At 34.4% G+C, this 250,935-nt stretch overlaps 44 protein-coding genes, 13 long non-coding RNA genes, 1 other non-coding gene and 18 pseudogenes across 96 annotated transcripts; 30 read left to right on the top strand and 46 right to left on the bottom strand.

Annotated features, from left to right (window-relative positions):
* Positions 1-1,325: 1,325 nt before the first annotated feature.
* On the top strand, positions 1,326-2,951 carry AT4G09290 (annotated as a pseudogene; the record flags this gene model as incomplete). The annotated part of the gene is made up of 5 exons: positions 1,326-1,804; positions 1,913-2,036; positions 2,328-2,538; positions 2,581-2,736; positions 2,791-2,951.
* Positions 2,952-4,486: 1,535 nt separating this feature from the next.
* AT4G09280 lies at positions 4,487-5,799 on the top strand (annotated as a pseudogene; the record flags this gene model as incomplete). The annotated part of the gene is made up of 4 exons: positions 4,487-4,713; positions 4,800-4,905; positions 5,128-5,216; positions 5,325-5,799.
* A 2,032-nt stretch (positions 5,800-7,831) lies between these two features.
* Positions 7,832-8,703, bottom strand: AT4G09260 (uncharacterized protein; the record flags this gene model as incomplete). The annotated part of the gene is made up of 4 exons (NM_116994.1): positions 7,832-7,955; positions 8,055-8,179; positions 8,268-8,293; positions 8,514-8,703. The coding sequence occupies 4 exons, from the start codon at positions 8,701-8,703 to the stop codon at positions 7,832-7,834; spliced, it is 465 nt and encodes a 154-aa protein (NP_192664.1).
* A 5,517-nt stretch (positions 8,704-14,220) lies between these two features.
* On the top strand, positions 14,221-16,932 carry AT4G09255 (annotated as a pseudogene; the record flags this gene model as incomplete). Its single annotated transcript has 1 exon — positions 14,221-16,932.
* A 384-nt stretch (positions 16,933-17,316) lies between these two features.
* Positions 17,317-19,717, bottom strand: AT4G09250 (SPla/RYanodine receptor (SPRY) domain-containing protein; the record flags this gene model as incomplete). Its single annotated transcript, NM_116993.2, has 7 exons — positions 19,349-19,717; positions 18,852-19,010; positions 18,560-18,695; positions 18,333-18,409; positions 18,118-18,259; positions 17,906-17,974; positions 17,317-17,523 (listed from the first exon to the last, which is right to left on the bottom strand). Exons 1-7 carry the CDS (start codon positions 19,606-19,608, stop codon positions 17,317-17,319), a joined length of 1,050 nt encoding a protein of 349 aa, NP_192663.2. The 5' UTR covers positions 19,609-19,717.
* A 2,071-nt stretch (positions 19,718-21,788) lies between these two features.
* AT4G09230 lies at positions 21,789-23,093 on the top strand (annotated as a pseudogene; the record flags this gene model as incomplete). Its single annotated transcript has 1 exon — positions 21,789-23,093.
* Positions 23,094-25,134: 2,041 nt separating this feature from the next.
* On the bottom strand, positions 25,135-26,006 carry AT4G09210 (uncharacterized protein; the record flags this gene model as incomplete). Its single annotated transcript, NM_116990.1, has 4 exons — positions 25,135-25,258; positions 25,358-25,482; positions 25,571-25,596; positions 25,817-26,006. 4 exons carry the CDS (start codon positions 26,004-26,006, stop codon positions 25,135-25,137), a joined length of 465 nt encoding a protein of 154 aa, NP_192660.1.
* Positions 26,007-31,525: 5,519 nt separating this feature from the next.
* Positions 31,526-34,186, top strand: AT4G09205 (annotated as a pseudogene; the record flags this gene model as incomplete). The annotated part of the gene is made up of 1 exon: positions 31,526-34,186.
* A 228-nt stretch (positions 34,187-34,414) lies between these two features.
* AT4G09200 (SPla/RYanodine receptor (SPRY) domain-containing protein) lies at positions 34,415-37,051 on the bottom strand. The gene is made up of 9 exons (NM_116989.5): positions 36,656-37,051; positions 36,159-36,317; positions 35,867-36,002; positions 35,640-35,716; positions 35,425-35,566; positions 35,213-35,281; positions 35,067-35,123; positions 34,909-34,995; positions 34,415-34,830 (listed from the first exon to the last, which is right to left on the bottom strand). The coding sequence occupies exons 1-9, from the start codon at positions 36,913-36,915 to the stop codon at positions 34,624-34,626; spliced, it is 1,194 nt and encodes a 397-aa protein (NP_192659.2). The 5' UTR covers positions 36,916-37,051; the 3' UTR covers positions 34,415-34,623.
* A 2,916-nt stretch (positions 37,052-39,967) lies between these two features.
* AT4G09190 (F-box and associated interaction domains-containing protein) lies at positions 39,968-41,119 on the bottom strand (the record flags this gene model as incomplete). The annotated part of the gene is made up of 1 exon (NM_116988.1): positions 39,968-41,119. One exon carries the CDS (start codon positions 41,117-41,119, stop codon positions 39,968-39,970), a length of 1,152 nt encoding a protein of 383 aa, NP_192658.1.
* A 3,976-nt stretch (positions 41,120-45,095) lies between these two features.
* AT4G05700 lies at positions 45,096-45,300 on the bottom strand. Its single transcript, NR_141895.1, has one exon. It is a non-coding gene; the product is annotated as an other RNA (long non-coding RNA).
* Positions 45,301-46,531: 1,231 nt separating this feature from the next.
* FBH2 (basic helix-loop-helix (bHLH) DNA-binding superfamily protein) lies at positions 46,532-48,983 on the bottom strand. Its single transcript, NM_116987.5, has 5 exons — positions 48,330-48,983; positions 47,691-47,837; positions 47,421-47,486; positions 46,982-47,050; positions 46,532-46,848 (listed from the first exon to the last, which is right to left on the bottom strand). Exons 1-5 carry the CDS (start codon positions 48,780-48,782, stop codon positions 46,795-46,797), a joined length of 789 nt encoding a protein of 262 aa, NP_192657.1. The 5' UTR covers positions 48,783-48,983; the 3' UTR covers positions 46,532-46,794.
* Positions 48,984-52,511: 3,528 nt separating this feature from the next.
* On the top strand, positions 52,512-53,350 carry AT4G09170 (uncharacterized protein). The gene has a single exon (NM_116986.3). It carries the CDS (start codon positions 52,887-52,889, stop codon positions 53,286-53,288), a length of 402 nt encoding a protein of 133 aa, NP_192656.1. The 5' UTR covers positions 52,512-52,886; the 3' UTR covers positions 53,289-53,350.
* A 488-nt stretch (positions 53,351-53,838) lies between these two features.
* On the bottom strand, positions 53,839-56,696 carry AT4G09160 (SEC14 cytosolic factor family protein / phosphoglyceride transfer family protein). 3 transcript variants are annotated; one of them, NM_001340613.1, is made up of 5 exons: positions 56,192-56,679; positions 55,062-56,116; positions 54,858-54,982; positions 54,624-54,774; positions 53,858-54,394 (listed from the first exon to the last, which is right to left on the bottom strand). In NM_001340613.1, exons 1-5 carry the CDS (start codon positions 56,532-56,534, stop codon positions 54,137-54,139), a joined length of 1,932 nt encoding a protein of 643 aa, NP_001328491.1. In that variant the 5' UTR covers positions 56,535-56,679; the 3' UTR covers positions 53,858-54,136. The 3 variants fall into 3 exon arrangements, with proteins under 3 accessions (NP_192655.2, NP_001328491.1, NP_001328490.1); NM_001340614.1 differs by having other exon boundaries at positions 53,879-54,394; positions 55,062-56,191; positions 56,267-56,648; NM_116985.3 differs by having other exon boundaries at positions 53,839-54,394; positions 55,062-56,696.
* A 4,185-nt stretch (positions 56,697-60,881) lies between these two features.
* Positions 60,882-61,275, bottom strand: LCR36 (low-molecular-weight cysteine-rich 36). Its single transcript, NM_001036527.2, has 2 exons — positions 61,149-61,275; positions 60,882-61,061 (listed from the first exon to the last, which is right to left on the bottom strand). Exons 1-2 carry the CDS (start codon positions 61,198-61,200, stop codon positions 60,883-60,885), a joined length of 231 nt encoding a protein of 76 aa, NP_001031604.1. The 5' UTR covers positions 61,201-61,275; the 3' UTR covers position 60,882.
* A 1,294-nt stretch (positions 61,276-62,569) lies between these two features.
* AT4G09150 (T-complex protein 11) lies at positions 62,570-67,790 on the bottom strand. 2 transcript variants are annotated; one of them, NM_116984.5, is made up of 12 exons: positions 67,357-67,790; positions 67,168-67,286; positions 66,645-67,089; positions 66,443-66,558; positions 65,624-66,362; positions 65,329-65,473; positions 65,091-65,248; positions 64,778-64,966; positions 64,461-64,688; positions 63,788-64,112; positions 63,377-63,560; positions 62,570-63,279 (listed from the first exon to the last, which is right to left on the bottom strand). In NM_116984.5, the coding sequence occupies exons 1-12, from the start codon at positions 67,540-67,542 to the stop codon at positions 62,820-62,822; spliced, it is 3,294 nt and encodes a 1,097-aa protein (NP_192654.1). In that variant the 5' UTR covers positions 67,543-67,790; the 3' UTR covers positions 62,570-62,819. The 2 variants fall into 2 exon arrangements, with proteins under 2 accessions (NP_192654.1, NP_001190693.1); NM_001203764.1 differs by having other exon boundaries at positions 62,619-63,279; positions 65,091-65,251; positions 67,357-67,776.
* Positions 67,791-69,136: 1,346 nt separating this feature from the next.
* AT4G09146 lies at positions 69,137-73,597 on the bottom strand (annotated as a pseudogene; the record flags this gene model as incomplete). The annotated part of the gene is made up of 1 exon: positions 69,137-73,597.
* Positions 73,598-73,851: 254 nt separating this feature from the next.
* Positions 73,852-75,081, bottom strand: AT4G09143 (annotated as a pseudogene). Its single transcript has one exon.
* Positions 75,082-75,228: 147 nt separating this feature from the next.
* MLH1 (MUTL-homologue 1) lies at positions 75,229-79,353 on the top strand. 2 transcript variants are annotated; one of them, NM_116983.3, is made up of 16 exons: positions 75,229-75,529; positions 75,628-75,800; positions 75,897-75,969; positions 76,050-76,184; positions 76,277-76,487; positions 76,584-76,732; positions 76,913-77,011; positions 77,108-77,177; positions 77,292-77,427; positions 77,650-77,744; positions 77,830-77,938; positions 78,028-78,193; positions 78,339-78,500; positions 78,611-78,767; positions 78,862-79,025; positions 79,144-79,353. In NM_116983.3, the coding sequence occupies exons 1-16, from the start codon at positions 75,260-75,262 to the stop codon at positions 79,186-79,188; spliced, it is 2,214 nt and encodes a 737-aa protein (NP_567345.2). In that variant the 5' UTR covers positions 75,229-75,259; the 3' UTR covers positions 79,189-79,353. The 2 variants fall into 2 exon arrangements, with proteins under 2 accessions (NP_567345.2, NP_001328542.1); NM_001340612.1 differs by having other exon boundaries at positions 75,897-76,184.
* Positions 79,354-79,372: 19 nt separating this feature from the next.
* AT4G09130 (RING/U-box superfamily protein) lies at positions 79,373-80,520 on the bottom strand (the record flags this gene model as incomplete). Its single annotated transcript, NM_116982.3, has 1 exon — positions 79,373-80,520. Exon 1 carries the CDS (start codon positions 80,444-80,446, stop codon positions 79,373-79,375), a length of 1,074 nt encoding a protein of 357 aa, NP_192652.1. The 5' UTR covers positions 80,447-80,520.
* Positions 80,521-81,175: 655 nt separating this feature from the next.
* Positions 81,176-82,297, bottom strand: AT4G09120 (RING/U-box superfamily protein; the record flags this gene model as incomplete). The annotated part of the gene is made up of 1 exon (NM_116981.3): positions 81,176-82,297. The coding sequence occupies one exon, from the start codon at positions 82,295-82,297 to the stop codon at positions 81,260-81,262; it is 1,038 nt and encodes a 345-aa protein (NP_192651.1). The 3' UTR covers positions 81,176-81,259.
* Positions 82,298-82,652: 355 nt separating this feature from the next.
* On the bottom strand, positions 82,653-83,960 carry AT4G09110 (RING/U-box superfamily protein). The gene has a single exon (NM_116980.3). The coding sequence runs from the start codon at positions 83,805-83,807 to the stop codon at positions 82,899-82,901; it is 909 nt and encodes a 302-aa protein (NP_192650.1). The 5' UTR covers positions 83,808-83,960; the 3' UTR covers positions 82,653-82,898.
* Positions 83,961-84,448: 488 nt separating this feature from the next.
* AT4G09100 (RING/U-box superfamily protein) lies at positions 84,449-85,180 on the bottom strand. Its single transcript, NM_116979.3, has one exon. It carries the CDS (start codon positions 85,037-85,039, stop codon positions 84,641-84,643), a length of 399 nt encoding a protein of 132 aa, NP_192649.1. The 5' UTR covers positions 85,040-85,180; the 3' UTR covers positions 84,449-84,640.
* A 3,373-nt stretch (positions 85,181-88,553) lies between these two features.
* Positions 88,554-89,075, top strand: AT4G09090 (Carbohydrate-binding X8 domain superfamily protein). Its single transcript, NM_116978.5, has one exon. It carries the CDS (start codon positions 88,625-88,627, stop codon positions 88,973-88,975), a length of 351 nt encoding a protein of 116 aa, NP_192648.2. The 5' UTR covers positions 88,554-88,624; the 3' UTR covers positions 88,976-89,075.
* A 797-nt stretch (positions 89,076-89,872) lies between these two features.
* Positions 89,873-92,507, bottom strand: TOC75-IV (Outer membrane OMP85 family protein). Of its 3 annotated transcripts, NM_116977.3 has the most exons (7): positions 92,363-92,507; positions 91,701-91,853; positions 91,491-91,601; positions 91,207-91,398; positions 90,883-91,131; positions 90,552-90,806; positions 89,873-90,441 (listed from the first exon to the last, which is right to left on the bottom strand). In NM_116977.3, exons 2-7 carry the CDS (start codon positions 91,842-91,844, stop codon positions 90,202-90,204), a joined length of 1,191 nt encoding a protein of 396 aa, NP_192647.2. In that variant the 5' UTR covers positions 91,845-91,853; positions 92,363-92,507; the 3' UTR covers positions 89,873-90,201. The 3 variants fall into 3 exon arrangements, with proteins under 3 accessions (NP_192647.2, NP_001329162.1, NP_001329163.1); NM_001340610.1 differs by lacking the exon at positions 92,363-92,507 and having other exon boundaries at positions 89,940-90,441; positions 91,701-91,906; NM_001340611.1 differs by lacking the exons at positions 91,701-91,853; positions 92,363-92,507 and having other exon boundaries at positions 89,940-90,441; positions 91,491-91,653.
* A 395-nt stretch (positions 92,508-92,902) lies between these two features.
* AT4G09070 (TATA-binding related factor (TRF) of subunit 20 of Mediator complex) lies at positions 92,903-93,987 on the bottom strand (the record flags this gene model as incomplete). Its single annotated transcript, NM_116976.1, has 3 exons — positions 92,903-93,136; positions 93,463-93,874; positions 93,974-93,987. The coding sequence occupies 3 exons, from the start codon at positions 93,985-93,987 to the stop codon at positions 92,903-92,905; spliced, it is 660 nt and encodes a 219-aa protein (NP_192646.1).
* Positions 93,988-95,738: 1,751 nt separating this feature from the next.
* AT4G05695 lies at positions 95,739-95,959 on the bottom strand. The gene has a single exon (NR_141894.1). It is a non-coding gene; the product is annotated as an other RNA (long non-coding RNA).
* Positions 95,912-98,682, top strand: AT4G09060 (uncharacterized protein). 2 transcript variants are annotated; one of them, NM_001203763.1, is made up of 6 exons: positions 95,965-96,281; positions 96,370-96,642; positions 97,223-97,300; positions 97,831-98,088; positions 98,158-98,274; positions 98,377-98,636. In NM_001203763.1, exons 1-6 carry the CDS (start codon positions 96,042-96,044, stop codon positions 98,512-98,514), a joined length of 1,104 nt encoding a protein of 367 aa, NP_001190692.1. In that variant the 5' UTR covers positions 95,965-96,041; the 3' UTR covers positions 98,515-98,636. The 2 variants fall into 2 exon arrangements, with proteins under 2 accessions (NP_192645.1, NP_001190692.1); NM_116975.5 differs by lacking the exon at positions 97,223-97,300 and having other exon boundaries at positions 95,912-96,281; positions 98,377-98,682.
* A 192-nt stretch (positions 98,683-98,874) lies between these two features.
* Positions 98,875-101,766, top strand: AT4G09040 (RNA-binding (RRM/RBD/RNP motifs) family protein). 2 transcript variants are annotated; one of them, NM_001084891.1, is made up of 6 exons: positions 98,920-99,191; positions 99,250-99,351; positions 99,446-99,544; positions 100,337-100,627; positions 101,068-101,230; positions 101,309-101,765. In NM_001084891.1, exons 1-5 carry the CDS (start codon positions 99,102-99,104, stop codon positions 101,218-101,220), a joined length of 735 nt encoding a protein of 244 aa, NP_001078360.1. In that variant the 5' UTR covers positions 98,920-99,101; the 3' UTR covers positions 101,221-101,230; positions 101,309-101,765. The 2 variants fall into 2 exon arrangements, with proteins under 2 accessions (NP_192643.2, NP_001078360.1); NM_116973.7 differs by having other exon boundaries at positions 98,875-99,351; positions 101,309-101,766.
* A 1,562-nt stretch (positions 101,767-103,328) lies between these two features.
* Positions 103,329-104,158, bottom strand: AGP10 (arabinogalactan protein 10). Its single transcript, NM_116972.5, has one exon. It carries the CDS (start codon positions 104,044-104,046, stop codon positions 103,663-103,665), a length of 384 nt encoding a protein of 127 aa, NP_192642.1. The 5' UTR covers positions 104,047-104,158; the 3' UTR covers positions 103,329-103,662.
* Positions 103,670-104,006, top strand: AT4G09035 (uncharacterized protein; the record flags this gene model as incomplete). The annotated part of the gene is given in 2 exon segments (NM_001340609.1): positions 103,670-103,897; positions 103,908-104,006. Coding segments are annotated over 2 exon segments (327 nt in total), but the record flags the coding sequence as incomplete, so codon positions are not given.
* A 3,036-nt stretch (positions 104,159-107,194) lies between the features above and the next one.
* Positions 107,195-112,386, bottom strand: ISA3 (isoamylase 3). The gene is made up of 24 exons (NM_116971.6): positions 112,093-112,386; positions 111,973-112,021; positions 111,818-111,877; positions 111,583-111,737; positions 111,403-111,496; positions 111,080-111,316; positions 110,839-110,943; positions 110,529-110,633; positions 110,229-110,363; positions 110,026-110,112; positions 109,891-109,942; positions 109,707-109,770; positions 109,421-109,520; positions 109,228-109,328; positions 109,041-109,092; positions 108,894-108,956; positions 108,686-108,775; positions 108,537-108,609; positions 108,354-108,433; positions 108,167-108,271; positions 107,983-108,081; positions 107,845-107,906; positions 107,638-107,749; positions 107,195-107,566 (listed from the first exon to the last, which is right to left on the bottom strand). Exons 1-24 carry the CDS (start codon positions 112,194-112,196, stop codon positions 107,456-107,458), a joined length of 2,295 nt encoding a protein of 764 aa, NP_192641.2. The 5' UTR covers positions 112,197-112,386; the 3' UTR covers positions 107,195-107,455.
* Positions 112,387-112,830: 444 nt separating this feature from the next.
* Positions 112,831-115,984, top strand: AT4G09012 (Mitochondrial ribosomal protein L27). The gene is made up of 3 exons (NM_001340608.1): positions 112,831-113,068; positions 114,099-114,253; positions 115,203-115,984. The coding sequence occupies exons 1-3, from the start codon at positions 112,857-112,859 to the stop codon at positions 115,208-115,210; spliced, it is 375 nt and encodes a 124-aa protein (NP_001319886.1). The 5' UTR covers positions 112,831-112,856; the 3' UTR covers positions 115,211-115,984.
* A 738-nt stretch (positions 115,985-116,722) lies between these two features.
* TL29 (ascorbate peroxidase 4) lies at positions 116,723-118,898 on the top strand (the record flags this gene model as incomplete). Of its 3 annotated transcripts, none has more annotated exons than NM_001340607.1 (10): positions 116,723-117,052; positions 117,132-117,233; positions 117,383-117,470; positions 117,552-117,652; positions 117,722-117,762; positions 117,838-117,968; positions 118,062-118,168; positions 118,247-118,384; positions 118,463-118,597; positions 118,683-118,793. In NM_001340607.1, exons 1-10 carry the CDS (start codon positions 116,816-116,818, stop codon positions 118,791-118,793), a joined length of 1,191 nt encoding a protein of 396 aa, NP_001329836.1. In that variant the 5' UTR covers positions 116,723-116,815. The 3 variants fall into 3 exon arrangements, with proteins under 3 accessions (NP_001329836.1, NP_001329837.1, NP_192640.1); NM_116970.3 differs by having other exon boundaries at positions 116,833-117,052; positions 118,683-118,898; NM_001340606.1 differs by having other exon boundaries at positions 116,749-117,233.
* Positions 117,211-117,404, bottom strand: AT4G05690. Its single transcript, NR_141893.1, has one exon.
* On the bottom strand, positions 118,814-121,085 carry GRF1 (general regulatory factor 1). Of its 2 annotated transcripts, NM_001160744.1 has the most exons (5): positions 120,417-121,085; positions 120,217-120,339; positions 120,009-120,125; positions 119,857-119,923; positions 118,814-119,295 (listed from the first exon to the last, which is right to left on the bottom strand). In NM_001160744.1, the coding sequence occupies exons 1-5, from the start codon at positions 120,906-120,908 to the stop codon at positions 119,138-119,140; spliced, it is 957 nt and encodes a 318-aa protein (NP_001154216.1). In that variant the 5' UTR covers positions 120,909-121,085; the 3' UTR covers positions 118,814-119,137. The 2 variants fall into 2 exon arrangements, with proteins under 2 accessions (NP_001154216.1, NP_567344.1); NM_116969.3 differs by lacking the exon at positions 119,857-119,923 and having other exon boundaries at positions 118,814-119,209.
* On the top strand, positions 119,189-120,030 carry AT4G05685. The gene is made up of 2 exons (NR_141892.1): positions 119,189-119,505; positions 119,651-120,030. It is a non-coding gene; the product is annotated as an other RNA (long non-coding RNA).
* Positions 121,086-123,345: 2,260 nt separating the features above from the next.
* On the top strand, positions 123,346-124,233 carry AT4G08995 (annotated as a pseudogene; the record flags this gene model as incomplete). The annotated part of the gene is made up of 1 exon: positions 123,346-124,233.
* Positions 124,234-124,333: 100 nt separating this feature from the next.
* AT4G08991 lies at positions 124,334-126,456 on the top strand (annotated as a pseudogene). 3 transcript variants are annotated; one of them is made up of 5 exons: positions 124,334-124,524; positions 124,921-125,130; positions 125,239-125,365; positions 125,449-126,199; positions 126,429-126,456. The 3 variants fall into 3 exon arrangements; another variant differs by having other exon boundaries at positions 124,921-125,365; another variant differs by having other exon boundaries at positions 124,921-126,199.
* Positions 125,799-131,514, bottom strand: AT4G08990 (DNA (cytosine-5-)-methyltransferase family protein; the record flags this gene model as incomplete). Its single annotated transcript, NM_116968.1, has 11 exons — positions 125,799-125,948; positions 126,099-126,317; positions 126,414-126,575; positions 126,673-126,951; positions 127,061-127,258; positions 127,335-127,482; positions 127,572-127,683; positions 127,759-127,957; positions 128,061-128,225; positions 128,326-129,838; positions 130,121-131,514. The coding sequence occupies 11 exons, from the start codon at positions 131,512-131,514 to the stop codon at positions 125,799-125,801; spliced, it is 4,539 nt and encodes a 1,512-aa protein (NP_192638.1).
* Positions 131,515-135,725: 4,211 nt separating this feature from the next.
* FBW2 (F-BOX WITH WD-40 2) lies at positions 135,726-138,281 on the bottom strand. Of its 5 annotated transcripts, none has more exons than NM_116967.3 (3): positions 137,811-138,275; positions 136,992-137,313; positions 135,726-136,829 (listed from the first exon to the last, which is right to left on the bottom strand). In NM_116967.3, exons 2-3 carry the CDS (start codon positions 137,300-137,302, stop codon positions 136,187-136,189), a joined length of 954 nt encoding a protein of 317 aa, NP_567343.1. In that variant the 5' UTR covers positions 137,303-137,313; positions 137,811-138,275; the 3' UTR covers positions 135,726-136,186. The 5 variants fall into 5 exon arrangements, with proteins under 5 accessions (NP_567343.1, NP_849346.1, NP_974523.1 ...); NM_202794.1 differs by lacking the exon at positions 137,811-138,275 and adding an exon at positions 137,605-137,705 and having other exon boundaries at positions 135,737-136,829; NM_001084890.3 differs by having other exon boundaries at positions 135,862-136,829; positions 138,075-138,281.
* Positions 138,282-140,934: 2,653 nt separating this feature from the next.
* AT4G08970 lies at positions 140,935-143,134 on the top strand (annotated as a pseudogene; the record flags this gene model as incomplete). The annotated part of the gene is made up of 1 exon: positions 140,935-143,134.
* Positions 143,135-147,785: 4,651 nt separating this feature from the next.
* AT4G08960 (phosphotyrosyl phosphatase activator (PTPA) family protein) lies at positions 147,786-150,024 on the bottom strand. Its single transcript, NM_116965.3, has 2 exons — positions 148,801-150,024; positions 147,786-148,310 (listed from the first exon to the last, which is right to left on the bottom strand). Exons 1-2 carry the CDS (start codon positions 149,967-149,969, stop codon positions 148,301-148,303), a joined length of 1,179 nt encoding a protein of 392 aa, NP_567342.1. The 5' UTR covers positions 149,970-150,024; the 3' UTR covers positions 147,786-148,300.
* A 1,704-nt stretch (positions 150,025-151,728) lies between these two features.
* On the top strand, positions 151,729-152,388 carry AT4G08956 (annotated as a pseudogene; the record flags this gene model as incomplete). Its single annotated transcript has 1 exon — positions 151,729-152,388.
* Positions 152,389-152,949: 561 nt separating this feature from the next.
* Positions 152,950-153,411, top strand: AT4G08953 (annotated as a pseudogene; the record flags this gene model as incomplete). Its single annotated transcript has 1 exon — positions 152,950-153,411.
* Positions 153,412-154,703: 1,292 nt separating this feature from the next.
* EXO (Phosphate-responsive 1 family protein) lies at positions 154,704-156,076 on the bottom strand. The gene has a single exon (NM_116964.3). The coding sequence runs from the start codon at positions 155,915-155,917 to the stop codon at positions 154,973-154,975; it is 945 nt and encodes a 314-aa protein (NP_192634.1). The 5' UTR covers positions 155,918-156,076; the 3' UTR covers positions 154,704-154,972.
* A 7,149-nt stretch (positions 156,077-163,225) lies between these two features.
* AT4G08945 lies at positions 163,226-163,627 on the bottom strand (annotated as a pseudogene; the record flags this gene model as incomplete). The annotated part of the gene is made up of 1 exon: positions 163,226-163,627.
* A 472-nt stretch (positions 163,628-164,099) lies between these two features.
* Positions 164,100-165,498, top strand: AT4G08940 (Ubiquitin carboxyl-terminal hydrolase family protein). The gene has a single exon (NM_116963.3). It carries the CDS (start codon positions 164,122-164,124, stop codon positions 165,307-165,309), a length of 1,188 nt encoding a protein of 395 aa, NP_192633.2. The 5' UTR covers positions 164,100-164,121; the 3' UTR covers positions 165,310-165,498.
* AT4G05680 lies at positions 164,887-165,151 on the bottom strand. The gene has a single exon (NR_141891.1). It is a non-coding gene; the product is annotated as an other RNA (long non-coding RNA).
* Positions 165,445-167,126, bottom strand: APRL6 (APR-like 6). Its single transcript, NM_116962.4, has 4 exons — positions 166,620-167,126; positions 166,346-166,536; positions 166,129-166,253; positions 165,445-165,977 (listed from the first exon to the last, which is right to left on the bottom strand). The coding sequence occupies exons 1-4, from the start codon at positions 166,782-166,784 to the stop codon at positions 165,571-165,573; spliced, it is 888 nt and encodes a 295-aa protein (NP_192632.2). The 5' UTR covers positions 166,785-167,126; the 3' UTR covers positions 165,445-165,570.
* A 1,900-nt stretch (positions 167,127-169,026) lies between these two features.
* CRY1 (cryptochrome 1) lies at positions 169,027-172,644 on the bottom strand. The gene is made up of 4 exons (NM_116961.5): positions 171,702-172,644; positions 171,316-171,534; positions 169,744-171,232; positions 169,027-169,393 (listed from the first exon to the last, which is right to left on the bottom strand). The coding sequence occupies exons 1-4, from the start codon at positions 172,033-172,035 to the stop codon at positions 169,390-169,392; spliced, it is 2,046 nt and encodes a 681-aa protein (NP_567341.1). The 5' UTR covers positions 172,036-172,644; the 3' UTR covers positions 169,027-169,389.
* Positions 172,645-180,092: 7,448 nt separating this feature from the next.
* Positions 180,093-180,488, top strand: AT4G05675. The gene has a single exon (NR_141890.1). It is a non-coding gene; the product is annotated as an other RNA (long non-coding RNA).
* AT4G05670 lies at positions 180,125-180,543 on the bottom strand. Its single transcript, NR_141889.1, has one exon. It is a non-coding gene; the product is annotated as an other RNA (long non-coding RNA).
* A 561-nt stretch (positions 180,544-181,104) lies between these two features.
* AT4G05665 lies at positions 181,105-181,308 on the bottom strand. The gene has a single exon (NR_141888.1). It is a non-coding gene; the product is annotated as an other RNA (long non-coding RNA).
* A 1,471-nt stretch (positions 181,309-182,779) lies between these two features.
* Positions 182,780-183,967, bottom strand: AT4G08910 (homeobox protein). Its single transcript, NM_116960.4, has 2 exons — positions 183,718-183,967; positions 182,780-183,497 (listed from the first exon to the last, which is right to left on the bottom strand). Exons 1-2 carry the CDS (start codon positions 183,904-183,906, stop codon positions 183,048-183,050), a joined length of 639 nt encoding a protein of 212 aa, NP_192630.2. The 5' UTR covers positions 183,907-183,967; the 3' UTR covers positions 182,780-183,047.
* Positions 183,968-190,855: 6,888 nt separating this feature from the next.
* Positions 190,856-192,984, bottom strand: ARGAH1 (arginase). Its single transcript, NM_116959.4, has 6 exons — positions 192,644-192,984; positions 192,406-192,565; positions 192,070-192,203; positions 191,680-191,889; positions 191,495-191,605; positions 190,856-191,375 (listed from the first exon to the last, which is right to left on the bottom strand). The coding sequence occupies exons 1-6, from the start codon at positions 192,794-192,796 to the stop codon at positions 191,115-191,117; spliced, it is 1,029 nt and encodes a 342-aa protein (NP_192629.1). The 5' UTR covers positions 192,797-192,984; the 3' UTR covers positions 190,856-191,114.
* A 2,032-nt stretch (positions 192,985-195,016) lies between these two features.
* On the top strand, positions 195,017-195,575 carry AT4G05660. The gene has a single exon (NR_141887.1). It is a non-coding gene; the product is annotated as an other RNA (long non-coding RNA).
* Positions 195,576-196,702: 1,127 nt separating this feature from the next.
* On the top strand, positions 196,703-197,053 carry AT4G05655. Its single transcript, NR_141886.1, has 2 exons — positions 196,703-196,850; positions 196,977-197,053. It is a non-coding gene; the product is annotated as an other RNA (long non-coding RNA).
* Positions 197,054-197,679: 626 nt separating this feature from the next.
* AT4G08895 (inorganic phosphate transporter family protein) lies at positions 197,680-198,399 on the bottom strand (the record flags this gene model as incomplete). The annotated part of the gene is made up of 4 exons (NM_148303.1): positions 197,680-197,748; positions 197,829-198,046; positions 198,142-198,256; positions 198,334-198,399. 4 exons carry the CDS (start codon positions 198,397-198,399, stop codon positions 197,680-197,682), a joined length of 468 nt encoding a protein of 155 aa, NP_680669.1.
* Positions 198,400-199,300: 901 nt separating this feature from the next.
* AT4G08890 lies at positions 199,301-203,657 on the top strand (annotated as a pseudogene; the record flags this gene model as incomplete). Its single annotated transcript has 1 exon — positions 199,301-203,657.
* A 1,324-nt stretch (positions 203,658-204,981) lies between these two features.
* On the bottom strand, positions 204,982-211,284 carry AT4G08880 (annotated as a pseudogene; the record flags this gene model as incomplete). Its single annotated transcript has 16 exons — positions 204,982-205,640; positions 206,056-206,706; positions 207,051-207,690; positions 207,796-207,880; positions 207,975-208,078; positions 208,185-208,244; positions 208,311-208,412; positions 208,508-208,567; positions 208,673-208,738; positions 208,828-208,932; positions 209,005-209,130; positions 209,229-209,393; positions 209,480-209,605; positions 209,678-210,276; positions 210,366-210,564; positions 210,640-211,284.
* Positions 211,285-212,272: 988 nt separating this feature from the next.
* AT4G08878 (Major facilitator superfamily protein) lies at positions 212,273-213,115 on the bottom strand (the record flags this gene model as incomplete). The annotated part of the gene is made up of 1 exon (NM_148302.1): positions 212,273-213,115. The coding sequence occupies one exon, from the start codon at positions 213,113-213,115 to the stop codon at positions 212,273-212,275; it is 843 nt and encodes a 280-aa protein (NP_680668.1).
* Positions 213,116-218,566: 5,451 nt separating this feature from the next.
* On the bottom strand, positions 218,567-218,900 carry AT4G08876 (pyrophosphate-fructose-6-phosphate 1-phosphotransferase-related / pyrophosphate-dependent 6-phosphofructose-1-kinase-like protein; the record flags this gene model as incomplete). The annotated part of the gene is made up of 2 exons (NM_148301.1): positions 218,567-218,698; positions 218,841-218,900. 2 exons carry the CDS (start codon positions 218,898-218,900, stop codon positions 218,567-218,569), a joined length of 192 nt encoding a protein of 63 aa, NP_680667.1.
* Positions 218,901-222,074: 3,174 nt separating this feature from the next.
* Positions 222,075-222,549, top strand: AT4G08875 (Putative membrane lipoprotein; the record flags this gene model as incomplete). The annotated part of the gene is made up of 2 exons (NM_001036526.2): positions 222,075-222,123; positions 222,245-222,549. The coding sequence occupies 2 exons, from the start codon at positions 222,075-222,077 to the stop codon at positions 222,475-222,477; spliced, it is 282 nt and encodes a 93-aa protein (NP_001031603.1). The 3' UTR covers positions 222,478-222,549.
* On the top strand, positions 222,486-223,036 carry AT4G08874 (uncharacterized protein; the record flags this gene model as incomplete). 2 transcript variants are annotated; one of them, NM_001340605.1, is made up of 1 exon in its annotated part: positions 222,486-223,036. In NM_001340605.1, one exon carries the CDS (start codon positions 222,534-222,536, stop codon positions 223,017-223,019), a length of 486 nt encoding a protein of 161 aa, NP_001328717.1. The 2 variants fall into 2 exon arrangements, with proteins under 2 accessions (NP_001328717.1, NP_680666.1); NM_148300.1 differs by having other exon boundaries at positions 222,585-223,019.
* A 3,717-nt stretch (positions 223,037-226,753) lies between these two features.
* On the top strand, positions 226,754-227,141 carry AT4G05650. Its single transcript, NR_141885.1, has one exon. It is a non-coding gene; the product is annotated as an other RNA (long non-coding RNA).
* AT4G08868 (uncharacterized protein) lies at positions 227,025-227,860 on the bottom strand. Its single transcript, NM_001036525.2, has one exon. The coding sequence runs from the start codon at positions 227,686-227,688 to the stop codon at positions 227,248-227,250; it is 441 nt and encodes a 146-aa protein (NP_001031602.1). The 5' UTR covers positions 227,689-227,860; the 3' UTR covers positions 227,025-227,247.
* On the top strand, positions 227,821-228,401 carry AT4G05645. The gene has a single exon (NR_141884.1). It is a non-coding gene; the product is annotated as an other RNA (long non-coding RNA).
* Positions 228,402-232,175: 3,774 nt separating this feature from the next.
* On the bottom strand, positions 232,176-232,895 carry AT4G08873 (annotated as a pseudogene; the record flags this gene model as incomplete). The annotated part of the gene is made up of 1 exon: positions 232,176-232,895.
* Positions 232,896-235,391: 2,496 nt separating this feature from the next.
* AT4G08867 (uncharacterized protein) lies at positions 235,392-236,502 on the bottom strand. The gene has a single exon (NM_001036524.3). The coding sequence runs from the start codon at positions 236,067-236,069 to the stop codon at positions 235,650-235,652; it is 420 nt and encodes a 139-aa protein (NP_001031601.1). The 5' UTR covers positions 236,070-236,502; the 3' UTR covers positions 235,392-235,649.
* Positions 236,503-236,594: 92 nt separating this feature from the next.
* Positions 236,595-237,054, bottom strand: AT4G05625. The gene has a single exon (NR_141883.1). It is a non-coding gene; the product is annotated as an other RNA (long non-coding RNA).
* On the top strand, positions 236,721-239,067 carry AT4G08869 (Putative membrane lipoprotein; the record flags this gene model as incomplete). 2 transcript variants are annotated; one of them, NM_001340604.1, is made up of 3 exons in its annotated part: positions 236,721-237,050; positions 237,126-237,210; positions 238,787-239,019. In NM_001340604.1, exon 3 carries the CDS (start codon positions 238,810-238,812, stop codon positions 239,017-239,019), a length of 210 nt encoding a protein of 69 aa, NP_001329709.1. In that variant the 5' UTR covers positions 236,721-237,050; positions 237,126-237,210; positions 238,787-238,809. The 2 variants fall into 2 exon arrangements, with proteins under 2 accessions (NP_001329709.1, NP_001031600.1); NM_001036523.2 differs by lacking the exons at positions 236,721-237,050; positions 237,126-237,210 and adding an exon at positions 238,594-238,678 and having other exon boundaries at positions 238,787-239,067.
* A 1,264-nt stretch (positions 239,068-240,331) lies between these two features.
* AT4G08872 lies at positions 240,332-241,022 on the bottom strand (annotated as a pseudogene; the record flags this gene model as incomplete). The annotated part of the gene is made up of 1 exon: positions 240,332-241,022.
* A 3,650-nt stretch (positions 241,023-244,672) lies between these two features.
* Positions 244,673-245,173, bottom strand: AT4G08871 (annotated as a pseudogene; the record flags this gene model as incomplete). Its single annotated transcript has 1 exon — positions 244,673-245,173.
* Positions 245,174-245,246: 73 nt separating this feature from the next.
* AT4G05615 lies at positions 245,247-245,498 on the bottom strand. The gene has a single exon (NR_141882.1). It is a non-coding gene; the product is annotated as an other RNA (long non-coding RNA).
* Positions 245,499-247,426: 1,928 nt separating this feature from the next.
* On the top strand, positions 247,427-249,900 carry ARGAH2 (Arginase/deacetylase superfamily protein). Of its 2 annotated transcripts, NM_116956.4 has the most exons (6): positions 247,427-247,760; positions 247,863-248,022; positions 248,211-248,344; positions 248,459-248,668; positions 248,750-248,860; positions 249,381-249,900. In NM_116956.4, the coding sequence occupies exons 1-6, from the start codon at positions 247,602-247,604 to the stop codon at positions 249,639-249,641; spliced, it is 1,035 nt and encodes a 344-aa protein (NP_192626.1). In that variant the 5' UTR covers positions 247,427-247,601; the 3' UTR covers positions 249,642-249,900. The 2 variants fall into 2 exon arrangements, with proteins under 2 accessions (NP_192626.1, NP_001031599.1); NM_001036522.3 differs by having other exon boundaries at positions 247,568-247,760; positions 248,750-249,402.
* The last annotated feature ends 1,035 nt before the right edge of the window (positions 249,901-250,935 follow it).

Here is a 250,935-nt window from a genome sequence, read left to right as displayed (position 1 = left end):
AGCAAAATAATGTTGGAAAGTAGATTTTAATGAAAAAAATCCTCGCCATATCCATTTTAAAACCATGAATTATATTAATAATAAATAATACTATTAACTAAGAAATTTAAATGACAAAAACCTTTAAATATTAATCAGTTTATTTAAAATCTCTAAACTATTAACAAAACAAACGCACAAATATTTACAGATCTATTCTAGACCCCTCAAATAAAGATCTCTTAACCAAAAAACTCATTTGTCTATATCGTCAGAATCCTAAACGTCTGTTATCAAACAAATATTATTGTATTTTGATTTATTAAAAAATGATATGTATATTTTTTAAGATATAAGAGAATGTCATATCACGTCATGACACAATAGATTGCAAAACTGAAATGATGAACCAATATAATTAAGATATCTCATCATATATTACGTATAACAACAAAAATAAACAAATTCATGTATAGTTTTAGTAACTAAATGAATTTTAAATAAAATATAAGCACGATAATGGATGACGGTTACACTATCTTAAAATTTTTAAATCGACATTAGCAATTTTTAAGAATATAAGTTTTACACATTTTTAATAAGCATTAACACAATATATCGATTAAACGAGATATATTTAAGCGTAATTATTAATGAAGGAGTCCTTTTTCTTAATGTTTGTACTTAAAGGTGATTTTCATTAACAATTTAGTTAGAGATTCATATGGACCGACTATTAATTGAGGTTTTTTTTTTTATTATACTTTCTTAATTGAGGATATTTTCTATTAAAAATTAAATGGAGGTTCTAAAATGGATCATCAAGTTCCGGTAAGTATGTTTCCAAACTTTATTTTGAATTTGAACTGAACTTCTCTAAGTTCCGGTAAGTATGTTTCCAAACTTTATTTCAAATTTTCCGACAAGAATCCAACATCTAAGTTCAATCGCAAGTGATTCCCGTTACTGAAATCGTTTTCCGTTGCTTAATGATGGTTTTTAACGATGGTTTCTAACGCCGTCATAGATTGACATATGGTGGCCGATTTGTTAGATCTATTTGATTTGATGGCTGAGTTATCGTCTGTTTGCCGACTGATTTATGATTTATCAATTCATATGTGTCTGAGTTTGTTATATGTTGTGATTGCGTTATGGTTTAACCTTACATTGGTGGCTGAGTTTCTGTTACGATATGGCTGAGTTTGTTTATGTTATGGCTGAGTTTCTGTTATGATATGACTGAGTTTGGTTTATGTTTTGACTGAGATTTTGTTATACTATGGCTGAGTTAAACATACTGATGGGTTTTATTATCTCTTGTGTTGTAGCTGCGTGTGCGTTAAATGGTTCCGAAGGCTGAGTTAAGCGAGCTGTTTCATACTTGGCCAGACGAATTAGAAGACCCAGCACTCAATCACTTGATCGAAGACATACACGAGGCTAAGCTTGTTAAAGGTTATTGGGATGTGAAGACGAATGAGAAGAAGAAGAAGAAACTCGTAAAAGATAAAGATGCGGATGTGTCTGAATCTCCCGTAAAGAAGCAGAAAGTCTCTCACAGTCAGGGTGTTCATTCTGGTGGAGGAGATGCACAAAAGAAGAAGAAGAATAAGAAGAAGGAAGTAGTTGTCGAATCTGATGAGGACAAGGACGAGCATAATGTTCGGGGAGAACAATCGTTCGTGGATGTGGTGTCCAACTTAATCTCTCCCTTAAACTTAAGGTTTGACACCGTTGATAATAGCATCAAAGAAATGTCTTCCCGTCTGGAGGTGATTGGAGATCAAGTAGAAGCGAGGATTGATGCAAAGTTTGAAAGAAGGTTTGCATCTATTGAAAACGAGGTCAAATAGATGAAAGAGCATCTGAAGGTCATTGGGGTAGGCCTAACTGGCCAAACTGGCATAGCTGACTCATAATTAAACTCTAGAGTGGTTATTAGAGAAATGTTTTTAACCAAAGAGCAGCAAGGCAACCCTAAACCCCAAACTCAACAGACACCAAAAGGTCCAAGGAAACCTACAAATAACCAATCTGTTACTAGTCCTCCTCCGGTAAGCTAATGGCTGAGTTATTACTTTTTATTTAGTTACGGTTGAGTTATCTTCATATTATACGGCTGAGTTATAACTTTTATTTAGTTATGGCTGAGTTATCTGCATATTATACGGCTGAGTTATCTTCATATTATACGGCTGAGTTATAACTTTTATTTAGTTATGGCTGAGTTATCTGCATATTATACGGCTGAGTTATAGCTTTTATTTAGTTACTGCTGAGTTATATTTATACATAGACATGAGTTTTTGTTATTTAAAGCCTGAGTTTTCTTTACGTTTATGTAGTCGAAAGAAGTTTTAGATTCGGTGGTAGAGAAGGATGCTGATTTTGCTGAGGTTGGGGTTAGTAGGAATCTTGATGGAGAATTTGCTAAGGCCACTGATGGAAACAATTCTGATATTGATTTTATTGAGAAGTCTCCTGATTCCCGCCGTTTACGCTCTATGACGGCGGCGAGGAGAATTTCCAAAGCGAAGACATCACCAAAGAAGAAAGGTAATGTTTAGGAGAAAACCTTAAATGAGCTAATTGTGAAAGAGCCAGCCAAAAGAGGAAGAAAGGCTGCTACAAAGGTGACTCCAAAGGTGACAATAAAAAAGCCAAAATCACCTAAGGAAGCCAAGGAAAAAGCCGACGGTGATACTTCTTCTGTCCCCAAGACTAAGCCTGAGGAAGCCAAGGAAAAAGCTGACGGTGAGAGAGTAGCTGATGATGATTCTATACTTGATGTTACTGACTAGTGGGTAGCTGAAGATAATCGCCTGCTGCCTGAGTCTGATGAAGATGAGGAGAAAACCATGAGGCTGGAGAGAGTAAAAGCTGTTAGGAGAAAAACTGTTGATATGGGGCTTGCTTGTTCCCTGTGGCACTGTTGGAGGAGGTTTTGGTACAGTCAGTACTCCCAGTAGCATTCCAGAGTTTGATCATCACATGAACCTTCTTCAGGCACTTTCCAGACACCCGCACCGATCCCATTCGTGCTCTCTTCCGTCAAGGTACAACTTTGTTGGGGTCGGATTCCCCCACAAGCAAGACCGAGCCAAACAGTCTAAGAATAACAATCACCTCATGGGTAAACATATGATTGGCCCCTAGCCTAGAACAAAGCACCTCGGGACCTTATTCGATCGACCGTCCCGAAGAGAGTTTGTAAAATGGCTCGGGTGTTAATCATATGAACACAGCCTGAGCCAATCGTGAGAACGCTGCGGGAAACATCTATATCGGCTCGGGAGACAGCCAACTGAGCTTAATGGACAGTCATCAAGCGCGCCCCGAGCCGGTACATACCGTTTGCCCCGAAGCCACCTCTCAAACGACCACCGAGCCGTGAAGAACACGCGAGGCAAAGACTTGTAAAAACCATTCATTCTCCAAGGATCATTTCCGGTAAAATGGGATCTTTTATGGGACTTTCAGAAATGATAAAGGAGAATCTTTGAAGATAATGTCGAAATCAGGAAATCTCCCCAAAACCTCCGAAGAATAAGGAGAATATCCTTAGGACGATTATCCTCTAGAACCGACCTAAGGATAAATAAGAATCTTCCGAAGAATATCGTTAGGGAGGCGGTTTAAGGATCCTATATAAAGTGCCTTAGGGACTTCACAAAAAGGGGGAGATCTTGGGATATTCACAAGAAACATAGAACTTTATACCTATTGAGAACTACGAATGGCTTGATCCCTTCACAGGGTACGTAGGCAATCCATCATGGATGCAGCTATACCTTTTTAAAACTTTAATTCTTTTTCTGTTCTTGAGCAAAACCCTAATGTATTTCATAAGAGATTAGAACCCCTCTTGTAATCGAGTCTTGGATAGAATACCTAATGAAGAGAAATTACTAGATTTGTTTTCCCTCTCTAAACAAATCTATTGTGTGAATCCTTGGTTCAACAAACTTCTTGGTTAAACTCCATGACCATGGTCAACACTAAGTTCCCTTTCACAACACCCGCAGCTATTAGATACTATATATACTATAAACAGTTTAAGATTCGTATTTGAAGCCATCTCGAATATAAATCTATGTTTATGACTAGTCTGTTTTATAAACGATCCGTCAAGTCCTTTGAAGCCAGCTTTTTAGGTAAGGGAGAGAGATAGAATAACTAAGATAAGCAAAACAAAGATTAGGACGTATATGCATTGCCGAATAGTGAGATAAGTAGACAAAGAATGAGCAACTGTTTTTTTTTTTTTTTGGTTCTTCAGTCACACACCAAACAAACTTCAAAATGAATTCTTATGTAGCTTTATAGGAACCATACCATGGTGGAGAATAAAAGCCTAACCAGTAAACCAACATTTGAAAACAAAAACCCTCTCTTGTTATTAGTACTACCTAGGGGTCCAATATTGTCATGAATAAGAAAATCCCTAAATCATAAGAGCAAGGCTAAAAACTCCCCCCTCACTCAAAATACTCACTAGGAAGAAATGGTCATCATGTTCTTGCGACAGATCAGTTATATATCACTATATATGTTCCCTTTTGCAGAGCCGTTAGTTGCTGAAAGGGAAGAAGAATCATTCTGGTCGGTATATGAGCTGGCCAGTGGAAAAATCATTCATGCGTGGATACACATAGACTGTTTTTTCATCCAGTTGATTCTGAGTCCAAATTGCATGCAGAAACTTAAGGATTATTTGTCAAGTCTCGACATGTATGACCCTTTATACCTTAATAAGTTGTTAAGTACGACATGCTTACACTATTTGTGTATATTAACTTTCTTTTATTATTTGTTAGCAAAAAATCGTTGGAAAATGGAATAGACGAGGTTGATTTCTACGGAGTTTTCATGACCGAAAGAAAGTTATGGCCAGATTCAAATTATGGATGGTTGGGTGATGAAGTAAGTTATTGTTATATTCTATCTGAGGTTGTCTATTTTATGGCTGAGTTATCGTGTTGTTTAGGCTGAGTTAAATAAATTATAGCTGGTTTATTCTGGTGTGCAGACTGAGTTGTAGTTGGTTATGTCTAAGTTATGGTATTGTTCTGCCTGAGTTAAAGTAGATAATGGTGAGTTAATGTTGTTGTTTTTTTTGTCTGGGTTGGTTTTATTTTTGTACAGCATATTGCTGCGTATATGAAAGTCCTCGCCCGGAGGCTCCAGCGAGATCCCTGCCCATACCACAACGAACGCGTCATAATTCTAGACCCGTGGTTCACGATTTATTAGGTTACAGATTACAATCAGTTCAAGATCTAACAGAAGAGTTTTTTTTTCAAAGACACCGCGTATCAATAGTGGATTAACGGTATGAGAAGAGAAGTGGCAACACGGAAGAAGTTGATAACAGATGTGGATCACTTGTATATTATCCACCAAACCGGAGGTAATCATTGGGTGACCCTTCACGTGAACTTGCTTAGGTCTCACATCGATTGCTATGATTGCATCGTCGGAGAGCATACAGACGATATCGATGGAAAAATGCTGGAAGTTTGTAGGCCGTTCACGAGGATGATTCCACAGATGATTAACGAACTGTTTCCTTCCGAAGTCCGTACCCCGCAATACGACCAATTTTCATTCCGGCGGAGGGACAAGAAAAAGGTCCCGCAAAATCATATCAGAGGGGACTGCGGCGTTTACGCGTTAAAGATTCTTGAATATTTATTGCTTGGTGTTTGTTTTGATGGCATTACTGATGCAAATATCCAGGTTCGACGGGTTAGGGTGGCAGCAAAGATCTTCGATGAAGCACCGGAAAGGATGCCTGCACGTTTTCTAGAGACGTGATTGGCTTTTTCGAACATATGTTCGTGTCTTTTGGGATTTTTAGCATGTGATTGTACTAAATATTGACGCTTTAGGATTAGAATTATGTTTGTATGAATCTATGATATTGAATGCACACTGTTAATTATGGGTTAAATCGATGTAATGGCTGACTTATCATCGCTCAATTCGTGTTATAGCTGAGTTATCGTAGATTAATTCGATGATTAGCTGAGTTATTCTAACGTGGTGGCTGACTTGTCATCGCACAAATAATGTCATGGCTGAGTTATTCTAATATAACGGCTGACTTATCATGCATTAATTCGATGTTGCGGCTGAGTTAGTCTAACGTGGTGGCTGACTTGTCATACCCAAACGTCGCTGTTATCAAAGAACCCAAACATCACTAGAGGACTATACATACACCGGTTGACCTTCTTATAAATATAACTCAATAGTCAAGAACCCAAACCTTGCTGATATCAAATAACTCAATAATCGCAGGTCCTGCCATTTGAGCTGGTAGTGGTGGCGGTGGAGGTGGTGGCTGTTGTTGCTGAGGTAGAACATTTTCTTCTGGTTGTTGAGCTGTTGGTGCTGGTGCTGGTGCTGCCTGAGGAATTCGGTTCATTAACTCTTCAAACATTCCTCTGATCCCCTGAATCTGTCCTAATAGTGATGCATTGATAGCTGCCTAATCTCCAACTGGAATATCACCTACTAGTGGTTGAGCTTCCCCGTCAGCGGGTGCATCATCAACACGGTTAGCCCTTTGGTTCGCAACACGTCCTCTTTTCCTTAAGGGTGCCATTTTGACCAAACAAACATCAATATCAGAACAATCACAATAATTCCTAATAACATAAGTAATGCTCAAGTCTTGCTTCTTCTGATTTTTTTTTTTCTTTTTCTTTTTTTTTATAAAAAACAATCCATTCCCATTTTGAAATCACTTTTAAAAAATTTACTCTACCATAAAACATCTTAACATAATCAATCATAGTCTCCCGGATCAGCACCGGTTTGACTTTAACCTCCGCTCTGATACCAAAATTGTAACACTCCTCTCCCAAACTACAGAGAAGGCGTGCCACTTTTCCTATAAAACATTATTTCATACTCATTATCTATCCTTAACACATTCACATTCACCTTATTCAAGAAGTATTTTTATTAAATTCATAAAAGTTACTTGTCTTAAGCAACATTGAAAACTCGTAAAAATAACTGAAGAAATTTAAAGGAAAACCATGTCTTTGTTTTATTGAAAAGTAAACTCAAATCTCAAAGAACACCATGAAGAGAGACAAACTTGAGCAGCTATTCAACATCATTTTCATCTGGGAAAGAAGGAGAAAAAGGGGGTGAGTAAAGAATACTCAGTGAGCGAAACATAGAACAATTTCTTAAGTTATACAACAATCATCATAACACACAACTTTAGATACAAACAATCAACTTAAAAATACTTTCTTTTCTAAAGAACATAATCAAGAGAACCATCTTATGTATATTAATATAAACATACACATCGTTAGGTCCAGTCATCCTCGTGACGACTAGAACAATAGGTGGAGGCTGGCCCTCGTGGCTCAGACACTCCCATTCCGGGCTCGTCAGCCGTTCTTGACCAGCTGTTAACCCGTCAGTCCATCACTGTCTATACTTAAATCATTCTCGTACATACATCATCATATTTAACATTTACTTATATATCATAGCATTACCAAACATTACAATCATTCATTATCATCATACCTAACATTTACTCTCAATCATAACATCATATAATCTAATCCTAATCAATCAAATCCAAGCCTATATGCTACAAGTCATGGAGCATACCAAAAGAAAATGATACCATCCTTCGTGGATACCACCCTCACCTCAATTGATTGGAAACAACTACTAGAAAGCTGGAATTGCAATTTGGAAACTGTGACTGCGTTCTGGAAATTGCAGCTGAAGAAACAGATTCAAACAACAAATAAGGGTTTCTGGGTTTAAGCAGAACGACTCATTCTTGGCCAACAAGCAAGCGCTTCCATGGCTATGGATTACCTTTTCCAATTGATCTGAAGGTTCCAGTGGCTTCCCTGACACTTCCTCTGTCAGAAACCACCGTCGTTGGGTCTATCAATGCTCCTGAGTGACCAGAAACGCCTCGTAAAACCCTTAAGATGAAACTGCAATGTTCCTGACACTTAATATTTTTTTGAGTTCAGGAAAACTGTGATTTTTCACTTGTAAGTCATTTTGCGAATGAAGCTTACCTTGGATCGTGAGAACGAAACTTGCTAATTCTTGCTCTCCTCGAGATCTTTCCAACGACACCAAATTCACAATTTGATTCCTTCAGATCCGACGGGAAATAGATCCTTAAAACCTCTACCAGAAACTGCAAAGTTTCAGATACTTGGAAAAATATGGCTCTGAAAACTGTGACTAATTATCAACTTTAAACGTGATTTGCCGATCGATCTTACCTCCGATTTTGGATCCGAAAACTGTTCTGAAAACTTGGAAACAAGATCAATTCAGAAACGTTAAGAACTAGCCCAAACTCCTTCGGACGTGATGAGAAACGGATCACCAATTCTACCACTTGAACTGTTTCCTTATTTCACATGTTCACACAAAAATCCAATAGTTGAAGTTATAATCCACAAATCCAATTGCTAAGTGGAATAATTTCAGTAGTGTAGTTCATAGCCATGAGAGGTTTTCCTTACCTAACAATCCGGTGATGAACGGCGACGAAACCAACCACGTTAAACAATCATGACCCCAACGTGACGTCAACTCCGGTGTCACAACGATGATGATAATGGCTGAGATTGAGATGAGAGATAAAGAAGTGATGGTGATGAAGACGATGTGAGAAGAAGCTGCGTGAAGAGGGAGATATATACATATGTACATACACACGCTTAGGGTTTTGTGTGTTACTTGGGTTGGTTGGGACCCTCTTGGGCTTGGGCCTCACAATACCAATACGTTACGACTGAGTTATGCCAGAAGATTTTGTGGTTTGACCGAGTTATAAGAAACCAGATGTTATTATGAGATTTCAAACTAGCCACCAAATTGTTGGTTCTATTAGTTTCAAGATCTATAATATGAAAACAAAAAATAAATTGGGTTTTCGGTAAGTGTCGATTGACAAACTATGTTGACCAAACTTCTAGGAATGATGTTGTTGGGTATGATGTTGGATAAAGTATATAGAATATGAGATAGTTTCATGATTCCACTAGTTGGAATGTGATTATGATATGTTAATTACTTGATTGTACCAACTGATGGCTTAAGGAAAGCACTTTCAGGGTTTGACCGAGTTATAATAGTCACACAGCTTAGTTATGACTGCTTCACGACTGAGTTATCTCAAAATACAGAGATAAAGGGTCTCCGTTATTGACCAGATACGACGTCGGTTGTGAAAGAGTCTCTGTTATTGACCAGATACGACGACGTTGTGACATAAACAAAAGATCCCCACTTATAAATCCCCAAAATCAAACCCTAAGTTTGAAAATTCCAATTTCTGGTTTCAAATCTGGATCGGGGCCTTATTGGTTCCAATCCACTCTAGTAATATATTATTTTCCGAAAAATGCTCAAACGACGTAGTTTAATAACTTATATACATACTTATACGGTTTGCAAAATCTATACACGCCCAAGGATTATATAAAATTTATGCACGTGGTTATATTGCGGGTGACTTTTGATATCAGAGTATTGACCTACATGTATTTTATATGAAAGGTTATGTTGCAAGAACAATATTTTTGAGGGTTGTTGGCACAAAACCCTAAAATATTTGTTAGATTTGGGTTAGAAGAGTTTGATCACACCACTCTGATGCATTCTCTCATGTTGAAGATATACACAACACATTTTCTAAACAAAAATTGTAGTTTTAAGGATTTTATTTTTTATAATATATGTATCAAGTATATGAATTGATATAGAAACTATATATAAGTACATAAATTATTCGATGTAGCCAATTACTTCAAAAATTGATAAAATGATCTCAAACACATTTTTTAATATAGCAAAGTTCTCTTTCTCCATCTCTTGCTACTCAATCATTTTTGTTGTATCTACTTTATCATCTATTCGCATAAATTTGTACATAACCACTTGTTCTTAAAGATTATTTTTCATTACATTCGAAAACATTGTCGCTAACACATCCTGTCTAACTCTTTTAAACCTTCAAATATGTATTAAAAAAAAGAAAGACAAGTTTTCCACGTGATGAAAGTTTGCTCCATTTTTTTTTTTTGCTTGCTTATGACGCATGGGAGGCAAAAGAAGTTATATATAGTCTCCACAAATTTGTAACTCTAATTATACAGAAGAACTTATATATAGTCTCCATTTTTTTTGCTTGCTTATGACGCATGGAAGCTAGAATATTCGCTGCATTTTTAGGTGTTATTGAGCCTTCACTTATTATTATTTTAATGCCCAATTAGATAAAATATTTGTTAGATGTGGGTTAGAAAGACACAATGGTTTTATCTCACACCACCAATGATGCATTCTCTCATGTTGAAGATATAATTAACACACTTTCACAGCAAAAAAGTTAGTCTATAGTTTTTTTATTTTATTAATATATGTATCAAGTATAGAGGGTTTTTGTTAAGAACAATCGACTATAAAAAAAAAAACCAATCAAAATATAAGTTGCAAGTTTCAAAGTGTATCCAACCCTTTGTTTTAAATGATTTGAGTTTTTATGATTTTGTTGATCTTAAGTGAATTTAGAGTAGTTATTATGATTTGTTTGAAAATCTTCCCAAATTCCATTTAAATCATGTTATTTAGATTTATGTGTTTTCAACTAAAGAAATCTTCAAAATTATCTTAAATCCTCAAAAGAGATATGATGGAGGATGTTGTGTTTTATTCCAAGTCACATACAACCTCTCACAAACCTATATTTGATAGTAATTAGGATCTAGATATATGAAAACTCATGATTGTATGATGAATCGATGTAGAAACTATAGGCATGATTACACATAAATTGTACAATGTAGTCAATTACTTCAAAATTTGAAAAAGTGATCGCAAACACATTGGTCAATGGAACAAAGTTCCCTTTTTCTATCTCCTTCTCATCAATCATTTTTGTTGTATCTATTATATCATCTATTCACATAATTGTGTATCTAACCACTTGTTCCTAGATATTACTTCTCATCACATTCAAAATCATTGCCGCTAACACATGTTGCCCAACTCTTTATACCTTCAAATATTTTCTACTAACATTTTACGGATTCTGATACGGATATTTTGATGTTTATCCGAGTTTCACATATCCAAAAAGTATAGATTCAGATAATTTCATAACTTATATATTATTGTCCACATCTAAAAACCACATAGTAAATGACCTGGAAAGAACAAATTAGGGTTCTAAAAAGGTAAAACAATGGAGCGGTTATATATGGGAAAGTCCAGAGAATAAAAACAATTTTCAAATGATGATAAGAATAACATATTTCAATTAGAAGAGTGATAATATGAAATAATAAACAATGGAACATACGAAATTATATAAAAAGATATTAAATTCATAGAGATTGGATTAATAAAATTCATCTAATTTTACTTTAAACATGATTAGCAAACTTTAGTATTAATAGAACTAGGTTTTGAACCCAAGCTACACGTTGGTTTCTTCTACATCTTTTGTAAACGTTCAATATGACTAATAACAATTATTAAAATATTATCTTTCAAAAATTAGTGTTTGGAATAACATACATCTAGTAAATCAACAAATTACAGCAATATTAATTTCTATATATTTTAATTACTGCTTGCTTTTCTCCTTCAACCAAACATTAATAAGAAAACCACCCCATGAATGGAACGAATTATTTTTAATACATAATTTGGAAAATTGTATTGTCGATATAAAAAATTAATTGTTAGTAATGGTAAATGATTTATATTTTATAATACACTAGATAATGTCCGCCTAAAAACGGGTATAAGAAATAAATATAATATTATATCGATTATATAGAAAAATTCTTTCTAATGCCCTTTCATGATAACCATTTTCAACTCTACCCTTTTTCTTTAGCCATTTTCATTTCTACCCTCTTCAAATTTTTAATGACCATTTTACCCTTATTTAGATATTGTTTTAGGTTAACAAAATGAAATATTAATATTTTTATCCAAAATATTCTAAAAAAAATTCCCGCCAAAAAAATTTTCCACCAAAAAATTTCGAAAAAAGATTTCCCGCAAAGTTTTTTTTTTAAAAAATATATTTTTTGCAAAAAAAAATTTTGGCGGGAAATAGATTTACAAGGGATTTTAAAAGGGTTTTAAGAGATTTACAAGGGATTTTAAAAGGGTTTGAAAAGATTTACAAGGGTTTTAAAAGATTTACAAGGGATTTTAAAGGGCTTTAAAAGATTTATAAAGGTTTTTTAAAGACTTTTAAAATGGTTTTAAAATATTTCAAGTGATTTTAAAAGGTTTTAAAAAAATTGACAAGAGTTTTTATAAGGTCTTCTTGTAAATTCTTTAAAAATCTTTTAAAAACCCTTGTACATCTTTTAAAACCCTTTTAAACCCTTTTAAAATCTCTTTTAAATCTTTTAAAATCTCTTATAAATCTTTTAAAATACTTTTAAACCCTTTAAAAATCTTTGTAAATCTTTTAAAGCCCTTTAAAATGCCTTGTAAATATTTAAAAACTATTTTAAAATCCCTTGTAAATATTTTAAAACACTTTTAAACCCTTTAAAAATCTTTAAAAAACCTTTGTAAATCTTTCAAAACCCTTTTAAAATCCATTGTAAATATTTTAAAATCCTTTTAAAATATCTTGTAAATCTATTTCCCACCAAAACAAATTTACAAGGATTTTTAAAAGTATTTTTTATTGCTGAGAAAAAATTTGTTACGAAAAAAAGTTTTGGCGGGAAATTTATTTTTTTTGGCGGGAAAAAAGTTTTGCGGAAATTTTTTTTTGGCGCCAAAAATTTGGCAGGAAAATTTCAGTTGTCAATTACATGTTCCTACTAGTTGAGGGTAATTTGGTCATTCTGTTTAATGAAAGGGCTATTTTTAAAAATGGACAACACAAAAGGGTATTGTTGCAAGAGGGTAGTAAAAAAAGGTAGTTTTGCAAATCTCCCGATTATATTTGAATTCTAAATAGTAATATATGTTTTCGTTAACATTTAATTTAATACTTTTTTCAAACCAAATTTTAATCTTACACATTCCATTTTTCTATACAATTTAACTATTTATTTCATAACAATAAAATGCATTTTAATTCTACACACTATATCTTATCGATAAATTTTGAATTATAAATAGTATTTTGCTCACTTTTATATATTTATTTTAGTACTTTTATTTAAAACAGAATTCAAATCTTACACATTCCATTAGCAAATACAATTTAACTCTTTGTTTAATCATGATAAACTTGATTTTGAATCTACATACCTAATCTTAATAAATAAATGGTAAAAGCATTTCTCATACGATAACAGATTTGTATCTTAGTTAACATTAGGGTATCAGGGTTTTCTGCAAAACAACCCTTCAAGTCAATTTCGTTTGCAAGTTTTCATCCAAGTCCGAATTATGCAAGTCAATCTCACAATCTCAAAAGTCACCCGCAATACAGTCCTCCCATGTAGCGATGACATGGCACTCGATAACTCTCTTTTAAAACATAAGGCTTTTGTGCAAAAAAAACCTCAATTTAATTTTTTTTTTTTGCAAGACAAACCTCCATGTCAAATACATACAGGTCAAACCACAATCTGAAAAATCTCCTACAACATAGCCCTTCTGTGTATCGATAACATGACGGTCGATAACTCATTTTAGAGCATGTTCAATGGGTAGAGATTTTATTTATTTAAGGTGCAATGTGCAATGGGTAAAGATTAAAACTTAAATAAATGAAAACCGTAACTAACCAAAATATTATCATATTCGTTGTGTTTTTTTTTTCTTTCAAAATAACTAAAATTAACCAAATTTAACCCAAATTAACAAAAATAATAATTCAAAGAGGAAAATATTAGAAAAAATTAATTATTAAAGAAATTAATATCTCTATATATATACTCAACAAGCTTAAACTGAATTTTAAATTGAGTGAAGTAATTTATATATATATCAATCGTCAATATATACGCTCGGACTAATCCATGGTCTAAAATAAAATCCTGTCCGTCCAACTTACCACGTCAACAATTTTGTTTAGCGAGAAGCTAACAACAACATGTCATTTAAATTTGTAGCCAATTAAATTACAAAAGTTAGTATGAACAGCTCAATATTTGCCGATTTGTAGATACATACTTGCAAATAAAAATTCTCAAGCTCCAATAAAGTCTCGTATATAGTTGTGAATCAAGTTAAAGTATGATCGCTAGTTTTAGAACGTTGGAGCTTACACAAAGGCTCTATCAAGAGAAAAGAGAAAAAGGAAAAAAAAAAGAAAAAAAAAAGTCAAGATTTCATTCACGAGCATAGAGTGAGCAGGTGGCTCCAAACTCTCTAAGCACTCTTGAGTAATCTCCTTCCCACAACAGCTCTTGACAGCTCTACCACACCTTATCAAGTTTTGTTTGGCAAAGCACCAGATTATTCAGCTTTGAGAACGTTTGGATGTGCCTGCTTCCCTACACTTTGTGCTTATGCTCGCAATAAATTTGATCCGAGGTCTCTCAAGTGTATCTTTCTCGGTTACACGGATAAGTATAAGGGTTACCGCTGCTTCTATCCTCCAACTAGACGAGTGTATCTAAGTCGCCATGTCGTGTTTGATGAAGGCTCTTTTCCTTTCATTGATACTTACACTGGCCTGCAGCATTCTTCCCCAACTCCGATGTTTGACGCTTGGTTAAAAGGCTTCTCAAGCTCTTCAGTTCCATTGGAAAAGGAACAAACTGATGGCTCTAATACTGGTACAAACGTCCCTGTCATCACAGAAAATCAACAACATAACCTTTCATTAGAGTGCAGTCCTGCTATTATAATTACAGAGGGGGAGACAACACCTCATAACAACAATCAAGACATACCAAGTGAACCGGTCTGTGTTACACCATTGCGAATCATTCCTTCTCAAGATAATGCTGAAGAAATTGAAACTCTGTCTACGGGAAATGAGGAGTGTTCTGAGTGTACGGCAAGCTCCGATCTTGATCCTATTGGCAACAGCGCTCTCTCATCATCCTCTAGGCATGAACAACCAACCTTCAGTATTCTTCATTCAGCTACAGAATCCACTCATCCTATGACCACGAGATTAAAGAAAGGAATTATCAAACCAAATCAACGGTATGCTCTTCTCACACACAAAGCTTCATATCCTATGTCTAAAACAGTAATTGCAGCTATGGTAGAGGAAATGGGAAATTGCTCTGAAACACACACTTGGTCACTTGTTCCTCTTACACCAAAGATGCATGTGCTAGGCTCCAAATGGGTTTTCAGGATCAAACTCAATGCAGATGGCTCATTAGATAAGTACAAAGCTCGACTAGTTGCTCAAGGCTTCAAACAAGAAGAAGGAATAGACTACCTCGAGACATATAGTCCGGTAGTTCGATCTGCAACCGTCCGAGCTGTGCTTCATCTAGCTACTATCATGCAATGGGAACTCAAACAAATGGATGTCAAAAACGTCTTTCTTCATGGAGATCTCACTGAAACGGTCTACATGAGAAAACCAGCAAGATTCATTGACAATGCTCATCCTGATCATGTTTGCTTATTACATAAAGCTCTCTATGGCTTAAACAAGCTCCAAGGGCTTGGTTTGACATATTCAGCAAATTCCTACTCAATTTTGGTTTTACCTGCAGTATGTCTGACCCTTCTCTCTTTGTCTACGTAAAGAACAAGGATGTGATCATGCTTCTTCTATACGTTGATGATATGGTCATCACAGGAAATAGCTCAAAACTTCTCTCCAGTCTTCTTAATGAGCTCAATAAGCAGTTCAAGATGAAAGATTTGGGCAGACTCAGTTATTTTTTTGGTATTCAGGCGCAATTTCATCCAAAAGGTCTTTTTCTCTCTCAACAGAAATATGCAGAAGATCTTCTAGCTACAACTACAATATCCAACTGTTCTCCTGTTGCAACACCATTGCCACTTCAACCTGAGAGAGCACCTAATCAAACCGAGCCCTTCGACAATCCATCATATTTCAGAAGTTTGGCTGGTAAGCTGCACTACCTCACACTTACTAGACCGGACCTCCAATTCTCTGTTAATTACGTGTGCCAAAAGATGCACGCCCCTACAGTGTCGGATTTTCTTCTCCTCAAAAGGATTCTCCGGTACATCAGAGGAACAACAACCATGGGAATTTCATTCAACAAGGACACAGATTGTCAACTGCGAGCTTACAGTGACAGTGATCACGCCGGTTGTCATGGTACACGTCGCTCCACCGGTGGCTTCTGTACATTTCTTGTCAACAATCTAATCTCCTGGTCTTCTCGAAAGCAAGTCTCAGTCGCCAAAAGCTCAACCGAAGCTGAATATCGCTCTATGTCCGATACAGCCTCGGAAATCACATGGCTAGTCAATTTACTTCGTGATCTGGGTGTTCCGCAGTTACAGCTCCCCGAACTCTTCTGCGACAACCTCTCTGCCGTTTACCTTACAGCGAATCCATCGTTTCATGCTCGGACAAAGCATTTTGCAACTCACTATCATTATGTCCGAGAGCAGGTAGCTTTTGGTGAGCTCATCGTCCATCATATCCCGGGTTATCTACAGCTCGCTGACATATTTACAAAGTCTCTCGCCAAGGCTCCTTTCGAATCTCTCCGATTCAAACTTGGTGTCGATTTCCCACCTCCTCCAAGTTTGAGGGGGAGTATCAACAGAACAGCTCCAAACGACACAGTTTTGGAATTGGGCTCAAAACCATTAAAGCCCAATCCGAAACAAGTGCCCAATCCAAGAGCCAAGCCCAACATAGTGCAACGACAACCTGCAACAACAAAGGACAAAAGCAGAAAAGTTGCAGAGCGGTCCTTATCTCCACGCAGTACGGAAGTAACGACGAGGAATCGCTATGAGGCTCTTGAATCATGTGAAGACAACGACGCCACATAACAGCCAAGTGACAGCTATGCAAATCAAGAAGACACTAGGTTAAATCAATCTAGATGTATAAATAGACATAGCTTGTAATCACAAAGGCTTAAGTTGAAAGCAATAAACAAAAGACTTTCGATTTCATATTTTAACTTACAGCTAACAACAACATGTCATTAAAATTTGTAGCCGATTAAATTATCAAAATTAGTATGAGCAGCTCAATATTTGCCGATTTGTAGATAAATACTTGTAAATAAAAATTTTCAAGCTCCAATATAATCTCGTATATAGTTGTGAATCAAGTTAAAGTATGATCGCTAGTTTTAGAACATTTGAGCTTACACAATGACTCTATCAAGAGAAAAGATAAAAAGAAAAACAGAAAAAGTCAAGATTTTATTCACGAGCATAGAGTGAGCAGGTGGCTTCAAACTGTCTAAGCACTCGCTCAAGTGAAGCAGATTGCTGGTCTCTGGTGGCCGGATTTGTAGATAGAATCGCTTCACTGACTGCAGCTGCTACTATGTTCTTCTGTGTTTCTCCTAGAAGATATGCAGCACCTGATTCTTCTATAGTTTCACACTCGAACAAAGCAGAGCAATCCTGAAATAGAGAAAAACAAAACTATTAGTGACTCAAATATGAGAAACCTAATCTAACAGTTAGAGAATCACTACATACATCGAAAAGGTTTTTTAGTAGGCTTGAATCCCTAAAGTCTTTAAAATCTTGATTTCCAAATGACTTAGCCTCTGCTATTGCTCCTTTCTGCATTGTAGTTAGTTAGAGAAACACACCATGGATATGTGTAACAAATATACAAGGAATAAAGAACATACCCGTACTAATTCGACAATCTTTTGACAGATAAGAAGAAAATAAGCTTCTGATCCACCCTGCATATGATACAAGCAGCTTGTTAAAATAGTTCAAGGAATGTTAACAATGTGAATCACTCGATATATTAACTAGTTACTCAGCCCACCTCAATAAGTTGGGGATATCTATCCTTGAGTGCAGCAATAGCATCATCAATCTCAGCAGTCATTATAAGCTTTAACAAACAGAATGCATGGATCAGTTCGATATGAAACAGAAAAGATGTAGCAATGTAGCTTGCTTTTGGTTGATTTTGTACCTCACAGAAAAAAAATAAAAAAAAAATTACAGCAAGATAACCATAGCAGTGAAAAGTACCTCTCTGAGCTTTTTCCTTTGATGCAATTCATACTCATCAAAACTATTTTCTTGTGCAATAACAGTATGACGACTTGCAGCCAGGTTAAAAGCTCTAAAGCTATCTTCATATCCATAACGAAGAAGGTAGGTTTTTACAAGCCTGGAAAAAGGAAGCTTTAGCACAAACAGAAACAAGAATTACAATTAAGAACAGGCAGGAAAAGACACTTTACCCATGACTAATGCTGCGAGACATGGAAATCTTTTCAATTTCCCTTTCTTTTTTAACCCTCAATGATTCTTCAAAATGCTGAAATAAAGGTGGATCAGATAATAGAATATTGTATCAGAAAAATATGCCACATACATGCAAATATGGACATATGTGAGAGATGCATATTATTCTGCTTACTCAATAGTTATTCTCCGACTATGCAAGAAAAGAAAAGTACGACCTTACCTCAAAGTCAAAAGAAAACGCAATCTGTCCGCCGAAATTGACAGTGACAGCTTCGTTTTGGCTATGCAAAACAATTGTCGGGTATACAGGACGCCTAAATTGCCTGGGGATTGTCCCTACGATAGTTCCATTTTTCCTATAATCAAAGAAGTAGTCATAGATGTCAGCAAGTAAAACATACGCAGGGACATGTCAAAAACATTGTGACATGAAGAAATGAATTGTGTATCTTGATATCTACTTTTCCAATTGTAATGAAACATGTTCAGATAGGGAAACAGTTATTACTTACGTGAAAAAGAATTCTTGTGAAACCGAGTCTATACCGCAACCAACTAAATCACCTGTTGTATAGGTGTCACTGGCTTTAGCAACAGTTCGATCACCATCTCCATTTTGAGAGCATATGAGTCCACTGTTACCAATGTAGGCACAGCTTCTGACAGTATATCTAACATTACAGAGAAACATGAAACAGTGAATTGGAATGCTTAATTACTGAAAGGTGAAAACATCTAACAAAGCAAATCTCCCATTAACTTGTAAGATACCAGATCTAACAGCCAACACAATCAAATTGAGCAGCAAATCACATAACCTATTTCCAAGTAACGAATCCAAACCATTGAAACAGTGATTTGAACTACTGATCTACCATTGTATCTAAACCTATTTCCCAATTTGTTCTCTCAGTCTCAGGTACCAAATCAAACAGAATCAATGATTGTATTGAGTATCAAATCACGCAATAAGTGGTAAATGCGAATTGAAAGGGAAAGAAAACGATACCCTTCGCTATAGATGTGTTCCTTGGAGAAACCAATCGCGATCTCTCCTTTTTCACCAGCATTCATGATATGAACCTCGAAGTAGTAAGCAAGACAGTTAGTCGGCGCCGGATTTTCAGTCTGAAGAACTACGCCGTCGTGATCAGGGCCCGTGTATTGACCGGAGAGCCCATCGGGAGAAACAAAGGTAAATTCGTCTGAACCACCGACCGTGTATAGCGCCGTTGGCCGCAATTCTTCTTCCTCTTCGTTTTCCTCCATAGCTTCTCTCTGGTCAGAATCCCCCAATTCGTCCGAATCTATTGAATCGTAGAGAAAGAAACCCTAGAAATGCGATTGAAATGAAACCCCCAAATGTTGTTGAAGGGCATCAAAAACCACTTCGCGCCCAATGTTGTGTTTGCCAACAATAAATACGATTAAACCAGATATTTTTTAGTTAACCGGTAAATCAAATAACCGTATATTATTAAGTAAATAGATGAAACTCGGTATATTATTAAGTAACCATTTCTATGTTTTTTTCTCTTTTGGTTTTTACTTTTTAGAGTGCTTTTGGGGTGAATTTACACCTTATGTGAACACTGTTTATTAATGTTTATTAATGTTTTTCAATATCAATTATACAATAAAAATTTATTAACATAAACTTTTCTCTCTCGGTTCTAGGGATGGTATTCTCATGTGATCTCTTACTTCCAAATGATGCCATGCTTCTTTATTCAGATCCGGAAATCAGTACTATGACGAAGGATATGGAGCTCCTCCATCACACAAGCCTCCTTCTAACTGTGGAAGTCCACCTTACGACCCTGCTCCTTCAACTTCATCACACATTGATATGGGGCTTGCTTGTTCCCTGTGGCACTGTTGGAGGAGGTTTTGGTACAGTCAGTACTCCCAGTAGCATTCCAGAGTTTGATCATCACATGAACCTTCTTCAGGCACTTTCCAGACACCCGCACCGATCCCATTCGTGCTCTCTTCCGTCAAGGTACAACTTTGTTGGGGTCGGATTCCCCCACAAGCAAGACCGAGCCAAACAGTCTAAGAATAACAATCACCTCATGGTTAAACATATGATTGGCCCCTAGCCTAGAACAAAGCACCTCGGGACCTTATTCGATCGACCGTCCCGAAGAGAGTTTGTAAAATGGCTCGGGTGTTAATCATATGAACACAGCCCGAACCAATCGTGAGAACGCTGCGGGAAACATCTATATCGGCTCGGGAGACAGCCAACTGAGCTTAATGGACAGTCATCAAGCGCGCCCCGAGCCGGTACATACCGTTTGCCCCGAAGCCACCTCTCAAACGACCACCGAGCCGTGAAGAACACGCGAGGCAAAGACTTGTAAAAACCATTCATTCTCCAAGGATCATTTCCGGTAAAATGGGATCTTTTATGGGACTTTCAGAAATGATAAAGGAGAATCTTTGAAGATAATGTCGAAATCAGGAAATCTCCCCAAAACCTCCGAAGAATAAGGAGAATATCCTTAGGACGATTATCCTCTAGAACCGACCTAAGGATAAATAAGAATCTTCCGAAGAATATCGCTAGGGAGGCGGTTTAAGGATCCTATATAAAGTGCCTTAGGGACTTCACAAAAAGGGGGAGATCTTGGGATATTCACAAGAAACATAGAACTTTATACCTATTGAAAACTACGAATGGCTTGATCCCTTCACAGGGTACGTAGGCAATCCATCATGGATGCAGCTATACCTTTTTAAAACTCTAATTCTTTTTCTGTTCTTGAGCAAAACCCTAATGTATTTCATAAGAGATTAGAACCCCTCTTGTAATCGAGTCTTGGATAGAATACCTAATGAAGAGAAATTACTAGATTTGTTTTCCCTCTCTAAACAAATCTATTGTGTGAATCCTTGGTTCAACAAACTTCTTGGTTAAACTCCATGACCATGGTCAACACTAAGTTCCCTTTCACAACACCCGCAGCTATTAGATACTATATATACTATAAACAGTTTAAGATTCGTATTTGAAGCCATCTCGAATATAAATCTATGTTTATGACTAGTCTGTTTTATAAACGATCCGTCAAGTCCTTTGAAGCCAGCTTTTTAGGTAAGGGAGAGAGATAGAATAACTAAGATAAGCAAAACAAAGATTAGGACGTATATGCATTGCCGAATAGTGAGATAAGTAGACAAAGAATGAGCAACTGTTTTTTTTTTTTTTGGTTCTTCGGTCACACACCAAACAAACTTCAAAATGAATTCTTATGTAGCTTTATAGGAACCATACCATGGTGGAGAATAAAAGCCTAACCAGTAAACCAACATTTGAAAACAAAAACCCTCTCTTGTTATTAGTACTACCTAGGGGTCCAATATTGTCATGAATAAGAAAATCCCTAAATCATAAGAGCAAGGCTAAAAACTCCCCCCTCACTCAAAATACTCACTAGGAAGAAATGGTCATCATGTTCTTGCGACAGATCAGTTATATATCACTATATATGTTCCCTTTTGCAGAGCCGTTAGTTGCTGAAAGGGAAGAAGAATCATTCTGGTCGGTATATGAGCTGGCCAGTGGAAAAATCATTCATGCGTGGATACACATAGACTGTTTTTTCATCCAGTTGATTCTGAGTCCAAATTGCATGCAGAAACTTAAGGATTATTTGTCAAGTCTCGACATGTATGACCCTTTATACCTTAATAAGTTGTTAAGTACGACATGCTTACACTATTTGTGTATATTAACTTTCTTTTATTATTTGTTAGCAAAAAATCGTTGGAAAATGGAATAGACGAGGTTGATTTCTACGGAGTTTTCATGACCGAAAGAAAGTTATGGCCAGATTCAAATTATGGATGGTTGGGTGATGAAGTAAGTTATTGTTATATTCTGTCTGAGGTTGTCTATTTTATGGCTGAGTTATCGTGTTGTTTAGGCTGAGTTAAATAAATTATAGCTGGTTTATTCTGGTGTGCAGACTGAGTTGTAGTTGGTTATGTCTAAGTTATGGTATTGTTCTGCCTGAGTTAAAGTAGATAATGGTGAGTTAATGTTGTTGTTTTTTTTGTCTGGGTTGGTTTTATTTTTGTACAGCATATTGCTGCGTATATGAAAGTCCTCGCCCGGAGGCTCCAGCGAGATCCCTGCCCATACCACAACGAACGCGTCATAATTCTAGACCCGTGGTTCACGATTTATTAGGTTACAGATTACAATCAGTTCAAGATCTAACAGAAGAGTTTTTTTTTCAAAGACACCGCGTATCAATAGTGGATTAACGGTATGAGAAGAGAAGTGGCAACACGGAAGAAGTTGATAACAGATGTGGATCACTTGTATATTATCCACCAAACCGGAGGTAATCATTGGGTGACCCTTCACGTGAACTTGCTTAGGTCTCACATCGATTGCTATGATTGCATCGTCGGAGAGCATACAGACGATATCGATGGAAAGATGCTGGAAGTTTGTAGGCCGTTCACGAGGATGATTCCACAGATGATTAACGAACTGTTTCCTTCCGAAGTCCGTACCCCGCAATACGACCAATTTTCATTCCGGCGGAGGGACAAGAAAAAGGTCCCGCAAAATCATATCAGAGGGGACTGCGGCGTTTACGCGTTAAAGATTCTTGAATATTTATTGCTTGGTGTTTGTTTTGATGGCATTACTGATGCAAATATCCAGGTTCTACGGGTTAGGGTGGCAGCAAAGATCTTCGATGAAGCACCGGAAAGGATGCCTGCACGTTTTCTAGAGACGTGATTGGCTTTTTCGAACATATGTTCGTGTCTTTTGGGATTTTTAGCATGTGATTGTACTAAATATTGACGCTTTAGGATTAGAATTATGTTTGTATGAATCTATGATATTGAATGCACACTGTTAATTATGGGTTAAATCGATGTAATGGCTGACTTATCATCGCTCAATTCGTGTTATAGCTGAGTTATCGTAGATTAATTCGATGATTAGCTGAGTTATTCTAACGTGGTGGCTGACTTGTCATCGCACAAATAATGTCATGGCTGAGTTATTCTAATATAACGGCTGACTTATCATGCATTAATTCGATGTTGCGGCTGAGTTAGTCTAACGTGGTGGCTGACTTGTCATACCCAAACGTCGCTGTTATCAAAGAACCCAAACATCACTAGAGGACTATACATACACCGGTTGACCTTCTTATAAATATAACTCAATAGTCAAGAACCCAAACCTTGCTGATATCAAATAACTCAATAATCGCAGGTCCTGCCATTTGAGCTGGTAGTGGTGGCGGTGGAGGTGGTGGCTGTTGTTGCTGAGGTAGAACATTTTCTTCTGGTTGTTGAGCTGTTGGTGCTGGTGCTGGTGCTGCCTGAGGAATTCGGTTCATTAACTCTTCAAACATTCCTCTGATCCCCTGAATCTGTCCTAATAGTGATGCATTGATAGCTGCCTAATCTCCAACTGGAATATCACCTACTAGTGGTTGAGCTTCCCCGTCAGCGGGTGCATCATCAACACGGTTAGCCCTTTGGTTCGCAACACGTCCTCTTTTCCTTAAGGGTGCCATTTTGACCAAACAAACATCAATATCAGAACAATCACAATAATTCCTAATAACATAAGTAATGCTCAAGTCTTGCTTCTTCTGGTTTTTTTTTTTTCTTTTTCTTTTTTTTTATAAAAAACAATCCATTCCCATTTTGAAATCACTTTTAAAAAATTTACTCTACCATAAAACATCTTAACATAATCAATCATAGTCTCCCGGATCAGCACCGGTTTGACTTTAACCTCCGCTCTGATACCAAAATTGTAACACTCCTCTCCCAAACTACAGAGAAGGCGTGCCACTTTTCCTATAAAACATTATTTCATACTCATTATCTATCCTTAACACATTCACATTCACCTTATTCAAGAAGTATTTTTATTAAATTCATAAAAGTTACTTGTCTTAAGCAACATTGAAAACTCGTAAAAATAACTGAAGAAATTTAAAGGAAAACCATGTCTTTGTTTTATTGAAAAGTAAACTCAAATCCCAAAGAACACCATGAAGAGAGACAAACTTGAGCAGCTATTCAACATCATTTTCATCTGGGAAAGAAGGAGAAAAAGGGGGTGAGTAAAGAATACTCAGTGAGCGAAACATAGAACAATTTCTTAAGTTATACAACAATCATCATAACACACAACTTTAGATACAAACAATCAACTTAAAAATACTTTCTTTTCTAAAGAACATAATCAAGAGAACCATCTTATGTATATTAATATAAACATACACATCGTTAGGTCCAGTCATCCTCGTGACGACTAGAACAATAGGTGGAGGCTGGCCCTCGTGGCTCAGACACTCCCATTCCGGGCTCGTCAGCCGTTCTTGACCAGCTGTTAACCCGTCAGTCCATCACTGTCTATACTTAAATCATTCTCGTACATACATCATCATATTTAACATTTACTTATATATCATAGCATTACCAAACATTACAATCATTCATTATCATCATACCTAACATTTACTCTCAATCATAACATCATATAATCTAATCCTAATCAATCAAATCCAAGCCTATATGCTACAAGTCATGGAGCATACCAAAAGAAAATGATACCATCCTTCGTGGATACCACCCTCACCTCAATTGATTGGAAACAACGACTAGAAAGCTGGAATTGCAATTTGGAAACTGTGACTGCGTTCTGGAAATTGCAGCTGAAGAAACAGATTCAAACAACAAATAAGGGTTTCTGGGTTTAAGCAGAACGACTCATTCTTGGCCAACAAGCAAGCGCTTCCATGGCTATGGATTACCTTTTCCAATTGATCTGAAGGTTCCAGTGGCTTCCCTGACACTTCCTCTGTCAGAAACCACCGTCGTTGGGTCTATCAATGCTCCTGAGTGACCAGAAACGCCTCGTAAAACCCTTAAGATGAAACTGCAATGTTCCTGACACTTAATATTTTTTTGAGTTCAGGAAAATTGTGATTTTTCACTTGTAAGTCATTTTGCGAATGAAGCTTACCTTGGATCGTGAGAACGAAACTTGCTAATTCTTGCTCTCCTCGAGATCTTTCCAACGACACCAAATTCACAATTTGATTCCTTCAGATCCGACGGGAAATAGATCCTTAAAACCTCTACCAGAAACTGCAAAGTTTCAGATACTTGGAAAAATATGGCTCTGAAAACTGTGACTAATTATCAACTTTAAACGTGATTTGCCGATCGATCTTACCTCCGATTTTGGATCCAAAAATTGTTCTGAAAACTTGGAAACAAGATCAATTCAGAAACGTTAAGAACTAGCCCAAACTCCTTCGGACGTGATGAGAAACGGATCACCAATTCTACCACTTGAACTGTTTCCTTATTTCACATGTTCACACAAAAATCCAATAGTTGAAGTTATAATCCACAAATCCAATTGCTAAGTGGAATAATTTCAGTAGTGTAGTTCATAGCCATGAGAGGTTTTCCTTACCTAACAATCCGGTGATGAACGGCGACGAAACCAACCACGTTAAACAATCATGACCCCAACGTGACGTCAACTCCGGTGTCACAACGATGATGATAATGGCTGAGATTGAGATGAGAGATAAAGAAGTGATGGTGATGAAGACGATGTGAGAAGAAGCTGCGTGAAGAGGGAGATATATACATATGTACATACACACGCTTAGGGTTTTGTGTGTTACTTGGGTTGGTTGGGACCCTCTTGGGCTTGGGCCTCACAATACCAATACGTTACGACTGATTTATGCTAGAAGATTTTGTGGTTTGACCGAGTTATAAGAAACCAGATGTTATTATGAGATTTCAAACTAGCCACCAAATTGTTGGTTCTATTAGTTTCAAGATCTATAATATGAAAACAAAAAATAAATTGGGTTTTCGGTAAGTGTCGATTGACAAACTATGTTGACCAAACTTCTAGGAATGATGTTGTTGGGTATGATGTTGGATAAAGTATATAGAATATTAGATAGTTTCATGATTCCACTAGTTGGAATGTGATTATGATATGTTAATTACTTGATTGTACCAACTGATGGCTTAAGGAAAGCACTTTCAGGGTTTGACCGAGTTATAATAGTCACACAGCTTAGTTATGACTGCTTCACGACTGAGTTATCTCAAAATACAGAGATAAAGGGTCTCCGTTATTGACCAGATACGACGTCGGTTGTGAAAGAGTCTCTGTTATTGACCAGATACGACGACGTTGTGACATAAACAAAAGATCCCCACTTATAAATCCCCAAAATCAAACCCTAAGTTTGAAAATTCCAATTTCTGGTTTCAAATCTGGATCGGGGCCTTATTGGTTCCAATCCACTCTAGTAATATATTATTTTCCGAAAAATGCTCAAACGACGTAGTTTAATAACTTATATACATACTTATACGGTTTGCAAAATCTATACACGCCCAAGGATTATATAAAATCTATGCACGTGGTTATATTGCGGGTGACTTTTGATATCAGAGTATTGACCTACATGTATTTTATATGAAAGGTTATGTTGCAAGAACAATATTTTTGAGGGTTGTTGGCACAAAACCCTAAAATATTTGTTAGATTTGGGTTAGAAGAGTTTGATCACACCACTCTGATGCATTCTCTCATGTTGAAGATATACACAACACATTTTCTAAACAAAAATTGTAGTTTTAAGGATTTTATTTTTTTATAATATATGTATCAAGTATATGAATTGATATAGAAACTATATATAAGTACATAAATTATTCGATGTAGCCAATTACTTCAAAAATTGATAAAATGATCTCAAACACATTTTTTAATATAGCAAAGTTCTCTTTCTCCATCTCTTGCTACTCAATCATTTTTGTTGTATCTACTTTATCATCTATTCGCATAAATTTGTACATAACCACTTGTTCTTAAAGATTATTTTTCATTACATTCGAAAACATTGTCGCTAACACATCCTGCCTAACTCTTTTAAACCTTCAAATATGTATTAAAAAAAAGAAAGACAAGTTTTCCACGTGATGAAAGTTTGCTCCATTTTTTTTTTTTGCTTGCTTATGACGCATGGGAGGCAAAAGAAGTTATATATAGTCTCCACAAATTTGTAACTCTAATTATACAGAAGAACTTATATATAGTCTCCATTTTTTTTGCTTGCTTATGACGCATGGAAGCTAGAATATTCGCTGCATTTTTAGGTGTTATTGAGCCTTCACTTATTATTATTTTAATGCCCAATTAGATAAAATATTTGTTAGATGTGGGTTAGAAAGACACAATGGTTTTATCTCACACCACCAATGATGCATTCTCTCATGTTGAAGATATAATTAACACACTTTCACAGCAAAAAAGTTAGTCTATAGTTTTTTTATTTTATTAATATATGTATCAAGTATAGAGGGTTTTTGTTAAGAACAATCGACTATAAAAAAAAAAACCAATCAAAATATAAGTTGCAAGTTTCAAAGTGTATCCAACCCTTTGTTTTAAATGATTTGAGTTTTTATGATTTTGTTGATCTTAAGTGAATTTAGAGTAGTTATTATGATTTGTTTGAAAATCTTCCCAAATTCCATTTAAATCATGTTATTTAGATTTATGTGTTTTCAACTAAAGAAATCTTCAAAATTATCTTAAATCCTCAAAAGAGATATGATGGAGGATGTTGTGTTTTATTCCAAGTCACATACAACCTCTCACAAACCTATATTTGATAGTAATTAGGATCTAGATATATGAAAACTCATGATTGTATGATGAATCGATGTAGAAACTATAGGCATGATTACACATAAATTGTACAATGTAGTCAGTTACTTCAAAATTTGAAAAAGTGATCGCAAACACATTGGTCAATGGAACAAAGTTCCCTTTTTCTATCTCCTTCTCATCAATCATTTTTGTTGTATCTATTATATCATCTATTCACATAATTGTGTATCTAACCACTTGTTCCTAGATATTACTTCTCATCACATTCAAAATCATTGCCGCTAACACATGTTGCCCAACTCTTTATACCTTCAAATATTTTCTACTAACATTTTACGGATTCTGATACGGATATTTTGATGTTTATCCGAGTTTCACATATCCAAAAAGTATAGATTCAGATAATTTCATAACTTATATATTATTGTCCACATCTAAAAACCACATAGTAAATGACCTGGAAAGAACAAATTAGGGTTCTAAAAAGGTAAAACAATGGAGCGGTTATATATGGGAAAGTCCAGAGAATAAAAACAATTTTCAAATGATGATAAGAATAACATATTTCAATTAGAAGAGTGATAATATGAAATAATAAACAATGGAACATACGAAATTATATAAAAAGATATTAAATTCATAGAGATTGGATTAATAAAATTCATCTAATTTTACTTTAAACATGATTAGCAAACTTTAGTATTAATAGAACTAGGTTTTGAACCCAAGCTACACGTTGGTTTCTTCTACATCTTTTGTAAACGTTCAATATGACTAATAACAATTATTAAAATATTATCTTTCAAAAATTAGTGTTTGGAATAACATACATCTAGTAAATCAACAAATTACAGCAATATTAATTTCTATATATTTTAATTACTGCTTGTTTTTCTCCTTCAACCAAACATTAATAAGAAAACCACCCCATGAATGGAACGAATTATTTTTAATACATAATTTGGAAAATTGTATTGTCGATATAAAAAATTAATTGTTAGTAATGGTAAATGATTTATATTTTATAATACACTAGATAATGTCCGCCTAAAAACGGGTATAAGAAATAAATATAATATTATATCGATTATATAGAAAAATTCTTTCTAATGCCCTTTCATGATAACCATTTTCAACTCTACCCTTTTTCTTTAGCCATTTTCATTTCTACCCTCTTCAAATTTTTAATGACCATTTTACCCTTATTTAGATATTGTTTTAGGTTAACAAAATGAAATATTAATATTTTTATCCAAAATATTCTAAAAAAAAATTCCCGCCAAAAAAATTTTCCACCAAAAAATTTCGAAAAAAGATTTCCCGCAAAGTTTTTTTTTTCAAAAATATATTTTTTGCAAAAACATTTTTTGGCGGGAAATAGATTTACAAGGGATTTTAAAAGGGTTTTAAGAGATTTACAAGGGATTTTAAAAGGGTTTGAAAAGATTTACAAGGGTTTTAAAAGATTTACAAGGGATTTTAAAGGGCTTTAAAAGATTTATAAAGGTTTTTTAAAGACTTTTAAAATGGTTTTAAAATATTTACAAGTGATTTTAAAAGGTTTTAAAAAAATTGACAAGAGTTTTTATAAGGTCTTCTTGTAAATTCTTTAAAAATCTTTTAAAAACCCTTGTACATCTTTTAAAACCCTTTTAAACCCTTTTAAAATCTCTTTTAAATCTTTTAAAATCTCTTATAAATCTTTTAAAATACTTTTAAACCCTTTAAAAATCTTTGTAAATCTTTTAAAGCCCTTTAAAATCCCTTGTAAATATTTAAAAACTATTTTAAAATCCCTTGTAAATATTTTAAAACACTTTTAAACCCTTTAAAAATCTTTAAAAAACCTTTGTAAATCTTTCAAAACCCTTTTAAAATCCATTGTAAATATTTTAAAATCCTTTTAAAATATCTTGTAAATCTATTTCCCACCAAAACAAATTTACAAGGATTTTTAAAAGTATTTTTTATTGCTGAGAAAAAATTTGTTACGAAAAAAAGTTTTGGCGGGAAATTTATTTTTTTTGGCGGGAAAAAAGTTTTGCGGAAATTTTTTTTTTGGCGCCAAAAATTTGGCAGGAAAATTTCAGTTGTCAATTACATGTTCCTACTAGTTGAGGGTAATTTGGTCATTCTGTTTAATGAAAGGGCTATTTTTAAAAATGGACAACACAAAAGGGTATTGTTGCAAGAGGGTAGTAAAAAAAGGTAGTTTTGCAAATCTCCCGATTATATTTGAATTCTAAATAGTAATATATGTTTTCGTTAACATTTAATTTAATACTTTTTTCAAACCAAATTTTAATCTTACACATTCCATTTTTCTATACAATTTAACTATTTATTTCATAACAATAAAATGCATTTTAATTCTACACACTATATCTTATCGATAAATTTTGAATTATAAATAGTATTTTGCTCACTTTTATATATTTATTTTAGTACTTTTATTTAAAACAGAATTCAAATCTTACACATTCCATTAGCAAATACAATTTAACTCTTTGTTTAATCATGATAAACTTGATTTTGAATCTACATACCTAATCTTAATAAATAAATGGTAAAAGCATTTCTCATACGATAACAGATTTGTATCTTAGTTAACATTAGGGTATCAGGGTTTTCTGCAAAACAACCCTTCAAGTCAATTTCGTTTGCAAGTTTTCATCCAAGTCCGAATTATGCAAGTCAATCTCACAATCTCAAAAGTCACCCGCAATACAGTCCTCCCATGTAGCGATGACATGGCACTCGATAACTCTCTTTTAAAACATAAGGCTTTTGTGCAAAAAAAACCTCAATTTAATTTATTTTTTTTGCAAGACAAACCTCCATGTCAAATACATACAAGTCAAACCACAATCTGAAAAATCTCCTACAACATAGCCCTTCTGTGTATCGATAACATGACGGTCGATAACTCATTTTAGAGCATGTTCAATGGGTAGAGATTTTATTTATTTAAGGTGCAATGTGCAATGGGTAAAGATTAAAACTTAAATAAATGAAAACCGTAACTAACCAAAATATTATCATATTCGTTGTGTTTTTTTTTTCTTTCAAAATAACTAAAATTAACCAAATTTAACCCAAATTAACAAAAATAATAATTCAAAGAGGAAAATATTAGAAAAAATTAATTATTAAAGAAATTAATATCTCTATATATATACTCAACAAGCTTAAACTGAATTTTAAATTGAGTGAAGTAATTTATATATATCAATCGTCAATATATACGCTCGGACTAATCCATGGTCTAAAATAAAATCCTGTCCGTCCAACTTACCACGTCAACAATTTTGTTTAGCGAGAAGCTAACAACAACATGTCATTAAAATTTGTAGCCAATTAAATTACAAAAGTTAGTATGAACAGCTCAATATTTGCCGATTTGTAGATACATACTTGCAAATAAAAATTCTCAAGCTCCAATAAAGTCTCGTATATAGTTGTGAATCAAGTTAAAGTATGATCGCTAGTTTTAGAACGTTGGAGCTTACACAAAGGCTCTATCAAGAGAAAAGAGAAAAAGGAAAAAAAAAAAAGAAAAAAAAAAGTCAAGATTTCATTCACGAGCATAGAGTGAGCAGGTGGCTCCAAACTCTCTAAGCACTCTTGAGTAATCTCCTTCCCACAACAGCTCTTGACAGCTCTACCACACCTTATCAAGTTTTGTTTGGCAAAGCACCAGATTATTCAGCTTTGAGAACGTTTGGATGTGCCTGCTTCCCTACACTTTGTGCTTATGCTCGCAATAAATTTGATCCGAGGTCTCTCAAGTGTATCTTTCTCGGTTACACGGATAAGTATAAGGGTTACCGCTGCTTCTATCCTCCAACTAGACGAGTGTATCTAAGTCGCCATGTCGTGTTTGATGAAGGCTCTTTTCCTTTCATTGATACTTACACTGGCCTGCAGCATTCTTCCCCAACTCCGATGTTTGACGCTTGGTTAAAAGGCTTCTCAAGCTCTTCAGTTCCATTGGAAAAGGAACAAACTGATGGCTCTAATACTGGTACAAACGTCCCTGTCATCACAGAAAATCAACAACATAACCTTTCATTAGAGTGCAGTCCTGCTATTATAATTACAGAGGGGGAGACAACACCTCATAACAACAATCAAGACATACCAAGTGAACCGGTCTGTGTTACACCATTGCGAATCATTCCTTCTCAAGATAATGCTGAAGAAATTGAAACTCTGTCTACGGGAAATGAGGAGTGTTCTGAGTGTACGGCAAGCTCCGATCTTGATCCTATTGGCAACAGCGCTCTCTCATCATCCTCTAGGCATGAACAACCAACCTTCAGTATTCTTCATTCAGCTACAGAATCCACTCATCCTATGACCACGAGATTAAAGAAAGGAATTATCAAACCAAATCAACGGTATGCTCTTCTCACACACAAAGCTTCATATCCTATGTCTAAAACAGTAATTGCAGCTATGGTAGAGGAAATGGGAAATTGCTCTGAAACACACACTTGGTCACTTGTTCCTCTTACACCAAAGATGCATGTGCTAGGCTCCAAATGGGTTTTCAGGATCAAACTCAATGCAGATGGCTCATTAGATAAGTACAAAGCTCGACTAGTTTCTCAAGGCTTCAAACAAGAAGAAGGAATAGACTACCTCGAGACATATAGTCCGGTAGTTCGATCTGCAACCGTCCGAGCTGTGCTTCATCTAGCTACTATCATGCAATGGGAACTCAAACAAATGGATGTCAAAAACGTCTTTCTTCATGGAGATCTCACTGAAACGGTCTACATGAGAAAACCAGCAAGATTCATTGACAATGCTCATCCTGATCATGTTTGCTTATTACATAAAGCTCTCTATGGCTTAAACAAGCTCCAAGGGCTTGGTTTGACATATTCAGCAAATTCCTACTCAATTTTGGTTTTACCTGCAGTATGTCTGACCCTTCTCTCTTTGTCTACGTAAAGAACAAGGATGTGATCATGCTTCTTCTATACGTTGATGATATGGTCATCACAGGAAATAGCTCAAAACTTCTCTCCAGTCTTCTTAATGAGCTCAATAAGCAGTTCAAGATGAAAGATTTGGGCAGACTCAGTTATTTTCTTGGTATTCAGGCGCAATTTCATCCAAAAGGTCTTTTTCTCTCTCAACAGAAATATGCAGAAGATCTTCTAGCTACAACTGCAATATCCAACTGTTCTCCTGTTGCAACACCATTGCCACTTCAACCTGAGAGAGCACCTAATCAAACCGAGCCCTTCGACAATCCATCATATTTCAGAAGTTTGGCTGGTAAGCTGCACTACCTCACACTTACTAGACCGGACCTCCAATTCTCTGTTAATTACGTGTGCCAAAAGATGCACGCCCCTACAGTGTCGGATTTTCTTCTCCTCAAAAGGATTCTCCGGTACATCAGAGGAACAACAACCATGGGAATTTCATTCAACAAGGACACAGATTGTCAACTGCGAGCTTACAGTGACAGTGATCACGCCGGTTGTCATGGTACACGTCGCTCCACCGGTGGCTTCTGTACATTTCTTGTCAACAATCTAATCTCCTGGTCTTCTCGAAAGCAAGTCTCAGTCGCCAAAAGCTCAACCGAAGCTGAATATCGCTCTATGTCCGATACAGCCTCGGAAATCACATGGCTAGTCAATTTACTTCGTGATCTGGGTGTTCCGCAGTTACAGCTCCCCGAACTCTTCTGCGACAACCTCTCTGCCGTTTACCTTACAGCGAATCCATCGTTTCATGCTCGGACAAAGCATTTTGCAACTCACTATCATTATGTCCGAGAGCAGGTAGCTTTTGGTGAGCTCATCGTCCATCATATCCCGGGTTATCTACAGCTCGCTGACATATTTACAAAGTCTCTCGTTAAGGCTCCTTTCGAATCTCTCCGATTCAAACTTGGTGTCGATTTCCCACCTCCTCCAAGTTTGAGGGGGAGTATCAACAGAACAGCTCCAAACGACACAGTTTTGGAATTGGGCTCAAAACCATTAAAGCCCAATCCGAAACAAGTGCCCAATCCAAGAGCCAAGCCCAACATAGTGCAACGACAACCTGCAACAACAAAGGACAAAAGCAGAAAAGTTGCAGAGCGGTCCTTATCTCCACGCAGTACGGAAGTAACGACGAGGAATCGCTATGAGGCTCTTGAATCATGTGAAGACAACGACGCCACATAACAGCCAAGTGACAGCTATGCAAATCAAGAAGACACTAGGTTAAATCAATCTAGATGTATAAATAGACATAGCTTGTAATCACAAAGGCTTAAGTTGAAAGCAATAAACAAAAGACTTTCGATTTCATATTTTAACTTACAGCTAACAACAACATGTCATTAAAATTTGTAGCCGATTAAATTATCAAAATTAGTATGAGCAGCTCAATATTTGCCGATTTGTAGATAAATACTTGTAAATAAAAATTTTCAAGCTCCAATATAATCTCGTATATAGTTGTGAATCAAGTTAAAGTATGATCGCTAGTTTTAGAACATTTGAGCTTACACAATGACTCTATCAAGAGAAAAGATAAAAAGAAAAACAGAAAAAGTCAAGATTTTATTCACGAGCATAGAGTGAGCAGGTGGCTTCAAACTGTCTAAGCACTCGCTCAAGTGAAGCAGATTGCTGGTCTCTGGTGGCCGGATTTGTAGATAGAATCGCTTCACTGACTGCAGCTGCTACTATGTTCTTCTGTGTTTCTCCTAGAAGATATGCAGCACCTGATTCTTCTATAGTTTCACACTCGAACAAAGCAGAGCAATCCTGAAATAGAGAAAAACAAAACTATTAGTGACTCAAATATGAGAAACCTAATCTAACAGTTAGAGAATCACTACATACATCGAAAAGGTTTTTTAGTAGGCTTGAATCCCTAAAGTCTTTAAAATCTTGATTTCCAAATGACTTAGCCTCTGCTATTGCTCCTTTCTGCATTGTAGTTAGTTAGAGAAACACACCATGGATATGTGTAACAAATATACAAGGAATAAAGAACATACCCGTACTAATTCGACAATCTTTTGACAGATAAGAAGAAAATAAGCTTCTGATCCACCCTGCATATGATACAAGCAGCTTGTTAAAATAGTTCAAGGAATGTTAACAATGTGAATCACTCGATATATTAACTAGTTACTCAGCCCACCTCAATAAGTTGGGGATATCTATCCTTGAGTGCAGCAATAGCATCATCAATCTCAGCAGTCATTATAAGCTTTAACAAACAGAATGCATGGATCAGTTCGATATGAAACAGAAAAGATGTAGCAATGTAGCTTGCTTTTGGTTGATTTTGTACCTCACAGAAAAAAAATAAAAAAAAAATTACAGCAAGATAACCATAGCAGTGAAAAGTACCTCTCTGAGCTTTTTCCTTTGATGCAATTCATACTCATCAAAACTATTTTCTTGTGCAATAACAGTATGACGACTTGCAGCCAGGTTAAAAGCTCTAAAGCTATCTTCATATCCATAACGAAGAAGGTAGGTTTTTACAAGCCTGGAAAAAGGAAGCTTTAGCACAAACAGAAACAAGAATTACAATTAAGAACAGGCAGGAAAAGACACTTTACCCATGACTAATGCTGCGAGACATGGAAATCTTTTCAATTTCCCTTTCTTTTTTAACCCTCAATGATTCTTCAAAATGCTGAAATAAAGGTGGATCAGATAATAGAATATTGTATCAGAAAAATATGCCACATACATGCAAATATGGACATATGTGAGAGATGCATATTATTCTGCTTACTCAATAGTTATTCTCCGACTATGCAAGAAAAGAAAAGTACGACCTTACCTCAAAGTCAAAAGAAAACGCAATCTGTCCGCCGAAATTGACAGTGACAGCTTCGTTTTGGCTATGCAAAACAATTGTCGGGTATACAGGACGCCTAAATTGCCTGGGGATTGTCCCTACGATAGTTCCATTTTTCCTATAATCAAAGAAGTAGTCATAGATGTCAGCAAGTAAAACATACGCAGGGACATGTCAAAAACATTGTGACATGAAGAAATGAATTGTGTATCTTGATATCTACTTTTCCAATTGTAATGAAACATGTTCAGATAGGGAAACAGTTATTACTTACGTGAAAAAGAATTCTTGTGAAACCGAGTCTATACCGCAACCAACTAAATCACCTGTTGTATAGGTGTCACTGGCTTTAGCAACAGTTCGATCACCATCTCCATTTTGAGAGCATATGAGTCCACTGTTACCAATGTAGGCACAGCTTCTGACAGTATATCTAACATTACAGAGAAACATGAAACAGTGAATTGGAATGCTTAATTACTGAAAGGTGAAAACATCTAACAAAGCAAATCTCCCATTAACTTGTAAGATACCAGATCTAACAGCCAACACAATCAAATTGAGCAGCAAATCACATAACCTATTTCCAAGTAACGAATCCAAACCATTGAAACAGTGATTTGAACTACTGATCTACCATTGTATCTAAACCTATTTCCCAATTTGTTCTCTCAGTCTCAGGTACCAAATCAAACAGAATCAATGATTGTATTGAGTATCAAATCACGCAATAAGTGGTAAATGCGAATTGAAAGGGAAAGAAAACGATACCCTTCGCTATAGATGTGTTCCTTGGAGAAACCAATCGCGATCTCTCCTTTTTCACCAGCATTCATGATATGAACCTCGAAGTAGTAAGCAAGACAGTTAGTCGGCGCCGGATTTTCAGTCTGAAGAACTACGCCGTCGTGATCAGGGCCCGTGTATTGACCGGAGAGCCCATCGGGAGAAACAAAGGTAAATTCGTCTGAACCACCGACCGTGTATAGCGCCGTTGGCCGCAATTCTTCTTCCTCTTCGTTTTCCTCCATAGCTTCTCTCTGGTCAGAATCCCCCAATTCGTCCGAATCTATTGAATCGTAGAGAAAGAAACCCTAGAAATGCGATTGAAATGAAACCCCCAAATGTTGTTGAAGGGCATCAAAAACCACTTCGCGCCCAATGTTGTGTTTGCCAACAATAAATACGATTAAACCAGATATTTTTTAGTTAACCGGTAAATCAAATAACCGTATATTATTAAGTAAATAGATGAAACTCGGTATATTATTAAGTAACCATTTCTATGTTTTTTTCTCTTTTGGTTTTTACTTTTTAGAGTGCTTTTGGGGTGAATTTACACCTTATGTGAACACTGTTTATTAATGTTTTTCAATATCAATTATACAATAAAAATTTATTAACATAAACTTTTCTCTCTCGGTTCTAGGGATGGTATTCTCATGTGATCTCTTACTTCCAAATGATGCCATGCTTCTTTATTCAGATCCGGAAATCAGTACTATGACGAAGGATATGGAGCTCCTCCATCACACAAGCCTCCTTCTAACTGTGGAAGTCCACCTTACGACCCTGCTCCTTCAACTTCATCACACATTGATATGGGGCTTGCTTGTTCCCTGTGGCACTGTTGGAGGAGGTTTTGGTACAGTCAGTACTCCCAGTAGCATTCCAGAGTTTGATCATCACATGAACCTTCTTCAGGCACTTTCCAGACACCCGCACCGATCCCATTCGTGCTCTCTTCCGTCAAGGTACAACTTTGTTGGGGTCGGATTCCCCCACAAGCAAGACCGAGCCAAACAGTCTAAGAATAACAATCACCTCATGGTTAAACATATGATTGGCCCCTAGCCTAGAACAAAGCACCTCGGGACCTTATTCGATCGACCGTCCCGAAGAGAGTTTGTAAAATGGCTCGGGTGTTAATCATATGAACACAGCCCGAACCAATCGTGAGAACGCTGCGGGAAACATCTATATCGGCTCGGGAGACAGCCAACTGAGCTTAATGGACAGTCATCAAGCGCGCCCCGAGCCGGTACATACCGTTTGCCCCGAAGCCACCTCTCAAACGACCACCGAGCCGTGAAGAACACGCGAGGCAAAGACTTGTAAAAACCATTCATTCTCCAAGGATCATTTCCGGTAAAATGGGATCTTTTATGGGACTTTCAGAAATGATAAAGGAGAATCTTTGAAGATAATGTCGAAATCAGGAAATCTCCCCAAAACCTCCGAAGAATAAGGAGAATATCCTTAGGACGATTATCCTCTAGAACCGACCTAAGGATAAATAAGAATCTTCCGAAGAATATCGCTAGGGAGGCGGTTTAAGGATCCTATATAAAGTGCCTTAGGGACTTCACAAAAAGGGGGAGATCTTGGGATATTCACAAGAAACATAGAACTTTATACCTATTGAAAACTACGAATGGCTTGATCCCTTCACAGGGTACGTAGGCAATCCATCATGGATGCAGCTATACCTTTTTAAAACTCTAATTCTTTTTCTGTTCTTGAGCAAAACCCTAATGTATTTCATAAGAGATTAGAACCCCTCTTATAATCGAGTCTTGGATAGAATACCTAATGAAGAGAAATTACTAGATTTGTTTTCCCTCTCTAAACAAATCTATTGTGTGAATCCTTGGTTCAACAAACTTCTTGGTTAAACTCCATGACCATGGTCAACACTAAGTTCCCTTTCACAACACCCGCAGCTATTAGATACTATATATACTATAAACAGTTTAAGATTCGTATTTGAAGCCATCTCGAATATAAATCTATGTTTATGACTAGTCTGTTTTATAAACGATCCGTCAAGTCCTTTGAAGCCAGCTTTTTAGGTAAGGGAGAGAGATAGAATAACTAAGATAAGCAAAACAAAGATTAGGACGTATATGCATTGCCGAATAGTGAGATAAGTAGACAAAGAATGAGCAACTGTTTTTTTTTTTTTGGTTCTTCGGTCACACACCAAACAAACTTCAAAATGAATTCTTATGTAGCTTTATAGGAACCATACCATGGTGGAGAATAAAAGCCTAACCAGTAAACCAACATTTGAAAACAAAAACCCTCTCTTGTTATTAGTACTACCTAGGGGTCCAATATTGTCATGAATAAGAAAATCCCTAAATCATAAGAGCAAGGCTAAAAACTCCCCCCTCACTCAAAATACTCACTAGGAAGAAATGGTCATCATGTTCTTGCGACAGATCAGTTATATATCACTATATATGTTCCCTTTTGCAGAGCCGTTAGTTGCTGAAAGGGAAGAAGAATCATTCTGGTCGGTATATGAGCTGGCCAGTGGAAAAATCATTCATGCGTGGATACACATAGACTGTTTTTTCATCCAGTTGATTCTGAGTCCAAATCAGCTCCTTCAACAAGCGCTCCAATTCAGGACCTGTTGACAATTCACAAAACATAACATCATCATCATCTCACTTGGTACATTGACAAAGTTTCAAGAGCTGGAAATCTGAAAGACACATGAGAGCAACTAGGGACTGTAATTATGACACTTTTGGCCATCATAAACAACTGGTTCTGTTTTTTGGTAGATAAGCTCATTATTTTTCACCATTTTTAAAAGTATTATGTATTAATATTAAAGTGCATATTAGTTCCATCTTGATAAAATAGTTTGTTCTAGTTTATTACATGAAAGTGATATTTCAGGCCTAGACCTCCTACAAACTTAGGTAATCAAACTGTCTTCCAAACACAATAAAAACATGTTGGGATTAAGGAACTTATCAAATCATAACAAAATGTATTTCTCTTGATTAAGAAAAATATGACCTGGAGTTCTGCTCATGAGGTATTTTTATTCAAGAACATTAGATGACTATATATGTAACCAATATAGAAGACTAAGCTACACATTTCAGTGATGTTCTTGCGTTAGAGTCAGGTGTTACTTCACTACCACGATTTTATAAGGAATTTCTTAAATCAAGACAAAAACCCCTCAATGGGATTCAATGATTCAAAAATCATCACAAAATTTGCAGAACTTAAGAAAAGAAAAATGAAGAAAACTCTTACAACGACATGGTAAGATCAGCTTCAAATCTGAATGTGATTTGGTATGACAGTCAAGTCTTTCATAAGATCATATCCAACTTCATCAAGTCGCCTAATATCGTCAACTGCAATTCCTCCATGCATAACTACCCTCATACTGTTTCTCTTGGGATCAACATACAAAATACGGAACCATTGATATAAAACCCTTCCTTCAACATTAAGTACATAAGCTCTGTAAGATGTGTAAATAAATTCACCAGTACGAGTAACACCCTTCAACTTCCATCTCTCTTTGATGAATTCTCGATGTGAAGGAAAATGTTTATATATCCATTGTTTGTGATTATCAGCATCCTCCAAAATCCATAAGCTAACTCCAGAAGCAATGGAACTTACCAAAGCTAATCTTCCCTCATAAGATGACCAACATGTAGCTATGCTACTTTTCTTCGGATGTTTAATCAAACTGAACTTTTCAGATCTTAAATCAAAACTCATTATGGCAAGCTCTTGTCTTAAACCATCACCAAAAGAACCTTCATAGTAGATGACTCCATCAATGCATTTTGCATAACCTGTCACTTTGTAATGACTAAGGAAACCTTTAGATAATATTCTCCATGATTCTTGAGCTCCCAATGTAAGAATTCCAATCTTGTTTCGTTCTTTAAGTATGCATAGTACTTTATATTTACCGTTGATTGGATCATATCCCAAAAATCCCGTTAGTGGTCTGCCTTCCTTGCTATCAAGTTTAGGTAACGTGAAGAAGCTTTTCGTGATAGGGTTTCTGATAAACATGACATTTGTAGAAGTTTCCAAGTAAATCAAGCCGTGAACGGATTCACAACGTTGAAGCTTACCATTATTGGGGATTGTATATTGAAAATTCTCCACGTTAGGACAAGTCTTCTTCTGGTGTACTGGAGAAGCAAAAAAAAACAGCTTGTCGTGTTTTTGGAAGATTAGCAGAACACAAGGACGCGATGACAAGGACCGTGTCACGACCGAGCTGGTGAAATCTGGAGTGGTGATGATTGAAGACCAGAGCTTAGAAACGGACCTAAATCTCACAATCGATTTTGCTGGCAGGCTTGAGACTATCTCCACGATTAGATCTAGAGGAATATGCTCTCTTTGAGATCTATTATTATCATCTGAAAACTGTGTTATTCTCTGGATTTTTCGCATCTTTGATGGCTCCATAGGTTTATTTCTTATAACCCTAGCTTGTTCTTCAGTTTGCTCCGATACTTTTTTAGATGCACTTATCGGTGTTGAAAGTATACTTTTACATTTTCCTTATTTCCATATTTTGTTTTTTCAAAAGCTTATATTTTTCTTGTTTACATATATTGGTTTTTTTTTTCTTTTTCTTTCTACGTGTATTGACATAAAAAAAATTATAAAATCCAAACATGTTAAATGATAAGATGGCTAATCACGTGGATAGTTTCAGAAGCTTATAGCTTCGACTATATTAGATGAAAACTCATTCATCGTGGTTGGACCAGATCAACCCATTGACTTGCTAGCTGATCCAAAAAGACTCCAATTTATCTTCGAATCTCGTTTAAACCACATTTGTAGTATCCAATTAGTACGTGTAGTGTTGAATTCACGTATAAAATTGATTGTACATTTAAATGTGTTTTAAAACTAGGTTCGAGGTAACATTTATATCTTTATTTGTTACTTCCTAGACAAATTAAAACGAAATAGATCCTGACCCGCATATACGGGCGGGGTTTTGATATGTAAAGTATAAAATCTATATATATTTGTATTTTAAATTTATTGTTTTATTTTCTGTAATAAAATCATATAAAAGTATTTATTAAATAATAATAGCATATTAAATTTCAGATATAGTTATTTGCGGGTGAATTAGATGATGACCCTATGTGGCTATGTGCAGGTGATAACATACAAATATTTGTGTTTGCAGAAAGGTTTAGTTAAGAATTGTTTTTTTTGTTTGTTTGTGAACTATATAATAGTATAGAAATTATAATATTGAGTTGACAAAGCTAAATTGGTAAAATAGCTTTTGTTTATTAAAATAATTCTTGGTGCACATATTTATTTTCTGTTTGATTAGTTATTAAAAAAGCTAACGTTTTATTCCATCATTTGTAATTGTTTTATTAAAAAAAATAGTTTGGTGCATAACAAATAATTTGAACAGTTGTAGATTTTAGGTGTGTAATAATTATAACATAATAGTAATTTTTTAAAAACAATATTAGATTTTAAAATGTGTAAATTTTAATTTTTAGTAATACAACATTATTGTTTATAAATTAATATTTGGTAATTCAGAAAAACTGTACACCAAAAGTTTAATTAAGTGAAGACGAATACATTTTATGTGGCCAAATTACATGTTACGTAGAGTCGTAGTCATTGGCGGAGGCAGAATTTTTGTTTACGGGAGTCATTTATATGTAACTCTATATATTTATTTATATTGAACAATATATCCAAAGTATAAATTGTTGTTTTATATTTTTTCAAAAATATTAAATTTTGTCATCTAAAATAAACCTTAATATACTTTTTTCGATCAGAATGTATAGTATAATTTAGAGATTAATTATTGTTGTGTTTATCTTGATTCATGATTTTTTAAAAATAGATGTTAAAAACAATATTAAAAAGAATATAGGAAAAAATTATAACAGGATATCTCAAAATAAGGAGAAAAATGTATATGAAAGATTTTACAGATTTAATCCAACAAAAATGGAAAAAACAAACTAAGGTTATATGGAAAATGAATATGTATGGGGTCAAATACAGAAATCCATCATATGGCATGGGGGTCATTCTAGAAACTTAACATTAAATATGTACCTATCAATACATAAACTTACCTTATAATGAAAATTTTATAAATTTTATGGGGGTCAACTGACCCCCCTCCTTCTACACTACCTCCGCCACTCGTAGACCCCAATTAGCAAGCCTCTTTAACATATTTTCTTTATTCGTTTGTTTTTATGTATTTAATATATTACTGAATCTTATCTTATTTGTTTGGACAGATATTGTTTTTACACTCGAGATATTGTTTCCTGATAAGAGTTCTACTTTATTTAGTTTGTATATAGATTTCAACTAATTATAAATGTAATGATGTTCCCAAAAGATGAAGATAAAGAAAGGAAACAAATTGATACGATCATTAGAAACCAATAGATGTTTTTGAAAATGTAAGCATGTTATAAACAAATATCAATGTATTCATTTCAGGTGAAGCATCATTTGCGGGTAATTTAAGAATATGGTATTAAGGATATCAATCATCTCCTTGATTGATTCCAATCATATCTTCCATGTTTGTAATATTGTATATACTCATATTGATTATAAGTGTGCTCAGCAAGTCTCTCTTGTGTATATATATTGTAAATCGTTGAATGGAATAAATCAATCACTTCTATAAACCTTTATATGGTATTTCTATAAACCTTTATATATGGAGGAGGCAATCTCATTTGGTCATTGGATCTATTCAGAAATCTATATGTAAAAACATATAGGTTAGTGGATCAGAATATTTACATTTTGGTTATTGGATATGCATATTTAACTACTGATCCAAAAATTTAATTGAAGTTACTTCATAATAGAGCACCTTGTTTTGGCCTATTATGTTAAAATGAAAGTAGTAGATAATAGTTTGGATGGACAAAACTTTCTGCTATTGTTTGATAATCATTAATCACATGTTAATAACAAAACCTAGTTTTGCCGTAGTTTGTTAAAATGCAAGTAGTAAATAAGAGATTCAAAGTACAAAACTTTAGCTGTTTCAAACATAAGGTTTAGATTTAACCATATATCTTTAGAAACCGTAAACTTTTGAAAAACAAAGTTTAGCTTTTTTTAATATAAGGTTTTAGAATCTGGAAAAAGGAAAACAGTAAAATAACACTTATTTCGAGTTGTTATTAAGAACATAGAATATAATCAAATCAATGCAACAGTAATTTCTTCTCCTCAAAACAATTTGAGTAACACCAACACGCTTGAATTAGGAGCTATAAAATGAGTAAGAAAGGTATAGATGTCGTTTGCTAGCTTAATGAGTCTTGAAGAGGGTATTAGACATCCTATATTTATAGGAAAAGAGTTCGGCTACGGTTACAACCTATTAGATCTAAAGAATATGCTTGCGAATCAATCTTTTGAATATATATTTTAGGTAAATTCTTCATTTGTGAGCTAATGAATATCCTGTTTATGTAGAATTTGGATTCTTTTGGTAACTGATTGATAACAAATTTAGAAATCACCTTAACTATTGGGATACGATTGTTTTAATAATATCTTCTTAATTTTGGTTTTATGGTATTATTTTCCAGATTGCCAGGATCAAACCAATGATCGTTGTGAACTTAAGTAATAATAAATTGTTATGTTTTCAACCGTCCAGATCGATCCATAGGATCCGCGTGCCGATCCAAAAATTAAACCCAGGATCCGCGTGTATTTCCGAACCAGTCGCCCAAGATCCATGGGTATTTTACGTTGGAAGTTATGATTTTACCCTTGAACGCTTATTTTCATTTACTCATAGATTATAATTTTGCCAATGGCATTCTATGTAATATTTTACACTTTATAGGGTTATTTAATATCCAGTGATTCCCAATTAATAGTTAGGATGTTGAAACTTTTGGATGGTGGCAAATAAAGCTAGAAATGCTACTCTTAATAAGCTGATATTTATATTCCTTTTTCCATCAGAATCTATCTCTTCCAACAAAAACTTAGTCCGTGAAGTGAATTTATTCGGACTGGATAGATTTAAGATGTTGAAAACATAGTTTATTATATGAACATAAGGATTATGAGCAAGAAGGTTGGCATAAAGACCACGCTTAATGTTCGGAACATTTACATAGTATATACACTGTACACATAGACCATAGTTTTCAGACTCGTCGATGTTATCTTATTCTCGATCACGATCGCCATAGTTTAGGTATGTGACATACATGTAAACAACATGTGAATAACAAATGCTGATTTGGTTTGATTCGAGCCTTTTTTACTTCAATTAATCTGGTGATGGTTGCTTGATGATTCAGTTGAAGATGCAACCTCTGAAGGAGTTTCTGTACTAAGTCAAAGTACCTCACAAAGTAGTTTAAGAAAACAGAGCATCGTGGAGCAAACAAATGGAAATTCGTAAAGTCAGTTTATGGCGGTTGGCTTGGAGTCTAGAAGCTTGGAGAAGATTCTAGAAGACTGAAGAGTTTCTTTTTCATAGGAGGAAGATTCTCAACCAAGCTATCGAGCGGTCATCTGAAATCCTGGCGGATGTGAAGTTCATTAAAGAGAAGCGTTATTCTACTACGTCTTTTTGGATGTTTTGTGAATCTTCTTCTGTTTGCATCTATGAATTTTGTTTTGAACTATAGCAAGCTAGTTATTTTTTCATCTCAATTTTATTGAAATTAGATGTTTCTGATAATTTTCAGGCTTCTTTTTTCTAATGAGAATTGAGAGTGCAAAATTGTAGGCAAAGTCCCAAAAATTGTTGAATGGGACGAAACAATCCGTGTGATGATAGGTGCTATGCTATAGTTTGATTAATGTTATAGCGGGACAATAAAAGAAAAAATAGAAAGACAATCATCTTCATAATTTACTGTAAGAATTTATTTTTTTGGTTGATTACAAGATTGATATCCCCATTTTAGAGTTGATTCATTGATTGACCAGGAGGCTAAATGGTGGAATATAAACCGAAAAAATTCAAGATCTAATTGAGTAGGAAAATATACTCTTAATTCTGACTAGCTCGTAGCTGAGACAAAGAGTCTAGAATAGTGACTCAGTTCCATCAGCACATGTGGTGTTCCCAACGAATTCCGTATTCACGAATTTAGACTTTCTATTATGGAGAGTTCGAAATCAAGATGGAACAAGGGAACATAGTGGTTTCTACCCTTGGTTAGCTTGGTATAACTCGAAAGCGAGGAACGATAACAATACTAAATATGTAGAAACCAGATCCTTGACAAAATATTTTGTGATTGCGAGATGAACTCAAAGCGTGGATGCGAGTCCAAGATTAGGTGTAGCAGAGTACATTGGTGAAGGCATGGGAGTCGTTCCAGAGCTTATCATCCCTTCTATGTTTTGAACTCCCTTGTTCTTTGTTTTCAAGTTGATGGTTCATGGAAAACCAAAACAAAAATGTGCAGCCAGTTTGGTTTTAATTTGATGGCTTCAACCAGATTCATCTAATTGGTTTGAAAGGATTTCAAATATATTTCATGTCTTTACACTAAGAACTCCTGACACTACACTACTTTTGGTAGCGCGGTATGCGGAATGATTTATTTCGAAACTGATTGCAGCGGATTTAGTAAGATGATTAACCCTTTTTCGCTATAAGATTTAATCTACACTGCAATAAACAAAGACCCGATTATCTTGCCGGTTCGACAAAACATCGAGCAATTCTGTCCTCGTTTGCAAACTCGTTGCGGATTGGTTGCACCACTAAGCAATCTTATTCCATGATGGTTAGTAATCTAGTATGTTAGCTGTAACTGTATGAATGAGTTTTAAAAACACTGTAATACACATCTTGAAAATACTTTACTATAATCAAACAACATGAAATCAAAGTCATTTCACTAATATCATAAAGAATATATGTTTTCATTAATTCTTTTTAACTTTCTTCATTATTGTACAAAAATTTTATATTACACCTACATCCATTTATCAAATAATATACTTTTCAACATGACATCCATCTAAATTCAAGCTAAGATCATCTTTCGAATTTTTCGATCAGATCATTGCCGTTAAGCAAATATAAAACAAATCAGGAGCAAACCTTATTGTTCTTCCTTAGGTATGCATGTGCACCTCTTCTGTTCTTCTGTTAACTCCTATATTATCCACACCAAAATAAACCAACTCATAACTCTTTTTACTATATACTGTTGACTAATCATTTTTAATTCATCTATTGGGTTCCTCTAAAAGGTTTTGTGTGTATATATATTAACTTAGATAATTTACCTGGATCTGCCTTTGAAGAACTTTCACGTATTCTACTGCTTCTTCTAACATGTCTGCAGTGTTGGTTTGCTGCAACAAAGACAAAAAAGTTAACCGATATACTCAAAGCCTAGATTCCAAATCTCCATATATACCAAAACCAAAAGTTTTCCTCAGTTTGTTCATAATCTATAGAGAGGAAACCAAGTTCATACTTATTTGATCGAGGTGACAACAATTCAAGTCCATATCAAGATCCATTCCACAGTTTGTGAATTACTTAGTTACAGAGCTGAGAACCGTGTCTCTGAAGTTGCATCACAACCATTAACAGTCATATTTAATTTGACCTCTAACTTCTACACTTGATTTAAGCATAGATAATCTTTGACCTATTTCTAGTCAATATAATTGTGTAACCGAGGTCATCAGATTATACCTAAGCTGAAAATTATATTACCTTGTCCATGTTAGGTACAAGCTCTTGTAGCTTCCTTATCCGATCACTAATCCGCGTCCTTCGTACCTACACAATGAAAGGTAAAGATAAATATACACTGACCAGAACAGAACAATCCTCTGTTCAATGAAGCATACAGTGCATCATTAAACATCCGTAAATTGAAAGTAAAGATATAAGTTGTATCACTAAACTTCAATGTATAAAGTTAAGAGAACCTTGATCACTACACTTCCAAAACATTGAAAATAAAGATTGAATGTTGTTTACCCTCTCGGCAATGCTGCGGGGATGAGTTGCGCAACCACGTTTAGCCCGAACCCTAAAAGCAACAGAGTCCTCCATAAGGTTCTCCATGTTCATATCCGACATGCTTGATACTCCGGTAGGAACTTGACCGCTGCTTTGCTCTCCTTTCTACTTACAGAAAAAAATTCCAAAAAGCGCAAATCAGCACTAATACCTTAATCAACACATAGGTAACACATATGTTCCCAAAATTTTGATCAAGTGTAGTTACTTAATACTAAGTAGACCAATGTACCAAAAGGTGTGGAGAATCAATACATTTGTACACATTAACCACCGAAGTATGTATCATCATGTGGACTTATGGTCTTCTAAACACTTTACCCATAGGAGCATTCTTTAATGTTCACATTGACACATTAAAGCCACAGAGCCAACAACAAAAACTGCCATTTTTTTTTTTTTGAGTTAAAATAGAAACTGCAACTTGCTTAGTTTGGTTCAGAAAAACACAAGTTGTCAATTTTAAGACAAGACTGGTCTTTTCAATCTCGAGAACTTGGTCAGCAAATTAACTAAAACAAGTAATAAGTCAGTTAAGTTCATCCTATTTTTGGCAAGTATAAGAAAACCCTAATTTAAGAACTAATTTTGGTTTACCATTTGAGAAGTAAACTCAGGAGAAGAGAAGAGTGCTTCCATTTCTCTAGACCGCTTACTTCCCGGAGAAACATCGATATTCCCCGATAAGTAATCGTAATTCGCCTGAATCCCAAAGCTTTGGATAAATCCATCAGAACCACTAAGAAAATCCGCCGGAGTACTATTCTGTCGGTGAAACCCACCTTGTTGATACAACCCTTGCTCAACAGGAATCGGGAACTCGAACGAGCCGCGACTTGTCGGTAAATCGTTCGAGTTCCCGGTAAGCAAATCGGTGAGACCAAGATTAGGTTTCAAAGACTCTTCTTCATCTTCCTCAAGTAAAGCTTCAAGCCAAGTCGCTGGAGCTGAACGGATCCGAGATAGTCCACTTCTACTTAGCCCTCCTCCTCCTCCTCTGCCTCCTCCGTCGTCACCACCGCCGCTACTACCGACGGATGTTGGTTGCATCCCCTTTGGCTTTTCTCTGGTTTCAATAGACACTACGAAAGCTTTTTTTCTCTTTCTTTACATTTTTTTTTTTGTTTCTTGCTCTGTTTTATTTTTTTCTTTAATTAATACATCAGCAGACCAGATTGTTGTTGTTCTTGGGTTATTTTTTTATTTATTTGTTTCAATAAAAAAATTGCGGCTAGTAATAATAAAGAACCCTAACCGTCTGATTAAGATACTTTTCTAACACTTGACTAAAAGATAAAGATAGTACAGAACCTAAAAAGGTTAGAGATGCGTCAGCGCGTAACAGAGAAACATTGCTTTAACGTCTCTTTTGTTATCTTTTTTTTTATGTAATAGATTATGGTTTACACCACTCTCGATGGAGGCGCGTAGTTTCCACCTTCTCGGTCCAATTCCGATATGTGAAAAATTAGCGACTTCGTATGTCTGCAAAATGCAACTTTTATTTAGTTGAGCTGCTTTGTAGAATTACAACATTTTAAAAGCTTTTGAAGAATTACAATATTTTAAAAAAGCTTTTGAAATTTTTTGTCTTTATTTTATATTAGAGTTATTCTCTGTTGTAACAATGTCTGTGTTGATTGCCTAACAAAAAATATAAGAACACGAAGTTTTTTTTCTTTTTCATGTAAGTACATCGACTCCGGATTAGTTCTCCTAACTTAATAAAATGGTCGCTGGTGAAAAAAAGTAAAGAATAAAAAACCATCCTATTAAAAAAAATATTACAATCTTAAAAAAAAATTACTTCATTTTTTAAATTTTTTTTGTTACTTTCGTTTTTAATTTATGGTTAAAATTTTATTTATTAATTTTAATTCTCATATATTATTTTTAAGATTTAAATGTTTATAAAATAAATAAAATAATTTGAAAGCACTTTTACAACTCGTGTGGTGTTCGGGTTGCCCGGCCATAAAAAATTCCCACAGAGTTTTTCAATCTCATCAAAACCGGTGATCGAAAAATTGAACACCAAAAACTGAAAATCTATACTATATAAAAGTTGAGGCTATTTGCTTCTAAAGCCGTCCACATAGGATTTAGAACGACCAATCGAAAGCTGCCACATCAATAATTAACATATTTAGCATTTAATTATTTAACATTTTTTAAAACAACTAATCGGAAGCTGTCACATCAATAATTAACATATTTAACATCTAATTAATTAACATTTTTAAAAATAATAATTACTTTCCATTTTAAAATTTAAAATAAAAAACGAAAATAACAAATATTAAATTTAAACTTATAAAAAAGGAAGCAATATAATTATAATTAAATAATATTAAACCTAAACCCTTACAGAATTTTGGGAGATTTGCAAAACTACTCTTTTTTTACTACCCTTTTGCAACAATATCTTTTTATGTTGTCCTTTTTTAAAAATACCATTTCCCTTGAACAGAATGACCAAATTATCCTCATCTAATAGGAACATGTAATTAGAAACTGAAATTTTCCCACCAAATTTTTGCACCAAAAATTTATTTTTCTCGCCAAAAAAATTTTCTGGCAAACTTTTTTCCCACCAAAAAGAAAAATCCCGCCAAAAAAATGATTATGCAAATCCTTGTAAAATTGTTTTGGGAAAAAATATATTTTCAAGAGATTTTAAAAGGGTTTTAAAATATTTACAAGGGATTTTAAAAGGGTTTTAAAAAATTTACAAGAGATTTTAAAAGTATTTTAAGAGATTTATAAGAGATTTTAAAAGATTTTAAAATATTTACAAGAGTTTTTAAAGGGTCTTCTTGTAAATTCTTTAAATATCTTTTAAAAACACTTGTACATCTTTAAAAATCTCTTGTAAATCTTTTGAAATCCTTTTAAAATACCTTGTAAATCTTTTAAAACACTTTTAAACCATTTAAAAATCTTTAAAAAACCTTTGTAAATCTTTTAAAGCCCTTTAAAATCCCTTGTAAATATTTTAAAACCCTTTTAAAATACCTTGTAAATCTTTTAAAACTCTTTTAAAATCCCTTGTAAATATTTTAAAACCTTTTTAAAACAATTTTTAACCCTTTAAAAATCTTTAAAAAAGCTTTGTAAATCTTTTAAAGCACTTTAAAATCCCTTGTAAATCTTTTAAAAAACTCTTTTAAAATCCTTGTAAATATTTTAAAACCCTTTTAAAATCCCTTGTAAATCTTTTAAAACTCTTTTAAAATTTCTTGTAAATCTTTTTAAACCCTTTTAAAATCCCTTGTAAATCTATTTCCCGCCAAAAAATATTTTTTTTGCGAGAAAACTAGTTTTGACAAAAAACTTTTTGGCGGTAATTTTTTTCGAATTTTTTTGGCGGGAAATTTATTTTGGATATTTTAGGCGAAAAATATTAATATTTTATTTTGTTAACCTAAAACAATTTTCAAATAGGGGTAAAATGGTCATAATGGCTAAAGAGGGTAAAAATGAAAATGGCTAAAAAAAGGGTAAAGTTAAAAAGGGGCATAATGAAAAGGGCATTAGAAAGAATTTTTCTAGAATTTTATACAACTAATCCAACATTTTTTAATATAACTTAAAGAAACGTAACAATGACGTGGTTTGATAGTGGTGTTTTTAATCGTATCAATTTGAATCAAATTCTCGAAGATATAAATTGAGGTCTTTCAGTCTGGAAAGCGTGAAGGTGAAAAGGATCTAAACTGCATCAAAAGAGAAAAGTGATAGAGTTAAGTACCAGTTTAGAAGGTAAAACATTTTCTTAGAATAACAGAAAACAAAACAGAGTACATCTTGACGAGCTTAAAAAATGCTTATACTAACAAGAAAAGTAAGAGATTTTCGAAGAAGAAATATGGAGCATATGAAAAGTTTAGAAGGTATGGCACATATTGTTTAGACAAAATTATAAGAGGATGGAAAGAGAAACTGTAAGAAAAAATAAAACAAATAAAACGAGTGATTGCAGAAAAATAGAGAGAGTGGTAGCTTTTTGTAAAAAATTGTGAAGATAGTAATTCATATACATATTGAAAAGAATGTGAGAAAAATATGAGTTGTTAAAAGAAAGTGTAGATAAGCTTATGAATATACTTTAATATAATATCTTATTTTTAGAAGAGCTATACAAACTAATGCAGCGAAGATAAACGAAAAACAATAGTAAATTTGCGGGTACCAAAATGAGAAAGTCGTCAAAATTATTTTTCATACAACAATTTATTTCATACGTTAAAAGACGTCGTTATCCTAAATATCTAAAATTAAAGAGAGAGTCATGAACCAAAAAAATGTTCTTTTGATAAATGTTGTAAAATCTAAAAGTTGTATTAAAGTTATTTTTAGTTATGCATTTAAATTGTAACTAATTGTCAGGGTAATTTTTAAATTTAAAGAGTTTATAATATTAAAAACAAGTAGACATATAAAAACATATCTTTCAAAATTTTCAATAAAAAAACTTAGTTACACATAAAATTATTAAAAGTTTTACAAATAGACTCACTCGGAGCGTAGGTTCATAACCTAGTAATAGCTATAATGGATGAGATCCGTTGAACACATTTATGAAAGATATTTACTCATCCTTGATAATAACCGGGTTACTTTGTGTCATCATTTTTTGCTAATAAAATTATAAAATATAAAATTTACTTTTATGATTGTGCAAAAGTAAAGATTTACCATCACATTATATATGCAAAATATAAAATTAAATTGTAAGATTATGTTTGACCAAAAAACAATTATTAGATCATATAATTGCTTAAAGTTAATATTATTATTCCTTAAATTCATTGCCTATATATTGTTTTACAAATGTGAACTTACATTGTTGATCCATAATAAATGTTGACCAACAAAAATAATAATCAATTTTTCAGAAACTTTATCTAAAAAAACAGATTTTAAATTTAATCAAAAAAATAAATAAATTTGGTGAATGGTATAATAAGTTCAACCTCAACTATTCACCAAATTTATTTATTTTTCTATTCAAAACCAAATGTTTAATTTCTAATCACCTAGTACTACACAATTTAACCCAAAAACACACATAATGGCACATGAAGTCGGCTACAGTCAAATGTGTTATATATAAAAAAGTCTTTAAAAAACTATGAAAGTAGCGTGTAAGGAATGACGCCGTCTTCTTCGGCCGTAACAACCGATGACGTCATGCTAACATGTGCATCTTGCTTCTCTACACGGTGGAGTCGCATCATCTTTTTGATCCTCTGTTCACCTCTTCTCTGCCTTTCAATACCTCTCCTCTGTGCCGTTGAGATTTTCAGCCGCCTCCTCAGCCGGATCGTGAAACCTCCACCTTCCTCCGCCGTGTCGAAAGTCCTCGTCGACGATGAAGATAATTTACGGCTCCGGCAATGTGAAGAAGGATTTGGAATGAAAGAAGAAGATGAAAATGAAGAAAGTGGTTTGCTTCATAGATACTTAGATAATCAGTTGAGTTTGGCTAGAACTATTTTTGATGATGACGGCGATCGTGATCATGATTCTATTAGGGTTCCTTTTTTGTCGTAAATCTTTCTTTTTATAAGGGAATTTTAAAATGCAAATGTAGATAAATAAATATACTTTCGATTAGTATCAATTTACATTTATTTATTTTTTGTTTCTTGAATTCAACAATTTTCAACCGAAAACTTGGTGACAATTTATTATCATCATATTCATCCTTGTCATTGAAATTAGTCGCAATTGATCTTATAAATTTATCGACTTATGTCCCTCCTATCTAATGTCGGATATTTGAATATACGACAAAGTTATCATTATTTATCAATTACCAGCCCCTCTAGTGACCCACAATAGCTAGCTTAAGTATTTGGATGTTCCTTGCCCAAAATATATATATATATATATATATATATATTTGGATGTTCTTGCATCTTATAATTTTTTTTAAACGCGGTAGAAAAAAACACATTTTAGGGATTTCAAACACAACTTATTAGTAACTATCCAATTTTCCGAATTTTGAAACACAATTAGTTTGTTTTGTGTAGTAAAAATGTTTAAAATTTTCTATGAGTTGTCATAGCATTTACATGAATGTTGTGACTTTAGGACGAGACTATGCAAATGGAAACTTCAAACTTAATTCTTGAAGATACTACTTGAAAGCTAAGGCTTGGTTTCCTTTAAAAGCCATTCAACACTCAAAAGTCAAAAACATTCCTCAGTGAAATTTGGAAGCAAACTGAAAAATAAAAAATAAGAGAGCAAAATACAATATAAAACAAAAGAATTTAGCAAACAGAACCACACAAACATATAAGTCGGTAAAAGAGAGAAAAACAAAACACAATCAACAATCATATGATCAAGTTCTAAACTAAGAAACACTCAGACGAAAGATGCGGCTTTTGTTACTCACAAGCTAAAGGCTTAACCTTGAACCTGTAGATAAGCATTTTCTTGGTCGAAGTCGGGTTATCAACAGTTAGCAAAATCCTGCCAACTTCTCCAACTTTGAAGCTATGAGACACCACCAGTTCATTTTTCGCAGTCATCTTCCTCGGTTTCTGAATGATCACTGTATACCCTTCTTTGTTCTCCGGCACAAACTCCGCTCCATACGAAACCTCCCATCCCACTACTCTTATCTCCCACACGATTGTACATTTCTGAAGAAAAAAGTGTTTTGAGGCACAAATGTAAGAAGACTTCAAAACATAGCTGAATCTTAAGTACTTAGTATTGAAACCACAATCTTCAACATATGAAACAACATTTATTAGTTAATTGTAAGCGTAAACGCCAATGTTATAATAAACTAGTTATCTTCCAAACACAAACACAGAAATGGGCGTTTGAAAAAGTTGTATAAAATGTCTTTATACAAAATGGTCTCACCTCGTAAACAATAATCTCGACGGTTTGTTTAGTAGTTGGTTTAACAGTAATCTCGGTAGCGATATCATCGTGTGTGAAATCCGAGTTACACTCGCAATTATCCACACTTAGTCCACCATACTGAACCGGGACATGTTCGGGTGATATGTACCTATATAACCAAAGACAAGAGAGACACTTAACACTTCCAATAGTTAATCTAAACAATTCCAAAAAAAGGATTTTGGTAATTACTTGAGAAGGGTTTCTGCAGATCTTGAAGGACCTGCGAAAACTAGTTTGCTCTTTGACCTTTGTGACATAAAAGGACTAATAATTCTATAGAACGCAAGGTACCACCATGGAACATTGATGAATATCTGATCAAACATTCAACATTCAACAACATCAGATCTGAGCAATCATAAAGTCATTGGTCAGTGTAATAAAGATTCATACCTGTTTAGAGACAAACTCAGGGTAATTGTCTTGAAGAAGATGAAGAGCTTGCTTAGTAGCTAACCTAAGCTCAGTCTTACCAGGTCCTGGAGAATTCTTAAGATCATTTACTTGACATATCGTGGAAACACCACCAGCTACAAAATCAAGATTCCTGATACTCTTTTCAAGAAACTGAATCCTCCATCTCAAGAACCGTTCTCTCTTCTCTTCATCTGAAAACGTTTTCTGATAAAGATCTTTGTTCTGAAACTCACCGTAGACATTGTAACAGACAGGATGATTCTCCTTGTCTTGTCCTTGCATGAACACAACTTTGTCTAAATCGTCACCGAGGTTTTCGTCTAGAAGCTCTTCGATGTTGAAGTCGATTCTCCATTGGAGTGTCTTGTTTAGCATTGAGTAAGCTTCTTGAGGTTTAAAGTCTCTTGCTCTTAGAAACTTTAACAAAACGACGTCGGTTCTGTCGTCTTTGAGAAGTGGCACACCCCATATAGAGGTTTTGCTTGAATCTTGTGATACTTGAAGAAGGTGACGAAGCTCTTGAAGTGCGTTTAACTCTGTTTCTGAAAGATCGGAGATTTTGTTTGTTTCTTCTTTGAATGAACCGAGACTACGAGGAATCTGAATCTTTTGTTTCTCTTCTACTTCTGCTTCTTCTCTGTTCATCATTTCGGCTAAAGATCTAGATGCAACAGTGGAAGTAGTAGTAGATGGTGGTGGTGGTGGTGTCTGAGGCTCTGGTTGCTTTGGCTCAGGGACTGACGCTGCAGCTTCTAACACCGCTTCATCTGGTAGTTCTGGCTCTGTCCAATCTTCTACTTCCATGTACTTTCTCCTCTGCTCCAACATTAGTTTCTGTGATGGCTCTGTCTCTGAATAATCCTCCGCCGCATGGTTAGGCTCTTCTGTCTCGGAAGTTACAAGCAATGACGTGTCTGCCTCCGATGTTTCTGTCTCCGGCGTCGGTGTCACTCCACGTGGCTGCTCTGAATCCTCCGCCGCATGGTTGAGAACCTCTGACTTCACAGTCTCTGTCTCCGGCGTCACTTCATGTGTCTGCTCTGAATCCTCCGCCACGTGGTTGAGAAACTCTGATTTCACAGTCTCTTTCTCCGGCGTCACTTCATGTGTCTGCTCTGAATCCTCCGCCGTGTGGTTGAGAACCTCTAGCTTCGCAGTCTCTGTCTCCGGCGTCACTTCATGTGTCTGCTCTGAATCCTCCGCCGCGTGGTTGAGACCTTCTGACTCCAAAGTCATCGTCTCCGGCGTCACCTTCTCTGAAACAACCTCCGCCGTATGATTTGACTCCTCTAGCTCCGGCATCAAAGGTAGCTTCAGATTTGTCTCCGAAGTCACCGGTGCCTCTTCTTCCGATGTTACATGCTTTGGCTCATCTTCTTCACCGGAAGGCATTGAAACGTCGGAGGTTAAAGGTGGCGGCGGAGTAGTAGTTGCAGAATCTTGAGACATTTTTTTATTGTTCTTGAAAAAAGAAGAAGAAAGGGACAGAGAGAGATTAACGGGTTATTCAGGTAGAGAGGAATGGTCAAAGAAGAGGAATCCAATGTTGGGCTCTAAATTTACAACTCAAAAAGCTGTCCTAATAAAGTAAAAGATGTCCTTTTCCTTTTTAAAGTTGTAACCAGTAGTACTTTATTAAATTATTATGCTACTAAGTTGTAAGTTGTAACTACCAAAGTAATGATCTATGTTCGTGCATATATTTTTGGGTTTAGCTAATGGTCTTTCAGAACATTTCCAGGTTGAATTGTTAGTACGTTTATTTGTAAACAAAAGAAATGTGAAGATTTTGGTGAGTACAAGAATGCTTCTCGAATATTGTTTTAGCACTCAATTTAGCAAGTTAGAGAAGACCAAGGGTTATAAAATGTAAAAGACGCTTTTTTTTTTAACAGACGCATTATTATTATTGTTATAAAAGAGACATATAATTTAGGTTGTAAAATGGAAATTTCTAATCATACATGTGTTTTTATTTAATGTGACCATCTTATTATAAGTTGAATTTTACAAGTTGCTAACTCATGTGATCACGATATCATCATGTCTCAAATCTAAATTTATTAATATATTTAAAGATAAATATAAGAAAAGCTGTATAACTCTATCAGAAAAAAATATATGCATAAGTTAAAAAAAATTATATAAAAAAGGTGAGAATTCCTTTTCCTATAACGGAAATTTCAATATATTAAACTATTAATCTTAATTCTATTGATTATTTTTGTTAATATATTAAAATATTTTCTAAATTCTTTATCCGTATTCGACTGAAAAAAAAAAAATTATTAATAGAGCTTGACATATTGTATAATTGTGATTTGCAAAATAGTGGCAAATTTCAATTAATTGATAATATTTTTCAATTTTGGAACTTAAATATGGGTAGTACCCTTTTATTTGCATAAAAACCCAAAATAAATATAATCGTAAAACAAATAATAACGTAAATAACAATATGTAATTATATATATATATATATATATATATATATATATATATATTAATATCAAAGATTAATGGGGGATTTAAGTGTAATCGTCGTGTTTGAGTATGACGTTTAAGACAAATTAATAATATCAAAAGTTTAGCTTACTTACATAATAACAGGATTTGACCAAAGGTACACCGGATGATATATATATATCTTTTTTGTTATAAACTTATGATATTGTTGTATTTTAATTTAATTGGTATAAACTTATGTTTGATTGTGGATACACTGGGGGTCGATCTTTTATAATCAAAATTTTAAATTATAGTTGTTTTGTCTAGTGTTTAAGATTGTATAAATTGTATTTTGATTGTTAATTTTAAGAATTTACCCATGGTATACAGTCTCAAACTAATTTCGACCCAAAATCTGTCCTACCATATAACCCATCCTGTAAAACTAAATATCATTTTGTTATTTTTCTTTTTTATAATACTTTTATTTAAAAGACGTATAATTCAATATATACTGCAAGATTAATAATTTGTTCTTTTTGTATAAACCGATGAATTTGTTGTATATAATACTTTTTGTTGTTTTTTAGTTATAAAATTATGATTGATTGTGTACAGTTTGTAATAAGGTGTAAGTTTTTGATATTCTTAGTCTATTTTTTTTTTTGTCTTTTATATGATTTTTTATATTATTTGATTTTTATACAAACAATACTGTTTTTCATGCATCATTTTATTATAACTTAAACGTATAAGCAAACTAATTAGGTCGTTAAGCTTCGTCAGAGAAACTGTGGTGGTCGGTATCATTAGTCGGATAGCTAAGAGTCAAGTTAGTCGGATAATCGGTATGTGTTACCCGCCCTTAGTCTTTTATTATTTTTAGAATATTTTTAGAATATTTTTCTAATTTTTTTTTGGTCTGAAGCTTATATCCATCATTAGTACGAGTCAGAGAAAGCTTAGGCAGATCGAGATCGGGTTGGTCAAGGGTAGCGATTTCTCGTTCATCCAGACCAATGTGAATTAGGGTTATGTGTTTCATGTGGTTACATGTAGTTCATGGAACTCATCTAAACAAGATTGATTGTTGTTTATTTTCTTTCGTTTGTAGATCTAGAGTTTTTGATTGATTTGGTTGCCTAAATGTTAGCTTCTAGATGAGATATTAGCTAAGTGTAGACTTATGCATAAATATATATGATATGGATTGAATTGATGCTTAATGATTGAATTGTTGTATGATTACTTAGCTTTGTGGATGGGGGTGATGTTATAGAAGTTTTTTTGGAGCTTCTACACAAATACATATACGACTTAACTTTCTGAATCTCGTTGCATATCTAGTTCTTATACTTAATCATATAATGACATATGTTGACTACAACAACACTAATCAAGCGTTGTAATGATTTCTAAAGCTTGTGTGTGGGGTAAAGTTCTTAAAGTTGTTTTTTATAAAAATTCTACACAAAAACTCACGACTTTAGCTTTCAGAATCCAGTTACATGTGATCTATAAATCCAAGGCGCTAAATATATCAAAGTTTTAAGGGGCATCACAATCATATAAAAATCTAGTGGTTGATGTTTTAATCATATATATGAAAGAAGGTTAACTCTCTCCCACAACTTGACACATCAGCACATGAGAGCTTGCCACCTAGACTTCATAAAATAACTAATACATAATTAGTAATTAATTCAACATAACAACTAAAATATGAGAGTATAATTAGTCAGAACTTGAACCATCATTCTTTCTATATCTTTTTAATTCAATATATTCTTTTTAATTTTGAGATCCACTTAGTGGCTAAAGTGATCATAAAATCCAAACATGCTACACATATTCCTTACCTAAAAATTAGACGTTTATTATGAAATAAACTAAATGAATATGCAGATTAAATATATCTAAGTTTTTCGAAATTTATGATAAGAAAACAAGTAATTTGAAAGATGTTTGAGGAGCTATCCTTATAACTAATACGTAAGATATAAGATTATGACAAGAACTTAACTAAACTTTCCAAAAACATCAAGTTGAATATGATTAGATTGAATATGCAGAGACATGGTTAATAAAGACATGTTATATTTTTAGTGTAAGAAATAAAATTTTACCGTCTCACAATCTAAACATATAACAAAAAAAACAAGGATATATATATATAAAAAAACTGAGAATCTAGAACAACAATAAAAACAACTCAAACACATTCGTTTTTCAGATGAACTAATATAGTTGGACTTTTCAAAAACAATTACAAATTATATTTATGTTTCAAAACCGATGGATTCAACTTTACTTTATATAAACAGACATTATATAAAATAATTTGTAAATAATAATATATAACCCCGCACGTAGTGCAGATACTCATCTAATTAGTTATAAAAGGTCACGAGTTTGATATTCAAACTGAATTTTCTTACAATTTTATATTTTAATTTTAAAAGGACGATAAATTTTTTTAGACTTTAGGCATCATATATGTTTGGACCGGTTGTCAAACTGTCTAATTTTTTAATTATTTTATATTTTAATTTTAAAAGGACGATAAATTTTTGTTGGACTTTAGGCATCATATATGTTTGGACCGATCGTGTATAGATTCGTCCATTGTATACATTAGGTTATCTTGTAAAATGTTTAAAATCATTTGTGTACGTACATTATATTGTTGTAAAAAGTTAAAAGCATCCAAAAACTTTACGAATGATGATGCAAAAAAAAAAGACGATAGAAATAAATAAAAAAATAGTCGAAATATTCCACATTTGTTTTTAATCTATTCATCATAAGCACTATAAAAATGATGGGGGTCTTTTATGTTTTATTCATACAGATTAATATAATTTTATTGGTCTGATTGATAACCAAAAGCTGTACAAGTTTTTTTAGTTGTTAGTTTTATCCGAATAGCAAAACTGTTAAAAAAAGTTGTACAAAAAAGCTGAGAGTAAAACTTTTTATAACACTTTTGATAAAAAAATTATAATTGGTAATTGTCAAAACTGTACAAAATTGTATTGCTATTAAAATGGTTACTATCCAAACCCATTATTAATTTTAAAAATATATAATGTTTTTTATCAGCGTAATGATTACTTCAAATTTAAAGCGTAACTATATATATTTAAAAACTTCCGTTAATTATTTTTACACTCGACCAGACCATGATCTTTGTTTTAAATAACAGTAAGGTGACTGAAATCTTCTGAATGTTTTCAATTTAAATTATTCAATTATAACAAGGTGGAAGAACTTCCAAAAAATTTATTCATATAGATTAAGGAAATTATTTTATTAACTAGAATATATTAATACTTAAAAATTTGTCTCGTTAACAATCATAAGTACACAAACAATTAGGAGTACTACCAACTTTGGATACAACACATTCTCCATCTCCATTGCGCTCGGTAATGCATGATAGACGACATTCAATAGGGTAACATGGAGAAAGATCAATGATTATACTACAACGCTTATCTCCCTTAGCCTTCTCAACAACTGAAAAAACTGAAAAGGTAAAATCCCATATGTTATGACCTGAAACTATATATTTGTACATGCTTAGATGTTTGAAAGTGGAAAACATGAAATTACCTGACAAAGCAAGCATAAGTATGAGTAAATAAGAACATGATATCTTAGCCATGATCAATGTATATCACAACAAAAGAAAGCTACTAATGTTTTGTAAATTAGAGATGATAAATGAAAAGCTATTTTCTTTGCTTTATTGTTATGTAGTGTGTGTTTATATATATATATAGGTATACATCTAAGAAGAAATAAAAATAAAAAGAAAGTGAATGAATGTTAAAATTTTTGGGTTTGACTACATTGATTACTACGATTTGCACCTTCTCACCTTGTTAAAATTATAGCAATTAACTTAATTCATAGATTTTTTTCTTGTTTGTTTTCCTTTTCCTAGTGCTACATTAATGCGTAATACGTTTTTCTCTATCTATTTGACTATTTCCATACTTAAAAAAGTTTAGTCAAAGTTCAAGAAAATAATTATCACATAAACATTTAAGTCTGGACTGTTCTGAAATAACTATGACAACATCAAAAATAATAAAAGAGACGCATTTTTAGGTGGTAAATAGAAACTTGAAGAGAAATATCCTAAAATAACATCAAAATAAGCACACATAAAAAAAATTCAAAAATAATATTAGTTGTTGATATCAGTGAAGGATCTAGTAAAGTATTTTATCTGGAGCAAAAGTAAATAAATATATATATATATAGAATAATATATAATTAATATAATAAAGTATGAAAAATACTTTTTCATTCTTTATTCATTTTACAATTGAAAATCCATAAAGAACTTAGACTTTAAAAATAGTATTTCTATTGGTCATCAAATATACTTAGGTACATATATTATTTTTAAATTATACCTCACAAATAATACACAAATTTAGAATCTAAATACATTGCATAGGGCACTTTGTTGCCAAATGAATTAGGAGAACTATTTACACAAGGATCCCTAAAATGTTTATTACTAAACAGAATAGACCAAATATACTTAGTTATCTTATAATTTAAGATTGTAAGATATTTTAGTATAGACATTAGCCATTAGATACAACAATCATACCAAAAAAAAATCATTAAATACAACAAACTAAAGCGGAAGGAGATATATGAACAACTAAATTAATGCATAACCAAATTTGACAACAATAAATTGCAATTAGAACTTTTAAAAGGAAGTATTTGTTTGCTACCAAAATCTATAAAAAAAAAGTTTTGTAGCACACAAAAAAAAAGTTTAGATGTATGAATTAAATTTAAATAATATTTGTCACAAAGCTGAACTGTTTTCTTTTCTTTATATGGTTTCTTTAACTTTTTATCTTCAGTAAGTTTCAAATAATCAAATAGTATTAAAAATCTTTTACTGTACGACAAAAAAAAAAACATCTTTTACTTTTAGTTCTTTAGTCAGTAATTGTCTGTAGGGGACACATTTCCCCAACATATCACTTGGTTTGTCACTGGAACCAAAATTAAATGATGTTGGCCCCAAAATGATTGAACCGGGTTTAATTGAAATCAGACTTGGTTTAATTAGAATCAATCACAATAGAGAAAACTGGAATTCTTGTAGGTACAGTGTATTACAGATGCATCACAGCTAATAGTTATAAATACAAACGTGGTGTGTTGTTCTGACTCTTATCTACAAACACTTAATCTGGACCCAACCAACCATAAACAAACCCACACTGGTCCATTGGTCCACATAGTCTCTTAATTCGGTTTCTTTAGCAATTCTTCATACCACAATCCATGAACAGAACGTGACACTGTTGCCACAAGAACAAGAATGTCTGAAACCTCTATGACCTTGTCCGAGAGAGAAGCTGCTCCGATCTTTCTTAGCATTGTTTCCACCAACTGCTTTCTCTTCGTGTTGTTTCCGGCCAAAACCGCGGCTCTAATGGCTAGGTATATGGTCTGTGATACATGTGTGAACACTGCGTCTCCTGCTTGTAAGCTTTTCACAAGCATGTTTGCGATTACTTGTTTCTTTGTCTCTGCATCGTTAGAATCAAGAAGCTCGGAGAGTGTTTCCATGATTTCTGAAAGACCTGCATCAGGTTTTGCGTCTAGCATCTCGTAAAGACGGTTTATGCAAGTCCGTGTAATAGCCTCCATGTCAATCGAGGATGAGTTTTCGCTTACTAGTGTTTGCTGGAGGATCAAAACACTTGAAGAAGAAAGAAACAGAACGGTTAATATGAGAATTATATAATCACCATTTTGAGTGAGACAGGGTTCAAGAGGTAAGTTTTGTCACTACTGACCTGATGGAGACAAGAGTGATTTTCTGGATTTGGGATTGAACATCTCTCAGCCTAGATAGGTTAAGTTGAAATGTTTCAGGGACAGTTTCTAAAGTAAGACCACCGATTTCGCTCACCATTTTTAACAGGCCAATGCGAACAAGAAGATCCACAGTTTCTCCCTTGCACTCTGACAGTTCGATTCCTGCAACAGAAAATAACCAGCATGCAACTATGATCACCTAAATTAACAAATGACAAAGGTGCATTCACCATGATGGCTACCATTCACTAACTTATCGTATGAAATATTTTTGGGAACATGTTCGGTTTCTACAGGTGAATTTTACCAGTTGGTTTGTGTTCGCTAAACTAAGTTCTTACAAAAATAATCCCAAAAAGATAGCTAAAATTGATAGATGGACACCAAACCTGGAAATGGAGATGAAGGGGTATTGACTTTTGAAACAGAGGAGACATTGCCACCAGTTCGCATGGTGGTCGAAGGGAGGCCTGATGATCCAGAGTGGTTATTTATGACAGCAGAAAGAGCATCTTTGTGTTCTTTCCACTCCCTCTCTGCTTCTCCTCGAACACTTAAAAGCCAACGTTTTGTCAATGGTAGCGAGGAAGACGCTTGGTCTGGGGAACCATGCCGACTGGAAAATGACTTCTTCAGATATTCCAGACCAGCAGGTCCCTTAAGAAGTGGCTCCAAGAGTTTCAAACGAGATTTGCTGATTTCCTTCTTTAGAATCTGCAAGTAAAAGGACGTATGACGTTAAAAGGCACTACCAGTACCAGATTTAGTCCCTAGGTTTGGATTTCATTTGTTCAGAGGGTGAAAAATAAATTAGTTGTGGTAGTTAACAAAGTGTATCACATGAGAGGAGAAGTTTATTACAGTAATGCTTGTGGAGATAGTGGACAAATTATGTTTGTAAGTTGGTAGCTACTAGAGAAACCCTGTCCTCTTCTCTATTCAGTAAAATTATAGAAATATAACCATCTACAAGTTTCTTCTATTTCATAGTTCATTTTAGAAAGCTCAAAACGATCAAAATTATTATGTCCACAAAGTACGAAAAGGAAAAAATGTGCATACCTGAATCTGCTGCAAAACAAAGCGTAGCCCCTTAACCATTAAGACTGCATATGACGAATTCGAATGGCCATCAGTTGGAACTATCTCTCCAAGTTCTGTCATTAGTTTATGGTGAGTAACCCTGATTTCCTCTTCATTAGCTGGAGCAGAGAGTTTCAGCAAAATGCCAAGGGAAAACTCAAGAATATTTCCAAGATAACCCATGTCGACATTACCAGAAGCCAGTAACTGAATCATGCCAAGAAAAGAAAGAGACATTAAGTACATAACGTATCTGTTGTACCAATAATTAAAGACAAGACTGTAGTAACAAGCACCTGTGACAGCACATCCGTATCGATAGTTTGAACAATCTCTTGTCTCCAGTCTTTGGGAGATATCTCACAGAGTTCATCCCTGACTTCTTTCATGAGTTTAATAACCCAGCTGAAGTCTGGCTGCGACTGTTTCATGGATTCCATGACACCATCCCAGAAAGCCTTTTCCATTGTCTCCTTAACCCTCACCTGGATATCACAGAAGTGAAGAAATATGAGTAAAGTCGAAAATATTATAGTTCCAACTTAATGAATCAGAATAGTGAAGTCAAAATGCATCAGTCACAGCCTTAACTAGCTTATATTTATGTACCTGAAGGTTGCTTGTATCCCCAGTGTTAGGGTCGAGGCTATCAGCAAAACTACTGCTATTGTCATGGACAATTTCATTTACAATTACTTCGTTCTCACTAGCCAACGCTGCATCAAAGCTATTAGCTACCACGTTTGGAGTAGAAATGGCCTCGCTCCCTGCTAGATAAAACTCATTAGATTGAAGACTTGCCAGATTATCTGTGAGCTTAAAAGGTTATCCAGATTGAAAAGATTACCAGAGTTCAAAGAGGGTGACAAATTCGATGAGCCCGGTGAAGGTGAAGATGAAGATGGAAGATGCGAATCTGCAGGTGCTTTTGATTCTCGTGCTCCATCAGTTTCAGAGAATAAAGCCCGATTAGTTGGAGAAGATGCCTTTACCTGAAAATAAAGATAAGTCATTCTCCCTATCAAGCCCCTGATATTCCATGGTCTGCTATTAAGATATTTGTGCAGCATAATAAGCTAACTTTAGGCTCGTGTACACAGAATCAATAAAGATAAACGAAAAAGAGAGGAAATTGGGTATACCGTCTTCTGATTCAAGCCACTGTCTATTATTTTGGGAGAGGAAGTATGTTTTGATACCTCAGACAGCTCAGACTCTTGAGTTCTGGCTAAATCTTTTTCTAGAAGCTTAGCATCATTAATTTTCCAGACTACAAAACCCTCAAGGTAAGAGCACCAAGCTTTATCAAATGCTTCTAGCTGAGATCTGAATTTTTTTGGACGTTGAGCTACGAAAGATACATTGCCCGGGAGGGTAGATTCTGGTCCTTCCAATATAACTTTCACCAGCAGTTCAAACTCCCGAATAAGACAAGTTGCAGATTCCACAAGCGCAATCTCATGTTCACCTCTTCCTCTAAAAATTGCACCGGGATGTTGCTTGATCATGTAGGCACAAAGAAAAATTCTAGCTGGATATCTCGCAATCTTTTTAAGTTTTTGATATCCCATCTTGGAATTGGGTGAATTTTGCTCGCCTTTACTCATGGGACTGGGTGATTTCCCTCTTCGAACAGGCGGAAAGATGTGCTTAAGAAGATGATTAATGTTCTCCACATTGGATGCCTTAGATAGAGTGAGTCGGATCTCCAAGCGATCAAGCAATGCTTTGACCGTTTGAATTACAGAAACTGAGTTCATTTGAATGGCAAACTGCTCAAATGGTACTGACTCAATGGATTTTTCATTGATCCCCAACTCATGATATGCTCTAGCCAAGACAAAAGTAGATTTCTTGTATTTAGCAAATCTCCTCCAGCATCTGAGATTTAAAAAGACAATCAGACCATCGACGTAAGACAGTTAAACATCATACAAAATGTTCTAGGGCAATACACCTACCTTACTAACATCCTAACAAGATGCACTTGGTTCTTTCGCATTGTTTCTGATCTTGAAGATGAACAACTATCCATACCTCTCCTTCGCCTCATATATTGCGCTTTCAGCTTCTTTGCCTAACAAAAATGCCACGACAATAATCATACTTATAGCCAATTTCAATATGGTCTTTAAGGAAAAAGGCTTGAATGTTTTGGCATACCCTTTGAAGCCGCTCTTCTAAACGGTCCTTCATTTTCCTTCTCTCAGCTTCCTTTTGACTCCGCACAGAACTAGCAGCACCAAACACCCGAGTCAATCTCGCATTCGCTCTTCTCCTTTCCGCTTCCAAAATCCCCATCCGCTTACTCTCTGCAGCTGCTCTCTTCTGATAAATCGCAGCACGCACACTCTCCTTATACCTCGTCTCCTGAATAGCTTTCTTCATCAAACTCTGCGCAGCACGCTGCCTCTTCGCCGCTCTTCGTTGAGCCATAGCTTTAAACAAAAGCATCCTATTCTTCTCAGCCTTCAAAACCCTTTCTTCAACCTTACTCTCTAACTCATCACGCTCTTTCTCAACTCGTTGCTCAAGTCCATTCTTCGCAGCTTGTCTAGCTTCATCCATCTTAGCCAAACGAGCCAGCTCCTTCTCCAAAATACTTAACCTATCAACAACTTTGATTAAATCCTCTTCACAAATTCCTCCTTATTACACAAAACTAATCTCTTTCTTTTCTTCTTACCTCTTTTGTTCAGCAGCATTAAGCTTTGATTCAAGTCTCTGACTAAGCTCCTCTATACTTCCTGATCTCGGACTTCTCATCTTAGGTCGTGCCTTACTCGATAGTGATTCATAATATTGCTGCAAAAATTCATCTTTTTTTCAAATTCGGTTCTGTTTTAACCCAAAGTTTCAAACTTTAAGATTTTACCTGACGACGGAGATCAGCTTCTCTGAGTTTGGAATCGATCTCTGCGGCGGAGACAGGACTCTTCGGTTCGAGAAGACGACGACGGAGCCTCCGTGGAAGAGTCTTTGGTGATGTTGTCGTTACCGTATCTTCTTCATTCACCGGAAAACTCAGGGAGATTCCTCCTAATCTTTCTGGTTCCGTCATTGATTTCACGACCACACAAATGTAGATCACAGAAAGTGATTTGTTCAAACAAAAAATGTAACTTTAATTGGAAAAAACAAAGCTTTTCTCTAGTCGGTGAGATTTTAACAGAGAGAAGATTTGATTTTTGTTCGTTAGGTTTGTTTTCGAAATTGTTCGCTTTTGATGAAGAAGACGACGATACGCGTTTTTCTCAATTGGACCCGTAATTTCTGGAAATTTCTGAAAGCATCCATTTTTTGAAGTAGAAGAAACTATCTTATCTATATTGTTTGTGTTTATCGGGGCTATAAACCGACGTCGGTTAATATATGGGCTTACTATTGGGCCAGAGGCCAACCATATATTGTAGACCTTATAAGCGACGCCAATTTTGTTTTTGTGTCAGTTCTAATAGAAAATGTAGGTCTAGGCAATTAAACTGAATCGAAGCTACTGAATTGGAACCGAAGCAAAAAGAATCGAACAAAATCAAAAATTTAAAAATAATTGGATGTATACTATATTATTATATAACAAAAAAAAATTATAATTGGTACCGAACTGAAATATTTTTGGTAACCAAAAATACCCAAAATATTAATTATTTATTGATCAAAAAATCAAAAATTTTAAAATAAAAATAGAAAAAGTAAAATACTCAAAAATAACAAAAAAATATCCGAAAATAATCAAAAATAATCAAAATATCCAAGGAAAAATAACCAAATTGATACTAAATTTTAAAAACAAAAGAACCGGATCCAAACCAAAATGAAGATTTCAAAATACTTGAATGATACTAAATTTTAAAACCGAACACCTAGGACTAAGAAAATGATTAGTTTGTGTTTTCCTTGTTTCTTATTATAACGTGAATTCACATCGAGGCCGAGTAAGTATGAGGATTTGACCTCTCTTTAGTTCGATGAGTTTAAGAAGAGAGACATTGGTTGGCTAGTATGACGTATGTTGCTCATGTTACAATAACCACTATTACTATTTACTAATAAAGGCCAGATTCATGGTTAAAGACTTAAAGAAACAGTTATTTGTTTAACTTAGGTTTTGTTTTGTTCAATGTGTGAAGACTGTTACATTGTATCTGCAATCGAAATGACTCGTAACAAAACAACATTTTTATTTTATTTTTTTGGTCACAAGCAAGTTAAATCATTCATTACCCAAAACATTATTTATTCTACAAAAGAGACAACAGAAAGTAAAAGAGAAACCCAACAATACGAACAACATCATCATATGGTTCTTTATTAGGCATCACAATGCAAGAAGTCCCATATGGTTCCAAGAACATCTTGAAGCGTTTCCAATACTCGACCCACTCTCAATGTTCTGCTCCTGTAGACCACAAGTGTAATCACCATAAGCTTCACTTTCAGTAAAAATATCAAAGGTACAAGAGCAAAAAATTACCTGTTTTCTCCTTTTACGCCTCCTCCTAGTTATATATATTGTCAAGAATCAATCGAGGTTGTGAAAAGAAGATTCTTATTGATTACGGCAAGAGGCAATGCCTTTATATACACGATAAGTTTAGACCTAGTTAATTTATACAATATAAATGGGCTAAGGCCACACAGCCCAACACCCCTCCTCAAGCTGGTATATGGAGATTGCAGATACCAAGCTTGGCAAGAAAGTCTGCAAACTCTTTTCGTCCTAAGGCTTTAGTGAGAATGTCCGCTAGCTGAGAAGTGGTTGAGACGTGCTTAGTAGCGATAGTGCCATTGACGAGCTCATCGCGAATGAAATGGACGTCTCGACGCACATGTTTAGTGCGAGCATGATAGACAGGATTAGCAGCAAGACTTATGGCTGATAAACTATCTGAATGGAGTGTGGTAGGAGCAGTACACGGAATACCGAGAGCGGGAAGTAATTCACGGATCCATATGATTTCACTCACTGTTTCTGCCATAGCCCTGTATTCAGCTTTGGCAGAAGAGCGGGAAATAACATTTTGTTTCTGTGTCTTCCAAGATAAAGGAGAGCCACCCAACTGAATAAACCAACCGGTGAGAGATCGATCTGAATGAGGACATGCTCCAAAGTCTGAATCGCACCAGGCAGAGAGAACCAAAGGTGTATTAGCACGTAGGAGAATACCTTGACCAGGACTAGACTTTAGATATCTGACGACGCGAAGAGCAGCTTCCCAATGAGCCGGTTTAGGATTATGCATGAACTGTGAGAGAATATGAATAACATATGATAATTCAGGCCTCGTAGTCGCAAGATAAATAATGCGCCCAACTAGACGACGGTATCGAAGTGGGTCGTCTATTGTTTCACCAGTGGCAAAAGCAAGCTTATGATTTTGTTCCAATGGAAAAGAAGCCGGTTTAACACCAAGGAGACCCGTTTCTGTGATAATGTCAAGTGCGTACTTTCGTTGGCATAAGTAGATACCTTCAGGACTCCGAGCAACCTCAATTCCCAAGAAGTACCGCAAAATTCCAAGATCCTTCATATAGAAACAAGAGCTTAAGTAATGTTTAAACTCTGTAATCACAGCAATAGTAGTACCCGTGATGATCAAATCGTCCACGTATACTAAAACATGAAGTCGAACTCCGTTTTTGTGAAAGATAAACAAAGAGTAATCTGAAATATCTTGAATAAAACCGTAGTTCTTCAATGCCGATGTGAGCTTTGCGAACCAACAACGAGGAGCTTGTTTGAGACCATACAAAGATTTGCGTAAACGACATACTTTTGTCTTGTCACCAGTACGAAATCTCGGAGGAAATTGCATGTATACCTCTTCGTCAAGATCACCATGGAGAAACGCGTTGTGAACATCCATTTGATGAACCTCCCAGTCAAGTGAAACAACTTGCTGAAGAAAAGCGCGGACTGTGACCATTTTCGCAACCGGAGCAAAAGTTTCTGTGTAATCAAGACCTTCGGTTTGATTGTTACCAAGAACAACCAAACGTGCTTTGTGTCGTTCAAGTGTGCCGTCAGATTTGTATTTTAGACGAAACACCCATTTACAACCAAGAGCTTTCTTCCCTGGAGGCAAGTCTTCGACTGTCCAAGTACCAAGATTTTCAAGCGAACCAATTTCATCTGAAACCGCACCCTTCCAATGATCATCAAGCATAGCTTCGTTATAGTTTCGAGGCTCATTTCCAGATGTAATAGCGAGAATATATGCTTGATAATTATCTGAGAAACGTGAACTAGAGATGTAGTTGTCCAAAGGATACGGAGTCGCGGAAGGGAATGGTTGATGAAGAAGAGTCGTGACGTAGTCAGCAAGTTTAACAGGAGGTCTCTTTGGACGATGACCTTTACCGAGAAGCTCTAGTTGAACTGCTGGAGGGTGTACAGGAGATGACGATGAAGCAGGAGATTCTGTAGCAGTGGGAGAAAACTCATCTTCATCATCAGGAAAAAAATCCATAGAGGTTGAATCCTCAAGATCAGTGGTAATATCCTCAATGGTGTCTATCGCAGCTGAGGTTGTAGTTGAAGATAGAGGAGTGACCGGAGAAGACGGAGTAACCGGAGAAGACGGACTAACCGGAGAAGACGGAGTAACCGGAGAAGACGGAGTGACCGGAGAAGATGGAGTAGCCGGAGAAGACGGAGTGACCGGAGGAGTCATAGAGATTTCTTCTAATTCAGATGAATCAACGAGAACCGGATCAAGTGATGGTGACGAATCCATAACAGAGATAGGGAAATGAAACTCTGTTTCACGGAAAACTACATCACGTGAAACTGAAACCACACCAGTTTCTATATTATAGACCCTCCATCCTTTCTTTGCAAATGGATAACCAAGAAAAATGGATTTATGGCTACGACTGGCAAATTTATCTCCTCCATGCTTCAGATTATGAACATAACAAATACATCCAAAAATGCGAATATGCTGCAGTGGTGGAGGACGATTATATATGAGCTCAAATGGTGTCTTTCCCTTAAGTAATGGAGTTGGAGTTCTGTTAATGAGATATGCTGCAGTAAGAGCACAATAACTCCAAAACTCAATAGGTAAACCAGACTGAAATCGGAGAGCACGAGCAACATTAAGGATATGGCGGTGTTTGCGTTCAACGCGACCATTTTGTTGAGGAGTACCTACACAAGAAGTTTCATGTATGATTCCTTTTTGTGCAAAGAAATCCGAGAGACAAATAAACTCAGAACCATTATCACTTCGGATAATCTTGATGTTGGTAGTGTATTGTCGTTCTACTAGAGCGATGAAGTTTTTGAGATGCTTTGGAGCTTCTTGTTTCGATGGTAAGAGGTATAACCATACTGCTCGAGAATAATCATCAACTAGAGTAAGAAAATAACGAGAGCCGCATATTGAAGTGGTTCTATACAGACCCCAGAGATCACAATGCACTAATTCAAAAGCAAAACTCGTCTTATTACTGCTCAAAGGAAAAGGATCTCTAGTGTGTTTAGCTTGAATACAGATTTCGCAAGTCTTTGAATCAAAAGTACTACTAGTAACATCAGAAAAAGGTAACAAATGCAAAGCCTTCGAGGATGGATGTCCTAAACGTTGGTGCCATAACTGTGAAGACGGCAAAGCCTTACTAGTCACCGCAGCTGCTGTTTCCACTCCTCGGAAAAAATATAAGCCATTCAGCTCTCTACCTGCTCCAATCAGCATCAGAGTGGTGCGGTCCTGGACAATGCAAACTTTGTCAGTGATCTGAAAAATGCAGCGACGTGTTCTAGTCAGTTGTGAAACGGAGATGAGATGGCAGTGAAGACCATCAACAAACAGAACATCTTGAAGATCTAAAGAAGAGCCTAACTGAACACTGCCTTGTTTTGTAGCGGTTGTAAAACGTCCATCAGGAAGTTTAATCAAAACAGGAGGCATATCACAAACATTACGGAGAAATGCAAGAGAACCAGTCATATGATTTGTGGCTCCAGAATCAATTATCCAAGATTCAAGAAAATACTTACCAGACTGATGATCATTTAAGGTAGATTTCCGTTCCTCAAGAATCGTTTGTAAAATTTTCCATTGTGAATCATTCAGCCCACTAAGTCCTATGCGATCATCTGATGTCAATGGAGAAGTGAGCGATGAATTCGTAACAACATTGGCAGCCATTCCAGAAGAAGCGACATGATTAATAGAAGATCCACGACCATGACTCTGTTTTCCTTTGAACGAACTTAAACCACCACGTGAAGAAGATGCAGTGTTTTTAAGACGCAATTTTTCTTCGAGCCAAGGAGGATACCCGATTAATTTGAAACATTGTTCGGCGAGATGACCAACACGGCCACAATTACTACAGACTCTGTTTTCTGAAGAATCTCGAGGTCGTGAAGTAGTTTGGACCGCGAAGCTAACACCGTCAACCCTCTCGTTATGTAAGCGACTCAAGGATTTGGATTCTTCGTCTTGTGTCAAAGCATTGTAAGCTTCCTCGAGAGAAGGTAGTGGCACTCGAGAGAGAAGAGCCGACTTGACAGCTCCGTACACAGATTCATCAAGTCCCATAAGAAACTGATGCAATTTGTCTTCTTCACGTTCTTTTCTGACGTCGTCCATGGTTTTAGCTTGTTGGTAATCCGCCAAGCTACACCACAGTTGAGAGAGACAGCCGTAGTAAGTTTCAATGGCCACTCCTTTTTGACGACAGGTTGCTAACTCTGTTTTGAGTCGCTGAACATGTTGTCCATTCTTGACACCAAAGCGTTTCTGAATGTGTGTCCAGAGCTCATGAGAATCGTCGAGATGAGACATAGATGTGGAAACAGTTTCATCGATGGTGAGCTTCATCCATGAAACCACAAGAGCATTGTTGGCAGTCCAATCTTCGAAATCGGGATCTGTCTCAACTGGTTGTGGAATAGATCCATCAGCAAACCCAAATTTCTTTCTAGCTTTTAACGCCAAACGAAGATTTGTGGCCCATTCGTCGTAGTTGGGTCCACGAAGCAACGGTTTGGAGATGAGAGTTCCGGGATTATCACCGGATGTGAGATCATATGGCGAGATTGTACGCCTTGTTTCAGTCCTAGCTGGTGTGGTGGAGCTAGCGAGAGCCAATTCAGTACTCATGATGAACGGAGAGTTTGATGCAAGTATTAAGTAGAGAAGTTAGAAGGAATAAGAAAGCGATCTCTTATAGCGGAAGGAGAGATCACAGAATCGATCACAAAAACCTTTTAGTAGTTAGGTATTGTGCTCTGATACCATGTCAAGAATCAATCGAGGTTGTGAAAAGAAGATTCTTATTGATTACGGCAAGAGGCAATGCCTTTATATACACGATAAGTTTAGACCTAGTTAATCTATACAATATAAATGGGCTAAGGCCACACAGCCCAACATATATTGCTCATAAACAAACTTTTCAATTGAGGCAAGTCTCAACATGTTTTGATCAAATCGACGCTTTTCTAAACCACTTTGTTTTCTCTTTTTGCATCGTGAACCTTCCTTGATTTGGACCAAACTTGGAATATAAGAGATAACATATTGTTTACAGTTTCCGTCTACAAGATTCAGTTTTTCTAAGTATCCATCCTCTCCGACGATGCTAATAAATGTTTTGAGACAATTAGAGTCGGGGTCAAGGTTTCTACCGAAACCCATGAAGACTTTCTTCTCTTCGTCTACGAAGAAACTATGTGATATCTTTATCTTAGGTCTCGTATCAATTCTAAATAACTTGCTCCACGACACCGTTTCGGCATCAATCTTAGTCGTAATCCATATCTCCAACTCAGATAACGCTGAAATAAAGCTGCAAGCTTCTCTTCTTTAACACAAGATAAAGTCACATCTACAGCGCTGCACGGTAGAGGGAGAAGCGGCCCGAATCTCTCTCTTGTAAAATCAAAACAGATAATGTGATCTTTGTGACCCTGTGACCTCCTTTCTTTAGCACACCAGTAAGTGTTTCCCTTAATAGAAACGCCACTGGAAGAACAATGTACACCCCAGTGTGGAGTGACATCAAGAGTTGTCTATAAACCCGAGTCAAAATCATAGATTTCATACCAAAAAGATTGTGTTTCGGGTGTATTGTAGAAATAATCTAGAAACCTCAGGAACTTAAAGGTACGACAAGATTCCTTATCTTCGTATCCAAGAGCATAACTAAACCTATCAAATCCATTCGGAGGTTGAGAATATCGGAGGTTGATCCACCTTGTATGCCCCCAATACGGATTCCAAACCAAAACCCTAGTAACGTCGTCTTTCAAGATGCATAACAACAAACCCTCAAAGTGGAAAATATTAGATATACTCACTTGATTGTGAATGAAAAGTTGACCTTTAACCTCTATAGATGGATCAAAGTCGACGACACCGCTCATTAAACAAAGTTTGTGAGGCATCATCATGATCATCATAGTCTCTCCATCTCTTGTTGGTGTTGTCACTTTACCAATGTGCATCTTCGTAAAACCCTCACTTTTGGATAAATTGTTCCAAGTTTTGCAAGTTAATCTCACCGCTTTCATAGATTTCAAAGGAACCCTAGAAATGATCTCCTCGATCAAATCCCTTGGAAGATTGTAGATCATCGTCGTCATTGTTTCAACTTTCACAACGAATGATTTCTTGCAGCTTAGGGAAAGGAAAAAGGTATACACGACGACAAATTATAACCCTAAATAAATTTGGGCCACTAGTGGGCTTTCAGAATCTAATTGGGCTTAAGCAGACCCAATTTGTATCTGGCGCGAGGTTTTAGTTTCTGCGGAGGAGGAGATGATCGACGATTCGTCTCTTACGGCGGAGATGGAGGAGGAAGAATCTCCGGCGACGACGATTGTACCGAGAGAGCCACCGAAGATTCAACGCTTAGAAGAATCAGTAGTCAACCGTATCGCAGCTGGTGAAGTAATCCAGCGTCCAGTTTCAGCTGTGAAAGAGCTCGTTGAGAACAGCCTCGACGCCGATTCAAGTTCCATAAGCGTCGTTGTCAAAGACGGTGGTTTGAAACTCATTCAAGTCTCCGACGACGGTCACGGTATTAGAGTACGGTTCTTCTACACACTCTCTTTTTCAATTTCACAAATTTGGGAAATTTCTGATTCTGGATTTGTTTTTGTGTTCTTGTTGATTCGGATTTGTAGCGTGAAGACTTGCCGATACTATGCGAGAGACATACAACATCGAAGCTGACTAAGTTTGAGGATTTGTTCTCTCTGAGTTCAATGGGATTTAGAGGAGAGGCATTAGCTAGTATGACCTATGTTGCTCATGTTACAGTGACTACTATTACTAAAGGCCAGATTCATGGTTATAGGTTTGTAACATTGGTTTGATTAAGTTATGTTTTGTTCTGTTCAATGTGTGAAGAACAGTGTTGTTGTATTGAATCTGCAATTTTTTGTTTGTTCAGAGTGTCTTATAGAGATGGTGTCATGGAGCATGAACCAAAGGCGTGTGCTGCTGTCAAAGGAACACAGATAATGGTAATCTTTCAAATCTGGTTAAGCAAAGAGCGGGGGAAACGATTTTCTTCGGTAACTTTCCATGTTTATGTATGATTTAGGTGGAGAATTTGTTCTACAATATGATTGCTAGAAGGAAGACACTTCAAAATTCTGCTGATGATTACGGGAAAATCGTGGATTTGCTGAGCCGGATGGCTATTCATTACAATAATGTCAGCTTTTCTTGTCGAAAGGTTGGTATACTTATTAACTAAACTAGTCGTATTTAGCAATCTTTTGTGTTTTGGAATTGTGAAGTGAATTTTGGATGATACTGTCTCGCCAGCATGGAGCTGTTAAGGCTGATGTTCACTCAGTCGTGTCACCTTCAAGGCTTGATTCAATTAGGTCTGTATATGGAGTATCAGTTGCAAAGAACTTGATGAAAGTAGAAGTTTCCTCCTGTGACTCCTCTGGTTGTACTTTTGATATGGAGGGTTTCATATCCAATTCTAACTATGTTGCTAAGAAGACTATATTGGTGCTTTTCATTAATGGTGAGGATTTTTTTCCTTAGTAGAAATGAAAAGTTAGTAATATCTGATTTATCACTAGATAAGCCTATGTGACATTTAATTTATTGATTACAACAGATAGATTGGTGGAATGCTCTGCCTTAAAAAGAGCCATTGAAATTGTTTATGCTGCAACATTGCCAAAAGCATCAAAACCTTTTGTCTACATGTCAATCAATTTGCCACGGGAACATGTTGATATCAATATTCACCCAACAAAGAAAGAGGTAATTGCTTTCCTCCTTTTATTTTACCTTTAAGGCCTAGTAGCTGCTCTATATTCATGTATGTGGGTTCAACAGTCAACACTTTATATGAGAAAATTGTGCATTTGTTGCTTAACTTGCTTGAATAATAAATTCCTTATTTATACAACAAAATAATAGATGCTTTGGTCTATCGTGCAGGTTAGCCTTCTAAACCAGGAAATCATTATTGAGATGATACAGTCAGAGGTTGAAGTAAAACTGAGAAACGCAAATGATACTAGGACGTTTCAAGAGCAGGTATGCTCGCAAAAGAACCTGAAGCAACATTTTTCTCTGGAGGTTAAGAACATTTATTTACTAATCATGTTTTCTTTCGATATTTGCATGCTACAGAAAGTGGAATACATTCAATCTACGTTAACATCTCAGAAAAGTGATTCTCCAGTTTCTCAGAAGCCTTCTGGTATTGTACCATTTTTCTGGGTTGAATGCCTTTCATAGTCTAAAACTTTTCCTGTTGCAAACTCTTCTGTACTTTTCGCTTCATAGAAAAGCTTGTGCTCTTCTCATTTACTAGGACAAAAGACACAGAAAGTTCCTGTGAACAAAATGGTGAGAACAGATTCATCAGATCCAGCTGGAAGGTTACATGCCTTTTTGCAACCCAAGCCACAAAGTCTCCCTGACAAGGTTTCTAGTTTGAGTGTAGTAAGGTAAGACCCCACCTGATACAAGACGTGTAGTTACATATAAACAACATTGGATCCCATGTCATTACTGTATTCAAAACTCTCATCTTATTTACCAGTAGATGTTCACTCCTTTAATTTCCGTGAAAATTGTTTCCTGCAGGTGTTTCTTTGGCATGATTCTTTATTGGTTAGATGTGTTGCGCAACTGCAGTATATTCACTTGATCTTATTACGGAATTGCAGGTCTTCTGTAAGGCAAAGAAGAAACCCAAAGGAAACTGCTGATCTTTCTAGTGTCCAGGAACTTATTGCTGGAGTTGACAGCTGCTGCCATCCAGGTAGTTTACTCTGCATGGTTATTCTTCCGAACAAAACCTTAAATCAATCCTCATAACTGCTTTTCTCAACATTATTCTCTGTTAGGTATGCTGGAGACTGTAAGGAATTGCACATATGTTGGAATGGCAGATGATGTTTTTGCTTTAGTTCAGTATAACACCCATCTATATCTAGCAAATGTGGTGAATCTCAGGTATTATTCTTAATATTTAATGTTTGATGGGTTTTAGCTGTACGTAACAAAACATCTCATTCCGCATACCATCTTATTGGGTTTTGCAGCAAAGAGCTAATGTATCAGCAAACTCTTCGTCGTTTTGCTCATTTTAACGCAATACAGCTTAGCGATCCAGCCCCTTTGTCAGAGTTGATATTGTTGGCTCTGAAAGAGGAGGATCTAGATCCAGGAAATGATACAAAAGATGATCTGAAAGAAAGAATTGCTGAAGTAAGTTCTGCTTTCTGCATCGTTTTCTGCTACTGGTTTTGTACTATTCCTTCCTTCTATCAGCTCTTATCCTCAACAGTAACAAATTCTTGAGGCTGTAATGTTGCATATGGATTTGGTTAACTTGTTTCATCTTAATATGTAGATGAATACAGAACTCCTCAAGGAAAAAGCAGAAATGTTAGAGGAGTATTTCAGCGTGCACATTGACTCCAGTGCAAATTTGTCAAGGCTTCCTGTGATACTCGACCAGTATACACCTGACATGGATCGTGTTCCTGAATTTTTACTATGCTTGGGAAATGATGTGAGTTACGCGATTACTATTTGTACAATTATATCCACTATTCGTGCCTACTGAAGTGCTACTAATCATAGTAATAGTGGGTTCTAATGTCACCCTAACGTACTGTTTAGGTTGAGTGGGAAGATGAGAAGAGTTGCTTTCAAGGAGTTTCTGCAGCTATTGGGAACTTTTACGCCATGCATCCTCCTCTTTTGCCAAACCCATCGGGTGACGGTATTCAGTTCTATAGTAAGAGAGGTGAGAGCTCTCAGGAAAAGTCAGATTTAGGTATGTAACCTCCTCTAGTGGACAATGTTTTCGCTTTTGGTTCTCTGCATTTGAAATGGATGAGAGCATTTAATTTTACATTCAACTGTTGCAGAGGGTAACGTCGATATGGAGGACAATCTTGACCAAGATCTTCTGTCAGATGCTGAAAACGCATGGGCACAACGTGAATGGTCAATCCAACACGTGTTGTTTCCGTCAATGAGATTGTTCTTGAAGCCACCAGCTTCCATGGCTTCAAATGGGACTTTTGTAAAGGTTACCATTTCTTTAATTACCATAAGGAGCTTCACATGCTACATTAAGTAAACAAACTTTTTTCTGGAGAATCAAATTTCACAAAGACATTAATTACATTCTTTTTACTCTTTTGCAGGTAGCATCCCTTGAAAAGCTGTACAAGATATTCGAACGATGCTAACTGAAACCGCTGATTGTAGAAGAACTTTTGATATGAGTAGCTTCCATTTGCTCTAACTATGTTTCTAGACTTTGAATGAAAGTGGAACCAGTTTACGGTTAAACCAAACTGTGGCACACACGACTGACCAAAACCATAACAATCAAACTCAACCTTTTCCTGTGACTTATCCTCGTTAATTAGATTAGTTTTTCTCTGGCATGAGGCGTTGGAATGACCGTTCACCAAAATCTTTGTCATTAGCTTGGGAAGTCTCTCGCATTAGATTGTCCCTGTCAAGTGTGGACCGAACAGGAGCAGGTTGAAAAGAGAAAGATAGCGACGTAGATATGGCTCGCCTGAGTGTTTGCCGTCCTTGAGAGAAACCGGTTCTCTCGTTCCCAACGCTTCCGCTCCTGTAGCCCTGTCTAGAACTCCTGGCTCGAGGTAAGGCTATATGGCTTCTCTTTATCAGGTTCAGGCTTACCAATTGTCTTTGCACCTCCTCCGGTAATTGCAGTGTGAATCGGTCTATATTCTGACATGGTTGAACCAATGAATGTCCAGTCGAATGAGATCGAGGGAGGAATAGCTCAGGCACATGCCAGCTCGACAATAACCCTGTAGATCTTGATCGAGGTGTTGTATAATTTGCATTATTATTACATGTAACACTACTACCTGTCAAGCTTCTCTCATCGGGGGATTCTTGAACACCTCTCTGTGCATTTCCCGTTTCAACATCCATACTCGGATGTGGAAAGCTGTCACCGGACTTCAGAGACAAATTTGCACGGCAGACGGGACATGTGGACCGAGAAGAGAGCCATTCGTCAATGCAATTAGCATGGAAAGTATGGCTACAAGGAGGCATCCAACGTAGCGGCTCTTCGTCTTCAAACTCGCATAGACAAATTGCACATTCAACTCCGCCGTTGCCTATCTTGAACGCTTTAACCTCTGAATATAGGAAAGCCGGAAAGGACTCGATGACGTCCTTGTCAATCCCACGCCTCACTCTACTGTGTAACACTTCATGACCTCCTGTCTCATTCTCTTCAATACAACATCCATAGTTTAAGCAATAAACGACCAAAAGTAAGAGGAACAACGAAAGCAAAACGATCCCAATTATCGATGACTCTTTACTTTTTCCATTGCGACCTGCTGATTCCGACCCTTGCTGGCAAGTTACGTAAGGCAAACATTGGAAAAGGAAGAGTGGCAATAAAACACATGCTAGGATCCGATGGCTGAAATCTCTTGTGAAGATAGTCATGATATTAACGGTTCTTCTGCTATATAATGGTCGATCACTTGAGCTCCATGTCTCCGTTTAGCGCAAGCGAGATAGAGAAGAAGACGAAGTCGTTCAACATAAAATACAAATCTGATTTGTAGAACAATAAGATCTGCCCGCACGACAACAAATATTGTATTCTTAATATGTTAGATATATTTTGGTCCGAATGATTAGTTTGGCCTTTTCCAACAACGTTTTGACTTTTAAAAAGTTTTAAAAGTACAAGTACAAGTACAATTCTCACACATGTCCTCTATATTAACTTGTTGACTACGCAACTAGACTTTATCCAGACAGTTTTGACCTATTCCTCCTACTTGTAGACAACTGAAAAAACTGTCGAAAAAGTCTCGGAAACATTGAATTAGGGTGTAATATCATTTTGAGGAAAACAAAAAAGGATGATCATGCAAAGTCAAAAACTCAAAGGTGAGAAATCAAAGGCTACCATTTCTCTAAATTACCAGAAGGAGCTTCACATGTTATATTAAGTAAAAAACTTTTGTCGGGAGAATCAAATTTTACAAAGACATTAGTTACATTCTTTATACTTTTTTTGCAGGTAGCATCCCCGAGAAACTGTACAAGATATTCGAATGATGCTAATTGAAACCGCTGATTGAAGATGGAACTTTTGATATGAGTAGGCTCATTAATCTAACTATGTTTACACACTTTGAATGAAATAACTGGAACTAGTTAATGGTTAAACCAAACCGTGGCACGCGTGACTGACCAACACCATTGTGACTTATCTTCTTCAATATAAGGGAAACAAAAGTATATAGATTAGACCTTCTCCTCTGGCATAAGGCGTTCAAATGACCGTTCACCAAAATATTTGTCCTTAGCTTGGGCTTGATCATTCATGTCATGTATTGACCGAACAGAAGCAGTTTGGAAAGAGAAAGAGAAAGACATAGATAAGGCCCTTCGGTGCGTTTGCCGTCCCTGAGAGAAACCACCTCTCTCGCTCCCAACGCTCCCGCTCCTGTAGCCCTGCCTCGAACTCACGGCTTGAGGTAAGACTATGTGGCTTCTCCTTATCAGATTCAAGCTAACTAATTGTCTTTGTACCTCCTCTGGTAATTGCAATGTGAACCGGTCTAGATTTTCACCTAGTTGTTGAACCAATGAATGTCCGGTCGAATGAGATCTAGGGACGAATATCTCAGCCATACGCCAGCTCGACAATAACCCTGTAGATCTCGATCTAGTTGTTACACTATTACCTGTCAAGCTTCTCTCATTGGGGAGTTTTTGAACACCTCCCGTTTCAACATCCATGTTCAGATATGGATAACTCTCACCGGGTTTGAGAGACAGATTTGCACGACAAACCGGACATGTGGACCAAGAAGAGAGCCACACATCGATGCAATTAGCATGGAAAGTGTGGCTACAAGGAGGCATCCAACGTAGCGTTTCTTGATCCTCAAACTCGCTCAGACAAATTGCACATTCTACACCGCCTTTGCCTATCTTGAGCCCTTTAACTTCTGAATAAAGGAAAGTTGGAAAAGACTCGATGACTTCCTTCTCGAGCCCACGCCTTGCTCTACTGTGTAATACATCTTGACCTGCCGCCCCAATCTCTTCCCTATAGAATATGCAGTGCAAGCAACAAGAGACCATGCCTAATGATATAAATATTGCAAGCACAACGATTGCAATTATTGAGTCAGCTGAGAGATTGGTTTGTCTAATGCTGTTTGTTGGTACCGACTCTTGCTGACATGTAACGTAAGGCAAAAGATGGAAAAGGAAGAGCGGCAATATAACACCTGATACGACCCGAGGAAGGTGATATCTCGTGAAGATATTCATAATGTTAACGTCCTCAATAAGATTCTGATTTTGATTATAGCGAGAGAAAGAGAAGAAGAAGTTGTTACACTTTAGAGATTCTGATTCGTAGATCAATAAGATCTGCTCGTCACGACAGTAAATATTGTATTACTACTATGTTAAGTTGGAATTGTTTCGGTCCGAATGATTAGTTTGGTCTTTTCCTCTTAACGTTTTGACTTTGAATAAGTACTACTACAACTACACCGATACCCTATCTATTAACTTGTTGAGTACGCAACAAGACTATGTTAACAGTTTTGACCTCGCCCTACGTATAGACAATTGAAAAACCATCATTTGTTGTTTATGTTCTCTCAAAGAGAATATGACGGACCAATAAGGTTTGTGTATTAACTTGTTGACTACGCAACAAGACTTTATTTTTTAGACAACTGAAATTGTTTTGACCTAATCCTTAATTTTTAGACAACTGAAATTGTTGAAAGCCTAAAACAAAGATAATTTTATTCACAAAGGGAAGCATGAAACGGAAAATCAAAAGTCAAAGGTTAAGAGACACGATTAAGGAACTACATCAGCACCACATATAGGACACGTGGAGCGATAAGAGAGAAGATTAGACCTTCTCTGGCATGAGGTGTTGGAACGACTGTTCACATAAATCTTTGTCCTTAGCTTGGGAAGTCTCTAGCACTAGATCGTCTCTGCCAACTGTGGAACGAACAGAAGCAGCTTGTAAAGAGAAACTTAGAGACATAGATATGGCCCGCCGAAGTGTTTGTCGTCCATGAGAGAAACCGCTTCTGTAGCCCTGTCTCGAACTCATGGCTCGAGGTAAGGTCATGTTGCTTGTCCTTATCAGATTCAAGCTAACCAATTGTCTTTGCATCTCCTCTGGTAACTGAAGTGTGAATCGATCTAGATTCGTACCTAGTTGAAGCAATGAATGTTCATCTCTTTGTTCATTTCCCGTTTCAAGATCCGTGATCGGATATGGATAACTCTCACCGGGTTTGAGAGACAGATTTGCACGACAAGCCGGACATGTGGACTGAGAAGAGAGCCACACATCAATGCAATTAGCATGGAAAGTGTGGCTACAAGGAGGCATCCAACGTAGTGTTTCTTTATCCACAAACTCGCTTAGACAAATTGCACATTCTACTCCGCCTTTGCCTATCTTGAGCCCTTTAACCTCCGAATAGAGGAAAATTGGAAAGGACTCAACGAGTTCCTTCTCGAGCCCACGCCTCGCTCTACTGTGAAACACTTCTTGGCTTGCCGCCTCAACCTCTGCTCTATAGAATGTTTTGTGCAAGAAACAAGCGACCATGCTTAATGAGATAAATATTGCAAGCACAATGATTGCGATTACCGTTTCCGTTGGGAAATTGGTTTTTCTATTGCGGTCTACGGATTCTGACTCTTGCTGGCATGTTACATAAGGTAACAAATGGACAAGGAAGAGCGGCAACAAAACCTTCGTTTCGATCCTATAGATGAGATCTCTCGCGAATATAGTCATGATGTGAACCGTCCTTTTGCTAACCACGGTGGATCACTTGAGCTTCATGTGTTGAGCGAGAGAAGAGAATACGAACAAGCCGTTTTTATAATACTAAACACATTTTGGTTTGTACTCGTCACGACAATACATATTGTATTACTACTATGTTTAGTTAGATTAGTTTTGGTCGGAATGATTGATTTGGCTTCTTCCTCTAACGTTTTGACTTTTGAAGAAGTCTTTACGTCACTATAGACGTAGAACAAGTACTACATTACTCATGCCCTCTCTATTAACTTGTTGATCTACGCAACAAGACTTTTCCAACAGTTTTGACCTAATCCTTATTGGTCAGTCACATCCCTCTGATGTTCACGTCCTCTCAATGGAATGTGACGGACCAATAAGGTTTATGTATTTGGTGCTAGATTATTCGCACCATAACAAATGTTTACATCATATGAGTAACTAATTAAAGCCTTCAAAGTATGGTATATAACTATATATCCGAACGTTTCATTAACTTGTAACTTACATATATACATATTTGTTGTACACAGCATGATAGGTGGTCCCTCTCCAAAGCCAAATAGATGTGTTTAGTGTGTAATACATGAACAAGTAACCAAAGAGATAAACTATGTTTTTGTCATTTTCTAGTCTAATTCATCATCATCATCATGACATTGAATAATTCAATATGCCTCAATTCCTTTGTAGATTATTTCCTTCCATGGAGTAGTATCATCATTACGGTTGGTAAAATATCAACACTATAAAGATAATTTATTTACAAAGGGAGAACTATGTAACGCAAAATGCATAGTAAAAGGCTAATTAAGAGACTCGTATTAAGGAACTACTTTAGCACGACAGATAGGACATGTGGAGCTATGAGAAAGCCAGATGTCTACACAGTCAGCATGAAACACATGTACACAAGGTGGTACCAAACGCAGCGTTTCATCGTCTTTGAATTCATTCAAACACACAACACATTCTAGCTCGCCTATTCCTGGCTCAATTCCTCTAGCTTCCGTGTAAACGAATGAAGGAAACGACTTGATGGCTTCAGCGTCAAGTCCTCGCGGTGGCCTCCTCGGACTCATTCGAGCTTCCTCAATGTCCCCGGCTGCTGCGGCACGGTTTCTGCATCGCCGAATGTAGTAATTAATGATATAAAACGCTATGAACCCGATGCTCGCAAACGCAAACACAATTGTTCCTTCGTTTCTTTTGAAGTATGACATGTTTCGTACTTTAACATCTTCTTGAGTTTTGTAATGGGAAGAGATAGAGAAAGAAGAAGAAGAAAGAGAGACGTGGGGTTCACGTCTTCTTCGTAGTTTCTAGGTGATTTCTACGCGCCACCGTGTTTCTTCGTGTTTCACATAATAAACTAGTGCAATGACTCTAGCACTTTCCCATTTGCTAATATTTTTTAGTTTCGTAATTATAGACTAAACTTAATTTGACGGAATCTAGATGAGATTGGTTAGTTTTGAGATATAGATTATTAGAACCGATCAAAAAAGGTCGAAATATGTAAACATGATATTCATATTATGTGTAGGTGAATACTGAAAACAATATTATCGTTTTTAATTATTTTTCTGATGTATTAATAATTATTTGACAGTGATCTTTTGTCCTTCTGTTTTCAACTTTTGTCTCGACAATGTTCAAGCCTTCAAGGTAATTTATTATCTCATTAGCTCTATTTTATATGAATGATATCTAAAAAATTATTTTGAAAAGAATTCATGTACAAACAATACAACATTGTGTATAAAATGAAAGGAAACAAAATTACGTAGACATAAAATTCGAAACTTTAATACAATCTTAAATGTTAGATAGATAATTATATCATAAAGAAACTTTATATATCATATATATATGCTATAAAAAAAGGTTTAGTTGACCGCCAAAGATACAAATATTTTTTTTTAGTTATTAAAAATATTTTATATAATTCGATGTTTATATACAAAATTTGAAGATCTCGTATACAAATTTTGAATGTACAATCTTTTTAATACAATTTAGATATCCTAGTTTGTATCGTTTTAAATACATAACTAGTTTCTATTCTTAAAGTTACCTTAATAGGAAACTCCCAAAGAAAATAGAAAAATAGGTTAATGTTAAAATTTCTCTAGTTTACAAGAATTATTATTCTCAGTATATTTGAAGGAATTAATAAAGAAGAATTCATAAGTTTTTATTTACCTTTAATATTTCATAGTGCAAATATAAATACGGATAATTTTGCACAAAAAAAATTATATTGAACCACAATATATCACATATGTAAACAACATTTTACGTGAATTGACTTTGTTGAGCTCTAATTAATATCGGTTAACAAAAAAAAAAAGATTGACACAATTAGCACACAAAATTTCTTCCAAAAATAGCACCTCATTTGAAAATATCTACAAATAGCACTCAAAACATTTTCTTCCAAAAATAGCACCTCATTTGAAAATATCTACAAATAGCACTCAAAACATTTTCTTCCTAAAATAGCACCTAATTAAAAAAATTATCAGTCAAAGTTTTCCGTGAAAAAAAAATCTTTCAAATTTTTCCGTGAATTTTTTTTTGTCAAATTTTCCCGCCAAAAAAAATTCCGTAAAAACTTTCCCGCCAAAAACAATTTTTGTCAAAACATTCCGTCAAATTTTTTCCACATAAGAAAATTTAGGAAGGATTCTACGAAAACTGGAAAAAATTTCACGAAATTCAAGAAAGATTTTACAAAATTCAAGAAGGATTTCACAAAAAAAAATCTTTCGTGAAACCCTTCCTTAGTTTTGTAGAAGTCTTCCTAAATTTCCTTGAAAGTTTCCACAAAATTCAGAAAAGATTTTACAAAATTCATGAAAAATTATCATGAAATTAAGGAAGGGTTACAAAAAAAAAAAAGTTTAATTCTGAATTTCTTGAAACCCTTCATGAATTTCTTAAATCCTTCATGAATTTTATAAAATCTTTCGTGAATTTCTTTTTTTTTTTTCGGGAAAATTTGTTTATAAAAGTTTTTGGTGGAAATAATTTTGATGGAAATTTTTGGGGGGAAATATTGTCTGAAATTTATTTATTTTTTGAATTTTCTTATTTATAAATTTTAATAATTAAAAATAAAATATTTATTTGAGTGATATTTTTGTCCAAAAAACTTGAAATGATGCTATTTGTGAAAATTTTATCTTTTTAAGAAAATAAGTAAGTCACTTCTGAACTGACCACATTTACATATCCTTATTCCACAAAAGCTCGATCATAAAAACAAGTATACTCACTGAATCTTAATATATATATATATATATATATATATATACCTTGTTTTGTTGATTCCTTTAAATTAGTTGGTTATAAAGGGTTATTCAAAGAGAACTTCATGATCAGTTAGTTTGAGTGGCGATTTCTAGGGTTGTTTTGTTTTACATTGTTCTTCGTTTATACTTAATCTTAATGCATATGGTTGACATCAAGAATTGATTGGTTATTCCAAGGAAGTAGAATCGCCAACCGTGTAGTTTACTTGCTTGAACCTAGACTTGGATGAGTTAGATCTCTTAATAAGCATATACTATTAGACTGTGGGCTTCCAACTCAAAACCAATTGACAATGAATGGAGAGACCCATATACTATATATACCACTTAACATCCTACTCAACTTCCGATGTGGGACAATATCCTTAATAGGACTCTTCGAAAATCTAGCCATCAATCTTGATAAGCTCGGGCATGGATTGGTGGGCCAAGTATTGGGATGGGCCGATGTGAATTGGGTTGAGTATGTGCGGATCGGGCTCCAATACCATATTAGACTGTGGATTTCCAACTTAAAACCAATTAGCAATGAGTGGAGAGACTCATATTTTATATATACCACTAATCATACTCATCTTCTGATGTGAGACAATATCCCTAATACATACCCATTAGTTTTAGTGTATATGTGAATTTACTTGCTTATAACGCATGACTAGATGTGTCGTCCAGCGATTTGTTGAGTAATGGTGTATCTAGACCTTACATAATTGATTCTGCAAATGGTAGCTCTTTTATTCATTTGTGTTTCTAGTTTGTGAACATAGAATAAATTATTACATATCTTAGATTTCTTTGAATGAAATGATCATCAATACCCCTGCAAAATCCATGAATTCCCAACAATCATTTTATTGACTTTTTCTTGCGTTTCTTTCTCTTGTTTACATTTTTAATTTTCTATTTTCATTCGTGACAAACCCCCAAACCAACTTTATATATTTTTCCTAGCTTTATTCTCTTTTGACGATTTAGTAGCGCTCTCTCTCTCATTGACCAAGCTTTGGATTTGAGATGTTACTCATATATTTCTATTTTCTTAAATATCTTTAAATCTTTGGTTTTCTAATATATAGAACCTTTTTCATAGACATATAATTTCAAAGTTATAAAGTTATCTTTTTGTTTCTATAATCATACATTTCAAATTATAAAGATATATTTCTAATTATAAAGATATATTTCTTTCTTCCAAAATATTTTTATATCTTTGATTTTCTACTATCTAGTGGTTAAAAGTTTTAGATATCATTTCAAATTATAAAGATATATTTCTAATAATATATGTATATTTTCATTTTCATAAGTTTTTTAAAATCTTTGACTTCTTATATGGTTAAACTTTTTTTTATAGACATCTATGTATATAAAAACATATAAACTATCTTCTAAATACTATCTAGTAATATATAAAGACACATATACATTTACTCACATAGACATCCAAAAACAAAATTACTTGAATCTCAATTGAATTGTCATTTAAAAAAAATGGCCAAAATATCATCACTTTTGGCACTTCTTTTCATCATTCTATCTTCCATAATGATCAACCACCTCCATGTGGCGAGTTCCACAAAATGGTGTGTAGCAAAGATGAACGCAACGAATGCGCAACTACAAGGAAATATTAATTTTGGATGTAGTGAAGGAGTTGATTGTGGGCCAATTCAACCAGGCGGATCCTGTTATATCCCTAATAGTCTTGTAAATCATGCATCATTTGTGATGAATGCTTATTATCAGAGTCATGGTCGTACCAAAAAGGCATGTAGCTTCAAAAATACTGGCACATTTGCTGTTACCGATCTCAGTTTTGGTAAATGTGTGTATGTGTCTTAAAAATATATATATTTGGTTTCAATATCTGATATGCACAATAAATGATATGTGATTACATTCACATTTGTTTTTACGGATCCAAGTTTTGATAAATGTGTGTAGTGTCTTAAAAATATATATTTGGTTTTAATAACTAATATGCATAATAAATGATAGGTGATTACAATCATTCATTAGTGAATACAATCATCCATTGATGAATACAATTCGTAATTAATTTGATTGTATACATAAGACATGAAAAACGAGACATATCCAAATTGCACTTCAAAATCCCAAAAAATAAATATATTTATAAAGACCACTCAGTCTGAACAAATTTCTTTCACCACTCAAACCACGAGGCTCAAATATATACCATCATAAGTTCATAACTTAACCACTCATGAAAATCTACCATCACGTCTCTATTATATTTAGTCTCCATTGAAATAAAAACTTTCTAAACTGTATTTTATGCATTTCCTTTAGACGGTTGATAATACATGAGACCACCCCAATCCTTGATAATTCCAGAACAATAAGCTCATCAAAGGTTTAATAGATATCAACTTGCAGTACTGGTCGTTTTAAGCAATTCTAACAACCATTAAAATCAGAAATAGATAAACTCACAAAGAGATCACAACATATGTAAAATTGTTTATTTTTAACCTTCGACATTAGAACTCGTGACTTTTGAGTTTTATTTTGTTAAATAAAATCTTTAATACATTAATAGCTAGAGAGTTACGCAAACAAGTGGTAAAAATCTGGAACCTTCTATATACAGTAAAAATATATACAAGTTACCATTTCGGATATATGACGGTGTTTCACAAACCGGCCAGATGTAATACAATAAACCTTATTGGTCCGTCACATCCCATTGAGAGGACATAAACATCCGAGAAATGCGAGTGGACCAATAAGGACTAGGTCATAAGTGTCGGAAAAGTCGTTTTGCGTAATCAACAAGTTAATAGAGAGGGCATGAGTAAATGTAGTACGTGTTCTACGTCTACAGTGAACAGACTTCTTCAAAGTCAAAAACAAATCTAACTAAACATTTACTGTCGTGACGAGAGACATGAAACGGCTTGTTCTTATTCTCTTCTATCGCTTTAAACAAATGCCTAAACTCAATGACTTGCTATGCACGCATTTACATAACTAGAGTATCAGGATTATAAACCAAAGTATTAGAGTTAAGAAAGAAAGCAGCACAAAGTCTTCATGGCATGACCTTAGTATCTCTCCCCGAACCTGAGAAACAGAGCACCGGTTCCACGATTGTGACGTACAGTATATTCAGCTCGCACCATACCGAGTTTCACACCCAAACCATACGATGAACCATGTCCCATTTTCCTGTAAAGCCCTGTTGGATTCCCTTTCACATCCTTTGAACTTCCCAAATCGTTTCCATGCTCAGCAAATGCATACACATGTGTGTTCTTGACAGGAATTCTAATCTCAGCACCAAGCTATATACAATTAGCAACATACCAAAAAAAAGCTATATACAATTAGCATTATCAGATTTTATAAACTGAAAGACCAAAACAAAAGCATGTTTTTCGTAATTATATTTAACCTCGAGAATGTTTTTAGCTGCACCAAGTTCTCCCATGCTGTATCCTCGAACGGAGTTAGGTCCACCAAGAGCAAAAACATCATAGCTTGGAAGATCGCCTATGCAGCCACCGTAACGACCATGGAGGACTAGAACTGGTGGTTGTGGTTTATCGGATCCTTCTTCTACTTGCTTCAGCTGAATGAAACTTGTTAATGATAGTTGGTGGCGGTTGAAGAGCGGAAAATTATTTCCTATACCTAAGCCTTGATCCACCTGCGATTTGTGTTAGTACACTATTAAAGCTCTAATTTAGTTAAAAACACCAACATCAAGGGATTTGATACAAAACCTGAAAGATATTCTTCTCTCCAACAACAGCCCCATTCACTAGCTTGGTGTTGTCTCGGGTTATGTTGGCTTGTAGAGTGGCAATGTGGTCAATACCGGTACCACTTAGAGTTGTTGGAGGTCCATTAATACTGATTCCACCGTCAGGCGATAACAAGAGCCCATTTTCAGAGATTCGCCTGTTTTCATCTCGGGTTATTATCTCTTCAAACATAACTCCATATGTGAGTTCTCTCTGACGGGTTAAGTTCTGGACGTGAAAAAAAAGGTGCTTGTGAGAGATGATTACAAGTTGACTATCTATATATATAGGAGACTTGGTTACCTCAGTTATAGTAGCTTTAAGACAATCTCGACCCACAAACATTGGAGGCACTAGATCCTCATAGCCTGGTCCTCCAGTGAACACTGGGCTAAGTTTTCTGCTATTGAAGAAGCTCGTTTTGAAGGTACGGTTTCTAGGTTTTTTAACAGCTTCCAGAAACCGTACATACTCAATCTTAGACAAAAGATCATCCTAAGAGAAAACCAAGCGTATTAAAGGATCAAAATATCAAACTACAAAATAAACTAGATAGGTATCAGAAGCATATGTAAAAACAAGTGTACCAGCTTAGGATTAAAGATGTTCCTAATGGTCACAGAACCCATGAGAGACTGATTAGATCCCTCGCTATTTGGACGTCCCAAATTACAGTTCCCTGTTACCTCGAAAAAATCCTAATAATGCAAGATAATCAAACGAAGGACATAGTAAATTCAATAGAAAACTCTTATAACATAAAAAAGTTGCCAAGTTTAGTAGAAGACAATACATACCAAAGAAGGATCAAGACCCCACTTTTCTACTCTCTGATCTGTCTCATTAAGCTTGATCTCAAAAACAATACCATTATCTTTCTCATCTGCATGTGGTATGACTAAGGACTTAATCTTCCTCACAGCTTCCTTCACAGCTTCCATCACAATAACCTGAACAACAAAGAAGAAATCCATTAATACACACTAGAATAACTTAAGGTTCATTTCTCAGAGGAATTTCATCAAACACTTGGCAGACATCAAATTCTATTTTACAATTCTACTCAAATAGAAACTCTGTTAAAAGCCAAATCCTAAGCTAAACTCAAAGCAACGAAAGCAAAATTCTGAAATCTACTACTACAACGTGAACGAATCAACAAGGCAACACCAAAAAATCCACTGACTCAGATACAAATTTCAGTCTGGAATCGTAATCAAACACATGTTTAAAACCAAAATCCAAAGAAAAATAGCTCTCTGTAGTGATTTTGGTAGTTGATTTTGATCTTATCGCTTGTTCTTTGCGATTCAAGTTTTGAAATCAGTACAAAGAAAGAACACGAGAGAAACAAGCGATTTATGTACAATTTCTCGAAGATCAAACTCGATAATGCTTCACTCTCAAGAGGAATTAACAAAATTTCAGGTTACAGAAGAAGAGATTCAAAGCTACGTACCTACACGAGTCTTCTAGAGGTTGACGAAGAAGACGAAGAAGAAGAAGAATCTAGATCTGTCTCTCTCTCTACTCGATTTCTTCAAACTTGTAGCTCTCACACTTCTTTCTCTCTATATTGTTTGTTACTACCGGTAAGCTCTGTTTGGAAGAAAACATGCAATCGCAACCGCCAAAACTTCTTTGCGTTTTGATTCTGCATTTGGGATTCTTCTCATTTATGGGCCTTAAGCCCAACTCAATGACTGACCCAAATAACTAACACTAAGCCCAATCGTAATCCAACATTTTCGCTTTATTTATGCATTTTATAGACACAAGTGACCAGTAATTGAGTTTAGGGTCAAAAGATTCATAAAGTTTTCACAGTCATAAAACAAACCAAAAAGTTGGTAAGAAACTGAATTCACAATCTGCTCCAATCTCAAGTTTACAAATTGGTCTTCCAACTTTTTAAAACTACCATTTGTTTTTCAATCCTTAATGACTTCTAAAATCAATGATACCACAAAAACTCATAAAAGTCTTTGTTGTATTATCTTTAGCCTCTCCCAGCTTGAATTGCTGCCATCAAATTAGCCATGAAGAAAGCATATCCAACAGCGGTATGTTGCGGAGTGTAGTTGTCTCCAAGTCCAAACTTTTCAAAGTTGAGTTCTTTGTTCACAAACTTACCCGGCAACGACCTTTTCGACATAGCTTCTTGCCATATCTCCAAGAACTCCTCCATCAATTTTTTTGCCATTCCCATTGATGATATAGGAAGATACTCCACCTAAATAGTACACACACATAATTATAGGTTTCAAATGAAAGTAGTGCATAATAGCATAATGGCATAAGTTGATAGCACTAAAAATTCGTATAATGAAAACTTGTTGCATGGAAAACCGTAGATTATGCAAATTTTCTTAATTGACAAATTTTCTGCCTAATCACATTAGAAACCGTCATTATGTGTGTTACCAATCATAGCTAATAACCTTTAGTTACTGAGTTACATTACAAACTCCAAATTATGAATTAACTAGAGTGTTAGATAATCATTAACATTGATTATTAATATATCTCAACGTACTCAAAAGATATAAAATTTGTTACCTCCATGACTACGCCTCTAATGGTCTCAGCATGAGTAGGAACAACTTTACCAACTCTCAAACGAAAATCCCCAAGTTGATACTCAAGCCCTTCAAAGTAAAACGAGAGTTTGCATTTGTAAGACTGAAGGCTCTCCATGATCATTTGAATTGAAGAATCTGCTTCCACGACGATCCTTTGCGACCTGATGACGAAATAGTACTTATCTGGCTCCTCCGGAAGCGAAATTCCTACAAATTCACGCGGGAACTCAGCTTGATTCGCCTGATCTTGCAACATGGGTTTGTAATAGTTGAGAGTGGCTTTCCATGTTCCCTCTTTGACGCCATTGAGACTCTCTATGCTTTGTGTTACTTCGTTTAGGATTTGGCTGCTAAATGTTGATCCCTGATTTGGTTGCCAATGCAAAAGCCTGGAAAAGTATTCCCCCAAAGAAATTTGAAAAAAGGTTAACGTATTATAAAAGAAATTACAATAATGGTTATTTAGTTTATGTAATCATCAAACCTACCATTTGACGGGCATGGCTAATGGAGGTACAACAAATTTCACTTGACAACAAAATTAAAAAAAAATGATCTCTATTAATTTACAATAATACACAAACAATAATATCTTATATAATATAGTTGTATTCAGATATATAATTTACCAAAAAACAAAATGATAAAACTTTACAATAAAGCAAAAAATTATTTAATCAAAAAATACTTTTTGATAGAATTTCAATCAGTGTTCATAAGGAAAATACATTTAAATGCTCAAATGGAGTTCATTTTTTTAATCATTTCTTTCATTTGAAATAGAACGTGGTCTATATGGAAAGGAAAATTTATTTTTAAAAGTAATTTACAGACCAAAAATAATACATATGCATCAACTTTGGAATCATAATACAAATTTCATTTTTTAATAAATAATTATAACATAGAGAATAATTAGATATTTTAGTGCATGTGCACAATTACATAAGTGTACTCACCCTTATCAAGATAAAAGGGAAGAAAATATAAATTCTTATAAGAAAAAAATAAAGTAACTTTTGACTTTAAATAAAAAGGAAACAAATCTAAGAAATTAATGTTATAATTAAATTATTTACCAAAATTAATTGAAAAATAAGAAACATTTTTTTACAAAAACTAAAGAAATTCATTAGATCTGCTATGAGTATCCGTTTGGGATCACACGTTCTGTGATAGTAGTAGATCGACAACAGATTAACTAAACGAATCAAATATGAAATATATCACTTCTTGAATACAATCTAAATATAAAATTCATACATCTCGGATAAACAACTCAATTCTGCTTCTAAGTATATTTAGTTTATAAAACGATGCTTTTTATCTTTATCTTATCTAAATCATTTTAAAAAGATGAGTTGAAGGCATAGTAAAGACTTTTAGGCTTAATAATCATCGAGCCATAAAAACAAAATACAAGATTAGATTGCGAGAAACACTTACCGATGAAAGAGATTTCTGGTGATGATCTTCTTGGGAATACGTAGTATAACGAAAAATTAAGACTCGTACACTGCATTATATAGAGAAAAGCATAGGAGTTTGTTTGTTTTACTAAGATAAAACGACCTCGTTTAAACTACCTCATTTAAAACGACTTCGTGTAAAATTATGTGTTTCTTAAAATGACCTTGTTTTTAAAAAGGTTTTCTTAGGAAATGAGTGGTGAAAACATGAATGAATCTAACCGAACTTATCCAAATTCGAATAATACTAATAGTTTAAAATCTTATAAATAGAATTATTGGAACTGAACCTTAAATCAAATTTAAATTTTATGAAACTGAACAAAATTAACTGAACGAATCAAAATTCCTAATGTATATATCTCATCTAATCATCTAAATAAAAATAAAGGTTTGATTCATGTTTCTTCTCATCTTTCGTTCATTTTTTATGCATAGTCATGAAACATTAAGGTTTCATTCCACCCAATGATATAATTTTTTTTTATCCTAGTACACTCAAAAAATGAAAAATTTATATAGAAATAAATTGGAAATTGATACAATTATATAATTGAATGATACGCTTTTGCTTAATACTAGTCAAGATGAAAAAATAAAAATAAACCAATAAAAAAAATTGAGCTGAAAATAGAGGAAAAATAATTACTTAGTTGATAATTATTTGTTTGATATAATGACATTAAATTGTAATTTTAGGTAATCACTTTTTGTTGATATTTAAAATACGTTTTTAAACAAAAACAAAACCGAAATAAAAAACCAACTCGAACAAAAACCGAATTGTGTCAAACCGAACAGAGAAAAAAAAAAGTTTTCCACAAGTAAAACCGACAAAATAAACCAAACCGGATCCCAAAAACCATAACCAAAAAATTGCATTAGGAGCCAAATATTTCCGCCACTTAAAACATGCCACGTAGGCACGAATCGATCGATGCAATAACTTTTGTAACGGCTACAAACTTCTGATTTCATTTTTGAAATTCTTCTCTTCCGTCTCTTTTACTAATTCCCCTTTCTTCTTCTTCCTATTGAAACCCTAAATTCTCTTCTTGAAATCCAAATCTTGTTTCAAGAGTAAACCATGCGGAGCGAGAGAATTGATTCAGATGAAGCAGAAACAAAATCGAGAACAAATCTCTCGCAAGAAGTCGAAGAATATATCAAAGATACAATTGATCATTCTTTAGGTCTTCCGATCTCCATGGAATCTCTTCAGAAGAAGCTTTATACGGCTGAAGAATCTCAACGCCGTCTTCGCGAACAGTATCAGGGTCTGATTTCGCGATTAAAGGAGAAAGATCATGTAATCGATCGTGTTAGGGTTAGTAATTTCTTTCTGGGTATCTTTCGTTTTCTGGGATTTGATTGATTTGAATCTGAATCTTTTTTTTTTTTTTTTTTTTTATAAGTCTGAAGCGAGTATGAATGCGCAAGCGTTGAAGAAGTTTGTTGAAGAGAATCAGAAATTGGCTAGTGAGTGTGGGAATTTGTTGAGTCAGTGTAAGAAATTGGAGAAAGAGTGTTTGCTTTATCATCAAGATCGTGATGCGTTGATGGAGTTTGGGAATGAATCTGATGAGAGAGCTAGAGAAGCAGAAGCTAGGGTTCGTGAATTGGAGGATGAAATTGGAAGAATGTCTGAGGAAATGCAGAGATTTAAGCGTCAAATCGGAGATGGTGAAGTAAGAGTTTCTTCATATTAACCCTAAATTTTCTTTAATTGGGTTAAGTTGGGTTTAGAATTGCATTGCCCTCGAGTAAATTAGTTTGCTTTTTGCACTTGCTGGTTTATAGTTTGGTTAGCTTGTTCTTGATGAAATGGTTACTCAAGTGCTATTGTCTTCTCTCTACTCTTTAATTAGCACATGGGGTACCATCATTTGGTTTTCTTTGTTAAGTTGACAACTTGATTTATCTAAGTTCTCATGAAGTTTGACTTCTCATTGAGTCTCTTTGCAGAAAAGTCATAGAATGGTAGATATGATGCACTTGAGAGAGAGACTATGCTAGTCCACATTAAGTTTCTCTTAGTACTATGAAATATAAAATGTCCTTCCATATCGCTTTTCTCGCTGAAGGTGATAACTTGAGGTGGATATCAAATGGGTTTGTCATATATCCTCTATTGTTAGTTGTTTTCAATAGCCTGAGGTGGATAAAGGTAGTTGATAAGTTTTTGGTTGTCTATGTGCTTCAGAGATTGCTTGTTCCATCCAATGTTTAATGGTACTAATACGAGGTGCATATTTATCAAACAAATAGAAATTAGAAAGATCTGTTAGAGTCAACATTAGTAAGAAAATGTATCTATTAGCTGCTACTTATAATCATTTCAATATAGTTTCTTTGTGGTCTGACAGAACTCTGTATTATCATTTCATAAGTATCCATGTTGTGTTCCTTTGCAGAAAGTCTTACAATTGTTGATATTATCCAGTAGATGCACTTAATAGAGAGACTCTAATGGTAGTCCACATTATGTTTCTGGTTTTTATAATTGTCAGTCCATATCGTTTTGCTTTCTGAGGGTAATAAAACTTTGGATTCTTCTGATATATCAAATGGGTTTTTCATATTATTCATATATACAGTATTGTTAGGCGTTTTTGATAGCTTGAGGTGGATAAAGGCTGTTGATAAGTGTTTGATTGTCTATGATGCTTGAGAGATTGCTTGTTCCATCCATGATTTATCTTTCTGTATCCTTGAGATGTAGCATATTTTATCAAACAAATGAAGATTAGAAAGATCTGTTAGTGTCAACATTAGTCAGAAGATGTATCTATTAGTTGCTACTTTTCATCATTTCAGCTGGAAACATAGTATCTTTGTGTTCTGACAGAAGTCTGTATTTTCATTTCTCTCTAAAGGTTGAAAACTGTACTACACCGTTAGAAGAAGATTTGCTTGATTCAGTTTTGGGATCACTCATAAGCAAAGATGAAACTATAATGGGGCGTCTCTTCTTGGAGGCAAACATCCACGACCAATCGTGCCAAGCCTTGCTGAGCAAGTGGGATCACTTAAAGCCTTCAACGCAAAAGGTTCTTTCTTTAGTTTCAAAGGCAAAGAAATTCGAAAAGGAAAAAGAATGCATCATCATGAATCTCGCTAAAGCTGAGCAAGAGGTAATAATCATAAACGATAACACTCTATTGTTCTTAAATGATTCCACTTGACTCACAAACTTTTTACAGGTGGAACTTGTGAGCACGCTAAACCGAAAGCTGGATAAAGAAAATCGTAAGTTGCTAAGGCAACAACAAAGCCCTCTTTGCTCCGCAGACAAGAACCGAAACAGCGCATCTGCAAAGGTAAAAGTACCACAAAAAGAAAGAAGTAAACACTGCGAAGGAAAAAGCAGCTATGTGGACTCTCTCTTTGATTCTAACTTAGGAGTGTTGTTCTGTTTGCAGTCAAACAAGAGAAAGAGTCCGAAGACGATGAGTAGCCCGGTCGAGAAGAGGCTTGAGTTTAGCAGTCCAGAAATTAGCAGGAAGCCTCTATCACCTGTATGGAATAACTCACCAGATTCTAAGATGAACAACAATTGATGATAAACAAAATCAAACAACTATCTGTATCATTCATATGTGAAACCGGATTATATTGTTGCTTCTCTGAAGCTACTAACAACATGTATCAGTATTGCTATGAACAAATTTGACCAGAAAATCATGTTTTCAAACTGGTAAATAACTAGCTTATTATATACAACAGCAGTGTAAAACTGACATAGCTTACTAAACACTGGTGTTTAACATTTCTTACAAAAACGCAACCGTTTTCGGTAACCTACAACGACGTCGTTGCGTCTACAAGAACAGTGAAATTTATACAAACGTTGTCGTTTTCAAGTACATTTTCTAAACGACGTCATTGCTTCTACAACAAACAGTGAGAATCATGAAACACGTCGTTTTAAAACTAAGAACGACGTCGTTAGTCTATTCCAACACAATAAATGTGAAATTGCGTTGCTTTTCGATTTCTTCTTCTTATCCAAAACTCTCTCAGTCATGGCTCTTCTTCGTCTTCCTGGCATTTCCCTCCAAATTCTAGGTCACAAATCAAACCAGAAGAACCCTAATCCCAATGTTGCCTTCACCAATCACTCTCTCTCTTTATCTACTCCTTCACTATGTCGTCTCCATCGTCACGCGACGTTTCCAGACTCAATTCCAGCAAAATCCAGAAACCTCACTTCGTACTTCTCCACCACAACACAAGAGCCAGTCCTCGAATCTTCTTCTTCTTCTTCTTCAGCTCCTGAGGTAGTAGAAGAAGAGATTTCTAAAACCAGATTGATTGCTCAGAATGTTCCATGGACATCTACACCTGAAGATATTAGATCGTTGTTCGAGAAGTACGGGAGTGTTATCGACATTGAGGTTTTTGGTTTTTCTCGTTTCCTTCTTTTGAAATCGATGAATTGAATCTTTTGTGTTTTGGTTTAACGAATTGTGTTTGATTTTTGATTTGTAGATGTCTATGCATAAGAAGGAAAGAAATAGAGGTTTGGTGTTCATTGAAATGGCTTCTCCTGAAGAAGCTGCAACAGCTCTTAAATCTCTTGAATCGTGTGTAAGTACAACGCTTCCTACATGTCTATATTGGAATACTATCATTGAGATTTGGTTGCGTTATGTTTCATATTATCTGGCTTTACGATTAGTAGAAGTTATACATTGTGCTTATTGGGCTCTTTTATGTTGCAGTTATCTCAATTTGATTGATTATTGTATGTAAGAACATTGCAATTCGCTTCCTCCATCTCTAAGTTAGCACAGAATCATTGAGATATTTCTCTCATTTACATTACTTTATGAGTAGTGGAAGTGTACATTATGTTATTAGACTCTTTCAGGTTGCAGTATCCCGTGTAAACAATAGATTTTTCTGGCCTAAAACTTGATGGAGCAAAATTTTCTCTTACTTAGTCTGATTGACTTTGTTGTTTTTCGGTCGATGCTCTCATTTGGTTGTGTTTGTCTCATTCTATTTGCCTTTATGTTAGAAGATGTTGTAGTGGTAGTACACCAATCGTATCATACGTTAGTAGAAGTTGTAGTTCTATTAGGTTTGGTTTTCATTGAAATGGCTTCCCCTGAAGAAGCTTCTACAGCTTTCATATCTCTTGAATCCTATGTAAGAATATTGCATTCATCGCTTCTTTTATGTCTAAATTGGCATATAATTGTTGAGATTTTGCTGTGCTTGTCTCATTTTTATCTGTCTTTTAGATTAGCAGCTGCTGTACATTGTGTTAATAGACCTTTTCATGTTGCAGCATCCCAATTTGATTGATTTGTGTTTTTTTTGTACCTGGTCTTTCTTTGATTTTCATCTGCCATTTAATTGTGTATTGTTGTTTAGGAATATGAGGGTCGTCGTTTGAAGGTAGACTATGCAAAGACCAAAAAGAAGAAGACATATGCGCCGCGTGAGACGCCTTCACCAGTGCCTACATTCAATTTGTTTGTTGCAAACTTGGCATTTGAAGCAAGGGCCAAGCATCTTAAGGAGTTCTTTGATGCAGACACTGGTAATGTTGTCTCCACTGAAGTTATATTCCATGAAAATCCAAGGAGGTCGAGTGGTTACGGGTTTGTCTCTTTCAAAACCAAGAAACAGGCCGAGGCAGCGCTTATTGAGTTCCAAGGAAAGGTAAATCCAAGCTATTCTAAATGATAATGATCTAATCATAATTTAAAGCATTCTAGGCTTATCAGTTATGTTAATTTTGAGCAAAGTTGAAGCTCATTATTACCGTCTGATATAGTTATTGAATGGAATAAAAAATACAAGAGAGTGTTTATGTTTTGGTTTATTTGGGTATGTTGCTGATACCATTTGAGCTTAGGGACCATAGATGGACCCGTAAACCGATTTTTCTAGTCTTTAGACTCTTAATGCATCAATGAGACAAAAATATAAATGGGTTTCTCTGAGCCATTATGTGGGTAGATACTAGACACTTTAAGAGTATATGGACCATAATCCCAGAATTGTAGAACAGAAAGATTTATGACATGTTTCTAATACCAGCTCTAGAATATGAGCTGATTAAGTTGGTGGAATTGACTGTGTGAAATGAACATACGCAGGATTTTTTGGGAAGGCCAATCCGATTAGCTAAAAGCAAACAGTTTGTGAAGTTGCAAGCAAAAGAAGGGTTGCAGCCACCAGAGGAGGAAGCAGAGGAGGAACCATCTCAGTCTGAGACAATGACCCAAGAGCACGAAACTCCGGCTGCATAAAACTTAGAAGGTAGTAAAAGCTTAATCCTGGCTCTGTTGTATCATCAACTTTAAACTCTGAATTAATCGAATCCGTATATATACTTAGTCTTCGTTGCAGGATCATTGTTGGAGATATTGGAATTGACGAAGAAGCTTCGAGCTTTTAGGTCTTTATTCTTCTTAGTTTTTGACCAACAAGAGGAGTGGGTACATACAAGTAGTACCTACCTTGAGTAAATGGTGGAGAGGTAAGAAGTACAAGACCGATTTTGTTAGAACTGAAAACTAGTAAGAGACAGGTATTACCAAACGTCAGTATCAGACCAGATCAAATCTCAAGAAACAAACTCATGTGGCTCCTACGAAACTTGCTTTGTTCAGTTAAACACAATGCTTCTTTGTTTGTCATCTACTTTCGATTACTTGTTTGCGTTTGTTATATGCTTAGTGTGTAACTTCATATATGAACCCGTACTCTTAAGAAAGTTATGTTAGTAATTTGTAAAACGCAAATTAAAATTACTTTAATAGCTAGGTTTCTATTTATAAAAGCCAAAACACAAAAGGTTTTGGGATTAGTTTGAATTTTGATTTAAGACATTGTATAAGCTGTGGAGAGGGAACAATCCTCCGGCTTCATTGTAACACCTACAAGTCCTTAGACCGCTTCTTAGGATAGATTAACACTAAAACCTGAAACTGCCTCCTTTCTTTTTCTTTTTCTCCACACACCTTTTATATTAAGTTATCGGGAAGAAACTATCCGCTAGAGAGAGCCATTTAGGAACCGATGTGCTTATATGGGGAAAAAGACTATTTCGAGCCTGAGCGTTTTTAGCTAAACAATCTGCTCGAGTATTAGAAATACGTGAAAAAAATCTAATATGGAAAAAAGAGAAAAAACAAACTAAAGATCGATAGGAAGCTAATTCCACTGCGAATGTCGGTCAATCGTCTTGATTGTTAAAGATAGAAATCAGGTCTGAACAGTGTGAAACAAAAATACCAGAAGTGTCGCCAATAAAGATCATGCATTCCGTTAGATTTCTTGCTTGAGACTTTGTCCTTTTCGCGCGGCAACAACACTATGGTTCAGTTAGATATCACCTCGAGCATTTGGTACTAAAGTACTAATTCAAAAAAGGCTTCTTGTACTTTGTCTTCCATTCTTTTTCTTTATATATAAAATTTTATGTGGTACGTTTTAAAGGTTATTAATGGCTAAAGAATAAATGACATTGGTATATGAAAAAGGACAAATTGTGGCTACTTTTCATTTTCGTTGAGTTGGAATATTAAGGAGGGAATGAAAATGAATCAGAATTCACAGCTAATGAATGCAAATGCTCTCCAGCCTTTCCCTTTAAAAAGGAACAATTTCTTCAACTTTCTTTTTACCTTTTTTTCTCTTTATCCTCCTTTTGTGCAAAAACCTAAAAAGACTTGAGAGTTCTTTTCGATTTATGTTAACAAAAAAACGATAGTATATCTTCTTCGTCTAACTTTTATAGCAAACGCATTGATTTAATTAAACTTTTTCATAATTTTAAGTAACTTATAGTATTGAGTATAATATTTTGTCACGCCACCTTTAACCTAAAATGGTTACTATAAATATAATACGTAGGAAAGCCCACATGGCTGAGCCAATGAAAGAATCCTGAAAAATGCTTTATATGTATTCTTACAGCTGTCTCCACGTGACAAAACCTACTCTTACCTTTCTCACCAAACCAAAGACTTTTTTAATTCGATTTTTCAATTCTAAACGCCATTAGTCTCGTTAATATTACATACTTTTCAATCTTCGTTATCCAATCTCATTTATATCGTTTAGCTCAAATAAAAGTGTAAAAAAAAGAGATGAAGAATCAGACAGAAAACCAAACAGCTGTTTTTTCGCCACTACCAATAAAACGACAAATTCACCGTTCTTATATACGTCGACACGTGTCTTTACACACGCACACGTTTGCTGACCTCATCAGTCATCACTAATCACCTTCTATTTCACTAACCACTTAACCCCACCCATTTCGAATTCCACAAGGCTTCACTAAATCAATTAATTCAAATCCATACGGACTTTGAAATACCATAATAAAACATTAGTGATAAGAATTTCTCTTCTTTCTTCTTTTTAATACCAAAATTTTTTGAACTAAAACATGTAATCCTCCCAAATCCGAAACATATAATATTAGTTTTGTAGTAAACGTCACAAACCGACGATCTTTAAACTTCGTATAGAATCTTTACCGATTAAACTAACGATATACCAGAAAGTGTTTACTAAAGACTATAATAAAAAACACATATGATTAATGATTTAATTCTATCGTCCAAACGCTAACTCAATTCTTAATACAACATAAAACCAAAGATTAAAAATAACACGAACAAAAAAATCCTTAAATAGAAAAACACTATCTCAATAGATGATTCTAAAATATAACCAAATTACAGTAACAAAGAAGCGACGAATACAAATCCGGCTAAAGATCCAGCAGCGAGAGTGGCGGCGTTGTTGTTATCGACGGGAGTGGATCCAGTCGGACCAGCGACAGGTGCACCATCAGGAGTGAGAGAAGTTGGAGGAGCGGGTGGTGAAGCGGAGGAGGGAAGTGGTGAACCAGCCGGAGGAGAAACTGGAGCCGCCGTGGGAGTAGCGGATGGTGTTGGAGTTGGAGTTGGTGTGATTGAAGGAGTTGGTGCGGCGGTTCTTGGAGGTTGAGCAGGAGATGGAAGAGGAGATCTTGTTGGAGCTGGTCCTGGAGCTTGAGCTATGGCTGATGAAGCTATGAGAGCGAGGAAGAGCAAAACGACGACGGATTTTGAAGCCATAGTTTTCGTAGTTTGAGAGAAGTGAAGGATCTTGTTTCGAGCAGAGAGGAGGAGGAGACGAAGAGGGTTTATATAAGAGAAGAGAATCGATGTTTCTTCGAAATTACACGAAGACGTGTAAATGTTTTTTGTTTTATTTATAAAGAAGTCCCTAGAGTTTCTCTTTATTACACTTTGGATCTGATTTGTTTTGTTTTTTAAAATTAAGAAGTTACATGAGCTCTAACAAAGTTTTGCACTTTTCTATATGAAAGCAACATAAAGACAAATCGAATTTTGTTTCATATCCAAACATGTGTTCGAAAATTTTGAATTTTTGGATGATGAACTGATAAATGTACGTTAGAGAAAAGGAGCCAAGAAATGGAAAAAATGTCAATTAATCCCTCAACTTTTTAAAAATGGCCATTTTATACATCAACTTCGTATGCGGCCGTTTAAAACATGAACTAAACGTTGATTAAATTTTAAAACATGATTATTCGTTGACCAGGCCAAAATAGACATGCCGCTATCAGTCATTAACGGAACTTTTAACGTTCGTTATCATCCGTTAACGACTTTATTAGTCAAGTTTTAAATTGTGGTCATTTTAAACATCGACTTTATATGTGGCCATTTTAAACATGAACTAAGCGTTGACTACCATTTAAAACATGAGAAATTCGATGACCAAGCCAAAATAAACATGTTGTCATCATTCATTAAAAGAACTTATAACATTCATTATCACTTGTTAACGACTCTATTAGTATCCCTAAAACGACTTTGTTTTGAGAATAACCAAAAGAAAATCAGGATTGTTTTCTAAATGAAACTCCAGTTCCCCAAATCTATTTCTACAACCGCTCAAACAAGACGAACAATCTTATAATGAGTCTTCAATTTGCTTCCATGATTCCTTTTAAAATTTAAAACAAATATATAAACGAAAACACTTTTATTTGCTTCCAATTACTGGCACTGTGATTATCTCTATATCAAACTATGGGTTCTGCTTAAAACTTTTTGATATGGAGATTTTATATGGGAAAAATCTTTATGTTCTTTCGATTATTCTCAAACGACGTTGTTTTGGACAGATTAACAGTCATTAACGGTTTCTAGGTTCTACTGATAAAGACATGTCTATTTTGGCTTGGTCAACAAATTTTTCATGTCTTAAATGGTAGTCAACGTTTAGTTCATGTTTTAAATGGCCACATAAAAAGTTGATGTTTAAAATGACCACAATTTGAAACTTGACTAATAAAGTTAACGGATGATAACGGACGTTAGAAATTCCGTTAATGACTGATAACGGCATGTCTATTTTGGCCTGGTCAACGAAAGATCATGTTTTAAAAATTAGTCAACGTTTAGTTCATGTTTTAAACGGCCACATACGAAGTTGATATATAAAATGACCATTTTTTAAAAGTTGGGAGATTAAATGACATTTTTCCCGACAAGAAATGTACACTATGTATAATTTTTTTCCTTCTTTTGGGCATAATTTTTGTTGGCAAAAAGTTTTGCATTAAAAAAAAAATTACAATGTGAAATTGAATTTTTGTTGTTGATAAACCTGCCAACATATTTTTGTCTATATCTTACACCTACAATTATCAATACTATGTCAATTATTCTGCTATTGGTAAGTTGTTAAACGAAAAAATCTACTGAAGTAAGTGATAAAGTAAATAATTTGGAATTTCAGTAAACTACTTGATAGCCGTAACCACCCAACTTGCTCCAAACCTTTTCTTACATGCATATTAAAAATGTCAAAATGGGTAAACCAATCTGACCCAACCCGACCTAAATTCATATAGATTCGAGTGTTTAATGGATGGGTTTGGGAGATCTAGTACAAAGTAAAGCTTGAACATGCTTAGGAAAAAGTCGACTCCGCTGTTTGTTAAGAACACGAGAATCAATACTGAAATATAATTTTGAAACAGTAAAACCTATGGATAACCCATGACTCTAATAAGTTTTGCCCATTAAACTTATAATCCTATTAGTTTTAATCTATTAAAACTCCTTTATATATATGGGTAAAATATTTTTACTTAAACCAATTAACATTATTGACGAGTTCGAGTAATCCATGAATGTTGACTTATTTTGACACTCCTAAATTGCATACTCTAATGGATTTGTTTGAAGACTGTTATTGTGGAAACGTAGATATGATTAGGAAAGTCGAGGTAATTAATTATTTTCATCTGATAAGTGATACGTACACGTATCATTAAAACAACTATGGAAACAAATGGAGATAAAAATATGAGCCATGGATTTGGCTAGGTCGTCGACCACCGACCCAACACCAACTACGCGTTGTTGCCAAAGCCTGCCCTAACCACGTGAATTAAAAGGTTTCAAAGATTAATCAAATTTTAAAATTAATTAATGTGACCTAAACTTTCACTTATCATTATGATTAGTGACTAACACGCGGTTGTGTTTTCCATTCGTCTTGTAAATTCTTATATTTATTTAACTTTTTGACTCTACGATCGAAGCATCTCTTTTCATTATTCGTTTTAAAAATGGATTTTTTTGGAGTATTATTTTACGTTTTAACGTAACGTTTCAATAATTGGAACCTCGGATTCTCTTGAGTTTAGAACGATCTTGAATTGTTTACTAACAATAAGAAAAGGTTTGGATTAGAAGAAAAAATAGTTTGGATTCTTCGAAGATGACAATATCAATGTGGTAAGTAGGTGGTGAGTCACCTTAAGTTGAAAGACAGAAATGGGGTGACTTCTTTTATTATTATTCACAATTTGTTATAAAAACAAATCCTATATAAAAAATTTTGACAAATTTTATCACATTTTGTGGAGGATATGGTTTGAAGCTTGAATAAATTCAAAATTCTGTTGAAATGTGTTTTTCGATAATGTCAAATGTACTAAATCTTGCAGATCAAATACTATGGACTATTTAAACTCGATTATGAAGTAAGGGTTGTAAAACCCAAAATCATTAAGATTTATGATATTTATTTAGATTATCAAATTTTACATGATTTTTTTTATTTTTGTCAGACATTTATACTAAAATACTAAATTGACTCAAATAAGCCAATGTTGAAGGACATTGTTGACATAGTTGATAGGATGTGGATGGGTAAAAACTCTTCGCGCCAGATTATCCACTTTTACATTATATAGATAATACATTTAACTAAAATTAAGTTAATAATATCACTACATATATTTCGTATTTCCATGATTAGAAAAAAATGTACCATTGCTCTAAATATATCTTTATTTGTGATTGGAAATGTCGTACATTTTATTATTTTACATGTAATCAACTTTTACAAGAGACTCATGGAGTCATGGATCTTTTTTACTCATAACTCATAAACCTTATTTTTCCTCTACCGTGCGTTATCGTGTGAGTGCTTATCTTACTTGGACTGGAGAAGGATTGAAGAGAATGGGGCCACATTGTAGGTATCAGCCACACCGGCCACACCTTCCCTCACAAAATCATCCGGCGACTCGAGGTTTGTGTCAGCCTGCGGAAACATGACATTGAATCAGTCATAGAATTAGAGAACCAAAGAAGACAAAAGAAAGAAAGACTGACCACACGGAACCATTGTTTTCCCGGTGGTGGCTGTGGAATCAGAGCCTTGACAAAGTAGTCGTGGGCGTTGAATGCCACATAGATGTCACGGCCACCTATACCGTCATGGAGACTGCAAGAAGAGTCACTTATTAATCTGAAATCTGATAACTCTGTAGAGTACTATAACACAGTTAGGTAAGAAACTTTGGGACTTTTGTGTCTTACGTGAAAGCTAGGAACTTGCTCTCACTGTTGTCCCAATTATCTTCATGCCATGTAATCTCACCCTTTAGACAATCATTGAAAATTAGAGTAGCACTCAAAAATCCAAGGAATAGATGAAACCAAGAGGAAGTTAGTTACTTGGGTGAGGAAATTTTCATGCTTGAGTACATGGTGTGAATGTCGGAACTTGATCACCTCCGAGAAAAACCTGAAATGGTTCTGCTTCTTTGCGTCGAGCTGGATTTAATAAGAAAAAATGATTTCAGTTCATGGAGGAATCCGTAGTAAACAGGGAAGACAAAACGCGAGGCGTAAGACTTGCCTCTTTCCACTGGAAATTGTTAAGGGAGGTATCATGTCCGTAGCTATTGTTGTTACCATACCGTGTATGTCCATATTCGTCTCCCATTAGCATCATTGGTGTTCCCTGATCATTGATCACCATCGGTTTCATATGCATTTAGAATTTTAGACAGTATTTAAACGAGTGTATGTTGGCAAATACGCACCTGAGAAATCATCAAAGCTAAATGAAAGTTCTTCATTTGCCGAGTACGTAAAGATTTGATGTGAGCATCACCAGTTTCCCCTGTCAATAAACAGATTATTAAACTTGAATGCTGTAATAAGAATATTATACAGAGAAACGATCAATGCTTGAATATTGTGAAGCGAGACTCTTTTAATTGTACCTTCAAAACCACAGTTCCAGCTATGATTGTCATTACATCCATCATTTCCTCCTTCTCCATTGGCCTCATTGTGCTATCATACAGAAGAGATACATAAAGCGCTGACTCATTCATGTTTTAAAATCAATACATTGGAAATCAAAAAGTACCTTAAAGTTGTACGATACAAGATCTCGCAATGTGAATCCATCATGTGCGATCACAAAATTTACACCATGGTAAGGCTTCCTCTGGTTAACCTATATAAGAGAAGAGGGAAAGTGCGATGATATCATTAAACCTACTTGGATTCTACTGCAGTTAATGCATCTAAGTGTTCACTGAATAAAGTTCAGAATGAATACAAAATATAATAACCTGGTAAAGATCGGAAGATCCAGAAACCCGAGTAGCAAAGCTTCCTTTCATGCCACTGTCACCCTAACAATGTGGAAGATTAGAGTGCATCTGCAATAAGTCATGCCTTTCCAAAGATCAGGTGAAAAAGACTCCAATGTTGAATACCTTGATAAATCTTCTAACATCATCCCGGTACATCCCATTCCACTCAGCCCACCTGACTTGGGAAAAATCCACCAGTAGCCATACCAGTTACACAAAGTTAATAACCACAGAACTTTGGAAGGAACTACAATGTATAGTACTATTGGGAGTCATCAACTTAAGCTAGTTATGAAGCTAAAACGGTTACCTATCCCAATTTGGAAACTTCCCGACTAGATATAATCCTCCACAATCCCAAGGCTCTGCAATTATTTTACATCTTGACAGAACAGAATCCTTGGCAATTGCCTGATTCAATAAGAAATTACAAAATGAACATTATGGCACAAGATTTTCTATTTTATTTTCTGAATATGCAAGCACAATGCATTAAAACCTACCCTTATCAGTGGGGGAGCACTGAGTGGAGATCCATCTGTTGCTCGGCAAAGCACACTAGCAAGATCAAACCGGAAACCATCCACGTGATATTCAGTGACCCTGCGGTTAAGTAAAGAGAAGAAAGCAGAACCAGAATGATTAACTATGTGAAGTAACCACAATGACTGTCAAGAAGATAGAAAAATCAACAAGCAATTCTTTCATATCAGTGTCATGTCCAGGATAAACTGCAAGATATTTGGTCCAATTAGTTACAGTGGCTGCTAACATAGATTTTGTCCATACCAGTGCCTTAAGCTATCAAGTATGAGTTCCATAACAACTGGATGGTTACAGTTCAGTGTATTCCCTGGAGACAGAAAGCAAAAGAAACGTTGAGCACACATACTACAGCAAACTGTAAACCAAACTTTCATTTCAAGTACGGAATTTTTGAAAAGTAAAGTCTGCAATATAAACTTTAAATTACCACAGCCAGAAAAGTTAAGCAGTTGGTTGTTTGGATCAAGCATGTAATAAACCTGCATAATAGATCTCACTGTTTAGAGTTTTAAGATAAGAAAATAAATAAACCGACATGAATGTTAATCCTCTTATGACTCACCTTGTTGTCTATGCCACGAAATGAAGTGGTATAAGGGTATTTGTCATCTGCTTCGTTGGTGTGATTATAAACTACGTCCAAAATGACCTGCAGAGAAAACTTGTAAGAATACTTCTGAAGAATAATCAATTACAATAAAAAGTTCAACAAGGAACAAACTGCATCGACCCCAAGAAAACGGAGCAATACAAGGGAATTGCTACCTCTATACCAGCAGAATGCAAGGCTTTGACCATTTCTTTAAACTCTTTCGAAGCTTTAATAGGGTCTCCCTCACCACTAGCATATCGGCTCATCGGAGCAAAAAAGTTAACTGTCGAGTAACCCCATGTGTTAACCTAGTAAAAAGAAAAATCTCTTTCAGGTATGGGAAGCACTGAAACTTCCATTCATGGAGACTCAAGTTAAATTGAAAAGGGAAGAATTTTATAGCTACCATTGCGATAAGACCTGCAAGAAATATTATAAGCACACAGAAATGTAAATTGCTGATTCGTGATTACCATGTGATCCCTAGGGTTAGAACGCCTCTGAAGCTCCAGTTCATCAAACTCAAACACTGGCAATAATTCCACTGCATTTATACCCAGATCTTGAAGGTGTGGGATCTTAAGAAAAAAAAAAGAGAGTGAGCTATAAAAGAAGCTTTGTACATATACAGGCAGATGTATCCTCAATATCTATCATAATAAGCTTTTTCACACTTTTAACGTTTTTGGTAAATGACTCCTGCTAACAACCCTTGTGCAGTAAGCATGAATGTGCAGTAATTTCAGCATCTCAACACATATGTTTTAAGTAGAATACAATCACCTTCTCAATGAAACCGAGGTAACTGCCTCCTATAGCTGGGTCCATCCCACTGGATTCATCAGCAGTAAAAGCACGAACATTCATTTCATAAATAACAAGATCCTTCTGCAAAACAGTAGCAGCTGATTACAAAACTGAAACAAAATAAGGGAGAAACCATAAATGCTGCAGGAATACAAATTCCATATTCAAAGTCGGAATCGTGCAACAACTAGCTGAAGGAAACAAATGCAATTTTTACCTCAGGTATGTTAGGAAACTTGTAGTCATCTCCCCAGTCAAATGGCGAGCTCTCAAAGTCATAAGTTCCATAAAATTGAGCAAACTTCTGACTACTATCTCCAAAAGAACTATGACCTTTAACTAGCTTAGCATAGGGATCCAAAAGCAAAATACTACGATCAAACCGATGCCCTTGTTGCCATTCTCCAGGACCATCAACACGGTAACCATAGAGAACATTATTGAGAGGCAAATCCTATCAAAATGTAAGAAAATTTCACAGCAAATGAGAACTCAAAAAGATAAATCTGTCTAAAGAAGTTCCTCAGTGTATGAGACTACCTCAACACAAATGTGCCAAGTATCTCCAGTCTTGTTTACACTGGGATCCAAAACCAACTCTATCATACCATCATCATCCGTATCATCCTTACCACTAGAACAACATATCACCAAAGAACATTAGCATCACAGATTAAGCAAGCAAAACAAAAACAAACTTCAAACCTACTTGTTATATACCTCTGGGATAGTGATAAGCAGAGTGTGACAGAAGTAGCATTCTGAGAAAACAAAGCAAAATTGATTCCCTTATCGACTTGTGACACACCAAGAGGAGATACCTCACCAGAAGAAACTTTAAACAATTTCGTCTCCGTCATTGTAGATGCTTCTTCCTAGAAAATTACACAGAAGAAGCACTTATCACACAATTCAAAATCCGCTAAAGAGCAAAAAACTAAACCAAGAGATTTACCTCAACCACACGTTCGTGTGCGCGACGACAAGTGACCTTAAGTGTTGAACGATCCTTAATCTACCTACGATGAAACAATGAAGATCGTCTAATTCGGTTTTTGGAATGTAAACTTAAGAACATGAACGAGATTAGGGATTACGAAGAAGACGTGCCTTACGAGAGAAGATCCGAGCTCTGGTGACTCTCCTACTCAATTTCAATCTACGAATACCAAACAAATTCAGAATCAGAACTCAAATTTCGAAGAGGAAGATAGAGTGAAATTGACTAACCCCATGGGAATGGTGAAGCTACTAGAGAAGGCATTAGTGAGCGACGGAGAGAAATTGGAAGAGAATGGATCATATGTAGAAGAAGAAGAAGGTGAAGTAAGCATATCTTCGTTGCTTCAACGATCGGAGTTTGTTTTTGAATCGAATCTTACTCTTTGTAGTGAGTGAGATTCTCGGAGAGAAGGTTTTTGATTGTGATGGGACTTTGGGAGAAACGAAGGAGAATCGTTCATTGGAAGTGATTGCCACGTGAACGGAAGCGCGAGTTTTTGTGTATAGCTTTCATTGTTTTCTGGAGATTTTCTCTGTTTGTCATTTTCCCGGAAAATATCTTCTTGTACGAAGAAGCAAACCAACATTTGGTACAAGAATATGGGATTGGTTTGGAGATTAAACCGGTTTATCTCGGATTCAATTGAGAGGAAAGACTCGGAGTGGAAGAGAGGGTTTCATGTCTCACTCGTAGAGGTGGACATTCGAGTAAGCGGGTCGGGTTCAGATAAAACTCGATCGGGTACAGGTCCTTTGGGTAAAAAAGTTTAGGATCTAAAAGGATAAATTTAAAATATCGGTTCGATTTCGGTTCGGGTCTAATCAGGTTTAGGTCGGTTCGGATATAGATTTTTAGGCCCTATTTTAGAAGCGATACCCGAATTTTCGCGTAAAATTTTGGGGTTCGGGTAAAATTTAGATTTTCGATTAAAATATTCGAGTATTTTTGTGTTCAGGTTCGAGTCGGCAAAGCCTAATCCCTTTTATCTTGGATGGTTGGACTCGCTTCAACAAAGTCTATTCGTCCACCGCCTTCAAGGTATCATGACGATTTTATAGAGGAAGGTAGCCTAGGTCGTGGAGGGTATGGCAAAGTGGTCCAATGTGTGTTCAAAATGGATCAAAAGGTGTACGCTGTCAAAGGAATTTTGATGACCTCTGTAGACCCTCTTCTTATGCCATCAACTGCAGAGATTCTCACAGAGTTAGTTCGTATCGGAAACTAGACGTTTGTAATAGTACTTGACTTATGTTTTGAGCATAAGTCTTTCTGAAACTATACTAGCCTTTCTGGAAACTACTTTTGTTTTGAGAACAAGTTTGTTCAACTACCTTCTTTGTACCGACAAAAAAAAAATATTGTAGGAGTGAAATCACAATTTATAAATTAAGCAAGTCTAAGCAAATCACAATTTGGTATATACTACTCGAGTCTAAGCAGATCTAAGCATATATAAAATCAACATGAGAAAATATTAGAGTTCACATTTTTAAAACATAATTTAAAATTAAATTTACGAGTACACAACAATTCCGATGAAACTAAAGTATAATTTACAAGTTCACAACAAGTAAAACCTAAGCAGATCTAAGCATATTTGAGCAAGTCTAAGCATACTAGAATTCACATTTCTAAAGCATATCTGAAATCACAAGTGATCGTAAAATCTGAGGTGTATTGCAAGTGAAATTTTAAGAGACTTTTGTAGAATTTATAAATCATATGTTATTCAAACATGAATTTTAAAAAACTCATGAAATTCAGTGTTATTGAACTAATGATTTCAAAATCCACCTGAAAATTTACTGTTATTGAAAACAATTTGTGGATTTGAATTTTAATTATTTTGGAGAATTTGAGAGGATTTCTTTAGTTAAAAATACAGAAATCCAAATCCCATGGTTTAAAGTGAGATTTGAATGGATTTTACAAAAATCATATAAACTTCCCTAAGATCAATTAAATCATTTAAAACTCAAGAAAACTCAAATCACTTTAAATTCTAATTTGAATACATCCCCTTAAAGGTAATTTGGAGAATTATAAACAAATAAGTGAATGTATGAAAATGGGCTTTATTTAGTTTTGGGCCTTTTCACCTAAAAGAACCCCTAAACCCTTTCTCTGACCTTTCTTCTACAAATCTCTGACATTTCTTCTTCAACATTTGATACATTCGAAAGTTTCCATTTTTATCGATTCTACAACATATTTTGTTTACCAGATTTGATAGATTTTGGAAGATGACATTAGGGTTGTTATTCGGGATTGGAAGAACATTCCGAAGAAAGAGAGCTTCTTCGCTTGATATTCTCTCTCCCAAACGAGCTCCCAGAGACTTTTACAAGGGAAAAAACTGTAAACCTCCTGGTTTCCACACTCGTAAAGGTTTCATTTTTCAATCCAATCTGTTTTCATCAACACTTATTTAGTAATCAATGATTGAAAAAAAGTTGTTTCTTGATGCAATGTTGTTTGAATTTTGATATGTGGAATCTAACAAGTAGAAAAAGCTAAGGACTTGAACTCTATTTTGGTCATTTAAGTTGTTTCCTATGTATACTTGTTTAGTAATTGATGATTAAAAGTTGTTTGTTGATGATGATGACGCAATGTTGTTTGAATTTTGATATATGAAATCTAAGAAGTAGAGAAAGCTAAGAACTTGAACTCACATTTAGCAAATTGAACCTAATGATGCGTAATACTTTACGCATTTCATTCGTTTGACTTGAATTTGGAACAACTTGTTACCCTTTTTATGCTGCTATTGAGATTAAGTTGTTTCCATATAGTTTGTTTAGTAATTGATGATGAAAAGTTTTTTTTGATGATGATGATGATGATGATGCAAAGTTGTTTGAGTTTTAAATATAGGCAATCTAAGGAGAGCTATTTTCAAAGTTTGATATTTTAGGTGGAAAGCTAAGAACTTGAACTCCAAATTTGGCTAAGTGATCGTAAAAACGTGAAATGCTTGACGCATTTCATTGGAAAAATTTGTTGCCTTTCTCATGCTGCAGTTGAGATTTAAGCTGTTTTTATGAACTCTTGTTTAGTGGTTGATGATTGAATGTTGTTCTTAGTGATGGAATTAGTAACTAGATAATGCCAAATTGTTTGGAAGTTAGATATATGTAATAAGGAAGCAATTTACATGACTTTAAGAGACCTGATTCTTTAAGAGGAAAGCTAAGAATTTGAACTGAATTTTGGCAAATTGGTCATCATAGCATTGTTGTAGATGTATATCATAAAGTATTTGCATTTTTCCGTTCTTTCTTTTACTTTTTCTCTAAATTTGTGACAATGGTTTGCATGAGGATATGTTGTGCAGCCAGATAAATTGCCAAACTACGTAGTCCCTGATTTGACTGGCTTTAAGGTTTTTATTCTACCCTAAACTCTTCTGTTACTTTTCTTTGATTCCTCGATATTGAACATGAGAACAAAACAATAGTGAATTCCTTCGGATATCTTTTTACAAGTCGTAAACTTGTAATGGTTTGAAGCTCCTTAGGTTTGTGATCCTGATGATCTTATTCGTTTTAGGTTGTGTTAGGAACCTGAAATGGAATGCTTACTTCTTGCATTAACCTTGTTGTGTTTTGCATGCCACCCTAAATTCTTCTGTTCCTTTCCTTTGATTCCTCTATATAGATAGCCGAGTATGTAACTTGCATCCTAATTGAACATTAGAACAAATTCCCTTTTTAAACCGTTTACATGTCTTACTATTCAAAGCTCCTTAAGCATGTGTGATCCTGACGATTTTTTTTCCGGTCTTAAGTTTTGTGTTAGGAACCTGAAATAGAATGCTAGCTTAATGTATAACGCAAGCTTTGTTGTGTGATCTAGCTTTGCTGATGGAACATTTGTATTTTATAGCTGAAACCATATGTATCTCAGTGCCCTTTAGACGTCAACAAAACAAACGAGTCAACTGAAGCTTCCAAGTGACGAAGTTAGAAGAAACATGTTTTTAACTTTGAAGTCTTCATTAGCTTAAAGTTAAGGACTGTGTTATTCTATCATCCTTAGATATCTTTTGTTACTCAACAACTCCTAGCAAGTTATTTCGAGATTGAGTTAATAAAATAAAAACTTTGAATTGAATCCAATGAATCTTAGATTTCAATATTTCTCCACTTCTCAATTCCCTGTTTGGTAACTGCTACTGAATGTGTGTACCGTTTCTATTGTAACCAACAGGTAAAACGGTAAATTAAAGCGGGACAATGAATAAAAATCCTCAAAAACCCCAAAAAATACTCATACTAATTTTTATTTGCAAGTTTAATACCCAATATTTTTGGATTGGAATCAAAAATACTTCATCTAATATTTATGGTCATAAAATACCTCATATATTTATTATTGGTAGAATGAAACCCGCACAAAATTCATGTTTTTTTTCTCCCGTTTCTCTAATTCTAGCCGACGTAGATGATACTCCCCGCAAGTAACATGTGCCTTATAATGTGATCGCGTTAGTTCCCAGCTTTGTCTAGCCACCAAGAATCATCGTCTATGCCGCCTGCCGTCATAGCTCTAGGGAGGAGCTGAGAGTGAGAAGGACAAGGGAAAAAATGAGAATCTCTGAAGTTGGATTGGGTGTTTTACTGGGATTAGTGGCATTCGATAAGTTAGTAACACCGAATTGTATATATAGATTAAAAAGTATGAGATTCAAATTTAACCCCGTTAAATAGTTCCGTTAACGTCCGTTAAGCCGTAGGTTAATTCTAACAATAATTAATATATGAGGTATTTTATGACAGTAAATAATTAGATAATTTATTTTTATACCAATTCAAAAATATTGGGTATTAAACTTGCAAATAAAAATTAGTATGAGTTTTTTTTGGGATTTTTAACCACAAAAAAAATCTTTGACCTTTTAAAAAACTCTTATTGAAAAAAAAAAAAGGAGTTATATGATGAAACCAAATGGACCCATATGATTGGGAGATTTGGATAACAGAGAATCCACAAAAGTGTATCCTTCACAAAACCAAAACACACTCTCCATTTTCTTCAGACAACTCTTTCTCCTTTCTTCTCTCTTCTCTGTCTCATCACAAACCAGAAATGGGAGGAGTGTCCTTCCTCTCCACTGTTCCTTCCTTCACCAACACAACCAATCATCAACATCTCACTACACTCTCTTCTTCTTCTCATCGCTCTGTGAGTTTCAACCATTGTTACATTCTTTACTTCTAACCCATTTTACATTTCTTCTGCTAACAATTCTTCTTCTGATCAGGCTGTTATACGATGTTCCAAGATTGAACCTCAAGTTTCCGGTGAAAGTTTAGCTTTCCACCGCCGTGATGTTCTCAAACTCGCCGGCACTGCAGTCGGAATGGTACCTTAACACTTGACTCGATCAAAAATTACATACACATTGGTACAAATGAGATATTGTAATGTATAGTCTGTGGCTACATCTTCTTGAAGTTGTCCTCTCTATGTCACATTTGATGAGTTCTTGGCAGTGATGATCTCTCTTGTTAGGAATTAATAGGCAACGGTTTCATTAACAATGTGGGTGATGCAAAAGCTGCTGACTTGAATCAACGTAGACAACGATCCGAGTTTCAATGTGAGTATCTGAAACAAGAACACTAGTGTGGTACCATTAGGTTGTTATTGGCACTAAAGGTTTCACTTTTATATTATGCAGCAAAGATCAAGATTTTGCTTTCAACCACCATTAAGGCTAAACCGGAGCTTGTACCTTCCTTACTCAAACTAGCTCTCAATGATGCTATGACTTATGATAAGGTCAGGCTTCATATAATGCTCTTGTCCATCTCTCTGGTGACCCTTTAATGATACTAGCTTTTTGTCTAGGCTACTAAATCCGGGGGAGCCAATGGATCCATACGGTTCAGGTAGTTATATGATGTAAGAACATTATAAGAGTAATCTTTAGATGATGTCTAATGCATTCTTTTCTTTTTGTGAAGCTCTGAGCTAAGTAGAGCAGAGAATGAGGGACTTTCTGATGGGTTGAGTTTGATAGAGGAAGTGAAGAAGGAGATTGACTCTATCTCGAAGGGAGGTCCTATTTCATATGCAGATATCATTCAATTAGCAGGTAATGTTATAGTATATACCAAAACTTGTTCATGAAGAGTAGCATTATTGTATTTGTGGATAACTGAAATCTTTCTTGGGTTGGTTTCTGTAGGACAATCAGCGGTCAAGTTTACATATTTAGCATCGGCTATCCGAAAATGTGGTGGAAATGAAGAGAAGGGGAACTTACTTTACACAGCATATGGTTCAGCTGGTCAGGTAAACAATGCTATCGTATTCGCTTTTGAGTCGCGGCGTTTTGTTCAAATCGATACTGAACCGTTGTGAATCTGTTAGTGGGGATTGTTTGATAGAAATTTTGGAAGGAGTGATGCAACAGAGGCTGATCCAGAAGGCAGAGTCCCACAATGGGGGAAAGCAACTGTGCAAGAGATGAAAGATAAGTTCATTGCTGTTGGATTGGGTCCTCGTCAGGTACATGATTTTCGGTTTAAACAGAGAATTATCTACTAGGATCACTCGAAGTAACTAACCTGTATGAGGAATTTGTAGCTAGCTGTAATGTCTGCATTCTTGGGTCCTGATCAAGCTGCAACAGAACAGCTCTTAGCTACTGACCCTCAAGTTGCTCCATGGGTTCAGAAGTATCAAAGAAGCCGTGAAACCGTATCTCAGACTGATTACGAGGTTCGTTTTCACTCGATTTGCCTTAATCATATATTCATCTACCTCAAACTCAAGCTCATGTTTTGGTTTATGAATATGTTTGTAGGTTGATCTCATAACTGCATTCACAAAGCTAAGTTGCTTAGGACAGCAAATCAACTTCGAGGCATATACATATCCCGTCGAACGGATCAATCTGAGCAAACTCAAGCTATAAGCTATGTACACTATATGTATAACATGAGAGGAAACTTCGAAATAAACCAAAGATTTTTCTTGACATTGAAACAAAAAGAGAAGTTGAATCCATTACAAACAAAGACACAGAAGATAGGAGTCAAATCACGATAAAATGGAAACAGATAAACGAAAAATAATAGGAATCGAGTTTTCGTATCCACGGTTGAGAAAAGCAGCAAAAAAGGACAAGAATTAGACTGCCTTAGAGAGCTTGGGGATAAAAGGAAATAAGAAACCAACAGAGAAACACCTCCAAGAGAAAAACATATTAATGGAGAGGTTTTAGATACTGAAATGACAACAAAGTTGCGGTAAGACGACTTAGGATTGTTGCTCGTCAGCGGGTTTTGCTGCTGCTGGTGCTGCTTCTTTGATGTCATCAGCAACATCGTCCTGATTGAAAAAAACATTTGACAAGATCATCATAATCAGAATCAGACCACAAGAAAGAAGGATTGAGGAATGTATCAAAATGTAAACTAAGCAACAACTTGATTTCCAAATCTAGTCTCCCTCAATGGCATATATCTTGCTCATGGTTTCAGAAATCACAAACAGGCTTAAGCAAGGCATAAGGAGGAATGCATCAAAATGTAAACTAAACCACTTGATATTCAATTCGTGTCTTCCTCAATGGCTTAACAAGGCTTATGATTTCATAAATTAAGCAACAAAACAGGATTAAACACATTTGACAATCACTAAAATCAGAATATGACCAAGAGAATGCATCAAAATGTAAACTAAACTGTTTGTTTTCCATATCTAGACTTCCGCAATGGCTTAACAAGGCTCATGGTTTCAGAAATCAAGCAACAAAACAGGCTTAAATACATTTGACAATCACTAAAATCAGAATCAGAGCCAGCAGAATGCATCCAAATGTAAACTAAACTGTTTTATTACAAATCAAGTCTTTCTTAATGGTTTAATTATAGGCTAAAAGTTTCAGAGATCAAGAAACAAAAACGTTATTCGTTCATCAAGCAACAAAAACAAGCTTATAAGGCCAAAATATAATACCTAGCAAGATTACTAACACAGTTGACAATCACCAAAATCAGAATTAGACCAGAAGAATGCATCAAATAAACTTGATATCCAAATCTAACTTTTGTCAATGACTTAATTAGGCTCATTGTTTCACAATTCAAGCAACAAAATCAATCATACAGGAGCCAATATATAATACCTGCATATCAGAAGTCCAGAGAGTGAGGTTATCACGAAGAAGCTGCATAATCAAAGTACTGTCCTTGTATGACTCTTCACCAAGAGTATCCAATTCAGCAATTGCTTCATCAAACGCCTAAATAAATCCATAAACAAAAACTCATCAAACACACACATAAACCAACAATACATAATCATATAAAACATCCCTCAGATGAGATCCAAACCTGCTTAGCGAGATTACAAGCACGATCTGGAGAATTGAGAATCTCATAGTAAAACACAGAGAAGTTCAACGCAAGACCAAGACGAATCGGATGCGTTGGAGCCAATTCAGAATTAGCAATATCCTACACAACAAACCAAAATTTCAAAAACCTAAATCACACAAAAATCAAATCACAGATCGGAGAAAGAGATCAAAAACCTGAGCAGCTTTGTAAGCAGTAAGAGTATGTTCAGCAGCATCTTTCCTCTCTTGACCAGATTTGAACTCAGCCAAGTACCTATGATAATCACCTTTCATCTTCAGATAAAACACCTTCGAATCTCCAGAAGCAGCAGCGGGAACGAGAATCGTATCGAGAAGCTTAAGGATTCCGTCACAGATATCAGAAAGTTCCGTTTCGATTTTGCTTCTGTAGTCACGGATCAACGAAACGTGGTCATCGTTACCGCGAGACTCCTCCTTTTGTTCGATCGATGAAATGATTCTCCACGAAGCACGACGAGCTCCGATGACGTTTTTGTAAGCGACGGAGAGGAGATTACGTTCTTCGACGGTGAGTTCGTCTTTGTCAACAGCTTTCGCGACTTTCTCCATGAATTCAACCATTTCTTCGTAACGCTCTGCTTGTTCGGCGAGTTTCGCCATGTATACGAATTCATCTCTTGCTGAGGAAGCTCCTGGTGTCGCCATTGTTGTTTAGATCGGAGAAGAAGATGATGAACAAAGTGAGGAAGAAGAAGAAGAAATGATTCTCAGATCTGAGAGAGTTTTTTTTTTTTTTTATCGGCTCCGTGGATTTTTGTTTTTGTTTATAATGAATGAGTGGGGAGCGATGATTACGGATTGTGAGAAGAAAGGAGAGCCGTTGGATTGAAAGCTGGCAAAAACACGGATTCGTAACGAAAAAAGGCGCTGGCTTTTCAGATACTTTTTAGGTCAAGTTTGAATTTTCAATGATTGGAAAAGGGTATTTCTGGAAATTACTTATTTAATGGGCTTTTTTCCTGCGAAACGGGTTTATTGAATGGGCTTTAAAGCCTATTTTACGGATTAACTCATTTGCGCGTGGGTGAATTAATTATTGAATGGCCCGAATAGGCCCAATAAATATAACGCTTGTATTTTGGTATACTTACTGATTTCATTTTTAATCGGATATCCGATATGAAATATGAAAAATAGAAAATTTAAAACCCAAAGATGGCAATATTTCATTAAGATTTCTTTAGCTGTTAATCTTTAGTATTTAAATATTTAATTTAATGAACGTAATTTCATAAAATTTACAAACAAATACGTCAATCATCGTAAATCTAGTGAGCCGACATCGTTAATTTACAAATATTATTATAAACATTTAATTATCTCTTTTTAAAAAAAAATTAAGAGGACCAACTGTTATAATAAGATATTATTATAAACATCTAATTATTTTTTTTATTTTTTTTATTTAAGAAGACCAACTGTTCTGTTTTGGATACTCATAATTACTATATTTCTAAGGCTATAAGTCCTCATCACTTTAGTAAAAATAAATTTTGTGGATTGGTTTCATCCCCTCTATTAGGAACATGGACAACATCCATTTGCATGTCAAGAAGGCTTTGCATGTCTATGTAAGTAAGTTTTATATTTATTTGAAGATCTCGGTTTTTTTTTTCTTTTTTGTGAGATCATAATTATAATATTCGTGTATTTACTAAAATTTAATTTCTCTATGAAAAAAACTATTTGCTGAAAATAGTATGCACAAAACGTACACACATATCGTTGTTAAACAAGCAAACATGTAGAGTATCGATTAAACGACATATGTATATACACAATTTTCCTGAAGTTAGGATTTTATCAAGATTTCTTTCAAGTTTGATCTTGCAAGGTAGAGAGAAAGCCTCATAATTTGGAGTCACACTAAAGACAATGATAGGTCTTTGAGTCAGAGATAATGGAGTTTTAGGTTGAATAACTAATGCTCTAACCCCTCATATTGGAGTTTCAGCTAGGAACCAAAACATTCAAAAGGAATCAAACACATGGAGAATACACAAACGGTGTTTAGGATGGATATAATAGAGATTACAACCTTATCGAGATTCGCTTTAGGATGCATAAAATAGTAGGAGGCAAGAAGTCAAGAGACTTTCATGGGCATCGATGTAGAAAAAGTTCTCTGCCACAGAGGAAAAACAATTTTAAGGTCCTAGAATCTACATTTCATTAAGGATATATAGTAGAACCGCGAATGTGGTTAAAATTAACCGTTGGAGTGAAGAATTGGATAGGCTTTTGCTTTTCAAACATGAAATCAACAAAGTCCTTTGTAGTTGGGCATATAAGATAGATTCATCTCAGAACTTCCTGGCTCCATCCCAAACAAGATGTTGTAGGACTTATTCCAACGTGTTCGTTGTTTATCATCTAGAAGCGTAAACATGAGAAAAGAGTAAGCATAGATTATAAACAAAATCACAAAGTTTCTAGATTCCACATAACGCTAGGAACTCATCAATAGAGAAGCAGCAACTAAAAAAAAAGCTCACCTTTTAATTTCCATGTTTCTTTCCAAAAACGATCAGTGAAATTACGTATAGCTTTAATTTTTCCCCAAAGCAAGGATTGAATCTTGCGCTAACAACAAAAATGTTCAAATTTTAATAATTATGGAACAAATAATCAAAATATTCATAATTTAATAGGTCTTGCGCAAAACTATCTATTTTTACCCACAATAATAGCATGTATATGGGTGATACTCATATGGTATCATAAGGAATTTTTAAGTATTATTTATAATGTTTGAGATTTTTTATGATACTCCTACTAAATATGTTTGCACTAGATATTAACCCGCGGTATACCGCGGGTAAGTTTATATTTTAGTTAAACTAAAAATCTTTTTTTGTAAAGATGATTAATAAATTTATGATATTATTTTATTTGATTTTAAATATATAATACACTGCGAGTTGTATATGTTTTGTTGATATTTTTTATATTCTTTAATGTTGATATTCTATGTTTTGTTGTATATGTTGTGTTGTTCTTTTTAGTCGCATATGGGGGGTGGTGGCGACGGAGAGAGCAAAAATGTTTCTTTGGTTAGTCGGGAATCAAGCTCTAATGACGGATGCTGAGCGATTTAGAAGGCATCTGTGTATAACAGATGTTTGCCAAGTCTGTAAGGGGGGAAGTGAGACGATTATTCACATCCTTCGGGATTGTCCCGCAATGGCAGGACTTTGGGATCGTATCATTCCCCAGCGGCGGAGGAGATCCTTCTTTGCACAGTCGTTGATCGAATGGTAGCATGATAACCTAGGTGATGACCGGGAAATATATGAGAGTGTATGGTCTACGGTTTTCACGATGGCTATTTGGTGGGCTTGGAAGTGGCGCTGTGATAACGTGTTTGACAAACGTGGTAAGTGTCGGGATAGAACGAGGTTTATTAAGGATGCGGCTAAGGAAGTAACTACCGCTACTAGTAAACATAAAGGAGGTTCGGGGATAGGCGGTAGGGTGGAAGTAATGGTTGGTTGGGGTGTGCCTAACGATGGGTGGCTGAAGCTCAATACTGGTGGGGCATCACGGGGTAATCCGGGTCTGGCTACAGCGGGAGGAGTGCTAAGAAACAGTGCGGGAGAGTGGTGTGGGGGTTTCGCTCTTAACATTGGTCGTTGTACGGCTCCGGTGGCGGAGTTATGGGGTGTCTATTACGGCATGTACTTCGCTTGGGAGAAGAAGGTGACGAGAGTGGAGTTGGAAGTAGACTCGACATTGGTGGTGGGCTTTCTCAAGACTGGGGTTAGCGAGCGACACCCTTTGTCTTTCTTGGTACGGTTGTGCCACGGCTTTTTTTCGAAGGACTGGATAGTCCGTATTTCTCATGTGTATAGAGAGGCTAACCGCCTTACTGACGGGTTAGCTAACTATGCGTTCTCTTTGCTATTGGGCTTTATGCTTTTGTTTTTGTTCCTCTTGTTGTTGATTCGCTGTTTAGTGATGACGTTATTGAGTCTGCGCGCCCTCGTCGAGTATACTCGTTTTTGTAGTTTGTTTTAATTTTCAATAAAATGGGAGACTAGTCTCCCCTCTTCTACCAAAAAAATGTAGATGGTCTATGGTACATTGAAAGCCGAAGCAGTGCCGAATTAGTATTTACGAGTGCCATACTCAAAGCTTAAAAACATGCTTTTTCATATAACACACGTTCTATTTCCCGGCGTCTCCATCTCCGTCTCTATCTAATTTCGTCATGCGTCGATCTCGTAAGCTACTTCAGATTCCGGCCATCACGCAGCTCCAGGTTAGTTTTGATTTATGTGAAACTACAAATCGGTGCGTTGTGCCTTGAATGGAATTGACTTCTGGGTTTAGATTGAGAATTTCTAGGGTTTAGGAAACGTTATTTAGGTCACTCATACGAATCTGTTGTTTGTAGAAGATACGAGGAAACAAATCCAGTCACATGAAACAGAATTTTAAACTCTGCTCTATTTTCAAATTGATCGACTCGATCTGAAATTGACAGATTACCATATTTGCAACAATGTTTTGTGACTAATTTCAGAAGACTATGTTATTAGAGAGTAGAAAATGGATTCCTCAATCTTTGTTCTGCAACACAGTTTCTCATACTGCAAACAAATGGCATGATAACATGGTAGTAGGTTTTAATTTAACTCTTGCTTTTTCCTTGCAGTTGTGTGATTTGTGGTTAATACAAAGATGACAACAATCGAAAACTCAAAAGTCTTCTCCTTCCAGTTCTGCTACTACCGCGTACTCTTAAGCAGTCTTCGGCATCGTTTAAAAGGTGGGGAAGGAGACATCCGTTTGTACAATATGGACTTCCGATGATATCTCTCACAGTATTTGGAGCCCTCGGACTTGGCCAACTCCTTCAAGGCAGGTCAGTTCTTTCTTGATTGTAAACTAAGCTCTGAATCTATAAATGCCTGGGGATATGTCAATGATTTTGTTTAGAATTCACCACATATGGTTTATTTGGTTAGTTCAGTAAGGATATTGCAAAGGTAAAAGATGACTAAGAATGGGAGATTATAGAAACAAGAAAGGCGCTTTCAAGAACAGGACCTGTTGATGCTTATAAACCTAAAAACACATCCATCGAAGATGAGCTCAAGGTAACAAAGGATATACCCTCAATTAGACTGCATAAAAGCTTTGATGAAACATTATAATCTTGCCTGGGTTTTGTTTACCGTAGGCTATGCAAGAGAAGGTGGAATAAACACGTACGAGTACAAGAAAATTCCCAAGCTAAACGAAAGCAAGTCGAGTTAGGAAGAGTCTTTGTAAAAGAAGAGTCTTTTCTTAGATGTGTGGAAGAGCAAAGAGGGCCACTTTCCAATTGTTGATAATACATGTTGATTTACGACGTCCATATAGATCTGAATGAATTTTTATAACCAGTTAGACTTTACATCTTTTCTACACAACTTTATATAACCAGTATTCTTGAAACCCAATGACTGAATTTTAAGAAGAAGATTATACTAAAAAAAATGAAATGATAAATTATTTTTTTTATTTGACATGATGCAGATTTGGATGTTCTTATGATTGGTGTTGAAGAGAACTCTTGAGATATAGGGCTTCTTTGAGCTTCCGACCGAGAGCGAATGCCAATGGTGGAGGGACTGCATTTCCAATCTGCCTATGTTTGTGTTTTGTCGTCCCTGAAAACTCATAGCTATCCGGAAACCCCTACATTTTATTATGAAACAACAATTTCACTTAAAACAGTTGTATCCATAACCTTAACATTACTTAACTTCCAAAACAAAACAAAAATATCTACACTCTATTACTGATGCTAGAGGATTGAAGAAGAAGGAACATAAGAACTTTTCTTACCTGAGATCGGGCGCATTCACGGACAGTGATAATTCTGTCCTGTTCTGGATGGAAGCACATTCCCACCTTACCCATGGGCTGCGGATCGGTGATGGAAATGGGTAAGTTTCCTTGCCAGTCCAATCTACCATAGAGTCCCTTCCATTCGTTGTGGTTTTTAGCTGTCTTTGATAGAGCTAAAGGACGCAGTTTTTCCACGAGTCCATTTGATAATGTCACCTGTAGTATTAAAAACATTGCATGAAGGTGACATATAGATCGATTTAGTAAGAATTCTTGTAGTCGATAGGATGTATCATATATAGTAAGACTAACGTTTTCGTCCGGCAGGTCACGCCAATCAGCACCAGGCCTCTTTGGGATTTTCTTACATCGAATGAGGTTTAGTTCATTCAGCCCTTTGCAGATATGATCAGTGAGAACACTCATGTTTCCTCTTATCTTCTTTTGGAACCACGAGACTGGAGTAGTTCTATACTGCATACAAGAGACACAACAAACATGAGTTCATGTTAGTTTATTTAATGTAAATGTATAGATAGTTTCTTCTAGTGGTGTAATTATTAAACCATACCTCTTTGTTTATCTTGGACTCTCCGTTTTCTACTAGTGGAAGATCGCCGATTGTGTCTCTCACCGTGATTGAGCGGAACGGTGCGCCAAATTTAGTATTACGAACAGTATCATAATGTAAACCTCGAGGTAAGGAGATTTTACTACCCGGATTATCAAAGACATGCATCGGCTCAGGCCATTCTGGAAGAACTTCTTCTGGTGAAGCTGCCCAAATTATAACTCTTTTACGAGGCTGAGAAACTCCATATGTACCTGCCTCCAAGATTCCAAATCTTACCTACATAGTTCAACAAATCTTGTATTTTAAAAACCATTGCTGATGTATTGCATATGCTAACTTCTACTAAAGAGCATTAATCAAGTGTGACACAAAAAGGAAATATTACTTGGTAACCTATTTCAAGAAGAGAAGCCATAGTAAGTTGAAATGTTCTCCCTTTATTGTATGTCACAAATTTCTTTACGTTCTCGAGAAGAAAATACTTTGGTCGGAAATAATCAGCAAAGGACAAGAATGCTAATATCATTTCACACTGTACTTTACTCCACGAACCGTCACTGAACCTGTTCATACCAGAAAACCCCTGCCAAATTTCCAAATCATTAAGAAGCTTTTCACTTATTCTACAAAAGTTATAGAAAAAGCATTTAGAGATATACTTGGCATGGAGGCCCTCCGCTGATGAAATCCGCTTGACCAGGAAGTGGCAGGGTACTCTTTTGGTTCTCATCAAGTTTAGCTACAAGTTCAGCTGCCTCCACAGTAGAGACACAATCATCGACATCTCCACATTTCTCCATTATAGCCCTACAATTAATAACCCTTAAACAACTGAAACCAACAAGAGAAATGCCCTAAATGGAAGAGTAATAAAAATTTCTTTGTTGGCTATTTACCTAAGAATGACATTGCAGTTGTCAACAAAAACCGTTGCTTCGGGATGGTTTTGTTTAAACGCATGACCAGCTGGCTCTTCATACTCGATCGCCCACTTTGTATTAGATACACCTTGTTATACCCAAAACATGCATAAGTGTTTAGAAGATAAAAGTATATGCATGACATGAGAATATAAATACATACCAGCCTTTTCTAGTCCATGAGATAGACCACCACATCCAGCAAAAATATCTAGTGTAGCTAGACGCATCTCTTTAGGTACCTCATCAGGCTTCATAAGAATTCCAGAACTAGTTCCAGTCTCTACTCCCTTCCCCTTCTTTTCTCTTAGAAGTGTTTCATCTTTAATAGTAGAGAACTTCAGCTTCATATTCGCTGGAAACTGTTACAAGACATTTCAAGAAACAGTTCAACTTCATTAAGAAACAAAAAATAGTCATAAGAAAGAAAATATTAAGTAGAACAAAAATAATTAAAATATTTACCTGCTTGAGATAACCAGTAGAGGAATCATAGAAAACTTCACAGAAGAAGATATGATCTAATATTGGATACTCACGACATAGGGGCATATCATTTTTCTTCCTTACTTCACATTTTCCTTGTAGAGCCTCAGGAGGAAGAATATATGTGTCATGGCTATAATACAACTAAAAATTTGCAAAAAGAAAAAGAAAAAAAGGAGTATAAGATAAGGTTTTAAACATTACCAGAAATGTTACGTAAGAATATAGTAAAAACAGTTGTTACCTCTTGGATGTCTGAAGCATAAGCCTTTTCTTCAGAAATGTCCTCGGGCCTATAAAACCTTGTCAGTTTAACCTGAAATGAAGCATTACTAGCTTTTCTAGATTCTTCTAGAACAATAACATCCAGCAATTGGCAAACAACAAAAGCTTTTAACCCAACGTTCCGACCACACTTAAGAGTTGTTCTTCTACTAGTACCCTTCTTCAATCCATCTTTAGTTATGTAGTTGGGGAGTACATAGACAAAATCTCCATTATAATACTCTATCCCATTGGAGAAAACCCCTGTCTTTGAGATGTTGAGTTTAGTTTTGGACCTTTCCTCTTCTTCCTCTTTTATCTTACACGAACTACAGAATCCAGAACCAAGACCAATATCATTCCTTGGAAGACTAAAGAATCCACCTCTCTCAGGTGAGTACAAGCTTTTGCAGTAGTATTCTGTTGGCAAACCATTAGCTTTTCTTTCTTCTGCTCTTGCCCGGTCAAGCTTATCCACAACGAGGTTCTCTTTCCTATACTGATGCCCCCACGGCCTTGATCGAATATCGAGACTTACTGTTCCTTTTATGTCCTTAAGATGGACAGTAAGACATTCATTAGTCAAGAACAGTTCCCTCTCGTTAGCAGCCGTTCCTATAACAGTCTCAGATCCTCTTTGTAAGAGTTTCCCATGTAGCATCTTGCACTGATCTGAACTCTCGAACATGAACTCCACAAAATAGATCGCCGGAGTTTCATCTGGATCATCAACTTCTAATATGACAGCACTACCTACCGCCACTGTTTCCCCTCCAACAAGGGCTCTTCCATAGAGAGGCTCACCATCAGAAGTTTCTCCAAGAATCTCACCATTCCATTTTATCTCCATATCTTCAGAATTACCTCTACTTTTCTTAGGAGTATGAGACTTTTGAACCTCAACAGCTTCCTCCTCTATATCATCTTCCTCATTCTCGTCCTCCTCTTCATCCTCTTCAATCTCCTCTTCTTCCACTTCATGAATCGCCTCCGATGGAACCTCAGGAGAGTAAATGGAGTAAAACTCTCCCCAAATTCTATTAACGAGGCGAGTTGTTGTTGCTTGCATAGGTTTCATTCTGGTTACCACATGTGCCAAGCCCGCCCTCGGATTCAGATTCTTTCCCTTTTGCAGAATTTTCTTCTTCCTCTTGATGATCCATTTTGTGTGGTGTATATCCTGCATTTTACTTGCAAGACCAGTAACAAATGGACACCTTTTGATATCCTTGTCAGGATACTCTTCGAAAAGCTGCAAGATAATTTGTCCATGGACGACAACATATCTCTCAACATCCAAGAGCTTAGAAGAAATGTAAGCTTTATCGTTCTCCTCTAACCCACAAAGTCTTTTTATGACATTTGCATATGAAAGCTTAGCAACCCTACTTTCTCTCATGAGCATATTGAAAATGCTTATCGCAACCCTTACTGTTTTCATAACAGTTTCAAACCATGGAGCATATTGCTTTGACGGTTTCCCAAGTCGATACCTACATAGAGGCAATTATAAAATAAAACATTGTCACAAAAAGTAAAAAAATAACTAGAGTAAAAAAAATAATATTAAACCCTTTACTAAAAAAATAATCAATTTATTTATTTTGCATTATGTTTGCAAAATCACTAACCAATTTTTCAAAGTTAGTAAAACCAATTTCTTTCGATATAAAATTTAGCAAAGTTGGTCAATCTCCACGTAGGCACTAGCCTGATTCGCAAGCAACAGAAGTAATAAATAAGGTAGAAACATGCAGTGAATATAGTAAGCTTACCAGGCCATGTCAGTTCGTAATGTGACAAAGATCATTTCTGCTCCAAACTCAATCATCCATTCCTTTATTTGACTAAGGAATATGTTCATCCCATCATGAACATTTGACTGCGTAGAGGTAGAGCTCTCTGAATCATCGAGACAAAACCCACTTCCATCATCTTCAGCCACCACACCTGACCCAAATACGGTGACATCGATTTCAGCACACGGCCTCATGGGAAGAACCTCTAATGATATCATCCGTGAATCAGAGTTGTAAAGAGCCCAATTGTGAAGTGTTCTACAAGGTAGGTCCCTTGTATCTACCTCATAGCCAGGTTCAAAGAGTAAAAGCTCATCTGTTTCTTCTTTGGTGTTCTTGTAGTAAGACGGGAGTGGATAATCATTGGCAATCTCGTGTTCATTGATCTTAATGTAAAACTTATTCGAAGCAGAAGTTGTTGAACTTCTCTTATTTCTCGACCGCTCCATAGATATCCGATACTCTTCTTCTTGGATTAACTTAGCATATCTTACATCCTCGGCCTCAGCACCATCCACTAAATGATCAGATTTCACGAGCTGGCTCTCATCAATCCTCAGAGCCACATTAGACAAAGCCTTGTGGATTTTACTACTTTCATGATCTCTTAGAGAAACAAGAACAGAATTTTCAACAAAGCATGTTTCATGATTCTTGGCTGTCTCATCCAGACCAGCGAGTTGGTTATATATGAATTCTCCTTGGGATATAACAAACTCTTGGATGGCTCCACCGCTAGAAAATATCTTGCTTCCGCTCATCGACCTCGCAACCGCCGCAAGAAGCTCATCAAGACTTGTATCCGGATTCTTGGACAAGCTCTTAAACACCTCCACACAAGCACAAGCTTTCTCAAAGAAATAATCATATATTTTCTTGTATTTAGAAGCTGGTTTACGGCAATCGTAATCCGCTAACGCTGTTGATATCCATATCCCCGGGGAACCATCTTCATAACCAGATATATTCCAGTTCTCGACACGACCAAAAGATTGAAACCTCACACCCTTTTCTTCGTTTTTGTCATCACCTAAAGGTAAGACAACACCTTCAAGAAAAATGTCACCAAGTTCCAACATCTCCACAGGCTGTGGAACTCCATCTGAATTATGTAAAACAAAATCAGTCAGCCTCCGGTTTGGACGAGGATCATCATTGCTCTCCAAAGAAGAAGTTAACTGTATCGCCACGATCTCTTCCACCACGTTCTGCTCTTTCTTAGCTTCAACGGTTTCAGATTTGTCAGAGATACGAAGAGGTTTCTCCTTGAAGTTTCTGCAAGCTGCTGCTCGCTTTGGTCTCCTTTCCTTAGAGACATCATCATTTGAGTCAACACTTCTCTTCTTTTGCTTCCCAACTTTTGTCTCCATTTCCGAGAAAACCCTAATTTGAAACAAAATTATCCAAATCATTAGCATGCACACTTTAAATAAAAGATTTGCTTGAATAGATGTAATTAGACCCCTAAAAATGAGTGTTTCTACATCACATAGATTATATCGACGTAACAATTAAATATCATAAGACTTTCAATTGAAATCCTTCGAATCTAGTTTGATATCGACAATAAAATTTAGAAAAATGATGCAAGAAAACTTACGTTTAGTGAGAATAGTGAAACAAGAAAGTTGAGTGAAGGGATTATAAATGGAGCTAGCTAGTAGCTAAGAATTGTTTTTATAAAAAAATTAGTGAGAGTAGTAAAACAAGAGCAAAGGACTATGAATGGATTATAAAGCTACGATTTGATATTTATAAATAGAACAAATAAACGCCTAAAGATTTAGAACGTTCAGGACTGGCAAAAATCTTGTGATACACTGTCCATTACAATTTCATTTAAAGAGATGAGCTGTAATTTAGATTTATTCTTTTTATATTAGTTGAAACTTAGCATTTTGGGGGACTATCCTAAATCCTATATTTCCTTTTAGTAATAAAAAACAATGATTTGAATTGAAGACTGAAAGGAAGTTTGACCAATTTATATAGAAGATTTTCTTACCTTTTTTTAAATTAAGATTTTATCTTCCATAAACATAAAGTTGACTCATTTATTTTCGAAAACTGTCATTTTAGAGCTGGCGAAAATAGTGTGATACATTGTATATACATAAAGATTTTAATTAATCTAATGAATGTTACCCCTTTTTAACATTGAGATTCTATCCTTCATAAACATAAAGTTGACCCATTATGAAAAAGACAAAAAATATATATTATATTCTTATTTATTACATTTTAGAGCTAGCAGATATGGTGTGATACATTGTACATAAAATTTTAATTAATCGTATAAATTGTTACCCCTTTTTAATATTGAGATTCTATCCTCCGTAAACATAAAGTTAACTCATTATGAAAAAGACAAAAAACAAATATCCTATTCTCATTTATTTTCTAAAAGTAACATTTTGGAGCTGGCAAAAATAGTGTGATACATTACACATAAATATTTTAATTAATTTTATGAATTGTTACTCTTTTTTAACATTGAGATTCTATCCTCCATAAACATAAATTTGACTCATTATGAAAAAGGCAAAAAAAAGATATTATATTTTTCTAAAACTAGCAGAATTGGTGTGATACATTGTACTTAAAGATTTTTATTAATCTTATGAATTGTAATTTAGCTTTTGTGCAATATCCCATAGAAATCTCATATTTTCAATATTAATGGAAAATTGTATTATATAACAACATTGTTGCAGTTTGTTCTCTCTTTTCAAAATTATTATGTTAAACATTGTGACAAATATACTCATGTTTATAAAACATTGTCATATGTCATATTTTTATATAACATCTACAAATTCAGTTAAAAAGAATTCAAAAAAAAAGAAGAGAGATTGAACATTTCCTTATATAACGTTTACAACTTTATATTGCGACAAATATTTAACACAAATCAAGGTCAAATACGTTAAATTTGATGAAAGTTTGTGTCTCATATTTTAACAAAGCTAGTGATCGATCCATTCTAAAATTGGAGTTTAACTAATCACATTATCACAAGATTTGCATCTTTTTTTTCTTACAAATTTTGCCACGATAGAAAGGAAGAATAACAATAAATTCATAAGCAAAACTAACAATTAACCTCAAAAACTATGATTTTTACTTGTACAAAAATTAAGTTGACTCACAAATCGCCCTTTTTTTTAACTCTAGCATTTAGGTTTTAGTTTATATAATTGTATGTAAAAAAAAGCCCACAAATTAAAGGCCCTACTGAAAAATTTATAGTATAGTCCACAAATTAAAGGCTTTACAAAACAATTTATAGTATAAATACATATGAAAAACTTAATAATCTTTGTTTGGCGATAAATTTGTGTATTCGTATTTGTATTTTCTTAATTATTAATTTATATTTAAGGTTTGATTAAAATTTAGGAGGATTACAAAAATAGCACTAAAAAGTTTTTTCTTCCAAAAATAACATCTCTTTTGAAAAAATCAACAAATAGCACTCAAAACTTTAATTAAATATTAAATATAAACGATTAGTTAACTAAAATAAATAAATAAAAGTAAATATTTTCCGTCAAATGGTTTCCCACAAAAAAACATTTCGTAAAAAAGTTTCTCGCCAAAAACTTTCCTATCAAATTTTCCCGCCAAAACAATCTTCGTAAAAGTTTCCCCGCAAAAAAAATTTCAAGAAGGTAACTACGGTATTCGGGAATGATTTCACGTAATTCAGGAAAGCTTTCACAAATAAAAATTTCGTGAAACCCTTCCTGAATTTCGTAGAATCCTTCCTAAATTTCAGAAAATGATTATTTGAAGAATTCCACAAAATTTAGGAAATATTTTACAAAACTCAGGAAGGATTTTATGAAATTCAGGAAGGGATACAAAAAAAATATATTCTATATTTCGTAAAATCTTTCTTGAATTGCTTAGAATCCTTCCTAAATTTTGTAAAATCCGTCATGAATTTCTATTTTTTTGGCGGAAAAATTTTGACGGAAATTTTTTTGGCGGGAAAATATTGTCAGGAATTTTTTGGCGGGAATTTTTGGTAAAGAATTTGTGTATTTTTGAATTTTTTGAATTTTAAATTTTAATAATTAAATATAAAATAATTATTTGAATGCGATTTATGTCAAAAAAAATTTTAATGCTATTTTTGTCCAAAAAACTTAAAATTGTGCTATTTGTGAGAATTTATCTAAAGAGTTTATGGTGCTTTTTGTGAAACTTGATTATGTGCTATTAGAGATCATTTCTCTATTTCAAATACTCTAATACTTTAGAATCGATGATCTCATATTTTAATTGATGTTAAATCGAGTGCGTAGATGCTGCTCATCAGTGTTGTTGAGCTTGATTAACTACAATATAAATTGAGTGTGATTTACCTGTTTTCAGAATAATAACAAACGATGCTACAACTATGTCCACTAGCTACAACAGGGAGAGAGCCAAGGAGAGGGCAATTAAGTGACATATATATTATCACAAGGCTTTGGGAAAACGGGATGTTGTTAGAAGCAATCTCTCTTTGTTGATGGGCTTGGATATATCATAAATTGACAGTTACCACTTTGAGAACAATGATCAAAGTCAAAGCTGCGAGAATCGATTTGGTGTAAAAAAAAGTCCTAACAAAATTGTTGATGGAACTTTAAAGGAGGTCTCCAATCTGTTTTGACCATTCTTCATCACTTGGTGGCCTTGCATAATGTATTCTATGTAGTATTTGGTATTTTTTTTGTCATCTGAAAATTTTATTATAGAATTTTATTGTCAACCAAGGTAAAATACAAGTGTCCAAAAAAGAGAAACATATGCCGGCGGACATACTATAAGTCTCCGAAAACATAAGCCGGCGGAAAAAAGGAGTTCCCCGAAATCTAGGCCTTAGATAAAGGAGACGAACTAAACTCGGATTACAATGCAGAAAATATCAAACCAAGCTCGAAAGAGGACGATGACACAAACTAAGAACCGAGGTAACAAGGCAAAACCTTAAGAAAATGATAGACCCAAGAAAGCAGTGACTCCACTTCTTCTTGCCTACATGCGAATATGTAGTATTTGGTTTAGATAATGATAATTAATTTCTCTTGATCAATTGATGAAGTATTGCATTTTTAGAAAGAAAAACATCATAGGAATTTTTTTATTTTTTTGGTGAATATTATAGGAAAAATTATTTGCTTCCGCCTAACTTTTGCTAGACTCAATCTTGATTTCATTGATCACTCTTCTCCAAAATTCCTTGGCTTCAAGCTTCTTAATCCATGTTTTGCCTCCAATTCCTATGATTTTCGCCAAAGATGCCTAGGAAGAGAAAAAACAAGACTAAAGATCCTAAACGGACTCTAAAACTTGATGCAAATGTAAGAAAAACAACATGAAAATGATTCTAAGATACGCTAAAAAAAAACAATGTACATCATCTCTCAACTAAGTAAGAGTTTGTTTTAAAGAGAAGGAAGAGGTTGCAAAAGTCGTCAAAAACCTATGGGAATCTCTAGAGAGGTGCATGAGAGCTTGACAGTCTTTGAGGTATCCAAAGACAAACCAGAACCAAAATTTATACTTGAGAACCAAAGGCCTCAAAAGCTAGCAAACTAGGCTAAATGTAAATTACTACAGTTAACTTTGATCATATACAAGTAAATAAGTATGACAAAGACTTCAAAGTAAAACAGACCAATACATCATTTCTATTTAATGAAAGAAAAGACACAACACTACACAAAATGGCAGATAAGTAAAAGCTTTTGTTGTGAAGTGACCCCATCTCATTTGAATTCTTCCTCAATAGCCTTGTCCTTTTTACTTACTTCTTCACTTCTTTTGTTTCTTATACATCAACTTGACATCTCCAATTCTATACACACACACATATATATGAATCTAAACATCACTAAGTAAAGAGAGATTAAAGCCTTTTAGATTAGAATAACACAAAGAAGCCACACAAGTTCAAGCACCATACATAGATTAAGACACTTAAGAGAGGCTAAAACCATTCCTAGTTGCAACTTTTAGGTAGAGACTTCGAACATAACAAGGCCTGGTTCATGGAGATGGTGGCCAAATATGCGGTTCCATGTCTAAAACTGCGTTTTCCGCATAAAAATTATCGTCCCAACCATGCTCAAACTCATCCTCATAGAACTCTCCCATTACACCATCTTCAAAAAACTCCCAAGCCAAGTAATCAGACCCATCTGAGAAGTAATCTGAGCAGCAATCCTCCCAATCATTTATCATATCATAGAATCCGATCACGCGTGGACCTAACACTTTCATATCCGGAAACTTCTCTTTGAAAAACTTGTTATCAAGTTGCACGTCCCAACAGCCTCTAAGTTCCAAGAACTCAAGAAAAACACAGCACGATAAGATCTTGAGTACTCCTTCTGTGCTGACTCGGTGGTAAGCTATCTCTAACCGCTTCAGCTTCGGCATTGTATTGGCGATAGCATAAGCTTCATCGTCGTGAGAGACAACACTTGCTACATCCAATGGATGCATGTTTCTGCAAAACTCTCTCAGTGATTTACAGTGTTTTCCTATGGCTTGTATCGCCTCTGGGCCTATTTTGCAGCAGTAGCTCAAATCCAAGAAAGTGAGAGACGAGAGCTTTTCAGCTACGTTTACCACACCCGAATTAGTCAGACCACTTCTTGGCACCTTCAAGGTCTTAAGTGAACCAGCACTTACCAAACAAAACAAGAAAACATGTAAAATATTAGATACAAAAGCAATGAACTAAGAAATCATGTTGCTTCAATCACATCCCCTAATACATTCTATGCCTATAACCACTTAAAAGCTTATTCTAAATATGATCATAATACATTAAACTATAGCAACTTACTGTTGTGCAATGAAGGAGAAGATAGAGTCATTTCGAAGGCCAGTAACGGAGAGTTTTCGCAAAGAGCCAGCGCTTCTAGGGATCAACATCTCAAGCATCCGGTCAAGATGATCAGACTGGTGAAAACGGTTACTCCACAGCTCAATGTCAATCTCTTGCCAACAATAAGGTCCAGTAACAGCTCTGTTCCATGCTTTGCAAACTCTAGGCACCACTGTTAGTACTTCTTGAAGAGGTAAGTGGCTAAAGATTAAACCAAGAGCATCTGGAATCAACTCATCCCAATGTCGAAACTCGCAATCTTCTTCCATCTAACAAATATCTGTTTCACAAAAACCAATACAAGATCTTCAAATTCTATGTATCTAAGAATCTCTTAAAGTCTTTAAAACTTTTTTTCTTGAAGCAATCTAAAGATTCATACTTTTGTATCAAGATCCAAGAGAGATAATAAAGAAATGAAGAAAACTCAAAGATCTAACAAACCCATATGAACAAAACATGTTTAAGGAACTAAAACTAAAACAATCACTGAGAGCTAAAACTCCACAAAACCACAGCTAAAATCTATGAGCAAGAACAAGAAGTATGGAAGTAAAGTACAATCACTAACTCAGAAGCTACCACTGGAGAAAGATCAGAAAAAAACACAGAGAGATCTGAAACAAAAAGTTGAAAGAGCTCAAGAACCAGTGAAGTTACTAGAATTGGAAAGATAGATACTAAAAGAAGTAAAAAGGAAACAACTTTATCAAACCCAAAAACTATCAACAAGAAAACAGAACAAATTCATAAAAATAAGAACAAACTCTTATTCACCAGAGAAACTTTCTTCAATATTCACCACAAAAGCTGAGTAAGGAAAGAGAGAGAGAGGAGAAAGAGAAAGAGAAAAGAGAGATCTACTTCACCTAACGAGAGAGAGAGAGCATCAACAATATACAACCAAACAACAAGAACAAAGCAACAACAGTAAAAAAAAACGCAGCAGAGTAAATTCTATGACAACAAAAGGGTCCCTCCAATAAGAAATCAATTATTTACTTACTTTAATTCTTCAACAAGTAAAAAAAAAGAGAATACCTTTTACACAATTCTGATCAGAGAATCTACAAAACTTTTATGTAAAAATTCTTCAACGAAAAAGAAAAAAGTTTTGTTTTTTCTCTTCTTACGACTCTCGGGAAAGAGTTAAAAGTATTAATTGTGAAAACTAATAAAGTTTTTTATTGTTTGTTCGATGGCAAATAGGTGCCGTGGAAATTGGGTATTACTATGACTAAGTGTGTGTGTGACATTTTTGACATTATTGAAGATAATGGAGAGAGTTTTACTTGTAGGTGAAAGAACCGACACGTGTCGGTGAAAAAGTGAGAGATAGTGTACACGTGTCTGTGTAGATGTTGTTGTGGGATCTCTTACCGACGTTGACTTGTTGACTGTGTCCTAGAATTCAGAGACATATAGATGAGAGAAAGTCTTTAGGACCAAAGTTAAAAGCCCATTTCGAAAGCACAAGTGTGAATTGAGAAATGTGAAATGTGGACTTTTCACGAATCATCTTCGGTCCGGTGAAGTGAAAGACTTTTCACGAATCAAAATACAAAAGCCCGATTCAGAACATACAGTAGGATAAAGATTTAAGGGATTTTAATTATGTGACGTTTAATATATAATTTTGCGTAAAAGTAAAATTTATATAATAAAAACAGTTAATATATTATTATTTTATTTTTTCATTTTTCCACTTTTCTATTTTACTCAAAAAAATGCAGATCCATGCGAAAAGTTTATTATTATCTCGTCAAGCTAGATTTCATCATTTTATATTATCTGGTCAAACTTTTGTTCAAAAAATCGTTAGGCGCTAGTCGGGCAGTAAGAGTGGACCTAGCGCCTAACAAAAAAATCAGAGATTATACAAAAATTAATCAGGGATTAGTTTTAGGGTTGTTTAATATTTTTAAAACATATTAATTCATTATAATTAAGAAATTTATATAATATTGTTTTTAAAATTATATTAAACATATGAAAATAAGATTGTAGGTTCAAATATATGATTTTTCATACAAATTACGAACATAAGTTGGATATTTTAAATTTTAAATTTTCTTTTTAGAAAAAAAAAATTTGGGATAGGCGCCCTCTAGACGGATTTAGGCGGGTCTATACGGATAAAAATCGGATCAACGATTAATCTTCTCGATTTGAAAAAAATTGTCGTGGATCCCATCTGATTAGCGCCTAGGCGCCCGGCTAGGCGGCCGATTTTTTGAACAAAGGGTCAGACTAGGGTTCCGAATAGAGAACAGACCACACAGTATCGTATACTTCTAATAGTAACAAAAATATCTACATATATACATACAAGACTAGTCTTTAAGGGAGCCACATGAAACATTTGAATATGACCCCATTTTTCTTTCAAAAATTTACACCAAAACTTATTTGCAAATAGGCCTCCAAAAATATTCAGTTCTAAGAAAAAGGCCTCCAAAATTTAAAATATTTTATAATAATCCCAAAATATATAACTTGTTGCTTTGGTCTCCGAATAGTCGGGACCAGCCATGTATGTATATGTATATATTTTTGTTACTATTAAAACCACACCGCACTTTATCCGTAGTTGAATCGCACGTCATCATTCGGAGCCTAGATGTGATAATTTTACAATACAGAGTAGAACTCGAATCCGTTTTATCATAAAATTATGGTATTTATTTTAGTAGATTCTTATATTTTATAAATATTGATTTACTAGTGTTTACACTTTACGTCTAATGATTTGCTAGACATTCATGTATATCACAAATGTTTAAACCTAACATATGGGAAGAAAACAATTGTAGAGTTATATTGTTCTAATTATTTTCCTTTGATACATGAAATAAAGTATTTAGAGTATGTTTTTAGTAATTTTATGGAGGCATTTATTTTCTTAAAAATATCACGCAGTAGTTTCATCTATAACTAAATTTATGGAAGTGTTTCTGAATCATGTTATTTAATCTTTTTTTAGTAAGCTTATTATTTTATTTTAATGTATTTTTGCTTATATTTTAAATATTGTGACAGGAGAAAACATATCACAAAGTCCTCAAAAAGCTTGAATTATAGGGGCTTTTGTACGGGAGGGTACAATTCAGCCCAAAAACTAATGGTAAGACACATTTCGGTGGGCTTGTGAGAGTAGGTACTTATAAGGCCGGGAAATGATGAGCGTACCCTTGAGTTGGATGGCGAAATTGTTTGGCGGGATAAGTTATGTTTCGAAATGTCTGCCCGCTGACTTGACCGGCGGTACTATTTTGCACTGTTCGTGGCTATGTGGACGCCGAAGATGCACGAGGGCAACCCAACTTGTGAACGACGATTAAGGGCCTTATATTGCTGGATATATTTAAGGGTTGTTGTGTGCGTGTACATTATTGTGATGATTTTTCCAAACCCTAGAGAAATCGTCGACGGCAGAAGGTGATTGCACAGAAGAAGTCAGTAGACGACGAATAGTAAAGATTCCGACGACCAAACGCTGCTGCTATGAGCCCACATGTAAGTAATTTGGAATCAGATTTGTCATTGTAGTATAGTGTGTGACATGTAATTTATGGCTTCTATTATAGTTTGTGCCTTATAGTTTGTGCCTTACTGACTAGTTTGTGACTTGTAATTTGTGGCTTGTAGTATAGTTTGTGGCTGGTAGTATAGTGTGTGGCATGTAATTTGGTGCTTCTAGTATAGTTTGTGGCTTGTAGTATAGTTTGTGACTTGTACTTTGGTACAAGTGATCTGATTTACAGTTTGTGAAACAATTGAACAGGGGGGAGACGTAGCGGTCTGTGTTATAGCTGGAGGTTGGGACTGTTCAGAGAAGGGAGTGTGGAAATTTGTTGTTGCTAAAGATTGTTACGCTCGGACCGTATGTATGAATGTGGCAATGACATTTCAAACGCTGAATAACAATGTATGTGAGGAGTTTGAACTTGATGCAGAAAACTGGAAGCCGCAGTTGAGTTATTGGTTGTCGGGCCAACTGTCTGTGTTCTCTGTAAACACAAGGCCTCCTGTAGTTGTTGGTAGCGACATGGCTGTGAGGAACTTCCTTAGGGTAAGGGAGAGTGAGCCTCAGCTTAATCTTTTGCTTTCTCTAGAATCTCTACCTTATCTAGTTGATGGTGTGAGGGTGGAGTTGTTAAAGTGCTAAGGGAAAGGAAAAGCTATAGATGGTGAGAAGGCTGATGAAGAAAGGGGACAATGTTCTAAGGAGATAACATATTTCCAATCAGCATTGGGGATTCTGAATGGTACTAATGGAGCTGAATGTTTGAATATGATGAGTAGTTTCAGACCACCTGCGTCAACTGTGATTGCTGCTGCAACAGATGCAAATGAAACTGTTGGAGTGAATATTGCCACAGCTGCAAACTGCACAGCCGGTGACGATTCAAATGATTGTGTTGTGCCACAACTGAGGGAGAGTAGCACAGAGCCGTGGCTGAGTACCAATGCAAATGGTATCATTAATCTTGCAGATGCAGCAACTCCATCATTATCAAACAATTTAGCCGATAATTGTGAGGATTCAGTCTCTAATGCATATGTGGAATCTGAGACTGAGGCGGAGGATATGAGGATGTTAAGAGAGGTAGAAGAGATTGAGAGGGCAGAGAAATCAAAACGTCAGTGCAAAGGGAAGCGTAAGCTATTTCAGAGTGATGAGGATGCAGATGAAGATAGTTATACCGACGGTTTTAATGAGTCCTCTGCAGATGGTGATGATGGGTTGTGGGAGTACGAGGGCTGGAGTCATCTGATGACTAGTGAGTTTCCCACTGGGGTCAGTGACAATGACATGGAGACTGGGCATCTTTCTGATGAATCGCAGCATGACGATGCTGCCAGGGAGGAATCTCTAACTCCACCGCCACCTTTCATCAATGACATGGAGACTGGGCATCTTTCATCAACCAGAACCATCGCCACCTTTAAACCCGTTGGACAGGAATGACAACTATGGTAGTGATCTAGCCTTCTCAGATGCTGAGCCAGTCTTCGATGACGTGTACAATCTGACTTTTGTAGATGGGTGTGCTCCAGCCTCATCTGAGGAAGATGCCATATACATTGGCAGAATGTTCAAAGATAAAGAGCATATGCGAACAACATTATCGATATATGCTATTAAAAGGTTGTTCCATTTCAAGCAGACCAGATTTGATCCTGGCAGATTAATATTTGTTTTTGTTGACCGTCGGTGTCGTTGGAGGGTTTATGCTGTTTCAGCAGGTCATGAATCGAAGAACTTTGAAGTCAGGACCTTAACTCTGACACACACTTGCAATATTGCATCACGCTCGCAGTATGGGAAACTTGCAACATCTAAGGTCATTGCGAAAGTGCTATAGGGGAAGTATGCAAACGGGATGCCTGGACGACGAGGTGTAGACATACCGGACATTGTGCTAGCTGAGCTGAAAGTTTCAGTAACCTATATGAAGGCTTGGTATGCGAAGGAAGCTGCGATAATAAGGTGTAGAGGTAGCGACGAGGATAGTTACAAACTATTAGCTGTCTATATGCATTCGCTTCAGCAAGCAAATCCAGGGACAAGGTATAAATTAGAGTACACAGAAGCGGTTGCAGGCAGCAAACAGTTTAAGTATCTGTTATTTGCAATAGGAGCTTGCGTGGCAGGAATGAAGTATATGCGGAGAGTTGTGCTGATTGATGGGACAGCAATCAAACACAAGTTCAAAGGTGTTCTTTTAACTGCTAGCATGCAGGATGCTAATTTTATGGTCTTCCCAATTGCATTCGGTATTGTTGATAGTGAAAGTGAACCAGCTTGGTCATGGTTTTTAAGGCAACTGACTACCATACTGCCTGATGCAGCAGATGTGGTAATAGTATCTGATAGACATCGCTCAATATATGCTGCAATGGGGCAAGTATATCTAGAAGCTTTCCATGGAGCCTGTGCTGTTCACATAGAGAGGAATGTCAGACTGAAGTTTCCAAAGAAAGGGGTATCTAACCTAGTCAGAAAGGCTGCACGAGCGTTCAATGAAACAAATTACGGTGGTTTATACAAAGAGATAGAGAGGCGTAGCCCTGGGGTCAAGGTAACAAACTCATAAACAGCTGAGGAATAATGTGACAAGTCTCATAAACACAGTGGTAGGAACAAATGTGTATATGGAAGTAGTTAAACAGCTTACGAAAACGAGGATAGTAGACACCAAATTATAGGACTATAAACCTTATTGGTATGTTCAGGGAACCCAAATAGAATGTCAAACACAACTTTTATAATGGAAATTCAGTAGTTGTTAGTTTACGGACACTAAACCCTTATGATACAGATCAGGGAACCCATGGGTAATGGAGAAAAGTTGTACAAAAGCCGATAGTCTTCCCTGAGTGTAGGACAATAAACCCTAATGATACATATCAGGGAACCCAAGCAAAGTGATATACACATTGTTTATTAGGAGACAGTAATAGTTCTTAGGTAACAGACAATAAACCCTAAGTGAAGGGTCGAGGGAACCCTATGGAATAGGCAAAGATTCACCAACGGCCCAAACAATGTTCTGTATGACATAACTAAAGAGCAACAACAGCAGAGGAACCGCTGGGAAAGTAAAGCAATATATGAGCGGGAGAAATGGAGGAGAAACCTGATAGGAGGACACGACGCTGCTCCAGAGGTGATGACATAGAGATTTCCAACTATCCGAAGAAACACAGATTTATTGAGCTGCCGATATGAGAACATTAAATGCGGATCTTAGAAAAAAACTAGGAAAGGGTACCTGAGCGGTGAGCCGGAGGCTGTGCAAGGGGATCGAAGATGTTGATTTCAATTGCATAGAAAGGGACAGGAGCAGAGTGAAAGATTCGGCATACGAGAGGTTTTGGGGGAGATTGCGATCGGGAACACTGTGATTGGGGGTGTGGTTGAAGGGAAATCAAAGTTAAAGGTTTTGAGACATCAGAGGTGGTGAGTGGCGAGGAGGCAGTAATTTGGAAATCCTGGAGGAGAAAGACCGCGACCGGAGAAAGGGAGATGATGCAATCAGAGAGAAGTGAATCATGTGGCTGCCCAAGAGCAGGTACTTTTGGGGCTACCCGTATAGTAATAGGGAAAAAAAAAGGGAGAGCTGGATATGGGTGAAACGGGAAACAAGAAAACTGAAAAGTACATGAACGCACGAAGGAGGGAAAAAGTGACATTGGATACAAGGGCACAAGGTTTTTTGTGGTTTCTACGTAATTAATCCTTGAATTATAAGAAAAAAATGACAGAACACAAAAAAAATTAGATGTTTACCTTGCTTACTAGAAAGATTTATTTTTGTACCGTTAAAAACTCTAATTTGGAAGTGGGTTAAAAGTACTTATTTTGGCGAAGTTGTTGATATATCGCATATGTAAAAAAGTAATTTTGATGTCCAAAAGAAAGGATCATTAAACTGCAATCAAGTCAAATGAGAGCTCGGCTAGAATTTTATGTCTCCATACTTGATAATAGTACTTTGTCCAATCATTCGAAATTTGTTAATATATAAAATGTTATGCATATCGTTGAAAAATAGTTTTTTATGACAAAAAACAAAAAAACTTATAACTTGCATTGTAGTGAATACATGTCAAAGTAAAAACTACATTGGGAAGGTGATGTTTTACCTGTCATAATACATTGATTTGATGAAGAAGAAAATGAGGTATTTTCTAGAAAAATACAATGCAATTCTCAGATACGACCAAGAAATTGAGAGGCGGGTACTTTGGTGTTAAGGCTGATGACTTCCATCAAGAGAGAAAATAGAAAATATTTTCTAATCAAAAACTAATTCGAAAAATTCGTGAAAGATGACCACAAAAAGATTTTAGAATAAAAAATAATTAATTTAAAAAGATAATGTAAAAACTCACGTTGAAAGGAGGGTTGAAGAATTCCTAGCATATATGCCTCTCATCATGGTTTTAATATTCATTTGATGTATCAACCACCAAATTTACATAACTTGAATATTCTAGATCTTGGATTTTTTAGTGCCATTCAAACACAACATGACAATCTATGTCCGAAAATAATAGAAAGAACTTGTTAAAATGGTAAAAAATAAATTTGATGAATATCCTTTCATGCTAGTGAATTGGATTTTTGACTTAGCAATCATACTATAAGATCTCACATTTGAAGAAATCCATATTAGAGAAAGAATTAGGTAATCTACCCAAACTAAAAACTAAACCAACCAACTTAAATCATTATAGCCTAACAAGATAGCATATTAGTTACTCTAATGTCTTAGATGGAGAGGGAAAGAGAAATTAAAATATCGCCATTCAAGTTTCAATGGATATTGTACAAGAGTTCTTACATAAATCAACTAAACTGATTTAAACCAATCTAGTCTAACTGACATTTGATCTCTAATACAAAATAAACAATGAGAATAACTCTTTCTATATAGTATCATAAAATACATGCAATGATCATCACGAGTGGGTCAGTTTGTATTTCATAATACTTTTTGTCGTTTGATGCATATTTTCCACAAAGATCTGATTCTGTACGATTTTGCTGCCAAAACAAAACATATTAGCAATGGTAAAAGTATTTTTGGAAGAAAAATTGTAGAGATGTATTATTACTTACTCAGCTCGTATACCTTTTGATATATCATCTTCTTATAGATGGGTCAAAGTTAGTGACGACCAATGTCTTAGAAGGCTCACCAAGGTTTTTTTATTGAAGTAGAGGTAAACATGGATCGAGAAAAATTAGAGAAAAAAATAAATTATCATTATATCTTAACTTTTTCAAATCAAATCTCCAGCTAGTGTTAGATCACAGGAATTGGTTGAACATTCTTCAGTTCATCTTCTTCATTATATTATAACTTATTCATATTAAATATACGAGTAGTAGATTCACGTACTTAAATCGACTGAATAATACTCAAATCGCTTTCTTCTTCTTGCTTATCTTTTTTCTAGCTTCTTTTTATTGGTTTAATATTAAAGAGAGTAAAAACGATTAATAAGAAGAGAAAAAAACAAGAAAAAGGTAAAAAAATAATTAGTCCTTTTTACAGATGACAAAGACAAATGGTTAATATCCGAGAGTAATTTATAAATGAGAAATTTGATAATTCAATATTTTTGCCCCAAAATATACTCATTGATTAATTTAAAATAGAAAATAGATTAGATAAAGTTTACAAAATCAATCTTTTATGAACAAGTAAAGAACCCTAAAATATCAAACTAATATGAACAAAAGTAATAAAAAAAAAAAATAGTAATCTACTTGTAGGATCTAATTCATTCCCTACAAAGAGACGTTGAAATGAATTAAAACATGTCTTCTTTAACTACAAGGTACAATTTACTTGGGCTTATTTTATTTTACAACTCCAAATTTGGTTTTGTTAGTTTTGAAGATGAAAGATGCATATTGGATCCCTGTAAATATATAACACAAAACAACAAATTCATGGCATTCACATTAACAAAATTTGGTTGTCACTTGTTCAAATCATGCCAAAATTATTCCTTTCATGAGGCATGTATAGATTTTTTATGGCTCAGATTAATGTCCTACCATTCACAAGAAGTATGCAAAATAGGTACAAGTAAAGAGCCAACAACATTGTTTACATAAATTGATGTAGATATCGAATTCAGTCGGTATTATTCTCTCTTGACATAAATAAAAATATTCTTCCAAAGTTCTTCTCTTATAGTCAAGAACCCAACAAGTAGCAGAAAGTGGAGATCATAATTTTTCGAAGATGATGCTTCACAGAGAAAAATATAATGATATGCGTGGTTAAACTCTTTTTTTTTTTATCATGGTTTTTATTTTACTGGGTTTTTGCATGAAAATATTTTTATCGACAAAACAAATAACACGCTAAAGATAGACATCTAAGGAGAATGTCTATGATGAAGATAGATCCCAATTAAAATTATGTTTTGTCATACATTTATTGAGATGAATCATCTACAAAAGTTATGAAGAAAACTAGACTTTTATGTTCGAAAGAAAGAATGATTCACGATGATCATATATCTATGAAGAGAACAAGACTCAGTTTAGTTGAAGGGGAGATTGCATCATCGAATGTTACGATTTCTATGAACAAAAGATTAAATTCATCTTTACCAGATAAGTATTTTGATAATTTGCATTCTCCTCATGAGCGACAAAGTCACCCTCATGTTGTTTTCCTCATCTTAAAACATACTATATTCATTTCAAATATACACATTTGTTTCATTATGTGCTTCTTCATTCTAGCTTCTATTTAAATTAGCATCATTTTGTGTTCCTAAAGTACTGACACTATATATGACAAAAAAAAAAAAAAAAAGTACTGACATTATCTCATCAATACTCTTTTTGCTTCATATAAATTTCAGCAATTCTAATTCAAGTTCCATTCATACACATATTCTCAAAATTGATACTACCATCACAAAAAAAAAATTAGATTTTTAAAAATCTTCATAGGACAACTTGTATCAGATCTTCTTACCATAAAAAGAGAGATTGACTCGCATGAAACTACTATATACAGCTGGTTGTGTACATTCAAGTCTATTTTTCTCGCAACCAATATAATGAAATAGAGAATGTTCAGAGAATGACTAATTTTGATATGGTTTGGCAAAGTGGATACAAAATAACGATTAAAACAGCAACAACACCTAACTCGCAGTGATCATTTTCAGCCAAAGTGATCAACTTCACAATTATATTTTTACTCTGTCGTAGCCGTTTGTCGCATCGATATGCATAGAACCAGGCATCAATAAGTTAGATACCCAGTAACTACATGAACTTGCCATAAAACTAGGAAAGAGAATCACTAGTAGTCTAGTACACATAAGGAGATAACTTGGGTATTTTCTATTTTCCTGATATTGAGAGACGCAAGCAAGAATGTTTTAGCTTCATTGTTCGGTTGTAACCGAGGCGCAAGAAGATTCACTCTAGAGGGAAATTATGGTCTTTAAGGATTTTTGAATAAAACATTCCTTTCCCCTTTATCTGGTTCTTTACTCTATTAGATACCTAAGGCAGAAGCGAATCATCAAAAAAGACAATCTGAAGTTGTAAAACGCAGAGAATACAAGAAGAAGATGGCATGATAAAAAAAAAACCCAAAGATAAACCATGCCTATCAGATACATGCAAAAGCAAAAGCGTCTCTACTTTATGTTAAGCAACCTCAAGGAAGAGAAAATCGCTGTCCCTGCTTCCATGTATGGCACACTGAAGTAAATCACTCTTCCCTGCCAACACCATTTTTTACGCAATTAGATTCCACGATAATGTTTTAAAACATTTGGCGCAAAATAAACGAACGATTCAGCTGTGTAGAACTCAACAAGAGATTTAGCTATAGAGGCCAATGAGAAGCTGTCAATATTCATGTCTAATGAAAAATGGGATGCAAATTTGGGTAGACAATGGCGCAAACAATATTGTGCAGCTGTTACACATCAGTTTTCAGCAAATTATTCTCCATAAGTATCCAACTAATGATCACAAATGTGAAACCGCATACTAGAAAATCCGGTATCATCTATTCTAAAGTTGGTATGCCATCAATGAATTCACAATATCATCACAGGTTAAGATCACCAACATGAAATATCATTCTAGATATTAATCTCAAGATAGATAATCCAATCGACAAACCATTACACAACCAAAGGTTTCTATTTTAAAGCAATAGAGATCAGCTAAAAACGAGACAAAAGGAAAAAAGAAGAATCATACCATTTGATGAGCCAGCCAAAGAGGAAATGCTGCATAATCGGAACTTTCTCAAGCACTTCAACTCTATACATCTTAAGCAAACCGCTATTCACTTTCTTCCAGTTCGGTACACCACTTATATCATCCAACAACGGCGAATGCTCAGCGAACAAACCTTTCTTAACCTTCTTCACAAATGCAATACAAGACAAGTACATGTATTCACTAGAGAAATTCTCCAAAATATCATCGTTATGAATCGATTTCGGTTTCATATACTTATGATCAATCAACTGAGAACTCCCAAATATGAAAGGCAAGAAATGGTAATCATCAAGTCCCCAAACTCCATGAGATCCAGCTGGTTCTAAACAATAAACCATTTGCAATTTCCTCATCAACTCCAAATACTTAACAAAAACCCTAGCAACCAAACTATGATAATCCTCTTCTTTCACTATCCCCATCCTAGCTAAACAATACAACCACGCCGCGAAATTTGTTTCGTGTCCCGTTCCGTAATCAATCCTACTTGAGTTCCCAAAGCTATCGAAGAAGTAAGGAACAATCTCAATCACAGATTCTTTAAATTCCTCAGGAAGAAACTCAAGTATAAGCGATTCACCTCTCTCACGGAGCCGTTCATGCCATGACCTAAACGAAACGTTACCGTATCGAGCTGATTGTTGAGCAGGAGGAATCTCATCGATCCATTGTAACAATGTTTCAAGGATTGAAACTATGGCGGCGACGGTTGGTGAGATATGACAAGGATCTGAGATCTTAAATCCACGGATCGATTCTGAGAGAGATACTACGAATCCTAAGAAGTTCTTACAAGAAGCGGATTCGTGAAATCGGCGGATATCGTCGGGAGAGTGGATTCGTTTGACGGGAGATTGGAAATGATAGGGCGGAGATACGACGGGGACTTGTTCGGCGTGAGGAACGGGAGAGAGGATTATTGCTTGAGAGTTGTGTGGGAGATTGATTGCTGGAGCTCGGATCGGACGATAGTTTGGTGGTGGTGACATCTCTGGGAATGAAGCTAGTGGTGGTGGTGCTTCTGAAATCGTTGGTCCGCCGCAGTTTGTGCAGCATCCGGAAGGAGGAAAGGCGGAGGATATGGTGGCTGGAGCATCGGAGATTGATTTCTCCGGCGTGTTTTGTTGTTCCTTTGGAGGTTCCATTTTCTCAGTGATTTACAGAGACGTAACGAACGATAGTGAGAGCAAATGAGAAATAAAGGGTTAATAAAAAAAAGTTCCAAAGGAATAATTATGGATCACTGATAATAAGCCCAAAGATGGTTTTGTGACCCAATAATAAGCCCAAAGATGGTTTTGTAACCCAATAATAAGCCCAAAGAATGTAAATAGTGAGTTCTTCATGGACTAATTCAAGTTTTATTGTATGTGGTGTTGCTGCGTGGGCTACGATGCTTTTCTACATACCCTTAACAAGATTACGGCAATATTGTGTTATATTTTGTGGATTCTTTCGAAGCTGACATGATCTATTGAAACTCTGAATAACCCTGCGCCCGTTCTCGGACATACTTTGGCCATATACACAACCTAGTTCGAAGTTTCTAGTGGTGTATAAGTTCAAGGTAGTGATGCCTCAAAGTCAAAGTAACCGTATAGCTCGTGACATAACGAAGTGTGTGACAAGAGATAGTCGTTTTCAATCTTATTTGCCGTTAAGGGGACAAGTCTTGCCTTCACAAACCTATTGAAAATGAATGATGTTAAGTGGCAGATCCACTAAGGAGAAAGGGGTGCCATTTGACCCGGATTAAATATACATATAAAATTTAATGCATAAAAATGTTGGGAATATTCTAAATGTTGTAATGTCGAAGTTTGACATTTGTTTAATATTAGGTGGTTATAATGTTTTGTTAGACAACGCTTAGATCATCTTTATTGGTGAGATACCCACATGATATCTCAATTATATTAGACTATATTTTTTGAATGTTTTATTTAGAAAAACTCATACTTCAATTTTACCTCCATTAGTGAGCCCCAATGATTATCTCATCCACATAAAATTAATATTTTAATATTATTTTAATAAAATTTATATTTAATTTTAAACATATCTAATTAAATTAGACATTTTGTAAAACATTATGATTAAAATTACACATCATTTTATCAAATAGATTTTAGTTACATTAGACATTTTGTAGATAATGACAAAAAGAAATAACACATTAATACATTATTTATCGAAGTATCAAAATGTTGACAAGATATCAAATTATTTATCCCAGATTTTTGCTAATATAGTATTTTATTAACTAAAAATATTAATTTGTATTTATATTAACCTTTACTAATATCAACTAAAATAATATTAATATATAGTTTTAACTTTGGTATAATGGAGATTGATATATATATATATAATATATATATTATCAACCAAAATCAATTAAACTCAAAAGAACTAATCCCGAGGGATATTTTTTACATATGTGAAATGATGTAGTTTGGTACAAAATTTTATGCACGAAAAATGAAATTTGATATACAGATAAATTTAAATAAAAAATAAAAAAGAATAACTTATAAACTATTTAATTGGTATTATAAATCATGGAGTAAATGATTTTTATTCGGTAATTATTGCTTCATCGCCATAAATTCTCCCATGGTCTGAGACACAGAAAATTTTTCAATAATGACCCATTGTCCAGCGATGTTATCCTTTTGATGTTAACTACATGACGTCATATACTTCGTTAGGGATGTCAAAATGGGTAACCCAACTCAACTCAACTCATAATCAAATGAGTTTAAAGTTAAATGATTAATGGGTTAAATGGGTTAAATGGGTAAGGTCAACCCATAACTCATTTCATTTGATGGGTTGAGTTGTTAAATGGGTCCATTTAAGTAACAATTTAATTAATAATTATTATAAAATAATAATAAATAATTATTAATAATTATTAATTCATTATCATCAAACTTAGGATATTTACGGATTCCACTTGTTACGGGTTTACGTTTTTGGCGAAAAAATCAATGGTTTACGTTTTTGGCGGGAAAATTACGGGTTTACTTTATTTGCGAAAAAATTACAGATTTACGTTTTTAGCAAGAAAATCACGGGTTTACGTTTTTTTGGGGGGAAATTACGGGTTTACGTTTTTGGCGGAAAATCACGGGTTTACATTTTTTTGCCAGGAAAATTACGGGTTTACGTTTTTGGCGGGAAAATTACAGGTTTACGTTTTTGGCGGGAAAATTACGGGTTTATGTTTTGGTGGGAAAATCACGGGTTTACGTTTTTTTGGCGGAAAATTACGGGTTTACGTTTTTGGCGGAAAAAACATGGGTTTACGTTTTTTGCGGGAAAATTACGGGTTTACGTTTTTTGCGGGAAAATCACGGGTTTATGTTTTTTTTGGCGGAAAAATTACGGGTTTACATTTTTGGTGGGAAAATCACGGGTTTTCGTTTTTGGAGAGAAAATTACGGTTTTGTGTTTTTTGGTGGAAAAATTACGAGTTTACTTCTTCTCAATTTCATCGCTTGTATATTTAAGAAATTTGGAAAAATATTGATTTTATTAAATTGGTTTAGATGTGTTGGTTCAACTTAAATGGACATTGATTTAGAGATTTTAGTTGGTTTAATTCAATTTTACAAAACTTAATGGTTAATTGGGTAAACCATTGAAACCATTAACCATTACAACCCAATTTATTTTATTCATCAAACCAATTGACCCAATAACTAATTTGACCCATCAACTCATTTGAGTCAATATTTTCAACTCATTACGTTCATGGGTTGAGTTGAGTTGAGTTGACCCATGAATTTTGACCCATTTTGACACCCCTATACTTCGTATATGTGGTCATGCAATCCATATACGTGAGGTAGCTAAATATCTTTTAGTTTACTTGACATGTGTGACCATGTATTCTACTATACTTCAGATAGTTGACAATCTACTAGCGTTTTAATATTTGTAAATATAATACGCTATAATATGAAAACTTACACGTGTATCTCCCAAAACCATGTCTACTCGTTTCACCGGAGTATTGTGTATACTGTTTCCAATAGTGAACAATTTTTTACTTAAATTCTCTAGGTGTCTTGAAAGGTTTATTGTGGTTAAGCCGGTGAGAGATGCGACATCGTTAAGAGCCATCTCTTTTGCCCTCTAACTCGTCCCTCTGTTACATGCTACCTTATCCAGCTAGGTGAACTCCCTCATCTCTTGGAAAACTAAGAAATAGCCAACAGTAAGTAAATCTTTCGCTGAAGCCGAGCGATGGTTTTTCTCACATCGAAGTTGTAATGGCTTAAATAGTTGTTGTTCACGCTTGGGATTTATCATGATCAACCAATTGTTATGTGTTGTGATAATAAATCTGCAATCTACATTGCAACAAACCCGGTGTTTTACGAACGAACGAAATATGTAGAAGTTGAATGTCAGTCTATATATCACTCTATTCCTGATGAAATTGTTCAAGGTAACATTGCACCTCGTCACATTGGTACAACTTCATAGTTAGCAGATATTCTAACAAAACCTCTGGCCATAGATAATTTTGCAGTCTTCAGGAACAAGTTAGGCATACGAAATTTGTCTGCTCCAATTGAGGGAGGGTTTTGAAGATGAAAACTCGGTTTGGTTATCAAACTGGTTTACTAAAATCGGATTGGTCTATATTAACTTGGTCATAACGTTGTGTGAGTAAAAGAATTGGCGTTAATTGAGGAAACGATTCACAAATCAGTGATTTTCTAATGTTTTTTTCCTTAATTTGTAAAGATACGTATCAGAGAGTAGCATGACATAAGATGTTGTTTACCTATATATTGGCTGATATAAAATAATTGTGAATGAAAAAGAAAACTCTTGAGCCTCTCTTCTTTTTAGGAATTTATCGAGTTTCGGTCATAGGCCAAAGAAATAAGCAAAAGTCATTACGGACAATACCAAACGTTTAGTTATCAATGTTCGATTTACTAAAAGCTAACTATAATTACTGTTTTTTTTTTTTTTTTTTTTTTTTTGGTGTAAATATATAATTACTGTTTTTCACGGCTAACGATAATTTTTTTTTACTTATCAATGATTGTAAATATATAATTTTTACTTATCAATTTTTTTTTACTTATCAATGATTTTTGGTGTAAATATATAATTTTTACTTATCAATGATTGTCTTGACTCTTGACCCACCAAATCATTGTGTTAAGAAAGTCAAAGCATGCATAGATGTATCGTGATGACTGGGGACGAAGCTACGTTTTACATATGAAGGAACCAATGAGTAGTGGTGGGACAAAGATTTTGATACAAAGAAATTTAAAAACATTCGGCAAGAGACCAAAACGAGCATACGTTACCAAACCGTCCCTACCGTTCATCGATCGATGGCCCTAAGGATGATCACGTGACCCATCACGCGTCGAAGTTTAGTAAGTCCACCGAAAAGAAAAGACTTTTTAGTATCCCATCAACCTCTATGCCTTTTCTTTAATACAAGTTGTTGCAATTTCTAGGTTCTTTTGGCCAGGTTTTGTGCCTACACTTTTTCAGGTTCTATAACTAATAAAAATATAATTTATACATATTTTGAAAAAAATGACATCATAAAACAAAATTGTAAATTGTTAGAGACAGTTAATGTTATTTTCTTAATATGTGAAATGGACCTTTAAACTCTAGGAAAGTAGCATTAAAATTCAATATTTTACTTATATACCAAATGAAAATTTAAGATTTTTGGACCTTAATTAAAATTGGTACTATTAATGATCTAAGACAGATACTATATATTTTTGTAATTTTGTTTTTATGTCACTGGAAGAAGCTGTATTGTTTTTTTGTCTTGGCTTCTTATGATCCAATTATCTGTCGATCTATAATTTCTTAAGTTATTTAATTACATTGTTTTTGTTTCTATTTAAGAAGTTGCATTGGCTTTGTATTCGACAATGTATACGGATAAGCCAAAGTGTCTTAATAATATTCCGTTAAATTATAGTCCAAGCGACAAGATTTCAGTCATACAACATGAAGGGAAAAATGAGAATAATATTAATGAATAAATTGAATTATACTAGAATTTGTAACCAAACATAACAAAAGAATTACGCTAGAATATTATTTTCTACTACCAAAGACCAAACATTGGACTTTTTTTTAGTATTCAGACCATAGTAGAGCAAGCCGACGTCGTAGGATCATACAAAGCAGGAAGCAAAAACTTCCTGCCGTTTGCACCATACGCATTAAAACTACCTCCCGTTGTAGTATCCACAAGCAAATCTCCAGCGTAACCAGGATAAGCTCCTTTACCATAAACGCCAGGACAAGCAGAAGCAGCTTCAAGCGGTGCGTTTTGTGGACCTTGATAGTAACCATTACCAAAAGGGTTCGTTGCGGTTCCAGCTAAAAGACTAGCTAAGTTAATAACCATCCCATCGAGTCCCACGTCATTGTTTGGTGCCACTAGTGGTGGACTCTGTGGACCGTACACCGGCGCGTGGAAAGGCCACGCGCATTGACCAGGACATTGTGTCTCAGAGTTTCCAACCCAAATGTAAGCAAACTTGGAGCCACGTTTACCTAAACCACGAGCGTGTCCGTGAGTCCCGCAACGACTCATACCAAATCCTGTAACCGTAACGTCAGCTGAAGTCAAAACGACGTTGATGGCGTTGCGTTGGTCTCCTTTCGAAGCTAGGGTTTGAATCTTTTTATCGGTTAAAGATTTTCCTAGAGAGCAAGACTCGTCGATGATTTGTTTCCCGAGAGTTAGAGACAGAGGTGATGAGTTTTTGCTGGGTGTTGCGAGTTTGTAGTATTTTTCTGTGGTTTTCCACCACGTGGCAACAGATGGTTGGTGGAGAGTTTTGGACGTAGGAGAAGTGTGTGTGAGTGAGGTAATGAAGTCGGAGATGATTGCTCTTTGAGATGGTTTGAATTTGCCGTACCAGATTAGGTTAACGGAGATTTTGCCGGAGAGAAGAGCTCCTTTGTGGTACTTGAGTAGTTGAAACTGGTTTGGTTCTTGTGAAGCTAGGTTTCTAGCAGAGACAGAGATTTGAAGAAGAGACAAAAATAGAAAGAGTTTAAACACTAACAAATACATTTTTCTTTTTTTTGAGGAAAAGTGTAATAGTGAAAGAGGTTTGGTTTTTGTCTTTGATGTTTAGATTGGTTTGTGAGATATATGAGAGTGTGATGGGGCTATATATATGCCTCTCTCAGAGTGGATTTATTATTATTAAAAATGGAAATTAGATTTTGAATATGAATTTTAAATAATAAAGATGGAAAAAAAGAGAGAGGTATGTTATAAATAATGCTTTAAAGTGAAAGAGAAAGGGAAGGTGCAGAGAAATTGAAAGAAAAGATACAAAGGAGTAATGGACCATTGTACTGTTGCCAGCTAACGAATGATCCATAGTTCTACACAACTTTTGGTTTATGTCAAAATTTGAATTTTCTTAATTATGTTATGGTCATATAGTCAAATGTCATTATAATTTACTCAGTTTCGAGTCCGACAACTTATTCATTACATACAACTTTGGTTTAAAATTCTTATTTTTCAATGTTATGATTATAATGTGAAAATGTCATTATAAATTCTTCAGTTTCTTTAATGACTTTCATCAAAAGTTTTCATAAAAATATGTATAATGCTACGTATAATTTCATATAAATATTCCATCCGTTCCATGAAGTTTAATGTTATAGGTTTTTCACACAAATTTAAAAAAAATATTTTTTTTATTTTTTATTTGTTTAATAATATCGAACACTACTTCTCTCTTCTCTTTTCTACATATTAGTTACAAATAAAAGTAATAAAAATATTGATCTAAAACATCAAACTTTTTGGAATAAGAAAAAAACCTATAACATCAATCTTGATGAAACAAAAAGAGTATTATATAATGCTAAGTATAATTTTATTTTTAAATATATATACAAATATTTTGAATATATTTGGATTTGGATAAGACTACTCATGGAGGCTAGAATGAGACATAGGATTCTTGTTGTAAAAGCTGTACATGTTGTGGATGTTTTTATTTAATACTACAAATTAGAAAATGAAATCAAGTTGGACCAATAAAAAAGAGTTGCTAGAGGTAATCTAAATAAATATTAAAGGAATAATTAGTGTTTATATATGTATTATATAAACTATAAAACAATTAATAAAGATTTAATTGTGTCAGATTAAGCAATAGTTACATACAGCCAATAAAAAATCGATTAAAAAGAGGAATCAAAATTGACCATATCGATAAAAATGTGTTGAAGAATATACAGCTTAGTTACAGATCTAATGACGTAAATACCCTTATGCAAGCTGTTTTTTTTTTTCCTTCTGTGGGTAAAGCGCGTGGGCAGTTAAAGAAAAAATGTGAAACTTCTGAGAGACGTTGGGAGGACTTTTTTGGACAGGCTGGAAAATATGGGGAAGAGTGTACAGCTGGCACAAGTTAGTAGATAGAGGAAGATGAGAGAGTAATCCTACAATTCCTAATCCATAGGTAAATTGAGAGCATTTACTGACACTATGTCGGCACGTGTCACTACGCGCTTCCACGTCATGAATTTTGACACGTGATTATCACGCGCGTAGACGTTGTCATTAATTTGTTTTAAGTACTAGTGTTAGAAGAAGGTGGGTGAAGCTCGTGACTGGGGGAGTTTGTGAGGTACTAACGAAACATTAGCTGGACTATGGTTGGCTCTGTCTCTCACATTTTATTCGCCGACCGGCACCATTTGGGTTTTTTCTTTGTTTCCTATAAATAAAATACGGTTATTGTTGCATGAATTAGTTTACCAAAAAAATGATTTAATTGAAAATTTTAGTTTAAAGTATATATGTGTTATGACGAATTTACAATTTTGGAGTTGTCTTTTGTAACATTCTTAACTCAAAATCATGAAAATATTATGTTTTATAGATTGAGTTAATATCTATATTTGAAAAATTAAGGAAGTAAAATTCTTAACCTAAGTGTGGTTTGTTTTTGCCATAAAACTGTTTTATCACAAAAAGAATAAAAATATATATATATATATATATATATATAGTATTGAAATTTATATAGCAAAAAAGCTCCGTTCTAAGAATCTCCACCTAACCCGATTAATCCTCGCTTAATCGTTAGATCCATCTTATCCGCTTTGATTAATGACTAATCGCTTAAAAATCAGTTATTTTATTATTTTCCATTTAATTTGATTTCTATCCTTTTAATCCTTGTCTAATCTTACATATTCCTAAGTATTTTTTTATTGTAAGTATGAAACAATTTTTTTTTTGTTATTCAGTCATTTATTTTTAGAGTTTGTGATATTTTACAATAATTTAAGTTCAAAATTTTAATAAAAATCATATATTTTGTTTTTAAATACAGTTTATGTATTTACTATAATTTTTGAAAATAATATTAAATTAATATGTTTTAAAAACATTAAAATAACCTTAAAATTAATTCCAACTAATTCCCAATTTTAATTTAATTTTCCGATTAATCGGAAGATCCATACACAACATCGGATTAACGCCCCGTTATTTTTTCAACAAAATAAAAAAGTGACTGATTAATCATTTATCATAAATTGTTACATCATATTTTTTACATCAAAGTCATCACAATTTATTTTTTTGAGAAAGGGTTTAAATACATCACATAAACCTGTAGTTTTAACCATATAGTTTTTTTTTATACATAGCAACTGACATTAAATTATTACATCGACTGCAACTCAACGATAGTTTAATATATTACCAATTAGAACCATATAATGTTGCATACAGTATTTGACCATTTAAATGTATAGAAGAATATTCATCTAACCGTAGTTTGGAAGCTGTCACGAATCATCTTGAAAACAATGTTCGGTAGATGTAGCCACCTTATAACATTCAACTATTGTTACAGTACTCAAATACTATATCTTGAGAGTTTATTGTATAAAATATAAAAGTCATCTAAAGATTTATAGAGCTTTGACGATTGTTGTATGATATATGTGATATGTGTGTTGTTGTTTTTTTTTTTTTTTTTTTTCCTCAATGTCATATGTGTGTTGAAGAATCATATATGTGATTTTTTTATGAATTGTGTTGGATAAGAAATTACTGCTAGTGAACCAGAATTTGTTAGTGTTGTGCAAATCCATTAGTTGAAAGTGGGACTTGTTTTTTTTTTTTTTTTTTAGTGAAAATTGACTTAGTTTCACTTATAGGTTGGAATTTGTTATGGCTATAGATTTCTTACAGTTTACATGGGAACTCGTTGACTGGTTTGTCCAAGCTATGTCATTTGTATAACTCTAATAAATAATGTAAGCACTACTCCAAATTTTCTACCCCATAATATGATGTCCATATCCCTAATGAGGACAACTATTCTTATATGTTCTTGCAACACAAGTTTTCTTAACTAGCTGAACTTTAAAATGCTGATGATATTTTCAAGAAGAAATAATTGAAATATGTTATCTCCTTTATGAAAACTAAACTATTTTCTATATATAAAAAAAAATAAAAATAAAATAAAAATCAAACCAAATATTTTAATCCAAAATCTAGCATGGCTGAATCTCTTGTACAGTAGTATTTAGTTACATATGCATGCATACTCGTTAAATCCCATGCTCAAATATTTATCAGTCCCATGCAATTCAAGTGCAATGTAAATTAAAAAACAAAACATGTAGTCTAAAATCTAGCATGGCTGAATCATCCTCTTCTAGCTAGCGTTTTGACATATACGTATCCGTTATATATCCCATGTCCAAATATTTATGAGTCCCATGCAGTTCAAGTGCAATGTATGATAGATAAGTTAACACTAGAAATATTCAAAAGCAAAAGCAATATGGACCACTCCCCAATCCAGACGCCCATGTCCCGGAGACACTAATTCTTCTTCTTCTTTTTTTTTTTTTTTGGTAAAAAACATTGGCTTTGAAATAAAGCTTCATTGTTGATATCTTGTTTTCTTAGGCCAATTCAGGTTATACTTTAATATTGTAAAGATTTTCCTACAGGGAGATAAAAATGTACTTTTATATGATTGTAAATTGAAAATAGTCACTCTTTCCATAATGGATACCAAAACGTATTAATTTAGTTTTTTTTTCATTACCTAATATAGCTAAGAACAAATTTATTTTCTCATAATGGCTAATGCGTATATTAGTTTACCATTGACTTTGTTATCTTATTTAATCATTTACTTGTATAGATAGAAAAAAGAACTAAATTATATATAATTTTATAGATGTAAACTGCGAAAATATTTTTTCGTTATGTATTTTGTTGAAATTTTTGATCTATTGTTAGTTTAAAAATTTCATAGTAGTTTAGTGAACTTAAAAACTAATTCAGTTCACTAAAGTAGCAGGAGGTGAGGACTGAATACAAGATTAGCCCCATTAGCATCCCGATATATAGTAGATGGAATACTTTGTGACCGTCTCAAAGTCAAAGAAGAAGTAGTTAGCATCACAAACGATAAAATCATCATTCAAATATATTATCTCAATAGTAACAGAAAAAGAAAAGAAAAAAAAAGAAGAAGAGAAAAGAAGGAATTAAAAAAAAGAAGCAGAGGCATGATTCGGGAGGGGGAGTGTTTTTAGTGCATCTCAAACCAATGTGTAGAGCTACAATGGGAAATACAGTGCAAATGATTACTATTGATCTTGTTTTAGAGATATGATCAAGAACACAATATAAAGAATAACTTCTTTATTTCTTTAGGAAAATAACTCAAAACTTAAACCTCTCAATTTCTAAACACATAAGTTATGCAACATTCTTGCATCCTTATATAACAATAGAATTAGACAATTTTCTAATCACTCTAGGAAAATACACAAATCTATATTTAAGCAACTTCCTAAATATAATGTCTAATCCTAATTTCCTTTTCCTTGAGTTACCTCTTCTTCAAGTAGATTCAAACTTACTCCAACCATTGATGTTTGATTTTTTTAGTTTATGGTTTTTTGCAATCATCTTCAAATTTGTTTTGAGCGTTGAAATGAAAATATGCAAAATCTTTTTGTTTAAAACTAAAATTGACGTATGCCGAATTTATTAACTACTTCTTTCTTGGCTCAAGCTTATTATCATCCATCGATAATCTGTCAAACAAAACCAAGAACATCATCAAAATCAAAACAAGAAAATCATCAAAACCTAAGTGAACTACATAATCAATTTTTTTTTCTGCATGGAAAAGAAATTGCGTATTTTGCCACATACGTGGGTTCGGTCTTCTAGTGATTGAGTGATAGATTTCTAGCTATCCAGAGTTCGATCAACATCAACTAGTTAATGGTCGTAGATTACATTAGTTACGGGAGATTAAAATAATAAGGGAATCAAGAGCAAACATTCAATGAAAATGCATCATAATGAAGTTAGAAAGAAAAGAGAGTCTCTCCGGTGACCAATTTTTTCGCCAAAAAAATTGGCTATGAGAATTGAAAATTTGTGAAGATTCCGACAAGATTCACAGCTAACAACAACGACATCGATGATCAACATGCAACTGAAAAGAAAACCTATAACAAGCGAACTAAAAATGAACCTAAATGTTACTGTAACAAAAAAAAGATAAGTACAAAGACCAACGAGTATCAAATATGTCAAACATAAATATTTGTTAATATCCTAAGATTTTACTATACAAATCGCAAAGAAAATATATTTTTAAACACTTCACTATGAAAATAGAAAAATATTAAAAAGACACACATTTATATCAATCAAAAATTATTCACTATTGGTAATTAACGCGGAGAGAGGTACCAAAACTTATGTTAATTCATATTGCCAACCAAAAAAAAAAACTAAGTTTAATTCTTCTTTCCATGATGTAATATTGCTAAGAACAAAATTATTTTCTGATAATGTGTATCAGTGCATGTTGTTTTACCATTGACTTTGTTTCTTATTTAACCATTTAATTAAAAAAGAAGAACTAAATTACGTATAATATTATGGATATAAACTGCTATAATTTGTTTAGTTGTGTATTTTTATTGAAAATTTCGACCTAATGGTACTTTAATTTTTTCATGAAGTTAATTAAAGTCACAATAATTTTTGACCTAATGGTAGTTGTTGGGATATATAAAAATACTTTATTCAGCTGAAAAAGACAACATATGGAAGTAAGATATTAGATATATGTAAATTTTGTTATTGGAATACATAAAATAATTGATCATTCCTATATTCTAATTTATTAATATTTCATTTATATACAAAAATCAAAATGTAAAAAAAATGTCAATATATGATTCATCATATCATTGATTAACATATATGTTTTATCTAAATTAATTAAAATCTATAAAAAATAACAATATAGGGTCGCAAGAGAAATATAAATATTTTTTATTTGGAATAGATAAAATAACTGATCTTAGTCTCACCTAATTTGTAGATATTTGTTATTTGGAATAGATAAAATATATTTTCTCTCTATTGGTTATAAGTAAAAATAATAATAATATCGATCTAAAACATCAATCTTTGTGGAACAACATCAACTTGCATGGAATTGAGGGAATATTTGTTAAACTATGTTTAAAAGATTGTTTTTGTCCAAAAAAATATATTTAAAAGATTATTAAATCCAAAATATATTAAAACAATCAATTTAAGAGATTGTTTTTGTCCAATAAGTTTTGATGTACAATTAAAAATTTAAAATGCAAAGGACTTTGGATAACCCTTGTCACCAAGAAACAAATGAAGCTAGGAGAACCAATAAGTTTTAATCTACAATTAAAATGCAAAGGACTTTGGATAACACTTGTCCCCAGGAAACAAATTAAAAAAATGTCATTCTTGATTGGGTCAGTTAAATCATTTTCAATTGAGTCAGTTAAGATGGGTTCATTATTTCTTGTGATCTCCGCCTCGTTATTCTTTTACTTCGGAATACGACAATCTTTTCTACATAGAAGACGAATCACTACATGTCTCAGTTCATGCACCATTCTCTGGTACCCAAATAACAGTTTAAATTACATCGGAAGTATGAAATAAACGAATCTAGCCAGTAAAATTATTTGATAAAGTTATTCTTTCTCTTGTCATGGAATTCCGAGACATTGTTTAAAATAAGTGGATACCTATTGACTATTGGACAAAAGATGAATTATTGTTTTCAAGTAATTTTTGGAGAATGATTAAAACTACATCAACAAAACTTATGCATCTTCGACTAACTAATTATAGAAAAGTATGAATCTGATTTTACTTAAACAAACTTAAAGTATACATGATTTCACAATATCTTAGTAACAATCCATACTAAAAGTTTTGTTATACATATGTCAAATTTGTTGTGAATTTACTATCAAGTTTTGTTTTTGTTTTTATTAGGGATATTGTTTCACATTGGAAAAGTTGAGTAGAATCTTAAGTAATATATGGGTCTCTTCACTCATTGTCAATTAATACCATAAAGATGATTGTGAAAGTGAATGTTGTTGTTGTTGCTTTTGGGCTTGGGCTCGTGGCAAAAATTGTTGGAGTTGTGGCAGTGTTGAACATCGTTGGCCATGATGGGAGCAACAGAGGAAGCTACGACAGCTGCATAAAGGAGTTTTGCTTCATGGTTTCAGAGTCGTTCATGAGCATCAGTAATTAAAGGAGGAGTGTCCTTGCCTTCAATTTGATCAACAATGGTCTTGTACTCCTCAAGGAGACTATCACGTGTTACTTTAACTTGATCTTCATGATCAAGAGGTTTCTCGAGATAGCTAGTTGATCCATGCCCGAATATATAGAGATCAATGGCGAGAAGAACCATCATGTCGAGGGAGTGTATCAGGGATATTGTTCCACATATAAAATCGAATAAGATCTTAAATAATATATATAAGAGATGAACTTCTCCACTAATTGCCAATTGATTTTGAGTTAGAAGTATAGAGTCTAATATTTTTAACCGGATTGCTTAACCTTTATATAATGTATCCACAAGAAACCGCCAAAGTGATCATATACATGTTTATACAAGAAAGAAAAAAAAAATAACCGAGATTTTTTTTCCAACAAGTTCACTTCACTTCTCATGTCTCATCCGAAAACCTTCTATGGAACGCACTAGACATGTATTCTTCTTCTTACACACACCATCAACACATTTACAATGCTTAGTTTTCAGTTTTCTTAGCCCATATCAAAGGCCCAACACTAAAGCCCAATAAACTCTTTCCCGCTTCGACGGCCATTATAATAAACTCAGCTATTATTAATCTTAAATCCTGATACTGTAAATTACTCAAATGGCTTGGCTTCGTTTCTTCTCAAGAACCCTAAAATCTCTCCCCCAAATCTCATCTTCTTCCCCAAACCCTAACCCTAATTTCAGAACCTCACCTTTCTCAACCTCATTCCTCATCACGAAAACACCAGACAAATTAAAAAAAAAGCGAAAAAAACCAGAATCCGCCAGAACCAAATCAATCCAACACGAATCAACCAAACTCCCACACTTGGAATCACTCGTTTCACGCGACGCACATTTCCGATTCCTAATCCGATCCAAAGAATTCATCTCAAAGCAACCGGAGCGAATCCTCCGACTAGACGACGCCGGAAAACTCTACCGCGAACTCGGATTCCCTCGCGGTCGTAAAGTTACGAAATTCATACCTAAACATCCTTTGATCTTTCAAACGTATAGACATAGCGATGGGAAGATTTGGTTAGGGTTTACGGAATTTATGGAGGATTTGTTAGATGAAGAGAAAGGTTTAATGGAATCAATGGAGTTAGATAGAGTTAATTGTGTTCGTAAGCTATTGATGATGACGAAAGATAAACGAATCCTGTTGAGTAAAATCCATCACACTCGATTGCTATTCGGTATTCCTGAAGATTTTCGAGACCGGGTTGCGAAATATCCGGATTATTTTCGGGTTGTTACGGGTGGAGATGGGAATAGAGTGCTTGAGTTAGTGAATTGGGACACGAATCTTGCGGTAAGTGAGCTCGAGAGACTGTTTATGATTGACGAAGATAAGGCGAAACGGGTGTTTAAGTTTCCGGTGAAGCATGGGAAGGAGTTGGAGTTGGAAGAGAAGGATACGAGGAAGCTGAATTTGTTGAATACGTTTCCTCTTGTTTCGCCGTATTCGGATGGTTGGAAGCTTGATGTTTGGAGTTTGGAAGCGGAGAAGTATCGCGTTGGGATTGTGCACGAGTTCTTGAACTTGACGTTGGAGAAGAGAGCTTCGATTCATCATATTGTGGAGTTTAAAGATGAGTTTAGTTTGACTAGACAGACTTATCAGATGTTGAAGAAGCAGTCCATGAGTTTTTACTTGGCTGGTACTGAGATGAACTGGACTGTGTTTTTGAAGGATGCTTACGACGAGAATGGTGTTTTGGTTAGTAAAGATCCACAGGTTGTGTTTAATGAAAAGCTCTATAAGTATGCAGATATGCAGCAGATGGAGCAAGTTGGTTAATTCTGGCTCAAATAATGGATATAGATTGAGCAGAGAGATATTATATCTCGATAGTCTTGGATCACTCTATTCGAAAGAGAGCTCAAGTAGTTGTAGTATCAGTTATGATCTAAGATTGACACATAATGAATTGAGCTACAATGTTGTAATCTGAAAGCATTTTACACTTTGCTACAAACTGGTAAGCTAGCTATGAATCAAAGCCCCTCATTGGTTTAAGGAACAGTTGTGTTTATTATACAAGATGGTTAAAATATGAAGTCACTGTGAAGCTGAAACACTTCTGCTTGATGAGCTTGATTCTGCAATTGAGACAGTAGCCAAAGACTTGGAAGCCCATGCTCTAGCATTCATGGCTCCTTCCTGCAAATTGCTACTCATGCAAGGTTCTTTAAGATACATGGTCACAGTATGTTCCAAGGGGTTCCCTAGTCTCATGTTTGACACCCGTCCCCAAGTGAATTTCACGAACACAACCATTGTGGGGGAAATCAAGTGTAGTAATCTCAACAAGACGAACACCGTGGCAAGCGTCAGATAAGTCTCTTGGCGAAGCAGATTCTCGGGTGATCTTCTTGCCCATGGGAACGGGCAATTTTCTGGCTCTGCGTGGAAATGAGGAACTAATCTGTTTCTCTCAACCCATCTTTCATCCATCGTTTCAATTCCTACATGAATGAATTTGTCCTGGTTAGTTTCATCTGCTGAAATCTTAATTGGTATATACAACCTATAACAGGAGCACAATAGCAACCACAACAAGACTGAGGCACACAACAACACAAAGATATAGCCAAAGTAACAACTCAAATACCTTACCCGTAACATCAGTGTAGAAGGCAACAAGGGAATCAAGAGTTCTCGATCCCCGGTAAACTACGAGCATTGTCGAATTCATAAGGATGATAGTAGGAAACCCATGAACTCCATACTTGGACAAGGTACTGAACCATACCACACCACAAAAAAAACTGAGCATCAAACCATGAAGTTCTCAATCAAATTACACGATTTCAGTCTTTTATACAAAACCCACCTAGCTTTAACTGATGATTCCTCAATTGCAAAGTGTGGAACCGATGAATATAACAGAGACATAAGATCAAAACTTGGTCTAACTAATCTGGAGAAAGGACACCATGATGCATAGAAGAGTAAAGCCGCATAGTCACACTTATTCTTCTTATCAACCATATCTGCAGCCATTTGTAGCCACCGATCATCTCCCTTCATAAACAAACAAAAACATCAATCACAAAACTCAGATCAAGAAAGCAAATGGTAGATAAATCAATGATTCTTAAAAGTACCTCAGTGACAAAACCAGGACGATGCAAGGCTGACTTATCTCGAAACCCTAAGATATAATCTTTTGCAGATTCTCTAGGACAAATCTGAACCCTAACGGTGGCGTTTGTTAGATTTACGAACAAAACCACCACAACCAACAACAACAAAGTCAGCTTCTTCTCCATCGAAGAAGAAAATTTCCTAGACAAAACGTTTTTGGAGAAAACTAGGATTATACAGACATGACAAAGGTAGGTGTTGCCAGCAAAGAAAGGTTGACAAGTCGTTGTCGTCAAGAAACAAAAATTTAATGGCGTTTACCAAAAAGATTAAAATCCAAATTCGAAGATAGGACAAGGAAGATAAACCAAAAAATGATCCGGTTGATTTGATGACCGTAAAGAAACAAATATTTTGGCTTCAAATAATTTGTCTGAGAAAGAAGAAGAAGTGGCAGTTTACGACACAACACAACTGGATAGTTCGTAAATAAACAAATATTTTGGCTTCAAATAATTTGTCTGAGACGTCAGATACACAAAGTAATAATCATAATTAGGCAAAAAAAAAAAGAGATTTCTCAGAGTCAATCAACTTCGTTGCGGTGGAAGAAAGCCGACCACATATCTTTTTTTTTTTTTCTTTTTCTTAAATATTAGTATCCACTAGCCTATGAGCTTTGGAAAACTCACTTTCAACACAATTTTGTATTGAAAAAATTTCATTGATTATGTTTATGTATTAAATTATTATGATATAAATTTAAGTGTTACATAAATTTTATCTAATTTTATGTTATATTGTAAATATTTTTTAAAGATTGTTAGATTTTTTATGAATACCAATATAGAAAAGAAGAATTATGATTAAACGATATTTTTGAAATATTTTTATATGAAAAGTTATTAGTGAACAAATACATAAAGAAGAGTTATTATTATGTACATAAAGAACAAATATATAAATAATGAGACAGTCCAACAATATTTCAAGGAAAGTGATAAAGTTAAATTCTATAAATATTTTGTTAAATTAATATATTTGCTTACTAAATTTTTAAATACTTTCACATAATTATTATGTATAAGAGAAATAATGTTTTTAGCAAATAAACAATAAACAAGTTTGGAAATATATGAGTAATAAATGAACGCACATAATAAAAAGCTACGTAAAAATATTTGTAATTGAAAAAGTGTGACTATGTTAAACACTTTTCTATTTTTTAAAGAGTATTTTCCCTTTTGTTGTTTTCGTTTTCAGAAAATGCTTTATTTACGTGTTTATTTTAAAATATGCTTTCATCAAACAGAAAAAGATATACGAAGTTTATAAAGTACTTCTCGATGGTAACTATTATTCAGACACTCGGAAAATACAATAAACTAGACAGAGGATGAATCAAATCTAACTACGACGTGTCACATCATAAGAGATATAGATTGGGAAAAATGTCATTTAAATCATCCTTTTACCATTTTCGTTGGTTTAAAGCATGGACTTTAGATCTCGTAAATTAAATCCTTAATTTTATGTTGACTTTCAATTTAATCACAAATTCTCGTTGACTAAGCCAATTGAGGCACAATTTTTTTTTTTCGGTGTCTTCAATCGACCTAAAGACGAAAGATTACTTTGAATTCGAAGAAGAAGAGATATTCCAAAGAAGATAAGAGATTCTGAAGAAAAATAGAGAAAAACTCAGAAATTTTGATTAGAAAGATTTCTAACGATGTGTCTTAATTGGCTTAGTTAACGAGAATTCGTGATTAAATTAAACGTCAACATAAAATTGAGGATTTAAATCACCAGATCGAGAGTTCATGATTTAAACCAACGAAAATGGTAAAGTGATGATTTAAATGACATTTTTCCCGATAGAGATTCGGTTTGGGATGGATCATAAGAGATCATTAAGGAATAGTTCTTGTGTAAAGCCCGTAAACCGGAAAATCGGTTATGGTTTGTGTTTAAATCACCCGGTTTAATCGGTTGGGTTAATGGAAACCCTAGAGTGTACCTATAAAAGAAGGAAACTCGAATTAGAGCTTTGGTTAGTCATTTTTCGTTCTGTAAAAGAGAAAAAGAGAGAGAAGGAGAAGGATCAAAATCGTTAGGATTGGGGAAGAAACAGTTTCAACATATCAAATCGTTGTCAAAGGTAACGAAATTTGGTAGAGTTATTTCGAAGTCTTTCATCGTCGTTTTCCATTTTATAGAAGTTGTTTTGGATTTAAGCTCATTAAGTTATTCACAGTTTCGTGAGACACGTTTTTTCAGACGCGAATTAGGCCCAGCAGAGATTATAACTGAGATCGTGGTCTTGTCTAGTTTCTAATCAGCACGAGATTTTGTGGGAAGCTCGTGACGTCGAAGGCTACTATCAGTATACATACCTATTCGGATTCTCGTTATATGGAAGTAGACGTACGTGTTTCATATACACTAACAAGTCATTTATCATAAATAAATGTGAACTATATATGTTTATAAGATTAAGAATTGGCATCTGTTTGACTTATAACCAAAACTTTGAAAGCCAACAAGTATGAGACCTGGTCTAATACCACAAGCAACAGACTACTTACTATACAGTGTATTATAACATGATGGAACCAGAGATAAATAAAAAATGTACATCAGACAAACTCCTACATAGTTTCTCTCCAGCCCCATAACCGGAATTACATTAAACCGTACCAAATGTACTCGGTTTACAGTCCAACCAGATTTCACCGGAGTTACAGCCCTTATGATGTTCCTCTCCTTTTGCACCTCCAAATGCACTTTTTACCTGTAAAACCAAACATACCACAGTAAATTTCATGCCACTTGGTTAGACCAATGTACCAAATTCCAATTGAACTGTGAAACATAGAAACTTTCACTAATTTTTTTACTGTGGTCTACTGTAAATGCAAACACTTGGATTTGAAAACAGTTCAAAACTTTTCAGCTAAATTCAATTTAAAACTGATACTACTTGGCTAGACAAGTGTGCCAAGCACAACGCGCATCGACGATTTATTTGAATTGTGTAGGAAGATTGAAACTTACTGAAAATTTGGAGACTTTCAATTTGAAAATGTTTAGAATCTTTATGTGAACTTATTGTTGAGAGAGTCGGATTTGCGAGTTACATACCCGGTTTGTGAAAGCCGTCTCCAGTTCAGTATTTCATGGTGATTCTGCAAGTAGCTAGACGTTGTACTTCCTCCTCCAATACCATTTTCTTCACTAGGGAACTGCTCTGAGTACCCTGGAGACCACTCGGGGACTATGCCTCCGCTTCTTTCTCTCCTTCCGCTGCTGGAAGATTCCGCTGTTGAGTCTTCAGTGCTCTCTGCAACAATTCTGATATTAAATTCTGGAATCATAGCAGTGACTTGGTTTGAAGCCGGTTCTGCTCTCCGCTGCTGAGCTTGGTTGGTGTTAACCATGTTCCTTGGAACCTCTGCTCTGCTATCTCCTACTGAATTTCTCAAATTAAGAGACGACTCTTCGTCTTCTTCAGGTCTGATCAAAGAAGAAGTAATGCTTGGAACCATCTGATCCTCATATCTCCTGTTTGGGTTGAGTCTGGTTGGTTCAGTCTCTTCCATTGTAATGTCCCTTGGGAACTCTATAGGAGCTTCCTCTACCTCAGCAGAATCTCCAAGTCCTTCTTCGGATCCGTTCTCTATTGCAGCTCTTGAAGCAGCTTCTAGTTGCCACATCTGTGAAAGCGCTTCATGAAGCCGTGCTTTTGCTTCGTCTAATCCTACAATTGGTAGAGGATAGTTTGATCCAAGCTCGATACCAGCAGCTTGAAGAACGGACTCAGGTGCGTTCCACGGATGATGTATCCAGTCTGTCGGGAGTCTAGAGAGTTCAGGAAGCCATCGCCTTACGTATTCACCATTTGGATCAAACTTGTACCCTTCAAACTGAGGGTTATCTATGCGATCAAACTCCCGGCTATCCGGGAGAGTACCGGTAATGTATTGCCAACCAAGAGCATCGCTTTCTAAATCCGCATCAAGAAGTGTGTCCCAGAAATACTTCATCCCCCATCTCCATGGTAATTGAAGCACTTTAACAAAGAAGCTTGAAACAACTACTCTTATGCGATCATGCAACCAACCAGTAGCCCATAACTCTCTCATCCCGGCATCGACCAACGGATATCCAGTCCGGCCTTGCCTCCATGCCTTGAAATAGTTCTCATCCACAGCCCAAGGGAAGAACTTTAGATGGCCAAGAAGTGGTCTTTCATGGGAATATGGATGGTTAAAACTTATGTACCTAGAATACTCCCTGAGACCAATAGATTTCAGGAAAAGATTCACGCTTTCTTCCCCGGCCTCGTTTCCTTCGTTTGCCCACGCGACCTGTTTGATCCGAACAAGATGAAAAACTTTTCTCACACTCACTTCCCCAAAATGCAAGTGTGGAGAAAGAAACGAGGTTGTAGCACTATCGGCTTTTCTGCGGTTCTTAGAGTATTCAAGCAATGGACCGTTTATAAACGTTGTGAGAGCTTTATCACCATTACTCCATCCAGGAGACCAAGCACGAGCCAGAAGTGCATTGCTTCCTTTCTCAGAGTCATCCTCAAACACCAATGGATCCGCAACACATTTAGACACATCCCCTGCAACATAAAAGAAACATTATTGAATGATACAGATTTGGAAAAAACGAAAACCCACAAGAGAGAGTGGCAAAGAAACAAACCTGAAATGATCTTCTTAGGTGGAAGAAGAGGAGACTCAGGGTCATAAGGCATACTAAGACATCTCTCCCAAAACGCAGCAAACATAGAGAAAGGACGGCCTAATTCATCAGTCACTTCCCATGGCTCATAAAGCAAGTCTGCGTTGAATGATCGAACCGCTATGCCTTGCGCCGTCAAAACATCTTTAGCTCGGTGATCACGCACCAAAGACAATGGATCTGAAAAAGATCAAAACTTTATCATTTCCAGATCATCTTATTCCACAAATACATCAAACAAAACATAACCCATAAGAGAAAAGATGATTCCAATCACAAAAATCAAATCTTTTTATCATGCAAATTCAAAGATAAGATAAAGAGAGAAGAGAAGAGGAACAACAGACCATACAAATGGTTGAAGAAGATCTGAGAAGCACCAGTGGATTTAACAACATCAAGAAGAGAAGCAACACTATCAGTAGATCTCTTGGTGATAAGACAAGTACCAAGACTTCTAAGAGAAGAATCAAGCTGAGCCAAACTGTTCTTGAGCCACCACCTAGAAACCCTACCTGGATGATAGTGTCCTTCTTCTTCTGGTGCCCAAACAAACAGAGCAATCACTGGACCAGCTCTTACTGCTGCTGCTAAAGCTGGATTATCTTCAACCCTAAGATCTCTTCTAAACCATACAATACTACAACCACCAGAACCACAACCAGATACAGAACCAGACATCTCTCACAAACTAAAAAAAACTAAAACTTTTCTTTGCCAATAATCACATAAAAATTACTTTTTTATTCAAACTATTTCCAGAAATCGAAACCCTTTGGTCACTTATCTCTCTCGAGAAGAAAGACAACAAAAAAAAAAAGATTTTTGATGAGAAGGCAAAAAAAAAAAAAAAGCTTATCTTTACGAATATCTCTCTCTCTCTCTGAGTGCCTCTCTGGCAAAATGCAACTATACTTTTGGGAATTATTCACCCAAAAAGATTTTTCCTAATTTTGGACAAAGTAGTCTCTAAGTAATAACCCAAAAATATAGCAATATTTGCATTAATTTCTCTTTTAATTTATTTATTGTTTAGGTTACAGTTTGAAAAAATATTTATCTCTTATTAAATTATAATTATTATTTATTTTTGGTAGAAATATAAAATTATTATTTTTGTCTTAAAGTGAAAAATCAAAGAAAAATAAAATAAAAATAAGTTATCTAAAAAAAAAGAAGAAGAAGAAATTGGAGGTTGATAGAGAGAGGTGAAGAAGATTGACACTAGGAATAATGATTCAATTCACACGACGAGATTTATTGGAATAATTTTCCACCACAACTTTTATTTATTTCTTTCCACTTGAAATATTATCCCAATCCAGTTGAACCAAATCAACTGTGACTCACAAGATTTCTACTCCTTTCCCTAAAATTTCTCCTTTTTTCTTTGTTCAAAAAAAAAAAAAAAATGTAGAATCTTATACTATAATTCTCTAGAACATATTCTACATATAAATATTAAACTGATTTTTTATACACTTGGATTTTAGTGGGACGATTATTGGTTAATTATCAAATGGTTCAATTCGGATTTCGGTTCTGATTCGTTTCGATTTTCGTTTAGGTTTTTAAAATTTCTGTGTTATGAAAAATGGTATATTCAGATAAAATAAAATGATATAATAAATGATTTGGTATAGTTTTGGATTTGAGGTTTTTGGATTATAAATATCAATATGGTTTAGTTTGAATCGGATCGGTTTATCTGGTAAAACAAATGATATCTTAATTTTATTCTTTTATTTTTTTAAAGTTGATTATTAAGGATAATAGAGAAATCATATAAATGATGTACCGAGGATGGTTCTGAAATGTTATTGGAAGGTTAGGATATGAGAGAGAGTGACATATTAGCAAAAGTGGGCGAGAGATGGATATGGTTGGCCCTCCTTGCCTTTTAACATATTTTAGGACTTTTTATGTTATCTATATATATATATATATATATATTGTTTTTGGTGTGGAGAGTGTTTATCTTGATTCATGATAGAGTTAAGACTCCCTTGACAAGTCAATTTAAGTTACCAAATCACTAATCCAAAATTATGAAACCTCTTTTACGGCTTTACCCAATTTTAATTCCATCACATATATGTTTGATAGTTTAGATCTACATTTTTCTCTTCTGATTAATTTTTATAGTGAGCGTAGTTGTCGAATAGTCTTCATAATTGTTTTTAATATGTTTGATAGTTTAGATTTAGATTTTTTTCATCTGATTATTTTTTTAGGGTGAGCGTAGTTGTCGAATCGTCTACTTAAATTTTTTAATAGCTTTAAACATGATACTGAGAGCTGGTTAAAAATATATTTTAGGTTCGAAGAAAATTGATTTATAACTTAGACCTACATAAAAAAAAATAACAAATCAGAATCACTAACTAGCTACTTGTATTTGGTTAAATTCCATCATATGCGTAGGACATTGAATTTTGTGGGTAAAAATTAGAAGATACAAACATACATTTCTGAAAATCATAAATATTCATCAGATTAAGTATACAACAAATTGACGAAAAAAAAAATTTACAACTAATTTACTTTTTTTTTTATCAATAACACATTAATTTAAAGATAACTTCATGATTGGTTTACCGCTCAACAATTAATTCACATCAGACAAAATATATTTAACAAAGCGGATAAATAATATAAAAATGAATAATGATGACACAAATGAACGGATTACATACATTAAAAAAAACAATCATGATATCTGCTCTCGACCACCTCTAAATTAGCTTGTTTTCGAGTGTAAATAACGTGCCTTTTATTATTTTATTGCTCGTAGGAGTATTCATAATATAGCTAGAAAGAGCTTATTATTTTATTATATGTATGTACAAAAAATAATAGAGATTATTATTGATTTTGCCTTTTTTATAAAAATCTTGTGAAAATGATATTTTTCCTAAAATCTTACGGATTTATTATTTTTAACACTTAAAAATGTACCTCGTTACGTTTTTTTAAAATACATACTTATACCAAAGACTAAACCTAAATATAACGAGTAAAACGCATCTTAAATCACATTTTTGTAACCTCAAAAAGGGCAAAATTTACAAACTATTCAAAAAGGAAAAATTCATAAATACAATTAAGAGAATGGCAAATCCGTAATTGATTCATTATAATATATACAATCTAACATAGAAGAGTACCATAATGACAGTAAAGTTATATATGGATATAATAAATTAGAAAACTTCTGCTTTATTACTAGTGAAAATTCCCAAACAAAACTCCAACTATTTTATATTTGAACGTTTAATATCCAAAACTTTTCGGTTGGAAAAACAATACACATACAAAAGAAACTGTAAAATTTAATACACAAACAATTAAATATTTTTATTTTCATACTCACGATCTCAAAATAAAAATAAAATTCCAATTTTATCCTTACTAGCTCAATTAACTATTAATTTTTAGGTGATGAAGCGCTAATTTTATTTAATTTTTAAAAGTTACATTTTATTAATATTTTGTTTCTATATTATTTGCTTTTTAAAATTCAAGAGAAAAAAGCAAAAAAAACTTTTTAAAAATAAAAATAAAAATAAAACATTTTTATGAATTGATCAATCTTAAGAGAGACAATGAGATCGGATTAAGATTTTGTCGAAAATAGTTTTATTTGTGAAGTATTTAAATTCGAATAGTAAGTTTCTCACGACGAAGAAGAAGTTCATATCAATGCTCGTTGATATCATATTCATTACGACGAATGAGATCAAATTAATTTTATTGGCGATTAAAATTATGGATAGGATTAAGAGGAGATCATGAACGGTTATCAAATTTGATGTTGGCAAAACAGGACAACGAAAATTGTTTACTGTCGATTCTCATAGCGATTAATAGAGGAAATCTAGAATCGAAGATTGAATCCCAAGATAAAACATCTCTTTGATATTGTGACAATGTAATATGATTGTAAAAATGAATATTTTTAAATATTTTGATTTTCTCCTAATTTCTTATGTTGAATTTTAAAATAAAATATTTATGAGAAACATGAAATTTTAAAGTTTTGAGACAACATAAAATAAAATGTTAATAAATTAATTTTTATCAAAACTTATAAAATTAATGTCACATCATCTAAAATTAATAATTAATTGAGATGGTAAGGGTAAAATTGGAATTTTATTTTTGTTATGAGAATGTAAATATGAAAATAACAATATTTAATTGATCTACACTATTATTTGAGACGTACGTTAAGTGATTCTCAGTTAAAATTTTTTTTTACCTTAAATCATATGTTTAAAATGTTGATGTCATGGAAAAAAATACCTTTAACTGAGAATCACTTAACTTACGTTATAATCTTGGCCATTCGATTGAATTAATTGTAGTCATTGATTTTTTTTAATAAATCTTACAGCAAGATTTTTGGAGAGAGAATTTTTATTTATTTTCAATTAACATATTCCCTTATTGAATACTATTCATAATTACGTGGGTTTAAAATTGGAAAACTAATTATACTCATATATCAACAATATTTATTCTATTCTAAAAGATTATTAATCCAATTAATTTTTTTAAAACATTTCCTAATCAAATCTGCTTTATTTATAGATATAACATTATAAATATCGAATTAATATGTTTGAATTCGAAATTGGGTTAAATATTCTAAATTTATTTAAATAACTGGAAAAATAATTTTAACAAAACTATTTTTTAATTTTTGATAATTAAATAGAAAAAATATGTTTAAACATTTAAAAATAAAACTAATTATATTTTTGGTTTATATTAATTTTTGTTAATTAAATTAATCGAATTCCTTTTTCAGCAACAGAATCATATTAATTAAAAATATTCAATGCGTATATTCCTTTCTTAAATTTGAATATATCACTTTTCCATAATTATAGGTAATCAAATATTTAATTGGATATTCATTTTTGAATTAACGTAAAGTTTCCGAAAAATTTACATAATTAAATAACTACTTATAAGATAATTGCTAAACATTCTCCTATAATTATGGGATTCATCATAATCATTAAACTTGACTTCCACAATTTAATATTTTATGCATATTTTAAACCTAAAAATTTATATCTTATAAATACTGTACGTCCCATTTCAAGAACTCACTCAGCAGTTCCTATCTTCTTTTACTCTCTCGCTTCTTTTTTTATTCTAGTAGAAGAAAACGAGACCATGAAGAAAACTGAGGTTGTTGATCGACTAGACCATGGAGAAAGCAATATATCGAGGTATCCTCTCACACTCTCTGTTTTTCTCTATTTTTTTCATGTTTTTCTCACATCTGTTTTTTTTAATATTTATGCAGGTAATGTGGGAGATTAAAATGTAGACGCAGACATGATTTTGTTAAAGTATGTCTTGCTTTCTAATTATTTATCTTTTTATGCAAAGTAATATGTTAAGCTTTTTTTACCTCTCTATATATTTATAAGATGAGTAATTCTGATTGAATTTTTTGATAAGGATTACGGTCTTTTTTCTGTTAATTTGCAGATACATGATGATGATTTATAATTTGACTACTATCTTCCAATGAACAACAAAATTATAAGGTATGCAACATTTTTTCTTAAATCTGATCGATAGATTCTCTTTCACTAATATATTGAGACTGTGTAAATATTTTTGACTGTAGTTTAGATTTTAATATATTGGTATTGTTAATTAAATTAATTGAATTTTAATATAAGTTTTTATTAATAATTCTTTAATTTTTTCTTCTATAATTCTGATTTTGATAAAATTTATTCTTGTCTTATTAATTTGTCAAATTTGATAATTAATATACATATTAATAAAATACACTAAACCCCGACACATCATGTATACAACTACATATACTAAATATACAATTATGTATTTAAAGGGATACATCAATTCTGTAATAAATTCAATAGTATCCATGTTTAAATGATACCAATAATAAATTGAGAAACTTTTAAAATTTATAAATTATACAAATAAACATTTATAGATAAACAGAATATGTGAAATTCGTAATATATACAGAAGTAAAACTGATAAACTAATTAAAGCATGACTACTATGCGTAGCACAGGTACCATCTAGTTAAGTATTAAATTGCACAGTTTTATTAGTACAAGTGTTTTTTTTCTAACCAAATAGTATTAGATATTAAACGTTTAAATAAAAAATAGTTGAAGTTTTTTAAGAAATTTTTCGTTTATTACAATGTAGTCTGTACAACTGAAATTGGACGGTTTGAGAATAAACAAAAAATATTTGGAAACAAAGGAAGAAGACTTTAAAAAACAAAAATCAATATGTTCTCTGACAAAATGGATACCGATCTCTTAGGGGCGGACCCACATTGAAGCTAGGTGGGGCACGTGCCCCATACTAATTCCTATAAAGATTATATAAGCTATCATTTTCAGCAAAAATAGAGTTAGCTTAAATGGTATTACAGTGATATGTGCCCCATACCAACCCACGTTCGAGGCTCACATCTAGCAATTTTGTATCTTGTTTTTTGATCAATATATAATTTAGATAATTAAGTTAAATTTAATACTATTTATATATATGGTGCCCTATATAGAATTACTTTCTAGATCCGCCCATCTCTACATATTTTGTTTGTAATGAAAAATGTATCGTTTGTATTAAGGAAGGAAGTATATACCACTGAGACAACCCTTTTTTTTTTTTAATATAGGATACAATTTATTATTTATATCAAATTTGATTTTGATATCCTACTACAGTATAACAGCTTTTGTCTCATGAATGTTTTTTTTTTTTTTAATATTGGGGAGATTACTCATGCATTATTTTGGATAAATAGAAATTTTCATTATTAATTCAAACTTAACAAAAGAGAACGAGTTCGTTTGAAAAACATTTTGGTGAACTCAATAACATGTATAATACACTTTCACATACATATAATTTAGGTATTTTGTGAATGAATTATGCCTCAAAGTAAATATATTTTGGGTTGTATATGAGCATGGCAGTATGGGCAATGTTTGATTAAAGTTTTGCATGTGTTATGTCTGAATGCGCCATTCACCGTGTGTGAGTGTGTGGTCCTGACCCAGTTTTGTTTGATAAATGTCTATGAACATGAACATATACATACGTTTATATGTATCAGTATAATGTCTACAAAATTTCAATTTTATATGTATAGCTGCGCCTATAAAATTATTATGATATATTTGTTTATAAATTTTATATTATTTATCAAGTTAATAGTGCATAGTTATATTTATTTATTGTTGAGTTCAAACAATCTTACTTTTGTAATTTAAATAAGTAATTTAACTAATAACAATCGTATGTTGTTTACTGACGGATTTTGTCGAAATAAATAGTTAGAAGCGCCATTATTTCGAGGAAACGTGTTGAAAAAGATTATTTATAGAAAAATAGGAAAAAAACTTGAGTAGTATTTAAGGGATATGAGATAATTTACCCACTACCAATTGATTTTGAGTTGGAACCCATGAAACTTAACATTTATAGCACCAAAATTATCGAATCCATCATCTTTTATTAAACAAAATTCCGAGATGTTTGGTAGCCTATAAATTCAATTCTTATGCATCATACATGAATAGGGATTTGTTAAAATTATCAAAGAGAAGCTAGAATAAAATCTCTTCGTAGTGGGATTAACACCTTGTTCTAGTGAAAGATACCAAAAGCCGCAGTGCAAAATCTACATTTCGTAGTATTTATGGTAAGTAAACTATAGTTATGACCAACAAATAGCCAATAAGCAAAACACGCACCTCCAACCGAAAGAACATAAACCAATTTCAACGAGATTGCGCTCGCCCTCGAGCCCTGGCTAGGTCGACCGGGTACTAAAATAACCATATCACGTTGCACCAGCCAAAATCAAGATTCAGTTGGTTTTCTTGCTTGACAATTAGGGACATCCGACCCAATTACACAAAAAAAATTGGTCGATAGACCCTAATCATGCATTATTTTTGTTTTCTATATATATATTTTGATATGGTCCCAAAGAAAAATGAGATATTTTAGAAAGAAGAAGGTGCAATTTCCTAATAAAACAAACATTTTATTAGACTAGTTCATAGAAACATAACATACACACATGGTTATAAGAGCGACAGATGCGGAAAAGGATTATGGTCATGACTTGCACTGCCTTATGCTAAGGAGATGGTCCAAATAATCCGTTCAAAATCAAATCGCACTAGACAAAGCTCAAAAAAAGATCACTAGCTCATTCTCGTGCAGTCATTAGGATTTGCAACTTGATGTTATTAACGAATGCTTACGACTAATCGCAACAAAAACTTAAATTTCTTAGATCAACAACTCAACAAACTCAGAATTAGTGTTAAACTTAAAGAATGTATATGGGCGATATTATTTCGGTTTGTCAAAATAATACAGCTACTAGTAACCAAAATTGGTCTACTGATCAAAATATTTCAGATGCATGTTGTCATTTTTTTCATTATGTTGTTATTTACTGAACAATTTCATCTCTACTAGAGTGAATTATTTATAAATATATCGGGTTAATCATATTATATCGCAATAATTTTATAATTTATGTGATAAACTCATATTTATCATGGCAACACATTGTTATATCATATAAAAAATAACGACTTACATATAGTATAGTATTTGGGTGGATAACTATTTAATTAAGATGTTAACTAGTATATTATCGCAATAAATTTATATATTATTTGTTAAGTGCATATTATCATGTTAAACCAGTTATCATATCTATGCATATTATTATCTCAGTCATATTTTGAACCACCACACCAGCTCCGTCGTCGTCTCACTGCACAATTCCGTCGAATTGGAAACCACCACCGAGACTTATACTCACCACCGTGTCTTGGCCTTTGACCTTCATGGAATCAAAATCATATTCACTATTATTAATTCACTATCAACCGTCTCTTTCCGCCACAAAATCAAATAGACCATTCTTTTTACGAAGATAACGAGTGGACTAGGATGAAAAACAAAGCTTCAATACTCCAAACAATTGATCAGCTTGATCCAACTCAACCACGGTTTTGATAAGATGTGTGTCAAAATAATCTCAAGCTTTGATTCTCCATCCATATCTTCCTCTTCCACCACCATTTTTGTTTTCCTTCTTTTTTTTTCTCGCATAGAACACAAGCAAGAGAGAAAAATATGAAGCTAAAGGCAAAATAGTCTAAATTTATTGTACAGCACAAGACAAAATTGAAGAGGAGAGATAACTAATTTCTGAATTGTGTGAGCATAGACAGTCATATTAGTCTTTCTACTATCCAAGTTTTGTTGGAGTTGTTGAAGTTTTCAATCAACCAAGTGAAAAATAATCATTAACCAAAAAGTGGTATTTTTGTTTTGTTTTTGAAGTTCTTTTTACATTTATTAAGTGCCAAAAATGTAAGTAAAGAACTTTAGGGGTTTTCGTTTTTCCTTACGTTTTGGCCAAAATATCCTTAGTTAATTACTACAATTTTTTAACGTTATATCTTAGAAAAAAGAATATAACCACATACCACTCTAGTAAACAATCTTTGTATCTTGTTTTTTTATTGTTTCATTTTTATCTAAAAAAATAAAAAGTTCATGATGAGGAAGCTTTTGCCAATTGCTTGGCAAGCCTCCATCTACTTGATCTGAACAGATCACAGTCATATGTAAAAGAAAATTATTTATACAAAGTGTCAAAGAAATCCTTTTTGTTGAAATTTTGTTTTGTTGATGTAGAGAAAAGGAGATAGAAGAAGGAGCAGAGAGAATAAACGGACATTGATGTGGAAGAAAAGTTGGATTGTGGGAGTACGTAAAAGCTGAGAGGAGGAAGATATGAGCAGATCAAGGATGTGCACAGAAAATTAGAAACAAAGAAGGAAGAATATGAAAGAAACAAAGCAGTTTCAAGTTGGGCTTTTGTGAGATTAATCCCCGTCGAATCAGTGGGAATCAGATCACAAATAAGGAGTCGTTGGAAAGATTACATTGCCATAAATCCATACACAACTGAAGAAATTTGAATTGGAGTTATATTCAAGAAGTTATGAGTGTTTCTTTCGAGCCAAGTAATTACAGAACCAATCATGAATTTGTGATAAGTATAAATCAAGAACAATGTGCGGCTAGTGGTTTTGTGAGGCGTATTCTCGATGAGCCATAATGAATTATATCTCTATTATGGCGTCAATGGAAAGATCTCATTGCATAGAATTGAGTGTAATTGATGGCTTGTCAATCACGTATAATCTCCATCCAGGTTTGACATTATGTTATGTTTGATTATGCTTTACATATCATGCTCTTAAGCTCTACCTTGGTTCTCCATCAATCAGGACCTGAATCCATGAGTCATGAAAGCTCCTACAATGCTTCAGCTCAAGCCGAGCTCATTCTCCCAATCAAAAAATAAAACTCGTACTCCATACAAAAATGTCTCAGAAACATACTCCATACAATGCTTCAGGTCAATCCCTTCCCCTTTCTCTTCTTCTCCACATCAACATAACATGATGGTGGACCGAAACAGTAACAAAGACAATGATGGAGTCGTGATCTTGACAGTGATTACAAGTAAATGGATAAGGGTACATATGTATATACATACATACACGATCCTTTAGAAATCACAAAACCATTTTTTGTTGCTATTTAGGAAGCTATTGGGATTTATTGGACTTGTATCATTATGTTAAAAAAAATTGACCCAATAATGTGGAATTGGGGTGTTACAATCGATGTTAGTGTTAACTGTTAACAAACATGTTTAAAGGAAGGAGGCATTCACATTATGCATGAGTATTTATGCTACTGTTACTTATTTTCTTTAATTTAGGGTTTATATTTTGTTATTTGCTTTTCTCACAAGGTTACGTTTAATTATATAAGTAGGGATAAGAATTCGTTTGTGAGAATCTCTTGAAAACTTTTCTCTGCTCTTGTTACAATATCCGAATATCGTTATCTTTTGAGTTTTATTCTGGTTTTGGATTCCTATCTCTAGAATCTCGGACTAATTGATAGGAATTAGCCTTAATCAAGCCCACAAGATGTTAGGGTAAAACATCCCCAAAAGCTAGCTTGTGAGTTTGGGTGTCCTTAGATCTTGTATATAGCATTGATTAATTCCGCTCTTATTCAATGTGGGATATTTGACATCTCTATCAGTTTTTGGCTTTTTTACATACCCAAAGAACATATCTATGTGCTGATGTGAATAATTCCCGGATGTATACAACTCGGCAATATTTCCCTTAGCCACACCAAAACCATCTCCACCTCATCAGAACACAAATGAAACTACAAATACTGAATTCCCTTGTGTCACTTTTGGAAATACTCGATTACATAATTTAGATTTACCTGTAATTGCTCAGCTCCTTTAGCCTTGTATATAAGTTGTACTCTCTTATTCAATAATATACAATGTGTGGCCCAATGAGACCAGGTGAAATAAGATCACCAACTAACATTATATTCTCAACGTTACATTGTAATGATTCAGAAAAAAATAAATAGAAAAAGGTACAGGGAAAAGCGGATCACATTAATTATCGTATTCTATATAAACCAAAGTTCCAACAACATCCCAACAAATAAAATATTTGTTCGATGAAAACATTAAATACGAAGCATTAATTAGTGATTAGATATAAACAAGATTAGAAACCAAACAATAACTAAGCTGACAAACTTGGCTTAGGAGTAAAAAGAAGTGAGAGAGAGGTGTCTTCAGGTGAATGCATAAACTTGCAATTAGGGCAAGCCGGTGACGCTTTACACAGCATCACTAACATATGGCACTTCATGCACACTCTCGCCACCATCTCTTCCTCGCTTCTGCCACCAACACCATCACCGCGGTCGCAACAATCGTCATCGAGATCAAAAGCAACCCTTGACATGCTTTTCTTTGTCTCTAGCCCCAACACCGAACCCTTCTCCATCATCTTCTTCTTCCTTTCATCTTCCTCATAACCTTTGTTGTAATTACTTAGATCATGATGATGATTTAGATCGATGAGAGATGGTGACAAGTTGAGTTCAAGATCAAGGCTCATGTGGTGGTGATTATATCCTTCTTCTATATTATTATTCATATTTTTTGAATCTTCATTGAATCTTCTTCTCTACAACATAAGATCAAGAACAAAAAAAAGATTAAGCACAATTCTTTTACTCACCTACTAATTAAAAGTATATGCATGTTCAACTGCTTCTAGATGATAGGCTTTTCAATTATAAAATAATCTCTTACCAAGATTTTGTTACTCTAAAACCTTTTCACAAAATCAATTATATGTGTGACAAAAAAAAAATTGTTTGCACAAAATCTTAAAATACGTTTACCTTATGATCAAAGGGAGAAACGATAAGGTTTTGAGATTCGTCGGATCTTTTGAAAATCTCATCATTTGCTAAAAATTCTTGAACCTTTCTTTTTCTAGAACCTTCCTCAGCTTCCATGCAATAAGACGAAGCGATCTTTGGTTTCTTCAGCAACCAGTTTAGATTTCCTTTGTCTAGAAATTCTAACATCACGTAGAAAAATTTATACGTACGATGTGCTTATTTATGTGTAGGCCAAACAGTTTCGAAGGACCTTTATATATAGGCAGTTGAATATTTGCATTTATTTCATTACAAATTATATTGTTTTAGAAAGAAGAAAAAAAAGGAGAGAAAAATTTATTGGCCTACACTGCCCATGCATGACGTGCATTCAAAGTTTCGCCTCTTCAATTACTGCAACCAGAGAGCTAAATTTAAAAACCTTCAGATGTGTATAAATATATCCAACGCTCTATTCCTACCTTCCCAAAAATACAATAAAAATAAAAGGCTAATTCAATTTCAATAAGCTATTGGATGTATATTTGAAAACGGGTCACAATTTATTACCTTTATTTAATAATCTTCTGTTGTCTTGGACAGTTTGTAATTAATTTGGCAAAAATAATCTGATTTCTACTGACTTATGTCTATTGGTAAGAGCTACGTAGGTTGAGAGTAAAAAAATATTTAGGAGTTTCGTAATTAGCATAGTACATATAATGCTTACATACTAATAAGATGCCTTTCGAAATAATATGAGTTTTGCAACAACAAGTAATAACGACTTTGTAATTATATTGGTGTTTTTTACCAACTTATAAACTTAGAGCGACTTAAAACCCAAATTTGAGATAAGAAACTTATACCACCATTATTAGTGGTATCTTAGCTAAAACTTTAAGCTAAGATTTCTGAAGAAAAAATTAAATATAAGTCTAAAAGTTCTTATATAAGAGCTCTTTTTTCACAAATTTTAATCTAAAAATTTGGTTAAAATACCACCAATAATGATGCCATAGAGCATCCTTATTGATGGTCTCTTAAAACAACTCTTATGTTAAAAGACATGTCTTATAACTAACGAAAGTTTCTTAAATATATTTCTTAACATAAGAGTTGTCTTAAGAGGATGGTCTTACACGAGTAAATTGAAAGTTATACTAACACAATTTTTTCTTACTTTTACTGGAAAATAGAGTAACTTTAAATTAGAGTAGGTTTTTTCTCTAATGTATGTATCACTCAATTTTTTACTCTAAATTTTGTTGTCTAAGAAATAGAGTTACTTCAAATAGATCAGAGCTATACGAAAATAAGGATTCGAAATTACATCATGCATCATGAGTATATAAGCCTCAACCACTGGACAACCGTCGCTATATGTTCATTCAAACTAAATTATCAGCTCTAGCTAATGATAGATTACTGTGCATAAAACATTTATTATGAAAATAGTACACAAATTACATAATTATTGTTATTAGAGATAAATATGAAATACAATAGAAGAGGAGAAGATCTAGTGAAAACAACAGCTAGAATCAGACAAGAGAAGTTAAAAATAAATCTGAAACTACAACAATAGATTTTAAGAAGTAGATAGACAGGTGCAACAATAAAACGTTTTTCATAGTAATATCATTAAATGAAGGATTGCATTACACTGTACCAATTTTTGGGTGTCCCTTAAATGGAGGCGGTGAAGGTTCCATTTAATGTCAAAGAGTCATATCAAAAATACAGTTGAATGGAGAAGAAGATGAAGAAGGATGCGAGACTTCAATGCCCTTGTACATTTCAAAGTATATATGTTAATTGTCCTACTCAATTTTTACTCTGATAATAAGATTTTCTTAATGATGTATTGTTGGGATTATAGTTGTCCTACAATACTCTGCTATTTTTATGATGGAGATTAAACATAACAAATCAATTTTTTTTTTAGAGTGGTCATTATAATAAATATAAATATTTACTTGGGTCTGATTGGTAACCAAAAACTGTACAAGATTTTTAGTTGTTAGCTGGACCTGTTAGCTTTATCGGAATAGTGCAAAACTGTTAGAAAGAGCTATATAAAAAAGCTAAATAAAAATGCTGAGAGTAAAACTTTTTGTAACGCTTTTGATAAAGTTTTTATGATTGGTAACTGTCAAAGCTGTGTTGTGTTACCATTCAAACCATTATATCAAGTTATCAATCATGTGAAACTTACACGGGACGACCCGCTCCAGGGCGGGTATAAATTGTTTCTACCATGGTCCATGGACATCCCAGTTTGCAAAGTATGATGACTAAAAGAGTATGTTCCATACCCGCCCACGAAAACAAATATTTTTAAAAAAAATCTTAAATTTTATTGATTATAATCTTTTAAAATTTATGTAATATAAATTAAATAACACATAAATTTAAATATAAAGCATGTGGAACCCATGGAATTGCTAAAAAAAATTGATTGGATGTTTTGATATGATAGGTTAATGCACAATACAAACTAGTATAATCCGGCCTGACTCCGTCCAAAAGAGTTCAATCGATGAAAAAAACTTCAAATCTCCAACGTATTAACCGATGGAGTTTCATAAAGGGGTTTGCTAATCCGCTGATGCGATCGTTGTAGTCATATTTGACATTAGACGAATTAAGCTCCAATATAATCACTTAAAATGCCTTTGTTGCAATTTGGTTAGTCGAGTGTTCGCATCCTTCAAATCCACTTGGCAAAAATGATGCTTTCAGTTTGGTTAATAATATTCGTTATTTGTCATCGATTCATTACTCGATTTATTAGCAGATCTATGTAGAGAGGTAGTAGGGCACGTGCCCTATATAGACTTTATAATTGTTTTGTAATGTCTGAAGTTAATAATGTGTTTCTAGCTAATTTGGTTTAAGTTGCCCCATGTTATATCAAAGAACGTGAGTTCAATTTCCCTACTGTGCCTATTTTGTGATTATTTTTTAACTAACTAAATATGGTTTATGGTTTATATTTTGTGCTCTACACAGTTTTATGTTCTGGATCCGCCAATTATACTCATCTCTAACAGTGTCGGTCCTGTCATTTTTGGAGCCCAATACAAAATTGTTTTTAGGCCTTTTCAACTGCTAAGTTTTCTAATTGTGGGGTTTTAAAAAAAAACATTCACAAGAAAACAAAATGCTATTCTTATTTTTCTAAATCAAAATGGGCCTAAATTCTTTCATTTATTTATAAGACAGTCTTAAAGTAGGCCTTTTAATTTTTTTTTTTTACTTTTTTACAAAAAATGCGCCTCAAAAATTAAAGGTCCAATACCTATGTTTTATATATGTGTCAAGGGTCGGGTCTGATCTCTAAAAAAGGATATTTGTCGCAGTTGGACTTGGTAAAAAGTATTCTATTTTTATTATCGGATACAAATGTAGGGTATCATATCAGTTTTCTTTTCAACTATTTATCTTGTACATATTATTAGCCGATCCATAGATATTTAGATACCATTTTAAATTATGTATATATATAATTATTATGTACTATATAATTACATGTATTCATATATATATATATATATAATATAAATTTTTGAAAGTTTGGAATTATATTTTTAAAATTTATATTTTAGATATGATTTTCTATTTTAAATATTTTAAATTAAGTTGGTTATTTTAGAAAATAATAATAATTTGTAAGCATAGAAATATTTAGTAGTTTAAAAAATGACTAAAGTGTAAAACTTTGAATTTGGATTCGGGTAAACAACTAGGGTATTCAGATTTCTAAAGGATATATGTTAGTCCAGATACCCGTTTCTAAGTTGAGATATAGCTACTTAATTCTTTTTTACGTATAAGGGTCAAGTTGAGTAACGTGTATCACAAAATTCACGAATACTTGTTCCATGTCCATCCTATTAAGTTTAGCGGCGGTGCGAACTTGGAAGCCAATTTAACATTTATAGTGTAAGAGTTTTTAGTTTGAAGGTTTGTAGTGGAATATAATACCTATAGAAGTGGCTATCACTTTGACGGTTTTCAAATTTTAACTATCTCTTTTTTATATATTTTAAAATTTGGTGTATAGTTTTTTGTTTATTTAAAAGATGAAAGATACTTAAATTTATGAGTATATTCACCTATCAAAACAAATATTATGATTAGGAGCTTTGAGGAGATTATAGTATGATTCTATGTGAGCCATTGAGAAGAAAAATACAATAAGTATTCAAACATTTTTTTTGCACAAAAAAAAAAGTATTCAAACATTTCAACTCAAATGCGGAAGTAAAAAGTATATATTGATATTTTTTTGAATTTTTATTTGTACTTTTCATTATGCTTTGTAACATTGTTGATGTAAAAGCTTTGCCTTTATTTCTAGAGTAGATTCTACTTTATTCATTCAGTAATTCTTAAGTTACCATTTCATGAATATCTTACATTTTAATGTCCTTTTTATTATTATTTTATAGATTTTTGTGTATAGTTTTTTTCTGATAAAAGGCAATAATTTTAAATTGGAATAATGAATTATATCATTCAGTTTAGATTTTACTGTAATTTGTTTTAGGATGTAGAGACTCTAAGAGTAAGATTTGTTTTTAATATATATTATTATTATTCCTATCTCTATTGCAGATCTTACAATTTATCTTTAATTTTAGCATATTTGGTTTTTGGATGAGTTAGAGTATGATAGAAAATATGCCAATACTTAAGTAAAGTAAATATCAGAAAAAGTTTCTATTACGTGAGCATTAAAATGTGTGAGTTATTAAGTAAAACAAGATAGAAACTTTTCCAAAGATTATTTGATCAAATTTTTACTTCGCTTACGAATCGACAAAAAAGATATGTTGGACAATGCTAAAATCTTGAAAATATCCAACTTCTTAAAAAAAATGGTGGAAACTCGTGGTAGTAAGCTAGTAGCTAAAAATAAATCAATTGAGAATAAAATATCAGAAAATATGAAATATTTAGATGAAAAATATAATCGAGATTTTGAAAAACAATCATATGAAGATAATTGATCTCATGAAGTCGACAATGCAACTTTGACTTGAGCTCCAAACATAAAACTTATCCTCTAAAAATTCAAAAGAGATTATTAGAAAAAAACATTAAAAAAAAAAGAAAAAAAAGGCACATTAAGAGTCTTACAATTACAAATATCTTTATTGTAAATTGAAATTTTGCATACACTTTGTTTTGCTGGCTTTGAAAATTTAAGTATTTACAATCTCTCCCAGTAAATGAGTTAGAGAGATTGAATTTCCTTTTGTTATTGTTTTTTCTGTAAATACTGTCAAATAAACCATATCGAAAGATGTCTGCCATTTATTTTTCTCCTTTCTATATTTACAAGCTTGTTTGGGTCTTTATGACAATGACAACATTGATGTAGTGTGGATATTACGTCTTATATGACTGATGGTTATATGGTAAACATTGCTTATTCGTGAAATTAAAAGAAAGATGAAATATAATATTGAATATGGACAAAAAAATGTTTTTTTTACGGCAAATTTAAGGCGTAACCAATTCAGCATTTCATTTATTAGTATTACTTTTTCAGGTTATTTTTATTTTGTTATTTGTTTTTCATTGTTAATTTTTTTTTTTTTTTGGTAAAGTTCCATTATGAGAGTGCATTAATTCATGTAAAAGATTTATAACTAAGTGATAATTCCATTTGTTGCCAAGAATTCTTCCTATTTTTCTACATTGTTCGATAATTATCGTGGAAATTTTCATTTTAAAATAGATTGTTCCAAATCATTTTTTTAAAGATATGAGATTTTTAAATAATTAAGCCTTAAACAATATATTTTTAATATACCAACTATTGGCATATTTAACTATTAGTATTGATGCAAATGATTTGCCTTTATTTCTAGGACAAATTTTGCACTTTATACAAGTATTAAGATACCATTTGTTGTATATTTTCTATTGTTGCATTTTGTTTTCTTATTATGTTTTGGATTCTTGTGAGTAGATTTTTTTAAGTAAAGGCAATATATATTAAACATATAAGAGTAAAAAGTGAAATATTTTTTTTCTACATTAAAATAAACATATTTTTTTTAAGTAAAGGCAATATATATTTTACAAGGTTTTTACTAATCGAATGTTTATATTACCATATAATGTGACTTAACAAAACCATCTAAATGTCATATAACTCAAAACGGAAACAAAAATAGAAGAAATTTTTTCTTGATGAACAAAAATTATGTAATAATGTTATAATTGGATCATATTTAAGAAATTCCATTAATCATTACTACCGAACGATTATACATGTTATTAAATAATAAATCACAAGACCAACTTAAACTTACTTGGGTTCTTCTTCTGATTTATTTAAATAAATATTAATTTTCATTGTTTGATAAAAAAATCGAAATATTTTTCTATTTTTCTTTCATTTGTACTTGAGAAAGTACAAAAAGAACAAATAAAAACTAAAGATGTTATAGAAAAATAGATGTATCATCTATAAGTTTTATTTGGAAGATTTTTTAATATTCAAATATATCAACTCAACTAATCAGAGAAAAGAGTTCTAAATTTTTCATTTACTCTTTCATTTTATGTTACATTAAAAAAATTCTTTATTATATTTTAGATTTTTTGTCTATTAAGTCTTTCTATAACTAACGAAAATATAGACAAAAGTGTAAAACTACAGTAAAACCTCCATAAATTTAATATTCGATAAATCAATAACCTCTATAAATAAATAAATTATGTTGGTTCCGAGTTGGGACTAATGTAAAAAACGACACATATCGATAACTTAGTAAGATAATAATGTTTTTGAAAATCCTATGTAAAAATATGGTACCATCAATATCATAAATTAATAATTATATTAAAAATAAAAGAATATATATATATAATCTAAAATATATAGTAAAATATTATTCTAGTGTTGTTTGCTTATTCTTGCACTTACATTCTTGTTGGGGATCTCTAATCTTCCTTACTACATTAAAAACTTGTTGTGTTGTCTTCTCAAATTGCATCCACAATTGTGAAGAGTTATAAACGAGATAATTGTTTCCTTACGTATAATTGGTTCTAAAGGTATCGCAATATCGTAAACTTTCAATAGGAAAATTTCAAAAGAATAAAAACAAAAAATTCTCTTCATAGATTAATAAATTAATAACTCTATAAATTAATAGAATTTTCTGGTCCCAACATTATTAATGTTTCACGAAATTAAAAGCAGAAAAAAAACAGAGAGGTTATGAGGCATATGAACATTGATTTTATAGCCTTAGATCAGAATTCATATTATGTTTGTTTGATACTCCGTCTATGGAGCCAGACTTATTGCATTCAAGAACCTATATGAATGTTACAAACTTGCACGATGAAACATAACAAAAAACAAACTCCAAAATTACCATTCTGTTTCATTTCGAGATTTTCGCAGCTAATTCTCTAACAAGCTTAGCTGCAACCATTGCTGTCATGCCGTCAACAGTATCACGCTGCGGGTTGAACTCGACAACGTCAGCCCCGACAACATCTGCCTGAAGGTTGTGTAAGATGTTAAGGACGTCACGGAAAGAGAGACCTCCTGGTTCGATATGCGACACTCCAGGTGCAAATGCCGGATCGAGACAGTCAACGTCTATCGAGATGTATACCCCCTTCACTCCTTCCCCTAATTTCTGTACAAACCAATTCAATATACGACTTGAAATGTACCAAATGCACAAAACCTCTAATAAGCAAGAAGGAATGTATTAATACTCTTTGTCTTGTCTAACTTTAGGGAGAGATAGATTACCAGATTTTCCAACATTGGGCGATCTTTCGAGAAGGTTCGCATCTCATACTGTTCTACTCCAAACCTCTTGCCTTGTTCCCGTCCTTCCTGGTTTATCGATCTGATCCCAACCTACAATAAAGTTTTGGTTCTCCTTATCTTTCCCAGAGATTGTGATGTATATACAACAGAGAAATCAGACAAACCTGTAAAAGCCTACGCGCATAGCCACCTTCCATGATACGAGCAAAAGAAGATGCATGAGAGTACTTATTTCCTTCAAAACAGTCATATATATCCGGATGTGCATCAAGATGAAGAATGTCCACAGGCCCTCCAAGCTTCTCAGAAACCGCTCTCACAACAGGATAAGATATGGAATGGTCTCCACCTAAGACCAACGGACGCAATGGTTCCTGACACAACAAACAAATGTTCAGTTACTTGAACTTTTAGATTCATTGACCTTAAACCAGTATGTCAAAAGTCAAAACAGAAAACTTTTAGCCCCTAGGTACATAAAAATGATCTAGTAAGTATCACAAAAGACTAAATACATGAAGTGGCGTAACACTAGAGCTGTCAAATAGCTTTACCTCTTCCATCACCAACTTCACAGATTCACTTATGACATTCATCAGTCTATCATCATCAACCCCACAATCTCTAATCTCTTGTACCGGAACATCCCCAACATCAGTTAGAACCCGTGGATCCTTCAACTCCTTCCCTGCAATTCATTCAACAGATCAATATCAAAAGACAAACAAGTCTACCAAACACAAAGGTCAAAACCAATCATCAATGACTGTATAAACCATAGAACAGCACAAGCAAGGTGATCCAATAACAACAGAAACCATAATTCAGAATCAAGACTGTTGCTATACAAAGCATGAAACTTTATAAGTTCATAATGAAACCCATGTTACCTTCTTCAGTGGCAGAGTTTGTGCTACCACACCAAATAGCTTCTCGAATACGAGGAGGAGCAAAAGCAGGACCTTGAAGAAAAGAAGAGTTGTGACCAAGTGGTACACCAAGAAGAGATGTTGAAGCTTTAGCTCCACCTAAAAGACGCACTAACTCTCCCTACACAGACAATAATCACATAAACAGACATGAACACAAACATTAATAAATGACAAAGCTTTACAAAAAAGTGTTTACTTTGAGTTTTGCCCTTTCACGAATAAGAGTTAACGAAGCATCAATCACGCGATTTTGCCCTTTCTCGATTGAAGAAGCAGATACGCTCGTGAACGACGCAGAATTTAGTCTATGGATATAGTTAATCCCTTTTCTACCAATAATCCTCGACATATCTGAAATTGGATCGGAACTTGAAGATCAATGGTTCGGTGACACAATCAGTGATGGTTCCTCTGCGAAATCTCTGTTTCGGCCACTCGGAGTTTTCTCGGTGGAGCTACGAAAATGAATCAGGCAATTGATTATTTGCTTTTCTGATAAAACAAAAAAAAATTGTTTTTTGGTCTTAAAATTTACAAATTTTTAAAAATAATACAATGAAAAAATATAAGGATATGATACGACTTTTGGACATGATTGGTTAGATTGTTGAAAATTTGTAAAACCATTAAAAACTATAGCTTCAGAATTGAAACAATTACAGTAGAAACTCTATAAATTAATAATGTTAGGACCATGAAATTTTATTAATTTATAGTGATATTAATTTATCTTATAAATTAATATTTATTAATTTATCGTATAAGTTAATAAATATTAATTTATCGTATAAGTTAATAAATATTAATTTATAGAAATGTTTGTGTAAAATACAATACTATATTCTTTTGAAAATGTTTATTAATTTAATTATCTATATGCTTTGTTGTTTGCATATATAATTATGTTAGGTTTTTATTTTTCTTTGACTTCTTTAATTTATTTTTTGGCAAGATATTGTGTATGTATATCTACAATATTAACGTGAACGTGAACGTAAACGTAAACATGAAGCTTAATCCAATTTCTCTTTACACAATTCTTAGCAATGCTTTCTCAAATAAAAGATTTTACAAAATCAACTATAACGGATCAAATACGCAAATAGTTATGTGACTACAACAGATATCATACTAGTTGTATTTTAAAACGAATTGTAATTGTAGCTTGAACAAAAAATTCATATAAAAATTAGTCTTAAAATATATACTTAAGATTTATGATTATTAATTTATAATATTAGTGGGACTATAACTTTACATAGGGATTTCAAAAAATTTATTATCTTATTATCTTATCGATTTTGGTTAATTTTTACATTGTCCCGACTTGGGACCGGCAAAATTTATTAATATATCGTGTTTATTAATTTATCGAGTATTAATTTATAGAGTTTCTATTTTATGTCGTAGCTTTCCTATTTTTTCTTACAGCCTAAATCAAGTTTTTTTAAAGTGGTCTTTAAAAGGTCGATATCTTTTTCATTTCTTTTCACTTTATTTTTCATTTAAAATTTTTTTTTATAGTTTTCATATATATATATATATATTAAATTTAGTTTTATGAATATAAATAGTAGGTAAATATCTACTTTAGGACATATATATAACTCACATTGTTTTTTAATATATATATTAAATTGATATTTGTAAATAATATAATATAACATATAAGTACAATTTACCAATAATATTTTCTTGTTTAAAAATACATACAACCAAAATTTTATTTCTACAATCAATTTATTTAAGTAATAATATTATATTAATAAAATTTACAGCCTAATTTCTACAACAATAAAACCTAAAGCTAAAGTCATCACACCTACCGCAAAATTTTTACAGCTACAGACGAACCAATCACCCACTTAAAATGCAGTTTTGAAATACAAAAGCCGGCGAAAAATAAGGGAATCCTTGAAAACTAAAATCATATTCACAGAAAACACAAAATAGAATATTAAAGTAAAAAGGTAAAGCTATTGAAATGACCAAAAAAGTTGAAGGAGAATAATAGTCGAGGTAACAACTAACAATAGTCTTCTACTACTGAAATCAGATATTTGTAAAAAACCATTTATAGTTGTTTCCTTATTTGCACCACTGGAACTACCTTCAACGGTTGGTGCGACTAAACTGTCACATTTTAGGAAAAAACTCACCCAGCAACAATCTATACTATATAAAAGTTGAGGTTATTTGGTTTTAAAGGTGTCCACATAGGATTTTAAAAACATGATATTATTGGTCCACATCAATATTTAGCATAAATTCTCAAAATAACTTAACAAAAAGAAAAACAAAAATTGATATCTACCATAAACTTAAAAGAAAAATCATGGCGAGAATAGGTAACAAAATTAATTATTCTTTTTTTGGAAAAGGAAATTTAGCCCGGTTAGAATATGCGGTCATATGTAAAATCTTAATACCTAGCTATGTTACAAACTGCTATAAATATAAGGAAGTCGGTTTCGTAATTTTCGGTAACAATCTCTTATAAATATGCTATTTAACCCAATTCTAAAGGACTGGAGGATGAAAAACAAAATCACCGTCATTGCAAAAAGTTGGTTATTTCCTCCATAATAGAAGTGATAGATTTGTGTTTGTCGTCGAAAGTGTGATTATGCTGGCGATGATGGTGGTAGTGATGACTGACGTAAAATATTAAGTCATCGTTACGTTTTAGGTTGTATGCGTTGCATACGTGATGGAAATCCATAGCCATGATAGCTTCGAGAGAGAAGTGAATCCTCCGTCAACGTGTCATATCCATCGTGCACTCAAGCCATATTCGGTTTCATCGCCACTGTTTTGATCACTATGTCAAGGACTCAACGAGTCAACGTTGCCGTTGTTTGTTTCACTTCCATCGATGAAGTGATAGACAGAGGTGGAGAGGAAGAGATATGGGAAAAGAATTAGAGAAGAAAGAAGAAGAGTAAAAGAAAATTGGGAATGTCTTATCGTTTAGTTTGAATTTAATCTCTTACGTAACAGATTTAGAGAACAAGCATATCTAAGGTGATTAATGTCTTATCGTTTTGCGAGTTTTTTGATATATGAAGTATTTTTGTATATGCTTATTATTTTGGTATGTATCATATTTTTCTCCTCTCTTCTCCTTCGTGGTTGTGAAGAGTAATCACAAATTCACAATGATTGTGTATCTATCACGGTATTGAATAACAAAATTGGGAGCAATAGGTCAGTGACACAAAGCATCAACGAAATATCTTTTACGGAAAATTGATGGATAAAAAGAATTACAAAAAAAAATAAAAATTAAATATGATCAGTTTTGTTAAGAGTAGCCGGGTAACAATATAACTGTGAAAGCAACATAACAAAGAAATATGTTCCTATAAATATTAGATATCTTTCACACAAAAAAAAAACATATGGAAACAAGAAAGATAACATATGTAGATGCAAGGTGATTTTTTTTCTTTTGGCAATAATAACTAAAATTGAGGTTAATGCTATCATTTTAAGCATGTTTACATAAATTAAAATGTTAACTACCATAACTATATTTTTGATATATTATCACATAACATAAAGTTAAGTTGACAAAAAATTGTTATGATAATGACTAGGAAATGTTTAAAAATACAATTTTTTTCAATTGTTTTAGATATCTTTAAAAAACAAGAAATCCTAAATCTTCCAGCACTTATTATTTTGTTATAAATACTAGCAAGTTATTGTATCAGTTCATACTTCATAACTATCTACATTGCATTTAATTTTCTAAACAGCTTTTTTAGTTTACATTAGTAACCTAATGATTTTTGATGTATGAAGTATGAACGTAGGTGTGTGTGTGGAAGGAAACTCTCGAATTGATGCATGGATATTTGAGTGTTGTTTCAACGAAACAACTTACTCATCTAATTGGTAACATTTCAATCAAAAACGGCAATTGGTTAAACGTAAGAAAGGCGATAAATTTAATTGATGAGAATTTTTTTTGAATTATAAACAATTGACATCGTAATCTAGATAACAACAATAGTTGCTTTTCATGTAAAAAATAAAGGAAACGAGAGAAACACGGATAGACGCGCGATAATCAAAAGATAGATAAAGGGAGAGGGTCATTGTTGTGAGCGAGAAGAGGTTTGATTATGACACAATAAGACAAACTTGGATTATATGATAAGAAAAAATAAAGGTGAGAAAACAGTTTTCACATGACCTCGACAATATTTGGTTTATATGTAGCTCAAATTTGATATCGAAGTTTCTGGTATTATTGTCTTGAGGTGGAATGGTGAGAAGTATTATGGTGACGTGGAACTAAGTTCTGGTAGAAAGACATCGAATTTCAAATTAGAAGATCAAACGAATGATGTTGTTTCGGATAATCAATTCAAAGGCTTATGGAGCTATATGATTAGGTAAGGTTAGTAAATTTAATTTTGTTTCTCTGTTTTTAACTAAAATTTTACATAGAAGAAAGTAGAATGTATGGAAGAGGAAGAAACTAACGATGACAATAGTCATAAATATTTGACAATTAAGATGACGAGAAGGAATACAAGAGTACGAAAACGATGAATGTGAAGAGAAATACGAAAATGTATGTATTGGCTGCTAATTGAATATGAGAAAACAAAATTGATTTATGATTTTTTATATCAAATTTGATTTTAGACACCATAGAAAATAAAATAAAAAACTCAAACTTTGGATCCAAAACCTAAGAAATTCATATTCATGTGGTTAAAGCTCTAAACCAACCAAGTTTGTTGCAATGGGTTAGAGACCGAAAATAAATCAGTGAGTGCTCAAGTAGCGAGAAGTAAGATAAAAACAGCTCTAACCTGAGTTCATTAGCGGAAGACTAAAACAGATCCAAGAGAGTCAAAGTGGGATTTAGAGGAAGTTTGTGAAGAAAATGTAATTTGTGTTGTTTTTGTTTTTGTTTTTTGAATACAAGGAAGTTTTGAGAATCTGATATAAAGCCCGTAATTATCCCATGCTCAAAATCAAAGCATGTCATATTAGTTTTGTACCAAGCGTCAAATTAAACTGTAAAATACTCTTTGACATGTGTTTTCAATTTTATAATTTAACTGTTCTATTTTTAATTTTAACAAATATTAATAAACCCACACGTAGCGTGGGTTCAAGACCTAATATTATCTAAAAGAGTGAAAGATCTAAAAATCTGACAAATCCTAACAAAAGGCGAGAATGAAGCAAAACAAAAACGAAAATAAAAATCTAAACACCAATCTTCTCCTTAACTCTCTCCGGTTTAGTTTCTCCGGTAAGCTCCTCAAGCGATATCCCCTTAGGCTCCAGAATTGCAAATTTCGTGATCAGCAAGCCAGCAAAATGTATAACGTCTTACTCATACCTAAAGCCTTAACCAAAGCAGCAAACCCGAAAGAACCGACCATTGCACCGGCTTTACCTGACGCCGCGGAGATACCGTGACAAGTCGACCTAATCCTCGCCGGAAAAATCTCAGCCGGGACAATGAACGTAGTTGCATTAGGTCCAAAATTGGAAAAGAAAAAGGTGAAAGAGTAGAAAATCACAAAACCAATCCGGTTAGCTGGTAAAGTCCAATGGTGGTACGGTACGGCTAAAACCAACATGAAAACAGTCATCATGCCGAATCCAATGATCTGAATCCAGTAACGTCCCAGTCTGTCGATTAAACTATAGTGGCAATGTAACCAGGAACTGTACTGCAACAAGCGATTATGGTTTGAGCCCTGACGATCATGAAGAGCTCCTGGAGTGCGTTCATGGTTTTAGCCGAAGGTAACCATCCAAAGGTGGTGAAGCTATCCTTCTGGAACTAGTTTTGGCTGTAGAAAACGATGTCGAGGAGGAACCATGTGGTAGCTGTTCCGAATAGGTTAAGACCGTGACGACAAAGGAATTTCTTGGAGAACAAGCCAATCTCGTCTTTGGAAACCCTAGCTTGGTCATGTTTTGCGGAAGAGGCTTCAATGTCTACGTTGAGTACCTTATTCATATGGGTAAATTGCAGGCCACACCCATTGACCATGTTTTATTTTCATGGATTGTCAAAGTCAAATGTGGTTTTCACCATTTGTCTTTTCGCCTGCAAAATGACGCTTCTGCCCTTGCGCTTCTCTCTTAGTAACTGTTGAAATGTACGGTTTAGTTTAGCAGGTTTAGTTACGTATACTGTTCCGGTTCAGTTGAAGATTTTTTGTTTCACGTTGACGCGATTCGGTTCCGTTACAAGTGAGATTATTTCCATTATTCCGAAGTGACATCAACATTTAATGCCCTCAAAAAGTTTAGATGTGACTATTGTAACAATTAATGCAAAATCATCATTACATCAAATAATATTAAAAAAATTATTGATAATAATTAATAAAAAAATTGTTGAGATAAAGAAGATGAACCCAGGAACAAAGAATTATTGAGAACGTACATTGCTGCTGAAGAAGTGTTGATCTTGTTTTTGTACCAAGTTTGGAGCCAAAATAAGCATTGCTCGTGTAAGTAATGAAGTTCTTTTAAGAAGTTTTTTGTTATGTCATATTAGGGTCTTGATTGTGTTCGAACTCCATTTTTTTATCAGAAAATTTGCAAAATCTATATTTGTTTGTTTAAAATAGTCAAATGATAATTGGTATTTAGGTTTATAAATGTGTAGTATCGATATTCCATTTGTTTTTTATATGTATAGTATTTTTCAGTTGCATTTAATGTGTGTCTCCTGAATTTATGATGCAGGTGGGTTATGGATATTCCCGTATTTACTATGGTCGGTGAGTGGAAATGCAAAGAAGGAGAATGGAAATTTGAACCTGAGGAAGGCATCTTTGGTCGTTGTGTACGCGTTTAGGAAACCATGACGTACACGGACTTTGTCCGTACACTCCGAGAGGCTTTCAGTTTGAAGTCCACCGAGATCAATCCCATAATTAGCTACTGGATGCCGGGAGAAATGTCAGTGCTGATAGATACTAAACGCCCTCCTGTATACATTGACAGTCAGATGGGTCTCGAAACGTTTTTTTTGGTTCGTGGTGGGTATCTTTCTCTCAACTTGTTCGTCTCTTTCAATAATACAGTGAAGGCGTTCGGGAATACTGTCTCTAGGTCTCATGGTGAAGTTTCTGAAAGTGACCGTGTGTTTGATAGTGCTACAAATGTTGATGAAAATAATGAGGATGCAGAGGAGCAAGCCGATGTTGAAGACGATACAACAGAAGAGGATGAAGTGGAGGAGGGCAACGAAGATGATGATGGGTGTGATGATTATCTTTGTGTGGATGGATCTATTGGGGGAAGTACCCTGTATCCTACCACAGACGGTAGTGAAGGTATTGGCGAAGAATACGATTACAACAAGTGGAACGATGTAATAGTAGAAGAATATGTACAAGGAAATCTTGAGGAAGACGTCAGCCTCACTCAACAGACTGCTCAACATCTAGGGAATTCAGTCGTTTATTGGAAACGTGTACGTACACGGGTGTTAGTGTACATGGCGGAGATACAGGGGAATTCAGTCGTCTCTTGGAAACGTGTACGTACACTGGTCTTAGTGTACCTGGCGAAGAAACAATTTCTCCATTGGGTTACGGTACACGCTGCGAAGGGCAAAGGGATTCCAATCTTATTTGTATAGACGAAGTCACCGGGGATGAAGTGATCGACGGTATTGGAGCTTCCTCAACTGGGACACTGAATGATAATGGGGTAGTTACCGCAGCTGAGGCTTACCAAGTGTATAATGAATTTCCTAAGTTACATGGTGGCGAGTTGGCGAATCTCGGTAACGATGCTGCTCCTGTGTTTGATGACTTACTCAATTTTCGAGCTGATGAGACACAGGTTGAAATCAGCACAACAGGCGAAACTTTGTTTGTTGGAAGTGTTTTTAAGAATAGAAAAGTCCTGCAACAAACAATGTATCTTCAAGCGATAAAGCAATGCTTTTGCTTCAAGCAACCTAAGTCATGTCCTAAAACATTGAAGATGGTGTGCGTTGATGAGACTTGTCCATGGCATTTGACTGCTCGCATCGTGAAGGATTCAGAAAGTTTCAAAATCACTTCGTATGCTACGACACATACGTGTAACATCGACTCTCGGAAGAACTACAATAAACATGCTAATTATAAGCTCCTCGGAGAAGTTGTGAGGAGCAGATACAGTTCTACGCAGGGTGGGCCGCAAGCTGTCGATTTACCACAGCTGCTCCTAAATGATCTGAATGTGCGGATTTCATATTCTACCGCTTGGAGAGCAAAAGAGGTTGCAGTGGAAAATGTAAGGGGGGATGAGATAGCAAATTACAGGTTTTTGCCGACCTATCTGTATCTTCTCCAATTAGCTAATCCGGGTACAATAACACACCTACACTATACACCAGAAGATGATGGTAAGCAGCGCTTCAAGTATGTCTTTGTCTCTCTTGGCGCTTCTATCAAAGGTCTGATATATATGAGGAAGGTAATTGTGGTAGATGGAACGCAACTAGTCGGACCTTACAAAGGATGTCTCCTTATTGCATGTGCCCAAGATGGGAACTTCCAAATATTCCCAATAGCTTTTGGTGTTGTTGATGGTGAGACCGATGCTTCTTGGACATGGTTTTTGAAAAGTTAGCTGAGATTGTTCCAGACAGTGACGATTTAAGGATTGTCTCGGACAGACATTCATCTATATACAAAGGCCTAAGTGTTGTTTACCCGAGAGCGCATCATGGAGCATGTGCTGTTCACCTTGAGCGAAACCTCTCCACCTATTATGGTAAGTTTGGTGTGTCTGCTTTATTTTTTAGCGCTGCCAAAGCTTATAGGGTTAGGGATTTCGAGAAATATTTTGGACTGTTAAGGGAAAAGAGTGCTAAATGCGCAAAATACCTAGAGGACATAGGATTTGAGCATTGGACAAGAGTTCACTGTAGAGGAAAACACTACAATATCATGTCTAGCAACAACTCTGAGTCCATGAATCATGTGTTAACAAAAGCAAAAACTTATCCGATTGTTTACATGATCGAGTTCATTCGGGATGTCCTAATGCGATGGTTCGCATCGAGGAGGAAGAAAGTTGCTTGGTGCAAATCTTCTGTGACACCTGAGGTTGATGAGAGATTTCTACAAGAGTTGCCTGCGTCAGGTAAATACGCTGTGAAGATGTTTGGACCGTGGAGCTATCAAGTGACAAGTAAATCCGGTGAGCATTTTCATGTCGTTCTGGACCAGTGTACGTGTACGTGTCTTAGGTACACCAAGCTAAGAATCCCATGTGAACACGCTCTAGCAGCTGCAATCGAGCATGGAATTGATCCGAAGTCTTGTGTCGGATGGTGGTATGGCCTTCAAACGTTTTCTGATTCTTTCCAAGAACCAATCCTACCTATCGCGGATCCGAAAGATGTTGTCATCCCACAACATATAGTGGATTTGATACTCATTCCTCCATACAGTAGACGGCCACCAGGAAGACCACTGTCCAAAAGGATCCCATCTAGAGGTGAAAACCGGGTATGTACTAACATCGTTCATTCATCTACTTGTATTTTGAGTATTACCATGCAGAGATTTTTAACTTCCTGTGTACTTCACTTCAGAAAAAGAGACAGAAAAGACTTTTACCAAATCAGTGCTCACGCTGTCGACAAGCAGGTCATAACAAGAAGACGTGCAAAAATCCAATCTAGTTCTGGTGACAAGTTTCTGAGCCGGCCAATATAGTGTACGCTTCTGTGTTTTCTCGGTGTACGTAAGTTTATATATAATCCACCTGTAACTATGTACGTTGTGTACGTACGTTTAAACTCTACGTTCGTATAACTATGTACGTTTTTGTCTGTGTACGTGTTAAAGTTCATGTAATAAGGGTACATAGAGGTGGTTGCTCAATATTTTGAGTAATTTGAAATAAGTTTTTTGAAAATCTAACTTATTCCCCCTCTTAAATGAACGGAGTTGGAGACATGGTTGGGTATATTGTGGTTGTGTTGGTATTTAATGGAAATGACGTAACTGTTGCTGTTTATTGTCAAATCAACGTTATAATTACCCTATATGACGGTTACCAGGCTATTACCAAAAATTTGAATCAAGTGTAGTTGGAACCGCATTAATAACTGTAGCCGTTCCAGATTTCCTCTATTTAAGTCTCCTCCCTTCCTTAATTTTATCCACAATCCTCATTCTAAACCCATTTCTTGTGCCGACAGTTATATCATTCACAAAATTTTTTTTTGTCTTTCGATTCGCTTGTTCTTGCTATCCGTGAGATGGAGGGGTTTCATATGGTCTCAGAATTGTCTCCTCTGATCACTGGGTGGCGAATTTATGTCTTTGTCGTGAGAGTCTTCAAGAAGGTTATATCGCCAAACGTCTTCGAACTCGGCCTTATCCTGGCAGATTACGCGGTAATTTCCGTCGAATCATTATGTGTTTTTCTCGTTCATTCGCTTAACTTGTATATTAAACTGTCTACTATCATGTTCTGTATGTAAAGAATAACCGTATTGAGGCCACCGTTGATCGTCGCCTTGCTCCGTTTTACGGAGACCGATTCGTTGAAAATGAGTGGAAGACGATCACCTCTTTCTTGGTCCGTAAGTCAACTGACTCAGTCAGAGCAACAAAGCATGAATACGGCATACTGTTTATGGATCGGACCATCGTCGTTCAGGCCCCACCGAGATCACCACCAGTTCCAGATTTCGATTTCACTCCCTTCGACTACATTTTGGAGAAATCTGCTTACAAGAACGTTTTAGTCGGTGAGGAGGAATAACTCCGATGCTTCATTTATTACATTTTTGAAAACTTTTGTTTATTATCTTTGTTTCTCCATCATCTAGATGTCGTTGGAGCGTTGGTTGATGTTGGCGGATTGACTATAGACTATTACGGTCTCAAACTGAGTTTCAAGATAAAAGATAGATAGTAAGTGTTCTTTTCATTTGTTTTATTTACAATGTCACTCTAAACGCTAACTGTCCTTATTTCTAACGTAGCAATGAAGTCTTGGAGTGCGAAGCCCGCAATCAACAGGCGGAGTACTTGGATGGTTACTTTCAGAGTTTGGGTAAGGGAAATTTTGTTGTCGCACTTAGCTTTTGGCGTTTAACCGAACTGTCTAACCCGAAGCTTGAGAGCCATGGTGCTATTTCAAAGGTGGTTGCCAATCCGGACAGACCAGAAGTTGCGGATATCGCGATGGTGTTTTTTTAGCTAGAGGGAATGAACCATTATTCTCTGTTTTAATATAATATAAGACTACATTTCAATTAAGTTTTCTTTCCCAGTTGTTGTTGTTGTTTCCATAAGAACCAAACTACATTTCAGTCGTTGTTGTTTCCTGTTTCCGTTTAAATGTTAATCTAATTTGTTGTTTTATGTACGTGCCTTGTTTTATTGTTCAAATCCTCTCGCAATGTACGTATAGTTTCTGGTGTACGCTATCGTGTACGTATATTAGTTTTGGTGCCTTCAACATCAAAAACTATTAGATTTATACTTATGTTGTGTACGCAATTTCCCAATGTACGATAACCCAAGTTTAATGTACTATATAGTGTACGTACACGAAGACATCTAGTAATACTTAAAGTGGTAATTCATTCAAAAGCCAGAAATGTAAAAAGGACAGGCAGTTTATATAAAGGGAAATTCATAAGATAAATAAACTGGAACGATTCAAAAAACATAATTTTTTCAACGAAACATACACATGTGTTGCAAAATATGTGTGCATCCGTCATACCAAAAGACTTGAGAGTAGAGCCGAGTAGAGTAGCTTAGACCTTAGCAGCTTTGCTTTTAGTAGAATATAGCAATCTCCCTGGCGTACCAGTAGAAAAAACAAACCCTGCAGCCATGATGGAACGTGCATTGCCCTACGCAACTCGGCGGGTGGACAAACCTCCAAGACCTTTCCCAGCGGCCAGCATTTTCAGTGTGAAGCTGGCTGATGTGATACATCACCATCTCTGCAACCGCGTGGCCAGCTTCAAGGGTGGGTGTCATTTCCCAGAACTTTTCAAGGGTGTTGATGTCACAACGTCATGAATTCATCGATTGCAAGGGTGTTGATGTCACAACTGTAGACTAAGTTCCTTAGCGTCTCTATGGGAGTCTGGCTGACGGGGAGGTAGTTGACAAGTATGCTTATGGGGTTTGGCAATTGGATTCCTAGGTACAACTCGGTTGGAGGGGTTAGCGGAGGTAGGAAAGGCATTGTTTTTCAAACGAGGAGGTTTAGACGGATTCGTGTATTCAACTAAGTGTGTTTGACATGAGTTTTAAAGAGGAGAATAACCATCAATGTAAGTGGGTGGGTGACGTGGATGTATATTTAGTGCATTATATTAGTAACTTTTAAATTAAACAAACTACTGTGTACCTCTCATAATCGCGCCGTGTACGTCTATAAAATACTCATTACGTTTTCTGACAGAAGGTTGAGTTGACGTCTGTTTGTATTGCATATAAGTGGAACGATATGGCTTCATGTATAGTGCTATATTAGGGGTCAACGCATTTACTAACAATTTTTTCAAATAAACATTAACTTACTTATTTTATCTGCCAAATCAATTGAGTACGTTGCTCGGGAACCGTGTACGTCTAATAGAGTTATTGATGAGAGTGTGATAGAGGTCACTTCTAGAGTGTTTACATCACCACATTCCAGGTATGAAAAACTGTTAGCGTATGTGTATTTTAAAGTATTACCATATTTCTTTATATCTTCTAGCGCCTCCTCACAAATGTCACGTGCCTCCTCCGATTCAAAAGCATAATGGTTGCTTCCGAATAGCCGAAGGTAGACACCACCCATGTGAGAATTACCAGCACATATGTAAAGAATTGCGCATGCAAGGGTTGCAGCGGCGTTCCTTGGGGCAATTCGCTCTAAGTGTAGGATAGCTCCCTGAATGTCAGACTCATGTGTAACGAGACGCAGTCCTTCATGGTAAATAGCCGTGGGGTTACCAGCTTGTAAGCACCGTTTGAAGAAGGGTCTATAGCGACCTTCGGAGTTGATGTCATTTGGATCGTGGCCTGCCGCGTAGAAGTCGTCGGGATCGTCGCACATGCTGAAAATGTTTGCATCTTTGAGGACATCCGGACGGTAGACAATGTCTCTCCCACGAGGACCGGATTTCAACATAGGTCCGAGGTACCACCAACATTTGTCAGCCATTTTCTTGGCTATCTTCGCAAGCAAATCATCAGGAATATTTGGGTTTGGCATATTTAGGAGTAAGGTGTTTCAACCAAATGAAATTCCAACACTTAAATAAGCTTCATTGAAGATATGGTTGGGTAAGTTATGGTTGTATTTATTGCAAAGGTATTAAGTGATGATGTGTATTCATATTGTCAAATCAACGTAATAGTATTCCATATATAATTTGTTATTGTTGTTATGAGCAACCTCTTTTTAATAACAGCTTAAAACTAGACGTGTACGTTTTAGTGTACGTCCAAATTTACATTTCTACATTTGCCCAACAAACAGTGTACGTTGTAGTGTACGTCCACATTTACATTTCTACATTTACCCAACAAACAGTGTACGCTGTAGTGTACTATCAGTGTACGTCCATTCATAAATATCACCAACAATATATGGCGCAAGGAGGCATACTAATTCCATGGCTGGTAGGATAAGAGAACGTAGGACCATATGTATTGCTGTATGGAGGGTCAAACTTCTTTATTTCCTCGATGAACTCATCACCCAAAACTCGAGTGGCAACCGAGTCCAATGGATAATGGTTGCGGGTGAAGAGCTGTAGAAACAAGCCGCCCATATAATCATACCCAGCATATATGAATACAATGGCGCATGCAAGTGTTGCATTTGCTCGTACTGGAGCATGACGCTGTAAGAGCCTGATGGCTCCATTGATGTTTCGTTCATGCGTTAGAACACGAATACCTTCGTAATACACGACCGTGGGATTATTAGCTGCAAAACACCGTAAGAAAAATGGTCGATGTCGGCCTTCATCAGCGGATCCGGAGGGATTGTGGCCCCCTCCAGCTTGGAAGTCATCGGGCGAGTTACACAAGGTGAGAATATTGACATCTTTGAGGACATCCGGACGGTAGACAATGTCTCTTCCACGAGTGCCGGATCGTACCAGTGGACCAAGGTCGGACCAGCATTGGTCAACCAGGTTCTTAGCTATCTTCGAGAGCAAATCGTCGGGAAGAGTCGGGTTAACCATGTTTGAAATGAGATAGTCAGAGATCGTCAATAATTTCTTCACTTTAATAACCACTACTGTGAATTTGGTTGGGGCAATTACGGTTGAAATGAATGTCATACTTGTGTTGGTAAGCGTTGGCTGTCAAATCAATTTATCACTTGAGTTATGTTATAAAGTTAATATGCAGTGTACGAGACATATAGATATGTACGTACACATTTACATTATGTAATTAGAAGTGAACGATGTGTACGACAATATGATAGAGGACACTAAATTAACTTCTGACAATCTCCAAATTAAATGTAGTTGCAATCATATATATAAGATAGGTTTGTTCATAATAATTAGTTGCAAAGAACCAGAATATTGTTCTTGGACAATTAAAGCAAGTGCACAGTACCGGCCTCCCGCTTGCCGTGCTCGTAGATGTCAACCGAGTATTTCTGACGGTACAAGACCATATCTGCTTCTCGAATGGTTGTCAATTCCGAAAAAGGGTGTCCAAACGCAAGCAACTCCAAGAACTTCATCGTGTATGGCCCGCAATCTCCTGTAGTTGGGTTTTGAGCAACGGTAGGACAACGCACATACTCAAAAGGTTCAACTGAGTATGGAGAAATCAATACATCCTGGCACATCGCTCTGACTAAATACGGCATCATTTCGCAAATAGGAGTCATTCTCGCCTTCACAGCCGACTCCCGCGTGTGCGATATTAAAGCGTCATACACAGTTATTAGCCGTTCATTAAGGTTGATTCCCAAAGCAACCCAATGTTCACTCTTCCAGTTCATCGGAGCATACACAACATCGACATCCTTCAGCCACTTCATATTGGGTTCACGGTTTATGTGTACTCCATTAGCAATGTCGGACAGTAATTTACCCCATTTGAACCTGTTCTTATTAATACACTTCTTGAATTCGCCCACCCGCTTGGTAAGTAGATGCGTCAGCATCATGTCCAATACAATACATCTGTTTGCTATCATCTGTTCCCCGTTCTTGTGCCACATCAACATTGCCATCATTTCTAAATGCTGAAATGTTCAAAAAATATATCAGTGTACGTACACTTCCACGAAAAATTTAATCATCTATGTACAATTTATAACAAGGAATGTACGTATATAAATGCAACGTACCGAACTTTCGACCCATTCACCAGGTGTTAGAAGGTTCGCAAAAAACTCGTTGGGCACTTTGCGAAACCCGAAAAGAGTGTGAATCCTGTAAATCCAGAAAAATATTTGATAACAACCTTAAGACTTGGAAAAATGATGATTGAGATATTAAATAATCCATTTTAATATAATATACTTACACAGAGGGTCCTTTAATGATATTGCTGAATTCCTCTACTTTTAGAGGGTCAACCATGTCCAGGGGATTGTATGAGACATTTCCAGCCCTGATAACAACCTCTGTCTATTGAGTTGGTACATCTGGCACCAAGACTGTTTTTGCCTTAAAACCATGAGGATGAGCATCATCCTGTTCATAGATAAGTTGCTTCTTCACTTTTTTTTGGGACCTTTGGGGACGATTTTTTTTCTTCTTTTGCTTCGACAGCAGTAGCATTGTCTGATTCATCCTGTTAACAAATAGGATTGTCAACAACAGTTTCATACGTTTTTCTATGTTTAAAATAGGTACATACATTATTTTTAGGAATATCGGTCTTGTCTGCTTCATCTGACCCTGGGTTAGGATCCTCAGTTCCTACAGACCCCTCGACAATACCCGGCTCTTCCATGACTACCTGTGCAAGTTAACGTACACAAGTCTATATAATGTACACATATAATCCTATGTATGCTATTCCGAGAATAGGAATTGAAACACACAAATTGTTACCTCCACATCCGTAGCTGCAGCCAAATCACCAACGGCTTTGGTATCCAACTCCCGTATGACCTGCATAATATAAATTTTATACATTTGAACAGTAAATAGTACATTTTACTTGTTGCAAGAGTTAGCTTACATTGTTAACTACTTGAAATGGTGACGGGGGATCACTGTGGGTTTCTCAGGTATTTCAACTTCCATCCCTGTCACTAATTTGGATTCTCCTGCCGCCTCAACCTGTAGAATTTATCATCGGAAAAAAACTTTTTAGTAATGTATGAAACAATATATATGTACACAGAACATAGTGACAAAAATGTACGTACACTTGTGCCAGGTATGTGAGTTGTATCTCCATCAGAAGGCTCATAAGTTTCTTCTGACTCGCTGCCATTAGCTTCAGTCGATGCACTGGCATCTCTTGCTTCTTCCTGAAACAAAAATAATTTTCAAAGTCTTATGGGCGTACACATATGGAAAAAGAACAAGTGACTAACACATACCTGTGCAGATGTTGAAGGTAAACCTGATGGATTGTCTACCATCTCTATGTCAGCATCAGCTATTTCATCGGCCCTTGTATGGGTACCAACTAAGCCAGGTTCAGCAACATCCTTTGGTCCATTATCCTGAAACATAGGCTACCATAGAGTTAAGCGTTAGATAAGTGGAGAAATTAATGTAATATATATGCATATAGTCATGGAAATCTGTATATAACGATTACCAGAAGATCTACCTCTGAAACTCTTGCAGAGACATTAGATAGAACTTCTTCCATCTCGGTGTCAACAGTAGCTTCTTCCACAGGCCTCTCTTCCTGTGTAACATAGACAGTCCCAGACATTGAACCTAAGAAGACAGTCTTACCAACAACAACATTTCCTCTATCCTGAAACATAGTTTAACTAACTTCTTAAGCGAATATGTACGTACACCATTTAAACAGATTGTTAAGAGTATTAGTAGACGACATACCAGATGGGATTGTGTGGATCCAGCATAAGGAACTATTAAAAATCCAGTGTCTAATATCTCTTCTTCAGCGGCCGAAGAATCCAATCCATCATTTGCCGTAAAATCACTTTCATTATTAGCGCCATACTGTATCGAAGCAGACAGTACAGTTATACATATGGATTATAAAATATTTAGCAATGTACGTACATGACTTACCTGTTCATCAATGAATCCTTGCATATCTTCCTTATTGGAATCAGGTAGCTCAGTAGTGTCAACAGCAAAAAAAACATTTTTCTTCGGCTTTGAAGGTTTACTTCTTCCGCCGACAGCAGTGGTATGTACTCCAGGGACATCTTTATCTTCCTCTTTGGAATTACAGCCAACAGAAAGTGCAGGAGTGTCCACATCATGAGAAACACGAGTCAGCCTTGAAGACTTTCTCGTTCCAGTGCTTCCTTTTGTAGACATCCTTCTCGATGGCTTCTTCCCAGTAACCGGTGCCTTATCCATAGAAGTAGGTGGTTCCCGCGAATCATGGGAAGGTATGGTTTGTTCTGTCCTTTTGCCTTTTGGATCAGGGGCAGCACGTATCTGGTCACGGACAAAGTCTTTCATATCTTCATGCATTTGATACATTTGGTCTTCCAGCTCCTTGAAAGACCTCCTCATTTCAACAATAAACCTCTCAGGCACAGGCTCTCCAAAACAATCCTCAGCATTCTCTTCTTTATCACAGTCCATTTCAGATTTCTGTATTTTCATAGCAGGTTCTTTAGGGCTCAGGCCCGGTGCATTTCGTTTTCTCTTAACATCTACAATATACCAGTTGCTGCTATTAATTGGTTTTCTTCTGGGTGCAATACCAAAAAAATTTGTAAACAACCTTTATACTTATACTTACCTGTCTCTTCTAGTTGTGGTGGGCGCACCTGCTTTGGTACTCTAGCATAGCCTCCAACCCAGTCATCCTCTTGCCACTGGTGCCCATCTATCAACAGTGCCTCAATGTAATCAACCCTTGGATCATCAACTTCATCATCCCATGAAAGAGATGGAGGACAAACATTATCAGCTGGTTTCACAATATAGTTGACCTCAACCTACACAAATAAGTATGTTAACCATAGATAATGTACATTTACTTATTATGTACGTACATACACAATTTAACACACCTCATCAGCAGCCTCACACTCCAAAATGCGAGATGTCCGGATTGCTCGCAGAGAGGCAAGACGATGGATAGACCTCTCAGCAAATGTCCTGTTAGGTACATCATCAGGTCCTAGCTTAGCAATTGATGGGATTGTTTCGAAAGCTAAAAGCTGGAGAGCTAATGGGAAGCCATGGAGTGCATAAGACCCTACAAGTAAACCCCTTATTAGTTGTTGAGCATCATAAGGAGTTTGGAAATTTGCTATCCTCCCCAAAGTACGGGTAAAGGACACCCTTCCCCATGGGTATTTGCAGAAGAACTCCAGGTTCTTAGTCATCTCGACAGTCTTCGAAGTAGGCCTGTTGGGGTTACTATGGGCCGCTACCACACCGTCAACCAAAATAATAAGAGATAGTGCCAGTTGCTTCCACCCCTCCATGCTTTCCTCCTCCTGCAGCCAGCTCACCAAATCAGCAATTGTTGGAACCGTGTCCCCAAACCTCTCATCAAACAGAGTCTTCCAAACACTCTCACACTCAGGTTTCACACTGATAACATCATCAACGTCTTTCTTCTTGGGATACTTCCCACATTCCAGTCCAGTTAGGATACTAAATTCTCTTAATCCAAATCTGATTGGATGACCGCCGAATACAATCCACATCTCATTCACCTTCTTTGTCACTAACTGACGGCATATTAGTCCAAGGACAAGCTTAGCATTGAAAGATGCCTTGTTTTTGGGTATTTTAAAAAGTTCCCCAAATGGAGAATCGAGAAGAAACTACATCTCTGGTTTAGAGTACGCGTTCATCTTCGTCTCGGAAGGGTACCGGTCTAGAGCAAAGAGTCTTGGTGGTAACTCTTCAACTGTAAGATCTTCAGTCGGAGCAACACTTGGACTACCTGCAATTAAAAGTCATATACTGTTAAGCAAACCGAAGTAGTGTACGTACACAGACATTTTCCAGATTATAACTCAAAATCATATTTTTGGCGGAAACAGACATTTCCAATTCTACTTCTCAATTTTTCATCCTAAAGATATGCTAAATTCCGACAAGTTCTAACCCTTTAATCAAACAAGCTTTACAATTCTGATACACCCAAAGACAACAAACGGTAAATTAGAGATTCTAACCCAGTTCCTCCGTTGCCTTTGTCGCAGAGCGTTTTCTCCGCGGGGAAACTCTTAATACCCGCTTCTCCTTCCCTGGACCATGCTGCTTCCTCGGGACTTCGTCGTTAGCTTTATTCCCAGCTATAGCTAAAGATGCTATCTCGCCGGAGGTTCAAATTTCGCCGGAATAAACAGTAACTTTCTCTTGGCTTCGCCGGGAAAAACAGTAACTTTCACTTCCCCGGATGTGGGAGTTCAGTGGCTCAATTCAACTACCCAACAATTCGAAGTTATGTCGAATTTTGAAGCAATGGATACTGAATTTCGTTTCGCTTTCTGATTCTCTCTCAAATCTCTCCGTTACTCTCTTCTCTTTTTCGTTTTCTCGGGTTTCTTCGTTTCAGTTTTTTTTTTTTTTGTCTTTTTCAAAACTGAACCGCATCAACTAAACCGAAACCAACTGCTGTAGGGTTTGGTTTACGCCGTTAACTGAACCGATACGAACTGCTGCACGGTTTGGTTTGTGCCATTATTAAGTTTTCCCAGGGTAATTTGGTCCGAAATTGAATGAAAAGACAAACCGTGAAAACCAGTTCTCACTTTGACAAATGGTGAGAGCAAATCTTTTTTCGTCCACTTCTGTGAAAATTTCTTTATTCATATCCAAAGCCGCTTGCTCCGCGTTCTTGGCGACTAGAGCGGTGTAACGAGCGGTTTCAGGCATCTTCATACGCCAATAGTATGTCAAGAGAGCCGGTAAGGCTCCGACCATTAGGATGATCCTCCACACGTAATCCGCCTGTGGGACGGTGGAGGCTGCGCCGTCCAATATGTAGGCCCGAGACGGAAACTCAATCTCGAAAAGATACGAGACAAGTAAAGAAACCCCTCCTGCGGCAAGTATCCCAACTCCTTGCATAGCAAAAACCGATGCTATGAACGCGCCGCGAGTACGTTTGTTAGCGTACTCGAACATGATCGTAGCCGAGAGAGGATAGTCACCACCAATGCCAAACCCGAGCCAGAAACGGAAGAAGCAGAGAGTTACCATGACGGTTTTCGGGTCCTTCCCAAAGGAAAGACTAGAAGCAATGGAGCAAATAGTCATGATCAAGAGTGTTAAACCATAGACTCTCTTACGTCCGAGCTTGTCACCAAGACATCCGAAGAATATCTGTCCGAGAAACGTTCCGGCGAAGGCCACACCACTCACGGCTACAGAGATGCCGTCGGGGAGGCTTCCAGGAGAGGAGGAGCCAGGAACCTGATAGTAGATCCGGCCAAGTAGCTTCGTGATGAGAGATATCACGAAGAGATCATATGAGTCTGTGAAAAACCCATACCGGCGACTACAACCGCCGTGAAATGGTACCATTGAGTCTTAGCAACGTCAAGAGCTTTCAAGATGCTTCCTTCTTCTTGGTTAGCCATCTCGATATTTTTCTGTTCTCTTCACTCTGGAAGCAAAACAAGTGAAAAGAAATGTTTACAATATATATAGAGAAAGTTGTTGTAACAAAAAAAAGAAACCAATTCTAGTTTGAATAAGGATTGGAACTAGAAATAATATTTTGTTTGTACTGTAGTAAATAAAATTTTATCAACAAACTATTCTAAAAAATTGGGGATTCGAGAATTATACTGAAACAATTACGACAAAAGTGATATATAACAGAGAAAGAATATGCCATGGTTTCTTTCATGACATGGTCAATCGAACAGATTAGTTTTCGTGTTGAAACAATTGATGATCATTGCAAAGAAATATATGTATTAGTTAGTATGTTTAGAAAGTAAATATAAAGAGATGATTTAGATCCGAAAAAAAAGAATAGAAGATTTGATTGTTAGAGTTTATATATGAGAATTTAATGAAAAAAACCCTCAACTTTGGCCAGATCCATTTTTAAACCCTAAACTATGTTTTTAGTAAAACAAACCCTGAACTAAAACCTGTTAATAAACTTAACCCCACAAAAATTAAATATTAATGGGATATTAATTTCCAAAAAAAACAACAACGAGACATTTGTATTTAGCGCAAAAACCACATTATGTTCTTTAAAACTGTTTTGAATTTATTACAAAAAAACGTTCTAAATGATTTTGAATTGCTTAATTAGTTTGGATTTTAGAAGCTGAAAGAAAGACACAACAACTTAAAATAATCCAAAGAGTCATGCTTAAATAAATCCAACCAACATAACTATCGAAGCTGTTGCAACACAACAATATTTGTCACAAAAAAAAACAATTGTTTCAGAGGGACAAGATATTCTAAAGTAAAGACTTGTCAAACATTAACTTTGAAGAGAAGATTGTATTGGCTGAGTGATAAGGTTCTCTTCATCCATTGTTTTCTGTTTTTTCCTTGGTCGTCCTTGAGGTTTCTTGGGTGGTTTTGGCACTGCTTTACGCTTGCATGAACGTTTGTTGTGTCCGACTTGTTGACAGTTGCTGCAAGTCTAAATATGCAAAGATTAAATTAAATAATTTGAAAAGGAAGATCTTGTGAAATATAATTCATTGTTCTCTATTTTACCATTTGAACTTTTTCACGTGTATAAGGAACTTTTTGAGGTGGACGATCTTCAGTTGGATCACGGATTCTGTCATTGTTCTTTGGTCGATTTTTGGAAATTAATATCCCATTAATATTTAATTACTGTGGGGTTAAGTTTATTAACAGGTTTTACTTCAGGGTTTGTTTTACTAAAAACATAGTTCAGGATTTAGAAATGGATCTGGCCAAAGTTGAGGGTTTTTTTCATTAAATTCCCTTTATATATACACATGAAGATGATGAGAGCACAATCGCATATTCTTTTGGAAGAAGAATAGAACTATCGTAAAAGTGGAAAATTAAGAGAGAATTGTGCCATAGTTTAATGATTTTTATTTTGTCACTAGGGAAAATCCAGACCTATATTTTTAATAATTAATAATTAATAATTAACTAGATTCTAACCCGCATATACATGCAAGATTTTCATATTTAATAAATATATTGGAATAAATGTTTAATAAAAGATATTATAATGTACACAAAAAAGTGTATAGTAAATTATCATATAATTTTGATAAAAGTTTGTATTATTTGTTTTTTTGATAAATGGTAAATTATATAATAGTATATATATCATAAACTTATCAATTATCATAATATTTGAAAATAAGATGTGTAGAAGGTAATATAAACAGTTTGCAAAAAGTTTTAATTAAGATTGTTTTTTTTTTGGGTTAGTAAATTATATAATAGCATAGATATCATAATAGTAACATTTCATTAAAAAAAAAAATTGTCCTTAAAATTAGCGTCTTCAGCTATTTTCTAGAAAAACAAAAAAAAAGTAATAATTCATGAGAAAAGAATAACATGTAAAATGATCACATCTGAAACCAAAAGGAATAAAAAAACTTATTTCAAGAAATCTGCAAGTGTAATATGATAAGGTCGTTATATGATTTTATGTATAACATGAACATAATCTGCAAAATAGTGATCTCAATGAAAAAATTTCCAATAGATTCTAAAAAAGTAGAAACCAACAAATTATATGAACATGGAAAAGACATGAATTAAGAAGAGTACAAAAGGAAATATATAGATATGGTTCATCTTTTAGTTTGGGAAAGAAGTAGAGAAAAATAGTTTTATAGTGAAGTATAGAAGAGTGATAAGGTTTTGTTTAGATTTTTCGCATCGGTTTTGGTTCGGGTAATCGGTTCCGGTTTCTTTGCCCAGCCCTAGATCGAATGATCTTTTACAATAATGAATAATAATATATACAGTAGAAACTCTATAAATTAATACTCGATAAAATAATAAATACGATAAATTAATAAATTATGTCGGTCCCAATGTAAAAATTAACCAAAATCGATAAGATAATAAGATAATAATTTTTTTGAAATTCCTATGTAAAATTATAGTCCCAATAATATTATAAATTAATAATCATAGATCTTAAGTACATATTTTAAGACTAATTTTATATAAAATTTTTGTTCAAGCTACAATTACAACTCTTTTTAAAATACAACTTGTATGATCTATGTTGTACTCACATAACTATTTGCGTATTTGATCCGTCATAGTTGATTTTGTAAAATCTTTTATTTGAGAAAACATTGCTAAGATTAGTGTAAAGAGAAATTGATTAAGCTTCATGTTTGTGTTTACGTCCACGTTAATGTCGTAGATATACCGACACAATATCTCGCCGAAAAATAAATTAAAGAAGTCAAAGAAAAACAAAAATCTGACATAATTATATATGCAAACAACAAAACATATAGAAAATTAAATTAACAAACATTTTAAAAAAAATATTGTGTTGTATTTTACGTAAATATTTCTATAAATTAATAAATATTAATTTATACGATAAATTAATATATATTAATTTATACGATAAATTAATATCACTATAAATTAATAAAATTTCATGGTCCCAACATTATTAATAGAGTTTCTACTGTATATTCATTTTAAATATGATTGGATTGTTAGGTATTGATAGGGGTGTCAAAATGGGTCAAAATTCATGTGTCAACTCAACTCAACTCAACCCATGAACCCTAATGAGTTGAAAATTTTGACTCAAATGAGTTGATGGGTCAAATGAGTTGATGAGTCAATTGGTTTGATGACTAAAATGAGTTGGGTTGTAATGGTTAATGGTTTCAATGGTTTACCCAATTAACCCATCAAATTTTGTAAAATTGAATTAAATCAACTAAAATCTCTAAACCAATGTTAATTTAAGTTTAACCAACACATCTAAACCAATTTAATAAAATTAATATTTTTCCAAATTTCTTAAATATAAATTGAGAAAAAGTAAACTCGTAATTTTTCCACCAAAAAACATAAACCCGTGATTTTCCCGCCAAAAACGTAAACCCGTGATTTTCTCACCAAAAATGTAAATCCATAATTTTCCCGCCAAAAATGTAAACCCGTAATTTTCTCGCCAAAAACGTAAATCCGTAATTTTCCCGCCAAAAACGTAAACTTATAATTTTTCCGTCAAAAAAGTAAATTCGTTAAAAGTTGAATCCGTAAATATCGTAAGTTTGATGATAATGAATTAATAATGAGAATTGTTTATTATTGTTTTATAATAATAATTAATTAAATTATTACTTAAATGGGTTAACCCATTTAACAACTCAACCCATCAAATTAAATAAGTTATAGGTTGACCCAACCCATTTAACAAAATGAGTTGGGTCAACCCATAACTCATTTAACCCTAAACTCATTTGATTATGGGTTGAGTTGAGTTGGGTTACCCATTTTGACACCCCTAGGTATTGATAAGAAACAAATATTAGAATATCTTATAAGTTAATTTATTTTTAATATGTCAACTCTAAAATTAAGGAATTTTTATTAATTCACGGATTTATTACGTGCACAATAAGAGATTGAAGCATTGAAGGTATCTTTTAAAAAAAATTTAATTTTTTTTTAATACATAAATGTTTTTAAAATTATTAGTGTAGTTTCTTGAGGAAATATATTAAAATCTCAAATATATGATGATATTAAATTGATATTTTTGTTTCCGGAAATATCTCAAAATATATTACCAAAATTGAATACGTTTCTGTATATATTATTTCAAAATCAGTAGCCTGATTTTTATGAAAACTAAAGTCATTTAGTAGTAGTTAATTTACTAAATTATCCATGTAAAAATTTATTTAGTTAATTTTAAACTACCCTCACAATATTGTAGTTCACAAAATGATTCCCAATTAATAGTATATATATATATTTCATATTTTCTTTACTATTTTTTCATGATTTTTATATGTATAAATATAAAATTTGTTTGAGGTTTTTTTTTTTGTTTTTTTTTTTCTTTTGAGTTACTTATGTTTTATTACATACTGCATATTTGATATATAAAACTAAAATAAATTTTCTTTTTTACTTAGCTTCATTTATTAACGAAGTAAAGAAGAATGTAACAGAAATAATTTTTATTTAGATTTGTTTTCACTCTTTATTTTTATTTTTTACAAATTTCCTTTGAGGTGCTTTTTAAAAAGATTTTATTGAATAATTATTGTTTTTTATTTCTGTTGGGTTTGGTTATATTTTTATTTTATTTCGGGTCATTGTTTTTGTTACAATTTTATGGGCCCAAGTTACAATTTTGTCTTAGGCAAAGTTTTTTTTTTGTTTTAAACTTTAATTTTTTAATTAGGTAAAAAACTGACTCTAAATACATGTGGAAAATCAAGTGATGTTTATATAACATGTTTATATAACATTTTTAACTGATTAATTTTACCTATCTATCATCTTTACAATTACTAGGGCTTTTATTTTTAATGATATTTTGTTAAGTTGCATGTAGCTATTGAATGTTATTTGTCATGATTCATGATATATGTAGAACAAAAAGATTCATTAGAAAGTGATTGGGAACATAATGCATTGTTAATTTTTTTTATTAAGATCCATATAGTCTTTATAAGTTTTGGAAGCTAATTTTTTACTTTACGAACATCTATTTACAGAGTAATTAGAAAATAAAAGTGAAAAGAGTTAAAAATCACCAGGTGCTTATTCTCGTGAGGCTAAAGTCAATTTAAATTCTTAAGAATATGTTATATGGAGTTAGCATCTTTGATTTTAATGTTCCACATGCATACTTGATTTATAAGTTGACGAGCCATAAAAAGCTAAAAGCTATGTTTTTTTGTTTTTCAGAATTTGAAAATTAAAACTTTTTTTTTCATAGGAGTATAGAACGTACTCAAATGATTATTAGTTATTGATTAAGATCCATAATAACGCTTAGAAAATCTAATAAGACCCTTGAATATTTTGAGGAAGAAACTCGAAAATCTTTAAGGTCTCTTCTTTAAGATTCTTCTTCCATTGACCTTTTTCCTCGGTGTTTTCTTCTGCTAAGACTTCATTCAGTTCGGAAATAAGCTTTTGAACCAAAAAATAGATAATAAATGCATGTTGAAGAACAAAAAAAATAGGAACAAAAATCGAATTGATCATTGGAGATTTGAGAGTAACCATACTTTAGAGATAAATTCAATTAGACCTTAAAGAACAAAAATGACACCTTAGTTGTAACAATTTTTTGCTTGTTTACAGATGACATTGTTGATGTAATCTCTAACATTTTTCAGCGTAAGCTTCTTCTCGAAAACTTCCATATATGTTAGTGATTTATACTCTTAAAACGCTAGTTTTTTTCTGTATCAAAATCATAGCATCAAACCAAACTGAAGAATGATAAGTACTAACTAAGTATTGTAATAATATTATTAATCCAGAAAATTCAAAAATTGATTTTTTTTTTTAGTTTGTCATATTCTTTTTTTTTGTAATTTGCATATTATCTGATGATGTTTTGTTTTGTGAATATAAAATTTAAATAGTTTGAATAATTAGGAGGAATTTTATTTTATTATTAGTTATATTTAAATTTCAAATTTTATCATAATAATTTAATATTTTGCTATTTTTATACTTTGTATAATTAAAATTATATATATTTTTGGTTAATTTTAATTTAACTGTAGTAACACCTGCTGGTTAACCAGTCATAAAATTTTTGCAAACGCTCTAATTTTTAACCATTAAACAAGTTATTCAAAATGTTTCATAACGCTTGAAACCGCAACCGCCCGCTTCCGCAAACTCTCGCATTCATAACCGCAAACTCTGTGTTTAAATCAGCGAGGCTCTTAATCATTTATTTTGGTTAGGCCTAGGCCCATATATTTGTTCTGCTGATATAGAGAGTGACGTGGAAAAATAGAATGTTATTATTGGTTGATGAAACTGAGCTGTATTATTTGAAATAATCTACATTGGCTGACAATTTTAATGATGTGTCAGTATGAGAACAACTCAAAAAGCTGATGTGTCAAGTCTGGAGAGATTCTTAGTGTTTTTATTGTATTGATTTTCATTTACAAACTTAAATTTTGAAATAAAAATGAGTATATAAAATGTGTTTCATCTATATCCCTCTGGTAATTTATTTCTAAATCGTTTCTAATTGTAATTTTCTTTTTGAGATAATCTCTATAATATTTTTGAAGTACATTTATAATCGGGTGGATTAAATTGTGATTCGACAAATTTGGTACTGACCCGGTAACAAATTTACTTCAATCCCTTACATATGATATTTCATATTTAACAATATAGATATTTAGAAGATTTGGTTAAGATTTAAAATTATGATTCTTCTATGATTTTTTTTTTTTTTAACATGGTTGAATCATCATATAATACATAAAGTATAGAAATATCTCAACTTTTTTTCTTCGTATATATTATGATTCGAAATTTTTAAAACAGACATATATTACCCAATTGATAAAAAATGTGTGTTTATCGTCCCACATCAACTCAAATGATTAGCCAAATAGTTTGCAATATCATTTTCCATAAATTTATAATTACACATTTATGTTATAAAATATGACCATTAAAAAGAAAAAAAAAAATTTTAGAAAACTAATTCAAAGTTTTGCTATGATGAGATTGTTTTTATATTGATTTATTTGTTTTGTTGATTTGTTTGCTTGATTTAACTTCCTTAATTGCATTTAATAATTACTACTAGAACAATAACTATATTTGAAGTAATACCGCATTCTATTACATCGAATCTCTAGTTAGGTTTCTTACCTGCTTGACGGTAAATGTAATATCACCAAAGTTAAAAAAATTAATATAGTTTTAGCTTGTATATAACGTTATAGTCCTAGTAAATTTAAAAAGAATCTTCTTTTTAAAAAAATCTTATAAACCAAAATTCAAGACATTTATCTGCACATTATCCTTGAATGTATTGTTATATTTAATTCGTTAAATAATGTTTAAAAGAAAATAAAATACTTTAGAACTGAAACCACTATTTTAAAACAATAGTGTTTACTCAACTTTCATTAATAACAAAATAATACGTTTATTAGTACAATAACTCCTTCGTAACATACTTTTTTAAATAAGAAGATATAAATATGACACAATCTAGTTTTTAATTACTTTACAACAAAAACAAAAACTTTAAAAATTAGAAAAGATATTTAATTTAATTTTTCTCTGATATTATTGAATTTTCTAATAAGAATAAAGATCTCAGAGTCCAAAACTAAAAGTACTCGGTTTACTCCGGTTCTTTATTTCAAAGAATGGAAACTCCAAAAAAGTGTCAAAATATTATAAATATTTAACCTTTATACAACAGCTGAAATCTTATAATTGACGGGTTTAGGTCGATAATAAAACAGAACATTATACTACGGATGATATCCTAGAATTAACGATCACAATATAATTATACAATCTTAAATACTAAACAAAAACAAATATTAACAAAAAAATAAAACTTATTTTTATTAACTTTTTAAAATACATCTCAATTATCTTATAGAACTTTTAAATATTATACTACAGATGAAATCTTAGAATTAACGGATTTGGGTCGATAATAATATGGAACGTTATAATATAGGTGAAATCTTTGAATTAACAATCAAAATATAAATATATAATTTTAAATACTAAACAAAACAAAAACTATTAACAGAAAAAATACAACTTAAATTTTATTTTATGAAACACATACGATTCTTTTATAAGAAGTTTAAACATTTGAACTTTATACTATGGGTGAAATCCTAAGATTGACGGATTTAGGTCGATATTTATACATGATTGTGTACTATAGATGAAATTAACAATCAAATACAATTATACATTCTTAGACACTAAACAAAATAAAAAAATTATTAACAAAACAAATATAAATTAAAATTTAAGTTATAAAATATTGTCTCGCTATGTACCATACATTTAATTAAACAAACTAATAACATATAATTATAGATCATCTTAAAAACAAAAATTCAATTTTCTTTTTAATAAAATATAGACCCACGATATACCGTGGGTTAATATCTAGTATAGCTTTGTACTCCTAATAAATTTAATAAGAATCTTCTTTTAAAATATTCTTATAAGCCAAATTTTAATACATTTAGCTACAAAGTATCCTCGATGTATTGTTATAATTTTTAAATGTTGTAAAGAAAATAGAATACGTTATAAATATAAAAAATTACTTGAAAACATAAGTGTTTCCTCATCTTTCATTAATAACGAAATAAGACGTTTATTAGAACAATAACTCTTTCGTAACATATTTTTGATAAGAACATATAAATATGACACTATCTAGTTTTTAATTACTTTATAACAAAAAACAGAACTTACAAGATTTGCAAAAGATATTTAATATATTTTTTCTCTGATATTATTAAGTTTTACAATAAGAATGAAGATAACTATTTTGTTTTTAACTCTTCTAGTTCTTTCTTCCTCATGTAAGTCTAAATTTATTTAATTAGGATCTTATGTAATATATATATATATATATATATATATATATAATTTATTTCTTAAATTGTAATTTAATAATTTCAATATATTTTGGAAATTTTATAGGTACATCGATAATTACCAAAACAATGAATTCAAAAGAGACAATATATCTTGATAACCCAGCCGTGAGTCCTTCAATTGATCAAAATCTAGTGGATATACATCTTGGGCACTCTTTTGTTCAAGGCGTAATGAGTTTTTGTTATGACTGCGGAAAAGCTTGTTTTAGAAGGGGTAAAAATCTTGCTAGGTGTCAAAAGTTTGTTTGTCGTTGCACTATCAGTAAACTTAGATAGGACTCGTAATTTCTTTGTAAAATTTATAATAAAAAATTATTATTTAATGTTTTTCTATGATTTTTGTTTACTTTGTTGAACATAGTGTGTTCCAATTTTCTCGAACCATGATCGATTACTCTCGGAAAACCTCCGGATTCAAATCTCGAACTGCACTCCTACTTGACCTAAAGGGTCCTCGGCGTCCAAGATCTTCCATCGTGGAGAGCACCTCGGCTCCGCCCTTCTCCTTTATGGAGAGAAACCGCTCAAATCTCTTAGTCGCTGCGGGGCTCGCACCGGCGCGTCATGAGGCTAAGAACCCCTTTCTAACGCCACAAAATCTATTGATAATGGCTATTTATGAAATTCCCGAATCTTTCGTGGAAGTGTCTTTGACACATCCTAGTCTCGCTTGTGATATGTTGCTAGTCAGCCTCTGTTTCCGAGATTCTAGGGACCTATCCTTTAAGCTTTTTGTTTGTCTTATCCATCTCTTGTATGTTTGCAAGATTATGCTTCAAAACTTTGTATCCTATGTACCCCTCTTTGGGTTTGATTGAATGAATGAAGAAAGTCCTTGACAAAAAAAAAAAAAAGATAATAATGTGAAAGTCACGCACATGACATGGTGTTTGTGTAGTAAAATAAACTAAAATGATTTACTTAGCATAGATGATGAAAAATTATTTTTTCTTTTAGAGTTTTTGCTAGGATTTAGAAGAAATATCTAACCGGATTTACGAAACTGATGTAGACAAAAACCATGAGGTCAAAGTATAAAATAAGTTCAGATTTTTGTTTTATTAAAAATTAAAACCCTAATTTAGACCGATTGGTTTGATGAAGTTGTTCATATAAAAAAAACTTAGATCTATGTTGTTTCTTTTTCTTTCATCTCACAAAAATCATTGATCCGGTTAAATTCTACATTCTTTCCTCTCATACAAAATCAGTAATCCCTTTTGCTGCCTTTTACACCAACTCTGCCAAGTGTTTTTTGGTTGAATTTTCATTCAAGCCAAGTCGGATAGCTCAATTTCACTGCTACAAATTATGTTTAACGACTTAAACCTAAATGTTTGTTTTTTTTGTTTTTCAATTTCTCATTTGTGGTTAACGTTTATAGTTTGGTTTAATTCTTTAGATGCGATAATTATGAAATGATGAAAACATTTCTAGATATTTGCTTTTCCGAACCGAAACAAACAAGACTCCAATTTCAGATCAATTTGGTTACAATTCTACAAAACTGAACCAGTTACTATCTTTTAAAACTCTATAATTATTATTTGTAAAATAAATGACAATTCTTATTTAACATAAATTGATATATGAAATTATATGTATTCGCTTATTTTTAGAAGAAAAAAATACAATTTGTAAACAAAATGACTTGAGAAATATCTTAGGGATCAATAAGCAGTCTAAATATAAAAGTTTTTTATATGGAAATAATTTGAATCAATAACAAATAGATGATCGACAAAAAGCAATAACAACTCTATAGAAAATAGTACACGACTTTGTAAGATGAACAAGAATAAGGATTGGAAATTGTCCAACTAATTTACGACTCCTAAAGACGGGTATAAATGTTTGCAAAATACTTTCAAACTAGCAAATTCACAAGGGTTTTTATAGGGATGTCAAAATGGGTAACCCAACTCAACTCAACTCATAATCAAATGAGTTTAGGGTTAAATGAGTTATGGTTGACCCAACTCATTTTGTTAAATGAGTTGGGTCAACCATAACTCATTTAATTTGATGGACTGAGTTGTTAAATGGGTTAACCCATTTAAGTAATAATTTAATTAATTATTATTATAAAACAATAATAAATAATTATCATTATTAATTCATTATCATCAAACTTAGGATATTTACGGATTCCACTTTTTATTGGTTTACGTTTTTGGCGGGAAAATCACGGGTTTACGTTTTTGGCGGGAAAATTATAGGTTTACGTTTTTGGCGGGAAAATTACCGGTTTACGTTTTTGGCGGGAAAATTACGGATTTACGTTTTTGGTGGAAAAATCACGGATTTACGTTTTGGCGGGAAAATCACGGATTTACGTTTTTGGCGGAAATTATAGGTTTACGTTTTTGGTGGGAAAATTACGGTTTTACGTTTTTGGCGGGAAAATCACGTGTTAAAGTTTTTGGCGGGAAAATCACGGGTTTACGTTTTTAGCGGGAAAATCACGGGTTTACGTTTTTGGCGGGAAAATCACGGGTTTATGTTTTTTTGTGGAAAAATTACGAGTTTACTTTTTCTCAATTTCATCGCTTGTATATTTAAGAAATTTGGAAAAATATTAATTTTATTAAATTGGTTTAGATGTGTTGGTTAAACTTAAATTGGCATTGGTTTAGAGATTTTAGTTGGTTTAATTCAATTTTACAAAACTTGATGGGTTAATTGGGTAACCCATTGAAACCATTAACCATTACAACCCAACTCATTTTACTCATCAAACCAATTGACTCATCAACTCATTTGACCCATCAACTCATTTGAGTCAAAAATTTCAACTCATTAGGGTTCATGGGTTGAGTTGACCCATGAATTTTGACCTATTTGACACCCCTAGGTTTTTAACAACTTTACAAAGCTTTTTAAAACTTGTACAAAGATTTTTAAAGAGTTTTAAAGGATTTATAAGAGGTTTCAAAGGGTTTTTAAAAATTTTACAAGGATTTATAAATGCATTTTTGACGAAATTTTATTTTTTTGGCGGGAAACAATTTTTGACGAAAAAATTTCAGTTTCTAATTATATGTTCTCATTAGGTAATGTATAATTTCGAACTATTGTTCAAGAAAAAGGGTGTCTTTAAAAATGGCCAACAAAAAAGGGTATTATTGCAAAAGGGTAGTAGAAAATGGTACTTTAGAAAATCACCTAAAAAATTTTATATCGATCCAAACTTTATAATTGTATTTTGATTGTTATATCTAGGATTTCACCCGTAGTATACCGTCCCGTATTATTATATATTTAAATATTTATAATATGTAAACTTCTTATAAAGTTTAAATATTTGTAATATTTTAAATTTAATAAAAGTTTTATAATTATAAATATTTAATTTTTTTATAAAGTTTAACTTTCTAATAATTTGAAATTTCTAATGTTTAACTTTTAATAAAGTTTAAATATTTGTAATTTTTTGACAATTTTAAAGATTTAATTCTTTAAAATAAAGAACCAGAGTAAACTTGATACCACTTTTTATTTTGGATGCCTCATAAATCAAGTTTCCTGCTCATTCGTATTTAAAATCATTTTGATAATTGCTAGGATATGCCTTCCAAGACTACTCCTTATTAATTATGCCGCTTTCTATTGGCCTTTTCATTTATACCCTCGTTTAATTTTTAATGATCATTTTACTCCTATTTTGAAAACTTTTTTAGGTTAACAAAATAAAATTTTGATTTTCCTACCAAAAATATTCCAAAAATAATTTTCCCGCCAAAAACAATTCTCCGCCAATATTTCCCGCAAAAAAAATATTTTTCCGCCAAAATATTTTTCCCGCAAAGAGAAATTAGCGGAAAAGATTTATTAGGGTTTTTGAAATATTTTTAAAGGATTTACAAGGGTTTTAATCCTTTAAAACCCTTAATGCTTTAAAAATCTTTGAAAAACTCTTGTAAATCTCTTTAAAACTTTTTTGTATGGGTTGACAAGAGTTTTAAAATGTCTCAAAAAGATTTACAAATGTTTTATAATATTTAAAAATGTATTTTTTAAGAGTTAAAACATGATTTACTAATGTTTTTAAAGACTTTATAAGAGTTTCAAAAGGATTTTAAAAGCTATTCAGAGTTGAGCTTTCCTGTAAATCCTTTAAAAGCTCTTGTAAATTATTTTAAAACCTTTTACAATGGTTTTAAACGATTTATAAAGATTTTGAAATAGTTACAAATGTTTAAAATGAGGATTAAAGTATTTACATGTGTATTAAAAGACTTTATAAGAATTTTAAGATGTTTTAAAATGATTTATAGTTGTTTTTAATAACTCTATAAAGTTTTTTGTTCCAAACCGTTGCATTCAAATCAAATCCTCAAAAGAGGAGATAAAGGAAAGTAAAGATAAAGGCTTGAAGATTTTTTCAATGAGATGCTCAACTCTGAAAAGCTTGCAATGACGGGAATATATTTGGATGCCTGTACGGATTCAGAATTGAAGCCAACCTTCAACAAATCCAAGACCAACTTTTGGTCATAAAAGGCTTCTACGGTTAACGCATTGTCGCTTTCAATAATTCGCTCCAAAGAGGAGCATGGTGGTGATATCATTCTCTCCGGGATGGAGGAGGGTTGCGAAATTGGTTTCTCCATAAAGGAGGACGGTTTTGAAAGTGATCTCTCCATAAAGGAGGAAGTTTTTGAAATTTGTATCTCCCTAAAGAAGAAAACTGATCTTGAGCCAACGTAAATCCTTAGAATTGATCAGAAATAGCATAAGGGGTTTGAACTAACAACCACTAATAGGAGTTCTAATTCAGCCGATAGGATTGAAAAATCTGAGAATGACTTGTATACCTTGGGCTTGGCGAAGGGTCCACGATTGATGATTGGGGAAGAATAGAAGAACGACATGGGTAACACCACCGCATCTCGGAGATCCTTCGAATCTTCACCGGCACGACCACAACATCTGCTTGTGGAACAGATGAGTGAAAACAGGAAAGGAGATGGCTTGTGGTAAATGTGGATAAAAGGCTTGAACCAGATAGGTGCTAGGGCTAATAGGATAACTGGGTTGTGCTTTTTATTCATCCGGCCCATCTTGCTGTAAGCCCAAACGTAACTCAAAAGTCAAAACTAGAAACCCTAGTTTCTCATTTTCATGCATGTTCAGGATGAGGCGACGGTATGAAGCCGCAACGACAATGAATGGCCAAGTAGATCTCTGATTTGTTGGGACAAATCTCGAGAGCGGCAAAGAGGGAGGTGCGGTGTAAACGCTGGCTCGTTGAGGATAAGTATGACAAAAAACTGGCAACTTTATATATGTCTTCACCCGGAGGTGAGAGAGACGATATATTAGAGTTGGAGCCACCGTTACCGGAAAATCGAGCAACCAGATTCTGAAGATAGATCTCACCGGCGACCATGTCGACCAGACGAAGGTGAAAAAGGATCTCGCCTGAAAGGATCGGCAGAGCAATGAATCTTTGGAAAACGTTCGAAAAAGATCTCCAACCACCATAGACAAAATCAAAGAGAAAGAACAATGGTGGTTAGGAACGTGGCAAAAGTATACAACAGCATTGCAAAGAACGGTAAAGAGACAAAAGAACGAGAGATGCTTTGAGACATCTTGAGGCCGTCGAGCAACAACTCCGCCAGCGTCAAAAACTAGATTCTAAATTGGGACCTCGATAATGGTGCCTAAGAGAAAAACCTTTAACTTGTAATATATGTCAAACTACTTTGAAAACATAAATGAACCTCCTAAGAGTCATAATTATTTAAAAGAAATAAACACTCAAACATGTGCTTTAACACATGTCCGAAACTTATAGCTGCTCTGCGCATCCTTGGGAAACGACTATTCCTACCCTTCAAATCCATTGGTATCTTCCTCCTATTTGGGTATGTAACATACCATAATCCTACTTGATTAGAGACTAATCGGCGATTACTAAAAATAAACTAAGATCGGAAAACTTACCTACTTCCAAATCGGAACTTTTCTTGGGATTCCTTAGCGAAACAAAATTAGAACGCTTCTAGGGTGAGAAATTTTGAATGGGAGTCAAGGGTTTATATAGAGAGGTAAGGCGATTTACGAAGCTGCTACGCCACCAGGTCCGCCACTGATCATGTCTCTTCCGACCACATGTGTTGCTGAGTCACGTCCATGGACACCAAGCAGCGTCCATTGATCGATAGCCATGTGTCATTGCCCTCGGACATGAGTCATTGCCCTTGTCGACACATTACCTGCAAGCGGGACATGGCTGTTTGATATAGGTCAAATTAATCCTAAGACCACTCTCTCAAATAAAGAAGTCAGTTGCAGCACTTAGGGATCGAACTTAAAAAGTTCTCGGATAAATAGACTAATGGCTAATCAAATTAATCTAAGTGAAAAAGTAAAGAAAATAAAGAGGAATCAAAAAGTGAGCAATAGTAGATTGTGAGTTGTGAAAACAAAATAATAAAAGCGTCAAGCTTAGGGTATTCTCAGGAGATAGATGATAGTAGATCTAGAAATAGCTAAGTTGTTATCAAACCGTTCTCTAACTCAAACTATGATTTTACAGTAACCGGTAGTGTTCCTCGAAACTCTCTATACTTAGAGCTAAGATAACCGGAGAAGCCAAGAAATCCTATACTAAAGCATGCATTATTATCAACTTTGATTAGTTCACCTAGTATCTAAACTAGAGCCCTTCTATGAGCCTACCTATTCTTTCTTAAATGCCTAGGCTCATCTATAATGGTTCAAACAACAAGTACCTATGGTGGGCATACCTATTATCTAATATCAAGTTCTAGTTAGCTACTCTAGAACTAGCATTAATAACAATCAAGATGAAGAATCTTACAGATAACCTAGCAAGGGGGCAATCTACTAAATCATCTAAATCCCTAATGAGAAACCCTAAACCTAACAAGAAAGCTACTCAAGCATGATGAATGAAGCAAACCACATGATTGAATAAGAAATCAATGAATAAAACAAGAAGAGATTAAGGTTTAGAAAGATCTTCTCTAAAGGGAGTCTCCACATGGTTTTGCTCCCAAGTAGAAAAGAGATAAGGAGATTAGTCTCTCCAAGCTTAGGTCTAAACAATGACCTTAAAACTATATATATGACCTAAAACACGTGATGGGCCTTCTTTAGAAATAGGATAAAGTTCTGAGCCGAATTTGAAAATCTTCAAAACATCAATAAGTTGCATCTTCGAATCGCCGTCAGGTATTGGTTTCGCTCGACACCAGGGATGGTGTCGTTGGACACCTACGCGGATTTTGGTCTGTGAACTGCTTCTGCAACTTAAGTTGTCTGTTTTGCTCCAGATGGCTCCATAATCCAAATACATCTCAAACATGTAAGACCTGAAAAAGACTAGCAAAAACTCTAGAAATAACAAAAGGACTCTAAAACCTATACCTAAATCATAGCTAAAAATAGTAAAAATAAGAATATATCAACTCCCCTAGACTTAGCTTTTGCTTACCCTCAAGCAAAAGACAAATGCCGAACCCGTGGAAGAGGTTTGAAAACACAGGAACTCCCAACATTCTCTAATCTATTGCCATGATCATTCTAACCAAATCCATATGCCTAGCAGTTATAATCAAATCCTAACCAACACGTACTTCTGTGCAAGCTTACACAACATTCTAGATTCCATACCTAAGTTTCACAACTATATCCACCAGGCTTTCATCGTTGGGTCTCATCAAACAAGCTAACATTCCTGTACTATACCATGATAAATCGACCATTCTCTTTATATATTTATATTTTTTGGTGTTCTTTCTCTCCCCTAAACTTATTCTTTTTAGAGAGTAAACAAAGGAGAACTAGCATACTGGATCGCACCCTCGGCATTTTTCCAACATTTGTAATTGATCATTCCAAATAATGTATAATAATGGGGTCATAGGAAACATTCCTACCCCTATACACTATCTGAAAATCATGTCAATCTCTCATTCTCTTTTTATTTTTATAAGTGGAGAGGAACACATTCTTTTTATCACATTGGTCTCAATGTCAGGTATGAACAAAGAGTAAAGATCTATGAATACTAACCGTTTGAAGACGTAAAAGGAAGAGCGGTGAGATTAGCTCCAGCCTTAGTGGTTGTGTTGAAAACTAGGAAATCCTCAAGTCTGTTGGTTTGCCATCTAGATTTTCCAATAGTCGGATTGAGTCAAACTTGCAGCATTAATCAACCAGGGAATAATATAAAAAATAGAGATCATAATTCCTAACAAAATTTTGACTCAATAAAACGACTCGAAAAGAAAATAAGAATAAGAATAAGACTCAAAAATAAAAACGTAGTTAGTAAGCGCCTCCTCCACACTTAAACGACACTGTCCCCAGTGGCATTCAAATCCAGAATAAGCGAAAAAAATAATAAGAAAAACGTAAAATAAAAGAAAAAGAAAAAGAAAAAAAAACCATACTAGTGGGTTGCCTCCCACTAAGCCCTTGTTTAGTGTCAATAGCTTGACTTTGCTGGATTTTTTATATCAGGCGGATCATAAGGTGGCAGTAAATATCGCAGAGAAAGACCTCTCATCATCTATGCTGGCGTATAAGCAGTTAGCGCATGAGGTTGATCGAGTAAGTGTGGAACATCAGCAGGGTAAGACTCAGGTATGGGTGGTATACTCCTTTTACCTGCACAATCATCAAAAGAACAAACAAGCGCTCGACGAGAAACTCGTGGCTTGCTTAACCGTGATACAGTCTTTGGAAATTTTAAACTCTTATTGATGATATCTGGAGATTTAGGAGGAGGGGATGAGTACCTTAACCGTTTAGGAGGAGGATGCAGTGGTAGAGGTGCATTGGTTGGTGTGACAACAGGTCCTGCAATAGGAGCAGTGATCTGAACTTTCAAAGCAGCTTTAGTAGACAGTTCTGGTTCAGCCCGTTTGGGGTGTCGATTGACACTGGTGATGGTGTCGAGCGACACCATCTCTGCAGATTGATTCTCATCATCGAATCTGAAACTGGCTTCATGTGGACGCTTGCTGTTGCTGATTACCTTTTGTGAGACAACCATTATCTTTGTCTTGTCATCTTGCTTCTCTAGAGCATCATCTCGTAGCATATCACTCTAAAGCGGGGGTGACAACTTCTCTATATCAACCAGAGGCAACTGAAGTAGAGTCTCATCCATGATACCCATGCAATGCATCTCAGGAATCTCCTGCTTGGACTGTCGAGGCAGAAGACAAGGAACTTGTGGTGTGAAGACTTGTCTAGTAACAGGTGGAGATGCAAGGTATATTGGGATAATCTGAGTCTAGTGTCGATCGCCACTAGTTGAGTGTCGGTCGACACTACTGTTTGGCAGCGATCATGCTCTGTCAAACGTCAACACTGGCCTGTCTGTGTGGTGTTGGTCTCGATCGACATGAGGTGGGTGTCGTTTGACACCACCGGGAATAAGCGCCTCCTCCTCTGTGAAATTATCGATTCCACTCGACAAAATCAAAACAGAGTCGTCAAGAACAATTGGTGTCGATCGACACCATGATGTATCGATCGAGACTAAGGTTTTTTCTGCAACTGGACGAGATGAAGTCTGAGCTGAACGTTTGCGATGAAGGATTGGGTTTAGTTGCTTTCCACTGGGTAGTGTGGCTGCATTGACAGATGCTGAGGTAGGAGAAGGCTCAGATGTAACGCCCGTGAACCGGAAAATCGGTTAGGGTTTGTATTTAAATCATCCGGTTTAATTGGTTGGGTTAATTGGAAACCCTAGAGTGTGCCTATAAAAGAACGAAACTCGAAATTAGGGCTTTAGTTAGCCACTTTTCGTTTTATAAAGGAGAAAAAGAGAGAGAAGGAGAAGAACCAGAATCGTTAGGGTTTGGGAGAAAACGGTTTCGACATATCAAATCATGGTAAAAGGTAACGAAATTTGGTAGGTTTATTCCCAAGTCTTTTATCGTTATTCTCCAGTTTACAAAAGTGGATTTGGATTAAAATTGGTTGAGTTATTCGCAGTTTTGTGAAACACGTTTTCTGGAAAAACCACATATAATGTTTATCAATTCCACAGAAGAATATGTTGATGAGCTAGCTTTCCTGGAAACCATGTTGTGGGCAATCCCTCTGATAGGATTTGAATCTCATCCAAGCTGCCTTCAAACCTTCGGTTGGAGCTTGAGAAACCGAAGAGATCTTCTCCTGCAGTAATTCTGTCACTGAATCATCAAGGAAGTGGATCATGAATGCGTTCTTCGTATCAGTCCAATTGGTCAATAAACCTGCTTCTAGTTATCGCAACCATGATTTTCCTTTGCCCGCAAGAGAGTGTGGGAAGAGTTTGCAAAGAAGATAATCAGCTGGTACACCATGTGCTTTGATTGAGGACACTAAGTCTTCGAAGACCTCTAGATGATCTAGTGGTGATTCATCATAATAGCAAAGTCTTCTCTTGCAAAAGGAGGTAGCTGGATCGCTGATCGATTGGAGTAGAAAAGATCAGCTATGTTGAATTCACCTATGGTAGCTGGTTTATTCTGCAGATGGTGTCAATCGACACCCTGGTGGTGTCGTTCGACACTGTCGAAATCTGCCGGCAGTTTGCTGCGTTCCATCTTGTAATTCCCCTATCACAGGAAAAAGAAGAAAGTAAACGCGTGAGAAACAAAAGAAAGAAAAATAAAAACTTAGTCTAAAAATTCTACACCTAGTCTAATGGTGAATCACATAGAACTTCGGCAACGGCGCCAAATTTGATATAGGTCAAATTAATCCTATGACCACTCTCTCAAATAAAGAAGTCAGTTGCAGCACTTAGGGATCGAATTCACAAAGTTCTCGGATCACACAATAAACTAATGGCTAATCGAATTAAGCTAAGTGAAACAGTAAAGAAAATAAAGAGAAACAAAACGTGAGCAATAGCAGATTGTTAGTTGTGAAAACAAAATAATAAAAGCGTCATGCTTAGGGTATTCTCAGGAGATAGATGATAGTAGATCTAGAAATAGCTAAGTTGTTATCGAACCGTTCTCGAACTCAAACTATGATTTTAGAGTAACCGGTGGTGTTCCGCAAAACTCTCTATACTTAGAGCTAAGATAACCGGAGAAGCCGAGAAATCCTATACTAAAGCATGCATTATTATCAAGTTTGATTAGTTCAGCTAGTATCTAAACCAGAGCCCTTCTATGAGCCTACCTGTTCTTTCTTAAATGCATAGGCTCCTCTATGATGGTTCAAACAACAAGTATCTATGGTGGACATACCTATGATCTAATATCAAGTTTTAGTTAGCTACTCTAGAACTAACATTAAGAACAATCAAGATGAAGAATCCTACAGATAACCTAGCAAGGGGGCAATCTATTAAATCATCTAAATCCCTAATGAAATACCCTAAACCTAACAAGAAAGCTACTCAAGCATGATGAATGAAGCAAACAACATGATTGAATAAGAAATCAATGAATAAAACAAGAAGAGATTAAGGTTTAGAAAGATTTTCTCTAAAGGGAGTCTCCAAGGTTTTGCTTCCAAGTACAAAAGAGATAAGGAGATTAGCCTCTCCAAGCTTAGGTTTAAACAATGACCTTAAAACTATATATATGACCTAAAACACGTGATGGGCCTTCTTTAGAAATAGGATAAAGTTCTGAGCCGAATTTGGAAATCTTCAAAACATCAATAAGTTGCGTCTTCGAATTGCCGTCAGGTATTGGTGTCGCGCGACACCAAGGGTGGTGTCGTTCGACACCTATGCGGATTTTGGTCTGCGAACTGCTTCTGCAACTTAAGTTGTGTGTTTTGCTCCAGCATGCTCCATAATCTCCAAATGCATCCCAAACATGTAAAGATCTGAAAAAGACTAGAAACGACTCTAGAAATAACAAAAGGACTCTAAAACCTATACCAAAATCAAAGCTAAAAACAGTAAAAATATGGATATATCATTGTTTCTTGATCACATCTTGCTGTAGCAGCTTATGCACCTTCTTGCCACCGTTAAGCAGGTAGACGAGGTGTCCGATTGTTCGCCGCACAATAGCCTTACATGTTGCCACGGGTCGAGCATATGTCTACCGTAGTAGGGACATCCGCCATCGTGGGTCGAGTATATGTCCACCGCAGTCGGGCACACGCCAGTATGGGTCGCTCACGCATAGCTTACTGACTGTTCACGGTAAGGTTCTCGATTAGTTTCTCGCCCCGAATCTAAAGTCTACCGACCCAAACTTAATTTTTTTTGCCCAACTTCTATTTCTCTCACCCAAATCCTATTTTTACTCAATAACAACCCTTACTTTGCCTATTCATGATGAGTGGTGTCACCTTACCCTTTTGGCGACACTTCCAAGCGTTTCCGACTTAGAATTCTTATCTTCTCAACACTCCTTCTTCTTAAGTCTTCCTAATGCTTCCCCAAACTGTTCCAAAACAACTTCTTACTTAGCTCTTTTCGATCCCTTTTGATTCTTTAGCTTCGATCAACTTTTGGTGATGGACTCCGCCAAAGCGAGTCTTAGTCTAGGTGAGGAATGTTACATTTTCATTCCTCGAATTTTTATGACTTAGTGACTACCCATTGTTCACCTTGCTTTGATGTGGTAGCTTCTATAATCTTCTCCATTATTTTCTTGCAACCTCTTTGAACTTCTTGTCCTTTAAAGAGGTTGACGATTTCCTTTTATTTGTCATTCCTCGCCATTCTTCTTGTCATGATTCATTTTAGCATCATTCCTCCCATTTGATTCTTCTATATATATATTTAAGATGTTCCATTGTGCAAGACTTTGTACTACCTCCTTTTTATACTTCTTCATACAACCTCACTTCCTTTCTACTTCACCAAATCTAGTCTATTTCTCTTATCCTACTTGGGAATTGTTAAATATTGTTCTTTGAGTTAACGTTGAGAAACAAACTTTACGTTATCAAGAAAATTTGGGCAATGCACACACCATCTACTCAATGATTCAATTTCCTTGGGATTTATGAGTTCCAATTCTAAAAGTACTAAAGGTTCCACCTATTCTTCTAAGTTTTTTTTTTGGATTTTTGAAACTTATGCTTGTACTTAGAATAGGTTTTTCTAACTCTTAACATCTAAATGGTTTTCTACGCCGATTCCTTTGTTTGCGTTTCACACACACACACAATAAAACATATATAAACGTAAACAAAATATCAGAAAATATAAACATAGAAAATTACATCATAATATTAGACATCAAGTTCATACATCATTTAAGTTACAATCTTTTAAGTTATACATTACATTCCTAAATTGTTATGTTATACATATTGCATTTTCTAATTATACAAGTATACCCATCCTAAAAATTATACAAGTACAAACCATCTTAAAAGTTATATAACTAGGCGAAGGGCTTTATTGGTCCACACTAGACTTCTAAGCCACTATACTACAATAAGAGGGTTAGTACCCTACATACCTTCGCTTTGGACTTGTTATGGTGAACTTAACTGTAAATATTCCTACACATAATACAAGGACACCTAGAACTAGTCCAGTAATCCTCCATAGATTCCGAGGTGGATGCATCAGTCAAAGTGGAAGGAAACATACGAGACGAGCCCTCAGGTGGTCCTGCTATGACTATCAGACACACACTAGCATAGTTTCCAGTCCCGTCACACAAACGGAACCAAATCACCAGATCTCCATATGGGCGATAAAAACGACACATCCTTGGACAGTGTCCCAGTTCCCCACATGTGTTACAATATGGTTCCCAAAGTACGAGTGCAAGAGTCGCAAGCACTCCCATCTCCGTCTCTATAGCATCCCCTCGTCGCATACAATCATAATCTCTCCATAGTGAGGTGAGTGGCGAATCAGGCAAGTTCGGATATGTGAAGGATGGAACAATGGGGGACATCACGGATGTACTCAGAACAATCTGATCTCCATCGTCATTTGATAATAGAACAAGATAAAACTCCGTCCCAACGCCAAGAAGAGTCGAGTCCAGACAAATAGAGATTGGAGAACAAGGTAATCTCTAACTAAACAAAACGTATAAAACGTATATAAACGTAAACAAAATATCACAAATGTAAACGTAAACAACGTAATCTTTCCACCGAGTTTCATCATGTGCAAGCTCTAACTCAATCATCACATAATCATCCATGTTGAGATTGGGGATAGGCGCCTCAATAAGCTCCACCTCCTTCTTAAAATAACTCACAAACGATCCTATCACCCCCATATCCCCCACAGTCGTCTCATCCTTAAGACCATTCAAACTCGCCATCCTTTGTGATGCAATTGGAAATGATTCACGAACGGATTTTAGAATTGGGACAAGAAAGTAATCAAAGACCTTACCATGAACGGTCTGTGAGCGATGTGTGAGCGACCCGTACTAGCGTATGCTCGATTGCGGCGGACATCTGCTCGACCCACGATGGCGTGTGCCCGACCGCGGTGGACATATGCTCGACCCATGCCGGCGTGTGCGGTTATTGTGCGGCCGACAATCGGACACCTCGTCGACCTGCTTAACGACAGCGAGCAGGTACATAAGTTGCTACGACAATATGTGGGAGAGAAACGACCATGTCTCGCATGCGGGTAATGTCGACAAGGGCAATGACTCATGTCAGGGTGTCAACTTCACGATGCTCCCAGTCTGGTTGTTAATCAACGGACGCTGCTTGGTGTTGACAATCGTGACTCAGTGATACATGTTGTCGGAAGAGACATGATTAGTGGAGGACCTAACGGCGAAGTAGCTTAGTAAACTGCCTTAGCTCTCTATATAAACCTTCGACTCCCATTAGAAATTCCTCACCCTAGAAACGCTCTAAGTTAGTTTCGCTAAGGAATCCTGAGAAAAGTTCTGATTTGGAAGTCGGTAAGTTTTCCGATCGTAGTTTATTTTTAGCAATCGCCGATTAGTCCCTAATCAAGTATGATTATGGTATGTTAGATAACCAAATAGGAGAAAAATACCAATGGATTCAAGGGGTAGGAATAGCTGTTTCCCAAGGATGCGCGGAGCACCTATAAGTTTCGTAAGTTCCGGACATGTGTTGTAGCACATGTTAATGTGTTTATTTATTTTAAATAATTATGAAACTTAGGAGGTTAGTAGATCATACTTGGCGATAATTATTGAGTGATTCATTGTTTTATATTATGATTGCATTATGTTCAAATATGGTATAAACGTTATGCTGCCCAAATTCCGACAAAGATAACAGTTATCTTGTCCGATTTACGGTAACATAACTGTGGTGCTGTCCGATTACTTGGGAACTTTTTGTTGTTTATTTGTTCTTGGTTAGGAGTGGATAGCTAATTAGCATTAGTCGAATCATGTCTTCCGATCCGTCTGCTGTTCTTTGCGTGAAACTCCGTAGCATTATAGCTTACAAAGGCTCGGGGCTACTTTGCAATTGACCGGGCGCAACATGACGATGTAGTATTGAGGGATGCGATCTCTTTTAGAATTTCGTGTTTAGGAGTGTGTGGCAATGCCTTGAGGGATGATCTGAATTCGTAGAGGCCTAAAAACTAGGATGGAATAGAAGTTTGTTCGTTTAAGTCTTTTAGTGCATTTATTGTTGTTTCGAGTTTTGCTTGTTGCTTGTTTAGGTATAGTTTGGGAATCAATAGCAGTAAGAGTAAAACCTTAGAGACCCTGGACTAACTTACTAATCTGAGTAATTTTGTAAAGTTTTTTAAAAGATTTACAAAGGTATTAAAACAGTTCTAAAAAAATTTACAAAAATTTTTAAATGCAAATTTGGGCGTGAATTGTTTTGGCGGAAGAAAAAAATTGTTGCGAGAAACTTTTTTTTCTGGCAAGGAAAAAATAATTTTGGCGTGAATTCTTTTTTTTTGTGGGAAAAGTAAATTTTGGCAAAAAAAATTCAATTTCTAATTACATGTTGTCATTAGATGATGGATAATTTGGTCATTTTGTTCAAGAAAATGGGTCTTTTTAAAAATAACCAACATAAAAAAATATTATTGCAAAAAGGCAGTAAAATTTTTTTAATATACTTAACGGTACATGTAATATCACCAAAACTAATCAAATTTTAATATTGTTTTTAGATCTTATATAAAGTTCTAGTCCTAGTAAATTTAATAAGAATCTTCTTTTAAAAAAAGTCTGATAAACCAAATTTTAGGACATTTACGTGCGAATTATTCTCGAATGTACTGTTATAAGTAGTAAATGTTGTAAAGAAAATAAAAAACTTTAGAAATGAAACCACTCTTCCAAACATAAGTGTTTCCTTATCTTTCATTAATAAAAAAATAAAACGTTTACTAGAACAATTACTTTTTCGTAACATATTTTTAATAAGAACATATAAATATCACATTGTCTAGTTTTTAATAACTTCATTAGAAGAAAAAAACAAAACTTAAAAGATATTTAAAATATTATTTTTCCAATATTATTAAATCTTACATTAAGAATGAAGACAATTATTTTGTTTTTAACTCTTCTAGTCATTTCTTCCTCATGTAAGTCTAAATTTATTTAATTAAGATCTTATGTGTATATATATATATATATATTCATTTCTTAAATGTTAATATAATAATTTTCAATATGTTTTGGAAATTTTATAGGTACATCGATAATTACCAAAACAATGAATTCAAAAGAGACAACATATCTTGATAGTCCAGCAGTGAGTCCTTCAATTGATCAATATCTAGTGGATATACATCTCGGGCACTCTTTTCTTCAAGGCGTAATGAGTTTTTGTTATGACTGCGGAAAAGCTTGTTTTAGAAGGGGTAAAAATCTTGCTAGGTGTAAAAAATTTGTTTGTCGTTGCACTAAGAGTGGTATCAAATAAGGCATTGTAATTTCTTGTAAAAATTATAATAAAAATTTATTATTTAATGTTCTTCTATTATTTTGGTTTATTGTGATAAACATAGATAATAGAGTGAAAGTAATTCATATGACATGGTATTTGTGCAGGTAGAATAAATTAAAATTATTTACTTAGCATAGGTGATCGAAATTTGAATTTTCTTTTAGAGTTTTTGCTAGGCTTTAGAAGAAATATGAAACCAAATTGACGAAACTGATGTAGACAAAATAATTTCCTAGAAGTATAAAGAAAATTCAGATTTTTGTTTAACTAAAAACTAAAACTCGAATTTAGACCGTTTAGTTTGATGAAGTTATTCATATAAAAAAAATTTAGATTTAATTTGTTTCTTTTTTCTTTTATCTCATTAAAAATCATCATTCCGGTTGTTTCTTTATTCTTTCGTCTCATACAAAATCAATTATCCCTTTTGCTGCCTTTTACACTAACTCTACCAAGTTTTATTTGTCGAATTTTCCTTAAAGCCAAGTCGGATAGGTCGTCATACAATTGTCCCAAGGACTCGACACTCTTAAATTGAGCAAATGATAGATTAGGCTGTGAAGCTGTGATGATGGATATATTGGATTGGATTGATGGATATCATAGAAGCTTGCAGAAGAGCTTCACGATACATAAACTTAGATCCTTTGGATACACGTACCAAAAGAGACTAAGGGTTTTGATGGATATATACACAAACAAAATGATCTTTCTTTTGGATATAAAAAAAAAAGATAAGCTCTCAAAAGAGTTTACAAGAAGAATATAAAGAAAAGGAAAAGAGAAGATAAAGAGGCAAGTCTTGGAACATGCTCTAACGTTGCTTAGAAACAAAACAAAAATTAAAATAGAGTTTAAATTAGAGTTTAAATTTTAAAAAAAAAACTCAACTGCAAAAGTGACAAAAATGCCTTCTTATTTAGGTGGGTTTGGGTCTTGAATCACCAAAATGGATTATATAAAGTGAAAACATAATCCTCACAAAAAAAATTCATTTGGAAACCCCATTGGAACAAAACCAAAAACAGGGAAAAAGAGCATTCATGAATTATTTATCCATCTTGATGAGGTCCTTGAGCTTGGATCAAAACCAAAGAGGTAATGACTTAGCTCAAGTCATTTGGTCGGTCCCAAATGTGGTTGCGCATCCCTCCAATGGCTTGATTGAATAACTTAACTCTAGATAAAGTCATTGGACAAGTAGGTGTGACAATAACATCCTCCGCTACAAGCTTCTCCTCAACTACAAGCTCCTTCTTAGCTACAAGCTTAGCTCCTTCCTCAGCTACAAGCTCACGTTCAAGCCCAGTTCATGCTCCATATCCTTAGTGTTGTCCATGATCATATCATTCCCTCCCTCTTGAAAGTGATTTGACCTCAAATCTGTTTCATTTGCAATAAAAGGTATCAAATCAGAAACATTGAAGCTAAAACTCACATTATATTTACCTTGTAAATCGAGTTTGTAGGCATTATCGTTGATTCGTTTGATTACCATGAATGGATCGTCTATTCTTGGCATGATTTTGGACTTCCTTTGAGATGCAAACCTCTCCTTTCTTAAGTGAATCCAAACTTGATCTCCAACTTCAAAAATCTTCCACCGTCTTTCTTTATCAGCTTGCTTAGCATAGCGTTTGGTCTTTTCTTCTATGTTTCTCCTCGTATTCTCATGGATCTGTTGCACTAGCTCGGCATTCTTTTTACCATCAATACTAACTCTTTCACTCAAAGGCAAAGGGATTGGATCCAAAGGTGAGATGGGGTTAAAACTCATACAAAATTTTAAAAGGAGAATACCTAGAAACAGAATGCACGACATTATCATATGCAAATTCAATATGTGGTAAGCATTCTTTACAAGTTTTAAGGTTCTTTTTAATCAACACACGCAAGAGAGTACCTAAGGTTCTATTAACCACTTCAGTTTGACCATCGGTTTGCGGATGAGATGTAGTAGAGAACAATGGCCTAGTTCCTGATATTGGATCAAATTACCCTAGACTACTCTATCAAATTAAGAGGCCAGTTGCAGCACTTAGGGATCGAATTAAAAAAGCTCTTTTGTTCACACAATAGGTATAAGTATCGAGATTAAGCAAAACAAGTAACAAGAAATATAAAAAGAAACAAAAACAAGCAAATAGCATATTAGATGGATGTAAATTCAGAAGATAAAAACGTTAGGCTTAGGGTATTCTCAATAAACATATGATTAGTAGATCTAATTATGACTAGGATGTTATCGAACCGTTTTTGAACTAAATCACTATTATTGAGTAACCGAGGTTAGCCTGCATTACTCACTATGTCTAATACTAAAGATTCCAAACGTCGGTCCACAAATCCCTAATTTTAAATATGCATGCTAATCGAGTTTGATAAGTTCACCTAATTAGATAGACCAATTATTATGACACATCTAAAAACCTCGCTCATCAAATAGTAGTTCTAGTAATAGACAACCTTCCAGAATTTACCTACTACCTGAGATCAAATTCTAGTTAGCTACCCTAGAACTAGCATTAAGAACAACCAAAGATGAAGAATCCTATCGATATCCTAACAAGTGGGTGATCTACTAAATCATCTATAACCCTAATGAGAAACCGTAAACCTAACAAGCAGACTACTCAAACATGATCATAGAAACAAATAATATGTTTGAATAAAAAATCATAAAAAATATCAAAAGAAGAAAAGAGTTTAGAAAATATCTCTTCACTGCAAGGTATTGAAATCTCTGATGAAACTGTGAAAACAGAGATTTCTAATATATGAATTGCTTAAAACAAAGTTTTGGAGATAGAAAACTTGATAGGTCTAAACAATGACCTAATATATATATATCTATTTTAAAAATGTGCAGGGACTAATAATATCAATAAGGAAATCTTTTCGGGCAAACTTCCAATTCTTGAAACTCTAAACCTTCTTAGAATTTTGCTGGACCGCAACTGGTGTCGATCGATACTAAAAGTGTGTCGATCGATACTCTCGACTTGATCTGGAACTCAATTCGTCCTTCAGCTTTTGTTCCAAAAACCTTTTTATCTCCATTATTGTCTCAATCATTAAATACTTTAAAAGACTCTTAAAGAATCTAGAAATAACAAAAAGATTCTAAAATCTATATCTAAATCATAGCTAAAATTAGTAGAAATAGAGGTATATCAACTACCCCAGACTTTAGCTTTTGCTTGCCCTCAAGCAAAACACAAAAACGAACCCGTGGAAGAGGTTTGAAAACACAGGAACTTCCAACATTCTCTAGCCTATTCTCTTGATTATTCAAACCAAATTCATATGTCTAACAAGTCTAATCAAATCCTACCCACCACATAATTATCCCTAGGCTTACACAACATTCCAAATTTCATACCTAAGTTCCACAACTATATCCAACAGGCTTTCATCGCTGGGTCTTATCAAGCAAGCTAATATTCAAGAACTTTCTAGACTCATTCTTGCATTATACCATGATAAATCAACCCTTCTATCATTCTTTTGTATCCTTTCTCTCCCCCAGACTTATTTTTTTGGATATTAGACAACTCGCTTCATCGGATAAATATCCTCCGTATATTTTTAACATTTTGCAATTGATCATTCCTTAGAATTTAAGATAATATGATCAAAGAAAATATCTGTAACCCTTTACACTACAGGAAATCATTTCAATTGCTCTTTTTCTCTTTTCTTTTAGAGAGGAATACTATTCTTTTTCACATTGGTCTCATCATCAGGTATAAAGAAGGAGTCAAGTTCTGTAAATACTATCCTTTTTGATGAGGTAAAAGAAAGAGCAGTGAGATTAGCTCCAGCTTAAATGGATTATGTTGGAAAAGTGGATATCCTCTAGTCAGTTGGTTTACCTTCTGGATTTTCCATTAGTCGTATTTAGCCGAACCTCCAACATTAATCAACCAGGCAATAATCTAAAAAAATACAGATCATAATTTCTAACTAACTAGACTCAATAATAACGTTTTTTTCTTTAGAAAAGAAAAATGACTCAAAGATAAGAACAACGAAAAATACTAAGACTCAAAAATAAAAGCATAGTTAGTAAGCGCCTCCCCTAGACTCAAACGTCACTGTCCCCAGTGGCATTCAAAATTGAAGTGAGGAGAAAAATAAAATGAAAAACTTATGTGAAAGAAAAGAAAAATGAAAACATACTAGTGGGTTACTTTCCATTAAGCGCTTGTATATAAAAACATACCAGTGAGTTCTAGTTTGCCCAAATCAGTAGACAGATTGATCAGGTCCTTTTCTTTTGAGCTTCTTATGAGTCTAGGCATACAACTGAAACACAGAAGAAAAGAAAAACAAGAAACGTGTAAGTATCAAAAGAAAAATAAAAGTTTAGACAAAATCTCTAAACTAAACCTAATGGTGATTCCTAAGAACTTTGTAACGGCACCCAATTTTATATGGGATCAAATTACCCTAGACTACTCTCTCAAATTAAGAGGTCAATTGCAACAATTAGGGATCGAATTCACAAATCTCTTTTGTTCACACAATATGTATAAGTATCGAGATAAAAAAAACGTTAAGCTTATGGTATTCTCAGAAAACAGATGATTAGTAGATCGAATTATGACTAGGATGTTATCGAAACGTTCTTGAACTTAAATCACTATTATAGAGTAACCGGTGTTAGCATGCATTACTCACTATGTCTAATACTAAAGATTATGAATGTTGGTCCGCAAATCCTTAATTCTAAACATGCATGCTAATCGAGTTTGATAAGTTCACATAAGTAGATAGACTGATTCTTATTACACATCTACAAACTCGGCTCATCAAATAGTAGTTTTAGTAATAGACAGCCATCCGGAATTTACATACTACCTGAGATCAAGTTCTAGTTAGCTACTCTAGAACTACCATTAAAAACAACCAAAGATGAAGAATCCTACAGATATCCTAACAGATGGACAATCTAGTAAGTCATCTATAACCCTAGTGAGAAACCCTAACCCTAACAAGCAAACTACTCGGACATGATCATAGAAACAGATAACATGTTTGAATAAGAAAGCATAAACAATATCAAAAGAAGAAAATAGTTTAGAAAAAATCTCTTCACTGTAAGGTATTGAAATCTCTAATGAAACTTTGAAAACATGGATTTTCAATATATGAATTGCTTAGAACAAAGTTTTGGAGATAGAAAACTTGATAGGTCTAAACAATGACCTAAAATCTATATATATATATATATATATATATATATATATATATATATATATATATATATATATTCTTAAAACGTGCAAGGACTAATAATATCAATTAAAAAATCTTCTGGGGTAAACTTCCAATTCTTCAAACTCTTAACCGTCTTAGATTTTTGATGGTCCGCAACTGGTGTTGATCGACACCAAGAGTGTGTCGATCGACATTCTCGACTTGATCTGGAACTGAATTCGTCTTACATGACTTCCATAGTCTTAGTAATGCCAAAATGTCCCATAAGTCCACCTTTGTGAGCTTTCCTAACAAATAAATCTCGTAAAGAGCAGTTAGGAACACACAAACGGTTCTCATATAAGAGAAACCCGTCTTATCTAAAATAATGACCAGAAGCAAACTTCTCCCAAGCTTTACAAATCTCTTAAAACTCATGGTAAGTTTCATAAATGATTTTTATTTGTTTAAATCCCATAAGCTTAACATTAAGAGTAGCGAGTAGGGTGTACCTCTGGGATAAAACATCAGCAACTACGTCTTTTGCATCGGATGTGTGCGCGTTATTTTTCCATTTATAGTTGTATGTTGTCCATGATATTTCATCTTTGCCGCAGTTCTTTCTGATTGGTATAAGCATCTCAATCTATTAGATAGTGGCAAGTACAACATCCTCTTATATGGTACTCATGTTCTTCCCCAATATGTTGATATCTTGGCTTGTCACAAAATAGACATTCATTCAGATTTTCATTATATCCCCAAAAAATCATGCAATAGTCATGGCATACATCAATCATTTTTTATGGTAACCCAAGACTTGAAACCAACTTCAGTACTTGAGCAAATATATTATTTGATGGCAAATATTTTATAATTAGTTATTACCATAAATCCATACAATGTTCATTTAAGTTATTATCATCTCCTGTTATATCCATGCCAACTTCTTTGGTCGGGACAGGGCAGAACCGTGTCATTGATGCTTCGTTCATTGTCATCTGTGAAAGGGCAAAACTCAAAGTATATATTGTCTTATTAAGGCTTATCATTTAATTAATGTTTTCTTTTCTTTCTGTTATAGGAAATAAATAGATTATAGAATATATTGTTTTAAGGAGAGTTAGTGCTGACACCTATGCAAAAGCTACAACAGCTCTTCTTGGAGTACCACTAAGTCACAACTCTTCTTTTCTTGAAGGCCCAACCTTGGCTCCTCCTCATGTAAGGGAAGCTATTTGGTGTGGTAGCACAAACTCCACCTTTGAAGAAGGTATAACAAACTTGTATTTAGAATGTTGGACAATTTCATGTTTTGTATAGCAACAATCATAATATTCTAAACTTCAAAAATTATCGCATGATTCAAATTCTCAAACCACATTCTGCAACTCACATCCGACTATGAATAATATGAATCAAAGACAGAAAATAATACAAATCTTAATTAAACGAGAACTGCAATAATACAACTAATATGCCCAAGTTTTTGTGGTCTAGTGATAGAAAAATCTTTAGTGAAAGGTGAAACTGCCAGATCCAAATTCGATTTTTCCTGAAAACAAATATGGGACGTCTGTTACTTGGATGTTCGCCCAAATGTTTATCTAGTAGTCAGAAATGTAGGTGGCCTAACTACCCCCTGACATTAATTTGAAAGCATTTCAAACTCGGATCATGCAATGTGGTGGCCCAATTCTACATGGATCGGGAGAAATTCACTCTGTAAAACATCGGGGCATTCTTCCTATCGAAGCCGACCGGATCAGCAAATAAGATATATGAGAAAGAAAAAAAACAGCAACAACAACTAATATGTAGGTGTAGATATCATCTTATTGCAAAAACTATTGTCCGTCAATTTTCAACCATGCAATGTATAGCTCAGATTTGTTCTTTCAATAATAAGTGTTGTGGTCCTAGATTTCTTGTGGAGAGAGGTTTCAATGCATATTTCTGAAAGCCTCAACCTAAAAATAATAATTTTGAGCCTCTAATCTAAAAGAAGCAAAGAGTGTTACGTTATTGGTTTGGTATTATCTAGAGAAGTGCGCGCACGTTTTTGTTGTTATTACCCTAGCATTCCATCGACCCATTACTCTATATTTTCCACATAAAAAAAATATATACTTCTTCTGTTTTACTTTAAAAGTTGTTATAGGAAAAACATTTTTATTTTAAATTAATTCTCACTATCCTATACAAAAATTTATTATTTCTTACTTTTTAATTATTCTTATTTTGAAGAGTGTTTTGTTAGTGGTTGAAAATATTAATTTTAAAAAATTATATGATTTATAATGAAAAAAAAACAATTTACGCAACCTATGGACTTTTAAATATGTGTAGATATCTTAAACAATGGGTGTAAGTAACGATAACCACGTTTAAACGAGACGGTTAAAATTTTTATAGCAGTTGTAAAAAAAGCGGTTAAAAATAGTAGGATGAAAAAGGTGCTATCATAAAAAAGACCGGTTAAATATTTAGCTTGAATGGTAGCATTGTAGCGGTTGAATAATTTACATTATAATAAATTAATAAAAAATGAAATTAATTTAGTAAAAAATAAATAAATGTATGGAGTAATAAACCATTTTTTAATTCATAATATGAAATATTAATATATTTAAATAACAATTGTTATAATATTGAAATAGTAAAAGTAAAAACAAATGTATTCACTATTGTTTCTCTTCTTATGTCACATAATGGCAAAAACAAAGAGCAAAATGACAAAATAAAAATTGTGCAACTTCTAAATAAAAAAAGATGTAACCATAATTTAAAAAAATGTAACCATATTTTCCAATGCTATCATGTTATTTGTTTCAACCACCGACGAAAAGAAAGGTCCTACTTAATTACAAATTTTACAATCTCTTTTTTTTTTTTTTTTGTTGAAACAAGTTTCTCATGTATTATTAGCAATCAACCCTATATAGGGCTGAATACATATATCCATCCATAAGCACAAGATCTACAAGTTTTCATTTCCGGCCACACGTAGTTGCCCGAAGTGGCGAAGTTACAATACATTACATTAGTAAATTAAATATATATCTAACTAGCAATCTTAATTCTTTTATTATTCATTGAAAAATTATTACGACTATAAAAATTTTGAATACACAAATACCATATATATATATATATATATATTATTCGTATAAAGCTTATAATAAATATGTAGGGTAAAGATTTTAAACATGTTTTAAACAAGTGTTACAAATTTAACTGATACCAGCTTCTAAACTTCACTAAGATATCAAAGTCTTATCATTTTCTTTTAGTATATAAGAACATACAATCAAAAATGAATAACTTATACCTCACTGACTTACTACAAATCAGATATGTGGAAGATTGGGCAGAGAGGAGTTCCCTATTTCCAGAGACTCATTGCTGCGCCGTTCACGACCTTGCGGTCCTTGCCAACTTCTTTGGTCGAGACAGGGCAGAACCGTGTCATTGATGCTTCGTTAACTCTCATCCGTGAAAGGGCAAAACTCAAAGTATATACATTGTTTTATTAAGGCTTATCATCTAATTAAAGTTTTCTTTTCTTTCTGTAATATGAAATAAATAGATTATTGTATTTGTATGTATTGTTTTAGGGAGAGTTAGTGCGACTCATAGGAGGAGCAAAAGCTACAACAGCTCTTCTTGGAGTACCACTTGGTCACAACTCTTCTTTTCTTGAAGGCCCAGCCTTGGCTCCTCCTCATGTAAGGGAAGCTATTTGGTGTGGTAGTACAAACTCCACCACTGAAGAAGGTATAACAAAACTTGTATTTAGAATGTTGGACAGTTTCATGTTTTGTATAGCAACAATCTAGCTGATAATATTTGTTTTTTTACTTATTATTACTCAATAAGATTCTGTTTATAGAGTCTTGAATCATCCATTACTACAAGTTTATGTGTGGTACATTTTTTATTTTAATTTGTTGGATAAATTTTAGGGAAGGAGCTAAAAGATCCACGTGTTCTAAGTGATGTTGGTGATATTCCGGTACAAGAGATTAGAGAAATGGGGGTTGATGATGATAGACTTATGAAAGTAGTAAGTGAATCTGTGAAGCTGGTGATGGAAGAGGTAAGCTCTTTGACCATTAGACCTAGTCCTACTCCACCTTATCTAAAAAGTTTCCGATAAGTGAGGTCTTGTTTAAGGCCAATGAAGTAAGTGAGGTCTTATTTGCTGTGTCAGGAACCATTGCGCCCGCTGGTCATAGGTGGAGACCATTCCATATCTTATCCTGTTGTGAGAGCTGTTTCGGAGAAACTTGGAGGACCCGTGGATATTCTTCATCTTGATGCACATCCCGATATATATGACCGTTTTGAAGGCAATTATTACTCTCATGCATCTTCTTTTGCTCGTATCATGGAAGGTGGCTATGCGCGGCGGCTTTTACAGGTTGGTTCGCTTTTTTGTTGTATATACATCACAATCTCTGGGAAAGATAGTCTCTTAAAGAGAAACAAAACTGTATTTTAGGTTGGGATCAGATCCATAAACAAAGAAGGACGGGAACAAGGCAAGAGGTTTGGAGTAGAACAGTATGAGATGCGAACCTTCTCAAAAGATCGCCAAATGTTGGAAAACTTGGTATGTATCAATTTCTAAGTTGTAGATAAGACATAAAGTTGTTGTGGTTGTAAATTAGAGTTCGGTTTGAAAGAAAAGTTCGGGGAATCAATTATGGATTTGCCATTTGTTGGGATGATATTTGTGGATTTTGTCCTTTTTGAATAGTTTGTGGATTTTGCCATTTTTAGATTACGGAAATATGATTTAACATGCGTTTTATTCGTTATGTTTGGATTTAGTCAGGTGTGGTTGTTCTTAGGGTTTAGTATTTTGTATAAACTACGTATTTTTACCAAAAAAATTCCAAATAACGTACATTTCTAAGTCTTATAAAATGGCATATTCCTAAACTTTTAGTAAAAATGGCAATTTCAAAAGATTTCTATGAAAAATGGCAAAATCAACAATAATCCCAAAGTTCGTTTCTGTTTCAATTTAAGGAATTTGGTTCGGGGTTTATAAGACACTTTGTCACTCCCTATAGATGTTTTGTGCATTTGGTACATTTTAAGTCATATATTGAATGTGGTTTGTACAGAAACTAGGGGAAGGAGTGAAGGGCGTGTATATCTCGATCGATGTTGACTGTCTCGATCCGGGATTCGCGCACGGAGTGTCCCACTTCGAACCAGGAGGTCTTTCTTTCCGAGACGTCCTTAACATATTACACAACCTTCAGGGAGATTTGGTGGGGGCTGATGTTGTTGAGTACAATCCACAGCGTGATACCGCTGATGACATGACGGCAATGGTCGCGGCTAAGTTTGTTAGAGAGCTAGCCGCAAAAATGTCAAAATGAATTTAAATGGTACTTTGGAGTTTAATCGTTGAAGCTTGTAATATGCAATAAGTGTGGTCTCATAGACATGGTATCGAATAAGCTTAATATCAATTGGGTTTTTAGGCCAAAATATCAATGTATAATTTGTTAAATTATGATAAGATGCATTGTAATAAGTTGTAAAAGTAATTTATCATATTGCAATATATGTAAAAATAAATTTAGCCCATTTTAATGCCACAACCCAATATGACTGGTTCTAACTACATTTTGACCAGAAGACAACTATTGTAATACAGTTGCTACTTGGTAGTCTTATAACCCAAACCCGAAGATAACGTTTATTCGTCGGTCGTCGCACCAAGTCTATGTCACTGATTTCTCTTTTGGTTTTTTCTTTGTTTCATTGACTTCTCCTTTTCATTCTTGTGGACTTTCTAATTTTCTCACATATAATTATAGTGAAATAGACCTATAGAATTTATAGCGAATGGTATGTTAATAACTACTCATATACTACAAAAAGTTATGATTAAGAAAAGAAAAGAAAAAAGACTAAACATAAAGTTATGAAATTAACATAAAGTTAATATGATTAAGAAAGGTAAAAACAAAAAAAGACTAAACAAACAACATTCAAAACAAGAGAGATCCACATCATAGCGTTGAGTGGGCCAATTAGTTTGGAAACACTATTATTTATTCAAGACTTTAAAAGTCAACCTTTTTTGTGGTAGATCGCTCTTCCCTGAAGTGTACTCCAATCCGTTTTAAATTAATTGTCGTTTAAAGAAAATTTTACGTATATTTAAAAAATATATGTTTTTCTATTTTACTCTAATAAGTGTATTTTTTTGTATTATCATCAATTAATTAATAAACTACAAAAATAAAAATAACATTGGAAAATTTGTCAAAAATCTGCATTAAAACATAATACAACAACTGATTTAAATCAAAATTTAACTCTAAAGTGACAACTAATTTGAAACGGAGGGAATAATATATTTCTTTTTTCACCAGAAAAAATGAGTTTATTTGGATAACTAAGAAATTTGAAATGTTAGATCTATGATGGTATAAAAGTTTGCGACATATATGCATCCATGTTTTAGAAAATTCATTAATTTATTTTTTCAGGTTCATGGTACAAGATGTTAAAAAATAAAAATAAATAAGTTGATAATAATAAACTCCAAAACAATTCTTATGTAATATATTTATTTATAGTGATAAATTAAAATTAGAACTTTCTAAAAAATATTTCCATTCAAAATGTTGAATGACATTCTCATTGTCAATATTAGAGGTG

The sequence above is a fragment of the Arabidopsis thaliana genome, chromosome 4 (assembly GCF_000001735.4).
Source record: "Arabidopsis thaliana chromosome 4, partial sequence".
Lineage (NCBI taxonomy): Eukaryota > Viridiplantae > Streptophyta > Magnoliopsida > Brassicales > Brassicaceae > Arabidopsis > Arabidopsis thaliana.
The sequence above is the reverse complement of the archived record's forward strand: the minus strand, read 5'-3'. Positions and strand labels throughout refer to the sequence as shown.

Bases quoted from the DNA above. Each gene is read 5' to 3' on its own strand.
- AT4G09200 (NM_116989.5), bottom strand. From the start codon at position 36,915: ATGGAGGAAAACGAAGAGGAAGAAGAATTGCGGCCAACGGCGCTATAC. The intron at 36,003-36,158 runs GTAAGTAATAAC...CTTTGATTATAG, and splicing joins TCACAAGAATTCTTTTTCAC to GAAAAATGGAACTATCGTAG. The intron at 34,996-35,066 runs GTATGTTCTTTA...ACTACAATGCAG, and splicing joins AGATTGTCGAATTAGTACGG to AAAGGAGCAATAGCAGAGGC.
- FBH2 (NM_116987.5), bottom strand. From the start codon at position 48,782: ATGCAACCAACATCCGTCGGTAGTAGCGGCGGTGGTGACGACGGAGGA. The intron at 47,838-48,329 runs GTAAACCAAAAT...TTCTGTAAGTAG, and splicing joins CTGAGTTTACTTCTCAAATG to AAAGGAGAGCAAAGCAGCGG. The intron at 47,051-47,420 runs GTAATATAATTT...TCTTTGTTGCAG, and splicing joins TTGTACCTAACATGGACAAG to CAAACCAACACTGCAGACAT.
- AT4G09170 (NM_116986.3), top strand. From the start codon at position 52,887: ATGACGCCGTCTTCTTCGGCCGTAACAACCGATGACGTCATGCTAACA.
- AT4G09160 (NM_116985.3), bottom strand. From the start codon at position 56,534: ATGTCTCAAGATTCTGCAACTACTACTCCGCCGCCACCTTTAACCTCC. The intron at 54,775-54,857 runs GTAATTACCAAA...TTGGTTATATAG, and splicing joins TCTGCAGAAACCCTTCTCAA to GTACATATCACCCGAACATG. The intron at 54,395-54,623 runs GTGAGACCATTT...TTTTTTCTTCAG, and splicing joins TCGAGATTATTGTTTACGAG to AAATGTACAATCGTGTGGGA.
- LCR36 (NM_001036527.2), bottom strand. From the start codon at position 61,200: ATGGCTAAGATATCATGTTCTTATTTACTCATACTTATGCTTGCTTTG. The intron at 61,062-61,148 runs GTAATTTCATGT...TTACCTTTTCAG, and splicing joins ACTTATGCTTGCTTTGTCAG to TTTTTTCAGTTGTTGAGAAG.
- AT4G09150 (NM_001203764.1), bottom strand. From the start codon at position 67,542: ATGACGGAACCAGAAAGATTAGGAGGAATCTCCCTGAGTTTTCCGGTG. The intron at 67,287-67,356 runs GTAAAATCTTAA...GAATTTTTGCAG, and splicing joins AAGCTGATCTCCGTCGTCAG to CAATATTATGAATCACTATC. The intron at 64,689-64,777 runs GTGCTTGTTACT...GGCATGATTCAG, and splicing joins ATACGGATGTGCTGTCACAG to TTACTGGCTTCTGGTAATGT.
- MLH1 (NM_116983.3), top strand. From the start codon at position 75,260: ATGATCGACGATTCGTCTCTTACGGCGGAGATGGAGGAGGAAGAATCT. The intron at 77,012-77,107 runs GTATGCTCGCAA...TGCATGCTACAG, and splicing joins CTAGGACGTTTCAAGAGCAG to AAAGTGGAATACATTCAATC. The intron at 77,178-77,291 runs GTATTGTACCAT...CTCATTTACTAG, and splicing joins AGTTTCTCAGAAGCCTTCTG to GACAAAAGACACAGAAAGTT.
- AT4G09110 (NM_116980.3), bottom strand. From the start codon at position 83,807: ATGACTATATTCGCGAGAGATCTCATCTATAGGATCGAAACGAAGGTT.
- AT4G09100 (NM_116979.3), bottom strand. From the start codon at position 85,039: ATGTCATACTTCAAAAGAAACGAAGGAACAATTGTGTTTGCGTTTGCG.
- AT4G09090 (NM_116978.5), top strand. From the start codon at position 88,625: ATGGCCAAAATATCATCACTTTTGGCACTTCTTTTCATCATTCTATCT.
- TOC75-IV (NM_001340610.1), bottom strand. From the start codon at position 91,877: ATGGATTTCTTCTTTGTTGTTCAGGTTATTGTGATGGAAGCTGTGAAG. The intron at 91,602-91,700 runs GTATGTATTGTC...TTGCATTATTAG, and splicing joins GGGGTCTTGATCCTTCTTTG to GATTTTTTCGAGGTAACAGG. The intron at 91,132-91,206 runs GTAACCAAGTCT...TTTCACGTCCAG, and splicing joins TTAAAGCTACTATAACTGAG to AACTTAACCCGTCAGAGAGA.
- AT4G09060 (NM_001203763.1), top strand. From the start codon at position 96,042: ATGCGGAGCGAGAGAATTGATTCAGATGAAGCAGAAACAAAATCGAGA. The intron at 96,282-96,369 runs GTTAGTAATTTC...TTTTTTTATAAG, and splicing joins ATGTAATCGATCGTGTTAGG to TCTGAAGCGAGTATGAATGC. The intron at 98,275-98,376 runs GTAAAAGTACCA...TTCTGTTTGCAG, and splicing joins GAAACAGCGCATCTGCAAAG to TCAAACAAGAGAAAGAGTCC.
- AT4G09040 (NM_116973.7), top strand. From the start codon at position 98,980: ATGGCTCTTCTTCGTCTTCCTGGCATTTCCCTCCAAATTCTAGGTCAC. The intron at 99,352-99,445 runs GTTTTTGGTTTT...TTTGATTTGTAG, and splicing joins GGAGTGTTATCGACATTGAG to ATGTCTATGCATAAGAAGGA. The intron at 99,545-100,336 runs GTAAGTACAACG...ATTGTTGTTTAG, and splicing joins TTAAATCTCTTGAATCGTGT to GAATATGAGGGTCGTCGTTT.
- AGP10 (NM_116972.5), bottom strand. From the start codon at position 104,046: ATGGCTTCAAAATCCGTCGTCGTTTTGCTCTTCCTCGCTCTCATAGCT.
- ISA3 (NM_116971.6), bottom strand. From the start codon at position 112,196: ATGCTTACTTCACCTTCTTCTTCTTCTACATATGATCCATTCTCTTCC. The intron at 111,878-111,972 runs GCACGTCTTCTT...CATCGTAGGTAG, and splicing joins CTCGGATCTTCTCTCGTAAG to ATTAAGGATCGTTCAACACT. The intron at 108,434-108,536 runs GTACAATTAAAA...GTTTATTGACAG, and splicing joins CTGGAACTGTGGTTTTGAAG to GGGAAACTGGTGATGCTCAC.
- AT4G09012 (NM_001340608.1), top strand. From the start codon at position 112,857: ATGGTTGGACTCGCTTCAACAAAGTCTATTCGTCCACCGCCTTCAAGG. The intron at 113,069-114,098 runs GTTAGTTCGTAT...CAGATTTGATAG, and splicing joins ACTGCAGAGATTCTCACAGA to ATTTTGGAAGATGACATTAG.
- GRF1 (NM_001160744.1), bottom strand. From the start codon at position 120,908: ATGGCGACACCAGGAGCTTCCTCAGCAAGAGATGAATTCGTATACATG. The intron at 120,340-120,416 runs GTTTTTGATCTC...TTTGTTGTGTAG, and splicing joins CTGCTTACAAAGCTGCTCAG to GATATTGCTAATTCTGAATT. The intron at 120,126-120,216 runs GTTTGGATCTCA...GGATTTATTTAG, and splicing joins CTTGTAATCTCGCTAAGCAG to GCGTTTGATGAAGCAATTGC.
- FBW2 (NM_001084890.3), bottom strand. From the start codon at position 137,302: ATGGAAGAAGATTGCGAGTTTCGACATTGGGATGAGTTGATTCCAGAT. The intron at 136,830-136,991 runs GTAAGTTGCTAT...TTGTTTGGTAAG, and splicing joins TTCTCCTTCATTGCACAACA to TGCTGGTTCACTTAAGACCT.
- AT4G08960 (NM_116965.3), bottom strand. From the start codon at position 149,969: ATGGAACCTCCAAAGGAACAACAAAACACGCCGGAGAAATCAATCTCC.
- EXO (NM_116964.3), bottom strand. From the start codon at position 155,917: ATGTATTTGTTAGTGTTTAAACTCTTTCTATTTTTGTCTCTTCTTCAA.
- AT4G08940 (NM_116963.3), top strand. From the start codon at position 164,122: ATGGCTTGGCTTCGTTTCTTCTCAAGAACCCTAAAATCTCTCCCCCAA.
- APRL6 (NM_116962.4), bottom strand. From the start codon at position 166,784: ATGGAGAAGAAGCTGACTTTGTTGTTGTTGGTTGTGGTGGTTTTGTTC. The intron at 166,254-166,345 runs GTGGGTTTTGTA...GGTATGGTTCAG, and splicing joins GAATCATCAGTTAAAGCTAG to TACCTTGTCCAAGTATGGAG. The intron at 165,978-166,128 runs GTAAGGTATTTG...TCATTCATGTAG, and splicing joins CTTCTACACTGATGTTACGG to GAATTGAAACGATGGATGAA.
- CRY1 (NM_116961.5), bottom strand. From the start codon at position 172,035: ATGTCTGGTTCTGTATCTGGTTGTGGTTCTGGTGGTTGTAGTATTGTA. The intron at 171,535-171,701 runs GTCTGTTGTTCC...GATCTTTTTCAG, and splicing joins CTTCTTCAACCATTTGTATG to ATCCATTGTCTTTGGTGCGT. The intron at 171,233-171,315 runs GTTTGTTTCTTT...TTTATGTTGCAG, and splicing joins ACCTAAGAAGATCATTTCAG to GGGATGTGTCTAAATGTGTT.
- AT4G08910 (NM_116960.4), bottom strand. From the start codon at position 183,906: ATGTTAGAATTTCTAGACAAAGGAAATCTAAACTGGTTGCTGAAGAAA. The intron at 183,498-183,717 runs GTAAACGTATTT...CTTATGTTGTAG, and splicing joins TTTCTCCCTTTGATCATAAG to AGAAGAAGATTCAATGAAGA.
- ARGAH1 (NM_116959.4), bottom strand. From the start codon at position 192,796: ATGTCGAGGATTATTGGTAGAAAAGGGATTAACTATATCCATAGACTA. The intron at 192,566-192,643 runs GTAAACACTTTT...TTGTCTGTGTAG, and splicing joins GTGAAAGGGCAAAACTCAAA to GGAGAGTTAGTGCGTCTTTT. The intron at 191,376-191,494 runs GTAATCTATCTC...TGGTTTGTACAG, and splicing joins GCCCAATGTTGGAAAATCTG to AAATTAGGGGAAGGAGTGAA.
- AT4G08868 (NM_001036525.2), bottom strand. From the start codon at position 227,688: ATGGTGGTTGGAGATCTTTTTCGAACGTTTTCCAAAGATTCATTGCTC.
- AT4G08867 (NM_001036524.3), bottom strand. From the start codon at position 236,069: ATGTCCCCCATTGTTCCATCCTTCACATATCCGAACTTGCCTGATTCG.
- ARGAH2 (NM_116956.4), top strand. From the start codon at position 247,602: ATGTGGAAGATTGGGCAGAGAGGAGTTCCCTATTTCCAGAGACTCATT. The intron at 247,761-247,862 runs GTATATACATTG...GTATTGTTTTAG, and splicing joins GTGAAAGGGCAAAACTCAAA to GGAGAGTTAGTGCGACTCAT. The intron at 248,345-248,458 runs GTAAGCTCTTTG...TTGCTGTGTCAG, and splicing joins TGAAGCTGGTGATGGAAGAG to GAACCATTGCGCCCGCTGGT.